Below are 243793 nucleotides of genomic sequence, written 5' to 3' on the forward strand. Positions count from 1 at the left end.
TCATTTAAATGCATTGTGTGATAGACATTTTAACATCTAGTGCATTATTTGTTGAACAGCAAGAGTAAGTTTTTTGAAGGTATTACAGAAATAAAACATACTAAGAACATACTAAAAATAAGCTATATTTTATACTTCTGATTCACTAATATTTTGACATTTAGTGCTGTGCTCCCTAAGTGGATCCTTAACTTTTCCTGAGTAAAACAGTGATGAAATTCTGTGGACAGAACTTGAGATTGCAAGATACTTTTTAAACCAATGAACGGATAAACCTTTCAAATAATTTGAGGAGTATTTTGCATGTGGCATATAGACATATGTCTGAGTTTACTCAGGTCCTGTAGTCCTGAAATATTCATGTCATGCAGAAACTTCTCTGAATATAAATGTCATCAAAATCTGGTGCATTCAAATCACAGCTTCTCAACTGAATGTCATTTCTGTGAAGAACTACATTAAAACTCAGGTCTAAACACAACTAATCTTAGTTTAGACCTGGATCTAAATTGCAGAGCGGCGACCCATCTGTCCTCTTCTTAGTATATCCTATAGTGGATCAATCTCAAATCTGCAAGAAAAATAGATTATATTTTTAAGTAAATGTTAATCATGTCTCTGTAATAGTACCCAGTGCTGTTGATTTTGAGATCCTTTCTTTAAATTTGAATTTTAAAATCCAATTTTAAAGTTCTGTCTGGTGATCACATTGCTTCTCTGAGCTGTGTTTGAACAATCAATATATTGTATTCAGTTCTTGGAGTTGTAATTTATGGCTTTCAAAATTATTTTTTCCTCAAAAATTATGTAAATCTCTGTACAGACCTGCAGTAAATCCACATCAACTGGGATTCTGTTAGATTTATTTTATGTTTTATCTTTGTTCTTCACAGCTGAAATGAGAAATGTTTCTATTTTCTAGTGTGTCAGAATAATCTGGCTTTTGTGTCCTCTAAGAGGGAATCTACTTCAAATATGTGAACTTCTGTCTGATTGTGTAAACAACAAGAGGTACAAGGCTCAGTTCATGTTACCAAAACATGAATGAAAAGACATTTTTACAGTCATTTTTGCTATAATATATAGTTCTTATAGTTGCTAAATGTACACACATGTGGAAATAATAGCCAGTGAAACAACAGAGGTGTGATACATTTGCATATAACAGATCTTTACGGTTGTCTTCCCACAGCTATATTTCTTTGGTTTTAATCTAGTGTCTTAAGCCCCTAAGCAATCTCAAGCAGCCAACAATTAAAGCTCTGTTAAATATATTTCCATTTCCCCTAAGTATGGAATTTCCCCTAATCTTGCATATGTTAGCTTAGTGGGTGGCTTGCTCTTGGTATGTTTTTAGAGCTACTCCTCAAAAATTGGTGATAGATTCCTAAGTAAAAAAGCAATTTGTGGAAGAAGGCAGCAACAGAAATGTCATTTTCTCTCTGTTTCCCCATAATTGAAGTCTAGAGCCCTGTTTTAGTACAAGCCAGTGGGAACTGAAACATTCTAGTAGGTGTAACCTCATCTGCTCCATCCCTATTTCAAGCGTGCCCTCCTCGCCAGCCTGGTGACCCTTCACTCTTCCAGGTCCTTGTCAAATCTCTTGTCTAACGCTTCATCCAAGTTCTTGATCAGCTTCCCTGTGTTCCTGCAGGACCTTGAGATCTGATCGCCTCTGCTCCCCTCTAAATTCTTTTCTGTTCTTTGTCTGTTGTCTTCTGACACGCCTGAATATCGCATATTAACACCAAGGTAAAATCACCATTATTTACTTACAGAATACATGGCAGTGCAGCTTACTACTACTCATCCGCACCAGGGCAACTATGCAAGACTCACTCACAGAAAATAGAGGCAATTGCCATTTTTCCTTTGTTAAAGGTTGAATGAGCAGGTATTCTGGAAAAAGTCTTAAGCCAGTTCTGAATGTCACCGTGACCCAAAAGACTTGGCCTTATAGGAAATGCAGCTCAAGACAGGAATTACTGCTCCTTGACATTCTGTTGATGTAGCACACTGCAGAATTCTGCCAGAGAGCTATGAAAAGAAATAGGTTTCTCTCATAAAGCAGGCTATGAAAAGAAGATAAAGAAGATTATTCCAGCTATACAGCAGAGCCTGGATTTAAAATAAACAGAGACAAGCTGCATATATTTCTTAAACTCAGAACAATTATTTAACAACATCTGTGCTCTGGTTGGATAAATCATGACAAGCAATGCTCTGTCACAAAGGTAGTCCATGATTAACATTGAATCACTACTTTACCAAGCATGTCTTGTTACTCCTAAGATAACAGAAGGAGCTGCTTACTCTCCATTATACAGTTATCAGGTTCTAATCCTTTTCTAGATCATAATCTAGCTTTAGGCCTTCCCCCATCCATAGTTATGCCTCTAATTGAGTTTACTTAGCAACTGAATTATCTAGTTGTCAGTAACAAAACTGACAGACTCATTTTTCTACTTCTCAAACAGCTAGCCATGCAAGCAGCCATAATATCTGGCAGAATCTTGCTATTTGTTTGTTTGAACATTTATTCTTCATTGTCTTTCTAAAATACCTTCTATCTCTAAAATAATTTACAGGTTTCTATGGCTTATTGAAAGGTAGGAGAATCTGTCAGTGTGGTGTTCAACAACACAAACTGATCTAGTTATTGTATTAGTCTGCAATTATTTTAATAAGGAACTTTATTTACCTAAAACAGTCTACCCAGAATCTAACAGGACTTGGCAGTGCTATTCTATCTCAGTTCCATTCAGAGAAACGGTGTAAGCAAATCAGAGGAAGACAAGTACTCCTCCCTTTGAAGCCAGTGTTGAACCTGGAAGTGGAGATAGAAAGTATGATTTTGTCACTGACTCAAGTTGAAGTAATGCAGATCCAAACGGCAGTTCCTGGTCTTGAGGAAGTTTCAAATAAAACAGCAAGAGGAAGCAGACAGGTACAACAGAGGGATACTATCTTAGAGGAACAATAGAGAAAGTATTAACATGGTTTAGACAAGGCTCTGAATCAAGGGAAGTGCTTGGTTAGTTGTGTGATTGATTCATAGGATGGTGATATGTTCACAGCAATGCTAATGAATGGGTAGAGAGTCTTACCTGGCCCTTTTCTTGCCTTGCAAAGAGGAGAATTGTGGAAACTCAACCTACAGTCCAACACAGGCTAGCAGTGATTGCCATATTTAGTCTGACTCTGGATAGACAGAGAGCTGCAGCCCACTGGAAGGGTGTCCAAAAAGTGGCCATTAAAAGAAATCGAGGAGGGGGGAGTGGGTGAGGGAGGTAATTTTTTCGAAAAAAGGTGAAATTCAGACATGACATGTCAACTTTTCAGTTACCCAAATGCAACAGCACTGGCAGAGCCCAGAACTTATTAAGATCCCACAGTAAAGAAAACCTTTAGGTAATGATTCAGAAGGTGACAGACCAAGTAGGGCATGATGTGATATGCAGAATGAGAGAAAGAAGAGGTGATCCTCTTTCTGTCTCTCTGAACAAGGATGCACTCCTACAGATGTATTTAACTGTCACTATGACAAGCATTGTTCTTCTTCAGGGTGGAAAGTTCTTTTAATTTATCAGTATTATCATTTCAGGTTGGTACTGCCAGGGTTAAATCACTTATGTGCCTCTGATGAAAGTTTACAAATAAAGCCTAGTGGATACGGGAGCAGGCATACATTTCCTAGAAAATAGGTGTATAATAAAAAGCAAGCCACTGTCTGATGTTTACAAACTCTTGAGTACTTGCTGTTGCTACCTCATATTCCAGTAAAGCTGAGAGGGGAGGATGAGAAGTGCTGTTAAGTGACTGTTATAACACTGATGCTGAGATGGAAACATCCTGTCTGAATGGGGGAGCAGCTCAGATTTTAGTCCGAGTACATTTGACATAAAGCATTTTATTCATTGAGACTAAATAAAGTGCTTGACCCTCATGCTCACGAAAGAGGAAGTCTTGCTATGGGTGAAAGTTTATCTGTTGTGGTACAGGCCCCGGTTCTGTTTTGTTCACCAAAAATCATTTCAGTTTGCATTAACTTCCAGCAGGTGTTTATATTTTTTTGCTTTTATTGCAAAAGTGTAAAAACAACATGAGTTTCAATACTTACTTCATTGCTTTCCTGAATGGTGCCATAATGCCATTAAATAAAACTGTTTTCACAAGTGCTTCAGCTTCTCTGAGATTAGTTGAACATTATTTCGTAACTGAGTTAAAAGTATTTCCACAAAGTTATGATATAACACAAAATATGTTCATCTAATCTCCTGATCATCTGCAAGTATGACTGGCACTCCTAACATTTGCCAGAATAATAATGACCTTTGCTTCTGAGGACACTTTTAGTGTCTGAAATGAGAAATCTCAGCTTGTGAAGAGTTTTAGAAACTTTTTTTTTTTTAAACGAACTTCTAGAAACAACACAGCAAAAAGGGCTGGTATTTTTATACATGTGTGTGTGTCTTTCTGAGTGCCAATGGCAGTTTATCTGACTAACCATGAATGGTAATTAATCATACCAATATTTTCATCATAATATCATCTGCATTCCCTTTTTAATTCCTAGTGGCTTTCTTGGGCAAGATAAATTTACAAATATAAAAATCCCAAAAATTACAAAACATAATTGCTCCAGACACTGAGTTTTTCCAAATCTGCTTATTCCTATGACTGTAAATAATAATAGTAATAGATATGGTGTCCTTGTCATTGAAGTACATTGTTTCTTAAATAAAGCTTGGTGTACCTAAAATATTTCTTCAGATTCGGTACATGAAGGTACTGCTTCTAATGAGTCATAGAATAACTAACAAACTACTGCAGTTCATTTTACTTGAACAATGCCTCAGTTCAGAATTAGCATACATTTCTTTTAGACAGCTAAATGAGATTACCTCAATATAACTAAAGTCAGAATTTAGTCGCACACAAAACAATGTACAAAATTAAAGGTTATTGCCTAGGGCATTGCTTGTTTTTAGCTCATGCCACTGAACTATGCAGGCATTCAAGTGCACTCAAATGTGATCATTAAGTACATAAGTGGTACTGGATATCAGTGACTTGGAAGAATTAGGGAGAAATATGACCTTCAGAAATACATAAAATTTGCATAAACCAATAGTTTGTACTAGACTTTTTGTTACAGAACCCCAGCAAACTGCAAATCTAGATACGTTTTTATTATGTAATGATCAACATTAAAAATTCCATCATCAGAGCTAATAGTTTCGTGGTACATAAGGCATGATCAGAATATGCTGTCTTTATTGTCTGTATTAATGTCATCTTTCCATTTGCCGATAATACTAAAACCTTTTTTTATTAGATTAGGGGGATTTGACTTGGAAGATATACATACACTCTGATATATATGACATTGTTGAAGGCGCTTTTTCCTCCTTTAAAATGTGTTTTTCTCCAGTAAATTCCCTGTGGCATACACATTTTTGTTTAACATGTGTAGTTCCTTTTTTTCTCTGAGGCGAAATTGCTAGCCAATTGCTTTTTATTTTAATTTCCTTTGGATAAAACCCTAATCTACATCTGCTAGAGGCACAAGAAATTCTAAAGTGGAATCACTGGTGGAAAATTTTTTTTGAAATGTATTTTTCCAGAATAAAATTAGTTTGGGGATTTTGTATCAGAGAAGATGCACCCTACTGCAGCACATCTTTCAGTTGTTGCTTTATACAAGCATATCAAAGTAATATTCCTTTAACTTTGTTTTCTGTGTACATAGACTTTCAAGACACACCAAAAGTCAACATCATTTTAAACTCAATTTTCCAGTGATCACAAGTATTGCATCATTCTTGTTTTGATGAGTCTAGTATTTAACACTATTCACCAGATGAACCACAGACTTTTGTCAGTTAGAGAAAGATACAGATAGCTCAAATCTTTCCTCTTTGAGCAGAAAACACTGGAAAAGCCAGCTATTGCCCTCAGCCCGTCATAAAAATCCAGAGAGGTTCAGTTCTTTCCTTTCTCTTATTCACCTGTATGAAGCTGTTGTTGGAAATGATGCTCTGTAAAGAGCAGCAAGGCAGGAGCAACAACAAAGCATAAACTGAAATTTATTACAACCCCACTGAAGAATATGACCAAATTAACATAAAGGCAGTTAAGTCACAATACGAAAGGTATGTGGCCTCTGTTCACATAAGAGCTGTGCTGGCTGAAGATCTTTTTTGCCTCATCTAAATATCCACAGTAGTGGCTGCTAAAATAACACCTTTCTGCAGAGCACCAGAAGATTGTCCTTTCTTATCAGACTCTAATTTGGCAACAGCAATGCACACACATGACTTCTAGGCTTGATTATTGCAATTCGTTATAGCTAAGAATGAAGCCATTTGCCTTGAGAGAGCTCCAGTTATATCAACCTACTCATTCGGCAGCCAGAGCTGCCAGCTCCCTGCTACCAACTTTCCACCCTATTTTCTGCCCTGGCTCTCTGCAGAATACACAATCCAATTCCAGGGTCTGATCTTTCCTGATGAGAGTGGGCTGCCTAATCAGAAACCATCACTGAAGCTGGCACTGGCTGGTGCCTGTGTTGGCACCAGCTGCTGAACATTGGATGCGCCTGGGGACTGAGCTGACCGCTCCCTTACAGATGGGCTCTCTCCACCTCTTTTCCAAGCCAGGCTTCTGAGTTGTTTGCCTAATCAAACCGCCCACTGCAATGAGGATGTTTTGCATGCACTCAAAATGAGCAGGATTCCAGTATCTTTCTTCTTCTGGAGAATATTTAGTTAATTAAGATGCTGAAATGGAACTGGGACATTTATAGTTATTATCTAAATTTTTATTGTTTGTCAATGTTTTTTGTCTGAAAATAGTATCTTATGTTACTGGGGTTCATAAAAGACTGTGCAAGTGTTGCTTGCCACTTATTATACACACAGATTCTGTGATCAGAGACTCATGAGACTGAACTGACACAGGATAGACCTCTGAGAGCAGCTAGCGGCAGACATCTAAACAAAGAGCATTGAAATTGGGTAAGCATACAGAGACAATTTCCTTGATATTTCTTCCCAATTTCCTACAGTTTTTTCCTTAGGAACTTCCTGAAAGGATTGTCAATGTTTTCATGTTTAATAGACTTTTGGTATAGTATATATAAATTATATATAAGGTAGAAAATGGTTATGAACAAATGGTCATTTCCCTTGCCAAAGACACGACAAGAATAGTCATAAGCATGAGACTACATTAGATCTGGAGAAACAAAAATTGAAGGGTCATCTGGTCCACAGAAAGCCAAACGGAGATCAAAACTTCAGTTTTTCTTCATTCCGCAGTCTATACATATTAGCTGTCTTCAGGAATGGAAGCTCACTGACAGTTTTCAAATCCTCTCCTAGGAAGGAGCAGCAGGGAGTATATTGCTCTCGGTTACACACAGTGCAGCCATGCTGAAGCCAGAGCAAGACCAAGCATTGCTTACAGACACAACAAACCCCATTATATTAGTAATTAAGCAAGAATTTCACTCACAGTTCTATCACTAATCTTTATATTCCCCATATACAAATATCCTCTCTCTATATATACTGCTGAAAATAGGAATGTGGCATGGTTGTGCTAGGTCACACCAGGGGTGAGTTCTCTCCCATCTGTGATGCTGAGGGAAGAATGTAGGAATAGATACAGTGCATGTGTATGTACAACTAGTATTTCCCAGCCTGCAGTCACTTCCAGTCCTGGAGCATTTTGAGATTAGTGTAGTTTTGGCAAATGTTTTCCTCTTCTGGAGTTCTTTTCGAGACACAGGCACTAGAAGACTACTTTCATTCAGTTTGCCTATCTGACTATTATTGAGCACTAAGTTGACTTTTTCATACAACTGTTGTAACACCAAGATTTGTTAGTTGTAATGTTCGGCTTGGAACTCGTCATTTCATGTATGATTGCTGTGCATAATTTATTTAATTTATTTATATTCAATTTCCCCTGCCACATTATTTGCTCAGTCACTTAATCTTGTGAGATTCTTCTGCAATTCTGGCTGTGTTTTTGCAAATTATGAATCTCAGAACAGAAGACATAGAAAGTATTCCATGGGCACCGAAAAATTTAAAAGAAGTCATAGTAGAAATGCCATATTATGAAAAAGAAAGTAAAATTGCAATCTGGGAAATAAATGGAGATCATGTAAGAGCACCAAAAAAAATCAATAGATTTTGACTGACTTATTCTAAAACAAAGAAGACAGTTTATGCAGCATTACAAGAGGAGTGGATGTGATCCACTATGTTTAGATCAGCTTCTTTTTAAGCAGTAGCACAAATAATTAAGTCAGAATCTGGTAAGAATGACCCTATTCCAATCACATTATAGGAAGAAGTATTTGGAAATCTGATGAATGTCCTGTCCCATTTTACCCACTCCACAGCCATTGAGCTTTAGACGGTTTATCTCCAAACCTTTGGAGATTCTTCTATTACTAATTTTCGTACTGGTTATGGAGAAAATAAGTTTTAATATTTTAAACCCAAACTTCTAATATCCTAAAAAATTATAGACAGCAAGTAAAGGACAAACTATGGGATCTTTTTTAAAGATATTACTGAAATTTAGCAGGTAGTAGTACACTGTAAATAGCTCCTTAGAAATGCAGCCATTAAAGGCAACTCCCTATCACAAAGCTTGGACAAACACAGTTCTAAGAATATTGCTTGCTTTTCACTATGTAATTGGCATTTCTCAGAGCAAGGATTTTTAATCAGTGACCAAGTAGAAATGTTACTGTGACATCAACCTCTTCAGCTACCTAAATATAACTACAGATGCTCACGTGAAACATGAGTTATCTTTCTGCTTTGATTAGACAGGTATTACAGTACACAAGTAGGTTAAAGGTCTCTTCTGCTGTTTGGCCCCATTTCAGTTACTGCTGGGCCAGCACTAGTGCAGCCTCCTGGCAAAGTGTTGCACAGCTTACTCCCAAAGTGTCCTGTATCAAGGCTATAATAACCAAAGGCTAGGCTAGGCTATGCTTGAGCTCAAAGGGTAAGACTGCAGCCATGGAAAATCGACTGTTTCAATGACTGTCTTCCTCAGTGGCTGACATGGAAAAGAAAAGGGTACAGGATGTTGACTGCAGCAACCATAGTCACTTAAAAGGAAAGCTGAAAAATGTCAAGTAGCTAGAGAAAATCAAACTGCATTTTAAAAAGTTAAAATATCCATACGTACATGGTTGGCTGCATTTCCTGCTGAATGCTTTGTAGAAATACTGGACCACAAGATTTCCTGGTTCATCACAATACCTGCTGTAATTTACTAGGTTGTCACCTATGTTGTTAGAGCTAGAAGCCGGATTGAATCTGGAAGCAGTGTTCCTTAAATCTGTATTAGAAATCAATATTCAGAAGACTTTTCAAGACTAGAATATGATGTGGTTGTCAGGCAAACAAAGGAGCAGCAGCATGAATGACAGCCTTACTAAAACATTTGGCTTCACCTAAGGCCAAAATCATGTGTAAGTGGAATAAAATTGCCAGTAATGATCTTGGTCATTAATGTTTAATTATGCATTTCATTATGTAAAGTTCTTATTGTAAAGGAGTTCATTAGTAACAATTAGATTGCCTCTCTTCTAATTTATATGCACCTGTTCTTAATTACCATGGTATTGAAATCAATACTGAGGAATGCTTAGGTACTTTACATTCTACATAATGTGCTGCATACAACTAGGATTACACCACCTTCAGTGAGGTCTGCTGACATTGAATATACCTCCTGCTGTACAGCAGCATATGGTTATTAGCTGAAGATCAGGTTAACTTAACATCTGCAAAAATATGTACCTCTCTGTTCTGAAATGAGGTCGAATCATATCTTCCTGTAAAATCCAACTTTCACAGTGAAGACAGAACTTATCTGAATATTAAACTGATGTTTGTAAGCTATTTTAAAATAATCTTTTCTGTTTTCTATCATTTTTAACATCTCCCTTCTAGAGTCTCTGTCACTATTATATACCACTGATATATATAGTATACATAATATAACTGTTAAGTCAACTTTCATGGCATTCATTACCATATGATGCCCCGACAGCAATAGTTGCTAGGGATAGTAACTATGTGCCAACTGCAAGAAAGCTAGCCTCAGACATTTCATGTGAGACAACAGACTAAAAGGCCATTATCAATTCACTGCTCACACACATACTGGTTCAACTCTAAAAAAAATTCTAATTTTTCATACATAGCCAGACATTCTATATAGAAAGTCCCGTTTCTGTAATATTTAACTTCAAAAGGGTAACAGCGCTTTGTCATGTAATTAATGAAAATTTCATTTCATGTTTAATGAGTTATTATTATGTTTAACAAGCAAACCTTCAACAAGTAAGCAAATCTTAAAATAGTAACCCTTGTAACAAAGCATCAGTGAGGTTATAGAGCTGTGTCCTAAAATTGCTCGGACCCAGCAACAAACAGTAGTAGAATGAGAACCTTCCCAAGTTCTCTTTTTCCTCTAACATTTTGGTTTTGAAACCGTATAGCCCACTGAGATTTCAGACATGTTGCTACTTAAAGCCATTAAAACTAAGAAACGGTTTGTGGTGAATTGAACCTCAAGCATGCTGGGCACCTGTAAGAAGACAGGCATGGCTTTCTAGATTGTATCTGACTCCTCAGCTGTCAGGCAGATATTTGACATGCTTCAGGCAAAGTGTGGCTTAAGGTGTCCTTCCAGGTACCAGACCTATTCTGGTTTAGTCTTAGGTGTACTTGAGTCAGACCAATCACACTGCCTTTCTCTCTCTCCCTTCCCTGGCCATCCTCCCACTGATTCAAGCTACAGCAGCCTTAGAGCAATGGCTCTGTGTGCTGGATGGTCTTTAAAGCACTTAAACCTCTGATCTTAACTATGTGGTCACTCATGTTCTAAGCAAAAGGATTTTGACATATGCTCTCTTGAACCTGTCCCAGAATTCACAGAATGCACTTCCCCTGTAAGTGTAAAAACATGTAAAGAGAGGAAATGCCATAGCACCAATAGGGTAGCAGGAAATATTAGCAATAGTCCATGCAGTGTTTTTACCACAAAAAAGAAAACTGACCCATGATACACTAACAGACAGAAATAACAGAATCAACCTATTTTTCGTGGGAATCCAAATGAAAGTTCATTCCCAGTTAAGACTTAAAGGTATGATATGCCCATAATAAACGATAGCATATTATTTGCATGAGAATAGAGTTCTCAGGCACATTCTTTTACACAAATTAGAGTTTTTCAGTGCTCCCTGTACTAGATGTACTAAACATTTGCTGGTATCTCAAAACAGTACCACAAATTTTGCCTGTGAGATTCACAAGGAGGTGAAAGAGGGTGAAACTGTCTTCATAACAGGAGTCTGGTAGGAGGAACCTTCAAAGAAAAACTGACTGATGTAGCAAATACACAAAAAGCATAAGAACAAAACAATACTCTATTGTGGGGAAGCTACGATCTGGATCTGAACACTTCAGACTCAAGTAAATGCTAACAAACCAAATTAGCACTGGCAAACAACAGCTAGGGCTTGCTTCTAGTGTAAATTAAAGGTTATTCTTTAGGGCTTTTTTTCATGAAATATGATTTATAGATGCTACATCTGCAAGCTATATCTTAATTGCATTGCTCTGATGTTCTGGCTTTAATGTACATTTTTAAACATGAAGCTGACAACCTACCTAATAGCATTAATTTAAAATGTTTATTTAAATTATTGGTTTACATCCATTTCTTTACTTTTTTTAAATTTAAAATAGCTATTCAAATGAACAGTCCTGAAAGATCATTTTGTTCAGAAGGACAGTATCAACACTGCAAAAATGTCCACAATATAATTACATTGTCAATGTATTTTAAATTATGTAGATAATTACAGTTTATCTTCACAGAAAAATACTCTAGACAAAAATAATTGTCAGATGTAATCGCAGAATCGACTTGATTCTCTTGCTCAAATGTGGCAAATGTTGTTTTAGGGGTTAGTTTAATGCTCGTGGAAGACTAAGGAAGAGAAGCAAGTAACATAAGTAATATCCTTGCACCAGACAAGCACTCCTGCTTTTATCCTCCAGTTCACTAGAGACTGGTTGCTTCTATTTCTGGGCCTTTCCTGTGTAAACTGCTAGCTATATGGAACTGTGTAACAATTTTGTGACGTGCACAAATTACGTACTGGTCTCCCTCTCTCTTTGCACATAATCCCAGCTTTGTAATGCAGTACAAGGCTTTTGTCTGGTTTGGGAACAATCAGTGAGACTCTGTTGCTATAAAGCAACTAGAATTGTTCATTAATCTTCCAGTCCAATAGTTTTGTCTTTCATGAAGTAAAATTGATTTCCTTATCTGAGCTTGTGAAGAACTGGAATGTGCACCTTTCTTGATTCATAGCTCAGGATAGGCAGTAATGGAGAAGCTATGAAAGCAGCAGCTTTTAGGACAGCAGAAATGGCAGTTTTAGGTGCAGAAATATGATATTTACTCATGGGTGGACTACATATTGCACAGCAACTACATAGCACTTTAAAAATAGGAGAGTAGTTTTACTTCTGTGATGACAGAAAGTCTCTTCACTCACAAATGGATACTTAAATTTTAGGAAATAAAATCCTAGGGGAACATTAGCTTTTTTACAGATTTGGTTTATTTATTCTCTGCTGGAGAGCTTCACGACAGTTTATATAGTACAACAAATCTCTTCAGTTGCAAGAGGGATAAATTTATTCCACTGTGTTTGAATCAGCTGGGAAAATTAGAAGAAACTTTAAGTTGAACTACTGAGCAATTTACAGCTTCTTTTTCAAGACCCAGTAGACCCAGGAGTAGACAGCATTTTCACCAGAATCTTAGCTATTTTCTGACCAGATGGTAGGAAGAACCATTGGAAATCTGATTAATATCCTGTGGTATTTTTTACCTGCCCCATGGTTACTGACCTTTCAAATATTTCTCCAAACTTTTTGAGATTCTTCTGTTAGTAATATTAATACAGGGGATAGGTGTACCTAATATCCTTTTGGGCCACTACAAAAAGGAGTCAAATCTTGGTTCTCCTCTTTGATTTAACTGAAGTTCTGTGACAGTCTCCAACTTAGAAACTAATATTTGAGCAGCTATATTGTTTCCCATTCCTTTCCAATGTAGTCTGGGAGTGGCTGTACAATCCTAGTAGAGCCACCAACACAAATTCTTGAAGCAAAGCCTGAAAAAGAGGGTCTGTATTACTTCGAATTTAGCCTAGACTTTAACCTTTTATTCATCACCTACCTCATCTACTTTGCAGTGAAAATGTAAATTATTTAAGCCAAGAGTATAATTAGTGTTCCAGACCTAGATCCCAGTTCCACATGGCTGCTCTTTGACTAAATTCTTATTTTGTCCACTTTCAACCGAGAAGATACTCAAAGCACTGCATAAATGGTCTGTAGACAGACAAGAAACAGAGATAAATCAGCTAGGTATACCACAATTATTCCCTGCTCTGCAAAATAATTGCCTTTTTTCTTACTGTTCACTCCTACTTTCAGAACTGTCTGCATTAATAATGAGGTTGTGAATCTAGACGTTACTATAGCAGGGCATAAGCTCTGCTAAATTAAAGTTTAACAGTCACTGTCTGTGCAAAGATCATCTCCTCCATGGGTTCTACCCACATGGTTAGGTAGAAGAAGCAATAAAGAGTGTACTTGCATCTGTATTGCACCAATAAACAGAGCGGGGAATTTATACCACTAATGACAAAATAAAAAACCCACAAGAGGGCAAAAACATAACACAGACCTTTGATGGTTCTAGATTTTATTCCTTGCTCATGTTGCATAGTCCTTTATCCCATAAAAATACTTGTGACTACAGGAGGATAAACATTTTACAGAGATGTTACCCACAGGATAGTGGTGTCACTGTTTATGATTGTTTCCAGCAGCTGAAATCAATATCTGAAATGTAAATCAGACACTGGAAAACTAAAAAATGTGAAAGTGTCTTTTATCATGGCACTGGAATCTCTGACCCATGGACACTTGCAGTTTGAGGTCTCCTGATATCATGGTGGTTCTGTAATTTTTTGTAACATCAGCAGGACTTAGCTAAGCATGCAATGAGGAGGCTTGAAATAAATACCCTTCATGTTCAACACAGCCAGATTGTGAAGGTCACCTTAGGAAAAAGGAAATCAATATATACCAAGAACAAAGAGACAACACAAAATATAACCTACTATTATCCCACCATGCTGTACACAATTTACTGTCAACAAATGCTCAGAAATAACAAGAGAGATGGAGCAAAATCCCTCATCATAGTTGTTTGGAAAGCAAAGCAACTGTTAACAAACTCATTCCACCAGGGAGAAGTCTTGATCTCCTCCTATGAAATGGCTGACAACAGAGTTGTCTTAGACCAGGGCACAGGAGGGGAACCTTAAATAGAGTAAACTGGTTTTTACATTCTGTACATACTTATTTCTTTGAAATAAATGTTCTGCTTTACTTATCTCAATCTTCTTATTACCCTGAGATCTACTATGTGTATATGTTATAATCTAGTGGTGTTGTAGATATAGTTTGAAGGATCTGTTATAATGACACTATATGCAGAAAACCTGAACAAGAACGAGGTTATAGTCAGTAGTGCCTTTTCCTGGATTATATCTCATCTTCATTTACCACATTCTTAACTGACTTTGAGATTATGGTAGAACTGATTGCAGGCTGGGGTCTCTGAAGGACAGACAGGGTAAACATTACATAAGACCTGAAGTCATTTAACTCTGCAGATATAGAAAGGCTTAAGCAACTGTGCTATTCAGAAGGCATTACCCAAATTCCTCTCAGAGGAGAACTGCATGGCTAATGAACCACAAAAAATATACATGACATTTCAGAGTGCTAACTGCTTAACCTCAAAAAATCATGTTTTGGTCATCATTTCTGCAGGAATGAGTGAGATGGGTGCTTTTGGAAGTACTTTTGAACAAAGGAACAGATCAGTTAAGAAAATGTAACCTTGATACTTCCCATGTGCTTTGCCAGCTTAATGGCATCAAGACAGAATGAGGTATTAAGTATCATTACCATGGGGCTAAAGTGGAAGGCCTTTATTCTACAAATACCAGCATGGAAACTGAAGAGAAACCCAACTACCAGTGCAAGGTAAATTCCTGCGTTAAGAGAAGAAAATCAATGAGCTATGGCAGTTGTCTGAAAACCTTATTATTTCAATATATCACATTTATATAGACACTAATAATTATAATATAAATAAGTCAGAATAATGTAAACTAGCCCATCATATAACTCAGTATGTCAATGTTATTACCATAGCGTTACAATTACTGAAGTTTAATAGAGAAATATAAGACACACACAGAAAGTAATTGAGATAAAAGAGCACAGTAAATTGGTATAGTACTGCAGAGAGTGATGAGCCACAGTTATTAATTTCAACAATTACAAATTTATAGAGCAAATTCTGCTTCTCTTATCCCAATGAATGATTGTGTTAAAGCAAATAGTCCATATTCCTAATATAATTCCCCTACTTCCTAAATTTGGAAGGTTTGTTGAATATCCCACCCGGATTTTCTGCAGTGCTGAGCTGCTTGTGTTTTAGTGTTTCTTCTGCAGCATTAATTGCAAATGGGGAAATTCCTTGAAGTGCTGCAGAATGTTTCTGCACTTTTGAAGTGTCTGTCCTGAATGTAGCAGACATGCCATCAGTCTGCCTAAAGCTAAGGACATTCATGGATCTCAAATGAAATAAACTCATTCTTTTTTGTGTCTCACACTAAAAATACCTTTCCTTTACACTAAAAATACCTCTCCTTTACTATCCCTGGAGTTATATCATGTGCTCCTGCCCTTCTGACTAGATTCTCTGAAGGGAGGTAAAGAAAATTGTCTGGCTGTCAAGACAGCATTAAGGGGAAAAAAAAAAGAAAAAAAAAAAAAAAGAAGGAGAAAATAACCCAGTAAGAAGATACAGTAGTGGTCATATTTCTACATTTCAGTGAGAAAAAGCAGGACAGAGGTTTTGCATAACCAAAATAATTGTTATAAGGAACAAGTCAAATCCAGAGAAATACTAAAAGTCCAGCAAACAAGTCAGTCTTGTGGCACCTTGGTATGATTTACATCAGACAACATTTTCTGGAGAAGAATTTCCATTGGAGAGGGACAGGGAGAGGCTCTGCTTGTTGTGGTTTAAGGAGCTAAGGATGCTGCCTGGCTCAGTTCCCTTGGAAGTCAGATGAATGAGATTTTATGATTAATCAGAAAATGCATAAAGTGAAGTGGTTATGTGGTGAGATATCCAGCAAAAACCTTGTTGAGCTGCTCCTGCGATGAGCTCCTCCTTGCTGAGCTCACACATCCTGTGAGCTCTCCCACTTGCCCAGATATTTATGACTTTTCTAAAAGCCCCATCAAAACTCTCTGGCCTTATTGCATTATTGGTTTGTGAGTAGTTATCTGGTCTTAAAATAGTCTGAAAAATGAGGATGACCTAATTTTCCACACACCCACAACATTCAGCAATTAATTCTTCTGTTCCCAAAACAACCTTCCCTCCTGCTAGTTGCACATGTGTTCCTTCTGCAGCTTCTTTCACACGCTGCCTGCCTTAATCCCAGAGGGCCGCAGAGGATCCTCAGCCTGACTGCTCCACAGGGCAGGAAAAAGTGAGAGAACAGAGCATAACGTTTAGTGTGTCAGTTAGGGGCTGAGGAAAAAAAAAATAATAAATGCAGATATCCTGAGATGCCTCAATGCTTTTAATGAATGAAATTGTGCTGTGCAATAAATGCTTACAAAGAGAGATGGAAACCATTTTTTAAATATTTGCAAGTTCAATTTAGTAGCTAATACTTTGCATAGATATTAATAAGGGAACAACTAAGGATGGATGAGACTCAAAATACCTGTTTTGAATTTGAATTTTTTCAGGCAATCAGAAAGACAATTAAAAAGGATAATGTGCAAATAAGGAGGAAAGATAACAGCCTGAAAATTCATTAAAGTAGAGCCTCAAAATCTGTTGATTTGCAGAACCCCTTCAGTATAGTATTTAATAACTTTTGCAGCATTCCCAGGATTTACAGTTGGAAATCTTTAGAGTCTGGGAAAGATCAGAGGTTTGTGCCTGTTTACCAGTATCACCTATGAGTCTGAACATAAGGAAAAAAAATGTAAAGCTGGGAGAAGGAATTACTGCTGGGACATATGTATGCATTTTCCTGCCATGGTAGGAATGTACAGATTATTAATCTGGGTCACTTTTTCTCTGGAAGAAATTCAAGAATTCATCCATAGGCCTTATTTTTCCAGTTGCTTTTCTTCAAAGATTTTTAAGTGATCTCTGTCAGCGTAAATCTTTCCATGAAAGAGCAGCACCTACATCCTGTCCCATAATACACAGATCCTTTTTCAGGCTGCTTCACGGGAGATTAGGTGTCATGTCTGATGAGAGGAAGGAGCAATGTAAATTGCCTGCTGTATATACCTCTAAAAAATAATACCTCTAAAAAATGCTATCTAGGGTGAGATATTTCGTCAACACCAAAATAACTTCTTGCTGTTGTGAGGAGTGTCTTTATGTTTCTCTCTGTCAGCTTAACTAGACTGTGATAGCACTAGTTGCTACTGATAAAGCCAGATCTACTGTATGAAATAATATAAAGTGTATATTTACATCTCTTTTGATACAGACCAACTCCTAGGATTTAGTAGAGTAAAAAGGAAGTTGAAATATACTTTATATTAAAACAGAGTCAAGGTAAGCAAAAAGGTATTACATTTTCTTAAATAAGTTATTTCAAGCTTGAGAGCATTTTCAGAATTGCATTTCAGACACAGAAAATCCAAATCTGAACTTTTCACACTAGTTCATATCTAAAAGGGATGGAGAAACCTTGAAGTGTTTCATATGATGGAAATCCTTTTCCCCCACTAGTTATACATAAATCTGTTATCCACTCCCTCATTCCCTCCCCCCCCCCCCCCAATAAAAAGAATTCATTATGTTGGTCATTGAAGTATTCATATAAAAATTAAAAAGGAACCTCAGGTTTTTATAATATGATTATGTAGGTATTCCCTTAAAGTTTGATCCAGTATCCACTGACATCAAAGAATAAGACCTCTTTAGGATGAGGCTAGTCACTGATGAGATTAGTCACTGAAATGAAGATGCTTTGTTACAACATTCTCTGCCCATATTATGAATCTTAGGTGAAGACCCCATTTGTGCTTACATCAGGCTTTATGAATTACCACAATATTATTCAGCTACCATGGTATATTTTGTCTTTAATGTTCGGTTCTCTTCAAAATTCTCTCTTTAAGAGCTAAATAATTGGGCTGCCAAATTTATCTACAAAGAAGTATTAGTCTTTTGAGGAAGCTTACAGTAAGTTGGAAAAAACAACAAAGATCTGTTTATTCATAAAATTAACACATCAATCTTTATGATTCAAAAGAAAATGTCATAAACACAGAAACTTAAGATATTTGCATAACTCAGACAACAAATGTCACGTAACCTAGTGCCAGTTTTATCAGTGCTATGTCAAATGATCCTTTCCTGCATCAGTTTCATTGAGCCCTAATAACATTTGTCTGTCTTTCTGAAATGAGATCATGTTAGCATAACAAACACTAGAAGAGAACTCTGCTGGGTTATTTATGGGAATGATTTATGAGGAACTTGGTACAGCAGCTTTTAACAGTCTGGAACCTTAGTCATAATCTTCATTAGACAGAGGACGATTGCCAATTATTAATAAAGATGAACTTCAAGTGCCAAATTTTACATAAAAGTGATAATAAAAACCCAAAACAAAACCAAAGCAAAATGGGTTTGGAAAAGGAAATGGGAAAATTTGCTTATGTGGAAAAAAAAACCAAATTTCCAAACCAGAGTTGTCTAATTACTGAAGGCCAAATTCTGGCTGCCAAAACCAAGAAAAAACCCCAGATGTGACAGGACAGGCAGTTCTCCGGAGGTCACATCACCAGCCTTGTCTGTTGGATAACCTTCCTCACTGAGCACTGAAGTCAGGAGGCATCAAGTGGCTCAGAAGCACTCTGTCCTGCCGGGTGGCTCCAGCGCCCTGCCGAGCACGGGCTCAGATCTCACAGATAATACAGCCCTGGTGCGGGAGAGCTGAGCACGCACACGACCAGTGTGATCAAGCCATGCCCGTTTATTGCAACTAAGAAAGCCATTTTATAATGTTCTCCCGCACACGTGAGTAACATGCAGTACAAGTCCTCAGGGTTGGACGGTTAACTTAGCCTGCGCTTTAAACCTTCTTATGATTGGATAAAAGTGCCACATCAGCCTTGCCAGGCTTCCTGCCTTGTGTAACTTCCTCGTCTGTCCCAACCCCTTCCGGGGGTTGTTTGTCTCATCAAGTTTCTCCCCCCTCATTCAGGGTCACATACTTATCGCATTCTTGCTCGGCTGAGGCTCTTACCAGTCTTGTTCTCACGAGGGAGTGCTCACATGGCCATTCTCTCGCAGAAAGTCCTCTAGAATCCCAACATCCTGGGTTTTTATACCAGGGCTGTGGAAGAAGGAGGGTTGAGATAGCACCCATACCGGAACTTTTCTGAGAGTCACAATAATAAAGCGGATAATCTGTGGGCAGCTAGAGATGTTCTTTTATGTGGTGGATAGGTATATTGATACAATACGACATTAAGCGCAGCCGTGGTCCAAAAAGTCTGCGGTAAAGGACATTTGTCCTCCTGGAGAAAAGTATTACTTGGACAATAAGTGTGGTGAGAACGCAGGTTATAGGAGTTATAGTCTCCCTCTTACTGCAGGACAAAACCACTCTTTAACATGCCCTGTTCTGACAGCCTGTGCTTCCTTGAGGACTCTGAACAGGAGGTTTGTGCACAGCTGCAAAACCCAGGCAGGCCCTCCCCCTCTCCTTTTGGAGGAGGCACAGAACAAATGAGGCTATGGCTGTTTATTCCTTGGCTGTGACAGATTTGCACGCTATCGTATAATTGACGTGTTTGGATGTTCTTATTCTATCATAAGAAAGATGTTTTAAACCAGCTGAGAGCAGAGCACAAATGAATCCATACCCCATATGTTGCTATTTATATTTATATACTCTTAAGGGCACCCAGTGGACCTGGTTATGGAGCAGGTCCTTGCTGTGTTCAGTTACCATTCTGCTCATAAACACTTAAGTGCAAACAACGAGATATTGCCATGTCTGCACTTAAATTGCTCATTGTAACTTCACATCAGATGCTACTCCATATCAATTTTCTGTGCAACATATTATAGTATCTGCTCATGTATTTTGAACAGACTGTGTAGCAAGAAGCTTAATCTAAAACATCTGCAGCATGACAAGATGATCACATAAACATTATTTCTTGCAGAGGTTCTGTCTATAAACTACACTGAAGTATGTTTCTACCACATCAGCACAATCCTACCTCTGCGTTTACATTTTATCATCAAACTGGAGAACAAAGGAAAATAAAATACAAGGGGAAAAGTCAAATTCCCAGACACATAATGAGTGTGTTCAGAGAGAAACTGACAAAGCTCTGAAAATTATGTCCCTAATCTGTAAACCTGTTCAATAAACTACATTAAATATCGCTGCTGAGTATCTGTTTATGTTCCTAAATTCCCAGTAAGCCATATGGAAAATTACTTTCTAATGTGGAATTGCCAGAGCTTTTTGGTAGCAAAAACTCCACACACACGCTAAACTGTTCCAGAGTAATTCATGTAGTCAGCAATTTGCAATTTTCAGACCTAATAGATACAGGAGACACTTAAGGGATATCTCAACTTCAGCAGTAGCATTGTGCTCCATCACATTACCCTGCAATTGAAGCAGTGGCACACAACACAGTCTCATAAAAGACAGTATAAATTATCTTTGTAGTTGAGATTTAACCTTGAAGGTTGGTAACCGAGCAATGTCTCTTCAATCATGCCCTTCAGGCATTTTCCAAAGGGTAGGAAAGTTGCTAGTATCAGACATGTTTCAGCTCTAAAGGTACTTATATGCAGTCTCATCTGCGTATAAAATATAATAAGTATGCAGCTTGCCATCAACACGCAAATAGCTTTTGTCAGCAAACATGCTAATTACAAAAATATGCGTTCCAAGACTTTCCATGTTAGTTCCTTAATGGACTAAGTATATTAGCTGTTTTCTCATTACATCATTTTGGATATGAGAATGAATGCAAGTCTCAGCACAGGTTTCAGGCTCTAGAGAGTGAAGATTATAAAGATTCACCTAATAACTGAAAAATTTCACAAACAAAAGCGTCATTTTTACACAGGAAAATGCTCTGAATGGAATATCTTAAACACTTAACGCATGCACCTTGGAAGTAGTGGAGCACCTGGATCCCCTCTTACTTTGTAAGATTTTATTAATAAAAATCTAGTCAGTTTGCATGATTTGTAGCCTCCTATTTGATCTTTCTAGTTCAGAGTGTTCTTCAGCATTCTCAGTGGAACATAAGCAGAGGAGATATGTATTTGTACTTCTAGATGCCTATGAGGATTTTTTCCTTTTATTATGATCTACCAAACTGGAGTAGGATTCAATTAAGAAAACATACTCTTCCCTCCAACTGGCCTATAATACAGTAAGTCAGAATATCAGAGCTACCGGTGTAAGGGCAAACATGTCAAAACTTGAATGTCTGGTGACAAGTAACTCTTTGGCTTGTGTTATATTAACAAAAATAAATTGGGGGGGGTAATTTAATAAGATTTTTCCAACCAGACTATAAGAAAAAAACCTACCCTGACTTCTGCTGCTGAAGTAGCAAAGGGAGTAAAACCAACATTTACCAAACAAACTCGAGGGAAGAAGGCTCATTTTCAAACCTTGAAACTTGGCTGTATGTACCAAAGTGAACTGAGGACACAGTACTGCTAACCGCTGTCTCTTCTTTGGACTTGAAGAAGTCTGGAGATTAAAAAAGGATAAAAATCTAAGGATGATGGAACAGCCTTTGTTTCAGATGGCTATGGAGGAGAAGAAACACAACCCCACAGTACTGAGTTCAGTCTCAGCTCGTGCTGTATCAACACTCCTGTACTCAGCGCCCAGGCAGAGCGCTCACTGACAAGGAAAGGTTCCTACACGTACAGGCACAGACATGTCAGCAGATCACAGGTATAATCACTGCGTCTTCAGCAGGGGAAGGAAAGAACTGTGAGAAAAAACCTGAGGCCAAAAACTGCCTAGAGCCTAAACACTGACAGTGACTTCACTTTTCTATTTAGGACAGAAAGGAAGGTAGGAAGTCCTATTATGTGCAGAGAAGGAAAAAAGTCCTTGAGGCTCATTGGTGAAGTCTCTGTATTGAAAAGTACTAATTTAACACATCAGTAGTAAGTGGAATGATGGCATCTCTTCAAATGAATTCATAAATTAAAAGGTATTTCACATTCATAAGGGAACATTTTTGTTGAATATAAAGAAATTAAGAAATCTGAAAACCTCTGAGTAATACACTGCAATTGGATTCACAGGTTATCACTGAACACTTGTGTTAAATGAGGAAAATAACATCTACAAAGGTTTCGAGCTTAAAATTAAAATTGTAGCAAGTCATTCACAAAGACAGTTTAGTTCTTGGCAACTCTTCTAAGAACACATTGACTGATCTTTGCCCACATAAAAGAAGAGCCTATACTTAGTGCCTTCAATAAATTGAAGGTTTGGATATTCCAAGAGGGTGTGGAGAATATGGGGAAAATGTAGGTTTTAAAAATAGATTTTTTAGAAAAGCCAGATACTTCCTTCTGTACGGTCACTGTGCCCAATACAGTGAAAGCTTGGTAAAATTCATTGCCTATGGAATGAAGTCAGGCTAGGTGAGCCCTTCTGACCTTAAAATGGAGAGATAACTGAATTTTATGGGATGCAGTAACATACGCATCTGGTCAAAACAAGTTTTGTGAGAGTATTCCTTTTCATTATAGTGGTGTATTTAATGAGACTTTGTATTTTACTGTAAATCAAATTACATTCTTTACCAGGTTTTTTCTCATCTGCTTCTTTTCCTTTTTGCTTCATATTTCTCTTCCTTCCTAACCTTTTCTCCAATTGCTTGTCCTTTTCCCCTTTACTGTCCCCAGCTACTTACTTTTAGTTTTTGCTCACATATCATAATTCATTTCTCTTCCTGTTTCTTTCCATCATCATCATCAGAAAATTCATACTGATAATGTGTCATTTTGCTGCTTTGCCTGAATTACTAAACATATTTTACAGCTGGGACTTTGACACAGGTAATAAATAATTTGCTGGTTTTCTAATGCACCTTTAAAGTATGTGTCAGTGCTAAAAACAGAACAGAGATCTTCTGTCCCTGGACAAAGCCCTAACTTAAGGAACATTTTTCTTCCTTTTTTACAAAACTGTAAGAACCTTTATTGCAATTGTAAATATAGCATACTCTCTCAGAGATACATGTACCATCTCATCAGTGGGAAATCTGACAGAACAATTTTGGAAGGCTTTTATTTCATCATTCCCCACCTCTGCTTTCGAACGGCAGCCATGTTAGATACTCTGCCAGTGTTCAAGTTAGTCAGTAAGCACATTGGCACCACTGCCATTAAAGGGAAGTTCTTTTACAAAACTACATTTCTAAATCCACTCCCACCTTTTTCATACTTCAGTTGTCTCATTTCTGTGGTTTTGCCCTCTGCATTAACTTGTCATGCCATGCCCCAAATTGTACATCAAACTGGTTGCCAGTGCACTCTCTACATAGGATGCAGAAAACACAGAAATGTCTCACAGAAGTCACTGATCACACTGTGATTTGTTATGTAATAATGAAGAAACTGATTGGCATTAGTTTTAAAGCTTTGAATCAAGTCCTTTGAGAATGTTGGATTATATGATATTATAAACTAGCAGATTGAAAGAAGGATTCTTTAACTTTGGGTTGTATTACAAAAAATCTGAATCTTTAGTTTTTTAAATCTTTAAATCTTTTTATTCTTTTAAATCTTTGAATCTTTAGGAGTTTTTTAAAAATCGAACAGCCATTTCCCTATTTGGGAAGCCAAGAAGAGCAAGGTGACCATTTTACAAAGCTGAACTATTCTTCTCCTTGCCACCTTCCTCATCTATTTTTTAGTGAATTAAATAATTGTTTACACATGTGACATTCTCACTACAGGGTTAAATTCATAGTTATTCATTGTACAGCAATTCAAAGTAGAAACATTCATGGAAAATATGATGGCTCTAATCAGAATAATTTATAAATAATTGGTACTAAAATAACTTTTCTGTATCAAGAATTTACCAGTGAGAAAAATGAAACTCTATAACAACACAATTAACTAGTTAATTAAATAATATTTAATTTGTTTCTTCTGTAACTTTTATTGCTGAGACTTAAAGTGCATAGGTATTAAGCTAGGTCTTGTTTCATGTCAGTCGCAGATTTTATAGTGCATGAGAAACTGTCTTGTCTTTAGTTTAAACTTCCATGACATCTAATTTTTCACTTGAACCTGCACAGGATCAGCACTTTTGTTTTTGCATGCCTCTATGAAATTACAAAAATAAAGCAATTTTAATTTGTAAATGAGCATTTATTCATCTTAAAGCAAATGGTTGAGGGTACACCTTGTTCATGAGCACAATTACTGACCTAGCCAGAATTAAATGAACTCTGCATTTAAACTGATATGCTGTAAACAGCAATGAGAAAGGGCACCTAAACAGCAATTTAAATGCATCCATTTTGGTGGAATGAGTGTCATAAAAGAGAGACTTAGTTCATATTAGAAATAATTTCCTGCCCTACTCAGCATTGTTATATTATCTCCTGTGCTTATTTACTTTTCATATCATTATCACTGTTGCTTTGCCAGATTTTTTTTTTTTTTAGTGATAATATCAGTTGCTCTCAGCCAAGAATCTTATTTTCCATAATTGCTTCTCATATTAGAACTTTTTGGAAATTAATGGCAATTTGGCACTAGTTGTTGAGGTGATGCTGAGGACTTTCTAGACATCCAGAACTAAAAATACACTTCTAGAAGAGATAGTGGGAAGTGGTAGTCCCACTACCAAATATAGGTTCCTAATTCAGCTGGTGACGCTGACCAACACTAAGACAGCAAGACCATTCAGGGCATCGCTGAATTCAGTGGAAATAGAAAGGTTTTATTCACTATTGTCCTTTGTGCGTAATTTAGTCATTCTTTCTCTCTGGTGAGACACTTGTGTGCTGCTCATTAGGGTTGATTCTCAATTATTATTTTTTTTCATATCTATATGATGACTCTAAAATAATCAGATTTCTTATAAAAAGGACAGGTTGTTAGAATTATATTGATGCAGAGACTAAAACAGGATTTCCCAGAATGGCATTCATAACATTTTTGCTCTGAGAACTGACTTTTCAGAAAAGAAACCAGTTTAAGGCCAAATAAGGTAAGAAACAGTGATTTTACATTTTTATAACTACTATACTCAACACTGCTTTTTTCATACTCTGAATAGTCGGAATTCAGTGATGAATGTAATCATTTTTTTAGAAGTTTAGCATAACCTGTCCCTTACTATGCCTAAGATGGAAAAACGATCTCTTCATAGTTGGGATGGGACAGATGAGAGTTATACAACTGCAACAAGAGTAACTGCAGACTCAGAAAGCTGATGATGAAAAGGCAATTTAGATGTGGAATCTGGATCTTCTCAGAGCGGTGCAAAGCTCAGAGTAGCCTTGAAAGTAGACTGGAACACTTTATTCATTGTACCTATCTAGCAGTCTCCTCTCCTGACCCTCTCCACATCTTCTCCACCTAGAAATATCCATGAAGGCTGTAGTGGGTATTTGTACCAGTTTTGTCTGGGATAGAGTTAATTGTCTTTATAGTAACCAGTACAGGACTATGTTTTGGATTTGTGCTGAGAACAGTGTTGATGACACAGGGATGCTTTAGTTACTGCTGAGCAGTGCTTACACAGTCAAGGCCTCTTCTCCCTCTCACCCCACCCCACCAGCGAGCAGGCTAGGGGGCACAAGGAGTTGTGAGGGGACACAGCTGGGACAGCTGACCACAACTGACCCAAGGGCTAGCCCAGACCGTATGGCATCATGCTCAGCCTATACAGCTGTGGGGAAGAAGGAGGAACGTGGGGATGTTCAAAGGGATGGCGTTTGTCTTCCCAAGTAACCGTTACATGTGATGGTGCTGGGCTGTCCTGGAGATGGCTGAACACCTGCCTGCCAATGGGAAGTAGTGCATAAATTCTTTGTTTTGCTTTGCTTGCATACGTGGCTTTAACTATTAATCTGTCTTTAACTCAATCCACTAGTTTTCTCACTTTTACCCTTCCAATTCTCTTCCCCATCCCACTAGGGGGGAGTGAGCAAGCAGCTGTGTGGTGCTTAGTTGTCAGTTGGGGTTAAACCATGACATTATCTTATCTGGTTTCCTCTGAATAAGGTGCCAACAGGCAAGTTGGAGCAACTGAACTGATATGACCAACTATGATTTGATTTTGCATGGCAATGCCTTGAACTCAGTTCTGTCCTCAGTTACACCTCTATAAAGCCAGAAAAGTTCCACTTCCAAGAATCTGTCTAAATGCAGAATTTGAATTTTTTTTTTTTTTTTTTCAAGTTAGGAGGAAATGGCACAAGTTTGAAATCCGTGTCTTCCAACAGTTCTCTTCCCACACTGTTTCCTTGAAAACTTAGAAAATCAATATTTATACCCTATTAGGTAGAAAATGGAGGCTGGGAACACTGAAAGCTTCTGGAATAAAAGATGATAAAGAAGGTTCAGCAACTATTTAGAAGCTCTCAGAAACAACACCTACTGAATCAAAATATTATTGTTATAGTACTGATATATATGGGATACCAACTGGGACATGCACCGGTTCATCCTCAGACCCAAACTTCTCTTGAACCCACATTCTGATTCATATGCTCATAGTCAAACGCATCCTGTAGGCAAGCGTGAGTACCTGCTGCTAAAAATCCACTTATTGCAGCATAGTTTGATGGGCATGCTGCTCATCATGCATTCCATACATTCTGTCTTACAACATCCACTGGCCAGTATCAGGAAGAGAAAATATCCCTTCCTGGAGAAGAACTTGGCATCAGGTACTGCAGGGCAGATGAGAGTTCTGGGCAGCTTCAGTTGAGGCTGCTGTTACAGCAATATGGAGCTGAGGTCCTGAAAAACAGCTGCTGTACATCTAGTATCAAGGATATGCAGACTCGTGTTTGGTCCCTGTAATTGATGAAAATGTAGTCTGAGTAGTTCTGAAAATAGCCAAGTATGTGTGGGAATACTGAGACATTAAAACCACCCTTCTTAAATTAATCTGAAAGTTAACTTATATTAGCATAAGATCAATCAGATCAAAATCTAACACAGAGTTTCTCTCTGGGAAGACTTTCCCTATGATTGCACTTCATGTTTAGGTCTGCTGATGTATGCTACAGAAATTGCATAACTGTATTTTGGGACTTTATCAGGTGATCCAAATTTCCTCACAGCTCAGATGTTGATTCTATAAAGTTTTGCACATAGTTTAGACATCTTGGTGAGAAGCCCAGATGCAGAGGCTAGTGTTCTTAGTCTGTTGATAAACGCTGGCAGAGGGTGGGGGCTATTGTAGGACATGGTTCAGAGTAAGATCTAAACTAGGTTCAAATGAAGCAGCATGAATATTCCCTCTTTGTGCCTCCTAAAATTGTGATTTAGATGGCACAGTCCAATACTTAGGGAGGACAAAGGCAGCCTTATGTTATCCCTCAACTTTCTCAGATGGTCTATGTACTAAAATGGCACCCCAAATAGAGTAGCATAGGCCCAGAGACATTTATACCAACCCTGTGTGGCTTTTGCACCGATGGAATCCTGCCCCGATCCCTTCAGTCCTGAAATCTTTCTGAAGTTTATGTTCTAGAGTGAGTGATCTGAAGTGTCCTGCAATAGCACACCAGCTTCAGAGCCGTTCAAGGCAGGGGCTCCAGGAGCACAGGCTCACTGCAGAGAACCTAGCAGGGGATTTCCACAGGCTGTGAATGATCTCTGCTCCTTTGACAGACAAAAGTGAAGGTCCAACCAGCTCAGCCGCAGAACAGCTCTGCTGTTCGTAATTCGGGGAACAGGAAAATGCTCCACTCACAGCATTTTATAACTTCTGACAAGACAAACCTCTACAGTCTCAGTCCCGCTAGTCGCTTCATGTGGTGGACTCCTTGCTAGGCTGCACAGGAAGTTTGGTGCTTGGAAAGACAGGGCACTTGCCCTGAAGAACCCTTTGGGGTATGTCACTGACAAAGCTTTTGTAAGCAATCTCATGTTATCCAACATTAAGAACATGGCACTGTGTGGCCTAATTGCTTGTGTCTTTTTTTCCTCTTTTCCTTCTTTCAAAATGAAGAATGTTGTTCCCATACACCCTCACAGACTATATGCCTTTAATGATCATCCAGGCCACGGCTGTATATTTATTTCTGTGCATGATTTCACACTGTCTCTCTGAAGTCTTTATTTTTAAAGTCATTCAGCCTTCTCTTGAAAATGTGAATAAAAGGCCAGCTGATTTGTTCCCAAGATAATCAAATTCTGCAAGAAGTGTCTGTGCTGTTTTTCATACACTACTCTTGTCTTTAAGGACAGAAGTACTTTTTAAATCTGTGTTAAAGCAAGTCAAAGGCAGGAAGGTGAATCAACTAGGCACTCACATTAGGATGAGATAACTCATTGCTTTCTTACTGCAGGATAGCTATTTCATGATCTTTTGCTTGCAAAGGGAAACAGCAGTTCTGATTAAACACTATTTTATCTGTGCTCTTTGTAAGCATAACTCAGTGAAGATGACGGTATGATATGGCTGAATTTTTGAACGCTTGTGCTTAAAAGACATATATCTTTAAAGCTAGTACCTTATGTGGATTCTCTCCTAATTAAGAACACCTGTAGAGGCCTGACCAGACCCTGTGGTTCGGCAGCAAAACCGCCGAAGGGCTCTGAAAAGGCAGAAGCTTTGCGTTGTCTTTTAACCTAAATTATAACAGGGTTCAAACCTGTGCCAAGCAGAGTAAAGCTATATAATTTATGAGCTATGAGGGCAGCTCTGGGCCCCTCTGAGGTGATTTTTATCAGTACAGTAGCATAAACATTTCTTCCTTACATGAGCATTGGGAACGGGGAGCACTGGAAGGCCTGCCGTATAAAGGGGATCCAGCCTGTGCTAGTATCTATGTAGCCCACGGATATTCAGGTAAGCGTGTTTGCATGCCTCTTCTTTTGAGCTGAGGAAGAGGTTATGCTGAGTCCTTCTGCAGTGCCCTAGAATCTGAGATTGGGCTATATGCTGTGTGAATGTGTGAGGTGTAGTTTGAAGACCGAGATTTGGGTTTTGCTGTTAAAATTAGAAGCCTGCTAGAGAGGACCTTTTTTACTTTGTTTTATTCATTATCTGCCTTTGTTTCGGAAGGCTCAGTTGTGCCAAACCTCACCAGTGGTGTAATGGGACTACCCACAGTAATATAAACTGTATTCAGCTGTAATGATGGGTTTGGGCCCTTGCTTGTGTTGTGAAGAAGTCTTATACCTATGGACAAGCAGTTGTTATTTAAGGACTGGTCCTTGAGTCATGTGGAAAACTATTACATATAAGCAGAACATATAAAGAATTATTTTGTTTGCTATGTAGTAATGTAGTTATATATAAACTGTGAAAATTGTTTGTAACAACACAAAATGTATAGAACAGAACTCAGTGTATTAAATTTATTTCTGTTAGGGTTTGAGGGGCTTTGGGACACTTAAATAATAAGCTACTACTGCAGCTGCATGTTCTTTTCATCAAATACTAGGCAAGAGGTGAGAATAGCCTAAAAATGTCAGCTAACTGGAAATAGAACTAAGGCAATGTCCAGCTGACCCACCTCCAGAAACAACAGATAGGCTTCAGGAGCATCTGTCTTCTGTTTCTGTCCCAGAAGGCTGGGGTCTTGGGGGTTGCGGGTGTGTGTGGGGAGGGAGGAAGGGGTTAACTCATTTTTATTCTAATCATTATAGGAAAAGGGACACCTTGAAAATCTTAGTGCTTGTTGTTGCATTTATTTCTAGCACCTTTTGCTCCTTCATCTGCATCTCCTGCAAATGAAGTTTACAGGACAGTGAAAATTTTGAAGTCTTGTGTTGTTCAAAGGTGCATATTTAAGTACATATAGTTAAAAGGTATGTACTTTTATCTGAACAGCAGGGTAATTTTGAGAAATCTTTCTTGATGCTGGTTGCTACTGGGATATTGTTTTTCCTTGGACATTCTGTTCTGAAAATTTACTTCTGGCCTAGCTTCTTCATGTAGTCACATAAAATGTGTGGCACATCCACCACTCTGAGTTCAACTTTTTTTCCCTAGTGCTTGCTTTAGGAGAAGGGAAAATTTGTTCTGAAGTAATAGATCCTGAACTTTACTTAGTGCTTTCCTTGTTCGAGGTGTTCCAATTTGTTGTGTATCTGATGCAGCAAAACAACGGAAGCAGTTCTCAGACAGTGTACGTGCAGTGTCACAGTATATCGATGGGCTGTTAAGATGCGTAGAAGTATAGCTGCACTTACAGGCTGCATTTCTTGAAAAGAAGCAAACTTGATGTATTATTCCTCCCTCTGTAATGAGTCTCTGTTTCTCTGTCTGTTTCCCACATCACTTCCATCCTCTCCATCTTGACACTAGAAAGTCAAGAACTCACTTGCTGTCTCTTGCAGGTGGGTAAGAACAGTACTGCTGACAGATAGGTCTAGACCTCTAAGTGGGATTACATGCTTCACTTGAGTCCCCACACCAGATGTGAATTCTAAAATGTATGTTGAACTCAAGACTTTATAAACTTATAGTCTGTAACATCTTTAGTTAGCAAATGTAAGAATGGTCTGTTCTGTGTTGTTTGCAACAGCAATACACAACTGGCTATGCCATCGCAGTTAGGAGTGGAATTCAGGCAAATTACCAGACCTTAAAATAGCCTTGAAAATCTCCTAACAAGTTTTGGGTAACACTCTTTGGGAGGTCTGTTTAATTGGGGTATAGAGCAAATATTCGTAAAGACAACACTTTGGGGCATCAACATTGCTAATGTATACAGATGTGAAAACCTACTGAAAGTTCTGAAAGTTCCACCAAAAATACCCATTATTTCAGTGTAAGGAACCAGTATTCAAGCAATGTAAATAAGCACAATTCCACTAATTGCAGCCTAGTGCTGGGGATCTACATTCTAGGTTCAGTGGTGCACAAGCAAGGTCAGCTAGAGCAGGGCGCCCAGAACCATGTCTTGATGGCCTTTGAGTATCCCCACAGATGAAAACTCCACAACCTCTCTGGACAACCTGTTCACTGTTTGATCACACTCACATTAAAAAACAAACAAACAAACAAATACTACACCCAAAAAATCTAACACACACACACACACACACACACACCCAACAAACTATTCTCTTGTGTTCAGATTCAATTTTGTATTTTTAAATTTTGCCCATTGTCCTGTCAATGGGCACCAATGTAAAGAACCTGGTTCTGTCCTCTTTACAGTTTGTTAGAAGTAACTTCACAAGACAGTTGTAAAAGAGATGATTAAGGCAAGCTAGCCGTGTGCTGTTCTGTTTCATCTGGCAGTTTCACCAACGTCCAAAGCAGTAGGTTCTTCAGTAAAGACAATCCACTGAGTCCCTCTGCTGTAGTCCCTACCAAAGACAGAGGTTAAAAATACCTGCATCTTAAAGATGCTCTTCTGCTGTTCAAGTTGTTCTTCCACTCTTCAAGCTGTAAAACTTGGTTTTCTGAACTGACTTAGAGTCACCTCATTCCAAGCATGAACTGCCTTTCTATTTCACGTTGACTCTCTCTGTGTTTGTCGATTTTAAACCTTAGAAAGTTTGCAGTTCTGTTTGAATTCATTAGATAAGGGAAATAGGTCATCTGAATCTCCCCAGACTTTGGCTGCCAGAGAGATTCTTTGTTGCATATCTCCAGTAAGAATAAAATGTAAAATGGCCTTAAAAGCCTTTGCTGGTTTTGGTTCCTGGTGGTTACTGTTAAAACAACTGCAATAGTCGGTGTCTTGATTTAAATTAAAGAAAAAATGAAGAAAAAAACCCCATCTCTTTGAAGTTGCTGTAATTTTTATTTTCTTTGTAATGTTACATGCTGATTGCTGCAGAGGGAGGTGTGGGGAGATCTATTTCAGGCTCAGCTTGCCAGTTGCAGCAGAAGGCAACTTGTTATTTAAAAACTTTTTCTTGATGAGAAGCTGGAGCCCTGCCCTCATTAAGTACTGTCAGTTGTCATAACTCTCTTTTGCTGCCCAGTTATGCCCCATAAGTCTGGGATAAGAAGAACTTCTTGCTAAATGATTAAGAGGGAGACTCATAGAAATGTTTTACAACATTATGTAAGAACTGAGTCGAGCTGTAGGTTGTCCCTGGACTTGAAACAACCAGAGCCGCAGTTCCAGCCTGAACATGAGCTCCATGCTCTCATCTTGGAGTCCTTCAAAATTTTAAGCCATTATGGTCTATGACTAACTCTGCAGCTTAGATTGGCACAGACTCAAAGGAAGGTATTTCCCTACATCTGGAAAAAAGTGGACACAGTCAATGGCCTTTTAACGCATACTGCAAGAAAACTATACAACAGCTAGAGGCGTCATGTGTAGGTCGTTTAATTTCTTCAGCATCATTATCCTTTTAAATAGGTGTGTGCGAAGTACCATAATTCTCCTTCAGAAATCTAGTAGAAAACTAAATGCTTGACTAGTTCAGGCCAATGACTTTTATGGGATCTGTACTGTTCTTTGTTGTATATTTAATGCAATAGGTTTGTTCTGTAAACACAAGATCAAGGTCAGATTTCTCTTGTTGGATCTGAGCATCAAGGAAAGTTAAGTAGCTTTTGATTAAAAACTTTTAATATGTGAGGTATCCTATCTAATGCTGATAGGCTTGTTCATAGTGTGATTGAATAATAGCATAGCTTTATATAAACAACACCCTCAAAATTTATATTATGAGTGTATAAAAACATATGGAGCTAGTTTCACTGGGTGATTATGCAGGTTGTAACATCCAGTGTGGCTCACACTTCATTTTTGTTGTACCTTTCTGCTCATTCTGAGTCTGTTTAGCTTTGATCCAGAAAGCAAAATGAGCATTTGAAATAACAAACAGAAAAGAAAAAGTATTATCAAAGGCATGGTTTGGAAGCTTCCCTCTCACCTGTTGCCCAAGACTAGATCTGACATGGATATTCTCATTTGTTTGAAAGGAGGAACAGAAAGTTTTGCCTAAGAGCAATTTAACAGTATATCAAACGTGCTTTGTCCCTAAAATAAGGTGTGGAAGTTACAACAGTTGAGGTGGTCACATTGTTTATCACCGTGAACAAGCACAGAACACTGGCCAGATGAACCCAGCAGCATTCTCCTTAAATATTTGAAGGTGTGTTGCTAGCTGTGGTGGATTCTTCTGTAATACATCATGGGATGTCTCCCAGAAATAGAAGAATGAGAGAAAAAAAAAAAAAAAAGAAGAATCTGATTTCAATGTTGACCATGTTTTGCCACCTTACAGATAACAGCAGTTTGTGTATAGGTTTTCTGTTGCTTTGTACAGGTCTCCATTAACCAGGCAAATCCGATGGTCAGATTTTAGGGTATGTATGGATCAGGAATATTTCATGCTCACCAGGCTGTCTAATGTCTGTCAAGATATTGTCTGTTTCAGGTTTTTCTTTTATTCACATTATTGCTCACCTGACAATTGTGGTGGTCCTAGCACCTGACCAAGAAGCACATAGATCTCACTTCTCACCTTATTTTCTGCATTATTTGCATTTAAGACTCAGTGCTGCTAACAGAGAATTCAGTTGGAGTTGATCATAACTAAGATCACTATCTACTGATCTCTACCAAAATGTTCTAAGGGTTTTACACTTCAACAAAGTCTCTTTAAAAGGCTGCTTGTGCCTAAATTCAGATTACTGTGTGAAACAGTTCTTGTCATTGGACTGGACAGTGGAAGTCTGCCAAAATCCTTCACTTCAAAAGTTTCTGTTGGAGGTCCTCCGTCTTGACTTGGTGCTGGGTACACTCTATATATCTTGTTGGTCATTGTATTGGTGTGACTCTTCTCCAGATCAGACAGAATAAGCAGCTCACCAATCTGAGTGAGCAAGCTCAGAAACGCTAGACCTCACACCAGGTTATGTACTATAGGGAATATGCATTCTGTAGTGCGAATGGCCAGCACTTAAATGAGAAGGTAGTATCTGTCTAAGACAAGTGCTATGTGTTAGTGAGTAAAGAGGTAAACCCATCCTGGAACAATGCAGTGTATGGTGGGGTAGCTGCTGAAAGACTGCTGATAGCAGACATCAGGAACTCACCTTCACATGAACAAAATCCCTGCAAATGAAAGTAGTGCCGTGACCTAAAAGGCCAAGAAGTCATGCTGAAAAAATATGAATCTGGAAACCAGCAGCTTGAATCAGTGTACAACTTGAGACAGGAAGGACAGCAGGCTTGGGAAATCTGAGCATTGTGTGCTTTGCTCAGCTTGTGCTGTAAGGCCTTCAGGGGAGGAAATAATTTTCTGTGATGATGGAAGATGATCTGGATGCTTCCTGTAATGAGGTTGTTCTCAGTTAGTTGAGCAGCTGGCTACAAGCACTGCAATACTGCACTAGTAGAAGGCTTGAAGACCAGGAAGTGGCTACAGAATTACTAGACAGGCACAGTGTATCTTCTGAACTTCTTTTTCTTAAGGATTAACCAGGATAATGAGACGCAGTATAGCAGTGCTTTTTAACTAGGAGAATTTTTTAGATGGCTAAAGGAAAAAAACCTGCTATTAAAACATGTCTCACAGTAGTGAGGCATCATAAGGAAGGCGCACAAAATCAGGACAGGCTGCCAGAACAGAGCGAATGCCTGGAGTTGATGCTGCTGCTGATTGGGCAGCTGCCTCTATAAAGCAAAGAGAAATCTGTAAGAAATCAGTGGATGATTGGAATTATACATGTTTCTAGCATCAAAACCTGAGGAAAGAGAGCAGGAAATATTTGGGGATATGGAGGGAAGCAAACCCATTTTGCACAGAAACAGCATGTTTGAAGAACAAGACTAAAATGGGTGTTGTCGGGCATGGACTACACAGCATGAGGGGGCATAGTTTCATATAGCGCTGTATAGTTTGGGGTTTTCTTCAAAAGAAAGCAATAGACTGCTGTCTCCTGGGTAACTAATGGTGCCACAGGGACTAAAAATAAGCAAATCCAGAGTATGGATTCTGGCTGTGCATATTAAAATCACAGTAAGCCAAAAATAAAGTATGGTTCAGGTTGGCAACCTTGTTTAGGAGACAGGGATTACTGTACTGTTATACCTGACTTCAAACGCAGTTTAGTGGATTGTAATGAAAGGACTAGGAAAAACTAATTGCATTTTCTGTAAGACTTCTGTCATACTCAAGACAAATATTTCAATTTTTATTAAAATCTATGGATTCCTTCCTTCCTTTACTTGGGCACTTGTATAAAGCTGCTACAACACTTTCTGTTTATCAGTATAAAAGTCTAACCCTGCAAACCTGCTAGAGAATTGCTTTTCCCACTTTCTCTTTCAGTTAAACCATAAAATTCCATGTGCATGAAGTAGCTTGTGTGTTTTACAGGATCAGAGCCACACCATGCTAGTAACTTTAATCTCACAAACTCTTTGGTACTGCTGTGGTCTGTCTTCCTTGGGTGTTTTCATTGATGAGCATTGCTTTTTCACAGCAAGCTTCAGCACAGTTCAGCTGGAGCTGCTCTAGTTTTGATCCATTATGCAAACAGAAATGTCAGTGTACTTCTCTAAATGTTAGCTTTAATTTATGATTTCTTTTTAATCTGTGCTAATTTGGAGGCTACTTGGCAGAAATACATAGCTTGAAAAAGAGCATTAGTGACTGAAATGTTGTTGCCAGCTTTCTGTGGTTTACTTTTGCCCATACCAAGTATTAAGCAATTAATCTCAAGGTCTTAGGCCTGGCAAGGCAAAACAACTTCTCAGATGTGGCTTACTGTTCAGTTTTCTCAAACTTTCATTGGCAAGGAGGAATTTGAAAGAAAGAAGAACAGAATATTTATAAACAATAACTATATGACAAAATGCTTTTGTAAGCAGAGATTAAACAGCATCTTCAAGATTTTTACCTGTTTTCCAAGTATTCTGAAGCACAAGTAAACCATTTGATAGGTCAAACGAAAGATCTTGTACGTGTTGTTTTCAGTTCTTACATGTATGTTTTTATAACTTCTTCCTGAAAACTACGTGATTTTTTTTTTTTTTTCTTTAAAATATTTTTGTCCATTTGAGAAGGTTTGATAGACATGCCTCGGGTGAAAAGTTGTCTTTGAAATTGGTGTCAGGTGTTGTAAAGATTAATTATTAAGTGAACAGTGGGTATACAGCATATGGCTATCCACACTGAATCAGTGACTTTCCTTTAGATAGCCACACAGTACCTACAATGCTGGGAACATTTGATGAGCCACATCATGATGCATATAAAGCACTATATTGACTGGGGTTTTTTATGCTACAAAATGGGAGAAACTCACTGGAAAACAATAGAGAAAGACCACAAGAATTTTTTTTTGTTTTTTCTTGCTCTACACCATCTTAATATGCTGTATATTTTTAATTACATAAGCCAGTATAAACCAGCTACTGCTCGAAGTGTTAGATGACATAGGACAATCTTGCATATCTGGGTCAGGCACTAACTTTCCAGCATCACTGTATGACCTTACCTAGCTTGTCTAAAACCAAGCTGAATAGTTCCCAGGTCCACTAACAAACTGCACCATGCTGAGCTCTGATACTGAGGATACAAGCGTACATGAATGTGGAAGAATGAGTGAAAAGCCTTTTAAAATACTCCTTCTGACAAGCCTCTGAACTGCTCACTGTTGGCTAGAGTGAGCAGTTGGCCTGGAGCCTGGCTGCCCATGAAGGCCCGGCACATGGGACACAGCACCTCTCGCCTGAGACACATAAACCAAGGGTTGAGGATCACTCATGTGCAGTCGGGTTCCAGCCTCAGCTATGAATCGTCACCATGTGGCTGCGGTGCGTGCCAGCTGCCTGTGCCCTGGCCTGGCAGCACAGCAATCCAACAGCTCAGCTGTGACCACAGGTGAACTGGATTGGAGCACATCAGACCCTCCCTTTGAAATCCCAGAAGTCTGCCTGAGACCATGCTGAAGCATGAAGTGTGAATGCTGTAAATCTTCATGAGCCAAACCGCACAGCCTCAAGTGGGTTCTTCCAATGGGTCAAGATGACTAAGAGCATGTAGAAGCCCACAGATAGCCTGGCCAATGACCAAGACTGGATGGCCAGACAACAGCTCTGGAAAAGCACTTCTCTCTTCTTGATGTCCTTCTTTGCTGAGAGCAGGGTGTGTGTAGGTGACAACATATGAAACAAAGGGATTTTAAACCACCAAATTACTTGAAGCAAACAAAGATTTTGATGATACAGGTTGCTTTAAAAATACAGCTGTGCTTCAACATAAGTACAAACCAGGCCTCACATTTCTCTTTCGCATCTGTCTAGGCATATATTCTGACTTCATGAGGGATTGGAAAGGTTACTTGGTTTTTGGGTTGGGTCTTTCTTCTGAGAAATGACTGGGAGTTAAGGAAAGATGTTTGAACAATACATGTTTTTTACTGGAAAGTTTCTTAATAATGGTAGTTCAGAGAAAGTTTAGCAGAGTGTTCGCACCAGTGTAAAAGGAAGCCAGGTAAAAATGGCTTTTGTAGAGAAGGTAGCAAATGTTTTTGGATTTCCTGTCATAAGACATGCTTTCAAGTTTGTGTATTGGGAAATCAAAGAGACTGAGAGGAAACAACCATTTGCCAAATACTTTCAGTATTTCTAACAGGTGTGCAGAAGGAACATAATCTCTGCTACAGATTTTGCAAGCTTCATTAGAACACAAAGTTAGGGACCTAAAATAACCAAGGTTTCTAAGATTATGTTGTCTTGTTTTCCCCTGACAGCTTTGGAGATGTTTGTCCACTTTCCAACAAACTTGCCAGGAGTGTTTTTAAGGATAGTGAAGATCACCATAGCTTTATGAGAGCCCTTGTATTAGCAGAGAAGAGAGATCCTATAGCTAGTGCTAGAGAAGTTGCCCATGGATATGTTAGGTGTTGCCCATACTGATCCTGGTAAGGCTTGAGGCAAACTGTAGGGTAGGGTCTTCTCCCAATAAGCATGGTGTGGCGTAAGAAACATAGAGGAGTAGGAGGAGCTGAGGGTGTGGGTTTGAGGGTAGGAGTGTGGCTTCTGTTTTTCTAACAGAATTGTTCTGTGGTGCTAATGAATTAATTTCAAACCAGCTTTCCATAACAGCTCATTAATGTACCCTGCCAATGCTGTAAGTGCCCCAATTAACATTTTGGAAGTTGTGAGGATTTGGGACTGTTGTTAAGGGGAATTCCTAGCTGGAGAAAAGCTGTCTCTCCAAAAAGCAGGGAACGTACTTTCTCTGCTGGGGAAAGATCTGTTCTCTCCTCCTAACTTCTGCTACTATTCAACAAAGCAGAAATCCCCCTTTTCTCCTCCTGTGTGAAGCAATGGACCCTGCTTTCTTAGAGTCTGTCTGCACCACCACTTTCCTACTTGATAGACATAACTCAAAACCCTCAGCTATTGTTGTTCCCCAAACCCCCTTCCCCTATCTTCATGTTACCTATCATCACCATTCCATTTATTTTAAATTGTTGGTCTCTATAGTTACCTCTTCTATCTCCTTAGGGATCCTACCTATCCTACACTTGTAGGTTCATTTTCTGTTCTCATGAATCCTTGGAGTCCTTTCTGCCTTTCCATGTACCTGTTTACAAGCTACTTCTGAGGGCCCAGCTGTCACTGTAAGACTAAAGATTGAATCCAAAATTAACTAAATATAGCTGTTCCTCAGGGAAGCACCTTTACTGATAAGGCCATCAAATGACAGGAAAAAATAGAGATGTAGAACATAAGTCCTGTACAGCCAAGAGCAATTAACAGTATTCAAACAATGGCTAAACTGGCTGGGTAACAAAACAAGGTTCAATATAGCCAGGAAAAAAAAAAAAAAAAAGTGGCAAACTACTAAGTAGGCTGTTCAGGCAGCCTTTTCTTGCCTCCTACCTAGGTAACTGACATGTAGTGTGGGCTTTTGCCTGCTGCTTAAGCAAGATGATCAGCACCATGGATGTTGTACTAGCAAACCTACAATGATGGTGGATATCTACTATGGGTAGGACAGAAAGGATAGATGCTTCAGGAGTGGGCAGAAACTCAGACATTTTCCAAAAGACAAGGCTGTTCTTTTCTCTCCAATCTGACTCTGTGTACCTTCATGATAAGACACCACATGGTCAAGGACTGGAAGGAGGGGTTGAAGTAGTCAACAAATGGCAGTTCCCATATGAGGAATCTTGCTGTGTAGGTAACAAGTATATCAACACTTGAGAGCAATGCAGTCACAGTAATATATATTGGCAGGGACCTCTGGAGATCATCTTGTCATCAACACTGGACCAAATCAGCCATGGCTTTGTCCACATAAGTCCTTAAAATCTCCCCAGGTGTGGAGATAATGCAGTCTCTTTGGATAACTTGTTCTAGTGCTGTACAACTACCTTCCTTGTGAAGCTTTTCCTAATATCCAGTTTTAATCTACCATTTGTGACTATTGCCCTTTGTCATATCATCTGCCACTACTTAGAGCAGGTTTTTCAAGTGAGAAAAAAAATCTATTGTTTTCCACATGGAAGACAGAGAATGAACTTGTATGTGTACACTGTGGATCACTAGGAGGTGAATAACATGCCACATCAAATTCACTACTAGTTGTACACATAACGTACATGTACCTAGGAATCCCACCACTCTCCTCCACCTGAATTCTTGATTTAAAACTGGGATCCTGTGATGAGGATCCACAGTTTCACCCCGTTTAATGGGGTTTACCAGAGGGCAGGAGTAGGACAGAGCCAGCTTATATTTCTACAGCTGCTTTTTTAAAGCAATATGGAAATGATAGCTGAAGTGACAGCCCTACAATGACTTTGGTGAGTTGTGGTGAAGCTGTGGAAGGCAAATCATCAGAAAATAGTCTGTAATAGACATGCTAGGTAAAAAAAATAAACTGCAAGATGCTATGAAGTCCACAGTTAAAATACCGGCTTGGGATAGTGTGGATTGAATTAGCTAACGTGTGCCTAACTTCAAGTGTAGGCACTCAATACACAATTGTGTATTGCCGAGGTTAAGGTAAGATTTAGAAAATAAAGATCTGTACAACCCATTGTGCTGTTCTATGTTAGCCTGCAGAGCTAGAAGGAGGGCTGGGCTTGCAAGGAGGTTTTACACACACATGAAAGAAAAGGAGCAGAGGAGCCTGCAGACTTGTTTCCTACACAGTTTTGCATGGGACCAGGCTGGTATAAGAGCTGACTTGTTCACAATCAAACAGTTTATTTATTCTTGCAGACCCTTCCTTGACTTTCATTTCACTCGATTCCTCTTCAAAATACTTTCTGACCTTCTGCCTTAAAACTGAAAATCTTTCTTCTTCCTTTCCTGAATGTCCATAGAAAGACAATCTTGAAGAGTTTAGGAAAAACTGACAGGCTGCTTCTGCTTTCAGTGCCTGCCCTGGTACAGTGTTACCTTCACTAGGAATGTCCATCTTTTCCTCTTGGCTTAGGGACACGCTTTCTAGTATGAATAACTATGAATAGACCCAATCAGTGCTAGGGACTATAAGGAATTGAGGCATAACCAGCAAGTGTAAACCTATACCACTGTCAGATACTAAGATGCTGGGGCAGGGTCATTCAAGTGGCATTTATGAGCTTTTGATAAAAGCTTATAACTTGGCCAAACTTGGATGGAATTTTCTTTTTCCCTTGGAACAGTACAGGATCCCTTCCTAACATGTTTCTGCCATTGTGTTTTCAAACATATAGTCTGCTGCATGAGGCATACCAAAAAATGTTGCCACAAGTCTTGGTAAATTGTTAGAATAGCACTTTCCACACACACAATAAAAGAACAAACAAAACCCCCCCACACACACAAAAACCAACATCAACCCACCCAAACTCAGCCATACACTAGGCATTGAATATTTAAGTCCAAATGGCTGAAATCTTGCAAAATTATAAACAATTGTAAATACATCTTGTGAGAAAGAAGTGATGGGCAAGCATGTTAATATGTATTAATGTTACATGCTTTGACATTAATCAGTTCAAGTTATGCAGATCTTTTGTGTTCAATTACCTGTTATGAGACTGATTAAGTGAAAAAGACAAATGAGATTTTATTATTGGATGGTTTAAATCTTAACATCTGAAGTGCAGGATGCTTTTGAAGAGTGATTAGTACATATTGGAAAACATTATGAAACACTGTATCTGTTTCTAAATTCACATCAAATGTGATTAATCTCATAAAATCAAAATAATAAGGTTTTCTTCTAAGTGTTAAGCTTGAACTCAGTCTCAGTTGAAAGCCAAGATAGGTTACTTCATTCTGGTTCATCATCAATAATAAAATGTATGTAGATCAAACGAGATTTTCATTGACAATTGCATAACCTCATAGAGTTGTTGCTCACCGGCAATAAAGAAATTATGCTTCTAACCTCCATATTTTTGGTGGTTTTTAATGAAGAACAAGGAAGAATCAAGTCTTCAGCACATTCTTTGCTGGACCTGTAGAGGTGACAAGATAAAAATAGCAAAACTCTTGCATTAGTAAAGGAAGCTATTAATCTACCAGGATACAGAATTCAAATGAATGAGCTGAATATAAAAGTGAAAGAAAGTAAGATGGAGTACCACATACTCTGAAATGTGGTATTGCTATTGATTGGTAGTGTTGGAAATCCTTACACCAAATGGTGCAAGGTCGTGGAGATGGTGAACAACTAGGCATTAGTAAGGTATAAAATCTTGGTTTTAGAAGTGATAGCATAGCAGCAAAGACCAGAAACTCAATTGAAAGTAATGTACTGGCTATATTTTTCTCTCTAGGCAAATCAATAACCAACTGGATTTTTCCTAATAAACTCACCAAAAGTAATGCTACTGGTCTGCATAACTACACTGTGCATATAACAGTAAGACGCAAGAGGGTCAATGTGCCTTGTGTAGATTTCAAGCCTCCAGTTATGATACGTGTTCCTCAAAGAACATGGCTTCTTACATAGCCTGTCTAATCAAGAGATTACAAAAACTCTAACCATTATTGTTTGGGAAGTAAACTTTCATCTGCAGAAAAAACAGGATGTAAACTAGCACGCATTTTGCAGCACAAAATGTGCTTACAGTAAAGGTCCCCTTTGGGACTGTACACAGCTTTGGGCTAGAGGGCAGCTTGATAGATGGAGCAGTTAGTTTCCTTTTTTCTTGCCAGTTTCTCTGCAGGGGGGCAAAGCTTTGAGCGATTACATATACTATATCAGATGCACGGGGGAGAAAAGGAGATGTAGAAAAGACATTTATTGTAAGAACTGAGTGTAGCTATGTTTGTTAGTCTCTAACAGTACACTATCTCCATGTCTTGTATTCAAATATTTATTAATATTACAACTGAGCCACAGATGTTCAGTTTAAAATTGATGTAAGGAAATTATGGGCTGGAGTCAAAAACCTTGTAGTTTGCAAGTTTTAGGAAAATAAATAAGGGTTAGTGGAGAATGCAGACAAAATTAGGCCAGTACAAAAGAGGGTACAGAAATCTCATCACACAAGCAACACTCCAGGAATCTCATACAGAGCAGGAAATTACCTTAAAGCTCTTTGGGGTCTCTCTGCTCCAGTGAATGGAAATGGACATGGGAGACATATTTGACCTTCTTGACCTAAAGGTGCTTTGAGCCTTGCTACTACTTCAGCTAGTGATCTAGTGACATGAAGCTTGCAGAAGATGTAGTAACATAGTTATGGTTCAGAGAGAAAACAGACTTCTGTAACAGAAAAATAATTACATTCTTGAGGGGTGGCAGCTGATGGCCAAGTAAAGGAGAGAGAGCACAACACAAGATAGATAAAGGAGAGAGTACACTTAAAAGTGTCCTGATGAAGGGAAAGGCAGTGATCTACCTTGATATTAGAGAATCTAAATGAGTAAACACACCAGTGAAAGAAATCTTATCAGTGCCCCACTGAAGAAGCAAAAGCTTTAATCAGAGCCTGAAACAGCTACAAGAAATGCAGCGGTCAGAAGGGAAGGGCTGGCATAGGTGAAATCTTGAATTGTTCCCTCACTTTCCACCTTCCTCGGTCAGATTGCTTTTATTCTGTTTTTTCTTGCCCTCTCTTCCAATGAAATTCTTCTGTGGTCACAAATGATTAATCGTGTTTCCTTAGTTCTCTCATGATCTGATCTTCTTTTAATCTCACAGCTGAGAAATACTAACGTGGCGGGATCTCAAACATGTTTAAAAAAAAAAAAACCAAGCAACAATGCACATGCCGACTATCCTATCTCACATTAGTTCTGCTTGGTCCAGACGAAAATACTCAGCACTAGATAGTGGCCTGGTCTGAACACTAGTGCTTTCAATTCACTTTTGATTCAGTCTCAGTGTAACTGATAGGAGAATCAGCTCCTCTCCATCTATGCGTTTTTATATCATTAACATCTAAACAAGCTAGCTGAGACCAACATCTAAACAAGCTAGCTGAGACCAGACCCCTGTTTTTCTAAATACTACGCCCTACACAAAGCAAGACTGTAAAACCTTTGCAATACTAAAATTAAGGACAATCAACCCTTCAATAATAGTCTGTTGGTGAGTAGGCTGCTAGCTGAAAATCAGGAATAAGTGAAAGCAAGCCTTTGTTCATAGACTGGCTGAACTGTGGTTTCAGCACACAATAAAATTACAATATTTTACAAATAGCTGCCTGCCAAATGAATCGCAGTTATAGTGTATGTGGATGCTCTTTATCTGTCCCTGTAGTGAGGGAATGCAGCTTAGAGAGATCTTACATTAAAAAATATACTGTGTCTTTGGAGGAAATCTGCTTCGATGTAGAAACATTGATAGTATCAAGGAAGTTAAACAGACAACAAATCATTTTATTGCCTCTTCAATATAAAACTCAAAAGAGAGCAGAGAGTCTTAGAGCATCAAGGAAAAAAAATTCTGGTGATTTTTTTTTTTTTTTTTTTTGAGTAAAAACACAAGACAAACATTGTGGCAACACCCCCAAGAGTAGTATTGAAGCTTCTGGAGATATGGTACGAATTTTAGGATCAGAAGACTTGTACAGTGAAAACTGAAAGTCATCTTTTAAGCTGAAAACTCAACTAGGTGAAGTCCATTTCGCTGGCTGCCCTCTCTAGTCAAGAAGGAACATACCATTTTACACTCCACGTGACAAATTCAGGGCCTTTAAAGGAATGGAGTGTGCAAGGGACTGGGTAGTGAAAATCCAACATGCTTAGTTGGGGAATAGATGGGTAAAAACTTGAGTCCATAGCCTTTGAAGGCTTCCGTGTGTGCTTATTTTATGCACATAAATCATGAGGTTTTTTATTTCACTGGAGTACCTCATATGTAAAGCTGAGTAAGTCTGTGTGTAAGTAAAATGCCTTCTGCTGATCCTGTAGGGACTGCCTGTCTGTGCTGTAGAGCAGAACTTCTTGCAAGCCTGCATTACTGCACTTAATCCTCTGTGTGTATGCGCATTGTTATGTGACAGTATTGCATCCCCGTAAGCATTCCAATGTGACAGTATTGCATCCCCGTAAGCCTTCCAAAGCATTAAACAATTTCTGAGAATACTTTATTACTGACCTAATGGTAAGCATGCAGAAATGTGGAGAAATGAGCAGCTGACCTACAGGTTAAAAGATATAATAAACAGGAATTTCCACAGTTGAGTTGCAATAAATATTGTGGGTCTTCAGTAACAGCAGATTGATCTTATTCTGGTGTGAAAACAAACTGTAGCGTATTTTATCAGTATAGTGAGCTATTATCAGCAGTAATTCTTGATAGTGTTGCACTGAAAAAGGTGAAAAACTTTAGTAATTGGGCCTTTACCTGAAATGTAAACATATCTTTTAACAGATTGCTGGAACATTATATATTGAAATGAAACTGAATTGTGTTACTTCTTTAGAACATTAACTGAGGCTAACAAATGCTGTATGAAGAAAAAGAAATTCCCCAGAATTCCACTGTCAGCAGTTTAAAATGCATTCATCACTAATGGTATGTGACAAGGGTACAAACAACTAACCCCACTTGGAACAGATCTAGAAGACGGGTTCTTGATTGTGTTGGCAGGTATCTAACATTGTTTTGAAACTGAATTCTGAGCACTTCTCCCTGGTGTTGCCATGCCATTAGAAAAGTAAGGGCTATTATTATTTCAAATTTATAGAGCATTTCTCATCCTCTAGATGTTAAAGAACTTTAACAAACAATGTGTTAGTTTATGACTTCAGGATGAACAAGGTATGAACTTGGAAAAAAAATAATTTAAAAGTATCTTCTAACTTTTTGATTCCAAAGGACTTAAAGCAAGGAAAAAAACAAACAAACAAACAAAAAAAAAAAAAACAGGAAAAAAAAAAAAGAAAAGATATTGCATTGTGTTTTGTCATTTAGTCTTGTCTAGTGCCAATAATCATTACCATTCCTTCAGCCTCTCTGTGCATATTCCCAGCTGCGCTAATCATTAATTAAACCAAACGTGCTGACTGTATTTAGAACCTCTGTAGGCATAATTCAGCCCTTAATAGAGATACTTAATCATACCTTCATTCTTGAAACCAGTCTGTCCACTGGAAATTACAGTGGTTACCAGACCTTGCTTTTCCTTTTTTGCTTTTTTCTCTTTCTTTATCTATTATATATAGTTTTGGTTTGGGTTTTGAGTAGTGATACTTTATGGCTATGGGTTGAAAAGTAAAAGTAATTTTAAATGGCAGGCAGAAAAATTTAATTCAAGGAGCCAAATTTAAATAGTGCTGGCTTGGAGGGGTTGTTTGGGTTTTGTGTGCTTTTTTGGTTTTGTTTTAAGTATTAATATGCCTCATAATGTTTGGTTTGTATTTCTATTTCAGAGGTAATGTTTTACTGAGAACTTAAGAGATCCAATAGCTTACAAAAGCATAATGCCCAACTGTATTTAGAATTGCCTGTATCTTTACAACGAAGTGGGAAATGTAAAGGGGCTAGTTTTTAAATTAACTACCTGAGACATGTGATCTAACAAAGCTTGCAAAGAATGAAAAGTATGTTTAATCTGGTAATGACTTGTTTGATCTCTTACTACCAAAGCAACATAATGAGTGTTGATTTATCGAGTTTCTCTCTCAAATCCACTTAACTTTATTCTCAATAACCTGGAAAAAATTTTCCTTACGCTTCTAAAGAAAAAATTTAAGGCTGAGATTTTTCAGAGTCCAGTGAAGCCCAGGTGCCCAATGCCTACTGGATTCTAGTGGAAACAAAACAGACTTTCACAGGAGGTTCAGCCCAATGTGTTTTTTTCTAACTGTTTCATTCAAAGACACATTTGACTTTACTGTGGTTGTAACTGGCCATGACAGAAAGCTCTGATGTTTAAAACAGATCCCAACGATCTAGTTATTCTTAGACTTCCTGCAACCTTGATGTTCCTCTTCTCCCTCACCCCCCCCCCCATCTGCTGCAACCTCTGGAAAAGAGACAGAAGGACATATGCAAAGGACTGTCACCTCCAGCCTATGGCCCATCTCCTGCAAGTGACCATAATTCAGCTCTTCTCAAGCGACAGAGAACTTGGCAGGGAACAATGGTACAGGCACACCCTTCTTCTCATGCTGTACCATGCTTCTGACTGGGCCTGCTGAGTCTTAGGGGGTTTTTGGCTTGGGGTGGGTTGGTTTTTTTGGCTGTATGAGAAATTTGCAGTCAGGATGAGTTATCACTGGTACTGCAGGATGCCCTGTGAATGTATAACTATGGTTAGTCAGTGTTGGAACACCTCATTCATCTCATTAATTCACCAAGGAACTGGGGAGCAGGGAAGGTTTCCTTTGTACTCGTTGTACACCCTCTGTTTCAAAAGTTACTATGTACTGTAACTGGTCATGGCTGTGGTGTTGATGCCTTCTACACCATAACTTATTCTGCCAGTGAGGGGATCTCATTCTTAGTTATTCTGTGGTGGAATTTTTCGGGGTTTGGTTTTGGTTTCTTTTTTTTTTTTTCTTACTTCTGCTGGTTTGGTCTCAGTTTCATATATGGCCTGTAATTGGCTTTATATTTTCAGTAGCTTTATATGGACCTATAGTTAGCTTGGACTCTTTTAGCATCGTAATTCAAAGTATTCCATCGCTTGCTCTCCTACTAGTTCCTCTCAAACGAGTTCATATATATGTCATCTGATAATTGTATATAACATATTGTGTATATATAGCCATTCAGATTCTTAGAGATTCTTCCTTGAAAATAGATCTATTCTGTATAGTTTTGGGGTTGTGTTTTGGAGGTTTGAGTTGGGTTTTTTTGTTTGTTTCTTTTTCTTTTAATGGTCCTACTAAACTGTTGATAAATCCTGATGATGCTAGCACATGTAACAACTTTTGAATGTTAGTGAAGCTATTTCTATGTTCTTATTTTATTTCCTTTCAGTTCAACATCACTAAAAGCTTGTGGTTTTCCCACTTATGATCAAAAGAATGTAAAATCTTTTAAAGTCTTTCCTGCTATAGGTCCTGCTCAGGTCTGAAATATGATATGCTGCCATCATAATAGCAGGTTGGGTGGGGTTTTTGTGTTTGGGGAAATGAAAGGGTGGTATTCTACACCACATCACCCCTCTCCCTCACATACACACTCAGTTTCCATTTCATATGCCAATAAAGGCCATCATGAATCTGAAGCATGATTTATTGTCAAATAATAATAAAAAATACTCTCGATTCATATTCTTTCCTATTCTTTAGTTCCTTGTACATCCTGCTTACATGTAGCTGTTAAAACATTTGTCATGAACACTTTGATGTCTTCATTCTGAAGAAGTAGTGCTTAAACTCCAGTTCTCTGTAGAAATATTGGTAATGCCACAAGATTTTCATGATAAAAATAATATAGCAAGAGATCCTTTAGAACAGCACATTCTTGGTGGAAATAAGGTGATAGAGCAATCTTTTTTTTTTTTTTTTTCATGTAGCTCTTTGTGAATAGTAATAACAATTACAGATAAACTGCAGCAACCATTAGGATTGTGGCCCTAGACAGAGTTGGCTTCTCTTCTACAAAAGATCTTTCAGTGGCTCAGAAAACGTAGCAAGGAGTGCTGGGAGCAATCATTTTCCTACCTTTTTGGCTGCATGAGATAAACTTGCATTTCACTCTTCCTGTACACAGTGACCTTCTCTGCAAAATGATGAGGAGGGGGAGGATGAGAATCATCTTACATTATCTACAGGTCCTTCATGAGTACTGCTGTGCCATGCTGTAACCTCTGTCCATCCTTACATCTGTTCTCTATTGATAAGATCATTACCATTTATAATAAAGTTCAATAATCATTGATGTAGACAGTGAACATAATACTTCAGATCTGAAGATAGTTTGATCCACCTCACAGGTGACTTCCCACATGGTAAAGGGTGCCCAGTTCTATGTAGAGCACTTGTCTTCCACCTACCATTTGGAGCAACTGTTTTAAATGGTAAAGCTTCCTGTATTGAAAAAAATCCAATGAATCTGTGTACATGTTTGTGTATGGCTATCGCTTGTTTGCTGTCTTGCAAACATATACTATATTACATCAGTTTTTATGTTTAAACTTATTACATAAAATTCTCAGTTAACAGTGGTCATGAGCTGCAGAGCCCAAATCCATAACTAAGATTAACACACCTCATAGCTGAACAGTTGCTTAGATTTTGTTTGGGCCCATCTCAAAGGAGTCCATGTTAATAACAATTTTCTGCCTTTTTTCTGCTGCCACTCCCCCACAGCATTTACAATACTTGCATACCTTGGGGCTTGGGAGGGAAGCAGTCTTTCCAGCCAAACTGCTGTGTTAGCCTTTAATCAGTTGTTGGGAGGAGCCAAACTTAAAACTTTTACTTTTTTCCTAGACTGATGACTTCCTGGCTTTCCTTCATTCTTTGTTTCTTGTTTATAATCCCAAACTTGTGTTTTTGGATCCACTGAGTACCAAAGCACATGGGGCTTTGGAGGCCCATGTGGCAAAGACTGTTTATCTTTTCAACTTAGGAGCTAAAGAGAACAGCAAAAGTTAGGAGTCTAGCTGTTGGACTAGACTCCTTTTATCAAAATTTGTAGTGGCAAAAGTCTAAAACGTATGAACTGATCAGTAGACTTGATGGATTCTCTGTCTTTCTTTGAAGCTTTTTCCAAAACTGCCTTTCCCAAAAGCACAGGATAACCTTGGAACCTGCAGGCATGCTCCCTTCAATCTTGCTAGTGCTCCATCCAGTCTGCAACAGACTTAGCACTTGTGCTGTTTCTATCTCCTTTCTATTTTGGACATGCTTGAAGGAGTTTAAGAGCCTAAAGAAGTGACTTCTCAGTAGAATTGTCAGAAAAAAATCCTGCGTTCCAACGGGGCTCTTCCAATACCTCTGAAACTGTCTCTCTGTGAGTATGATGCCATTTCTTAGTAATATGACAGGCATGATCTTCCTATTGACAGGCACTCACGCTTAATATAAGAAAGGACATAAAATAAAGATGATAGCCCTAAACCCATGGAAACAGATGGGGGGGGAGGGGGAAGGTTTCTAAGTGAAGGGAAGAAAATGTCTTCTCCACTGGAAGATGTTTTCAATTTTACCAGGAATCACTCTTCCCAATCACAGAGTATCCACAACTAATATCCATTTCCTGCACCATCCTCTCTATCCCCTACATCCAGTCACAACGAAAGGCAATGAGTTGCAGCTACTAATTCCAGTGCTGCAGAGTCATGTTTGCCCAGCTAACCTGCCTTCAGTTCTGGTACTGGCCTCAGGATCTTTGTACAACGTTCCAGTATATAACAGAGACAAGTCCTCAAATCATCACACTGCCTCATCTTAGACAGGAGGCTTTTCCTGATTTAGGATCATTGACTGCTTTCTCCTCAATCTCTCTTTCATAGACTGGTCCCTTTTCCTAACTCAAAATTTGGAAATGTTGTCAAGAGTATATTCCTGCAGCGAAGGACAAGATAAGGTAATGTACAATGCCACTAAATCTAGCGGCTTCCAAAAAGTTCTTATGCAGTTTGCAGTGACTGCTTTTTAATTCAGATGATTAAAGAGCCTGCAAACAAATATGTAATGCTCAAACTGTATACATATATATGGGTGTCAATTTTAAGGATGGAAGAGGGCCTAGAAGATTCTTAAACTATACAAGCTTTTTAACTAGGCTTCATGAACGACTTTCCCTTTGGCCTCAGGCCCAGTGTAACCATATTATGATCTCTTGGCATGAAACTGTGTCTCTGATGGTTTAATTCTTCTGTGAATGACGAACACTCCACCAGAAACTTTATTTAAGCACAGAAGAATGGATGACCTTCAAACAAATAATTTTTCAATACCTGAGAAACCTGGCTGGGAACTGTACCGGAAGCATGTGGAGCTGAGTATTGTACCATGAGCACTGTCGCTTTTTTTTATCTTGCACCTCATGTTGTCCTTCGACCCTCTCTGATCGGTGCCACTGCAGCAAAGTATCTCTATCTTATTCTTTGTGAGAACAAAGGGCTTCGCAACCTGGTTGCAAACCAGATTACTTCTTGTAGCATTTCACCAGGTTGTAGTTTTCCTGCCAAAAGGGAGGCTAAGCTCAGCTCTTGGGTTCCTGTTGACTTCCAGACTCACCAGTAACTGGATGATGCTGAATGCCCTCCAAGTCCTGAGTAAAGCAGAACGATGCATCCTTAGTTACCAAATGTTTATTATCTACTATTACCCTTTAGCTGATGATTGGTAAAATAGGTAAACAGCTGTAATGCTAGGGGGAATGCCGAACAGGAAAACAAACATTTCCAGGTTCATGAGAGCTGTTTCCTTGCTCACAAAAGCTTAAGTTCCAAATATGCAGTTACCATGATCTTTTAATGCTAATGTTGCTGCTTTCTGCTTAAGAGTGAACTAGGCTTTGCATTACTGTGGGGAAATACATGTCTGGTCTGGCAAAGGAGGCAAAAGATATCAGCAGTAACACCTACACGATTCAGAAACCCCATTTCCTACAAACCATCAATAACCTTGCGTGCTAGCATCTTCCTCTGACAAAAAAAAATATTAACTTTTACAGGGACAGCTACTGTGAGTCAGCTTGAACCAGAGACATTGCATGAGAGAAGGTGGATATGGCATCCTCCTCTCCTTGATAATCTGCTGAAGCCCCAGATTTCAGTGTGGTGCATAACTCTGCTTTGACTCATTATATGCAATGAATTTCTCTGTGTCCCTTTCTTCGATGCTAATTAGCTGAACTCAGATGCAACGCTGCTGAGTGAAGCAGCTGTAGGTATAGGCTCAGCAAAGATGACTTTGTCCTCAGAAAATAGTCCAGATTTTAATCACACTGTGTAGGTGAGTTAAGGCCACTGCATTCCTAATTTAGGTGATTAATATGGGCCACCATTAGTTTACCTTGGTGGGAGACAGTTCTAACAGCCTGGGATCTTACTGACCCTCAGTGCTTCTGCTGGTGGGTGTCCCCATGGAAAAACAGGGAACACACCATTTTGGGATCCTTCAACACTGGGCTTCCTGGTTGTGAAATGCAGAGGTATTGCAAAAGGTGCACTTCATATTAAATATATTAAGTACCAAATGCATACCCTGCAGCATGATGTTCTTTCCAATAAAACAGTGGTAACAAAAACAGATTGTGCTAGATAGAGAGTGCTAAACAGCTCAAACTGGATTTTGGCAGGAAGAATACCACAAACAGTAACACGCCCCCTCTTGCAATAAAAAAAAAAAAAAGTCAGAAAAAGACATTAAACTGCTAATGACCATATATAATCAGAACTTTGATCTTGATTCCAAGAAAAGGCACCTCAAGCAATTAGCTGATATCTCAAGAAACCAGACACAGGCATTGCTTTAATAACGGCACAGACTAAGCTTAACAATATGGTGTGCTGCTGGTTCTCCCATTTTGCTTAGCCTATGACTGCCTACTTAATCTACAAAATCTAAGAGGCTGTTTGGTTTTTATTGATAACCAAAGACCCTTATGGTTTTTAAATGCATTCTACAAAACAGATGATAACCCTCTGTTTTTCAGGAAGGGATGTGTCATGTTAATAAGCGGCAGTATGGTTAAATTAGAGTGGATACTTGTTCTCAATGCAGTTTGATACTGTCTTTCTTAAATAATGCCTGTCAAACTTGGGTCCCAGCATTTCTATTGTGAGAATAAAATCAGCAAATGCTAAATGGGAGGGCCATTGTTTTTAGTGAGCATTTGGTATTCTATAAATAAGCTTGAAAGTACTTGTGCGTGCCTTGCATAGGTCAGATCTAAAAACTGAGACCGTGTGTAAGAAGCTGCAAAATATGAAACCAAATAAATCTAAATAATTACTAATATGAACATACAAGTGCTACTGCATGCCATCAGGGGTGAGGAGGGTGGAGGTGACAACAAGGATCCCTTGAAAGAATGTGCTCAAACTTCAAGGGAAAGCAGAAGATAAGATTTCTTGTGCACAAGCTAGGCTTTCACTGAGGAGAACAACTCTGGTGAAGAACACAGAATGGCAGAGCAGAGGGATGGAGGGAAGAGGCAGAAAGGTTCATGGCCTTCTGAACAACAGAGATCATGATCTAGAAGAGAGTGTGGGCAGACAACCCCTCCCATGTAAGCTACTAGCAATAAAAGAGCTGGCAGGATGGTTTTATGTGTGTGACAGGATGGTTTTGTGTTTGTAATACTCTGGTCCTTTGAACTCTGCTGCCTTTGAGTGCAGACTGCTGGATGCCCTTGTATCCAGAGGAAGAAAAGTTCAGTACTAGAGCAACTTTATATTGACCAGCATAGTAAGACAGATCAGTTGTAGAGCAATGTGCTATAAATGTGCTGTGCAGCATGTGTAGTAAATCCAGTACAGTCTTGCAGACTTGCATGTGCACGGTACACCCTTCAGGCTTTACTGCAACCTGTACCCAAGAGGCTCAGTCATGGAGGACACAGTTCAGCCAGGCTAAATCAAGTACACAACCTAGTTCATGTACCTCTAGCCTGTAACAAGTGTTGGTGAAGGCCAAAAAGGAACTGAGTGTAAAGTGACACCCGCTTCTTTTCAAGGAAAGCTCAGAAGAGGGAAGAATGGTGGAAGTAGAAGGAACACTTTGGGTTTATAAATATGAATAGCTGTCACCAGCTAAGCCATCCCTGTGGCAAGCATAGAGCTCATGGAAATTGGGGGGGGGGGGGGAAAAAAAGGCAGGTATTACCATATTCAAAGACCATGATCCTGTTCAAGTTAATGAAAGCTGAATGACTCAAACTGCATCTGGAGAGTGGAAGTCTAAATGCCATCATAGCTGTATTTAAGATATTGTTCCAGACTGTATCATCACATGATTAGCCAACTACTTCTGGTAATCCAAAACAGTAACTGCATAGAAAAGCATTCTTTTTTTTCTTTTTTTTTTTTATTCCATGCACACCAAATACATTCTGTTTTTTTTCTACAGTCAAATATGCCGTGAGGGTTTGCGTGGGTTTTTTGGATGTGTATTTTGTTGTTTTGGAAGTTCTTATTAAGTCTTTCCTACAAAAATGTAAGATCAAGCTCTAAGCGCTTCAATCTCCTGTAGTTTTCATTCACTGTTTTAAAACTAAGGTAAGTGCTTTTATGAGTTAATTTTCTACATCCTTCATTTTGGTTATAAGGCCTGTCCTATTGAGTTTTACAAGATACATACTGTGTTCCTGCTGATTCATTCCCTCTGGGAAAAATGTGTCTTCCTGCTCCTTACCTATGGGACACATTTTGAGGGATTAATTGCAGGTGTCTTTCAGCCATCGTTCCCCTTGCTTCCTAAGTAAATCTGAAATTCTATGCCAAAATTTGTTTTCAAATAAGGAAGTTAATGGATAGCTCTGAGAGTGTGGAGTTTTTATTCTTTTGGTGACATGTTACATGTCAAATTCTAAATGTGACTGTCATGAAAACAAATTAATTCAGTTGTTATTTCACACTGGGGGGGAGGATGGTGAAACTGCAGATACTCTGTTCATCCTTCAGACAGCTAAAAAATAGCATCCAGGGCTGTACTTTTAGGGTATGTAGTTTTCTGTTAAACAACTTCTACTGAACTCCTGTCAGCTGGCAAATGCAAAGTGAATTATCAGGGCAACTGCATGACAACAAGGAAGGGAAAGATTCAACAGAAGCAAACTGAGGCATAGAAATGACTGGGATTACAGTAAAAGTCAAGTACTATGTGTCTTTAGAATTCAGGCCTTAAGTAACAGCTTTGATTTTGCTGTAAAGGTTTCCTTGCACAGCTGCTGTTTTTCTTCCTAAGCATTTTGAAATATATTTACATCTTAAGTCTGTTTTGTGTTGTATGTCAGAAAAAGGGTTCTATTCAAGGGGGATCTGAAAAGTATAAAATCAGGCCGCTGCTGCTGTTTATTACGTAAAAGGCATTTCTTTGCTATAATCTACCCTCATTACATAGTGATGTTCTCCTTAATCACTTTGGCCATTTTAGGTATATACTGAACAGAAGATGTGTCTGGGTTTATTTCCCCTGTGCTCACATCTATTTGTTTCTTTCTTATCAGAAAATATCTATTCATTGCTCCTATCTCATTCTTTTACATTCATCTGCATTAAAATGTGTGACACTCATTACCTCAGGGTTTGTACATAAATTAGTCTCCTGCATCTAGCAGTTTTACTCTTTCTGGTTATTGCATCACCTAGAAATAAAAATATTTTTATCCTTTAACTATTTCTTAGTTCAATCAGTTAATTTTTGCAATTCAGTTATGTTGAAGTCCTGTGAGTTTGACAGAATAATTGTAACAAGAACGTTCTTCTCCTTCCAAACTCAAGGAACCCAGAAACTGTAAAACCCACTTTGTTTTTTGTGCAAGGAAGAAAGTTTCTGACACTTTTCTAAAAAGAACTTTGAGAGTTATTTAGATAGAAAACTTACAGCTCAGGCTTGTAAACTTGTATCAGCCTTACCCTGTAAGAGAAGTCCAGCACCTAGAAGGTACTTCATATTTAAATGTGAATTTCTAGGGAGCTACTTGCTATTGTTTTCTGTCCTAGGAGTCGACTTGAGAGAAAATCTTTGAGCAGTCCTGCTAACTGCTCTGTAAGCATAATGATTTTTTACTCCTCAGAGTACTAAAATATTCTGTAGGTATGTTCACATTAATTTTTCACATAATTTAAAAAACTTACCGTACATAATAACTTACTGTAATAACATAAGATGTTCACAGCAAATTGTTAAATTATACGGAGAATGCTTTAGTGCAAAAAGGAAAGGTAAATTTGGTTATCTAAATTAGGTCTTGATAATTAATCTTTGCCTAGTAGATACATAATAAGCCTTCCCAAAACCATGCATCAGATTTCTAGCATTTTATCCAACTAGGGTAACCAAGTGCTACTAATATTTGACTCTATAATCATATGATCATAGAACTGCAAAGCCCACTGATGCTCCTGGAATGACTTGGATAGCACATCTCTCTCACATTGTACCGAGACCTTCCTAGATGGAGGATTATCCTTTCCTACATGCCTCTTTTCTGACTACGAAAGCCTGTCCCCTTTGCCAACAACAGCCGTTGTCCCTCCAGACTGACTCACTGCGCAGTGAGTGCATTGCTTTCCACCGGCTGCACGTACTTTGACAGGTGTAAAGGTGGGGGAGATTGTTTATTCCTGGCATGAAGAAAGTGCTGCTTGATGTTTGACTGGCAACAGCTTCTGGAGATAATGCAAATTTAATGGTGAAAAAACCTTAAAACTAGATAAGGAACATTTGAACACAGACTTTATAATGTGGCATAGAATAGTCACACTTTAGTTTCCAACCATGTTGCTTTTCAAGTAAGTGTGTAACTCTATCCCAGTTGAAGAATTAAATATTTAACACTTAAATGTGGTATTGTAATGGGGAGAGTTTGTTTCAGTTACCAGTACAAATAATTCTAATCTACAGATCAGTTGCCCTGGTTTGAATCATGTATGTTTAACACAGCAAAACACACGTATCTAAACTTAGCTTGCAATGTTGAAGCAACTTAAGATATTTGACATATATTTGGTATGTTAGATATGTACACCTGATAACTAAAGTTTATCATACTAACTCTATATAGTTAAATGTGCAGTTTTTCCAGCAGAAACACAAAGAATATTAGTATCATATCTGAACAAACTACCTGTAATTATTTCCTGTGAAAAGTGACGTAAAAGCAACAGGAAGCAAGTTAACTCTATTAATTCTCTGATATTTGATGTTCTATTGTCTGATGCAAGAAAAAAAAAAAAAAAACCCAAAACTTTATTACTAGTATAATCTTATTTCTGTAGTGCAGAAATTACTTCACAATTACATAACCATGTCCTTTGCACGCTTTGATGTCTTTTGTTCGTAACTCATCTCAAGGGAATCCACAAAGCCACTACTGGAAGTCAGAGAGGCAGGAATTTCATGTAGTTTTCATCACAGGTTTTTTCCCAAAAGCGTCCTGTCTCATGGCCAGTTCCTGGTAGCAGTCTCATTTTGATAAACATCCTCAATGTGTTCCTTGTCCATAAAATGTTACCCTGGTAGTCTTCAGTGGCACTCCTGTGGATAAGAGGCTTAGGGAATGCTTTACATCTCTTAGAGTAAAATCTCTAGTCTCTTTTCTCCCCCTGTGAAGACAGAATCCAATCATCTCCAGGATAGCCAGTAAGTACAGCAGGATATTTAATTGCTTTCTGTTAGTCTAGCTGAGTAGACTGTTACCAGGCAATGAAATGGTGAAATATAATAAACTTGTACAGAATTGTTAAGAAAGTTGCAGATGCAGAGCAAGATTTTGAGTCTGTTCTAATCTCCCTAACTCTAAATCTGTAGGTGTAAACCTGAGGGCAGAATTTGGTTACTTTATTAAACCAGGAATTTCAGGAAGTCAATTAGCTTTTCTTGTCCCACAGATTGTTTATGAAACATCACGGGGAGCAAAGAGAGATAAGTGCTCCTTCACCTTGTGAGCAGAAGCAATAAACCTGGAAATTTAGGTTTATATTTTTAGATTAAAATTTGTTGTGGGCATAAAATACTCTTCCAGGAAGTTGGTTCAGAAGCGAGAACCATTATATTAGATGTAATAATGACATATTGGACCATCTCTTGTGTTAATTCAAAAGTGTTACAAGTTTTACAACTTCTTCGCATAGGAGGGTGGGGTGTTAAAGCTCTAAACGTGGTGGAGGCAGTATGAAAGCCTGTTGCACACTAAATGCTCTCAGCAGCTTGATATAAATAGTGTGTAGCTGTACTAGCAGTATGGATTATTTACTTTATAAAATAGGCAGTTTAATCAGTAAAGACCTGCTGGATGATTAGAAGAAGAGTAGACATGTACAGAATAAGTGAAGAATAGAGCTGAATCAGGGGTGTTAAGTAGTAACAAATGAGAAACATGCTCTTAGTGTGTTCATCACCAGTCTCTGATGACACATCATAACTATTTTCCCACCAGTCATGTGTAGAGTGTCAGTGGCATATACTCAGAAGAAGCTCAAAAATAAAAAATTACATCATGTCCTTTTGAACTGATCTTTAGAGTTGTTTTAGACATTAAACAGATGAATAATTATGTGAAAGTAGTAGAACAGAAGATAACTTAGCTGTCCAAACGGATTCACCAGACACCTGCATTTGAAAAGAGTTATGGTAAATTTGTTACACACTTATCAGGTGATGAATGTCATACACTCTGCTTAAAAATGGGGGGGTTTGGTTAAGAAATGTGTTATATAACTGAAAATGTAATTCACCAGTGATGGATCATCGATAGCTAAAGCCAAATAAGAGTTAGGGGTGCCACCTCAAGTTAGATCTCAAATCTACGGGTAGCAAGACCATGGTGTCCTCAAAAAACAATTTTTGGAGGGAAAGCGTTTGGGGAACAGAAGGGGTAGTCTTCCCAAACCCATTTTTACAAAATGTTGAAATGTTTGAATTCAGATAAGGTCTGATCTTGGCTAAACTGTAAGTAAATTGAGTTATGCAATTCTACCAAATCAGGCTGGCAGGTTACATATGCACATAAAATATCAGATTGCATGATAAACTGTGCGAAAAAAGCATCAGCCTGTGTCTTGAATTGCTTGAAAAGAAAGGGTGTTTTACATCACAGCAGGTTAAAACTTTATTAGGGTTCTGGAGCACCATTAGCATAATCTGTTTACTCTCTAGGCAGGTGATGATTGCTCCTGGATAGACCTACGGGAAATGAACATTTTGAAAGCACAAAGGGGTGCTCAGTGCAAGGAGAGATAAATTCCAAAGTTACTGGGGACCAAATGAATATTAAGAAATCCTTCTCAGCAGGTTGGAGTGAGGAGGAAGCCTTGAATCTTAACTCCCCAAGAAGGATGCTGTAATACAAAAGAAAAAAGATTCCCAAAGCTAGGTTCCCTGTATCCCTCAGGATATAAACTATGCAAAAGGACTGAATATCTGAATATCTGTGTTAAGAATCTAACAGCATATTGGCTGATTAGAGAGGAAGTAGAAGAAACTTCTGGTCTTGCGATAAGTAGATTTTGTACGGTTCCCTCTCATTTCTGTCCTCTGTCTGTAAATGCTTTGTACATAATTCAGTTATCTGTTTTGGATTTTGTATAAACAATCTTGCTCTTGTTCTTAAATAACTTGGATTTTAATGACTTCAAGACACCTAACGAACATCAAGGTATCCCACCCTTTACAGGCATGCTTTAAACTGGGATGCTGGACTATTGTCATACTGTGACCTCCCGCTTTCCTCCAGTATCACTCTAAGGTATCCAAAAGATAACCAAGTCGCTCCATTAAGGTGCACGGACTACTGTAGAGATGAAAATTCAGAGTTGTGAGTCAAAGAAACATCTTTGGATTGGAAGCATTAGCCGAGAAGCTCTTTGGTATACATTAGGAGAGCAGGGCCTGTGCAACTAGTCATACTTGATGTTTCCTGTCACTGGATGTTGGCAGCTTTCTGCTCAGTGTGTCAGCTCCTTCTCCACAACATATAGGAACATGGGTTGTATTTTAGGGAGAGGATACATTGACTTAGGCATTGAAACATTCACCACGTATATTCTTTTTGAGGGTCTAGGGGATATAGAGGCTTTCAAAAGTATTATCACCTTGCATAGATTGTGCCCACATAAATCTTTTTACACATTTACTTCTATATGGTGAATATACAAGCTCCTAACCAAAACTGGTAACTAATATTGTAGCAATCCTACCTACAATACCAAAGGTACCCATTAATCAACAATACCCTCTTTGAAAGTTAGGTCCTTTGTCAATTTCAGGGGATTTGGGAGGAAAGTCATAATCAAAGAAGGGTTTAGAGTTTTTTAATCTTCCTGAACTGGAACTCTACAAACTCAAATCATAATCAAAATTGATCTTGATAAATTTTAAAAAGTGTCTTGCCCGTTAAAATGTTTCCTTAGGGTTTCAAGTACTACTTAGTCTTTCAAACTTGTTCTTTTAAGGTCACTGCACTTGTTCAGTCCACAAAACTTCCCCATGGCTTTTCCACTAATCATTTTTGCTGCCTCTTTCTTAGTTCCCTTTTTCTTTTGACCTCATATTTGCATTTTTAAAATCTACTCCTATTATTCCAATTTATGCCCTCATCTTTATTCCAGAATACCCATTGACTTTATGATTTCTTACTTGGTCCCACAAATTTTTTTTTTTTTTTAAGCATTTCTGATTGTTATCTTCCCCCTCATAATCTGGTCTATTCTTGTCATTATTCTCTCTAGCTCATACTATTAAGCTTCCATTTAGACACTAATATGTCGTTGCAGGTGCAACTCTGTTAAAGTAGTACTGGCCATTAAATTATTTTAAAGTTATAGACATGAGTTGTACTCCTTTCTTCTGAAGAAAATCAGGCTTTATTGGCAAGGAGACAGAGTGAAGCTGTCTGTCAGAAATTCTATATTGTGTTTCCAGTTGAGCATCTGTCCTGGTATGTAACTTACTGGGATTTTCTTGTGCTTCTAATTTCAACCTGCAAGCCTGGGTATTACAATGCTTGTCTTAATTCTTTCTAGTGTACTTTAATTATATGCATCCATTTACAAGTCTTGTTCATCAGATCAGTAGAAATGATGATGCAGGATGTCTAACTTTGAAGTACTAAGTGTGATTTTTAGGTCTATGCAGGTATTCTACTGAAAATAAAAGTAAGTTTTTTGAATGGTAGATGTATTAAATGGCTTCCAGGTTTTGCCCCTCCTTTCTCATCACTGGTTTTAAGTCACTTTTACTTCCTATGCATAGGGCTGCAGTAGCACCAGAAATGACAGTGTGCTGTTCTTTTTTATGTCATCATTTATAATACAGTTCATATTAAATTGCAACGTCAAGCTAATGTTCATTGTCAAGAACAAGATCATCTAGACACCATTGGAAGAAAGCTGTAGAAAATATTTTTCCTGTATGTTCCTGTTCGTTAAGGCTCAGTTTTCCATTCCAAATAGGGTGAAAAGACAGCATCTCTGAAGTTTATATTGCATGTTGAAGGGCCTGCCTGCACAAAGCTGACTTTAAGAGGAAGACCAGAATCCCTGGATCTTCCTCTTCTTGTCTGGGGAGAGGTGGCATGTATGGAAACTCTGTCATGCTTTAGGGTTACTGTCTGCCAGTATAGGATGTCTGTGAGGATGGTATTACAAGGGCACCCTTTGCTATCTCACACAATAAATATGACACATGTAGGGGACATCAGACTGCCTGCATGTAAACTGCAATAGGATGCCTAATATCAGTAAATGCCACAGATTTCCAGATAAAAGCCAATCATGAGTGAAAAAGCTAGTGCTATTGCACATAGCTGCAATAACTGCACATGAAAAGGAGCTCTGAATTCTTTCACTGAGAATGGGACCAATATACCAAAGTAAAAGAAGGTTCTGTCTAGGAGCAGAAGGCTTCTGGAAAGCTTAAAAGTATTGCTGGCCTGATCATCTCACGCTGGTAGATCTTCCAGGGGATCTCCATGTACGTGATCCTGGAATATTAAGAGCATTCGAGAGTTTGCCATTGCTGAGTTAAGTCTCTATTTCTAAAGCAACGTCTTAAACTTTTTCCCAGACATATGAGAGTGGGAGAAATCTAGGAGTAGGAATCTTAATCTAGTCAGAGCCTGACTATTGGGAGGAGGGACTTATGAATGACAAATAGCTGTAACTGCTTTCCAGGTGCTTCAGGGATATTATTGTCCAGTATGAAAACTGCCAAGGCTGAAGATAAAAAAGGATCTCTCATAACCTGCGTCACTTCAAAAATTAGTTAAATGTGTCAAATGAGCTACTCTAATGTTCTCAGACACTTCCTTTCAGGCATTCTTCCAGCTCAGTAATACCTTCTGAATTTTCCCTGAAGTACTGCTTTAACATATCTGCCATCCACCTTTTCAAAGGGGGAGGTGAGAGCAGAAAGCTTTTTGACACTGCCAATTCCTTCAGGCACCTGACTCAAGTGACACTTGTCTCTTCCAGATTAGTTTCCATTTTGCCTCTCTTCAGGTCAACCTTTTCCTTTCTTCTATTAAAGCAGTGAACATATAATCGTGTGCATTTTCCACCTTTCTAATTTTGTCTGAAATTGATTCTGACCCTTTGGTTTTAATTACCCTGAGACAATCTTGAACTACATTTAAAAACCCTCTGTGAAACAAGCCCATGTTGTACATCTTAATTGTATATTTCAAACTGAGGATTCCTGCCATCCAGTCTTCAGATATATTTGAACTGCATCCTGAAATAGAGGTTTGTAGTTAACACCCACCCCCTCATCCCCCCACAAAGCCTTTCTGTAGAGCAGTATCTCCAGTTAATAAGAACCCAATTCCAGTTCAGATGTGGAGTAGCTATTAGACAGTTACCCCTTCTATTCTTTCAGGAAAGAGGCGAGGGTGAGGCAGTGCATCTAGTTAAGAGCATTAGTTGTTCACTTTGGGCCTTTCTTCTATTACAATTTTCAAATGCGTACCTGTAACAAAATCAGCTTCACAAGTGCAGTTAGATTAGCAGAATTTCAAAACTCGTGGCTTTTTATTATTTTATCTGTCTTGTCTTGGCCAAGAAGAATCATTATTATCATTCCATCTGGATAAAGGATGCTTACCACCTCCTCAACAATTTGTTCACTGTTATCTCTATCAGTATGCATTCCCATACACTTTTCCACTTTATTATCGCTGGTTGCTAGCTCTGGAGGAAAACAGCAAGAGGCAGGACTAATAGGAGAGTTAAATTAGCCCACTTTCACACACCACCTTCAGTAAATCTGCACCTGAATAGAAGTCTTCAGTATCTAGAAGGAAGAATAGAAGGTAAAAACTGTAGCTCAAGAGAGGCAAATCTGTGACTGACTCCTCAGATGAAGGACATTGCAGGTATTCCCTGCAATGATGCTCTAAATCCATTTCGTCTCTTACCGTAGGGGAATGTCAGACCTAATGCTACTCAATATCTCTTTACTGTAATTATTGGCTTAACCTTAGACCTTCATCTCTCACACAGAAGAAGAAAGCACCTTGACTTTGCTTAGATGGGGTGTCAATTCTCTACAGGGAAGCACTACTCCTGTTACTGCAAGAAGAAACCTCATGCAGATAGTGGAATTAAGCTAAAAATACAACATCCAGCATCTTCTCTTTAACAGAGAAAGACAAATCGCTGCTGGAATTAAAAATCCAGCTTTACTTCCTGAAAGGGTTTTTCTTTTCCCTGCACTTCATTCTGTGACCAAAAATTCTCCTGAAAAAAACTCATACCTTTAACAGCTTGCTGTGATGACCATAACAAAAGCAAATTTTGTGCTTCTTTTTCAGTGCTAAACAAATAAAATCACTATTTCTCCTCTTAATTCTTGAAGTGTTAGGTAAGTTGTTATTAACCCAAATCACTAGGTTTGAAAACAGTGAATCATTGTCCCCCATAAGTAAATGGAAACCATCCCAAAGAATATACAGGACACTGCAAAAAATTTAAAAAAAAAAAAAAAAAAAAAGGCAATAATTACTTTTACAGTGTACATTTGTATATTTTGGGAAACGCTGTAGGCAGTGTTCTTATGTTTCTTAAAGTAATTATAAATACTTAAAGGGTATTTTGGAGTGGTTTTTTCAACATTGCCATTTTAAATTTGCAAAGTCTCTTTGGTGTGTAACTTAGAGTTGAATGTGCAAACAAAAGTTCTAAGTAAGGAAATAGATGAAAATACCCTTATTAATTCTAGTTAATGTGCAACCATTGGGAGGAATTCTAAAACAAACCAGTTACTCCCACAACAGATATCCCACTCTGGGAAGAGCGTGGTAATTTGTGCTTGACAGTATAAAGTTAAATGCATGTATTTTATCTGGTGTAAATCTGAAAATTGAGAAGCTATCATTTATTTTCAGGTTATTGATCATTAATATATCTGATAAAACCTCAACCTTCTAATAAAAAACCTGATCATAAGAGAAGTGTTAATCAGTGGGGAGAGAGTCTATTAACAAGCTGAATGCTGTGTACCTAATTAGGTTTGGCTGATCTAACTGCTCTCTGAACCTGTCTTCCTGTCCTTCCTCTAGAAAACCATCCTCAGGACACAGCTAGTTTTCTATTCCTGCTGTGCTGCCTTAATCTAGTAAACTTCCACCTTTGAACTAATTCAAATATTTTACTTCCTTAATTACAAGATGCTTGCTCCATTCTTCTGCAAGACCATTTACCTTGATTCCATCTCTGCATTAAAAGTTTTTAGATTTGGGCATATCTAAGCATTAGTGAAAGAGAACCAGAATCCATTTTGACTGTAAGTAGAGACATCTGATCCCTGGAAAAGGAGCTGTGCTAGTTTAGGCTAAAGTTAATAAGACATTCTTGTAAGCCTTAAGACATGGCTAGAGTAGTGATGGTTTAGATATTGAAAAAGTGTTTGTCCAGATTGTTTTTTTGTTTTTCCTATCAGAATTATTATAAAATGCATTGAAGACATTAAATGTAGAATTACAATAGTTAGATGCAGTTCTCTTTTTTTTTTTTTTTTTCCCCCCCCCCCCCAAATTCAAGGGAGCATCAGGTTTTGGATTTAGGTAACACCATAACATCATGCTCTGTAGGCAGAGAAGTGGCACTGGGCTTTGATTCTTGCTGTCAGCAGAGTCTTTGGGCATCGTAATCTAGGTTGTTTTGGTCTTCTGTAAATGGCCACGACTTCACTTTTTATGCTGCATAATTTGATTTAAAATACATTTTAAAAATTTGCAAAGGTCAGACTAAAATGGCATAGTCAGGCAAATGTGAGGCAGCTTCAAATATTCTGCAGTTTAACTTTAATTCTACCATCATGGCTCAGGAATTGTATGAAACCAGTATCGGAGTTTCTATTTAGTGTGCTGCACTGCTAGTTCAAGCAAGAAAACTGAGTAGCTGAAAACTAAACAGTTACCTAGTATTTTTAACCTTAAAAATTACCAGGGAAAGATAACAACATGTAGTCTTGCAAAGATGAATGAACAAAGTGCTGCCATTCCCTTCAGCACACTCTCAGAGAACTTGGTTCAGGCTTGGTGTGTCTTGGGGGAAAAAAAAAAAAAAAAAAAAAAAAGTATTACATTTGATTTTTTAAGTAGTGGGGTTTTTTTAAAACAAAGTGTCTTTTCTGGTAATGGGCATTACTCCACTTCCAGGACTTTAACACTGGAGCTGAAATTACATGTGTTATAAATACAATCTGTCATAAATTTACATGGTGCCAGTCAGCAGTTTTAAATGTAGGGTTTGCTTCCTATACATCTAGAACAAAGACTTTGGTGGATTTGAAATTTAGCAAATTGTTAACATAAACACAGAGTAATGGTAAGAAAATTATCTAAACGTCTGCAAAAATACAAGTACCAATGATTCTGGACATATCGCACTTTCTCCCTCTAGTTCATATTTTTTATTCTCTTTTATGTATCCTTTTACTTATAGTGGTATTTTCTTTGTTTATTTTACTTTGATCTTTTAGGGGAAAGGGCCTGTGCTTGATTGATTTGTAGAGAAGAGACTAGTACCTATGGCTCAATGTGTTTGGATCCTCAGCCTCTGCCTTCTTGAGAATATGTATGGTAGCAGCTTCATTCACCTGCTACCCTTGACAATTCCAGATATACTTTTCCTAAAGCTGCTCTGCAGGAGTGGGCCCCAATATAGCAAAGGAAAAATTTCTGCAGACTGGCAAAACAAGAACAATACACTCAAATTTAATGTTTTAACCAAATCCCCTCAGCACAGAAATAGAAAAGGTTTTTTCTTCACACAGGATTGTCATTATGAGTAAGCTGGACTTAATAATTATAGGCTAATAATATGAACATGAGCAAATGAAGGCAAAGCAAAGAGGCAATGTATTAAGGCAGACAGTGCATAATTTCTGGAATATCTGTAGTGCACACTTTTTGCAACAGCTTTGGGCAGTTGAAAGTAATGGAACACCTTGCTACTGACAATGAAATATGCTCTGAAATTTTCTATGATGGCTCAAAGAAACTAAAAGCTAAAACTATTTTCTTGAAGGGGTGAGAGAGAAGGGAGCTTTTCTTCATGTGCAAAGACCTCTATGGGAAAGAAAGCAAGCCATGACATTTAATGATAGCTGTGCAGTACTGCTTAATTGTAGATGTTGGTTTTATCTTTTATATTTTCTCTCCCATTGTCATTAAAAAAATCTCCACTGAAACTAAACTAGCTTTGAAGTCTAATCCAAGGTTTATTGAAGCGAGCATATTAATTTTAGTAGATTTTGCATCAGCTGTTTGGTATACCGCATTTCTCAGAGCCACATAATATTTGGGAGCAGTATATATATACTTCTCTGCATACTAGAGAGGCCTAAATGTTACTATCAAATAGAGAAAGAAACAATGTCATCTTCATACTGAATTCCGTGTGTGTGAAGCATTTTATAAAAATGCAGATTTGTTATGTTGTTATGGTGGTTGTTATGGTGTCACATACCTGGCAGAAATCAAGATTTATTTTTTTTTATTGGTTTCTCTTTTTTTAATGTGAATGCAGTGTACCTAAAAAATAGCGTGGCTTTCACAATGCCTGGCTTCCAGCATCTAGGATTTCTCCAGAAGTGAGAATCTGGAAAAGATGCAAATGCTTGGTAGTCTCACAACAGGAAACATTCCTCCCACCCCCCTGCCATTCACACGCAAACCAGCCACACTTTACCCTCCAGAACAAATGCTTTTGTCCTAATTTGGTGTATGGTCATGACCACATTTTTCAGTAATGATTGTGACATGCAAAGGACATGATTCAGCAAGACCCTAAAGCGTGTGTCTCACTCATAGCACATTTATATTCCCATTGATTTGATTTGAAAGGAGCTACTAAGCAACTGAGTCAAGGTAAGTACTTGCCTGTGTAAAGCCAGCAGTATACTTTAAACTCTTGAATTGAAGCCTGATAAAGGGTAAGTGCCTACGTTCGTTTATAAACTTGTTTTATCATCATTTTCAGGGAAAAAAAATAAACTAAGCAGATTTCCTTTAGGTTCACTAGGTGACTACTGGAAATGATTGCTTCAGGGTAATAGAAACCAAATAATCTTTTTTCCACGTTCTCTTGGAACACCACCAGCCACAAGCACAATGGGGGGTGGAGGGAGGAAAGTCTTGCATCCCATTGTCTCCACAGGACTCACTGTTCCCTACTGAACATTAGTGTCAATTTTTCCAACAGCATACAGATTTGTCAGATGTAAGGTGTCTTTCTGCCAAAGATAATGTGTATGTTTTGAGTGTATGGGTTAAGAAGAAAATTGTATCACTCGCATACGGCTGGCTTGTTTTTTAAGCACTTCAATAATCATTCCTACCTTGTAGTCTGTGGATGTTTGAAGTACTTAAAACTAAATTGTATCAAATACTAGCTTCAAACATCTCAACAAAGTAGTATTGCTATAGGGATCTCAAAATTATGTACAACATTTTAAATATCTTTTTTTTTAAAGATCAGTGTTGAAATAAGTTCTTTGATAAAGCTCTAGTGGTCAGCTTTTTTTGTGGTAAGTTTCTGTTCTCTGGTTTTGCTCCTCCTAGAACGTGACAAAGTGAAACTAAAGGAAAACATTTTTTGCCTTCTCTCTGAACTTCTATTAATAATGTGCTTTTTTCCAAAAACAGAAGAGAGTTTCAAGACCATACAAATATTATTGCCAAACCTTAATCCCCTGAAAATAAAGGCAGGCTAGAGAAGTCTATTGAGGAGAAGCTGTTTTTATCGGGCATTAACTTCAGTGATGCTGTGAAAAGCCATTCTGGCGTACGTTCGCTATGCAAGCATCAAACAGGAACGCATTTTCAGGCTGCCTCTTCCTGTATGATACTAAAGGAAAACTGTTTTTAAACTTAATCTAGGAAGGCTATTCCTCATCAGTAGCTCAGGTACAGAATACATATATATTCTATGTCCTCTGTGTCACCAGGGTATGGCTATCTCGGAGACGTGCTATGTAATAACAGTCAGGGGTTAGAGACTTCAAAGGCTTGCAGTAAGAAGAGTGACCTGACGGTGAAGAGAGATAGATAGCTTAAGTTTTACATTTGAGCCCTTATCAGCCACAGATTTGTGTCTCTTAATGATTCCTCTGTACTTGTCATTATTCAGTTACAATTCCACCTTGGCAAGTGCTGTCACAGAGGAACCATCAGCACTACTTTAGGTATTGTTTCCCAACCTTAAAAAAACCCCTTCTGACGTCCTAATACCAACATGACTTTTCTAGAGCTGCACTGGTAATAGCAGTAGGAGGAGAGAAGAGTCAAAGAGGGAAGACAACTTCGGAGGAGGTCTAGATAGATTCTCTATTCTAGGCCACCTCCCAGACTGAATACGTTTGGATTTGTAGTATTTCAAATGCTCATGGTCTGTTGTGAACATGACTGTCCCTAGCTTGCATGGACCTCACCACCGGTACAGACAACTAATGAGTATTTTTTTTCTGGCATCGTTAAGAAGACAGACTGGTTTGGGGAAAAAACATAACAAAATGCACACACACAACCAGGGGCCTGCTGTCAATCATTTCTCCTACTCTTCTATTACACTAAGCTATTTTGGTGACATAGGCCACACACACACACACACAAAAAAATAAATAATCCATCCATAAGCCCCACCCCAGCACAAGTTACTGAATACAGAAGTAGTATACTGCTCTTCTCTGCCCTACCTAAAGAGTGGATGAATTATTATTTACATTGGCAAATGTTTTCCAGCTGCCTCACCAGCTGGAAATTCAACAATTTGGCTCTGTTGTAATATACACTGTCAGAAAAGGACATGACAATGCTGTCCCCAGAAGGAAAAAACTTGCTGGCCTGATTTCCTACAACTGGAAACTAGAATGTCTGTCCCTGGGGCTTCTACACAGTTGAGAACATAAATTTAAGTCATGCTGGGAAAAAGAACGTGGGCTCCTTTTGCTGACATCCTTGAAAATACAAACCACTGCCTTATGAAGACCGAATAAACTCTGAAAAGGTTTCTGCGGCCAAGTTATTTTCACTATATCTGTCAGACTTTAGGAAAGCACATTTTCTGAGGACAAGAGAGCAGAGTTGTTTGTGGTCCTTATTTAGATGGCATTATAACCCAAAATGGCTGGGTGACCTTGCTGGTGGTTCCAGCCAAAGGACTTAACGTGAGCCATAGCAAGACAGAAAGCTGTGGGATACCTGTGGAAGCCAGAACTGCTCTGAGTGCAATGAGTAGACAGAGAAGTTTGGGGGCAATTCCAAACTGCCAAATTTTCAGTCTTATTAGTTCCTCCTCACTCAACTTTCTGAACGATTGCTGATCATCTTATATTGGCATGAAGACTGACTCTCTTTTGTGCTCAGGATATCATTGACTTTTGAAACGAATGCTGTTTCTGTGCTGTTTTGCAGTGCAACACAATTGGCGTTAAAAGAGAGAATGGAAAAAGTTGCAGTAATTTTGATCCACCCCACCCTCCACTGCAAAAATTACTTTTCTCTGCATTAGATTTTGGATTACAGTTAAAACTATCAGCAGTAACCTCTGAAAAATAGCCTATGGCTGTTTTGCTGTTCACGGGAACTGGTGCTTGTACACTGCACACATCTTGGCGCACAACAGTTAAAAGTTTTGTGCAGCAATTTGAAGTGTCCTGAGAAAACAGCAGCTCTGGTTTTAGAACTAGAGCACTACCATAATATTGGTTTTACTAGCTCAAGGTTCAGTTTCAATATAATAATAAATAAAAAAACCCTGTTCAAACAGCTCCTTAAAAATACAGTATTTTAAAAAAGAAACTGCATAGATAGGAACTATTCCTGTTGAGGGAAGTGACTATAGGCCATGCAGTCTCTCCCTCCTTGAAATGAGGAAGAGGAGAAAGAGAGAAATGACAAGAATCAGACACCGCTGTCCTGAATTATGAAGTTGGCACTCAACATCATGTAAGTGGACTGATCTGTTCTGTAACATGTGCGCGCTGCTCTCAAGAAGGGCGTGCATGCAGTCGTTTCAGGCGTGTCATGGCTGGCAGTTTGTTTTCTGATTCATTGTTGTTTAGAAGCTGCATAACTAAGTCTGTTTTCATCTAACCAGTGATAGCTGTGATACTGTTAGTATCTTCTGAGAAAATGGGGCCAAAATTTCTATACTTCTTTTAGGGTAAGAAGCGAGGATTGTATTAAAACCAAAGCTCCCTTGTAAAAACAATGAATTCTTGTCATTCTTATGCTATGAAATCGACACACCCTGTAATATAAATAATGTTATCCTCGAATTACACTGTCCAAACTAAGTACTTTTCAGCCATTTGAGATAAACTTAAGTAAAACTCCATGCGCTGGTTTTGGGGTGAGGATTTCCTAGAATCTGGACTCTGCTTCACATGGGACTTTGGCAATGAGTCAGCCCAGCCCAGGTACGTGTCAGCTGGAGAGCCCCACGCAGTCTCTTTTCAAGTAACTGCATTTGCCCAAAATATTCTTATTCCAAGCTTCCTTGAAAATGATTAGTAATTACTGACTTTAGTTTTACTTTCTACTTGGTTTTAAGAAACAGTCCTTTAAGACTAAGACCTTTAAGAAGCTCCTGTGTACAATTTCCTTCTTTTCATTATATATATTGATTTGCCAAAGGATATTATGTCGTGCTTCAGAAACTTATTCTCAGAATTTTAGTGAACTGGAAATTTAATAGATTGCAGGCTTTCAAACTTCAGATTTTACTTGGAATTAATCCAGTGGATTTGTGTCTCATATATTTAACATTTAATTAATAGAAAACTAATTCTTAAAATGTGAATGAAATTACAGTGGTTACCCAGCTACAAAGACTTATACTAAACTACCTGCAAAAAATACAGGAAGATGATTCTCTGAAGTAAATGCTGTTCAAAGGAAGGCTATGAATCAGACACTGTATTACGTACAAGGTTTAGGTAACTACGTAAGTGGTCTGATAGCCAAAAGCCACTGTGAGGCTGCTTTCAGTGAGAATCACTAGCCACTCTCTTTAATATATGAACAGTGTGAAGCACCTTCATGGGTAATTTTTTTATTTCTAAGAAATAGCTAGGAATCCTCAGCAGTAACTTATACTGAAAAATATTCAGTAGAGAAAGCCACCTGTTGGAAGCAGTTCCATCAGCAGATATATTTATTGAGATGACACCATGATTAAATTAAAAGAATAAATATCAGTTCACTCCCAAGACCTTGAATTTTGCTCCTACCTGTCCAAAAGGCAGTAGTATTTGTTTTCTTTTTATTTCAGCCTTGAATTATATCACTGCTTGCTTGTGGAGCATTTTGGTATACATTCAGTAATGTAAACCTGCTATAAAGAACAGCTTTTGCTATTCAACATTTAAAATTTTCTTGGAATGCTCTGCTTTACCAACAAAAGGCGTGAACTCAAACTCGTATGTTTTTCTTGGAGAAGTCCATAGTAATTTCATTAGAGCTACCATAGAGGCTCATCTGCGTTTACCCTTTGCATATACGGAAATGAGGTTTTAGTTATAGTTACAAAGTGAGAGGTAAGAGACAAAAGAAGGGAAAGTTATCTGAGAGGAGTGGGAAGACATAAAATAGTGTGAGGGAAATCAAACATTTTTCAGACATAACTTTTTTCTTTTTTTATTTTCTTCCCTATTTCAATGATGACAAAACTGGCATTTTGTCTCTGACTGGTTTGCTTCCCTGAGTCTGACAGTCTGTTAGTTATCTCAGCAATGTTAGTCCGACCCAACCATTGCAGAAATGGCTTCATCTTCTCTCTGCTTTTTTATTGGCATTCCCACCCTGGAGTCTTCTCAAAGCCCTCTTAACGCGTGACAAATATATCACCTGACATGTCAGCAAAGACGCGTGACCACATCCCCTCTTTCACAAGCAGTCTCACTAGTCCCGTGCTTGCTTGAGGAAATGCTTCAAAACTTCTCTTTCTTTTCTAAAGGATAATGGGATTTATTCATCACTGTATTAGTCTATCCTGCTGCTACTATAGCTTGCTCTCAGTGGAGTTACTACTGGTTTACAGCAACAGGCATCAAGTGAGGATGCTAAGTTATGCAGCTGAAAATAGCCATGAAACAGGCCTCCCCTTTTCTCTGACTCTCTTCCCAGCTTCTAGCTGCGCAGCATTCACGTGGCCTGTCTCTCCATGTAATTTCACTGATACTCGTCTCTAACTTTCACATTTCTTGTCATTTAGACCATATTCTACGTGTCCCTATGCTTCAACTTTTTGTACATCAGCTAAAGTTTACTCTCTTCTTCACAACTGTTTATGCTTAAATTCACACTCCTACTTGTGTCATTAAAGCTCTAATTACCACCCAACTGTGCAAAGCATTTTGGAGCAACAACATGGAAAATAAAGCTGTTGCACCTAGTAGTACTGTCCAATGGTTGTAGTTAAAAGTTTGGAAATTGAGGTGTTTCCTAATGTCACTCATACTCCTCCTGGTATTTATTCTTCTTATTTATTTTCTGTAGAAATGGGATAGGGTTAGCATGCTTTTACATCATGGAATACAGGTGGAACAAATATAAAAATGTAAATTATGGGGGAAAAATGCAACAACTTCAGTGCATGCCAGCATTTCAAAGCCAAGGTCATGTACTTTTAACATCTATGGCACCCTGATGGCCAGCATCCTGCTGCTCCCTCCAATTCCCATTTATGTAATTATCAGGCATGGAAGGATAAATGCAGCTAAGCTAAGCTAACTCTTTCTCTAAACTGTGGGCCAGTAATCAATAATTTTGATTTTGAGAGCCCTTCTGTTGATTTTAGATTTTGTTACTGGTACAGTGGATTCAAAGAAAAGCAAACAAACCACTTGTTTCATAATTTGCTTTATTTCTGCAAACAATATTTTTGTTTGTTTTCCTGCCAGTGCATGTTCTTGCCTCCTGTCTTCTCTGTAGGTGTCCCTTTGAGGCTTTGGATCTGTGACAAAGAAGGGATGAGGCTGTACGACATCCTTTCCCATTCATTCAACCTCAAGTTATTGAAGCACGTCCACAGTAGCTCATATTGTCTTCCCTTTCCACTGCTGAAATTTCATAGATGACAAGTCCATCCTGAGGTATCCAAAAGAGGTAGCTAGTAACTTAAGGACGCCTTGGCTTCCTGATTCTTTCTGCTGATCATGGAAGAATTTCAGGAGTTTAAAATTTGTCATTTCCACTTCCATGTACAACAGAGGTGAAAGAAAGGGGGAACTTCACCCCAAATGCCTACTAAAATCCAGCTTTAGAAGAACTTGTATTATTCAGCTAAGTCTAAGTCATAGATAAAGACTGCCAATCACCAACCCAGTGGTTAAAAATTGGCAGGGACTGACATAAAAAACAGGGACCTTCATTTCCTTACATTAATCTCCTCATTGCTTCTTTCAAATAATGTCAGAGACAGTATCATTAAATTTTTCCATTCTGTTTGAGAGGAGAGTGTAAAACAAATTCCTCAGCACGTAAAGAGATTACATTAAAGTCATTATTTCCTCTTCAGTGAGGTGGGTCAGTTTTGGAATCAATCCAGTTTGCTTTCTTAAATGTAAGCCTTTAGAGGAATTTTCAGTTTACCCCACCCAGCCAGCTAGCACAGCTTTGTTTAATGTTTTGAACTCTGCCTGACTCCAGCAGAGAATATCCCATATTCATTGATACAGAACTCTTCTATGGATATGACCATAAGTTCCAGCAATCTCACCCCAGTCATGTGCTGAAGGAAGCAGCTGTCTGGCCTTTCCGTCCCATCATATCCTTTGGTATGAAGATGAGATCTTTCTGCAACCAGTGCATACAGAAAAGATGCCACAAGCAAACAGGTGCTTTCAACAGGCAGGAAGGAAGGGAGAAAAATAAACAAACCCAAGTCTGCAAGAGAGGAAGAAGGCTGTGACACACTGTCCTCGCTTTTGAATATATTCCATTTTGAATCTTACCCCAGCCCTGCTACCGGCAAATGCCGTGTGTCTCAGATCCAGTGAAAGGGCTCTTGACTGCTTTAGACAGGAGGACGGGCAAGTTATGTTTAAAATAAATAATAACAAAAAAAGGAAGAGTCATTCAATAAAATAAAGACTGCCCAGCAAGAGTTTTCCTGTGGATAAGCTATACTAGCATTTGCTAGCTTTGCAAAATTAACCAAAGGTCTATGAGCCATGTTGGCTTTTTTCAATATTGTAGAAAAAAAGGTTTGTGTGGAACAAATACTTCAGTTGTTGCTGCAGCATCACGCCCTTTTGCTTACGTCCTTTGATGTTTATGTAACCTTAACTCTAGAGCCAATGAAAAAGTTTCATTTTTTTTCCACTTAAAATGTCAGCTTGTATTTAAAAACAAAATCAAAAAGCCTAACCCTTTCCCACAAAGAGACCAACTAAAAATTTTCTAAAACAAAGATCTTTAAAACCTGTATTTTGTTTTGGCATTAAAAAAAAAAAAAAATCACAGGTGTCTATTTAAACTAATTTCTCATATTTACACTGGTACTATATTTGAAATGACGTACTATCACTGACATCAACACTTTTGCTTCAAAGCCTACACGTGTGCCCATACATGTTTATATACTGTCCAAACAGGGGAGTATGTACATGTTGTTGTAAGAGAAGGGTAAGAAATGTTTAAAAAAACCCCAAAACAGAACAAAAAAAAAAACAAAAAAGCTCAGATGGACTTCCCTTTTTGTCCCACCTTACGAGTAAAGAAACTTTCAAATTATACTTTCTAGGTGGTGTAAAACTAGCCAGATATACTTTGAGTTATCACTGGAATTTATACAGTTGAAGCTGATTAGAACTAACACATTAGCAGGACTGTGAAAAGAACATATATTGTCTCTACTGAAAGTATCAGTTTTATATAAGGCCTTGGAGTTAAATAAACTTGGGCTTTAAATTAATTGCAAACAAGCCAAGTAGTCCTGAGGCAGTGAAATCCCCCAGAGGACGTCACTGTCTATTTCTAAGTGTGAGCTTTAATCACAGAATCACTACTTGCTATGTTTATTTAACCTCACTCTGATGCTTAAACACCTTTGCTTATGTCCTTGCCATAAACAAAGTTTTTGCTGCTTCAGCACTCAAACTCAGTGCCCTCTTCTATAGCCTGGGAATAGGTACATATCAACCTACTAATAGTGAAAGTACGAGTAAATCTGTGCGATGCAAATAACCACATATGGTTATATAATAATACATCAATAAATTAAAATCAGAAGAGAGAACTGCCAACAGGTCATATTTTGAGATCCAGATTGGAAAATTCTGTAATGTTTAGCCATTCACTATCTCCTCAAGGTTAATTCTCCCTCTTGCTATCTCCATGAATCTCTTTAGCAAGCTGAATAATACTTGTTGGCCATTGTCAAATTAGAAATGGCATTTCTGACTTTGGTTCAGGCTCTCAGAATGAATGAAATGCAAGGACAGAAGCTAGAAAAATGTTTTAAAGAACAGGAAGGAAAATATACATCTAGTATATACACCACAAACTCAGCTATTTTGGCATTCAAACCGCCCTAAATTCTGATTAAATCTTTGAACAAGATGATTTCAAATAAAGGAGGAAGTTGATGTTTCAAGCCATTAACTTGGGGGAGGGGGGGGGGAGTTGTGAGATATCAATATTTCAAGAGTAAGAAAGTTAAGTTGGGTACTTCAACCAAAAAGCCTGAATTTGTCAGAGGGGTGTAAAACTTAATTTTGGCAACAAACAGTGGCATTTTCCTCTGACTTAAATAGCAGAAGATGTGTATACACCTTCAACTACTAGATTTCTAAATGAACAACATTTTTTTTTTTATTATTGTTGCTAATCTCCAAAGAGTATTCATAAGACTCACCTCTGCTTACAGTCAGAGGCAGTATCAGGATGCAAGAACTAAACCCGTGTGCAGAATCACTAATTGGGTATAAGACCACAAGTGGAAGCAAAACCTAAATTCTCTCTTTTTTTTTTTTTTCTTTAAATTAATAGCAAGGGAAGAGTTGCTTCTAAACAGATTACTTTTGTGTATATGTGTCAACCTTCTGTCACATGCAATTGGATTGTTACAAGGGAGGACAGGAAAAGAAATCAGCGTATGAGATCTGTCAATCTCACCCACCATCTTTAGGCCTGCATCTCACAACTGAAGCACACCACTAAATCCTGTCTCTTCCTTTACGGTCTTCCGTGCTGTAATAATTTATTGTAACTAATTTGCTAAATTAAGCAGGGTGGGTGTTGTAATAAAAACTATTGTAACTAATCTGCTGGGCTGGGCAAGGCAGGTATGGTACACTTGAACGACCTGTAAATGTTAGACAATTAAATGTAAAATGGGCCATTCAGATTGGAACAGTGTAACCGTGTCTCCGAAACCCCACCTAACATTAGATGGGAACAATGTAACTATGCCTTAAAAAAACTCCACCAAGAACTGATAAGTAATTTCTGTTTGAGAAAAAAAAAAAAAAAAGCCCGCCAAAAGGATGAGATCATGAGGCTTTTAAAAAAAAAAAAAAAAATCCAATAGGAGAAAAGCACGCCAAGAGACCAAGGTTTCGAAACTTTCAAAAGACCCAACAGGAGGAGGACATGCACCCCAGCAACCCAAATGATCCAATGAAAAAGAGCAGGACAATCATCTGATGAGAAAGACTGGTTAAAGACGATGACACAAGAGTATAAGAACGCGGGGTTTTTTGAAATTCGGGGTGCATGTGGCAGAGTTGCGGCTCTCCATGCACCCAGCGCTGCTTTGCCTATTGCTTCCCACCCTAAATTGATTGAACCCAAATAAAATTATATATTTTTATAAAAATTGGCTTCGTCTGATTATAACACGTGCCAACACATCTAGCTGACCTAAACTAAGGTCTGCTGACCAAATGCATCACATCCATGGGGTACTAGAAAGAGGTCATAGCACTGTGCTGGAGTTGGAGATGCGCCTCTAGACAGGACCCCATCTTGAGACAAGCCCTGCTGAAAGCCATGATCTGCTTTTTGCAGCATTATGCCCCAAGCCCTTCTATGTTACTTGATAGGATATATTCCCTTCCTGCAGCCCAGCGTACAAGTGTGTACCGTGCACTGTACTTGTTACTCAGCAAGTAAATGCCCTGTGAGAGGAGAGGGGGGAAAAAAGACAGTTCTGTTCTAAAAGTTAGTAACGTATCTTTCTGTTTGAAGCTTGAAAAGTCATTCCGGATTTGTTGCATGTGATTGTCTTATCACAAGTGATCAGCGCTCTTGCAGTGCTGGCTACCCTGCTCTGTTGTACCAGCTTCCCTGCAGCACTTGAAAGTTGCTCCACATGCTTTAAAGGGAAGCATACTTTTCTTGCTCATGCTGCATGCTTTTCCTAGCAATGCCTGATTCAGTAGTTTTAGTTCTGGGTTTCTGAAGCTGTGGTATAGAAATTCATAATTTAAGTATTGTTGTACAAAAATAGATGGTTAAAACTACCGAGTAACCTAATTGCAAGATACACTGTACAACTATAGGGTTGTCTAGGTACAAACAAGCTTTTCACTGTCTCAAGAGAAAGCTGTCAACAGACTAACTGGGAAAGTTATATCCTAACTCAAAATACCAATGAGACTCGTTCCTTAACAGGACAGTATACCCTGTTTCCTAGTGCTGGCAGGCCTACTAATGCTCCAATCTGGCTTTAAAATACACAGATACATGTTAAAGCTGTAACAGCTGGAGAGGAGGAACACTCCTGCACAGAGAAGCTGCTAATACAGAGATATTTTTATTGGTATACCTTGTTTGGGTGAATCTCTGGAAAGTAGTTATGTAACATCAGTACCTCCACAATAAGGCAAAGTTGCCTTCAGGAAAGCTTCCTTACTCACCTACCTAAATTATCTAAGTTTTCTAAATACAGTTAAACTAGTAAAAAATCAATCAAGCCTGAATTTTTAAAGGGCCTTTCTGTATTAAACATCTTAACTCCAGTTCATCCATTGTAGTGCTCTTACTAGAGTTCTTGATTTTCTTTTTCTTAATGAGATTTTTACATTATTTGAATTTTACTCAGAAAAGCTAACAAACCCCATATGCTCTATTTTATTACCACATAGAATTCACTCAGAATAAACTCTGAAGGAAGAAACAAAGCTTTACATTTTTTATATTTTTTGCACTCCGTGGGTTTCTTTCTAGACCAAACAGCAATACAAATCAGTCACGCCTAGTGATCAAGAGTGGATATTGTGGTAGGTGTCTAATGACCAATGTCAGAATCAGACCTGTATTTTATCTGCTGTACAAAAAATCTGACAAAGGACCTGCTCTGAGGCAGAAATCATTCAAATCAACATACAAATGATCTGGTGCAAGTTTGGTATAGAATCTCACAATTACTTTAATAGTCCCTGAAACCTGACCTGGGTAGAAGTTGTCAAATTTTTGGACTGGTATGGTTTGTATTCTAGTGGTCAATTCAGTAAGATATCCAAAAAAAAAAAAAAAAAATTAAGAGGGATTAGGCGTTATGTTTTTTCCCCCTCAAAATAAATACTAGAGAGAGAAAAAGGTGCCAGAGGAGATTTGAAATTAGAAAGCCTGTTGCTGGAATGCAAAAAAAAATAAAAGTTTACTCTGTTTTCCTTTTGCACTGTGACTTCAGATTTATAGTTAGATTTTTCTGGAGTCTTACATCAACTTTCTTTTGGTTTCTAAACAACCACGATTAATTCTTTACATTTTTAGTATTTTAAACTGGTTTGGTTTTCTAGGGATATGTCACCAAGCAAAAATGCACATAATGACCTTGGGAGGCTATCTAGGTGGATAACCATGGGGGCAAGGAAGATAGGACTATGGCTAGGATTGGATAGTGGCTCTGCCAGGACAGATTTAGGGTGGTGCTCGTGTGAATCGTTGATTTTAAGCAAGGCACAACTTCAGAAAGGGTTAGGCAAATTAGTTCAATTCAGTAATATAAGAGTCTGAAAGAAAAATTCATCCCTCCTTAACAAATAGGGAAGAGGTGGGTTTGCTTGTAGATTGAAGCCTGCTGTGAAAACATGTCACTGTTGGAGGAAAACGTGCTGAAAATTGTATGCAAACTTCTCAGAAGGAAAACCGAAACGGCTTAAAACTTATCTGAAATGTTCCTACAACTGCATTTCAACCTTTGAACATACTTTCTATAAATAACCATTACAAAATAACCTGGTTTATTTTAAAACAGTATTTGATGTGGAAGACTCCTATGCATTGCAGGTCTCACGTTATAAACCAAGATGTCTACTGATTCTCAACATGGTTCTAGTAAGGTTTTTAATTTACGTAAGTTTGTTGTTGTTGTGGTTTTTTTTTCTCAGTTCTGTAACTGTTGTCTAAGAATCAAATGTATCGTCGCGAGAGGCACCACCTTGAAAAGGGGGGCTGTATGTCATCTAGATAGCTTTTGTTTTTTATTTCCTGAGCAAGCCTGACAGGGTTTTCTAGTTAAATAAATGCGGGGTAATACGCATCTCGTTCTCGGAAAGGTACCTCGGTAGGAAAGCCAAGCTCTACCCGCGAAGCACCGCTTGTTCCCGAGCGACCCCTTCTCCCCAGGCCCGCGGGAGCCCAGGCGGCTCGGCGGCCGCAAAGGCGGCGGCCGCGGCCCGGCCCCGACTCCGGCGCCAGGCCCGGCTCTCCGCCGAGCGGCCCGGGCGCCGGCTCCGCTCCCCGCGCCCGCCCGGGGGCCGCAAGGCTCTTGGCTCCCCGGGGCCTATCCCGGCCCCGCGGGCGCCCAAGGCCCAGGAGCCGCCGCCGTCCTGCCCCGGGGCCGCGTCCCGCCCAGCCGCCGTCCGGCTCCCAGCACTGGCGTGATGAGCGCAAGGCGCCGCAGGGCGGGGAGGGGGGCCGGGGGGCAGAGAGGCGCTTACGCCATTTTCGTAGTCTGTGGTGGAGAGGGGAGGGGGGAGCGAGGCGGCGCGGGGGGAGGGGAGGAAATGGCTCCGCATTGGGCGAAGCGGCGGCGGGGCCGCGTGTGTAGTCCGGTCCGCATGGTGCGTAGGGGTGAGTGTGGGGAGCGCGCCCGGGCTTGGCGTAGCCGCGGTTGGTGAATAGCGTAGCGGCGGCGGCGGCAGGAGCTGCAGGAGGAGGAGGAGGAGGCGCCGCGGCGGTTTGGTACCGAGCGGAGAGGGAGATGCACACGGCACTCGAGTGAGGTAGCTATAAAACCCCATTTGTTTACATTCCCTCCCCCACAAGCGGCCGGCGCTGCGGTGAGGGTGGCGGCCGGCCCCGGGCTGCCGGCGGCGGGGGGGGCGGGAGGGGCCGCGGACGGAGAAGAAGGAGCCGGTGCCGGTCGGCAGTAACGGACAGCACCTTCCCCGGGATGCGGAGCCGCACGCGGGGGGCACGCGGCGGCGCGGCCGCCTCATCACGTGGCGGCGGCGAGACCCGCCGCCGGGCCTGGGGCCGCGCGGGTGGGCGAGGGGGGCCGGCGGTGTGGGGGGGCCCGTGCCCGGCCTCCCCGCCGCCCCAAGCCGGCGGAGCACGAGGCGCCGCCGCGGCCGTGGCGCATCCCCCCCCACCCCCCGTCCTTCCCCCCGCTCTGGGCCGGCCATGCGGCAGGTAAAGCCTCCCCGCCCCCCTCTCCCTGAGCGAGGGGACCGGGACGTGGCGGGGCTGCAGCCGCCCTCGCCGTTTTGGGCGGAGAGAGAAAAGGCGCGGGGGGTGGCGGCAGGATGCGGCGGTTGGGCGGGGGGCGCCGCCGGCTCCCGCCGAGACCCCCGAGGGCGCGTGGCCGGCGCGGCGGGAGGCCCGGCCCGGCGGCGGGAGGCCCGGCCCGGCAGCGGCAGGCGGGGCCCGGCCCGGGGAGGCCGCGGTCGCCCCGGGCCCAGCTGCAGGCAGCGCGCCTTGCCTCTGCGCTCCCGGCTGCCGCTCCCAGGCTCCCTGCGCGGAGCGGCGCCCGGGCCCCGGGTGTAGGCAGAGGGTGCTGCCCCTTCCCCTCGCGCACCGGGTGCGGCAAAGAAACACCCGAGTCCCGGCGGGGGGGCGAGCTTCGGGGTATGTCTGTGAAGCACTCGAGTAGTATTCTGCCACGTTTGTTCGGGGGCGATCCGGAGATCGCAGGTGATGAATAAACCACGCGATTAAATCTTGCTTGGTTTGAAGTTCCTAGTTAGCGTTAACAACTGCAGAAATTGCACTCGGGCTGTAACCTGCACATAACCTTAAGCAAAGGTAAGAGAGGGTCAGGAGATCTTGTCACTGGCTGTACTGCACCGTACGCAGAAATCGTAAGTGGAAGGAGTTGATTTACTGTTCTCAACTGTTTCTGCTGCTTAACGCTGCATCCTTTGGAAACACTGAAATTAACATGGAAACTTCGGAATAAAATTATTCTTCAAAATCTTTAGTTATTTTTGTCTTTTTTGGGGAGCTTCTGTAGAAGTGTTCATAACCTGCTAGCTCTTTAACTCTTGTGTCTGTGCAGGAGTTGCATGAGTGAGAAAATTCTGGTTTCTGGCACTAAACATATGTCTTTAAGTAACAACGATCATTTATTTTATTAAGATGTCATACCATAACACTGAGGGGACCTGTGATACATGAAGCCTGGTACAGCACTGAGAAATGCACAGTGAAGGACCTGCTTAGTTTTCAGAAATGTGGAAGCAATTGCTATCTAGTTAACAAAAATAATTCCTGGGGTGTTCCAGGTGTTACATTCTAGTGTCCCTTTGGGTAGTAGTAACTGATAGGATGACATAAAAATAGAAAGCTATTTCTGTATGAAACAGGTATCCTATTAGGTTTTAAAAATTGTATTAACAGAGCATGCACTCAAATTCTCTTTCACTTGAAGAATGTGCCTTCCATTAGAGATGAAGGGGAATAGGTATTCTTTGTGGATTGGTGAGGCACACTACTCAAGGCCAAAGCAAGAATTGGACTTATTAATGGTTACTTCTTAGGCTAATAATTCGGGTATGATAATGTCAGAAGATGTGCAAAAGTTCTGTGGTTCCCAAGAACATTGAGAGTAACTGTAGACTTTCCTCGCTAGATTTTTTTGTTCTAAAATAACTGAAAATTGGTGGTATTGTCTTGCAGTGCTGCTTTTTTTTTTTTTTTTTTTTTTTTTTTAGACTGGTTTCAACACTTAGGTACTTTTGAAGAAAAAAGTATGCAGTCAAGCAATCTATTTCTAGAAGAGAATAGAGCCTGTATCTAGACTGTGAGCTAATTGTATGTTTAGTGAGATTAATGGTGGCAGTTCTGTGGGGTGTGCCTTAGTGTACACAGAAGGTGAATGTAGAAGGATCATACACAATTGCCTGTCTGGAACAGGCAACATGAAAGGACATTCCGCCCATGTAAAAAAATCTCCAAAACAATGAGGTTTGTTTTAATTAATATTCCTTGCTTTCATTTAGGTCTTTGCGCTTTCCCGGCTGGTTGGCTTAAATAAAAAACAGATACTAAGTTTGGGGTATGCATCCAGTCAGTTAAAATGTGCAATTACAGGAAAGTAGTGATTTAAAATGGCTCGAATATGCTTAAGGGTTTAGCTGTCAATGCTTGTTTGTCCCATTGCAAAAGAAAATAATGTAGAGAAATTGGATCATCAGGGTAATTTCAGCATGTTCCAGAAAGTTTACATGAAAAAGCTAACCTTTGTCTACTACAGTGCTTGCAAATAGTGTTTTTTAATTAGTGATCTCAAACTAATATGGAGTTATATGGTGAAAAGTCAGCAGGAGAGGATTGAGTGCATGGGATACTTAGGCCTTACACATTAATAAACCATTCCTTTTGAATATTCAGTAGGAAACTGTAAGAGAACACAATTTTTGTGTCGTTTGACTTACACAAATAAGAAAAAAATAAAAAACATGGAAAAATTACTGTATTCAACCTGACATAGATTTCCTTTGTGGTCTTCACTAAGTAATTCAAGCAACTGTAATTTAGATACTTCATAACACATTTTCTGCAAAGTAATGACTGATTCAGGTAGGAAGAGTAAGTAGTGCCCAGATCTCATGGACTTCAAGCTTGGGTCTGTATAGTCCCAAAGGAAGTATGTTTGGACTTGTTTGCTGTGGCTGTCCAGTTTTAAAGTCGTTTGATCATGATTGTGCCTATTGTAATGACTGTTATTCCTGTCTCTGCCACAGTTGTTACAGAAGTGGACCTTTATTTTGAACACATGATGGGCACTTGATAAATCAGTCTGGATTTATAGAATAGAAACAGTTCTGTGTTTTCATATGGAATTACTGAATTAAAATTACACAAGCTTCTTGAAAACTGTCATGGAGCTTAGCTTTTCTGTAAGTTAAGATTTGGTCCTTAACCGTGGTGAAACTTACTGGAAAGATTGTGGCATCTTCACAAACTGTGCTACAGTGTCAGGGATGGACAGGCGTAGCAGCATCTGTCAGTAATGAAAATAATATCAACAAGAAAAACCTCATTTTGTTTTCCTCACAGTCAGAACCTTTGCTATTTTATAGCATGTTTTCAGAATTATTATATGAACGTATTCTGACTTTTTTTATTAACATTTTAAAATGTCAGTAGAAGTTTCCAAGAAGGAAAGCTTAAGTTCTTCCCTGTTCCTTGCATACATATGCTTTTCACAGAATTGAGCCTTTGGTGCAGGGAGAGTTGTGAGAATTTATGCCTTTTGGGAAGCAATTTTTGTTCTCCTAATGTGAAGAACATCAGTATAACTTACTGTTTTTCTGTGGGAGTCCAACTTAATTCAGAGAGCAATTATTTAAAACAATTTTATCATATGAAAAGTATTCCTCTTTGGGGATGGGCTACTGAAGTTATCTTAAATGAGAACTAGTAATCTTAGCTTGCTGATAAAGGCCTGAAGTAACACCTGATGCAGAAGGAATTTAGATTGGGTTTAGGTCATTCTTAAATTGCAACAGATACTATTTGAAGTACACCTAGTAAAGTCTGGTAAGGAAAGGTGTACGAATTAGGCAAAACTAATAAAAAGAAATGGGGTTTCTAAGTTTCAAAAACTGATTGAAATGCTGGAAACCATGTCTGGCCTACATTGTAATCTGAAAGAAAGGTATGTGTTGCATCAGTCCACCTATCCACAGTGTTTTATGTGCTGTTGCATCATTTCTCCATTATTTTTTTTTTTAATGTAATAGAAATCTGAGGAGTAAAGAAGTTTAAAAAGTCGCTTCTGTTTTGTTTCCTCTTGTGATAATCCAAAGCCAGTACGGGTTTTAATACCCAAAAAGCTGGAAGCCAGCATCGAAGAGTGGGAAGATGATGGTTTCCTGATGCTGGTCTCAAAAGGCTTATGAGAAGAAGGAACATTGAAATTACATGTAGGGTGTTGTACCCATGCTGGGGGACATGGTTCATTACAGTGGAAATGTTCTCATCTTCTAGGTACTGCATTGTGCTGCCTCATCTTTCCTCTTTCCATTTTCTGACTTTGTTACTCTAGAGGAAGAATGACTCAGCTGTTGTCTTTTCTCTCTCAGCTTTTGATAACCTAGGAGCTTCATTTCTCATCTGGCTATCACCTTTTCTATAGCTTGCTGCTTTCCAAAGCAGTAGGATGAGAATGAAGAAAATCTGCTGGTTTTTAATAATGCAGAATTAGATGGCTACTGAAACAGATGGGCCTATTACAGAATTTATACTGCATTGTCTATTAGAGAGCCTGAATGTAGGTATATTTGTCTGTTACTGCTGCTCTGTGAACAACATCAACAGACTAAGAAATGTTCCTGAACAGATCTTGAACGTCAGCAAAATCAACCTAGCAAGCTGTGGATCAGTTTGCTTGTGTTTATTAGAAAATTTTGGCAGTGAAAATTAATAAAAATAATCTCCAGGTTTGTTTTTGGCAGTATGGTTTGGGGTTTGTGTTTTTGGTTTGTGTGTTTTATTGTTTTTTTTTTTTGTTGGGTGGCTTTGGGTTATTTTGAAGAGCAGTCCTAAGAGAAATCTCATTTTCACTTGTGAGGAATAGATCTGTAGTCTTATGATGAAGTTTGCTATAGAAACCTACCCCTCTTTTTCTTCTGTTTTGACAGTCACATCATCTCAGTATTAAAGTATCCAGAATGTATAAAATGTGGAATATTAACTAGAAAGGAGTTAGAGCTCTATAGCTTCTGAACTGTTAAGTGGTACAGAAAATCATATTCTTTAAGCATTCAATTTGGTACTTAAGGGACAAAGAGACTTACTTTTGAAGTCATTGATACTAGGTAGCTAAACTGATCTAGAATTGAGATAAAGTCCGCATAATACAGGAAGTTAATGAATATGATGATGTCTGAAACTCATTAATCAAATGAAATCCTGTAAAAGTATTCCTGAGGTTTGTCTTGTAAGATGACATGCATGCATGAGTTAAAAAGTTCTTCACATTAAGAACGTGGGAAGTTTTATGCAAGATTGCAGGATTTGCATAAAACTATAAATATACTCAGCAGGGACTTTGTGGAGTGTTTCTGCATGTAGGTTATAAACACTTTAGAAATAGTTTTCAATCACACCTCCTAGTAAAGACCACTATAATAAATGTGAATTCCTGAAAGGTGCTGTCATATGTTTATCTATAAAGATACCTCAAGATTGCCTGACTTGTATCACATTCATAAACTGATCTTTGAGCATTTTTTATTACATACGCATTTTTATATCTGTAGTGTGATAATTAATGGACAAAAATAATACCGTGAATTCTGAAGGATAACTAAATGATAATTGATTTGCAGCTGGTGATTGGATGTCTATAAATAGTTCCTCTTTTAACCAAGCTAATTGCTGATGATAGCATGCAGCCATACTCTAGGTTGGAGAATCAAAGCAAAACAAAGGAAAAATATATGTAATCTCCAAGACAGTCTCCTCAAGTTGGCATTTCTCAATGTGATTCTTGATGTGGATTTTTTGGAGTAATATTTCTATCTTTGTTAATATTGATTTGCATATTAAGTGGTACTGAGTAGCACTGTATCTCAGGATGACTGGTTCGAAGGTTGTTCATGACAGTAACCATGTCATTTGTTCAACTGAAAGCTGAGTTTAACTCACCTTGCAAAATAGCTAATAATGCCACAACTGAGTGTTTCCTGTAAGGACAAGTACTGCGCAGGCATACATCTATGTCTGGCTGAGTCTCATTTTGCCACTGCAGCCACTACTTCATTCATATCATATACAGAGCAGTCTAGAAGAGCTGCTTTACCATTAAGCAAAACATCATACTCTTATGTTTTTACTGCTCAAGACTCTATGTAATTTCTGTAATCCATTCCTGTAAAGAAAGACCTCTTTTTACCAGTGTTCTACCACCTTAATAGGTACTCTTATCCCATGAAATGCAAACCATATCATTTAGGCTCTATTTATCGGTTAGTTCTGTTTGCAGAACATAGAAGCATTTTGTGTATTGCTGACCCCAATGTATGTCTGTAGAAGACAATATCCCAGCCTAAAAGTACGATTCTAAAATGTACTAGCTTACAATTAAAACTAAGAAATATGCTACTTGGATGAAGTCCAAGTAATGTGGTAGCCTTGCACTACTACATTTTTATGCTAAAAATAAAATACTCCTATTTATCTGATGTCTCATGTGATACGTAATCAGGATAGATTTTCCATCATTCCTGTTCTGAACTGCAACTGAGGCAATTGTCTAGCAGTCATTGTTATTATATTAACAGTGTTTGAGCTGTCCAGTCTTGTGCAGTCTTGACTTGTACCGTATATTCAGTATATACACAGTAGGTGCAGCAGTATATATATACAGAATTTAGTTTTTCGTTGTAATATGCTCGTAGTTAATTTCTTAATGCTTTTAATGTATTCTAGACTTTTATTTTGTTTGCATGTTGTTGAAGAAAAACAGCCTAAATTTCCTCCCATGCTAAAACTTACTTTTTTTACACAGTTACTGTCTTTGTACTACAAGTAAAAGGTTGAGTTTTGTGAAGTATGTGGTCTGAATTTATGCATCTGCATCTTGCAGAGTAAGGTAGAGAGTCCCAGCAGAATTTTCAGTTCATTTTTAGTGGCTCTGGGCAAAACTTCTCATGCCAGCTTCTGCTATGTATGTTCAACAGTAGGGAGAGGAATGTGAGGGATTTTATACTGACTCTTAAAAGAATAGATTCAGATGAGATGCTTTAATAAGAATGCAGAAACTATAGCAAATTATTATTACTTCTGTTTTATTTGTATCAGACTTTGTGATTTGAATTAATTGCAGTAAACAGTTATGCTAGGCAATGTAAAAATAATTCCACTGTCTTTGAAGACCATACTTTGTCTTGTATTCCCCATAGAAGCTGCTGTTTTGTCAGTGGGTGCATTTGTCTAATGAAAGAGTGGATTATTATGGTACTTTTTAGCCTTTGATGCATAGGAACACCTCTCATAGTTTAATTGCATATAGTTTAAGCCAAGAACCCCTTAAAAGTGTATGGGTTTAATATTTTAATGTGAGAATTTTTTTTGTTAATTGGACTATGGACAAATCAAGATGGTGTTTTGGAATAAGACAGTGTACTGTTGTTGAGTTCTTAAAATAGTAATAAAATTGAAAAAGGCAAATTTTCACTTTCTGGAAAATTCTGAGAGTTTCTACAAACAATTTACTGGAATTTTCTCTTTTAGCTTAATTGTTAACAATAAATTCAGAATGTGGACGTGAAAGGTGAAGGATATATTACAGTTTATAAACAAAATATTCTCAAAGGGAGACATGAGTGAGTACATTGTTCTTCACATAAAAAGAATGTATTTTAACTATGAAAAAATACATTTTTTGCTGAATTTTTGCCCATATCTTATAAAATATATCATGTATTTGTTCCAAGCAGGGATTGAGTAATAGTGAAATACTGAAATGATACCTCATGAGCTCTGCTATTTTCTGTTCTGTACATACAGTTATGGTTTGCTTTGGTATTAATTTTCCTGACAATAAGCAAAGCAAGCTCTACCTTACAGCTCTATTACCAGTAATACAGTTTTTAAACATTACATTTCCAAATTTGTAAAAAAAGATGTTTCAACCTTTATTATTCAGGCATCAGGTTATGAGATTTCCCCCTATATTGAAAACTTCTTTGATCAGGGACTGTGGTACAGCATTAGCTAGGTATGGATGCCAAATAGCCAACCTATTTATTGAAGTATTTCAGCTTCTTAACCTGGCAATGAGGTGGCCTGCTAGGAGACAGCTTGTTATTCTAGCAACTAGATATCGTAAAAACTTAAATGACTATGCAGAGGATCAGAGGATTCACAAGAAACTGCCGTGCATCTAAAATTAGTGAAGTAAGATTCTTCTAACAGCACACAAATATTTAGGTATCTTCAGCTGTGGTTAACTGGAATCAAAAATTTGTCTGTTCTCAGGATTAAACTCTCATACTGTTTATGTTTAATGATATTTTAAACTGAGCTATTTTATATATTAAAATAAGATTGGAGGTGTAGATGGACTGTAACTGTCTTGATTCTTAACTGGTTCTTCCACTAGATTTTAATTTTGCTGATGTGTATCAGTTTGATAGATTTCTGTCAGTTTACCCTGGTGGTTTAAGTCATCTTCTACCGCAAGTCTTGTTTTGTAGTCTGTTAATTAGTTATACACATAATTGGAAGTACAGTGGTTTAGTTGGCTTGGTTTTGTAGAAAAGATGTGCAACCCTGATCACATAATGCATTTTACTTTGGATACCTTTAATATGGTCACAGTCAGGCATTTTGTAATATGCTCAGTGGACTCTGGGAGGGCATGAGGTCCTGTCAATTAGAGTAGCAAAAGGAGAAGGAAAGAGGGGGCATATTTTAACAGAAAATGGTGACTCCACTATCCATGGAATAATAAAGAGTTTGTTACAGAAACTCATGTTTACATTCAGTGAATCTTAAATATTTTTGAAGTTGTACCTGTGAAATAATGGTCACAACTGACTATTGACCTTTTGATTTTCGAGGTAGAGTCCAGTTTTCATTTGGTTTCAGCTATCAGTGGCAAAGAGCATAAAACATTTTTCTCAGAGAAATTTGATAACCCATGATTTCAGTAGTAGGCTGCCAAAACATTTCAGTTCATCAAAAAGAGAAAAACTACAAAGATTTTTTTATCACCCTTTGCAGAATGTGCCTCTTGATTAGTCAGGATGGTCTTGTTCTTCCAAAATACTGGATTTGTTTCAAGATACACTTACTGATCAGGTGTATTAAAGGTTAGAGATGGCAAGTAGCTCTTTTTTCTTGGAAAAAAAGCACAGAACAAAAAACCCCACAAAACTGTTTCTTGTACCAGAATATGACAGTAGAAAAAATTTTAAAATTTAATACTGGAAAAATCACAAAAAGTTGGTTCACTTGCTTATTAACTAAAATTAACAGGTTTCATGTAATTGGAAAGATATATCGAAGTAGTGGCTTCCTGATAAAAAGTGTTCTTTCTTTACAGAAATGGATTATAGAAATTGCATAGAGCCTTGAGAAGTAATAGAATCGTGTAAAATGAAGAAAGCCCCAATAGCAGGGGAAGACAATAATCATGAAGATTAAAGATGGAAGTGATCCAAGGAGTGACATAGGAAACATGAATGTCCTAATGATCCCACTGAGAAGGATGGTGACCACAACAGTATTGAACGAAATCGGCAGTTAGTCCAGAAAATCCTTACAATTAAAATTATAATGAAAGGAAGAAGACATGGTGATGCTCAAGGAAAATGATAGGGGAGCATTTCAGGAGAGGTACTAGAAGAAGGTACCCAATTATAGTTACTGTAAAAGCCAGGAACTGATATTAGATGAAATTATAATGCTACACAACATAATCTAGGTTAGATATATCTAATTGTAATGTAGTTTTAGAAAAACTCACTTTCCATAGTATCTGTCCTTGCTTGTCTGTGTTGCTATTAGAATGTACCTGCAAGGTGATAGACACAGGGAAGTACATATGCATGATGGTATTTTTAAGACTTTAGCTTTAACCCCTCAGTATTTTTAATTTGATTAGCTAAGAAGACCTCTTTGCTTCCATTTTAGATTAAGGCTCTAAGGATTTTGCGTCCATTCCCCTTTTCTGTCTCTGATTTTGCAGTAAAAGTAATATTGGGTATTAAATGCTTCATTTTCATTCATTTGCCTCACAGTTGCGTCCCTTCAGAGTTGCTTTAATACCTCGTTAAGAAAGGTTAGTGATTCATGGTGAGTGATTTTTGAAGCCAGTCATAGTTGTATCAGTCTGTATGGTTGCCTCGATCATTACACAGACCTGTAATGGGTGGCCATGTAGATCTTTAACAATAATCTTGGCTAAAATAAATGAGAGCTAGGCAATGTCGTGGCTTCTGTTGAGGTATTCCTTGGAATGTGATGGAAATTACACATTTTGATTCAGCTAGACACTTTCTTGGTGGAGCTGTCTGTTGAAATATGTATGACTATTTTATGTCACGTGTCAGATTGGTTAAGTGTTACTTCTGAATCTACCAAGATGTCTTTACAACCACTTTTGTCTCCCATAATTACGAACAAAGACAGCTCTGGGAGCTCACTGACTCAAGATGTGAGTGGTTCCAGTAGCTGTCTGTTGTCTCCCAGATTTCTTTTACACCCATAGGAAAAGAAGGCTGTGTTCCTGCCTAAGAAGAGTAGTAGTTGTCTTGGTTCATACTCTGATGGGATGAATTTGCTAAGAAGAATTTGAATGGCATGTTGACAGAGGGCCTTATAAAAGTCTGTGGCTGTGGTTCATTAATTAAATCTATTGAAAAATACAGATTTGAATCAATGGTATATGCTGTCAAGTAAAAAATTTGCAACCTCTAAATTCTAGAAATGGACTTTAATAGTAATAATCTGCCAGGCACTAACTTGGCATAGCACATACAAAAGAACCATGCCTCAGTCCCATTTTTCAATGGACTTTCATACTTGATAGCTTTTGTAAATATATATTTTTTTAAGTGAGAGAAGTCAGCTTAATAGTAGACATACATAATTCCTTTCTGGATTATAGCTGTGATAGAGGGTTTTTTTATGTAATAGTGTAGAAATTAAACACATATCAAAGACATGCCCTTAATGCCTTTTATCATATTGCAAGTATTTTCACATAGCACAAGAATGCAATAGGTATAGTGGTTAAGTTACAGGAAGAGTAAAAATACTGGAACTGGTTTTAACACTTTACTGCAAACATTTACAATATTCTGTGTTGAAGGGAAAGTTGGAGAAATTATTCTTAAATGGCTTTCAATAGGAAATTTGTCCACTGCTGTTTCTTCAATGGTATTTGAGTTCATTCTGAGGTGGCCAGTTGTTTTATTTGTGCTATAGCCAAAATACTCTGTTAGACTGCAGATCAACCAAATTCCTAAGCTGGTGTTGCCACCAAAAGCAAGGTTGCTCCTTTTTGTGTGGACTGTGGTGTTTGTGCAGCTGTACAGTGATCCAGATAGGAAAAGTAATCTGTCTTGAAAATAATCTTTTTTTTTTCTAGGCTATTTTTCAGCAGAATCTAGTTGTACAGCTGCACAGTGAACAGATCAGCAAACAAATGTGCTGGTATACAAAAATGGCAATGAATGAATGAATGAAGCAGAGGGGGAGGGCAGGACTGCTGTTTTAAATGCAACACCACCTTAAAATATTTGTTGAGCTTCAGCCTTAGTTCTAAGAAAAACGTTTGCTTACTTTCAGTAGAAAAAAAAAAAAAGAAATGCAGGTGTAACTGGTTCATCTTTCCGAGTATTTCATTCTTACAAGCACTGGTATCTTTAATAGGACCTGATTGAACAGTAGAATATTGGCACAAAATCAGACCAGCTCCGTTGTTAATTTTGTGAGTTAACATATGTTTTATGGACTACATACTGTTTATATATGAAAGACAAAATTAATTCTTAGTAAGCAGAACTAATACTTACAGAACTTCCAACTGCTTTGATGTTTTTATATTCTTTTGCGCTCTGAAAAGGATCCTATACTCAGCAATTTCTTACAAATAACTGTTCTTTTGAAGTCTGTACAGTTTTTTTCCACTCAAAAAATAAACGCCCCTTTCTGGATAACTGAGCCAGTGTGGTAGATTGCTACCATATTAGTTTAGAATCATTTTCTAGTATGCTTGGGATTTGGCATTTCAAATACTTCACGTTTCCGTTTTTTAAAAAGTTTTCATGTTGTGTTCAGTTACACTGCATAAATGCTTTCTGCACTATTTAAGTCTTATCTGGTATTAACATAGCAAATATGGCTTGGATCAATTAGTTAATGATCTGTTCTTACAAAGTGCCCCTCCTACTGGGCTGTAGATTTTCAAATGAATGTGTTTTACTTAAATCCACAAACCTGTTCACTGAAATTGAAGAGGGAAGAAAATACAGGAGATGGGTGAGAACTAAAGTTAGAAATTGTTAATTGTAACTTTTTAGATCTGTAGCATGTTTTTTTATTTATATGTCAAGAACTTAATGTCAGTTTAAGACTGATAAAACAAATTATTATTTAACTGAATGCTTTTATGGCTTTCTTAAAGTGTCTTTCAGTAATAGGAATATATTCATTCCACATTAGTATTTTTTTAATAGTTTGTCTTAAAACGGTGTGTTAGATTAATAGGACTTTATATTCTTGCATTTTTTAAAAACTTGAAATTTAGGAAATAAAGCATAGGTTCATTTGGATTTTCAGATTCCAGGCTTTTTTTGAACTGAATATTAGTATGAAATATTGCACAGTTGCTGGAGTGGACGTGGTGGGGGGCTGCAGGCATCTTTCCTGCATGTGTACATTGGAGTAAATGCCTGCAATATAGGAAAGAACTTAAATGTTCAGGAATTATAAGAAAAACTGTCTTTATGTAGTCCATAGATTTATTTCCAAAAAAATACTTCTCTCTAAAAAAATTTGCCATTTCTCATAGAGCTGTTACTCTGTGCAGTTCTTAATAGAAATGAAGGACGTAGGTGCTTAACTTTTCCAGTGCTGAAGAGAGAGAACATCTTAGTTTTGTAAGAATATTGCTTTGTGTTATTTTTAACACCTTTTGTGTTTCTCAATTCTCTTATCTTAGCTGAAGCATGTTTTTGGTATTTTTGTTTGGTGTGAAACTTCTAGTTGCCCATAGAGTCTTGCTAAGGCACTTTACTCATTGTGGAATTCAAGCTGAGTAACTACTTAGAGGAGTCAAAGATATTTTTTCAAAGACCTTTTCTGCACATAGGAAGAAAAAAAAGCAGCAGAACATTCTTCAGAGAAAGCAAGGAAATTGTTGAACAAAAAGAGAAACTAAAATACCTTGGGAAGGAGCATGGGAAGGGGAGGAATGGAGTGCATTTATATTGCAAATATTTCAGGTTATTAAGATTGTTGGGAGCAGACAGGAAAAAGGGTTGGGGGTAAGAAAGTTGGGCACTTAAAATATTCTAGTCAGCATTGTACACCGCAAACACTAAAATGATAGAGGTGACTTTCGGTTGAGTTTGAATTTTGTACGACCACATTATTTGAATCAAAATTTGTTGTTTTAAGTAAAGCCTAACTGTTGAACTAGTTTTCTAGTTTCAGTGAAGCAGTTGGTGATAAATAAACAAAAATGTCCCCCAAAAGCCTGTTCAGATTTCAGGCTTTAAATTAAGTCTTCTCAAAAATAAGGTGCTAGAAAAGAGGAACAGTTGAAGTAGTAGGCACTATGGGGAAGTTTCAGGAATCCAGGGGAAGCTGAATGAAAAAGACTGTAAAAAAAACCCCAGAGCTTTCGTCAGAGGTGCATTTAGTTTAATAGATGAAATGCCATAGGCAGACAGTGGTTTAGCACAGAGATTTGTGAGTTTTCCATACAGAAAAGATAACCCTTTGCTGATGTACTGCTCGAGTACTTTGACCTCAAGCCTCTGGTTTAAAAACCTTGTATATGGATGTGCAGTCGGTACTTCATTTAGTATGAATGATTTGCTTGCATTGATGAATGAGGAGGGAAGGGGATGCATTTGGCAGCACTGTGTGCCATTTCTGAAATGTCAGTCGGTGTGGCAGAACTATTTATCTTCTGCACTGTAAATTTACACAGTTGTTCTAACTTTGCAGCTTGGCTTAGGGTGGGGTTGTCCCACTGCCTGAGTTCATCCTGAAAGACTTGTCTTGTTCTTGTGTGCAGTTCAGCAAAACACAGTAGGTGCTGTAATTTCCAGCTCTGGCCTACGGGTGCTGCAGTTTCTTACCCAGCACATAGGTAGGAGATGTTTTCCCTCATGTCTCCCCTCACTGGGTGCCTGACCGTCACTGAGCTATGAAGGGAAGCAGGGGAGGCAGCAGGGAATCAAATGACTCAATAAAATAAAGCAAAGGCTGAGACAGCAATAATAGGCAGAATCTTTTTCAACTTTGGTGCAGCCTTGTCCTCTGGCTGCCCCTTCATATTCTTTTGAAGGTATTCAAGAGTCTTAACGTTCGTATATTGAGATCAGCTATATACAAGTCTGTGCCACTGAAATGTGTAGAATTTGGACTTCAGCTTTTCGGTGTTTTACACGTACAAACGCTAACAGGTTAGAGATGATAACTGTTTATAATTGCCTAGAGAATAATGAAGTTTCGTTTAAAAACAAAAAGAAACAAATAAATAATCAACTCTTAATGGTTTTCTCTTTGGGACTGTTTATGATGGGTGCGTTTGTTTTGTATGCATCTTTGTTCTCTAATAAGAATTATGATAGAAGATACAGAAGATTATATAATAGAAGATTAAAAATATTGAGCTAGGGTTATTACTATTTTAATTGAAAATAATGAGGCATCTAATTGATTTTGAAATCGGTCTGATAATGCTCAGCTCCTGTATTTCAACAATGAATCATGAGCATAAGTTACAAACGATTTTAACCATTAGGGCATGGAGAAAAGGTACCATTCAAAGCTAAATACAACAATTAGGGATGCATGACTAAAGTTTCAAAGTAATGTATTAGTAGTATTGTATGAGACAGTCACATGAAAAAGATCATGAGGTTGTGAAAAGGATTATGATCATGCTTTAGTCATGAATTTCCTGGTAGAGATATTTTAGTCTGGATCGTGCTTGTTTAAATGAGAATAATTTGACTTTGCTTGTTCTGGTTGTATTACTATTATGTGGCAAAGGGGAAGAAAAGGTATCTTACCTAAAAAAGTAGTATCCTTTGAGTAACTGAATTTTACTTAAACTTGAGATGCTGCATTCAGTACTGAGAAACTGAAGATAAAAAGATAGTGAACAACTTGCTAGAGCATTGGAATATACTGCATGTATTTACCTGCTGCTGCCGTCTTCTGTGCAAGCATATATAAGTTTGTCTTTCTCCTGGGGCTTTAATTTGTCTTGCATCTGCCTTAACTGCTTATTCTAGATCCTGAACCTGCTCTTCACATTAAGTAACAATCAACATTGTAAATCCTCGGTTGATGAAAATCAGCATATTCCTGTAGAAATGTAGAGCTCTGTTGGTCTGTCACCAGTCATACTACTGATCAGTACCTTTACTTACTGCCAGAATGTTTCTGCTTCCTGGGATGATGTAAATCACAGAGCCCAAGTTCTCAGCACGTGTGAGAAAGACATATGTTCTTTACTTAAATGTTATGGAATGAGTTTCTAGACAATCGCTCAATCTGAGGGTTGACTCAGTCCAGTGATACAGATTTGCAACCTGTTTCTTTCTACTCCACCAGTAACAACTTTGAATTTACCTGTTTCCTTAAAGGAGAGTGGAAAAAGCTGCCAGAAGGTGCTTTGAGATGCTTTTAGTGTTTCTTTACTAATCCCAGTGATGTATTTAAGGTTGTTTTAAGAGATTAAGGATGTCTTAAATAGAGTCTGTGAGTGAAGAAGATATGAAAATAATATCTCAGTACAGTCTAGGGGTGAATGCATCCTACTAAATTACTTGAAAAGGTTTGTCACAGCCCTTAAATCAGTAACCAGAATGTAGGTGACTGAACTGGAGACAAACTGGTCATTCCAGGCTGATGATTGAACAGTTGTTTATAAAAATAAAACAGTAGTATACAGTGATTACCCATTGCCCTCTCTGATGCCCATGGAATCAGTTTTCATCAGATGCATCCATTTGACAGATATTCTTCTGATCTGACATTTGTAACTGGGTCAAAGAGAGTTCTGCTTTTTTTTAATCTTCTAAGTGTTTGAAGCTCCAGTGAAAAGCAAATTTTCACCTTTTGTATTTGCAGAGGTTAACAGGAAAAACTTTTTCCCCAGTCTTTTGTGTTAACTCATTTATTTGCTATATAAAGTCGTTAAAAAGTAACCCTTTCATTTTCTTCCTCTGATTCCTTTTCTCTGTCAACCTGTTGCAAGTATAGGACCTTCCAAGATTTTTATACCTTTTATTTGTGTGTGCAGTAATGTGGTTGCAAGTACTTAAGCACAGAACATCAAGCTAATATTTTAGGAAATTAAAATGAACTTTAAATGATTGTGATTTGCTGCAAAGCACTTTCCTGACCAATTTCACAAAGCATGTTTTAGTTAGCAGTTGAGGTGAGCTTGAGAATGATAAATTTAGTTGTCCTTCCTTGTCTGGAATCTGGTGGCATTTTAGGATGCATTGACCAGGTCACTTAGATCTTTGTGAATGTAGAGTCAGTCACAGCTCTAGTCAAGGTGCGGCATAAGGAATTAAAACTACTTTCAGTGTAAAAAGAGGTGGAAGCGTACTTGACCTGTTTTCCTGATACTTTACATCCTTGTGTTTGCTGCAGTGTTTTGGTAACATCTGAGTATGCAGAAAGCAGGGTGGATGGAGCTCTGTTCCTTATCCTTTCTCTTGGCTCTCATTTCCTTCTCAGTCATATTCTCAATTTAACTAGTTATGTGTAAAAAGCCCTACTTCTGTACTTGTTTCCTTTGTCCATTTTAGTCAGCGCTGTTGAACTGTTCAAACTAGTCACTGAGCTGTTCAGATTGATTGGGAAGCTCCGTGCTTCTTTTCTTTTTGTTGTCTGCTCCTTTGCTGATAGGAGGGCTTGATTATCTACTACATGTGTCTAGCAGAACTGTTGTAAATGTTACACGTTTTATTTGGCATGGTACCAAGCTGAACAAATTGAGTGTTGCTAAAAAACCCTGGCAGTGTTTAAATGATTATTTATTAAAAAAAAAAAAAAAAAAATAGAAGAAGTATCTGTGGGTTATTCTCTACCTAAAATAAGTCTCTAGAAAATAGAAGTCATAAAGTACAGTTCTTGGTCTGTCTTCAGCTTTCTAGTTTGATAACGTTTCTACATAAACTTAGATTTTTTTTTTCTTAAAAGTTTATAATAATTATTCCAGTTTGATATATATTTTTGCTAGCAGATGTAAACAAAATAAAGCTGTTGTATTTTGTAAGATAGTGAATTATTTTCAACTTTGAACACAAGATAGACTCCTGCAGTGGTCTCTTCATTACCTGATGTTGCATAGTAAGTTTCTTACATTTAATACTAAATTAAAATATCACATTGTCTAGAGGATATAATTTCTAATAATCACTATTAATTACTTTGAGATAGGTCATTTCAACATTAACAGTATTTTTTGAACTGCATAAACAGACATTTTCCATATAACCTTAATTTTAAATTAACGTCAATGTAGATCTTTGAAATCAGTAAACTCATGTAAGTAAATGAACTAAAAATGCAAACATTTAAGCATTCAATACATTGAAATTGGTTAATGAGAACTTATTTTTAAATCACTAATTCCCAATCAAAATAGGAAATTGTGCAGTGTGTGTGTGTTTAGTGGAAGTACTTTAGCAGCACATAAGAGAACAAATGGTGGGGGGTTTCACCTGTGTTATCTGCCTGTCATCCCCATAAGTAAGAAAACACTCTATTGTTGTTTTAAAATAATTTTTTTCCTTTGTAATTTCTGTTTTAACAAAAATTTCAATATTATAGGTTATCATAAGCATAGATGCCTCTGAAAATATGCACAAAGAATGTTCTGTTATGACTGACTGTAAATGCTGATCTTTTTCATATAACTACTTCCTGTAAGTATGGTGTGTAAGACTGCATCTCTAAAATACACAGAGCCAGTCTTACTGTTGGATAAGAAAAGTACATTAATAACAATTTCTGCAGTAAAAATACTGCAATTGTTATTCTGTTAACACCAATATCTAAAAAGATTTGTGAGTCATTCAGTTGCTACAAATAAATACCAGACTGAAACTCATGTAATACAAATGTTGAGATTGCTTTTACACCTAAGTTCTTCCCCTTGTGTTTCTTGTAGGAAACAGAGATGAAGGTACACATGCACACAAAATTTTGCATCATTTGTTTGCTGACATTTATATTTCATCAGTGCAATCATTGCCATGGACATGACCATGCTCCTAAAGAGGAACGTGTACACTACCATAACGACTATCAGATCTCAAATGCATCCTACTTCCAGAATGGAGGAACAGAATCTATGCCGAGTAAATTTTCAACGTTGGAAGCTGAAAATGAACAAAAATACTACATTGAAAAGATTTTTGATCGTTATGGTGAAAATGGAAGATTATCTTTTTTTGGCCTGGAAAAACTGTTAATAAGCCTTGGTTTAGGAGAGGTAAAAGTAGTGATGATAAATCATGATGATATTGGCCATGATCATGTTTCTCACTTATATGCTTTAGAAGTACAGGAAGGAAAGCATTCTCATTCTCATAACCATCCTCATAGCCATAGCCACTCAGATTCAGAAAACCAAACCATGATTGGTATGGCTGCAAAGAGAAATCATAAATGTGACCCTGAGAGAGACACAGTAGTGCCATCAGTAAAAGATGATGGCAAACACATTCATGACCAGAGTCGCCATCACCATCACCACCACCCTCGTCTACATCATCATGACCATAATGGTACACATCATTCTCGTAATGATTCAGTTAGTCATAGTGAACATGGAGAACAGAACCATGAACCTTCAACAGAGACAAACACAACTCAGGATCAGCCAGAAAGAAAACAACGGAAACAGAAGAAAAAGCAAAAGAAGATCAGTGAGACTTCAGGAGATGCTACACGGGATTATGCCCCAGATCATGATCCAGGGGATCAGTATGAGCACAATCGTGTTCATAAACATGACCATGTACATGATGCATCTCACCTGCATGTACACCATCATGAACACAGTAGCGATCGTTCTACTAGTCATGGACATCAAGATTCCAGTTTAGGTAATGAGAACGGACACCACCATACCAGCAAGCGAGAGGCACCTCATAAGAAGATCAGTGTAAGAAAGCATGCTCTTTTTTCAACACATAGTCATAAGGATCATAATGAAGATGAACGTGATCGTGAAGAGGTGAGTATGAAATGGAGAACCAGTAAGTTGACTTTTGCTGTTACATAATAATTGAAGATGCCTCCCCACAAATAATGCAGAAGCAGGTTTGCAACCATTGCATAATACAGGTACCAGAGTGAAAATGCTAGAGGTTGCTGCCACAATTTTGAGATTATGGGTTTTCATTTCTGTTTGCCCATCACCCATCTTTTCTCAGAGATCTATCTTCTTGCCTGTTTATCTGTATAAAGGACATCCTTAAAGCTTTCTAAGATAGTCTGCTTACAGGTGGGGTTTTTTCCCTTCCCAATACGCATGAATACTTCCCCCACAGACACCTTTTTTGGACTTCTTTCTGAATCTAAGATCATTAACATTTTTGGAAGCCACAGAGACTCTCTCCTAAAATAAACACCTGCATCTTTTCAACATGCTTCTAATTTCTTTGTCCTAAGAGAGTATGAAGCAATGTAGATACAGCTTCTGTAGCACTGTTGCTCACTGTAAGCTCTTCAATCTCTCCCTTCAGCATCAGTTATTTCTACCAGGAGCATACATATATTTTCTGTTCCCCCTTACAGTTACTGCAGAAGCAGGACATTTTGATATCATGGTTTTAAACTAGAAGTCAGGATAGGAAAGGGTGGAGTGAGTGGCGAGTTTGAGGTTTTAATCTGAATTAAAAAGTGAAACTCCAAACACAGAAGCTTGGTAGGTAAAGAGAAGTGTTAAAAAACTATTTTGGATTTATGTTCTTCCACTTTTTAATGCTATTCTTTCTTCATTGCTGTACTGTGTAATAGCAAAGAATATGGAAATTCATCTGCATTGACATTTATCAAAAGTTATATAGGTTTGTGGAGTCCGAGTTTGTAGTGCAGATATTTTTGCTATTTCTTTCTCCTCATACACCACTTAGATCAGTTTAGGCATGTTTTAGCGCTGGTGGAATGTTGTGGGCCAGAGTTTCTACCTTCTGTTTCTGTTCTCAAATCATATGCTAAACTTTCCATTACTGTAGTTTTTAATGAAATAGTTGCTTTCATGTTTACTTTGTACAATTTCCTTGCAGTGCTTAAACGTTACGCAGCTGTTACGGTACTATGGTCTGGAAACCAGCTCTCCAATATCTCCTGAATTGTTTGTATACATGTGTCCTGCTTTGCTATACCAGATTGAGAGAAGGCTTTGTATTGTACATTATGACGAGCTTGAAGATTTTATGAAAAGTAAAAACGCATCAATTGAGAATAAAGATAAAACTGGTGCATCAGGTAGGTGTGTAATGTCTAAAGCCTTCAAAATTATTTTGCATTGTCAATATTAACTTCAAAACTTGAAATGTCATACAACTTAACGTTTACTTTAAAGGAATGGTTGATCTTTAGCATATTTATTAGAAGAAATTTGAGACAGCATGCTCCCTTAATCAGGAGGCATAGCATCCTGTTTGGTGGTATAACAGCTTCTCCTAAGTAACCATGGCTCAGGGAGGCATGCCTTTCTTACTTGTACCTTTTTATCCTTTTTCATTATTTTCACTTTTTATTTTGTGTTTGATTGTTTTTATTTCTTTTTTCATCTTCTATCACCGAGGCCTAACATCCTATCATTGGGCCTATGGCCCAGGCATTTTGGCCTGGATTCTTCCCACATATCTTTAGATGTTGGACTTTCTTGTAGTAGGAACACTGGCCAGGTACAGAATTTTTGGAGATAAAATGACCTCTAGGGATGAGCAAGTCTACGCACAGTTTGGGTTATTTTCATCATTTAAAATGTTTTATGTCTTTTTCTCTTACTGTGACTGAGGTGGCCCATATGTTTATCTCAAAGTTGGAAAGTTTCAGTGTTACTTTTGGCACAAATTTTCTTAATAAATTTGACCTGGATCTATTCATTCAGGAACAGAGAACAGCACCTTCATCACAGTAAATTCGCTGGAAGATATGATTTCAGGTGTTACCATTTTTATATTCTAGCAATGATGCAAATTTGTAGAATTGACATACAGAACTTTTTGTGAACTTAAAGACTCTGGCAAGATACAAAAGCATTTAAATTGTCATTTCTAACAACCCTTCCCTTTTCTGACTGCCAGTTTCAGTTATCCTATACTACTTCTCTCTTAAGCGTATGAGAAGTATTCAATCAAAATCCTCTGTTGGCAGTTTTAATTTTTTGTGTGTGTGCCTTAAGTAAAAATCAGTAGACTTTTTTTATTCTTCTTACCATAGTTCTAAGCTAAAAATATTTTTACTGCTGTTAAAGCGGTTACTTTAAGGGCAGCATTCATTGTTGTGATTTCATAACTGAGTATAGTTTTAAAATATATGTTTGCTACTGCTATCTTTCATAAATTATAATGGATCTGTTGACAGATGTTTAGCTGTGGTGAAATATTAAAAATCTAAAAAATCTTGGGTACAATATCTATGTTTTGAAAATAAAAATATTGGTAATTGTGAATATTGGTTAGTATCTTGCTAGAAATAAAGCTTGAAGTAACCACATTCTCATAGATGTTACTAGCTGTTGGAAAGAATGCATTGCTGGTAAGCTTTCTTAACAATGCTGGAGTCATTAAAATAATTAACTTGTTATATATAAATCTTCTATAGTGACACAGCTGCTATCTTGTTAACTGTTCAAAGATTGCTGTAAAACGAATACACTGTGTGTTTTATATGGCAGCAAATTGTTTTGTGGGGTAGTCTACTGTAGTAAGAGTTGACCCCTGCCTTATTACCAAGAGGATTTCTAGAGTAGCTCTAAGCATTTTCTGCCAATTAAAATGTTGAAACCATGTACAAAAGTGTCATGTTGCACATGCTTTGAACCAGTTTAATTAGAAAGTTTCTACAGATGAATGCTTCTTTTTAAAATAATGCATTTTCTTTCTCTGTAATGAGTAAGGGAGTTGCTATTGAATAACTCAGCTTGAAGACCTTTAACATTTTAAGAGACTTAATTTGCAAAATTAGTGAAGCTTGTTGTGAACATTTAACATGTTTCATGGCATCTGATATCTTGACTATAAATAACACATTTGCCAGTTAATTGTAAAAAATTGGGTTTTAACTTATTGATTTGGCTCTGAAAACAAACAGCAACATCTAAAACAGCTCAACTTGATTAGATAATGATAAATCATTCTTCATAACAATTTTCTGTATAGTGTTGTGTTAACTACAGAGAGGTTTCAGTTGATGGAATAATCATTTTCCCTTCTTAAGTAAGGAAGTGAATTGCAAAATAACAAATTTTAACTGGTATCTGTGGATTGTGGGTGCTGTAGGACAAATAAACCAACCTGGAAGTTGTAGGATTCTAAAATGAAAATGTGTGCTTACCTGACCTAATGTAAATATTTTTAGATAGAAATATTTGTCAAAGTTAGGAGTATACAGACTTTTTTAAACACCAGCTTTCTGTGGTTTTCTTTAGTTTTAATTAAGGCTTTCAAAAAACCAAAATAGGCCCATGCTGCTTCTATTCATTGATACTAACCTGTAAGGTTTTCATTAGTTCTGATAGTGCAGTTTTCTAAAGCAAAGCAATTTAATTAACTGGTGGCCAAAAACTTAGAGCTGTGTTGGGTTTTCTTACTGCGATTTACAGATAGTTCTGTAGCGTCTTCTAATAGGGGTTTTCAAGGGCTTGTACGTACAACTGAGCTTTCACAGGGTACCAATTGGAAGAGGTAGCATTGTTATCATTCAGGGCTCCTAAACAACTTGAAAGGTACACCCTACTAATAAAAGATAATCGGGCTAATAGAAGTGATACAAGTAAACAGCGAGCAATTTTTTTAAAGATGGAGATCAGTTAGAGCTGTTGATTAAAAGAATTTCAGATCAGATATATCTTGTAAATCTGCCTGTGCAGATGCCAGTGTTCCCTGGAGCTTACAGTTCCCTAAACCAAGGAAGGCTTTGCTTCAGTGGAGCCTTTCTGTTTGCTTGCTTTCTTGTTAAAGCTTGCAAACAGCTAACCATTTTCAGCCTTCCAAGGAGTTGACTTTATTACTCTTTTAGTCTGTTTTAATTACAGAGAGCTGTCCAAATCTGATGCGAGCTGCTGTGTTTTGTTTGCTACCCACTGTCTGAACAGAGGTCCCTTACTGGAGAAATTGTTCGGTCACTTCCCTCTTGTTTTTTTCCACAGAAATATTTTATAAGCCAGTGTATGATAACTTCACCTCATTGACCAAACTTTATACAGTATATCTAGAAGTGTTATACACCAGGATCTTTTATAACTTAAGGGCTCTTGCAGTGTTCATAATATTTCATATTAGTTACACTTCCATAATACTTTAGTATTTTGAACACTACAGTTGAATGAAATCCTTCAATAAAACTGTGTATGACAATTTTGTCATAAGTCTTCCTTAGTAGTCCTTTTACATGAGGAGTGTTTGTACATATATGTAACTGTGGGGTCATGCAGAGCTTTTATATATAATATATTTTTTGTCTTTGACTAGACAGCAACCTTTTGCTGACAATTTTGGTTCCGTACTATTTTTTAAGAGTTTAAACAGAGACAGAAGCTGACAACCAAGATCTGAGAGTTGCACAGATTCCACATTCTAATTCTCATGTGCCTCATCTTAATCATGGTGCCCTGTTTAGATACTGTATCATTCATAACAGTATGTAAGCCCTTCAGAGATGCGTTTGCTAAAGCTGTGTGATGATATCTGAAACTTAAGCCAGTTTGCATAATCTCTTTTCCATTTTTCTCCATGTAAGGCTGTTGGTCATCTAACCTGGCATTTAACATCATAATGTTATATCATAACATCAAATGTGTCCAGACTGCAGATCCAATGTCCTGCCAAATGGCTGTGTAATTTTTATTTGGACTACTTGTGTGTGCACACATGACTCAGTATTGAATTACAAGTCCATATATGCTGTTTCTTTCAGCAGAGCCTGTTAATCCAAAGTACGTGATGGGAGTGCTCTGGGGATGAATCAGGGCTGTGCGGTGGCAGTATTTTGGTTGGCAGGTCATGCTCCCACTCTAGACCTACTTTTGTATTCCCATTTTCCAACCTCTGTTTTTTAGTTCCTCATCTGGTGGTAGTCTTTGTCTTTTCACCAACTCTCTCTTTTCCTCTCAGTATCAATATGCATTTCAGTGTATGCTGCATACTTTCTGAAACTTTTTCCAAACAGTTTCTCCTGGTGGATATGCTCTTGTACCCTTTGCATTTGAATAGGTTTATTTCCTTTTCTACACTATGGTGAAATAACAGACTTTGTAAGAAGGAATATCCCTAAATAAAATTTAAAACAGCATTTTGGTGTTGAACCAGACCAGGCCTGCAGCAGCCACAGTTCTAGTGGCAAAGTCTTGTCAAATCTGATCTGTAGCATTTTTTGGTACAGATAGAATTCTTGGGACATTTGACTGCTAAATTATAAAATTCATTGAGCAGCTACAACATACTGATTTCTCCTCTCTTCTCCTCTCCCCCCATTTCCAAGGATGTTTTCTCCCACTTGACCAAAAATGTGTGGACCTTCACAGATGTAAGGAAAGTCAGATCATGTAGCAAAGCATGGAAATGCTAATGGTTTTAAATCAGGAGTTGATAACTTTCGTGAAAGTTGGCAAACTGTGTAGAGATTTTTGGTTAAGAATGAAGCTAGCAAAAAAACCTGGAAAATCCTGAAGCATTTAGGCTAAAACTTAAAATAGATAAAGAAAAAAAAAAGTCCAGATTGAGGAAATCATACTCATGAGAGATCTCAGCAAACAGTTAACGTTTGTAAAACAGGAGCACCAACTATTCCTGTCTTTGGGACTGTGAAACTTTTGAACTGTATTGTTGGAATTAAATAATTTTTACTTAGAGTTCTTTGAAGTTTCTGTAATGGGAAAAAACAAGAGAAGTGATAGAGAAACAAAGAGAGAGAGGGGGAAAAAAATCCAACAGTTTTTAATTCTTAGCCTTACTGATGACTTTAATAAAATATTTTTTCTTCTACTTTTTCGAGTGAGATACTGACTGCAACAGCCATGCTTCTTTGCTTATAGGATCTATTTCTTGTGCAATTCCTCCTTTCATGTGTCATATAGAAATCTGCTCATCTTCCAAAATCAACAGTATTATGTTGAGTGTACCATATCCCATTATTAATTTTTTCTTCTAATGACAACAATAAAGGTTCTCAGAAAAAATATATACTGCTTTTTGTTGGTAACAAGTTGTTTTCAGCTCTTCAAGCTCTTATTGTAGCATTTGATTTCAAAGTTCCGCTGTCAAAAGTTGAGTCTTTCTTACTTCTCATAAATAAAATGTATGTTTCAGAGCACCAGGTGAAATGAATGGTGCCTAACTGAACATATTGCTCCTAACAAAGGAGGAGAAAATATTCATTCCAGTTAAATTTTGCATCTGAATTGTGTTAAAAACAAATGTTAAATACGACTTAGTGCTCGTAGAGCCCTAGTAAGTTAAGTAGCGGAGATGGTTTTGTTCCAGCATCAGATCTTTTGCTTTTTGTGTTTCATTAAGGGCTACAGAGCTAAGCCTAGAATTTACAGTCAAGAAAAATTGCTGGGCTCTTTCTAGCTGATTGTCGTCTTCTGTCTTTCACTATATTATACTGTACTTTGAATAAGCCAATGTATTTTTGACTGTGGACTTCAGTACTGCCTTCGTATTTTTCATCATATTTGCACACAACTTGGGTTAAAGGAAAGTCACCTTCTTAAGAGATAGTTGAAAGTCATTAATAAGTCGGTAAAAGTTTTGTAAGTATTATTCTGATAACCTTTCTGTATTCATTTTCTTCCCACAGCCTGGTTTTGTGGTATCATCTCTATCACCGTCATTAGCCTGCTTTCCTTGCTAGGTGTGATCTTGGTTCCCATCATTAACCAATGGTGCTTCAAATTTCTTCTAACATTCTTGGTAGCTCTGGCTGTAGGAACAATGAGCGGAGATGCACTACTCCATCTGTTGCCACATGTAAGTATTGCTTCCTTTTATTCTTAATTGTAACTGAAGATAGACTTTTCAAATAATTGTTTGACAAGTATCAACAAATAAATGTTTGTTTAGCAGATGTAGTTTGACTTGACTATGAGGAAAATCCTAAAACAGTGTTTGATATTTTCTGTTAACAAAAAGAAAGGAAATGTGTGTTTCTTAAAAAAAAAAAATAAATTAGTTCTGTATTCATAGTTTAACTTCTGTCACAGTATTCTAATAATGAGACCAACAAGACTACTTTAAATTTAGCAGTATTACTGTCTCTTGTCTACTGGTACTTGTGTATCAGTAAGACCTAAAAGTATTTCAGGGGGATTAACCTTCCTGGTTACTAGCTTTTGGGGAGGAAGTAACCTCTAAAGCAAGAAATTGTCCAAGTTCCTGGGAAGGTAAGCAGTTTTTAATTTGTGATAGTATACTGTAATTCTTAGAAGGGGAAATGTCTTCCAAAATTTTGATACCTTCATTTTTTTAGCAAAAGGACTAAAGTTTACATGGGTTTTTTGTGTAAATTTTAATACAAATTTTTGGTCATGTAGTTTTTCTGAAAGTTTGTATTTCAGATCAGAATTAAGGTTGTAATTGACTGTAATAGTTAAAAAAAATCATGAGGTTTGGTTGCTAATGGGAGTGTAGGAATGGTAATTCCTTGTGTCATTTCTGAGTGTTATCTCATTATCTTCAGTATTGTGACAGAAAAAAAGCTGAAGCTAGATTATCTCCCACTCTACCCCTAAAAATTTCCCAGAGGAATTTTTTTTTTTTTTATTATTATTGATTAGGGTAATGAGTAGCTTAATTAAAAATTTCTGTGGTAAAATGTGTTTCTGTAAAAAAAAAAAAAATAAAAAATTCCACAACCCAACTTTTATTCTTTTTATGTTACTTTTCTGGCAAGGTTACATATTTTGTCATCTAAGCTCGGAGCCATTTCAGTCTCCTGATTGCACCAGGTCATGCTGCATTATTATTTTCTCTCCTAATAGTCACATGGAGGCCACAACCACAGTCACCACCATGGCCAAGGTCATGTTCATGAACACAGGCGTTCTCATCGACATGCCCACGGACATGGAGTACAGGCTGAAGGCTTTCTAGAAGAAAATGATCCAGTGCTGAAAGGTCTTGTGGCACTTGGAGGCATTTATGTTTTGTTCATCATTGAACACTGTATAAGAATGTACAAGCATTACAATAAACAGAAGGTATGCACTAAAATTCCATGCTATTTTAAAATATATTACCCGAAGTTATCTTCTAAGCGTTGAGGAATTGTCTCGATGAGCATGATGAGTCATTATTCTGTGAACATGAACAGGTGCAGCTAATCTGCATTCTATTTGATTTTATGTGAGGAAACCCTTTTCTAGAAGAGGTTTCTTTTTTTAACAAGGTAATTTTTGAAGACAGAGTAGAAATATGATGGGGGAGGTTGCAGCTTTTTGGCCAGATATATTTAGAGGTAGATCTAAGAAGAGATTACAGCCCTTTTTCTAAAGGGGTGTGATTTTTTTTCTTTCAAAAAATATGAAAGGCAGTATGTAAGAAAGAACTGGTAATAGAGCCAGACAATTGTCAGACAATTTACAAGAAATTTAACTGTATACTATTAACTGACAATGCCAATGTAACACAGGTATTCGGTTTTTCCACATGAGAAAATGCTAAAATTTGCAGACCTCCCGCTTTCTATAAATTGCTGGTCAAACTTTAGCTTTTTTCCCTGAAAATGATTGGATGTTTAGGGCTGGGAGGATGCTGTATTCATGATGGTGGTATAAAAGGAGAGTGAGTACCTCAGGGGGAGTGTGACACTGGCTAGAAATTCAAGCCACCGAAGAGCCATATTCTTTGAACGGTCATTGTAAATACAACTTTTAACTTTTGCCTCTATCATTCAACCTTAGGGAGAAAATTATTTTGGTGAAATTGCACCTGCTTCTCCCAAAATGAGTGTGGAAAATTTTAAACTTCTCTGTTTCCATATCAGACTTGCTGCCTCAGCTGGACAGGCAGCAAAAGATTTTCTGTGTTGGAAAATGCATATCTTAGATCTTCTGATAAAGAGATAAAAGCTGTCACATTGGGCATATATTATTTGAGATTAATTAAATAATTAAATCCCTTAGGTTGCTTTGGCAAATCTATGATCTCGGTTGTATGGGCTGCAGATAAGGAAAGCAGCAAGCTTTTCTCTAAAGGAAAATACAACAAAGTTGTAGGACTATAAAAAAAGTCAAAGTTGAACCAAATAGAGGAGCTGTTCTTGCTGCATGCTTGCTTTCTTGAACAAAAGACGCAAATATAATAAATCTGCATACTGTGCTGCTGGGCTGTTAGAGCAATCCTTGTCATAATGTACTCTGTTATTGAAGTGAAGTATTGTCTGTGTGTGCATGTGTTTGTGAGTGAGTGACATTCTGTGGTAGGTAGCTAAGAATTTCCACCGGGATAGATATCATTGCTGAGCCTTAAAAAGATTAATATACTGTAGTCACATACTTCTCTTAGACATATTAAGAGAGAATAACTTTTGAAGAGATGTTTGGACAACATTTCAGTTTCTTTATTTCCATCGATGTTTTTACAAACCAGATGTTATCTGTTTCCTGTTAGAGTAAGCAGAAATGGTGCAAGAAAAAACAGACTGAAGAATCACCAATTGGAAGGAAACTTTCCGATCACAAATTAAATAATAGACCAGATGCTGACTGGCTTCAACTCAAACCCCTTGCAGGTAGGTATTTATTTTCAGTTTTCTCAGATTATGAGATTCAAAGTAACGGCATGTAACTTATGGCATGGAGCATGTAACCTCTTGTAGAGTTTTGCTGCTATTATGCAAATCATTGTTAATAAGACTTAATAGGCATTCCCTATTAAGTCTTTTTTTTTTATTTTGTTTTTCCTAGATCTGAGAACACTCTTGAACACTTCCTAATATGCCATACAAATGGTTCTCAGACTTCTGAAGCATTCAGGTTTTGGGTGGCTGTGGTTCTTCGGGGGTTTTTTTATTTGTTTGTTTTGGGGATGTTTTTTGATTAAGCTGTGCCCAACTAGTTCAGCCCTGGCAAAAACTGGATCAAAAATGAACACACACAACCTGAAAGAGGATATCTGTTTCACTTTGAAGATTCCAGCCTCTGATCAATTACAGTTTGGCTGAGAAGGCTAAACAAAATTAGTTTCATAAATACAATTAAGTATCCTGAATATTCCTCAACCCACTGTTCCTTCATGACGGTCTAAATGCTCCTGCAGTATGTACCCAGAAGGAATGCCGTAGAACCCTCCTCGAAGGGCTGAGGGAAGGGGAAGGGCTTTGCTTCAAAACCTTGCCCTTCTGTTGCCTGCACAGCTGCTGAATTAAATTTGTTGAGGAAGAATCTATATGTCTACCAGTGCCATTTTGTCAATTTGAATGGTTCATAGAAGGGAGGGTTAGGACTGTAGCCTTCTCCACTCAAACAACTTAAAATGAGATTTGGGACATTGACATAGAACATAGAGAGACTTTCATCTGTGAGGATGGTGGTACATATATTTGCAATGTCTTCATTTTCTTTTAATGGGCAATCAGAGGAATTTTGCTTCTAATAACATGGAGTACGTACTGGTTTTATAACACTGCTCCTCTGAAAGTGCACTCTGCTGATCAGTAAATCATTCGTACTACAGGCACTGGAAGCCCATGCTGAATTTGAATTTTGAGCTGCAGTGCCACTACCACTGACCTGGATGGCCATTCCATTTCTTTTTAAACAGCTTCCAAATGGTGTTTAAGAGCCTGTTTATCTAGAACTCTTTGTCTGCTGCTTAGGTACTCTGTGCCTGTTTTTTTAATTCCACTTAATGTTTGCTTATTTTTGACTCTGAAATATTTTTGTGGAATTATTGTGAGCTGATAACTTCATTGTCCAGACTACTTTTTTTCTACAATTTGGTTTTGTTTCCTGGAGCATAGATTGCCAGTTTCATTCATTTATTAATACTTCATAAATATTAGTAGACTTAAAATTCATGCATGTATGCCTTCTGCATTGTTTTCATTTTTTATTCCTTTGTAAAAATGGCTTTGATTGCTAGTAGGGTAATGAGCTACACTGTAGGAGCTCACTGGATGGCACAAGTCTCTCACACAAAGATGCATGCAATACAGAATGTATTTAAAGATCTGTTGTGTCAGTGCAGATCCTGGTATGCTTCAGCGATGGCTCCGTTGTGACCTGTATGAGCATGCGTAAAGAGTAGCCAGTATAAGGTTTCCTGAGCCATTCAGATGCCATCTACTGCATGTAAGACATTATTATCATTTTGGCAACTGTCCTTTTCCAATGTTGAACCATAAACTTCGTCAGTAGCAGAATTACAGATACAAGCCTAGGTGCTGTTGCCTTGTAGTGGAGACTCCTATATGCTGTATGTGCAAATTAGTGAAAAAATGGGGCAGTGAGAGATTCAGTTTTTTGGCTGGATGTTGACAACAAAGTTACCGGATTGGGATGTGTCAAAATACCTTTTTTGCTTTTGCAGAGCAAAATTAAATTCTTAGCTCAGTAATGTAGTGGTTGCTGGTGGTATTTTAAATGAGAATTAATGCAGTGTCTCTCCCAACTGGCTTCAATGTAGGAGCAGACGACTCAGTTTTATCTGAAGATCGACTCAATGAAACTGAACTAACTGATTTAGACGGCCAGCTGGAATCCCCTCCCAAAAACTTCTTGTCTGTAGAAGAGGACAACAATATGCACCATTCTCACAATGATGTCTCACGTGCCGCTCAAGAGCATGATCTTCATGATTCAGAGTATGACAGCCACGGCGAAGATAAAATGATAGCTAGAAAACACAGTCACCACTGGCATCACAAACATTCCCATCATTCCCATGGCCACTGTCATTCTGGAAAAGACCTGAAAGATACTGGGATAGCTAATATTGCCTGGATGGTAATTATGGGCGATGGCATTCACAACTTCAGTGATGGCTTAGCAATCGGTAAGCAGAAGCATTGAGTATTTCTCAACAGTTTCTTCTTGCCTTTAGTCACTCTGGTAATATTTTTACTTCTCAGTGATGACAGGTAAGGCTTCCAGTTAGCTCCTGTGGTTACCAGCATTGCTTATTCTGCTTCAGAGCAGAAATTAAAAGGCTATCAATTGTAATAGTCTTCCCATTGTTCTGTGACTATTTCCACCAAGATTTTGTATTGATAGTAGCAATCTACCAAATAAAGATAGGTGCAGACACACCTCCTTATGAATTATGGAGCACATGTAATGCATGTTTGTTGTTTGGGTCTTAGTATTTGCCTTTAAATAATGAATAAGTGCCTTTCAGCCTTATTTATATTTATTTATAATAATAATAATAATAATACTATTTATATTGTTATTAATACATATAATTTTACAGTACTTGTAAATTATAAATGTACTATGTCAGGTTACTAAAGTAGTAAAAAAAAGTACTGCTTAAGTAATTTCCTTTTTGTCTGAGCAAACTATGGTTTTGGCTTCTGGTCAGTATAGATTTATCTCTAGCCAAATGTAGAAGAAATTGAAGCATGAAACAGATTTTATTAGATTTATTTAATCAACTTTGATTCGCATAAACCTCTAAATGTGATTTGAACTGTAAAACACATTAATTTGAATATATGTCATACAAGTCAAAATGATGGTGAGAGTACTGAAGTGCATACTTTTAATTTTTTACTAAGTTAGCTACTAAGACTACACAGGGTTCTAAACTACTATCAGAAGGAACATATACCCATTTTGAAGGCTGGGGGGTCTGGAGTTAACAGTGGCATCTACTACAGTTTCTACACTTCCTCCAAACAATTTCTAAAGCAACTAAACTCCATAGAAGTTAACTTTTTGCTTCATTTTCACATTAAACAGGTAAGACATTTAGACAGTGGCTTCTAAGGCCAAAAAGGATCACTACGCCATCTGTTGACAACTTCACTGTATTGAAACTCCATTTATAAATATTCCTGTGTTGAGCCCAAACGGCTGATTCTTTGGTAAAATGTAGATTTTAGAAAAGCATGTTCATCTTTTTAATGTATCAAGTTATGAGGAATCCAGAGGAAAGTTAAATTTCCCCTCTGTCTTCAGATCGTGCATTCTCCTTCTCCTGTATTTTGCCTGGTTTGACTGCTCACTGCAGGCTCTTCTTGAGCCTTTGCTACAGTACAGAAATTTAATACTAGTTTTCTCATCTCAGAATTATTTAAGGTATGAATGTAGGGTCGATTGATTTAAATTAGCTTACACAAAAATTACCGAAAGAGGTTTATGCCAATGTTTTTCTCATTATTATTTTCCAGGTCTGGCTTCTTAATGTTGCTGATATGTGCTCTACACATAAGCATATAGGAAATAGAGAGGTTATGGGTTAAGTATCAGTTTGGATTTCCAACCTGGAAAGGACAGAGATAGACTGTTGCTCATGTGCATTCTTAATTGTCCTCATATACTTGAGAGTTCCTAAAAATGTAGAAGTGGTGCTACTTATTAGCTTGTTGCCTTTATGTCTCTGTTTTGCTCAGGTGTGTTCTCCTCTCCCAGGATTTGTCTTTCATCTAAACTGAGTAATAAAGTATGCAGTGGTAACGCATACCCAGGATACCGCCAGTATTTTCAGTTTATATACAGACAGGACACAGATATGAAAAAATATTAGCACGTGCATTCTAACAGAAGGGTGTCGTCTCTGGAAAGTTTGTTGATTAAATTTTCTGACTTGAAAATCGTAAAATATCATTCAATTCTTTTTTTTTTTTTTTTTTTTTTCCCTAGGAGCAGCTTTTAGTGCTGGACTGACAGGAGGAATTAGTACGTCAATAGCAGTATTTTGTCATGAGCTTCCCCATGAATTAGGTAACTAGTTCTGTAAACTCACTGTGTTCAGTCTTTTCATCTGTACAAAATATTTATCTAAAAGCTGTTGTGATAGCCATCCTGATAAGCATAATGTAATGCACATGCTGCAAGGGTGACCAGAATTTCAGAGAGTAATGGAACAATATTGCTTCAGAGTACATAATGAGAATACTAATACAGGATTATATTGGCAGGTATCCAGTTACAGCAGTTCTGTGCAGTTTTTCGAACACATTTTTAAAATGTTCTTAGGAGCATACAGTTTACATTTGGTGTTACACCCCTACATTTTATAGAGATAGTTTCACACTACTCTGTGTGGCATTGTCTTACGCAATGTTAAGTTACATAAGTAAACAGAAATTTACATAAGTAAAAATCTTTGTGGAGATCTTTGGAAGATGCTTTGTACCAATTGTTGCTGAGTCCAGTAGATGCAGATGACTACTTAGGGTAAAGCCTGTAGGCATTGTTGCCAGTGCCACTGATTCTTTCCCCCTAATTGAAGGATTTCTTCTCGGGGTTAACTAACCATGATGAAACCTGTTGTGTCTTCCTGTGAGCTGTAAGGCACATTGCATGAAATTTTAGTGCACCCTGAAGTTGTCTTCTTTTGTGCCAGTAATGTGAAATTGTGCTAAATTAAACTGTGTATGTACTCACAGCTTGCTTACTTGATGAGCTGCTAGCTCTGAATGATCAAAAGTAGGGTAAAACAAGTTCTTCAAAAACCCTCAGAGGTGATGAGTGAAAGCATTTTATATAGACAGATACTAAGCATAAGGTAAATAATGGGCACAGATGAGAAATCATAGAGCAGATGCCCATGGTTTGACAGTGATGTTATACAGTTGTTAGTTGTGAACCTGCTGCAGTATATAAAGGATGGCAATATATATTGGTGTGCTTTTAACTTGCTAGGTTAACATGATTTAACCTTGTGTAAGAAGTGAATAGTTCACTGTTCATGTTTTTTGTTTCGATTCTGGATTGAGCAATTAATTAAGCATCTGACATGAGAATATTATATTAATTACCCTCGTGACTGCATATCATACTTCCACTCCTCATATTCACAAGAGTTTAGTTTGAAGGGAGTAAAAATACCAGAGCTGATTACAAGATGAAAATTTAGATCTTTACAGAACATCTACCTCTATCAGCAATTCTAGCAGAGCTGTCCTGAATTCAAAATAAAACAGGTTAACCTGGCATGTCTTAAACGAGAAAACTGATTCAGTATGGATGTGAAGTCATTCTTGCCAAATGTAACTCCTCCTTTGCCTAGTGCTTTATTTCTCAAAGTTATTGTCACCTTCTGTGGGGACCGATGCCTGGTTATCCTTCTCTTGAACTTGGAGAATGAGTGTGTATATGGCTAAGAGGAATTTTCACAGGTATTGATCAAAACCAAACCTTTTATGTTTTTATGTGCCATGAAGAACACTGGTGAGGTAAAGACAAGTCTGTATGCACAGATGTATTCTCTGTGGGAGGACCAATTCTAGACTCCTCCATTTACCTTTAACCATTAATCACTATTACCTTTGTGACAATTGCCATGATGAATAGGCACCTTTAAATCATATTTTAATCAAGGGATTGCTGCACATAAATACAGCTGTTGTGAGACTTGTCACACCCTGTTGCCCAGTCTTCCTTTGAGTGTCTGTAGCAGCATTTTTACTTTGGCAGTGCCTTGGATTGGTGAGGTAGTAAATGTAGGCTAATTTCTCTACTTACTCTCCCAAGAAGCACTGGTACTAAACCCCTGTGTTCTGTCTCCATTTTAGGTGACTTTGCTGTGCTGCTTAAAGCCGGTATGACAGTAAAGCAAGCGATTGTGTACAACCTCCTGTCTGCCATGATGGCTTACGTGGGGATGCTGATAGGCACGGCGGTGGGACAGTACGCTAATAACATCACGTTGTGGATCTTCGCTATCACTGCAGGCATGTTCCTCTATGTGGCACTGGTGGACATGGTAAGATTGTTACGGTTCTCTGACATTTTTGCATTCCGTGCATAAAACCTAGGATTTGAAATGGCTTCTGTGACAGAACGTTTTTTGTGATAACATGTAATTAAAATATCTGTAGGCAGTAGATGGCTGTTTCTGTTGTCCTGATTTTTAAAATGTTACAGATACTTTGAGAGATGTAGTGAAGTTCCAGAGTTGCTTGCCCATTTGGGTTTCTGCTACTGAAGTCTGCCAGTGACTCCTGTTAAAATACAAAAACTGCAGGGGGGCTGGGGAAGGCACTCTCATTTCCCACTAATAAACTACTAAAAATAATAACTTCCCACAGATAAAAATAGGATGATTCTCTGGTTTTGTGGATGGGGCATTACACACTGGAGTTCAATCCAGTATTTAGAATTGTTCTTCCCTAAAATTTAATATTCATATATTTGATTCTGGAAAGCTTAGCCTGAATCCTTAAGATGAGCAACTGGTAACACACAGCTCTTGTGGTGATTAGAATTTTTAAAAGTTACCTGGTGGAAAAATGCTGCTGCTCCAAGAGCACATAGGTGCATTGTATTTAGTTTGTGTACTCCATAGATTCGGATTCTTCAGGCAGGAATGCACACATAGTATCAGTCCATATTCAATCCTTATTTGTCTCCTAATCACCTTCAGAGCTGCATTTAAATAAGCCAATTTTCTCAATTCTTGTCTATGCCAAGCCCAGTGATGGTGAGATCAGTTTTCATTTTGGGGGTATTTTCTAATGCTCTTTCTGCTTTACTATACAGAAAAAAAAATGCATCGCTTCCCTAGATTTTAAGGACAGATATCATGTAAATTATTAACCAATTAGGCTAGAAACTCCAACCTAGTTGTAGCTTTAATTCATAAGGGTGCAGACAACTTTTTGTGGAAAGGCTCCCTGGATTTCCATTGCTTCATTCACAAACTACTCTCTCCTAGTACAGACAGTACAGTACAGCTGTTATTTTTCTCCTTAAACAGACTAAGTAGCCATCTACCTATTATCAGTAGATTGCTGCTTGGATCACCTGATGTGGCTACATACTGCTTATAGAAAAATATTTAAATTTAGCTGGAGCTCTGGCTTTGAGTGATGTTCTGGTAGAGATTTTGTTTAACCTTGTGGGATCTCCATAGAGGCTTGGGTATACTGGAATGGGGATCAGCTTGTTTGAGTTATCAGTTGTGGGTAAAATGGAGTATTTGACTGTTCTGAAGTATTTTAAACCATGCATTTTCCTCAACTTTCCAAATTTCTTCCAAGATTTGTTGCCATATCTGGTAGCTCTGTTAGCCTACACTGCTAGTTCTGGTCTCCTGCATACATTTGTGCTGAGTATCCTGTTTTCAAACCACATTTTTTAGCAGCTTCCTCAAAAGTTAATTGGTGCAGGAGTGAAACGTGTGTTTGACTCTCACTGTCTGACTTGTCAAAGCAAGCAGTTATCTGTCAGTTACTTTAAGCCACAGACACAGACTTCGGGTTTCCACAGTTCTCACTGAAACAGCATCACATCTTTGTCAGATCACTGTCTGTGAGGCTGTCAGATGGCCGCTCTGGTGTGGGCTGACTGTATTATTTCCCTAGTGCTACCTAAAGCAGCTGTGATTATGAAGATCCCTCTCCCCTTTGCTGCTGTGGTCAATAGTTGCCAGTTCCTAGCCATGGCTGCTCAGTCTAGTTTCTCAGCCTCAGTGGTCTCATTGAAGCAGCAGTGAAGACCTCTGAAAGCGAGGGTTCGGTTTCTGCTGGATTTTCTGTTATCAGCAGAAGCTGTCTTGGCTGTTCTGCCCTCTAGCAGATTTACCTCTGCGGTTAGTTCTGCATTCAGCACTACTGCCATGTTGGTGCTTAAAAAGCCTAGTGTCAGTGGGGCTTCCAGTTTGCTTCTAGGTGGCATCCTCCACACCTGAGAACTTTCTCTTAAACTCACCTTTGGTTCTAAAGATCCCATGTTAGTCCCATTAGTAGTCATCGAATGAATGCTTGAGCACAGGTCAAGACAGGACACAGTGGCAGAGGCTGCTCCTGTGACCTTCATCTCACTCAGTCCTGCTTGCCATTAGGTCCTTTAGGACTAGGACTCATGGAAGCCAAGCACTGGCCATCACACCATGAGGTATTTCACTTCTTCATGGAGACTCAAATTTGTAAATACAATATAGTGATGAAGTCGCGCTAATCTATGAGAAGGTAAGGAAGTCCTTTTCAGGGCTTGCCGAATAGAGTGTCTGTGTAGTTGAGCATGATCCTTCAGGCAACGTTAGATGTTCTACAGTAGCCTGTAATTAATGAAATATCACTTGCTTTTAAGTCCTGAGGCTGATACTTACTTCCTGTACTTATTTTGACTGAAGACATCATGCTTAAAGGAAAGCAGTATTTTCAATCTTTTATTCATTTTCCTCAGTCATCATAGTAGCAACCAAATAGTCAAAGCTCAATGGTCTGACTAAGCAAGAGGAGAAAAGGTTCTGGAAGACACACTTGAAGCTGCACCAGATTTTTGTCTTGATGTTTCCATAATCTGCCTCCCTCTCAAAAACCTTGTTATTTGACACCAAGTAAGAACAGATTTTGATCCCTCCCTAGTGTGACAGAGGTTCACATAGGTTCAGTTTTCTATCCATTCCTTATACCAGCCCATTAAGAATGGACCTTTTGGTATTTTTGCATCCAGTTGTCCTGAAGCTTGTCTAACTATGTGTTTTGTAATGATAAGGATACTCCTCTCCAGTGGAACCTAGACTCAGGCCTTTCTAAATCCTTCTGGCTTTCCAGGATCTTTTGTGACATTTCATTTGGTGATAACTATCAATCAGAAGTATAATCATAATATCCTCCTTCCTGACACTGCTGTTTTGGTCTGAGTGGGTACACTGAATGTTCCTGTATTTCTTCCCAGTCCAACTTGAAAATTTCGTCTTACTGGAAAATAAATTGATCTGTTATAATTTTCATTCCTTATATCTCTAGGGCTGAAACTATAAGCTTTCAACATCAAGAGGGTATTATTTTTTTTCTATTGACGGGACCAGACTCTTTATATGGTCGCTGAAATTGGACACATCAATAGCTAATAAAGCAAAAAGTTTACTAATCTTTAGACATGCTATCAAAGCAGATAACTGACAGTGTTAAAGCCCATTATAGTAATGCAAAGGTGAAGCCCTTTTTCTCATCCAGAACATGTTCCGCCAGATCTCAGAAAGCATCTGTGGCTTCTCTGAAAAATGGCATCTTCATGCCTGCCAAGCTGCTACCTGAAGTTGTGTTTATACCTCCTTTAGCTACTGCAGCATTGCAGAGACATCAGAGTTGAAGCAGAATTGTGTAGAGCAGTTGGGCAGTACCTATTCAAATGAGGTACTTCAAAGACCTTTGCCTCCAGGTAAAAGGGAATATGCAAGGGGTTCCTACAGTGCTAATGTTTGTGTGGACTGTATCTCAAAGATGGAAGGAGCGTTTTTTTGCCAGTAACAACTTCTTGCAGTGCAGAGCCTCCTTCCACCTTCCTCCTTCCCTCTCAGAGTCTTTCCAGGACCCTTTCTACACTGGGATTCTGCAGCTGAGGGAAGGCAGAGTGGCCCTGGCCTGCTCAGCCTGCCTACTCAGGCTCTGAATACAAGAAAGAGGAGCATGAGCACACCACTTCAGATATAGTGACAGTAAAAATAAGCAAGTATCTTGAAGATGGTGATGGAGAGTGTGCCCATAGTACAGGTTACTGTTAAATTACCTTTTTTTCTATCTTAAAGGGGTCTTGTACTAGTTGTTAAGTTCCACACTTTGGGGACTATATGGCAGCTGTCACTATCTGTAGCTAAGACTTCCATTTCTACTCATCGTACTCTCCCTTTTCATGTCAATGACCAGAAATTATGGAGACAGAGCACTGTGCTCTTTCTAGGTTTTGAAACAGACACCAGAATATCCTTTGATTATTCTTAAGAGCATCTTTAGATTTGGAACAGCAGTATTATATCTCTGTAGACGTAGATTACAAAACTTGAATTACATGCAGATCTTCCATTCAAAAAACATGAAGGTGAGAATTGGAAGCAGCATTTCTAGCACAATTCTCTGATTAGGTTTTGTATTACTTGGTGAATACAACTCTGACTTATTAAAAAGAAAATAATTTTGCAACAAATCTTACCTGCCAACATGAGACCTATATATCAGTCTTCAGTAGGGTAAAGTCTGTGATTACTTCGTTTATGCTTAATGACTTAATGGTACTTTGTAATTTGGTGTAGTCCTTCCTGTTAAGCTGCCTGGTCTATTGTATAGGTGATAAAAATTTTTCACAACAGTTTATCTTTTTTGTATTTAAATACTCAGTGGGTCACATTAGTTATCAGCTTTATGTATCTTTTTGAAATACTGTAATACAAGACCAGATGGGTAATATATTTGGTTTTTCAGCAGATTTGATACTCTGATAATTTGTCACTGTCTCTTGTGCAATATTCAGGTATTTAGAATAACCAAAACTATTCTGGCCTATCTAATGAAGAGCAGATAAATAGAGACTTGTGCTGTGTACTACCCGAAGTTTCCATTTTGTTCTGCATTATATTTTTCTGTATTAAGTGTCTCTTGAAGGAATTCCTTAGTTTACCTTATGCTTTCTTAACTTAAAATGTTTTACAAAGAAATTAATTCATTTCTCTTGTATATGGTTGACTTTGTAAGACACTTCATAAGATTTATTTTTACATCTTCCAAGTTCCCTATCATTTGTTTATTGCTTTTGTCAGTACTATTTGACTTTTCTTCATAGGTGGGGAATATAAGGAATGTTCTTTCAGAATTCTTTCAGAATTTTTTGTAGTTTCACACAGAATTTCTCTTGAATTACTTGTAGCTATTTTTCCCATATTTAAAAGGGACATGCAGGTGAATATGTGTAAGTATGTAACATGACAAACAAATAAGTTAATCAGCAAAGTCATTGTAAAGGGTGTATTTATAGAAATGTAATTACTGTAGAAATAGTCAAAGGTTTTTATTGTGTTTATTTGAGCATGACTTAATTTTAATTGAGTAAAAACTCGAAAGAGCAGAAGTTGACTAATGCTGGGCTGGTCCTTATCTTGAGGAACTTCAAGTAGATGTGTGATCTAGTAAAAGCTTAAGAAAAAAAAAAAAAAGTCCAAAGGAAAGGCAAGGCATTTTTAGTTTGTTTTGTAAATACATGATGTGATCATATTTTTATCAAATATAGTGGTTAAGTAGAGCTGAAGCTTGTCTTAGTGCGTTGTTTTTATAGCTGAATCCTGGAGCGTTTATTCTTGACAATAGCATTTTGTAAACTTGTCCGTGTGTAAACGGAATAGGGGTGAAGTAACTTGCTAAATTGTTTTTCCTTTTAGCTTCCAGAAATGCTTCATGGAGATGGAGATAATGAAGAGCATGGTTATTGTCCAGTGGGGCAGTTCATTCTTCAGAATCTAGGGCTGCTTCTTGGATTTGCCATCATGCTGGTGATTGCCCTCTATGAAGATAAAATTGTGCTTGACATCCAGTTTTGACCTAATTCTGGTAATCACTGTGGTTACGATAATGTTACTGTATGGCTTTGAGTCTGCACTGTTTCACTGTATGCACATTGCTCAGAGGAAAAGCAGTGGCTTGCACTACTTACACAAGTCCAGTGTATTCATGTAGATTTACTTCTGCTTTTTTTTCTAATTCAAATCAGATGAGATTACCCAATGCATCTTCTAAACTCAAGTGATCGACAATTAGGAGATACGAAAGACAAGAAATAAATGTCAAATTTGGTGTACTATATAGAAAGCACTGCTTGCTTAAGAAAGAAAAAGTACAGTGAATGATCTACTCATTTAGGAAAATACCATTTCCTTGATACATTTGAACAGAACCTAGGAAACATTACAGCTGAAATTCATACCTCTTCAAGGGACCTGAGTAAGCTTTTAGTGCCACCTAAGGCTTAAGTCGCACATATATATCTATCTATATATTTACATATAGATATAAAGATAGATATATACAGATACGCATGCATGTGTGTGTGTGTGTGTATATGTATATTCATTCCGTACTGATTTTTCTGCACAGTGGTGACTTGGAAGTATTAAATTTTACAACAGCACACGACTGGAAACCACTGTGCTGGTTTAAATTTTAAAAAGAAACCCAAAACCTAAACACTGTTTAAATTCTTAGAGTATGCGTTAAGCTGCACTCCATTATAAACCTGATGTGTAAGAAGGCAGGCTGTTGCAATATACACTGCAAAGTGCTGTGTTCTGTCGAGGATCAGTTTGATAATGTTTTTCCTGACTAAGATTTATTTGATGTTTGTTCCTTGATATTAGTAGGAAAATGCAAAATGCAGTAGAATTAGTGTTAGCTTGAGGAAATCCCTGACGTTGGAGTTATTGAGCTATTTCTGGTTCTTTTTTACAGATGCTAAACATGTGTTGTGTGCCACTTGCAGCATAAACTACTGAAGAATTGTGGCTGTGAATTTGTGCAAACTCTTTTAACAGAGAATCCGTATGGGAATTTCTCCATTTTTTAACAATTATTTTGGACTGTTTTCTCCTCTTCATGTTAAAATAATCCAAAGTGCAAGATGCTAGTTACTGAAGCCAGGCACAAAGGTTAAAGTATGCTGTGTGTATGTAGTACTGGTAGGTTATTTACAATACTGTAATATCAGATCAAAACCTGTTTCTGCAATGCCTCAGTATCAGACATTGTAGCACCAGCCATTTCTGGCAGTAGAGAGCATCTAAGAAGATTTCTACTTCCAGCATAAAGGAGTTCATTTCTATGATATTTTTTTACAATTTTGGTATTGAAATTAGATTATTAAAAAGCAGATGTGATAGATCCATGGTTTATGTAATTTGGAAGGATAGACTGAAAATTTGGGCCTTAATGGGATCAGCTGTCCTAGATTGGATTGTGCTGACATGCTTATATTGCCAGACATGAGTCAGTTCTTCTTGTACCCATCTCCTTAAAAACAATTGTGAGTTTGTGAGGAGCGCAAGTTGATTCTTTAGTACCAGTCCTAAGCATGGTAGTAGCTTTTTTTAAAACATACAGTTCGTCTTCTTTTACGTGTATGCCAGGTAAAAGCTGTATTTTGACTATGTGCCGTAAGTTTTGTTTCGGTCTGCTTGGTGCCAGTGTAGCTGCTAAAACACTGATCCTAACGCCTTTAATGAGAGCCAGTTGGTATCTTCATTCCATTTCAAGTTAATGTGTGTTTCCTGTGGCCCTTTACTTTTTGAAGCTTCATTGGTCAATTTAGTTTTTACAGAGAGCAGCTCATGCATTTTAAAGATATCAGTTGGTTCTTGCCAGTATTTCTTCCTAATGCAGTATCAAGAAACAGTATTAAGGGTCCATTTCAAAGAAGGGCACAGTTTCTTCAGTGAAGAAGCCAAAAGCCCAGAGTTCAGGCATGCAGCCATTTGATGCTCTGAACTCAGGTTTTCTTTTTTCTTCTTTAAAGATGTTTACTGTGGGACCCCAATTAGCAAACACAGTGTTGTTAGCTTCGGATTACTGAATTTCTGCAGTGTAAAGATCCTGGGTGACATTTTTTCATAGTGCCCATGTTAGGTCACTGAGTACCATTTTCAAAGAGACTTAACTCACTGGATACCTTCTGAGGATCTAAGTTTAAACAACCTATGTTTCTTATGTATTAAACTGACCCTCAATTTACCTTTTCTGTTAATTCTGTCAAGTATAAGGAGGTCATTATGTGGTTGAAGTGATATTCTGTCAAGTCCTTTCTTAAAGTTTGTTTATTTCTTTTAATTCTTTTCAAATGAAGATATCTATATTTCAGGTAGTATATTTACTTTTGTATTAGTTGGAATATGGTTATAGATTAATACACTGCCTCTATAGGAAAATAGTTATCTACCTTCCAAGACCATCTTCATACAAGGGAAAAACATGGTCCTTGAAGGTAGGTACTGTATTTTTCATTAAATATGGGTTGTTTCCTTTTATTTTCTAGTATTTATTACAAGTTGTGAAGAGCAGTGTAACAGCTGTGGCTTCTATATGTTTCCACCAGTATTGAATTCCAAATGATTCTAATGTACACTTTTGAGTCATGTTACAGACAATCTGAATTCCACTACATTTCTACTTGGCTTCAACATTCCATTCTGCTTGAATCCAGAGTCTCATTTAACTTGTATTTGTTGGAGGGCATAAATGTTACTTGTATATTACAATGCTGTCACTGTGTGACATCCCATATGACTTTTGATGTAGATCACATTGCACTCAATCCTCTGTGATTATGCTTAGAAAATATTGTAGTTGCTAGATGCAGTGTGAATTTTTTTTTTTTTAAATTTTTTTTTCATTCCCTTCCCCATTAACAATTGAGTCTATGGTTTAAAATGTGATTACAGTCCTATAAGATAACTTGCTGAGCTATCAGTCTTTTTGTTATAACTAAATCATTTTTAAAAATTTTATAAAGCTGGAAATGATCAAATGCTGTTTTGTTCATTGTCAACAGTGTTGTGTTCATTTTATGTATGTTCCTTATAAATAAGGAGCCTTCAGAAAATAAAATTATTCAAGGAACAGATGGTTTTGTTGGCTTTTATAAGGTTTTATTGTGCACATTTGTATTTTAGCATTTTATTTCAAATCTCATGAAAGGCACAAATGCAACATTGTAAACAAACTCATTTTGATTTCTCTTTTTATGTGGTATGTCAGGACTGACAAGCATTCCTTATAAGTGATCTGGAAAATGCACCTACCTCCATAAATTGTGATATATCTATGAGTTAAGCTGACATAATAATGCCACACCCCGTCTGATCCAGTGTTCTTGCGGTTTGTCTGAAGGGAGGGTCATTGCGATGACAAAGTTGGTGGAATGGCCTGTAGTTGACAGGATCCCTCTTCTCTCGCTGGTCTTATACACTGGGGCCAGGTAACTTGGTCGCTGTGGAATGTCTGCTCTCTTACACGGCTTTAGCCATATCTGCAGTAAGGAATAAAATAATCCTTTTCATCTCAGTTAAAAAAGGGAAATAGTCTTGGCTTGGCCGAAGTATTTTGACATCGCTGGTTTTTTTGGTTTGTTTGCTTTTTAACATAGCCCTGAAAACCTGTTTCTTGTTTTCTCTTTCCTAGCAGATTGCTTTCTCTCCCAAAATATGCAACACCAAATTTCCTGTCAACGCCATTATTAGCAGAGGATTCTCAACTCCTCTCAAACTCTTGATTTCTATTTCAACACAAAATATTTCAATTACTTTCTTTTTTTAAGAATTATCCTGTTGCTTCTTTCAAGACTTGAGTATTAATTCTACAGTGTTTGTGGGTGTACAGTACTGTAAAATGTCACCAAATGAAAGATACTGACCACAGGTACTGTATCATAGAGGATTTTGGGATGAGATTCTCCTAGCTTCTTAGTTTGCCTGTTCCAGCGTGCTCCATCCAAGAACAATCCCTGGATATAGACCCCTGAATCAGAAGGAAGAGATACCATATTACACAAAAACTGAAAACTTCTTCTGGCTGAGAGCAGCAGCTAGCGCAACACACATTTGCTAACTGTCAGTTAATCGGGTGTGTGGGATCTTTCCTCAATTTTGTGTGTTCCAAGTGTTGATCAAATAACTTCGAGTATTAACACAATTTCACACTTCATTACAATTTATTACAATTACAATTCTATGAAGTTTTGTAAAGTTACAATGTCTAGTGATATCATAGTGTACCCAGCCTTTTCTGAATGTTAAATGACAGAGCTTAAAAATGATTCCACAGTAAAGGACACTATTTTTACAGCTGCTGTTATTATAAAGTTTTCTGTGTGTACCACATGTTGCCACCTTTAATGTTTCCAAACATTTGATCATATAAATCGTCTTTCACTAGTTAGTCTTCACATTGTTTCACTGCTTATGTTTCAACTTGCCACTTGCTTATACCTTTTTAAAGTGGTTCATCAAAGGAGTAAAGAAAAGAAGAAAAAAGAAGTCTTTAAATGTTTAAAAAAAATATAAATATCTTTATTTGGACATGTCATAATGACATGACAGAATGGCAGTCCTCCAGAAGCATAAAATAAGTTACAGCAACATGTTTTTCATCAGACTTGTACCTTCTTGCTCTGTAGTCTGAAAACTGTAACTTACAAAACAAAAAATAAAGATGCCCTAACAGAAAATGACTTGAACCTGACTGGATGTAGGTCTCCCAGGCAACCTGGCAAGCCCTTCTTTTTACACAACTTCCACTCAAACTGATCCTCAGAAGAGTATTAAGAACAGTTCCGTTTAATCTGTACTTTTTTTCTGAGGAAGAGCAAGCCAATGAATGTATCTGCATCTGGAACCTAAGGTAAGTAATATATAATAAAGGGGTTTGATAAAAAAATAGGGCTTTTCCCGCCTCAGAGCAGTCCCCTGTTGCACACTGTCATCATATCCATAAGGTATTTTTGTAGGGAGAGGTAGAGTAGCATTACCCAACTTCTCTACTAAATGCTTGGTTTTTGCTTGGCTAAGAAAATGTGAATCTTCAGACAAACATGCTAATGGAGTGAAATAAAGGGAAAAAACAAAAAAACTAGGCAAGCTACGTATCACTTGAAAGTTTCATCTCTTGTGGGAGGTTGAGTCCTGTAAGGAGTGTCATCTTGGTGGTGGTTTATAGCTGCATGCTAATCCAGAAGGTGAACTAATCTCAGCAGTTCTTAAGGATTTATGTGCATCTCGTGGGGAGCAGCACAGTTGTGTATGTTTTCTAGCTGAATTCATTAACTAAATTGCATAACTCGGAGTCTGCAAATTAATGTTATCTTCTGAGTACATCAGCAAAGATGTGTCATGCATTTACTTACCATCTTCAGGAGCAATTTCATATTCTTTGTCTTCCAGCACTTCATAGTCAAATTCTAGTAGGTCTATTGGAATGCTGTATTTTCTGGCATAGTTCTGCTGGGCACCTGTTAAGAATGCTTGAGTGAAGAAGAATCCTGAAATCCAGAAGACTGGTGGAGTTCCATTTTCATACCACATCTGCAGCAGCAAAAGAGAGAGGAGGAGAAAAGAAAAAAACTGCCTTTCCTTTTTTTTTTTTTTTTTGTAGCATTTAGGAAAGCAAATACCCTCTAGAACAACAGCAGAAGTAATTTCTCCCTTTGTGAATCCAGGATTGTCTTTTTCTTTTCTGAAAGCAGTGAAACTTTGGATGGCTGCCATGTCTTTTTAAAATGTCACTAGCTTCTGTTTTAAAAAAAAAAACAACAACCAAACAAAAAACCTACCATCAAATAAAAAAAAACCAGCACTGTTGCTGGAAGTACTTAGTTTATGTGAATGACTTAGTCTGAGTAAGTCTGTTAAACATGCATCATCCTTGTAAGTTCACCGAATGAGCGTTCAATTCTCCTTCTCTCCTTTGTTATTGAAGGCTGTTTAGCATTCACCTTTGTTTCTCGATGACAGATTTTTTGCAGGCTGCTTTCTCTCTGAAAGGGTCATGTTTCCCTCTCGGGGCCAAAGTCACATCGTCATAAGTATGTACAGCAAGTTGAAGATGAGGAGGGATGATTTCCTCATGAAGAGGATATGTAACCTAATTAAACTTCTGTGCATTTGGGGAGGGGTGTGGGCAGGGTTTTATTTTTGTTTGGTTGATTTTTATTTTTTTTAATAGCTTACACTGTGGAGACATGTCTATAAAAGATCTTTAAAAATGCCAAAATTAATTGAATTTGGTTGTAAAATATGTGAGATCTGTTGCAATGGTGAATATTTACTACATACTAGAAGACCTTTTTCTGATTTTTGAGAATACCAGTTTTGAATAATGCCTGAAAAAATTTTGCTACAGTTATCCACTATAGAGAATTACAGTGAAGATAACTAAACTACTTGTCTCTACTACTAAGTAGTTTTCCTCCCAAGAAAGAAAAAATAATCCTCTTAGCTATTGGCAGTCCTCTGTACAAGTTTAATTTCTGTCTTGGATTCTGTTCAAGAAATGGCACTTTTGTCTTTCCACTGCTGTCAGGCTTGCTACAGATGAAAGCAGGAGGTACTGAGGTGTGTTGACTGGGTGATGTGTGTCCAGAAACATAAAATAGAGGTTCTCTGGAAATGCAGATTTTGTGAATAGCCTCCTGGATCTGATACTGGATGCTTATTTTGATTTTTATTTTTTTTTTAAGTTAGTTATGGTATTTGTTGCTAGATCTTTTGTCTTGAGACCTGTTCTTACAACAGGTATGGAGCAGGCAACCTGATATCAGATTGGTTTTCTTCAGTTGATTGAGATTACTGAGCCACAGAATGGTGCTGAGACTCTAGATAACTTCTCGTTTAAAGTCAGTTTTGGGAATCTGGACTACAGATGAAGGGACCCCACTGATTCTCCCTAACTCATCCAGCTTTCTTCTCCAGCACTCTACTGAAACCTTGGTATTTGACTTTAACATGAGATTTTGTGTTAGAATGTTTTACTAATTTCAGTTTGCTCACTGGAAAAGAAACTCAGCAGTATTTTCCTAAGTCATTAGCACCATCAGATCTGTGTGCAGTTTAAGAGGCCCTTAGTAAATTCACTGCAGAAGGCTGTCATACAGTATTACTGATGTACTGCAGCTCTCTTTGTGAGGTGTAGCATATGTGGCAAATCGTAGTGCTGCATCAGATGCTGTGATGAGCAAGTGGCTATACAAAACATGCGCAAATGAACTGAACTTGACCTGTCAGTTATTCAGTGGAAGTAATTTGCGTGTGTGTTCACTTGTGGACATGTCACCTGACATCAGCAGACAAAAACAGTAAATGCTTTGAACAAACCCATGTAAATGGGGATTGCTCACCTGTAAGAACTTCAGTCTGCTAAGGAAGTCAGTCACATAGCTGCCCAGAGGCTTGAGGCTTGGGTAAGACTTACTCATCCATAGTCCTGGAATTTTGCCTTTCAGAATGCTGTTTACCACTTCTTCCAGTTCAGCAGACATCACTACTAGCCCCTAAAAGAAATTTTGGAAAGGAAGAAATCAACATACTTTGCTTAACAGGCTTGTTTTAATGATTAAGAATCAACATAGTGCTCTGTCCAACAGATGTATGAACTTGCTAAGTCAGACAGGAGCAACACTGAAAGCAAGCATAATGGACATCATGGATTTCACAAAAAGCTACTGCGGTCTTCTGTCTGATCTGGTAGTGAGTTGTACATTGGTCAGGGAAAAGGTCTATACCCTCTTTTGGAGAAAACTGCTCATATCGGAAAATTCTCCCTTGCCATCCTTTCTCAGAAACATGGTCTTCCCAGAGCACTTCTAAGTTTTACTAACTGTAAATGCTCCTTTTTAATACTGTTTAAAATTTCCTCAAAACTCTGCAACATTGCTGCAAGTGCTTTATTGTAAAGCAGCAAACTTCAGCTCGTAGCTTAGCTTTAATGGGGAGAGGAGTCAGGTTTGGGGGTGGAGGTTTTTTAAATGTCTCATCAGCCTTGAGCTATAATAGGATAAATAAAAATTACCCAAACGGACTTTTTCCTGGTTTTTTCTTTTTTAAATTTTTTATAGCTATAGCTTTTGATTCCTACTGAGAACAAACATTGAGTTAGGACTGTGATATCTTAACTGGAATCCTCAGTAGCAGTGTTTTGCTGTTTGAGGTGTTTTGGAGACATGCTTTCATCTGTAGGAAACTGTGTGAGGTGCTTCAGCCTTTCATGCTAGTGAGGCAGAAAACCAGATGTGAACCTAATTACTGCTTGTCTTATTTGTTAGCAGATCTGTAGTTTAAAACATCCTGGTTTGGTTTCTCTACAGTAGGCACGATAGTACTTTTATATTCCAATGTACTAGTATCAGCTTTAAGATACAGATCAATAAATCATTTTGGAGTCCAGATTCTTTAAAGTGTTTGACTGACTGATCTGAATCAGATTTTAGGGTCAGTTCTCTGGGTACTTGCACTGATAGCTCAGAGATTGAGTCTAGGTTCTAGGGTATATTCCCTTAAAGGTTATCTTCAGCTCACCTTTATTGCTTTCTGGATGTTAACACAGGAGTCCCGTATTGTTTGCAATAACTTGTTAAAGCGTCCCATCTCCTGGACAAGCACAGTATTCATGCTTTGAGTGTAAGTGGTTGGATATCTTCTCATTGCTGCTTCAATGTCAAAATTTGGAGGAAGTTTGTTTAGGATGTCACCTGTGACTTCATGAACAACTTCATCAGTGGATTTTGCACCACCACCAGATGTCTGAGACTAGAGAGAGCCAAAAATTTATATTTATTTTGAGAAAAAGAGGATTTAGGAGAGTGAGTAGTTAAAAGGCAGGAAAATAGAGCTGTTTTTAAAGGCACTGTTTAAAAGATCGTTACAGTTTCAACACTCTTCCCCTGCGATTGACATTCATTTGTTTCAGAATTTCCTACATTGTTACAATAAGTTATTAACTTAGAACTAACAAAATCTGGTTACCTACAGGTTTGTAAATCAATCTTTCTCCCCTCATCTCTGATGTACCCATCAGCACCACTGGCTGGCCAGGTGCTGTGAAACAGCGCAGAGCAATGCTGAGCTCTGTCTCGCTGTCCCTTCAGGTCCCTCTTGCTCTCTGTATTTTCCTCATGAAGCTTACAGGAACTATAGCACCCCTAGGTTGTACCTGGCTTACAGACTTAACTGAAACTGTCCAAGAAGTTGAAAATTGTTAAAAGCTGGAGGGAGTAGAAGATAGGCAAACTCAATGTACAAAGTCCTTAGGAAGACAGGAAAAATACAAAACCAAAAAAACCTTAAAAGATTCTTAAGTGGAACAATACAACACAATAAGGTACAGTAAAAACTGGAAAAAAAAAACCATATTAATGGAGACGAGTAGAAAGTTACGGTAAGATGGTGTGTGGTTTCTACTCTTTACATACCTGTGTAAGAAGTATGTTATCAAATAACAGCTGTGTTTCTGACTGATCCTTGGTAATATCAGCATTTGCGTTCATTCCAAATATCTCTGGGGAGGGATTCAGTGGAAGTGTCTTTGTATATTCAATATAGCTTTGGTACTGACAAAAGGAATAAAAAGAAGTACTCTAGACTTAAGATGCAGAAATAGCCAAACAGCCCCTGACATGACAGGCTGCAAGCTGTGTCTCAAAACCACTACACAAACTTTCCTAGTGTAATTAATACAGTGTGTAAACTAAGATATAAAAGGAAATGCAGGGGCTGACTGTGCCTCACAAATTGCTTTGGTCTATCCTCTTACCCTGAAATCAGGATTGGCTTTGCTTAAATAATTCCTGACAAAATTTCTGACAGCTGTGGGAAATTCTGTTACAAAATAAATTACCTAGTGCAAAGGACTGCAGCCCCTTTCTGGGCCCACTGCTTGCCCAGTTTCTGAAGGTATTTTGCTGATGTGTAATGTAACTCTCCTGTGTGATAAATTAAACTGATTACTGTGTCCTTTCTACCTCCAGCAGATAATGATCAACTAATTCTCCTATGCCTACTTTATAATGCTTTTACCTTCAGCAGACTGTTTCTCCCTTATTGTCCCCTAAGTGTGCTGCTGACTCACACACAGCAAAGTCAATTTAGTTGCTAGTGGGTTTTTTACGTCACTTCCATTTCTTAGAAGTCACTGAAACAAGTCCTAATACAATGTGAGATCAAGCCACAAAGCAAGCAGTGACAGCAGTAAGCACTGAGGCATGTATCCGCCAATAAAGATGGATCTATTTTTTTAAAAAATAAGATGTTGGTAATTCTGTTGTTCTGCGATACTTACATCTCCTTCAGCAGGAGCAAAATAGAGGCCACTTGTATCAAATTTGTAATCTACATTTGTAATGATTTCCGAGGAAAAGAACGTGTTTAGAACACTACGGAGCGTACGCCGATCCCAGTCATCAGTGACTCTTCCACCATAATTACATTCTCCAGTCATATAACGAAGAGCATCATATGGCACCTCCTGAAAAAAGGCGAGACAATGATCTGAACTGCAGCCTAGCGCTCCTCTGGACAGCCATATGGGCATCACTGTAATTTGTTTGGAAGTCAGCCAGAATTCTCACTGGAAAGTTTAAAAGCTGTTATTTATTTCTGCTAGTTCATGCTTGTACCATTGCTCTCCTGATCCTCAGATACTCTAATAATCATCCATCAAGTCACCCAGCATTGCTTTGTTTGAAGAATAATAGCACCAAAAATTTCCATAGTAATGCAGCTGGAACTCCCTGAGTGCAAGTTTATGGAAAAACCTCAAAAATTATCTCTTTTGTTTGGCTATACATACTTCTAAAATAAATGTATGCTGTCACAGGGCCATAGCTGTGCTCATAAATTTTTATTTTTATTTTTTTTTAGAAAATAAAATCAGACATGCTTAAAGTTGAGGTTGGTAAAAGCTAGAATCCTCTTAGGTGCATAAAAGGAATAACTTATGAGTGAGAAGAGATAAATTATTTACAGCAAGTCAGGGCAAGAGTGGGTGATATGCTGAGAACTGGGCTAAAGCAAACCAGTTCAAAAAAGTACCAAGAAATCTGTTTACTATGTACAAGTCCTTATCTTGCAGGAAAAAGAATGCTTCCCTCCCTGCTATGCACTACATTTGCTCTTAAGCTTTGGTCATGTAAGGGGAGGGCATCCTCCTCAGGCCCCTCTCTTCAACTCTCCCACAGGAAAAGAAACACACACCTTCATGAAGTTGCTTCCTCATGCTGAATCACAATTTACCTGTTAACCACATCGGTAACCAAAAACACTCTAGGCTGACAGTGGTTTGGAAAATAACACCCCCTGCCTGATCCCAACCATAACTTTTAGCAGATTCTGGCTATAGCGGGTTGCTTAGGAAGCTGGAACATAAAGAAGTATCATGTATTGCTAGCAAATTCCAGAGAGGCTTCTATGAAACAATGCCTAGCTCTGCAAACAGGGAAGAAAACGTCATCAAATTTACACAAAAAGATCATGGTTGTTAATCTGCAACAGTCCAGGGTCTAGTATTATCCCTATCATTGAGTAAATCACAGTTAGCAATTAAGGGTTTTAGTACGATATTTTATAGCTTGCAGTAACATTGCCAAGAGCTGAATCCACAGTCCCTGACTAAAGACAGGATAGGATTCCAGTGACTAAGGCAACTAACTCTATGGAACAAACACTGCTCTCTTTTGCATGGCAGAACTAAACTGTAATTTGAAAGTTCCCCATACTAATTATATACTGATCATGCTACACTAAACCACTTAATGTGGTTGGTTAGCACCAGTGGAATAATCTCCCCAAGTCTGGATTCCCCAGCATTGGACAGTTTCAAATTTCTGCTGGACGTGGTACTGGGCCACCTTTTCTTGGCAAAAGCACGGTCTAGACAAGTTGACCAGATGATCCCTTCCAACCTGGGATTCTATGATTCTATTGCAAGTGGACCTTGGTTTCCAAACTGTTTCTGTGGCAGCACTCAGCCTGCATCAGTAAATGCACAAACAGTCCTAGAAAATGCAAGCAAGGACCAGTGAGCACTGTGAGCAGTTCTGTACCTCGTACTGGTCGAGGAAGATGTGCAGCTGCTGCACGCTGATGCGTAGGTCAGTCTCATTGAATTCGTATGGAATGTTCCAACCCAATGGCCCAAAATTCCGCCTTTCTTGCACCAGCGCGTGGAAGAAGCAGAGCCCATACAGCAATGTCTTGAACTCGGCCTTAAAACCAAATGCAACACCATTAATAATTCATGACTGGTTTAAACTGTTTCATTTTTTCTCACATACTGCACAGCAGTGGTCTGAGTCACTCAAAACCCAGCTCCTGCTCTGGTAACAAACATTTTCTTGATATACAAAGGCCTTCATCGGGAAGTCATCAAACCATCATAAGCATCAGTTATAAATATTCCCTTAAATCAGTGTGAATCCTCAAAGCAATTTCATTTTTAAATCTATATATGTGTATGTAATTAATATACATGACACATACAACTAGGAGTATAGGACCATGTAGATATGCATTTTTTTTTTTACACCACTATTATAAAACATTGTTCGCCCAATATTTTTTTTTTTTTTCCTCACAATCAAGATAGATTTCAGGCCGTTAAAGAAAAACTTCAGGTAGGAACTTTTGTTTTGTTTTTCATTTGAGACCATTTGGCAAAGTATATGACCTAATTTAGAAGAATTACATTAATTATAGAAAAATAATGTAAAATATGCTTGCAAACAGACATCCAGTTTATGAAAAGAGTGGCTAAGATTTTTCCAAGTCTTACATTTTTTGAAACTAAAGAGATGTATTATTAATGCCATACCACAAAATTTCAGTTGAAGAAGTAGGAGAGAAACAATAAAAATTAAATTTACCTTACTACTACCAGTAATCAAAACCAGATTCATTGCAGTGGAAGACAACCATTTAATTTGGGAAAAGGTATTTTTTTTCCCCCCAGAGCACACATACAGAGTCATCAGCGTCTGCTGTAACTGATTTCAAAGTTACAATACAACAGTACTAACAGGTTTTTTGCAGCTGTTGAAAAAGTCAGGATCAGATATTGGATCCATCAGGTACGAACGAATTATATTGGCCCGTAAACCTTTTGGTGCTTCATTAGTCATCTTCACTCCATTCTGAAGTACAGACACCGGGAATGTGGCAGATGGGTAACTGGTGAGCCAAATTCGGAAATCTGGATGTGTTGTATCAGGGTTTAGCTCCTATAATAAACACGTATAAAAACAGGTAATTGGAATACACAGTAGATTAATACATACCTCAAGTGTTTTTATTAAAACAAATTTTTTTTTAACTGGGAAAATACACCAGTTCAAAGCTTAATTTCTCAGATGCTTTTATGTAATTATAGTGAAATTCACAGTTACAAATTACAACTTCCACAGCTGGTGTATTTTTTATTCAAGACTTCAGTATTTTGAACTAAAATTGGTCTTCTCTGTGAATGCTTGTGGAATATATGAACAAAAGCAAGTGCAGGCTCTATACCACAAGAGCAATGGAATATATACTTTGTCCATTTACTGCAATGAACATCATACAGCTGTTCTGGGAAGGGCTATAATAATGATAATATGGATACAACAGAAATGTGTTAAGCTTATTAAGGGGGGAGAAAAAGAAATAAATATACACCAGTACCTCTTTGAAAAAAGCTACAGCTGTTCAAGACCAAAATTCCTTAACATACTGGTTTTCTGCTGTAAGAGATATAGGATGATAGCTTTTGGCCTAAAGAGTGTTGTAGCGGCTGGAATTTACTGTTCACGGAATGGGCCCGACCCGTGTTTGTGAGCACTTTCTATTCCAGCAGGCAGAAGGAAAAAAGACAGAATCAATATATGATGATTACCCTTATATGATGGAAATCATCATAAAGTATGCTAAACTGGCTTTTCAGTTGCCTGTATGGATCAGACATGCCTTCAAAATTATTTATAAGAAGATGATAATACTTAATTTACCTCACAGACTCTTTCCAGTATTGGCATCCATGAACTTGCTAGATGGCAATTTTGCAAAACTATCCATGTTCCTTCCTTTACTGCCTTCTCTATCATTTTCATGGCTATTGGGCCTTGGCCTTGACCAAGTGACAGAGAACTAAGCTTTGTATCACCATATCCCTGCATATAGAAAGCATATTATGTTAAGAATAATATTGCATAAATACACTGAACCTTCTAGTATGAGAGTTCACATCTGTATGTATTCTTGAAATATTCAATGTCCAGTATAAAATATAGTTTAAATCTTTTTTTTTTTATGTCATTCCAGCTGACTAAAACCTCTTATCTATCTTCCAACTACACATCCATTTAATCCAGAACTGTAAAATTCTGACAGTTTCAAAATACTCCCAAAAACAGTACGCTTTTAAGGACGTAGACAACCTACTATAAAATGCAGGATACATTTGCAGCTTGGTGGTTGGAGACTTGAAGTATGTCTGTCAATTTACAACAGCACGGAATTCTAACAGAATAATAGTCAGGAAATGCAAGAAATACATCTTACCAGAAACCAACAACTTTCTAGTATTATAACGATACTCTTCTACATAAGAACTGATAAAGGCTGTTGGGGATTTTTTGTTTTAAATCCTGTAATATTGACAGTCGAAGCCAAAAAAAAAATCCGTATTTGAAGTCTAAGGTTTAAATGCCACCCAAGACCCTAAGGTCCTATATTACTACAGTGTTTTTTAATGAAGTAATATGTAATTTATTAGAAAAAAAAACCCACTTTTTCAGATAACATGCCTCACAATGAACATTTATAATATTATGGTTTTGTTCCTTTTTTCCATTTTCCATTTGAGATTACACACTAATAGATCATGACATCACATTATATTTAAATATGCCAAAATATTTAAGATACAATTTCTTATAAATAATAGGCAAATTATTCATTCCTAAAACCAAGCTGCTTACTTATATTAGTGCTTTGTGGCATTTCAACTTTTACTTAAATGAAGTTCCTTGTTTCATACAACTATAGGTGCATGTGCACACACACAAACATATACTGTATTAAAAACGTCTGTAGATAATACAATACCTGATCATCAGCAAACTTAACAAGGGCTGCCATGGGGTCGGCACCAGGAGAAAGTATGAATATCAGTGGTGTACAAGAATGACTATCAGAAAATGCTTTTGACAAATCAAATGGAGGTGGCTCAATAAATGGACGGCCTAGGTTGTGAATGATAAATTCCTGCACCATTGGTATTATCTAAAAAAAAAAACAAAAAAAAGGAAAACTAGAATTTAAGTGTCCTGGCTTTGTGTAAGCATTAACACGCATTACTCTAAACATTTTAATATAACTTTCAAGGACAGTACTCCTGCATATAAAATTAGATACAAGTACAGTCCCAGAGGAATAAATGATTGTAAATCAAGGCAAAAAAGGTGCTCTAAGAAGGTTGAAAACAGAATTCCTATGCAAATGTTCCTTACTCTTATTTCTGTCACCACATCTGGACAGACTAATGGGCTGGTAGAGGAAGCTGGAAATTTTTCTGCACTTCATCTATACTATGGAGAGGTTTTCAACTCTGCAGTCTCATAATGCAACACCTTTCAAAGGTGTTAAGATCTTGTCTTAGAAAACTGCTGTGTACCACAGTCTTGTACACAATGGTGTTTAAACTTCCTACTGAAGTTAACTGGGCTCTGCACCAAAATGAGAGACAATTTATAAAATGACAGCTTAATGCTTTCATCCTGTAAACCCTTACAGATATGATTCTTTTAAATATCACCATTCGTTCTATCTCTGGAGACATTCTAGAATATTTTACAATAACCACCTCCCCTTTAAAGAAATGCAACAGTGTTTGCAAATGTGATACTAAGATTTAATATTTAACACAAAACTCAAGAAACACTAAAGGTTTCAAGATAGCAGTGTTAATTCAATCACTTTGGTCACAATCGGAGTAATATTTAAAAAAAAAAAAAGTAAAATTGCTGTCTTTGTAGCTAGAGTTTTTAACTTGCATTTTTGACATCTGAATTATAGAACTTGTGATTTTCCTACTGCATTAGCATAGGTACTTTCAGTTAATAAATATATAGTGTGCTGAGTACACAGAATGTGACACGGGAAGAAAAAAGTTCCAGTAGCTTCATTCCTCTTGATTGTCCTGCTCATAAAATCACTTCTGTTTTTACTTACTTCCAAACTTACCCTGCTTTACAGGTGCAATGTGTAACCAATTAGTGCAATGCCTTAAATTTGAGAGCAGGAGGGAGGTTCTAGGCTATCCTAATTGCAAGCTTTAACGATGGAGATGCTCTTGAAAGAGCTTGCTTCAGCTTCTGAGCTCTTGGGTGATTTTAAGAATATGTATGAATATGAGAGCCGTTTAAAAACTTTCACAAACTGGCCTTTTGTGGAGAACTGCAAGTGCACTCCAGAAAATGTAAGTCTGAACGTGGATATTTTGACTATGCCTTTATATATATATATATATATATATATATACACACACACTGTGGCTGAATTGTTAAGTATATTTATGTTCAAGAAGAGTTGTGAGCTTCCACTAAGCCTGAAGAAGATGAAGAGTTGAATACTCCAACTTTCCTCTGTTCCCTGCTCAGAAATACTGTAGTAGGATGGCTGGCTTCTGCATATCCAGTTCACTAGACTAACTACAGAACTGAATATAGTTACTTTTGTTTTAATTTTTTTTTGTTCTTGTCATTTAAGAGTATTTTGTAGTCTTTCTGATTGCAAATTTTCATTCACAAAAAAGAAGCCTACATTAGAAGAAACAAGGACGCATCAAGCAGGAAGGATTAAGTAGCAGAATGATCACTACTTAAAATTCAGAAATTGAAATTATTTAAATTTTAGAAAACTTAATGTTTATGTCCCTGCAGGCTTTGACTTGAGCATTAAAAAAATATATATACCCCCGACTTCTACTTGGGCATACACATGAAACTTCAGGCTGAATCTCAGATGAGTCATACTGCAAGAGCTGAGGAGGTGTGAAGTTTGATGACTGAAACTCACTTAATTTTTAGTGTTCTCTAAAGTGACAGGAAAACATAGAAGTTAAAGATGTGGCATTGCACACTTTTTATATTTAAAGGTTTTTTATGTCCATGGTCTTATGCTATGTTTTTTCTCTGAAAATATTCTTTAAAGCCCTGGCTATGGCAGATTTCACGTGCTGCTACTGAAATGCCAGTGCAGCATGGCACCTACTAGACATTATCTGGGGGAACAAAGCTACTCTGGTAGCCTGCAGACACCAAAGCTATGCAGAAATCTGTTCACTACTTGTAGCCTATTCCTTGTTCCTTTACTAGTTGTTTATTTATCTGCTTGCAATCCTCACACTAAAAATTTATTTTACAGCCTGATCTGTGCTGATAGACACTGTGGGGAAAGGCACTGTTTGCAAGCTCTCAGAAACAGTTTGCTGATGTGAACATGCACAGTGTGTTGGATGAGGCTCTAAATTTCTAAACTGTCACCTGCAGATGGCAAAGGCGGGTTTTGTCCACTGTCCAAGTGCAAATGAACCAGATGTGGCAAAATGTTTCTTTTGCTTGATAGAACTGGAAGGCTGGGAACCAAATGATGACCCATGGTAAGCACAGATGTAACAATGTTCTTGAACTAAACATCTTTGACAACATCCCCTTACTCATTATAAAATTACCAGTTTCTCTGTAACAGCTCACAAAACTGAAGCCTACTGAAACTTTATCTCTGCCAGTAACCCTGAAGTAGTTCAAATAGCTTTTATCTGAGATCCACTAAAATCTGTTTTGTATGTTTTCTGTCTGATACTTTTTCTACTGATAGACAGTAGAAAAACTGAAGAGACCTGTCTGTTAAGATTTCTTCATCTCTTGTAATCTAACTTTCATGGGTTTAATATCTGTTCTTATTTTGGGTTTATGTTGCAGGGAGGAACACACCAAACGTCACAGCTGTGGCTTTTTATCCCTTAGAAAGCCCTTTGATGACCTGACAGTGGAGGAGTACTACATGCTGGAGATGACACGGGTGAGAACCTTCCTTGTAAGTGTTAACCAAATAATCCTAATATAACATTCAAAGCTAGAATCTAAACAGGAGTTTCCATGCATCATCACCATGGAGACTTCCAGGCATCAGCAAGGAGTGATTGTGTAAAGCTAGAACGTGACTTATTCTGAAGTATTCTGAAGTAATGATTTACATGCATTATTGACTAAGAAATCTGCACCTAAACACTTCTCAGTGTAGTCTGTTGTCTAGTATTTGAAGGAAAACCTTCCTTCAGAAAGGTTTTTCCAACAACTCATTACAGAAAAATAAATAATCAATCCAGGAAGCTCTACAATGAGCAGCTCTCTCTTTCTCAGGAGGAATGAACAACACATGTGAGAAAACAAAGTTTGACCAGATCACTGCTTCAGATGTCCAGTTTTACAAGTAAAGCAGTTTAAGCTTTCAAACTTGAAAGCCCATTTCAAATGTTTTACAGCTATCCAGTTATTCTTCCCCACTTCTGGGATTTCATGCATGCCATAGTCTTGATATACACAAAAGCACACAAAACTGAGCTGCTTCAACTAGTTGATCCAGATCAGCTGATCCTCACTATATGACCCCTAATCCTATGGGTAGTAAGAATCAAGTGAACCAAGTTCCTTGATGAGGCACAGTAAAGGTTCTGCATCTTACTTCCTAGTGAGTTTGCACAAATAAGATCTTTGCCTTCTTGATAATTTTCCATATTGAAAATATACCTGGTGAGTATCAAGGTTAAGTTCCCTATACAACTGACTCGGGTACATAAAAATAGGATCACATGCTGCAGTGGGAGCAGTCTGTTATCTTAAAAGGTGGACTAAGAGTGAGAAGATGATGTTATCTAACCTGAACAGTGAATTATTTAGAGTGGTGTTCCAAGGTACAAAAGGGGTCTTTGCCATAATATTACTTTATTTCTAAGCTCAACATATAGAAAACTTGAAGCAGCAGCTTCCAGTGGGGACAGTTTGCCCCCAAGAATACTGTCACCAGTATTGGAGGGTGATGCACTAGGGCAGATTCCAACACATCCTGAGAAGCAAGATCATGCCTCTTCACCCAGAAGAAAATCAGACTCAAGTCTCCCTCCCTGATGTGATTTAAACTGCAGGTTCACAATTTACTTTAAAAGACAATGTATACTACATATAACCAAAAACAGTCAATGAAATAAGCCCTGCTGTCAAGGCTGGTAGAGGAGCTTCTGAATCAAATGGGGGTATGCATATGAAATAGCTGCTAAACAGTTCTGAACGATTCATTGCTGGCCACAGCCAAAAGTAGACTTCTAAGCTAGAATTAGTGGCAGATCAGTGGGGTTTTGAGGATCTAAGTTTTGAATAAAGTTGAAATACAGTTAAACTGTTGAATTTAAAGTGTCAATATTTTGCTTTGCTTTAAGTGCAAAACTGGCAGAAGCATAATAAACTCTTTTGAAGAAGAAGTCACTGCAACTAGACAGCGTCTTGTGGATAACTTTGTCTCCAAGCATCAGTATACACCACTGCCTCCAGTGCCTCTCCATGACGGTCCATCTGCCCAACATTCTAAAAGCTCATCCTGCCAGTCAAAAAAATCCATGAGAAGTGAAGGGTAAAGTCTGACTCTAAAAGTTTCTCTTCTTTATATGGTACAAACATTCATATTCTTATCTGAGTATTAATATAAAGCTAAACAGCTGTGTGAGGAAGTGTAGACAACTCCTTTCTTAGGCTCTCTGGAACAGAGGTCATAACTGTTTATACTAACTCCTATCTTTAACAATGTGCTTTGTCATTATGTCTAGATGTGGACTAACAGTAGTCCCACTAACCTGTGAATGTATGAGAAATGTCTAAGCAAATACTTATATTCTGGTTTTAGTAGGTTGACGTTTTTGGAATAAAGATTCACAACTGTGAACGCCTATTGTGATATGTGCTGCATTCAAGACTTACACCTAAAGAGATTCAAATCAGAACAGTTTCTGCATCAAAACACTTTCCATAGAACAAGATGGATCTGTGTCTCTGCAATTAGCAGAGAGCTTTAAGCTAGCTCTAGCTTTAAGCACCTACGTTATCTACACTCCTGCTTACCACTAAATTATCTTCCTAGATCAGACAAAATCTACTATAGATAATGACATCCATCAAAAAGGTTACAGAAGCAAAAAGAGCAGGTGTACTGAAAAAGGAAAGTCATAAGGTTTGTAAGACAGTCTCAAGGAAGAAGAGCTCTGGGACTTTTGGTGTGTACACCAAAACTTAAAAGCTACAGGCCTACCCTTCTTAAAAAGTTTTTTTCATTACAATTTCAAACTTGCTGGTTTTTTGAAATCATTAGTTCCTATTTTCCTGTATGATAGGCTGTTGTAGAATGGCTGTAGACAATACAGTTGCAATGCACACTTGCAAATACTTTTGGTTTCCAAGATGGACAGACCTTTTTGAATAAGGTGAAAGTTTTGTACGTACTTTGTCAGGTCTCAAGCAGCGAATGATAAGCATCCTTTGGAACTCCCCCAACTTGTCTTGCCACTCTGCAGGAAAGTCCTCAAGCTGGGGTTCCTAAAAAAAAATATGTATTTCAACATTCTTTAAAGCATTTGGGAATTGCCTATAGTGAGAGCAAATTATCTTTTAATGTGACACAACAATCCATGATGTATTTTTTCTTAATCTACAGAAATCGGGTTGGCATGCTTAAAGCTTTTTTAAAATAAAACCAACTTTAAATACATGTTTATCTAAGAAGCTTCTCTTACAGCAGAGAAGCTATAGTATTTTTTGAGTGTTTATAAGAAAAGGTTCTTCTATAGAAAGTGAAGAACAATGATAAACACATTACAGTATTACATGATGGCTGAGTTAGGTTGCATCTGAATGCAGAAAATGAGTGTAGGAAGACAAGAATTGGAAAACTAAATGTCCCAGAGGACTTAGTTTGTAAATGGCCTATGTATAATCCAGCTGTTATGTTGCTTGTTGCAGTTATATTGAGCACAGCGGTTGTTGTGTGGCATGTCAACTTCTTATTAGACTGAAGTAGAGTGTCAGCTAGGTATGCCTTTCTGAAAACTGGTCTTACAGCTGTGCTGCACAGAAGTGTGCAGACAGACCTGTGCTAACTGCATTCTGAGCAACTTTGATTTAGCAAATCAAATCACAATGGAGCTCATGTTCTGCTGGGGATCTGGAGCCTTGCTCCCTCCTTCCCTAACAGAAGTTCCTTAGAAGGCACTTAGTTTCAGATTGGAATCCAGAATGCTGCATTATTCTTATATTAATATGTAGGAAAAATACATACCCCAGAATGACATCTCTAACAGCTGTTAAAGAGTTTAGCTAAGAATTTGCAAGGTTTGTAGAAAACTGAGTGAATTAAGAAACACTGAGGAGTGAAGGTTGCACTGAAGACTGCATTGAGTTGTGCTACTGTGCCAAAAAACTCTTCACTTCTCTATGAGAAAAGATGCAGCAGTAAATTTGAGATTAAGGCAGCCAGCTAGAGGAGAATGTTTCAGTCCCTGCTCCAGAATATGCAATACAACTTCAGATAAAATACACGGAATCCTTGAATTGGGGATTTGAAATCAGGTCTCCTACTTTTGGAAGCAACCTGATCTACAACAGTAGGAGGAGAAAAGTGCATCTCAAACTCCATTGAAAAACGTTCATATTCCGTGTATGGTTGCTGATGACAAAATGGCTCAAGTGTCACTGATTTCGTACCCTCTCTTTAACTCGCATGCATGAAACTGCCCTGTATTTAAATTTATCACTAACAAGATAGGAAAAACTGCTGGTTGAATATTACTTAGGATAAACTACACTGGTGATAAAAGAATACAGCTATCAAAAAGGAATCTTCCCCAAGACCCATTAAGGAGCGCTTTCAAAATTGTAGTGCATTTACATGAAAGTACTGGTATTAATGCTAGATAGGTAACAAAAATGTTTTCACACAAGAAGTAAAAGGCATAGCAACTCTTCTATATCAGAACAGTGATAGATAAAGCCATTCCTTTTGATCTAGCACTCAAAGTTCAGTAACTGAATGTTCCTGGCTCCAGTGTTGCTGTTTATTAGATTCTTATAAATTAACTGATCTGATTCTATAGATCTCATTTTGTTGAATGCCACTTAAATGAAGGCATTTCTCTTTATTTCCGTTTGGCTCTGTGAATGCACAATAGCTATCTCACACACCTTGAATCTTTACTTCTGAAAGTCAGCACCTTTCATTTACATTAAGCAGTGCTTTAAAAAGCTATAATCCCAAAATCCATAACACTAGTCTCCTCCCTCAAACTCTTTCAAACACCATCATTTCTCTGTTCATTTTTCCAAGCAACTATTTCCCAAAGAAGCGCTAAACCCCTGAACTTGCTGTATATTTTTGTAAATGTCCAAGGAAAGCTTTATCTCTGCTCTTTGCATATTTCCTGCAATCTGGACAACTGAAGGAGCTGCAGCTGCTTAGTTTCTTTAATATCTCTCATCATACACTTAGGAGCATTTCCAATCAGAAACCAGTTCATTTCCTCTCTGCATAATTTAAGCCTATTTTTTAAAATAGAAAGGATTTCTAAATCCTTGATGCTTAAAAGGAATAAAACACACAATCTTTTTGAAATGGGTGTAAGAAGTCCTGGGTCATTTGACTGAATATTGGTGATAAATTTTCATCATTTAAGTTAACAGTGAGAAAAGTGCTTCATTGGACTAGCATAAATAGACTATTATCTGAACATGAAAGTGGCTATGGTCAGATATGGTGCAAGTAGGAAAGAAGGACAAATTTTTTAATCATTTATTCAGGAGGTATGTCTATGTTGAGGACTTTGCATATCAAGAAGCAGAAGGAGGGAGAGTATCATAAAATTTAAAAGAAAAAAAAAAAAAGGAGTTCATAGTAAAATTAAAGATGAAGCAAGTGGCCAAATGTGGAATAAAATTCATCTGAAGAGCTTAGATTTTAAAGAAACAGTGATGAAGTTAAAGTAAGTGTCATGGTTTAACCCCAGCCAGCAACTAAGCACCACACAGCCGTTTGCTCACTCCCCCCTCAGCAGGATGGGGGGAAGAGAATTGGAAGGGTGAAAGTGAGAAAACTCGTGAGTTGAGATAAGAACAGTTTCATATAATTGAAATAATGATAATATTGTAATGAAAGGGAAAATAACAAAAAGAGAGAAATAAAACCCAGGACAGACAAGTGATACGAATGAAAACAATTGCTCACCACCAACCAACCAATGCCCAGCCAGTCCCTGAGCAGTGGCCCCTCCCCAGCCAACCTTCCCCCAGCTGTATATGCTGAGCATGACGCCATACGGTCTGGGGTAGCCCTTGGGTCAGCTGTCCCGGCTGTGTCCCCTCACAACTCCTTGTGCACCCCCAGTCTAGTCACTGATGGGGTGCTGTGAGGAGCAGAAAAAACCTTGATTATGTGTAAGCACAGCTCAGCTGTAACAAAACATCTCTGTGTTATCAACAGTGTTTCCAGCACAAATCCAAACATGTGTTGGGTTTGACTGGGATAGAGTTAATTTTTTCCATATTAGCTTGTATGGGACTATATTTTGGATCTGTGCTGGAATGTTTTCATTACTACAGGGATGTTTTTTCCTTTTTGTTAATCCAGGGATAGATTTGTGCTAGATGTTTCACTTCTGAGCAGTGCTGACACAGAATCAAGGCCTCTTCTCCCTCTCACCCCACCCCACCAGCGAGCAGGCTGGGGGGGCACAAGGAGTTGTGAGGGGACACAGCAGGGACAGCTGACCACAACTGACCCAAGGGCTACCCCAGACCATATGGCATCATGCTCCGCATATACAGCTGGGGGAAGAAGGAGGAATGTTCAGAGTGATGGCATTTGTCTTCCCAAGTAACTGTTATGTGTGATGGAGCCACGCTGTTCTGGAGATGGCTGAACACCTGCCTGCCGATGAGAGGTTGTACATTAATTCCTTGTTTTGCTTTGACTGCACACACGGCTTTTGCTTTACCTATTAAATTGTCTTTGTCTCAACCCGTGAGTTTTCTAACTTTTAGCCTCCTGCTTCCCCACCCCACCATGGGGGTGAGCGAGCTGCCATGTGGTGCTTAGTTGCCTGACAGGGTTGAACCACACAGCCCCATAAACACAGCCCCATACCAGCTACTATGAAGAAAATAAACTCTGCTCCAGCCAAAACCAGCACACTAAGTCATTAATGCACATATCAGGTCACTGTGAGAAACACTGTGGGAAACACAGGTCTCCTGAATCCATTCTAGTTTCTCTACATGGCAATAATCGGTTTTTCACACTTATCTAAGAAAGCAGCATGCTACATAATAGCATGAAAAGGTATCCTCAAAGCATTGTAAACAAATGTATAGACTGGCAAGGGACAGTGGTTGCCTTAAGTTTAGCAAATTTCACTGTCACCTTACCAAACTGCAGGTTTTGTTGCCTTTTTTCCATCCAAATTCAATCCAAATCGTTAGATGCTATTCAGAAGCCACCTGACAAATTGGCAATAATCTACTACTACACACCATTTGCTTAAATATTTACACTCATATACGTAAGAACATATCATGTAAAGTGAAAGCACTTTCTTTTCCCCGAATAAATATTTTCAGTGTGTTAATTAGCTATAAATGCAAGTAATCAGGAATATTAACATACCAAGCTGTCATATACCAATTTCCATCCATCCTTCAGTCGTGTAAAATCCTTACGAATGTTTGTGAAGCATGGCAAATCTTCTAGTCGACAAATTTCATCCCATGATTTTTGAGGAAGCCAGGTACATGGATTCAAAAAGGGATTGTCCAAGCCTATGCCTCCAGTCAACAGAAATTTCCACTCATTCTCATCAATCTACAATAAAAAACACCGCTTTCAGGACTAAATAAATAAAATCTAGTATATTATATTAGTATATTACATGGAAAATCAGTACATTTTTCTCAGTTCTTGCATTAGTTGAAGAAGCTTCTACACAACTACTAAAAACTTATTTCCAAAGTATTCATTGTCCCGTTTTCAGTTAAACATGGAAGTAAGGAATAAAAAACTCTAAGATATGAGCCAATTTAAAGATTCATCTGCATTCCTAACTTGAGGAATGAACAATGTTAACTGATCAGATTTTTAGACCCATTCTTCAAATCCCAAAATGTTGAAGGAAAAAAATACTGGACATATTTCAGGGAACCATGCTTTTTACACCCTTTCCCTATAAGGCAAGTCTAAATATGAAAAATAAATATCAGCCTATTGCATCTTATTCCTTTGTCAGTATTCCTTTATCTCAAAATTTCTTTGATGTCTTTAATTTCTAAATTGAAGTCCCTGTGAATGGGAGACTAGTGTTCCATGATTATTACTGTCAGTTCTTCAAAGAATTCACTTCTATGTATTCCCTGAGATAAAAATTTTAAATGTTCCCTCTATTACACTGAAAGACACAACTCCAGGAAACCGTAAGTACTGTTTTGCAGATGATATGGTTAAAAGGTATGTATTTTATTATGAATTGAAAAAATCCTGTAAAGAAATACTTTGTAAAGAGTTACTATAAATTAATAGAATTTAGTTGGTGCAAGCATTTGATTTTGAGAAATTCTGTGCAAAATTAAACATATTTAGCACCTTAAGTGAAATAATTACTTTCTTAAATCAATGGTTACAATTCATTTTGATATGCTCTTAGAACTCTACAGTAAAATTTTGCAGTGTTCACTGTAAGAATAACATAGGCTGGGCTTTGGTTTAAGTAACGTTTAGAAAAACTGTTATCATCTATCTCAGTGTCGCCAAACCTGTTTGTTATATTTTTATTTTATTCTAGAGAATCTTTTTCAATGCTTATAAAAATGCTTTTAAAATGAAAATAAAACATCACAAAATTGAGGCTTAAGTAATATAACTACATATAAACTTATTTTTCTATTCTTATCCTGTATGTTCATATTACTGATAGTTTGTATATGTAGTTTAATATATATCATATCAAACTGCAAATTATTTTTAATTACTGACCAATGTTTCATATTTCAGGAGATTCACAGTTAGACAAAGAGAGAAGAGCAGCTTGTCCTTTTCAAAGAGGGAACGACAGACATTGACATAAAGTGAGTAAGTAAAATGATCCTTGAGAATCTTCAGCCTACAGGTGTTAAAAAAAAGAACAACCTTCCATTAATATCTTTCTAAAGAGTGCACTCTAGAAACCTATTACAAATCATCTAGGTCTCCCCTTTGTTCTAATAAACTCTCTGGTCAATCACCCCAAAGCAATCATTAAATGCATGTACCATTTTGTGAGTGAAATAACATCAAAAACCATTTAAGTCAAATTACATCTTAGTAACACTTGATTTTCAGAGGAAGTGAGAGGTCCCTTTTGAGAGGGGCAGAAGAGAGCAGCAATTTTAAAATTCATTCTGAATGTAAATAGCAGCGCCAAAATCAAAACAGTCCATCTTTACAGGTGATCTGAAATATGTTTTCCATTCTATGGAATATTTCCTTAATACACTATAATACAAATATATTTAAAACCCTGTTATTTATTGTCAATGATTTCCCTTAAACACAAAGCAAGGAGGCCATCTACTGTTTTATAAAGGTTTAAGTTTGAATACCTTGAATATCTAGTCAAAACAAGGAAAAGTCCTTTGGATGGTTAGAAATGCAGTGTCTGAACTTGCACAACTACTTCAAAGACTTCTTTCAAGGTAGTAACAAAGATGTGGAGAGGTGCTATAGCTTTTTTCCAACTACCTAAATCACCCGTCCCTTGGCAGGGAGCTACCCGGAGGGTATTCCTGCAGTTGGTGATCATTCAGAAACCTAGATGTGATCTATAATTGAAAAGTGGAAAATTTTTTGACAGAAGATCAAGATTGACAGCAAGCTATGTTGTTTGACCAGTGTCTCCTTTTCAGTCTTGTGTTTCAATCTATATTTGTTTTCTTCTATTCAGCTAATAAGAAATAGACCATATTTAATAATATTACTGTAATATAGAGATGCTCCTATTTTTTTATTAGCATTTTAAGTCCTTTCAAAATTACTGATTCCTCGTCAGTTAAATGGATGTACATACAACTTATACAAAAAATACAGAAAGATGGCCATGGGACAAACTGTAAACTTTTTTCCAGTTACAGAAGTAACATGGTTTGCATGAGAAAAGAATTACTAAAAAACTATCTCAGCACAGAGCCTGTAGTGAAAAATGCCTGACTAATGAAGATAGCCCAAGACAGTCTTATGTGAATTATTAATTCACAGAGAATTTTCTGTGAGTCTGTCTTCCTCTGCCTTCACTGGGCAATATTATCAAAATGGGCTTCCATTAATAATTCCCTGGGAATGCATACTGTCGGCTGATACAGGTCCTGTATCTTTACATTTCTGCTGACAGAAAGGTTCTGAATCAAAATGAGATTATTTTATTTATTGCTTACTTTAATTTAGGCACACAGGCATACAGGGGATTTTTGACATATAAAAGAGTAAGATTTAAAGTCAAAGAGATAGGTTTATAGAACACAGACTGCCTTGTTGGTAAAAGGTTACCTTGAATGTAGTTTCAAATATGATACCAAAATATTAAGCTATGACTTAAATGATTAGTAGCAGTATCTTTGAGAAAACAGTTATACTAAACTTAGACTGCCCAGACCTTGACTAAATTCTAATGAAAAAATAACCTTCATAGCCAATATGCCACCAAACTGAACACTGCACATTAAACTGCACACTAAGTGCTACCTTACCAGGTACTACAACTTGTATTTAAATAAATACGTATTTAAAACAGTAATGAATAATTCAGAAATTGCCATTTGCAACATTAACTAGAAAAATGTTCTATATGAAAATTGGGCGAGTAGGTTCCCTTTCCCATCCTTTGTTCTTTTGATGAACAGGCAAGTAGCTAAGTAACAGAGCAATGCTCTGTGATTTGAAGATCAACTAAAGCCACTAAAGTAGCATTCAATAACTCATGTGACAGAACACTGGAAAACTTTCTTTAAAGAATCTCTGTGTAGATAATTCACTTTAAGGGTGAATTTTTGAATACTTTTAATATTTTGAATAATCCTAATGTGATCATAATAGTGAGGTCCGCCACATGTAAAATCAATTCAGATCATTAAAGACTGCACAGTTTCTCCTGTTCTCATGAACAAGCTGGAAGAGGGAGGGACACTTTAAGTATAAAACAACAATCAAACTGTATTTAAAAGATGGTTGGGTTAATAATTACTGCTTTGCACACTCTACAGCCATCAGCCCCAGTCACAAGACTTCATCCTTTCTCACCAGTTGTGTGAAAAAGTTTCTTCTCTGTTTCTTGTAGACATACAAAATCACTACATGAAATGAAATATAAAATCAAAGCAAGTGGAGCATTTTTCTTTAGCTGATACTTTGTAATTTCACAGATGACCCGAGGTAACAATTACTAAATGGAAACAATGAAATATGTTGCACTTGTAATATATTGCACCATTTTGTTTCTATGAATAAATTACTTTCAAAATATATATTACATATATATGTACAAAAAATATTTCAAAATGCAATGCCTGAGACAATACACATTGGAGAAATGACAGTAACATACCTGGAGTAACTATGAGTACAACACCAATTATAAATGGTGAATTATCACTCTTACCTTGTTTGTAAAACTTCTGATTTTTCTGAATTATCTATAGACACGATGAAAAGGTTAATAAACCACATGAGTGAATACTGGTACATTGGCTCAATGTTGGCTAGATCGGCAATGGAAAAAAACAAGATTGACGAATGAATAGCAATAGGACGATAGCCCATACGAGTAGCATCAATCTTCTTTTCTGTCTCTTCAGCTACAGCTTGCTTTTCAGAAATCTCATTAGCCAGAACTTTGGAGGAAGACAATATCTTGATAGCAGTTTCATCCTCCAAAATATTTCCTTCTGAGGCTGAGAGAACTTCTAAAATCTTGTCTTCTATTTCCTTTAGCTGCCTAAAATAATATACAAGATTTTTCACATATGAAAATACAGCTGTCTTCTGTTAGTTTCTGTAAAATAAGACAATGTGTAGATTCTATTCACAGTATGCAACTTACATGACAAAACCCTTTTTTTCTTATTAAACATTCTCTTAAATTCTTTTAATATAAATCACAAATTACATTTTGCAATTACACAACCCGCAGTTCAGCTCTCTAACATTTTCTAATAATCTCAGAAATAGGAAACCATATCAGAAGAAGAAAGGCACAACCAGTAGGAATATGAGTAAGAGCACTCATCCAAATCAGCCTAAAAAAAGAAACAGCAGCCTAAGTTTGGGCTCTCAAAAATAGCAGTTTTGAATTTCCTGTTAATTCAAACCAAAAAACGGTCTCTGAAATATATTTCCCATGATTGTATTTCCTTAAACTGCAATCTGCTTCTATCCCTAGCAAGGGAAGTTATCTTGATACCTTTTATTCTCAGCCCCTTGAAGGATGAGGGCTTGTTTTTCTTCTTCAAGATCTGGCCTTTCTTTTGCAACTACAATTCCAAGAAGCTGATCCTGCATGCCTTCTGAAGTTATCATGAAGTTCAATAATGTCACCTGTTAGAAGATATATCTTTTGAAAGATAGCATAGATATGGCCAGATGCAATTAAAATGCTTCTTCATTTACAATACGAGGTTTGTGTACCACCATGTAATACTCTCAACCAAACTTTGTGAGTAAAGGAATTGCAACTGAGGGTTTAAGATTATGTGTTGGAAAGCTAACTCCAGGATTAACCCAGAAAGTTAACCAGAAAAGGGATGTGACAACAACGTATAAAATTTCATTCTGTTCGTCAAAATTACACTGAAACTTTGAATATCAGTGCTCAAGTGATTGGTCCATAGAACATGAATGAACACTTTTACATGCAAGAGCAACCGTTTGGTAACTGTATGCATCAAGCAGCTGTCACAGAGAAAGGAGCAAAACATTTCTATGAATGGAAGATTAAATAAATTTGCTATTGTTTTTTTTTCCAGAATTGTTTCACTTGAACATCTCAGGGAAAATGGAATGTTGGCACAGTATTTTGCAAAATATATAAAAAACAGGTAGATCACATTTTATGGCGTTTAGAAACTTTTCACCCACAAAATTTTTGCTATTTTCACGAAGTAAGTGTAACATACATGTTGAAGTTGTACTTCAAACTATTATTGCCTCTGCCACATACGTTTTCTCTCTTCAATGGCCTTGTACACATGCAATTTGTGGTGCTATTATTATAGGGATTTTTGTATCCTAGAATTAGGATAGAGTCATGTTCTCTTTTTTATGAGAAAATCAGTGACTGTAAAAAAATTATAGGTTAAAAGAATTCCCATACCATGACATATTTATAATGGATCCAGAAAAATCCGCATGCTCTTGCTGAAGAAGTGGCAAAAAAGTACAGTATTTTACATGAGAAAGAGAAGGAATACATTACCAGCAGAAGACTAGAAAATAGTTTGACACATGTAGTTCAAAACCAATAATCATCAAGATTGATGAAAGTATTGGTTTTAATTAACTGACTCCTGTCCCTACCTGTACTACAGATAAAAATCATGAATATGAAAGCCTCATGTAGAGTTTGCATGTGAGGTCACTATTATATTAAGTCTTTGTAAAGATTTTCATAACGAAAGGTAACTAAATAATCAGGAGATACAGACTGGGAAAGGTGATAAAAATAAATAAATTCTTTACAGTATGAAAGAATGACAGTATTGCAAGGTGAAGTATTAGATATGAGAAATGTCAACACTTCTAAGGTGATACCAGTCTTCCAGCAGTGTAAAAAAAATAAAGCAACCAATGCTGGCAGGGGAAGAGAAATAAACAAATCCCAGAAATTCTTCGCTAGTTTTATCCAAGGAATCATTTTTAAATTAAAACAGAGTTGCAATTAATTTTCAAAATTCTCACCTTAACAGATGTTTCAGGAAGATAATGTGGATTTCTCAGCTTAGTTGTAACATAAAAGCGGAATTCAGGAGCATACTCGATGGTGGAGTCTCCAAGGCAAATGCACATACTCCCTGCCTGCTTAAATGTCTGTTTGAGGAGAAGCGGCTCTAGGACAGGATCAAGTTCTTCTCCAATATTTTCCAGTAGCACTTCAGCATAACATAAGAATTAGTAGGACTTTCTTGGCATTTGTATTACTGATTGTTCTTTACAATACATGTGTATAATGTGCATTTACAGTGTGCAAACAATAAAAACATTAATCGACCAATATCTATAGATAAGAGTTTAATGTTTCTTAGAGTATTCGGCTGATTGAAAAATAAATCAAAGAAATGCACCTTTAATTTCTTTTTCTAATATTATATCAATTGGCAAAAAAGCAAATAAAATGCTATCACTACTGCTGGCTTAGCAGTTAAATGGCTACCATTTTTTTAAAAAGGAAATAACAATAAATTAAATGCCTCATGCCGTAGAAATAATTTTGGGTAACTAAGTCTGCTTCAATTATCACTGTAAGTGTATGAGCTTGTTAAAATCAAGAAAGAAATAATGGAGAATAAACAATCCATTTCTTCACTTGTAGTCCAGTTAGCCATTGAAAAATAGCTGGGGTTGTAACTATGTATTTCATTAATTTATTTCTATTTGAAGGTAATAAGACCACTTGCAACAGAAATACTACAGAGAATACAAGAATCATTAATGATCACAGCCTAGCAATCTGGTATTTATATTCTTGAAAAGCCAGATAAAAACAACAGTACTTTTTGGAAATAAAATTATTGTAACAGGAAAACAAAGGAATGGCAAATCTCATCAAACAGTTAAAAGATACAAATTAAATGGAGTATTATAATTCTATTGTGCTAAGAAGTATCTTATAACCTGGGGTGAGGACTTCAATTACTATAGTACTTATTTGATTCAAAATGAAAAAAAAAATAAATTCTGTTTTCCGTAACTATGAGAACATTTGATATTCACTGGAGTTTAAATTTTTAGCTAATTATGTCCCCTCCAGGTTCTTCTGTAATTTACACATTCACTAGTCAACCTACCAGGACTGCCAAACTGAATGCAATTTTCCAGTGTTGTAACAAACTGAGGATCGCTGAGTTTGATTATATGCAAATTATTCACTTTTTCCATGTTCTTTATCCATTTATTTGCTTGACCCTGAGGATCTATCATCAGAGGCCATCTTCTTGCATTACTAAAGGGAAAAATAACAACTTTCAAAACTGAAATATAAACTCCTCAAATGTTTATCTCAAAGTACTTCTTAAGGCAATTTATTCCCTTTTGTCAATAAAACAAAAGTGCATCAGTATGAAATCACACTAGGGACGTACTCAGGTATAATCCTTGATGAATTTAAGAGGAGACAGATGAATCTTGGAGTCTTTTCTTTACAAAAAATAATTTTCCTCTTTCAAAGAAAGTACTTAGAATAAGACTTCTTACTTCCTAGAAAGTTTAATCACATTTAATTTTATGACACTTTCAAAATGAAAAGATCATTCTAAGTTTCGAAATTTTGAAGAGCATTATGTCTTGTACATAAGTGAGCATTTTCAAGTGAAAACAAACTAAATCTTTCACTAAAGAGACATTTTAGAGTTAATATAAAAGGAAATATATAAGCAGATTCAAAGGTCTCGCTACCTCTTAATCCCTAATCCTTAAACAGCAATGAACATGAAGAATTTATGGATTTTATTTTTGGCAGACTTAGTAACTATTTCCTAGATTTTTTACAGTATTCTCTACTACATATAGTTACATTACCAAGATATTTAGGACTAATGACACATTTTAATCATCAATTACAATTACAACAATAATCACTTAAATTAGAAACCGTCTAAGCAGGGAGAAGTAAGAATTCCAAAATAAACATAATCCTAAAAATCTAGATCAAGGGGACCAGTCATATCCCAGTTGGTTAGGAGATATAATATAGTCTACTACTGGAAGGAAAAAACCAGCAATACCTTTTTTTCCAGATTCAGCATAAAAAGAAATCTTTCAGACTACTTCTATGTCATCTATCATTATTACAAGTTAGCTTATGCACAATGAGACTGGCAAATTATTTAACATTCATAATTTTTTAAAAATTGAACCTTTCTCTCGAAAAATTCTGATTCACAAATAAAACTTGCAGTGTAAGCATGTCTCCATCAGTATTCTTATTTTCCTTAAAAATACTAAGATGAAATGTATGCAATTAAGTAAAACACAATCTCATTTTTGTCCAATGCTCAAATACACCTTTTCTTAGAAAGAGTGATGTTTTAAGAAAGTTTTCCATAGATTGTCAACAGAAAGTGATAAACCTTGAATTAGAAAAAGGTACAGAGCAAGTAGTTGTAGATACAGCATCATTTCTAAAAGATAATGCTCAGACAAATTTAGTTCAATGTAATCTAAGTTCTTGAAGGCTTATTGGTTTCAAAATTGCTGGCAGGCAAAACACATAACAAACCTTGATCTTTCGAGAGTAATTTTAAAACAGATAAAGCACAGTTTAAGAGAGAAAAATCCTTTATGTTTTCTGTTACAATCTCTATTCCACAAACCTCTTATTAAGGATTAAGTGTAGTTGTAAGGCTTATTTATACATGTGTAAATACAACAACATACAATAACATGCATGTAACCCTTACTCCAAGGGTTCATCTATCTGTGACTCAGGCGCAGTCCTGTGAAGTGCAGCTGTTTGACTCTGGATTATCATTACTGAAAAAATTTTATTTTAAACTGTGTGAGACTGGATAAGCAAAACTATGTAAGATCTAAAAAGTGAAAACAAAGCTGAAAGGGAAGTTGGTTGCTTGAGAATAGTAACTCACAAGAAGTTATGAACTTTGGAAAGAAGAAAAATGCAGAAACTGTTTTTTAGCTTTTTGGCAACTGACATCAGATCTGGCAGCTCAGCAAGATCAAGAACCAGTCCTCTCCGAGATGTAACAGAGGCCAACTTTTCCCCACCTCAACATCAGCCTTTTGGCTAGCAGAAACTTATAAAGTGTACTTGGTACAGTTATGATCAAATTGATATTTAGCTTAGTAGTGTTAATCCTAACTATCATGTATGTGTTTTAGTGAAAACATTCTGTACTCAGAAACCATGGCTAATCCTGTTTGCAGAAATTCTGCACAGTAAAATTCCTTAGAAGAAGAAATATGTATGGAGCTAAGGAGGACATGCACCTTAGATCATTTGGACTGAAAACGGAGATTGTGGAATCAGGATATCGGAAGTTTAGGAGCAAAAGTTCTAGAAGAGAAATTTACTATGTGTGGCAGTAGCTTGAGATTATACATGGGATGCTGCAGAGGTCCATTCTGTGTTATGGATCACAAATTGAACTGGGGAGTAACAATTCACCAGCTGAAGGAGGCTGGCTTTCTTCCCCCTTGTAGAGTGACTTAGGAAAATGGGTCATCTGGAGGAGACTCTGTCCAGCTCAGCCATGAATAAAGCTTTCACAGGTAAAATGCATTGAGAGAGTCAGGAAATGCATTTGTAATCCACCAGGACAGCATGATATCTAAGCAGACATTAAGGAAGATAAAATGTGGGCTTTGTAAAGTTACAAGCATTTTGAATAATTTGATAGACACAGATAAGGGCAAATTTGGTAACACAGTAGGTCTAGAGAAGCAAACAGAAGATCTGAAATCTGAATGTGTGTCAGATGTGGCAGTAGCATCAGCAGTATTAGAAGACAATCTCACAGTAGGTAAGTGTTCACCAATGGATCCAAACTGTACTGAAAGAATTGCTGAGCTCCCTAATTGCTAAGTGGCTCAGGTGCTTGTGTGAACCCAAAGGGAGATCGAGGGATATACAGCAAGGTGTTTTAAAAGTAAGATTATACAAGGTGATACAGCAATTGCAAACTGTAAACTGAACACAGTAAACTTGCATGTTAAGCACATTCTAAAGCAGACAATATTTATGTAATTGGCTCATAATCATTTTGCTTGTTCTTATTTTAAAACAGGAATTTAAGTTTTGATAGAACTTCAGCCAAAACCTACAGTATGTATTTCTTTCCCTAATTACTTTTTTCATTCCCATATTATTTTCAGCATATCACATTTCAGACTAACTGTGTAACAGACTTGAAATACTTAAGACTGAGTAATTAAAAAGTGGTTCTCTAATAACAGCCAAAGACAGCTTTCATCAACGATACCTCCTTATTCATTGACGGGAATGCATAAGCAGTCACTGTGTATGATTTCAAATTATCTTTGAATAGCTCTCTAATTCTGCTTTTTTAAAAAAATATTGTTACAAAAAGCTTGAGTTTCATTTTAAATGGTTCCTGGGGTCTTACTATAAAATGAATCTAGTCATAAACTCATAACTAAAGGCATTGTATGTATCATCAATTTGACGTAGATTCTATCTCACATTTCAAAATTAAAAGCTATCATTATTTAGTTTTAAAATGCTAACCATCTTTGCATTAGTTCAAAGAGAATTTTGCTTTATAAAAGCAAAATGCTACGATGTAGATGTACTGAACTCATTAACATTTGTCAACTGTTTAGCCTGAGTGATTGAATTATCAATACAGTAGTTACTTTTTTAAAAAGTTACATATACAATCATCATCCCATCTTCTCTAACTTCATCAAGTAGTTTTGCTTCCAGAAGTACAATCCATGCCAGTTTTTAAAGTCAAATGAAAGTATGCTGAGGTTCTTTAGCTACCGCATTATTTTGTCTTATCTCTTTCATTTTGCACTTTGTCACCTATCCAGTTGCAAAACTGAAGCATTATCCACCATCCATGCTTCCAAAGGTTAACCCTATGATATACAATTTTCATTATGTGTGAAAACCTAACATTCACTCTACAGTAAAACAGTATTCATTCACCAGTGCTACACAACATTAAAGTCTTCAAACAATGAGAAGAATTTTCATGTAAACAGTAGGAAAAATTAAAGATTTATATTAGTAAGTTTCTGCAGTAGCCTAATATAAAAAAAGATGCATAAATGTTAGGTCCATGTTATCGTAGGCTTAACAACCATTAACCTGGCTGCAGAAAAGAATTATAAGAATTCTTTATTCGTTACACAGAAAAAAGAACTGACAGAGGTGAAGTAAATAGGTAGTAATCAGATAAAGCAACATTGTTCCACGTTCAATTCAGCTTCAGCTGTGCTAATTAAAAACCTAATAGCTAAGAGTCAGTAGCAATGCTACTGGACAGAACTGAGGGGTTCTTTGCTTGTGATCATAACAAAATACAAGTCCAAATGAAGATCATAGCTACTTACGCACAGTCACAAGGCTTAGCCTACTGCAAGCACCCAGCTCTGTATTTAACAAAGCTGTCAGTGCTGTACGTATCTCAGTCATCAGTAGGCACATTAATCTAAAGCTAATCACGAGTGAGATGTACTTCTAGATTCTAGTTAAAACATTAATATGGTCAGTTCTCGTGTTATATGTGTCATACAGATCACTGATGTTTACGCTGACCATGACATTGATATATATACCAGATGAACTCTGCCCAAAAGTTATTCTAGTGACTGATGTGAGACACAGATGTGCATGTATTAGAACACCAGATAAGAATGTAGAATCATCTTAAAAGTGAAAGGCAATAATATCATATTTAGAGTTCATGGGATCCATATTTTCTTTCTATGAGCAATTTTGAGATTTCAGAATTCGTTTCACTGCCCAAATTAAATTAAGAATATCTCTAAACGTGCAGAATTTAAAAAATGTTTTAGATCAATGTATCTTTAGATAAAGTCAAGGTATTTTATTTGGATGTAGTTTAAGATCATTACAAAAGGGAGATCATTACAAAAGGGAATTTTTTTTTTAAAGAAAGTGGATTTCAAAATGAAAAGTAAATCCTTCTCTCCTTACCAGAAGTTTCTCCAACTTGTGATAAGACTATTGTCATACTAACTACATTTCAATCGGAAGCTACAGTTGCAACTGCCCAGACTTTAACCATAAATAGTAGTCAGTAAATTCCAGCACTGCAAAGATGTAACCAGGTTTCTGCTATGAACTCACATTTTAATAATGTTTTTTAAAGTTCTTTGAGGACTGCACCGTGTGCAAAGAAGACTCTGTGGCGCTCCATACATAATGCCTACTAAAGAGTCTCTACAAAACCAAGGGTCTCTAAGCTTTTGTCTAGGAATATGGCAGGTTGTTCTGCTACAGAAGGGATCCTAGGAATCGCTAGCCTGTATGAAGTATGGATAGGGGAATGAGGCCCTAAAGAAAACAGACTCCAAATTGTCAGTACAGATACACCTTTTCACTTTTCATCAAATATCTAGAATTATCACATGGATGAGGAAGACCCATATCTAACTCCCGACTGCCTGAAGTGATGTGAAAGCACACTTCCAGAGGTTACTGCAGGAAAAGCCTAGCTCACCTTTTCTTGTTGAAGTAGTTTAGAAATACATAGAATAAAAGGCAAGAAACGGGAAGAAACTGGCAAAAGTGTATGGTTGGGATCATCCTCTACAAGAAAGCAGACTAGAAATTGTCTCCATTCTAGTTTTTTTACACCTTCCTTACTGCCTTCAGTGGAAGATATACATGGGTCTTTTTTTTCCTGTTTTGTTACTGTGCCCTAACAAAATAAAGATTCAGCTCATCAGTGTAGAAACCAACATTTCCAAAATGTCAGGGCTTTACACACTAAATGTGTTACAAGCCTGGATGTTAAAATCTCCTACCAGTTGGCAACATAAACCGGGAAACTGTTTATAGAGAAGTAATGAAGACATTATAGTATTTCCAGTACCATCTTAGGGAAAAAGTTTGTGACTATCATAAAAAGATTAGAAAAGTAGTATTCAGTACCTCTGCAGAAACACCTCTTGGTAGCAACTGATGCCAGCATATTTCTTTAAAATTAAAGAGCTTGAGCTTTTTAAAGGAGAATTACTTCCATATCTACTATTATACTACAAGAACAGTATTTAAAATTCTACTCCTGAAGCATTCTAGGATATCTTAAACTGAACCCAGTGTGCAGCACGTTTGTAAAAAAAAAAAAAAGTGGGGGAGAGAGAAGGGGAAGGTATTATTACAGTGATCCACAGGAGTTAAAAAGAAGGGGAGTGAATTCACACATTTAAAAACTTTACATTATAAAGTTAAAAAGTATTATTAATATTTCTTATAAACTTAAACATTATAGTCATAACTTTAGTTGTTAAACTGGATATACAGTAGAAAACTGTCTATAAAAATATAACTGAAAAGCACGTTGTAAGAAGATATTTAATGAAAATTACTCATTCTAACTTTTTTATTTTTTACTTACGAGATAATGATGCCATTATCAATAGAAAAAGTGTCAGAAGGTAGTCCAGCAATATTCCAAGCTCTGATCTGCACTGGTTCTCCCAGGATATTTGTTAAGGAAAAATCATCAGAACAAGGAATGTCTTTTGTTTTACATAGCAATGCCCACTCTTTAGTTTGCATCTAGATAAGAAGAAAACAAGTATGAACTGAAGTTCTGCCTATTGACAAAATTTTAAATCTATTTAAAAATGTATTTTTCAACCCACATCCCACAGCAGTTGCTACATACAAGATCATTATTATCTTCAAATGGAAATAAATTAATTATTCTGTATAAAATGTCTTAAAAATGTCTCTAAAAATGCCAAAACCAGGACAGTCTGTAATTTCTATAAATTAAATGTAAGGTTTTTGGTCAGAGCCTTGGTATGATTCTATTTACCATTTCAGCTGTAGTAGTCTATACTATAAAATGAGTGTAGAACAAATGCATATATTCTAACTAAAAAAAAATTTAAATCTTCATTATTTAACTCTCAGGACATACTAATGAAAATTTGTCAGGACTTAACCAATCATTTAGAGCTGCTTTTTACTATTCCCTGTATCATCTAACTCACTACAGTTGTGTAAACTATACATGTTTGTATGGTGCATAATAACAATGAAGACACACACCTTCAAATATGTAAACCAAAAAGCGTATTCCACTAGGAATAATCCTTCTAAAGAATGAAAATGTATAGAAATACCATGTTCATATGAAAGGCACAATCTTGTATAAAAGCTGTGTATAAAGTCAAAGAAATATGTTGTAATATTCTAAACTAAAAATTAGCTGGCAAAGCCTCAAGGAACAATACTCAGAAATGCAGTGTTAAAGGAAATGGTCTAAGGGCTAGACACATTCGCTGAGGTGGTGAATGAAGGATTCATCAATTTGCATAAAACAAAGTTGATATTCCAAAAGATATTGTAACATTTTCTCTTATGAAAACTGCAGGGGGAGAAAAATAGCTGCAAATGAAATGAAGACCTGCACAAGAGTGTTTATGCTATCCAACAATTTATGAAAAAGATACCTGTGTCTGTATGACCATAAGAGTGAGAATAAGCAACCAGGAATCCATACCTCCTGTTGCACTAAGGAAGAAACTATGCAGTCAGAGAGAAAGAAATTACACTAAACTTTTCAGATTAAACCGCTAGGTATTCATTTTTATTGAATAGTCATGCAGATGTCTCCGCCTTTTATGAATATCATCTGCACCTGTATCTACACTTGCCTGGAATACAGTTCAGCACCCATCATGATGTTTCACCAAAAGTACTCCTACGTGCCCAGATACAATGTTATACACAATGCACATTATAAGCATATAAGAGAACAGTCTCTCAAATTTATGTAATTCAGAATTGTAAAAACTGCTGATTATTTATTTACACTAGAAATACAACAAACTCTCACTTTATAAAGTTTCAAAATAGTAACGTCACAACATGGACATTATGAAGAAAATAATTTTTGGAAAGAACAGTATAAAATTTTCTAAAGAAAAATGGACAAAGGAAATACATTGAAGGAAAAGTGGAAATGAGGATTATATCAAAATATATCAAATAAGGATCACTGGTGGTTTTTTCCTCTCATTTTTTTGCAATTTTTGATACCTTGGACATGATTTTCAAAAGAAGTGGACATTAATTTCTTCTACTGAATTCAGTAACAGCTTTTGGTGTTCAAAAACTTTCAAAGTCAGGGTAATTTTGACATCCAAAATTTGTTATAACTAAAATCAGCTGCCATGTCTTTTTTTTTTAATTCAGAATTTCTGTTTATTTCACTAACAGTTACAGGCACAAATCTGCTATGTGATTGAGATACTGTGTCTTTTCCTATCTTTTTGTACAGAACTTGCTTAAGTGTGCTGCTGCTGAAATCAAAGCTAATTCTGTTTTCTTTGAAGTTAAGGGGAATTTAGCCTTTGAATGAAATAGGAGTAATCAGAGCCATGAGGTTAAAGTTACTAGCAACTACTTTACCGAAGAAAAGCAATCAAGTGCCTCCATGCTTTACACAGCAATACGTGCTTTACAGTAGAACGAACAAAGAATTTCCCCCAAGAGTCATAAACAAAACTCAAAATCCTACAATACAATTTCAGTTCCACTTAAGAATTCTATTAAAATATAATTTTAAAATATAAAATTTATATTAGAAGAAAAAATTAATAAAATTTAGATTATTACAAAACAGAGGGACAAAAATCACTGTATGTATTACTTGTCTGTAGCTGGATGTAAAGGCTCCTAGGTAAGCTACAATTCCTGATGAAATAAGTATATCTCCAGTCAAATTGATGTACTGCCTTCCCAGCTCCAAAGCAGTGTCATGCCAGCGAGTTTTCTCACCCCCAAGGCCACCAATCAATTGTTCTGCTCGCTGTAGTTTTTTGCTGCATAAGTCAACCTCAGCATAAAAAAAAATGCCAATTATATTACATGATCACTTTAAAGACATGCTACAAATATTAAAAACATTCAAGAATTATTTTCCTGTGCAGATGTTTTCTTAAGTAATTTCATCAAACAGAAATAAAACACCTCCTTATTATAATGGAAATGTTTAAAGAACAAAAACAATCTCAGTACCAGCACAGTAAAGTCTATTCAGTTACATTTTCATTGAAATAAAGGAAGATAACCACTATAAAAAGTGCAATTCAAAATAGCTCTGTATGCAATGTGGAAAATATTAATAGCCAAGGAAATTATCTACATGTCATAAGAGAAACAAAACACCTTAAAGAGATCTCATTCTTTTCTGCAAAACAACATTCTTATGAATACATAATCTGCATTTCTGTTGTCAGTTTTTAACTAAGCCATCTTTCCAGGCATGTTTAGAATCTAACAAAAAAATATATTCTCACAGGAATTTATTCCAGCTCAGTTAGAATTATTTACTATCTAGTAGAGACACATTTCAGCCATGGGATAGGAGGAAAATTATGCCAACTCTTGCTGCTGTTACAATCCTCTCTCTTCTCATAATCATAGCAGCCAATTTACACCACAGTAACAAACTGCTTGTGCAGTTTATCCCTCCCTTCTACTTCCAAACCATGTCACGATGCAGAAGAAACACACAAAGACCTGACTTTAACTACAGACAAGAATTAAGACTCCATTTCTAATTCTGATACTATTTCTGAAAATAAAGCTGAAGATGATGTACTGCAAATCTTTTTTTTAAAAAAAAAAAAAAACCAAAACAAAAAACAAACAAACACCCGTCTTCTGAACGATACCTGTTTCTGTACACATAACAGTTATTTAGCAGTCAGGAACAGAGTTTTACAAAAACATTCTCAAAATTTCATTAGCACAGAATGCATAAACAAACTTTCAGAACTTTAAATGTACAGACTTGCAAGTTAATAGATAAATCATACTCTTAGTACAATCACTGAAAATTTATCTCCTCACAAGGAAGCAGATATAAGTGAGGATGTAGGAGAGGGCTATCAGTTGGTAAATTGATAATACCTACATTTGCTATTACTTTAAAGCATTTATTCCCCATGCTTTGCTCATTTATAACTTCAAGACCATTATGCCAAAATAAAAAGATGGTTATCTAAAAGTATGATTTGTTCAACATATTGGCAGTTAAAATGAAAAATACCATTTGACAAAAAGCAAATCTTAAATAACTTTTCTGGGTATCGGTAGAGCATTAATTTATCTTTTGCATCATATACCTGATTTTCCAAGTCAGCCTTCTCCTGTTTCTTGGATTTCAGTGTCTGCTGGAGCAGAGCCAGTTTATCTTGAACTTCCTTCAGGTTTGCTTGTTTCTTTCTTAGACTATCCATAGCAATCTTTAATTGTCCTTCAGCTTCATTCAGCTTTAGCTTTTTAGGTGCTACATTTTTTGACACTCTAAATAAAGTAAAAGGATAAATGAAACATCTGAAAGATACACCCTCACTCCAGGGTTACCATTAAAAAAATGAACATAGGTGTGGAAGATGAAGGGAAGCCTCAAAAATTCAGTAGCTCATGTAATATTCCATTTCATATTTGATGGTATCTGAAGACAATTGTTTTTTACTTAATCATTTGGGTTTTTTCCAATACTAACTGATTTATGAAGTTTCTGCAAATTTTTCTGTAATAACACGTAAAAGCAAAAACTACTAAAAGCAATAACAACTAAAAGCAAAAAGGGTTATGCTTCCAAACTGTGACCCATGTGATAACAGTTTTGAGTCCATTATGGATTTGTGCCATTAGAAACACACAAATAATCATAGATATTAAGTAACACTCACGGACATTATACACAGACATACAGCCAACTATGTACACAAAATAAAAACAATAAATTAACAGCTTTCAACATCCATTTTCCAGGGTGAGGGATTTCAATCTTTTACACCGATATTTTTGTGACAAGATTACTGAAAATAACATATAACTAAAAATGTACTGTTTATCTTTCCAGAAACAACAAGCAAGAAAATATGCTACACCCATACTAGTCTAAGTTGCAGATCTCCCTTAATTCCACCTTTTTAGCAATAATAGTTGTTCGCAAATTAAGAACTCTACCAAGTATGCATTTACTAATCTTTTAGTCAAGTAACAAAATATCCTCCCAAATGAAGGCATGTACTACCTACCATGACACAACTTCCAAACTGCCAATTGACCTTAGTTGCCCAATGCTGATTTACTGTTAAATGTGACTTCCAAATGTTTCAAATTAGGAAATAGCATAAAAAACAAGCATACTTTTTCAGTGCATCAAATACAACATCTAACAAAAAATATCCTTTGGGCTTGACATGACTACCAGAAACTTTCAAATACATTTCAATAATGCCTGTATTTTGTGCAACACTCTAGAGTTTATGACTGCTTGTTTGCACAAGTTTCTAACTAGTAAGAAGTAATTTCACATCGCTTCTGGTGTTATAATAAATTGTTCTCTTTAATCAATTTTATTTTAACCTTTTTTATTTGTATACATACTTACGTATCATAAAACTCCATGGCTATGACCCATTTGCACAGACCCTCTGCTGCCGGTGAAGCATTTCGAATCTTGTCTGGTACAAACTCAGGATTTGTAAGATACTGTTTTCTTATGATAGCCATGTAAGCCGAGGGAATGTTATCCTTGTCATATTCATGAAGAGACTGAAGAAATCTTATGTCACCCAGAAGTCTCCTAGCAGGACCCCAGAAATCCTCAATTTTTTTTCCAGAACCTGTTGGATCTGGAATCCTATCTGCTTTGATGCCTTTAAGGATGCATATAGCTTCCATTACAAGCTTGACACCAGCAGGAGGACTCTTCATGGACTTAACCACTGTAATATCCTTAAAATAATAATTAAGAAAACACCTTTAGAGCTCTAAACATAGGTGGGTTAATTCTTCTATTACAATAGAAATAATAACCCTTTTTATGGTGAGATAATATTTTTCCATATACATTTGCTATTCTCATACTTGATAAGGCACAAGCTGGCCTAGTCCATACATATGTGTGTCATTTTCTTTTTGCAAAATTTTTATTTAAAATTTTTCCATTCTTTCTAGTCCTTTCTTTAAGGTACTATGCAGGCTAAAGTAACCTTCACATCTAAACAAATATATCTGAAATCTAGTCAATAATCAATTTAGAGGAGGCAAAAATTCTTATCTGCAATTCATTTTTAGTTGCACTTTTTCCTGCTCTGAATTCAGTAGCAGGCATTGCACCTCAGTTATGGAGTTCAGATGTTCCAGCGTTATCCTCTGCCCTTCAGTTCAGGCTCTAACAAGATACTTCCAAGTTTACAGGACCACATCAGCAGTGGATTAGTAGATTTAAGTTAACAAGGTAAAAGATGCCTACAGCTCAGAACTAAAGATCCATGTTCTCCAAGTACATAAGAGAAGTCAGTTAGTATTCTGGTCAGTTACTAAACACTGAGATGAAATAGGGAACAGGTAACTAAAAGGAAGAAAATTATTGGGTAAGAAGTACTGACATTATAAGAAATAGCAAGAGATAAATAAGCAAAAGTTTTAACTGCAAACACAGAACAATAATATAAAAGAATGAAACACTTCTATATATATATATGTACAACTAATTAAGCAAGAGGTCTATAAATTAAAGAGTTATGGAGAATAATATCTCTTAGTCTTCCTAAAGAATAACTCTGCATGGAAATTCAAATACTCTTTCTAAATTATTTTCTCAGAGAATACATACTCCAATAAATTAAAGTATTTCCAGATTCTTATGTTTATTTTGCCAACTATTGTTAGATTTTGAGAGCTTGCCTATGGCTTCTTCAAGGTCTAAATCTTTGGCAATTTAGATAGAAAGAGTTCTGTGCCCCCCAAAAAAACAGAGAAATGTTAAGACTGGATTAAAAAGGAGAAAATACAATTTTTTCTTGAAACTGTGAAATATGGCTCCTGGATTTACAAGCTTTTTAATTTTTTTTTTTTTTAAACAGAAAACACACACACAAAGAGAAAAAAAAAAAAAAAAAAAACCTACACAACAACCCCCCCAAAAAAAGAAAAAAACCACCACCAAAATTCAAACAATCAAAACCATCAACCACATAAGTGTTCAGGAGAGGGAAACAAGAGTAGGTAAATAAACCCAGGGAATTTCAATGAGGCAGTGAGAAAACTAGCTGATGGGAACTCCAGGGAAAGAAGTCCTTGGAGAGGAAGAACGACCAAATTTAGCCAGCCATTCCAGGAAACAAAATTGAAGACAAATACAGATTAACTTAATAAAACTAAGGGTTATAAACAGAGTAGGAGACTATTTTAAAGGCTGAACTCAAACTCAGCTGCAATTAAAAGCAATATGAGGTGTAACAAGAAAAATTCTATAGCGACAGTTAATAGTAAGAAAAGCAAGAAAAGTTTTGTCCAGGTACTTAGTAAAAAGGTGAGATACAAGTAAATGACATATAGAGTTAAAAAGTTAATGCTCTTTGCATCTGACATCTCTAAAAGTTAACTGTGTGTAGCACAATTGATAACACTGTCAAAATACAGCAAAGATTTGACCAATGTCACACAGGTCTGGACCTACGCAATCTTTTCACTACTGAAATGAATTATGGAAAAGAGAATGTATTTATTAAATTTTCAATCGATAGAAGGTTGAGAGTAAGCACAAATACACTGGAGTAGAGAACAGGAACAAAGATATCTTGACAAATTGCAGAAATGGAATAGTAAAACTAGTACAAAAAGGAAAGAGAAAGGGAAAGCAATGACTATGTAACAGTCATTTCCAGGAAATGGAATGTTGATAGCATGAATGACAAACCACATGCATCAGTAATCCTCCTCTACACAGCATTCAGCAGAACTACAGCTGAAATACCGTATTCAGCTTTGGGCATGGCACCTGAAGGGAATGTGTGGAGATGGTCCAGAAAGAATAACCAGGAAAGGTAATTTGATTTATGAGAAAAGACTAAAAGAATAACTATTACTCAGCTTACAGAAAAGAAAACCGGAAGTGGTGAGATCAGTTACAGTCTTTAACTGCATAAAAGATAAAGAGCCATGTCCAGAGGGTGCAGGATGGAAAAGAAGGTTAAGTTGTAATGAGTAAGATTAACAGTAAACACCAGAAAAATCTTAAATAGACGTGTAAAGTGGAACAGATTACAAGTGGAAGAAGATGACATCCAGAAGTCCGTTCCTAGTTCTAAATTTCAGTGTCTTCATATGTATGTTGTTACAAAACTTAGATGTCAACAACAAAATAGCACTTAAAATTGTTACTTTTTCTAATCCTTGCTGAACAAGCCACATGAGGTATACAGTTGCTTTTGACTTTGGATACTCACTTCAGCAGTACTGAATTACGTATAGATCTGTTTCTCCAAACAAAGCACTTAATCTGTACATTTGTGTACATGGATTTATGGGCACAATTTGCAACATGTGCCCTGCTCTGCTTTCCATCACCGGTGGTCAGCATGAAGGGTGAATCAAAAGCAAGAGCTCTGTACAGGTACTCTAAGATCTCCTACACACAGATATTTTTTTGTGTGTTCACTATGCTATTTAACAATATTTTGAGGAGAAAACCTCTGGGTTTGGGGTTTTTGTTTTTGTTTTTTTTTTTTTCATTTGGAAGTTCCTACTACATTTTTTTTTTTCCTCTTGTATTATAACACTCCCTTCTTGGAGACACTAAGCATAGACAGCTTTCATTAGCCTTCAAAGCCTGGTTCTTGTCCTGTTATTCACAAGTATAATGCAATTTCCTTGAAGTGACTAAGTAGCTATCTACTATATTTGAAAAGCAAGCCAATGATTCGACAATGCCAGAATTTAAAACTTTTGATACCAAGCAATAGTTATAGATAAACTACCTGTTTTCAGACTAAGGTTTCCTTGAAAGTTTTTGAAAATTTTGTTTTCAGCAACAACAGTTGGAGTTTATAATCCTCCCTCTTACAATCTGGAAGACTTCCTTTCATCCCACCCTGAGCAAAACATTATCCAGACAAAGAAAACCTGAATATCCATAAAACCAAAGGTGGCTGCATACTCTTATGATGCATGGTCCCTTAACACAGGGAGACACCAAATTTCAACATCAGTTTCTAGACTTTGAAAGACCAGATATAAAAATATGAGTCGACAGGCTGGCAGGTTCTGAATAAGAAAGTAAAAACCATTCATTTTTTAACTTCTCATTTTTTGAGTCAAAATATTTTTGTACCAATGAATTTTGAAAAGTCTAGAATATTTGATCTTGTAGTCCATAAAATCTCAGTTACAGCTTTTTCACTAGAAAATAAAGACAGAGTAACATTTTGCTTTTTAAAATGGAAAGATTTCAAGAAGTTTCTAAATTATAAAACTGTAAGTATAATGTAAAACCTGAAAAGGCAGATATTCCATGCTTATGTATATCTGAATACCTCTCCAGTGCATGAATATGCAGTGTTAGCCATACCTGTGCTGTGAGAGTGTCAAGGGCAGCCAGAGCACTTTCTAAACAAGGCATGGCTTGTGCTAAGTCAGCATCACATTCATCTTTGATGGCTTTTGCAGCCATAGCCTGATCATTTGCCACTGCTTCGTCAGCTTTCACAACTTTCTCAGTTTTGGATACTTCCAAAGATTCTTTTTGAATAATGACCATCATCTCATCAACCTGCTTACTAGCTTCCCGTAACTGAGGTTGTAGAGCCTCCAGCTCAGGCTGCATAGAGGCTACTTGAGATGCAGCAGAGTTCAGTTTCTCCAAGCCAACTTCGTATCTTCTCTTCCTTTTCATCGTCTTACTGAAAATAAATAATATTTTATTATAAACATATTTTATCAGTACTTGATCGCTTAATTTACTGGGATCCATTCCCCAAATTTCTCACTACTCTGAATAACCAAATGGTCTGCCAATCTTGTGTGATTTGCTCAACAAATAGCAGGCAATACTTGACCCATAGTCTTGAACTATTCTTTCATGTAAACCCAGAGATTGGGATACAGATAAATAAGTGATCACTTATAGGTAAATAAGTGATTTTTAAGCTTTTGCCTCTGTTGGCAGGAGCTATAAAATCAAGGTGGCACATTACTAACAGACAAAATGAGAGGGAGGAGATGGGGATACAACTCATGAAGATTATTATTTGACATGAGATTGAAATAGGATTAATATAATTGGGAAAAACATTTTAGCAGCAGAATGTGAATGGCTCTGGGGAAGAACCAACAGAATCAAGAAATATCAAAGGCATTGGATCACTATATTCAGAACTCTATTTTTTTATTCCTGGAATTTTTTGCCACTGCAGTATTTCACACAGCCTGTTGATCAAATCAAGCACCTGTCTTGTTATGGTAGTGTCTTACCAATGAGGAGGAGAGGAAAGAAAAAGGAACTTTCCCTCACCAGTCATAATGGAACAGATGTGTACCTGCATACAGAGGTCCTTTCTGCTGCGGTCAGAGCACAGCTGAACCCTGCTAGCAAGCCCATGACACCCAGCAACTTGGAAACTGGTTTCCCAGATGTCATCTTCACTACATCCTCCAGGGAACAACACAGTAACCAAGCTGCATTAAGTACTCTGGTTGCATAATATGCATAATCAACATCTAGCAACATCACCAGGGATGTCAGAAGTGGTCTAATTCAGGTATGTTTGGAGAGCATCAAGTCAGACTTTTTGTCCAATAAGGAAGCATGTGTCCTAAGAGTACATTTTATCCACCTGTGCTGGGTTTGTGTGTGTGGCAGGGGTTTTCGGTAGCAGGGGAGGGGACTACAGAAGTGGCCCCTGTGAGAAGCTTCTTGAAGCTCCCCCAGCTCCAAGTTGGACCCGCCTCTGGCCAAGGCCGAGCCAATTAGCAATGGTGGCTGCACCTCTGTGATAACGTATTTAAGAAGGAGAAGTTGGAGTTGTGAGGAGGACACTCATGCAAACACCAAAGTCGGTAGAAGAAAGAAGGAGGAAGGGGGAGAGTTGTTTCGGTGCAGAGCCCCCCTGTATCCCATGGTAAGAGGGCAGGAGAGCCCCCTGTCACCCATGGAGGTCCATGGTGGAGCAGATACCAACCTGCAGCACATGAAGGACCCCAAACCAGAGCAGGTGACTGGATCGGAGAGTGTTTTTAAGACGTGGTAATGCTTCTCACTGTCCTATTCTGTCTGTTAAGTGTTGTTGTTAGTGTCTGAATTAAATTGTTCTATTTCTTCCCCTAACGAGTCTGTCTTTTGCCCATGACTGTCTTTTGAGCGTAATGGGTGAGTCTTCCCTCTCTGTTCTTACCTTGATTCGGGAGCCTTTTGCTTTATTTTCACCTTCCCATTCCTGAGGGGGAAGGGGGGAGTTAGTGGCTGCGTGGTGCTCAGTTGCCCTCTGGGCTCAAACCACGACAGTCCTTTGTGTACCCCAATGTGGGACAGAGGAACGTAAGATAAGGACAGTAATTGGGAGAGGCAATAATTGGCCATTCTGTCAATTTCAATTAGCTAAAACCACCAATTCACTTGTTTCATTCAGATTAGCTCTAAGAGAGAGAAAATAGTATTTTTCTGTGAACTTGAGTTCTTCTAGAAGTCACATTATAAATCCTTACGTGCGTTTGTTTTCAAGTAGACTTTTAAAAGTGGAGATCAATTCCAAATATGAAGTAGGTGTAACATAGTTGCGTCTTTGAAGCTTGGCATAGTATAAGTCAGATAAAATAATGGTAGATGTGTGAAAGCTTTTACACATATCAATACACCCACTTCGAGTTTCTTCTGACATTTCAACATCTTCCAAGAAGCGAGAGGCCACAGCTTCTAATGCATCCTCAGGCCATGTCTAAAACAAGCAAATAAATACCTTCCACTTATTCAGTACTTCACACAGATCTTAAAACATTTTTTTTAAATGTAGAAACAGTAGAAATCCTGTTACTAAAAGGAAAATTTTGAATTAAATTTTGAATTTCAATATATTTGTGTGTGTGTAACTGTCTCTGCTCTTTCTCCTCAAAATAATCTTTAACAATGCAGTACTACATTCTAAAACTGGATGAAATTAAGTTCCTCAGATACTTTATATGATTAAATTCCACATTTTATATATTCTAAAGTCTTTTGCACATAACAGATAGAATATCATTTTATTGCAAAGTATTGGGTAAAAATATGGTGTTCTGCTTCAAAAGATGTCTGTATTTTTGACAGATATTTCAGTTTCAAACTTTTTTGGCACCCTCTATTCTGATAAGTCCTGGTAATAGAAAAAACCCTACATATTTAAAACTGTAATAACTACAGTGGTATGTTCATCAGTTATACTCTTATACCACAATCAGACAAATATTGTCTTGATGATTCTGCATTCAGCCTATATGGCCTTCATTACAGTCAGAACAGTTCTAATGGTGTAAGCATTTTAAAACATGACAGTAAGAAAATTCAAGATATTTTTCACTACTAACTTGTTCAAAGAGAATTACTATAAAAAGTGTTGAAGTCATGTTTCTATTGTATTTCCCTTAGAATAACAAGCACAAAAAAAGTTTTGGTTTTACCTGAAACCAGTCTAGTGTGCAGCAGTTGACAAGTGCTGGGAATTTACGAAGACGATTACGGAAAGCATCTCCAATGGGACTCATTGCCAGTACTATATGAAGCTGATCTCGACAGCGATCAACAAACATATTAAAAAGAGCTACAGGACTGCCATCAGTCTGTTTTGTCCTGTCCCGTTGGCGATCTAATTGATGCATTTGTTCACAAATCTCTTGTTTCTCATCTACTGCAAAGAGGTTTGGCACTTCACCTGCATTTAGTAAGTTGTTGATGTCTTCTAAGAATGATTCCTTTTTAATCTGTGTATCTGTGAACAAGAAAACTCCCTGCTTTTCCCCTTCAGTAGATTTTCTTAGTATGGCTTTCAAGTCTTTGTGCCACTCATTGATACCATAACTTTTAGTTATTTCAACCTGATAAAGGTTGTATTCAGCCATATGGGCTGCTAATCGAGTAAGAGACTGTCGACCACTACCTCCAACACCAACAAGGAGGGCATGGCTGCGAGGCTGTTTTAGAATTCGGGAAATTCTACAAATATGTTCTATAGCAAACCGGAACAAGACAAGCTGCATTGGCTTCTTGCTTATGTTATTAAACTCTTCAAGGTGACTCTCTACAACTAATCTCAATTGATCCACATCACTAATCTCCCTGTATCTAGTGTCTTCTCTCTTAGGGTCATGAAAATCACAAAACATTAAGCTACGTAAGTCATCTTCTTCCACTCTGCCATCATTATTGAAGTCCAGATTCTGAAGAAGTTCATGAAAGTCTTCATGTAAGTCATTTTTCACTACTTCTTGGATAAATCCAACAAGCCAAGCCCTGTCAGGATTATCCACCAAGCGATCATAATACACTCTAAGAACCTGTATTAAAAAAAAAATATATATATATTTTATTAGTTACTTCTGCTCTTGAATTTATACTTCTTTTAAAGAAGATAAAACAAGTACAATTCTGAAAAACACTTCAAAATATAAATGTCACTACATAGAAAAAAACAAAATAGATATTTAGAATTAATTTAAACAGTTGAGTCCAGTAATATTACTTCTGAAGTGAAAATTCATACAGAAATACATACACACACACACATATACATTTATATATTTATAAACAGTATCACACAAATGCATAAAAGGCTGCTGCACAGAGGAAGGAAACATGTTGGTCTTTCCACTACAGCTAGATAGGACAAGTTAAGAGTTTGTATTTCAAGAAAGAAGACTGCAGCTGGATATTAGAAAATGTTTTTTAATGAAAAAGATAGTGAAGAACATTAATATCTTTCCCAGAAGAATTATAAGAAATTTTTAGAAAAAACACTTCAGAAGTTACTATTGTTCCTTTCTTCATGTGATCCTGCTTTGGGGAAGGATAATGGACTAGATGATCACCAAAGATCTCTTTCCATGGTCTCTTCATGCTGATTTCATTCTATGAACTATAGTTAAATATTTAAAAAGCAACAATTATCAATGACCTTGCTTTCTTTTAATCCAGAAAAAAAAAAAAAAAAAAAAAAAAAAAAAAAAAAACCACCACCACAAGAGAGCAGATATCACCTATATGGGGCATTTTCCTCTTGTTTTTAAAAGGGCTGTTTCACTTGAGCTCTTTAAGTGTGTCTATCCTATTATGACTGAAAAATAGGAAGCATTTGTTGAAGACAGTAAACTCAAGAATTTCTTCTAAAGGCAGGCCAAAAGTAAAAAAAAGAAAAAATAATAAAAATTAGGAACCAAACTTCAAATCACTCAAAATTTCCAGTGACCTGGGTCTACTTGCTGTTCTTCTCATTGTTGATATGGGGTTTTTTTGGAAGAAGGAGAGAAGAAATGGAAAGGACTGTGCAGGCATTCAAAACATCATACAGAGACTACATAATCACATGAAAGTGAAGGTATCAACAATCAACTTGTTTACTAAGATAGGATTCATACTTTGCAAAAGTCTGATTTCCTCTGCCCATAGGGTACATAATATCCTTTCTCATGAGTGTGATACCAACTCACAGCTATTAGCCAATAGGAATGACATTACAAAAATATTAATCCACAAATCCACATCTTTTTCTTATTTAAAATAAATATAATTTCTTAGTATTAGGTGATATACCTCATGAACCCAGAGACGTTTTATCATTCCTACAGATTCTGTAGTTTCAGGCCTTGAGAGGCAAACACCTTGAATAACACGTGAAAAGTCACGGAGATTGAACAAATAGTGAGATTTGGCTGGAGTAGGAAGCAGATTCTTCATAGCTTCTTTATATATACGCATGGTTCCATTAATAATTTGCGGAGTCAGTTCTACATACTGTGATGAAAAGCTATAACTGACAAATCATAAGAGGTGGTAAGAAGAGAATGATCCTCATAATTTCACCATACTATGAAATAATAAATGTGTATTAATAAATAATATTGTATACGTACACTAATTTACTTATAAATTCATGCCAGTTCTATGATTATACTTCCTCACAGGCAGCTTTACAAATCTTAGTTCTCCCACTGGATTAACTCTGAAAATCAAATCTCGTAACCATGGAACATGATGACAAATTTGACTATGTTAGACAGCTAATTATACCCTTTCCCCTCCTCATTTTTACGACTTACAGTAGCAACAGGGAAGTCAGGTCAAGTAGCCCTTGCTTTTTTCTGGGACAACTCTCCCTCAAAGGGTCAGAAGCTGTCAAATCACAAACTTGGTGTGGGAACAGGATATGAGCAACTTTTGAGGCTTAGCTGTCAGAATGGACAGACAGTGAAAGTTGAAGTCCCTCCTAATAATGGAATTAACAATTATGCAGTGGGTGAAAGGCCAGGAAAGAGTAAGCCTTCTCAAACCACAGGAAATTTAAGAGCAGTTTCCAGTTCCATTATTTGAATGACTAACCAAATTCTATTCTTATTTATTATACATCAGAGGATATTCTATTACAGAAATATCTCAACTAACTGACTTAGCCTCAGCTAATCTAAACCACTCTTAGAAACTTTAGAACAAGAACTTCACCTTTGGAATATTTTAAGATGAGCTCTATTTCTGCAGAGTAATGAATAACTCAAAAGGTACAGGATATAAAAGACTGATTTCTTTTCAAGAGCAGTGTCCCACAAACATATCTTGGAGACTTCCTAGTAGCATAATTTAAACACTGACTTTGTTTTTTCCCAATACATAGAGTTCACTTACCATACTGTTAGATGCCAGTCTAAGATTCTAGAAAAAATTGTGGACATGGATTTATCGTCAAACTCATTCATAGTAACTGTATTGAAGTGTCGCAAGAATCGTGGTGTTACTGGGTTTCGACCACCACCTAAATATTAGGAAACATTAATACTATAACAGAAAAATTTAAAATAAAACAGTAAAAACCTAGCCATTTTTTCCTAATATTCATCTTTGATTCAACTAGTAGGCTCATATTGAGAAGTACCACACTTTAACATAAACCTAATAAAAGCAACAGGCCATTCAGTGTCAGTCTTTTCTCCTGAAACCAATAGTCTGTAAAATACAGAATGAAATCATCAAGTTACAGATAAATAGATTTGAGACTATTTTAACTATGCTTCTGTTATAGAAGAAAACTTTTATTATGAAACTCCAAACCCATGTTCTTGATTTTCAAAGCATCCCAATGAAAGAAGCCTCTACAAGTAATACTGTATACTCTATTCAATTTAAATTTTATCCCCAGTTGTAGAGTTTGTATTTTTTATTACTAGATTGTGATTTGGACAATGAAGCTATGTATGGAAGTACAGGGACACAAAACAGAAATTTATTGGATACTTGCTTGTTCTGCTTGGAAATCAGGGTTAAGCTGCTTCACAGTGTGTTCAACCTTCTTATAGCAGCAAATTAGAAAAAAAGTAGCTGAAAAATGAGCAATCTACCATCCCTAACATCAGGAACATAGCTAAGGGCAACCAAATTAGCACAGTAAATTCTTTTAAAACACATGACTTTGTAGCTCAGGCATGACCCTACACTAATGAAATTAAAAGACACTGGCCTGGAGCTGTCTCACATTCAGCCACCTGAGACTTCAAGCAGAACTAGTGATTGTCTATATTTAACTGTATATGCATTACTAATATTGGCTGAGGACTCTCAGTATTTTATGCTAAATAGACCAGATATTCATCCTACTCCTATCCCAACTAAGGTAATCTCTCAGACACAGCAGTTTACAATGCTTCTTGAAGTTTACATGTGCACTGATGGTAAAATTACACAAGCTATTGGGATATAAATATGAATTTTACCCAAAAGATAATACTTTCCTACTATAAATTTTAAACCTTACTTTAACAAAAGAGCTTTAAATGTTCTTTAAATACCTTTATATTTGTTTCAGTAGCACTATATACATGTACAGATTTCAAATTTTAATTTCTTATTAGAAGAAGAATAAATAAACATGGGCTGGAAAGGAGAATATAATTTTGTGAGTTCTGGAAGTAGCTCCCTGTACATAGCTACTAAAATAAATTCTTCAGCCTGAAGCTGAATTGTGATAATTGAAACAAATAGTTAGAACCATAACTTGTGCATTTGATCAGTCCATTTTTCACCATTCTACCAGAAGAGTACTGGAACAAAACTAACTATAACTTCTCCTGTGAAAGGAAAGCTTGAACCAATATCAGAGTGGTTGAAAGTCACTTCTACACTATCGCTCTGAAACAGGAACATAGCATGAAGAGATGCTTTACAGAAAAAGCAGCTCCAAGATTTGGCTATTTCTGATGTAAAAAAAAAAAAAAAAAAAAAGGAAGAAGAAGAAAAGAGACCTGTGCAATTAAGTTATGCCAGAACATATTACAGATCATGATTTCACCTAAGATTTAGGAAAAATGAAGATGTAAAATTTTAAAATTTTTTCACAGTTTCCTTCTGCTCAGTTGCTTCACCAACTGATACTTAGATCAAGTGCTTTGAACTGTGAGTGAACACTGCCTCTAATTTAAAATGATTGAAAGAAGGAGTTTTGCTTCTTTAGGAAACCAGATACATGAAACAGGAGTGGACCCCTATCACATGGGCACGCATACCGTCCCAATATAAAAGCAGTATCAGAGAAGAACTGACATGTTTGTGTGTGTGTTTGTGTGTGCAAATAACTCTACAAAAGAAAGGAGAAAAGTCCAGGGAAGCTGAAGCAGAAAAGAGAAGGAAAGCACCAATCAGAGCCTGATTAAACACTCTAAATGTGCTCAGATAATGACAGACTTTTTAGGTGGTATGTTAGAGACAGGGTTGTGAACAATTCTGTTAAATTCTGTTACATGATTCCTGCTGTAGTGAAGGAAGTAGATTGTATAGATTCTTTAAAAGCAAACACAACAGCATCAAAGAAACAGTAATTCCACATTTAACTGATAAAATATGCCAGACACGTTTTTTAACTAAATAGTTCATATAGTCAACATGTATGCAGGCTATCAAAAACATATCATCATCTTCTTTTTGATCAAATAAAGTAAGGTTTATTCGCTTAAGAGCATCACTTAGAACTATTTAGAAAACTTCTAAAGAAATATAAAATTGACCGAAGGACAATGGAAGGTCTCATTAGACCAAAGGGATTTCATAAATAATTTGTAGGTACATTCTTGTCTTCCTGAAAAGCAGTATTTCTTACTGGCAGGCTTCTGTAGTCTCTCTGCCGCTTTTCAACCACTGTACTATAACTGATGTTCATGTTTCCTGCAAGGAAAGGGTTTCTTGAGTCCTATCCCTAGCCATAAAGACCCAAATTGTAAAACTATGAATCAATAAGCATTCAGCCTTTGGAAACGAAAGAAACAGGAAAAAGCATATAAGACACGTCTCGTACCTGGTGGTCCCATTGCACACACAATCTGAACATCTACAAGTTTAATCACTGAGCAGTCTTTAAGGTCATACCAATTCCAGTGATCTAACCACTGCCGTAGTAACTCAACAGGTGGTTGAGCACCATAGACCTCTCGTGCTGGCATATTAACATCATCTACAAAGACAACCTGAAAAGAAAAACATAAAGGATTATGCATTTATTTATTTTACTGAATATATGGCATCATTTTTCTTGATTCTGGAAACACTGCACATCAATTCACTCCCATTAAAATTAAAATTCAAAAACTTGTATTGATGTGTATCACTCCAATACAAGTTTTTGAAAAGCAGCCCTAAGCTCTTAATGGACATGCTGCTGAGTTAAATAAAAATCAAACTTAAGAAGTAACTGTGTCAGTTTAAGGCCATTATAAAATAAAAAATGGTAAACTAACACTTGCTATTTAAACTTCACTGTGCTACTTACGTGGCTCTTCTTGGAAAAAAGATGGAATCAAGAAGACCCACAGAAATCTCAAACTTCAGTGAGACTATGGTTGTGTTTTAAAATCTATTAAACATTACATTTTTCTTGGCACTGCTGTTCCTAAAGTATAGGCCACTGCTGATGAGGAAATATCTTCACACAACTAACCTAATGCAACTGCTATGCAAGATCTAGAGAGACCTTTATGCATTCTATCCCCCTTTCTTCTCATTCTCTAACTGATACAGAGTAGAGATTTGGTAAAAAGAAAAACAGGTTAAATTGTGGGCCTTGTATCCTATTTAGCACTGCAATTTGGGCAACATTCTGAAATGGTTTTAAGTGTTCTTGACTAATACAGATCAAGACAAAATTCATCCCTTCAAAGTATCTTTACATTTTTAAGACTGGGCTAAAATACATCCTAAAAGAATAGCTTGGAGGGGGAGGCAGGGGAAGACTTTAAAACACTTTAAATGGTGCTTCCTTAAGGAACTTCTAACATTAACACACTTTGCTCTTGATAACATTTATTAAATAATAGCTAGGAAATACTAAAAATGAGAAAAAAAATGAGGATGTAAATACAAAAAGTCTATAGGCATCATAAAAGTATCAGTATTAAATCATACACAGCTATCATTGCATTTTAAACACAATAATTTTAAATTTTTCCATAAAAGCTAAATTTTTCCTTAATCTGGGTTGAAAAAAAAAAAATAGAAACTCCTTAGATTTCAATTTTCACTCTCATTGAAACTTCTAGACAGAGGACAAAAGGATTTGTTTACTTCGGGAAAAAAAAAAAAAAAAAAAAAAAGAGATAGATCTACTCTAATATCCTTCTTGAGCTTCTGAGTACTCAGAGTTCCACTGATCCTGAAAGGTTTGGCAGGCATCCATGATAAAAACATAAAAGATTCCAATCTTCTTTAAGTCTTCCAAAATCATTGAACTATCCAGGCTGTAAGGAAACCTGGAGTTCACCTAGTCCAACTTCATGCTCAACGCTGATTTCTCGGTTATTTCATACCAGCAAGAAGCTTACCCATACAGAACTCTTATCTCAAGGATAATATCACAAAATATGGAGCAGGAAGTATAACTGTTATTCATCTCATATCATATATCATATTTTACTCTGTTGATTAAGACAGGATGCATGTTACTGGGAGAAGGAAGAACAGAAACACGAGGAACTAAATTAAAAGAATTAGAACTCTGACAGTTTATTTCAAGTTGAGCATCCTTTCCTGATATCACCTGTGATCGGTTGAGAAAATAGTGCATTTACATATTTGTTTGCATTTAAACACTTATTTACAATATATCAGTTACCATTCTTTTCCCAAGAGGAGGTCCAAAAATTCCTCTTCTCCTTTTGTCCAGCTTGGACATTATAATATTCTGAGTCTGAGCTGCTGTAGTTTGTGCTGAAAAGTTAATGAGCAGTGTCTTGTAGACTTCTTTATTCAAATTATTTAAAAGAAAATTCTGGAAGGATTGTAAAGAGGGAGAAGTTAAACTACACACATAGATAAATTCTATAGCACTTTAGCAAATAGCAATCAAACAGGCATTTTTGTACCATTTTTATTTGATTTAAAATGATAAAGTAGTAATTTATCTCTAAGAGAGCTCTAATAATATTTCATTGGATGAACCAATATTGTCGAATAATTCGAAATGTAATAAACTTGATATGTCAGAAAAAATTTCTACTTCCAATATAGTCGTTTTCACATTTTCTCAGAAAAAAAAAAAATCTTCCTAGTGTATTATATCATTTCAGTATGTTAATATTTTGCACACACTTCATAGTACTAATTAGAGTTGATACATATTGTCTTTCCTAATCCACACCCAAATTTGCAAAAGTATCCACAGGTCCAAATATTTATGCCTAGTTTTGAAGAGTTTCCAGGACTATTTCCTTTGAAGGGCATAGCAAGAATATCTAAAGATAAACTTTACCATCAAGATTGGTAGTATTTTTTAATGCTAACTACCTTCCAAAGTCCCTTATGTCAGCTGCAGTTTAACCTCTGGGGGAAATCTGGATCAAAGTCAGCATTTCAAGTAAGACTGAATGGGACTCATTTCTTAGCTGCACGTGAGTAAAACCACAGGGAAAGACACACTTCCATCCTTCCAGCAGCTGCTACAGAGCATTATTGCATATAAAATAATGTCTCTAATGACTAGTCTAATCCTTGTCAACAGCCTCCTGAACTGACACCTTCCAAGACTGTATAGGTTTTTCAGCAGAAAGAATGTTTAATCTCTATCCTAGAAGGAAAAATCTGAGCTATTGCACAAAAATATAACAATGACACCTTAAGGAAACTATAGAGCAATGTAACTCAATGGTCACATTTCTTTTATTCTTTTGATCAGTTCTGTACTCCCAAGAAATATCACATTCTTAACTCTCACCTCAGAAATTAACTATGCAGTAGAAACTAGTCATATTCCTCACTATAAACAAATGTTTTACTTATGCTTCATTATATTTCTGACATCAATATTCCAGGAAGTCTTTTATGAACAGATCTCCTTCCAGCCTTAATATTTATTTTCTTCAAAATTATTTCAGAAATGTAAATTAAAATCAAAACTAAGTTAAATAATCCTTAGACAGTAATTTCACAGTCAATTTTTATCACACAAAAGGAAGGAAAGATAACAGATTCAAGACCATGGAACCAAATTTATTTTATCTGTTTACATAATTTTAAAGTTTTGCGCTCTCTGTAAAACAATTGAGTGTACACAGGCTTCATGCTGATTGCACTGGAGCAATCAACAGAAGCAAAATTCTCTACAAAAAGACATATTGGAGGAAAAAAGAATAAAAACAATTTTGTGCTGCTCAGAGGAATGTCTTCTTCCTTCTCTTTATGATTTAAGAATCTCATTAGCTACAAATGCAATAATGGCTTTGCCATATCTCCAATCATATATCCCCTTTTTGCCTCAAAAGTATACTGCTTCACAGATCTAGATGAAACACAGTGAAAAATGCCAAATTTGGAAATTTCTGCAAGTGAATCTCGTAACACGAACACTCGATTGGCACAGTTCCATGGCCTGTCAGGCTTTAATAGTCGCCCAGAAAGATTTATGGTATCCAGATTTAACCCATAGTATCTGTCAGAGGTCTGAAGAATTAAAATGTATGTCTGAAGAATTAAAATGTAAAATTTTAAATCTAGACCATTAGAATCATTTTCTCTATTACCCATATTGTTATTTTAATAGTCACATGATAAAATTCAATTTAACAAAGTATCACTTGGCAACTCAAGATGAAAAAAGGAAATACTCTATCCAAAAATAACAATGACTCAATTCTTTCAAAAAGATAGTAAAATCTGCTTTCAATTATACAGTCTGACTTATCCCTTTAGACAGAAAAAGTAATATTTCTAGACATGGAAAAAATAAAAAAGCATTTATCTTGATTTCTTATTCTAATACCTGAAGTTACAATGCCTTTTACAAGACTGTTATTCCCTTTGATTGGAACTTCACAAGCTCTGAGAAATGTATTGCACTTGGCTGTACTAAGTCATTACTTACATTAAATGTTTTGATTACTTACTATCACGTGTTTTGATTATTATTAGGCAGACTCAAAGCTAAGTATATCTTGCTTCTTTCAATATAAAAATGCACACTGGTAACTTAAAAACCAACTGTCAATAATTTGTTTTCTCTTCAGTTCTCAGTGCTCAATATTATTTATTAAACAGAATTCAAATTACATTAAAGACAAAATTAATAATTTTCTTACAATCTTTTCTATGGTACACACCAGTACAGAGATATGGAAAGGTAATGGGCAAAATACTATCCACAAACACAATGTAAAGTAAATCAATACAGGAACCAAACGGAACAGTCCTGTTTGGGTTCTATTAGCAGCTTATTCCAGTGGGTACCTGAGTGCTTCTTAGGAATTTAGTCTGGAAGTGCAGAGAAGAAAAAAAAAAAAAAAACCACAAAACCCCAAACCCACCACCTTTTGCTATGCAACTGTATTTTTAGTTGCCCATAATTTTATTTCATAATATACAATTCATGTCTCATTTTCCTTCTAAAAAAAGCTATCAAATTATTAATCATCTTAACCCTTTTAGAACTAAGTCTAATGTCAGTATTAAAAGTACTTACAGTAATATAGGTACTTTTTCCCGTTCCTGTTGGCCCCACAAATAGAGAAGGTTTTTGATGCACTGTCAACAATTCCATCAATGCCATGTATCGAACAGTATCCAGAGTTGGCACAATTATTTCATTAAACATCATATGTTGAGGTATAGGAGGAGTTGATTTGAGTGTTTCCACCCAGGGTTCCCAAATTCCTGCTCCCTATTTTAATTTATATGAAAGTTATATACATACATACACACACATATATATATATATATATATATATATATAAAATAAACAGGAGAAAAGCATAGAACCAATGGAAATAGCAAAATCAAAGTTCTGTAAATTAATAGATGGGATTATCTATCAATTTTCTAAAAGATTACAAAATAATTTTGTTGGTTTGCTTCATAATGCAGTGCTTTCAGTTTGAGAGTACTTAAAAAGAAACATAATGCCTGTGCCTGAATCATGCAAGCATGCAACTGCTTAAAGACAAGGACTTTATCTTACCTTTTATATCTGTACAAATATTTATATAGATATATAAAATGGAAAAATATATATATTTTTATATGTGCATCACATATAGTGTGTGTATATATATATATATGTAATAAAATAGAAAATTACTAATACATTTAATTACTAAAACTAAAAAGGCATCATCAGCCTTTCCATGGACTCTCATTCATAATAAATACCTCTAAACTATGGAATTTGAGGGCAGATTAATTTTAGTGCTGAAGCTCCACAGCAAATCTTTCTCTTCCTATGAGAGGAGTCTTAAAAGATGTCAAAACTCTCCAGCAGTAAATTAATATAAGAAGATATTTTTTTTCATTGTAAATAACCCTGAAACAACTGTATGTTCTATGTTATCCCAAAAAAATTCTATCTTGAGATAAAAGTCATATTAAATTCCTTGAGATTGCTCTTTCCTTAAGTCTTAGAGGGGGCATATTCCCACCTTTGCAAAGAAAAAACCCTTTATTGGAAGAGAATGTTTTTATAGATTATGATCAGAAGACATAAAGCCTTTACTGCTGATTGAAATCTCAGCCACCTTCCTTGGCAAGTGAAGCGCTAAGGCTTGGACAATAGGCCCAAGCCAGAGTTGACCTATAGATGAATCCTGTATATTTTATAACTAAGAACCATTATGCTAATAGGAATTATACTAAGTTATAACCAATCACCTATTCTGATGTAAAAGGTGGTGAAGCCTGAGCAACAGGCCCCAAGCTGAAGCTGCTAACTTAGTATGTAGTCACTGACAAAATATGTATGCTCATTTATGAAAGATGTAGCTTAGATATCATATACTTATTACTGGTGATGGATGTAATGAAAACATGTCTATCCTGAATGTATCTCTCTTCTTTTCTGTGTAGGGGTAAGTTAACAAAGCCGTGAAGCCAGCTGTCCGGCCTTGGGACAGACGTATGGCCTTGTTTTAAAAAGAACATAAATAAATTAGATAAGGAGAGAAACTGCCTTAGCGTCTCCCTTGAGCCCTGGCCAGGCTCTGGGGGGAATCTAATGAGAGAGTGAAACCAGATATTTCCGCTTAAAACAAAGGTGCCAGCTATTCTGGCTTGCTGATTTTTAGGTATATAAGGCTGGACCCACTTGCAGCGACTTTGGGTGCCTCACCTACAGGTGAATGCTCTGCATAGGATTTCCCACTTGCAGGGAAAGGTTCTCCAAACCTTCGCTGTAACCGGGGCTGCCCAGCCACTGCGGGTCTGGATGATGGTAACATGTGCAAGTGGTGATGGATCTTTCTTAATCACTATTCTCTCTCTCAGGTAGTAATGATTTGATGCATTACACGGTATTTTCCTATTTGTTTAAGCGCGCTGTTCTGTCTTTTCTTACTGTATGTTTTCCGTATTATTCTGTTACATTATTTAGTTATTTTAAGTAAAACACGCCTGCTCTTTTCACTCTGGTGTCTGAGTTTAATTGCTATCCCTAATCAGCAAAACAGCAAGACACAGGAATCATGCATGATTTGAAATCTAGACAAAAGCAATAATCATTGTACTGCAACAGGACTTCACAGGAATGACAAACTCAAAAAAAAGGTACATTTATTTTATCTTGGAGACTCTGAAGCATAATAGATACAGTGCATGAAGTTTTCTTCTCCCCTGAGAGATGCATCATGGATTCACATCTAATTCCCAGGAAAAAGGGGCAGAGAAGAGGCAGAGAAGTAGCCTACTACAGTAATTAAACAGTTATGGTTGAAAGTATATCAAGTGCTTCCTCCACCTAAGAAAAGGGCTCAAACCCAAAATAAAATAATCTTGCAAGAAATCAAGAATTAAAAGATAACAGAAATAACTGGTTGAGATTTGCTGCATACTTGTTCTGCCACAACAGGCAATTACTCTGGTAGCCAAAATGACAGGCTTTGGTACTGCAAGTCCCAGCCAGAACACTAGACCATCACTAGCTTGCAAGGGTGGATGTCTGGCCTATTCAGTGATAAAAGTAGTAGGCAACAGAAACAAATTAACAATAACAATATACACCTTGTGGCATTCATAAAAGATTACTTCAGAATGGAAGTCCACATCTTATTTTACAATCCTCACCTTTTTGACAAATCTATAATCATAAATTGTTCCTTCTGTTGGAAATGGGACTGTAAAAGCTTTTGAAGGCTGTTGGTCGATACTGCTCAACAATTTGTATTGTTCTCTTGTCCCTTCAGTAATTGGTCCATTAAGCATTTCTCGCACAACTTTGTCAAATTTCAGTCGATCATCTTCCTTACAGCTAGCTCCTACAGACCATATCAGTGAAAACAAAAAAATACCCTAAAGTTGGAAAAAAAAAAAAAAAAGTAGTAACTTCAGTATCTGCATATTACAAAATTCTTATTCATTTAAATCAAAGAAAGCTTTGCCACAAATCACAGTAGAATTATACTGGACCAACTTGCTTTTATGTATACAGTAAGGAACCATGCTGCTGGTAAAACAAAACACCATTATGTTAACTATCAGCATCTGATCACCTTTGTTGTGCAGCAAAAGCCTGACCTGTTCAGCACAAAGCCGTTATTTTGAGAAAGTTCAAGCATAGACAATTTAGATTATCTTTCTGTTAGTCAGAGGCCTATCTCATGCAGTGATGGCTATCTCTGTTAACAGGGCTTTCCTTGAATTGTAATCCTGAGAAAGCATTGGTCTAACTAATAATAAACTGAGATACCAGAAACTGGAGAATCATATACAATTTTGGCTGGTTTGTATAAAATTCATTAAATTTATAATTAAGATATCAAACACCTCAAGCTCAACTATGTCTCAATTATAAAGAAGGTAGTAGTATTTTCCTCAATGGACATTTCAAGTTATGTATTGTAATTATGAAATATAGGTTTTATTGCTTGTGAAGTCCATTTCACTAAAGCCTGGTTTGGAATTCTCTGCTCTGTATGTTAAACAAACTGCTTACCTCAAGCCAAGAGAAAATGTCATGGTCATTCATAGCTTTAACTTTGGCTTCATCAGCAAATTCATCCATCATGCAGTCCATCAGATTCATTAGTGATCGAATTAAGTTTGTATCTGAAGTAGGATACAGTTCCTGAAAAGAAAGAAATACTCCCAGTTGCGGGTGTGTTTTACTCACTGAAAAGAGACTGCTAGATGGTAGCAGTGTTTTCTTCACTGTGAAGATAAAAATATGTAGGATAAATGTGTCTAAAATACATTCAGAAGCAAACTAATACACAGAAACCTTGTGCACAGCCTTCATCTTAGCTGTTTTTAAAAATTTATAAATACAAATTAATATGGTCCAAATAAAATTATTTGTTCCTTTGGCATTTGGAAGTGGAAATAATTCATACTCTTAGTTGCTCAGAAAAAGTTCTTTATCCTACCTTTGTGTGTTTTCTAATAAACTCAAGACAGAGAGAAACCATTCTGTCAAACAGGCCTATTATAAATTCTTTATGCACAGAACTGATTCCTGAATGCACTGTATTTAGCCAAGACATCATTAATGGTCTCCAGCCTAACATATGGGGCTCCATGTAGACCATACCACACCTTGAAACCTAAAATAAAGAAACAAACAGGTGCATGTTATCTTATGTGATCTCCAAAGATTTTTTCCTATCTACAAGAACTTAAAATAACACTCGGTGTTATAATATACAGCTTCTGGGATTATTAGAAGCTGATATAAAATGTACAGTGGGCCCTGAGACAGGTTCAAGCCTAGCTTTATTTCTTCTGGCAACAGGAAACCTAATGACAAAGACAAATTTTGCTCTTAAATAGAATTAGTTCCCAACATTAAGGTCACAGAAGAGCATAAACTGACTACTAGAGTGCTTAACACTTGATTTTAAATTAAGTTTTATATAATTTTTAAGTAAAAATTCCTTACCAGTATGACTATGCATATATTTTGTTCTATTTAAATTATTATCTGAACCTCTATTCATATTTAAGAGAAAATCTTTGCATTCCAAAAAGTGCCATCAGAAAAAATAGGTGTGATATAGACATACAGCAGAAATCCAGTGATTGTTGGTTTTATCAAAATTTGTCTAGGAGATTAAAGATTTGCACATGAATGGTTTTATTTTTCTTGTCAGGCACCTGCAAGGGTCAGACTGAACAGTCACAGTGTATTCTGTATATGTAATGTACATTACATATGTAAATACATAATTTTTCACATCATACTGCAAGATTATGAAAAACTTAAACAAGAAAACTAAGCAAAAATGTTCTTTATTTTATACATATATCAAAGAAATACAAACTTAAAATTACTATTCTTGGTTGAGTATATTTCTAAAAAATAGAATACATTTCACAGACATTTGTGATCAGTCTTTCAAACATCGGTACTTACAGTAGCAGGAGAAGCAACTTCTAAATCCATTGGTTCAAAAATAAGGCTCATTTGCTGTGACATTTTGATGATCTCTCCACTCATAAGGCACAACTTCTTATTATCGTCAAGCACAGTGTTCATATTCTCAATCCATACTGCATCCACTGGTCCATCAAAAACCAGCCATTTTCTATCTGGAGTCTGTTTTGCAGAAAATATTTTTAATCAAATATTCACAATTTATTTTATTACATTTACTGTAAAATAAATATTTTAGGTCTAAAGTTGTTTTCCAAAAAAAAATACTTGAAAATACTTGGAGTACAGAGTTGTATTCACAGGCAATTTCTGAAATCACAATCTATATTCACAATTTAGTTTTATGACTTTAATGCTTATACTGTAGTTAACTAGGCAAGGTTATAAATATAAAATATTTATAACTTATAATTATAAAAATTATTATTATTAATTATTAAACTTTATAATTATAAAATCTTTCGTTTCTTTCAGTTATACTTGCAGTGCAGTACACTGCTTCTGTCAAACTGCAACATATTCAAATACTTTGACTTATGACACAGTGAGACTGTTAATACAAGTTATACTCATTGGTAATACTTACTGCATTCTTGCCACAGAAGTCAATTGGACTAATTTAAGGAATATGCTAATATCTAAATGTAATATGTCTGAGTTTTTATAACGTAAGTAAATAATCATAGGTATTCACATTTTTCACAGGAAAATACAAAGCAGTTGTGCAGTTCTGCAAATGTTATTAGAGGTGGTGAACACACACTGATCAACTTCAAAATACTACTAGTTTGTTTAAGTTTATGGGGGCAAAGAGTCTGATACTGCAATCACTAGCAAAAAGTAAAGTATCTGACAGGGGGATGCATCTTTTATTATACTCAGTGAACATATTTCAATGGACTTTAATAGAAAGTCAGCCATAAGCCGCACTCAGACAGCAGTTTCTTCCAAAATAAATGTCAAAATACCCATATATATAAAAAACAGCACAGATATGGGCCATAATCAGACAAAATAAAGAATGACAATATGGCATAAAGATTATTAATTTATTGATAACATATGCAAACAAACAAACAAAAAACCACTTTATCTTCACGTAAGGACTTCTGAAACACAGATCTTAATTCACCATCATCCAAAAAGTACCTTGTATGGAGCATACTACAACCAAGCCAAACTGCAGTCTCTGCATTCAGATAATAAAGCATGCGAATCCTAGAATGGTTAGGCAAACAACATTTGTAGGAGTCTGGGCTGCATTAGACAGAAAAGAATGTAGATAGAAAAATACAAGCCCAAAGGAGAAGTCAGCAAAAAAGAATACAGATGGGAAAATACAAGGCCAAAGACAAAGTTAACAACAGATAGCAAAAGAATGAACACCTGCGGTCAGCAAAAGAAGGAGTAGCTGTGGTCAGCAAAAGCACACCAGTTTGAACAAAGCAAGATACAGATGAAGTTCTGGCAGGTTTGGGGCTTTATTTATGCAAATACAATTAACCAATGTAAATGCTTGTAGAAGCGCATGGACAGCACGTGTAGATAGCATGCAGCCTATTAGAGGACAGATAAGTGCGTGTACGAAACTTAGTGTACTATAAATATAACCAGAATCAGAGAATAATCAAATGATTTGATCATCATTTGGTGTTGTGTCATTCCTGATCCCACATGAGAAGACAGATAACCCGGCAAACATTGAATTAAAATCTAAAATGTATAAATTGAAAAGTCATTTCCCAAAATGCTCTAAGCCTGTGAAGCACTTACTGGGGAAGAAGCAAATGCTCTGAAGCTCACTGCTAGGATGCCATCTGACCATTCATGTGACACTGGATCAAACTGTCCATATAGCTGACCCATTGTTAAGGATTTGGGATTTAAAACAGTGATCTGAACTTTGTTTTCTTCCATCAGCCCCTGAAGACACAAAAGTAATAAAATGTTAAAACCAAACATGCAATTTATTATGCCCTTTGTTTTATTTTGAATTTTAGTAATATATGAGTAAATCATTAAAATTTCATCAGTTTACAGCAGAAAAGATATCACATATCACATTTGAAAGGTGATTTACAAGTGTCTAAAGACAATTATCTCAACTTTATCACATGTAGTTGTAAGTCTAATTTTAATACTGAACAGTGGCTTGATAAATGAAAATGGAATTCCTTGGGTTTTTTTCATGTTAGTGAACTGGACATTAGGCAGTCAATCAAGAGACCCAAGTTCTATTCTTACGCTTAGAGGGATTACGACAGGTCAAGCCCTTTTGTCTCTCTATCCCATTTTTCCCACATTTAAGCAATAAATATGACTGCCTTGGTAAATTTCTGAGACCACAGAATCATCAAGGTTAGAAAAGACCTTGTAGATCATCCAGTCCAACCATTAACCTAACACTGACAGTTCCCAACTACACCACATCCCTAAGCACTTTGTCAACGTGTCTCTTAAACCCCTCCAGGCATGGGGACTCCACCACCTCCCTGGGCAGCCCATTCTAACACCCAACAACCCGTTCTGGAAAGAAATGCTTCCTAATAGCCAGTCTAAACCTTCCCTGGTGCAACTTGAGGCCATTCCCTCTTGTCTTGTTGCTTGCTACTTGGTTAAAGAGGCTCATCCCCAGCTCTCTGCACCCTCCTTTCAGGAGCTGTAGAGGGCGATGAGGTCTCCCCTCAGCCTCCTCTTCTCCAGACTAAACCCCCCCAGTTCCCTCAGCCGCTCCCCGTACGACCTGTGCTCCAGACCCTGCACCAGCTCCGTTGCCCTTCTCTGGACACGCTCGAGTCATTCAATGTCCTTTTTGTAGGGAGGGGCCCAAAACTGAACCCAGTCATCGAGGGGCGGCCTCACCAGTGCCGAGTACAGGGGTGAGATCCCTTCCCTGTCCCTGCTGGCCACGCTATTGGCTATTGCTGACACAAGCCAGGATGCCATTGGCCTTCTTGGCCACCTGGGCACACTGCTGGCTCCTGTTCAGCCGGCTGTCAATCAACACCCCAGGTCCCTCTCTGAGTGGCAGCTCTCCAGCCACTCCTCCCCAAGCCTGTAGCCCTGCTGGGGGTTGTTGTGGCCCAAGGGCAGCCCCCGGCATTTGGCCTTATGGAAACTCCTCCAGTTGGGCTCAGCCCATGGCTCCAGCCTGTCCAGGTCTCTCTGCAGAGCCTCCCTACCCTCGAGCAGATCAACACTCCCACCCAACTGGGTGTCATCTGCAAACTGACTGAGGGTGCACTCGATCCCTCAGATGTTCAAGAGGAGTGGCCACAACACCGAGCCCTAGGGGACATCACTCGTGACTGGCTGTTTTACAGGAATGAATTACAAGCAACAGTGACAAACTGCAAATATTCATTTGATCACCTATGTACTACAGCCTTAAAATATAAGAAACACCTATCCCTGATTTAAGAAAAAACCCTCTTTCCTTCCAAAAGTAGCTCCACTGTATGAACTTGAACTGGGAAAGTGGGAGTTCAGCATCATATCATGCCTGTTCTGACTGTCCTTCTTCCAGATACACATAATTTTTCTTTGTTTCCCTTCATGAAAAATAAAATGCAGGAATTTTTATTATACTGTTTCAAAGGAGAAACAAGTATGTTTATAAAAAAGTATGATTATGACTTCTTTATCTGACAGTTTGTATTGAATTATAATTCATTTTAACATAATTTTTTTATTTCACCAAAGTGAATATTCATAGGAAAATGTAATATTTAAAGAATGGGAAAAATGAATAACAGCATTTTGGAAAGAGTTATAAACTGTAAACAGCAAACACATAAGCATGACAAAAATACTTTTTTTTAAAAAAAATACCTGAGTACAGCAACTTTGTGACAGTTGCAATGACAAAAATTTAGATATATAATCTTCAAGATTGGCAAGTACATTACAATTTTCTTTTGTATTATTTCTGTTAACAGCTTCTTACCTCATTCATCACAAATTTCTCCTTTTCATCTTCCTCATTCCACTGCCCCCTAATCACAAATTTCAGATATAGTCCCAATACAGCTGCTAGATTTCCCAGAACACTAATCAGTTCAGATCACTGAGAACATTTTTTCAAGATGGTAAAAATCCTCAAGAAAAGCAATTGTTATCACAATCAATATGAAATTTTGTTGATTAGTTGGATACCAGTTCTTGGGGGGGGGGGGGGGGAGAAGAAAAAAGCTCCATTAGGTGTGATGGCCATTAAATTAATTATTAGAGTTGATTGAGAATCTGAACTAACAGGAAGAAAATAATCAGATAAAAATTTCTTACTCTACTACATAACTTTTTTACTTAACAAACAGAAATGGGAAGGAGTGGAAAATGATTCACTGAATTAAAAGAAAAAGCAGAAAGTTAAATATTGTTTTATTTTAGTGACAGGGAGGAACAAAATTTCTCCCACATACCTAAAGCAGAAGCTTCACAGTTTAATGTATAATATCGGAAGCAACTAAATAACAGCTTTTAATAAATGGTCACAAGAATGAAGTTCTGTTTGATGGCAATACCAGTGTGAAAGGCTAGCTAGTCTAGTCTTGCTGATATCTGCAGAAAAATACAAGGTGTATGCCTGAAGATCACCATTAAGAAAATGAAACAATTTTGCTAAGGTTGTTTGCATGCTTCCAGTCAGCCAACCTGAAGAAATTCAGTGTCCTGGAGATCCCTTATGCTTCATGGTTATTACTATTTCTCTCGGGGGGTGCCTGGAGTTCACTGAGTGGGCCAGTCATCTCTGAAATCTAAAACCCTAAGTGCTTCATTTCAGAAACAGCTACAGAAGTGCCTTGCACTGGGTTTACATTCCATCCTAGCAGCTCAGACTTGACTAAATCTAGAGTTGCTTAGAGCACAGAATACTAAAGACTGTAACTATGATTAGACTATTCTGCAAAAGCTTCCACATCTGAAGTGGCAGGATTCCAGGGATCCTATATGGAACATAAATATTTTGATGGCTCGAATCTGAGCAAGATTTGGTACAGCTATACTCCTGGACCACTTAAATGTTTCACAGATAACAATTATTACCCACTTCTATGTGAGGTGAGAAGATATTTAGCAGAACAGATCTTGGATTTAAGATCCAAAATTTGTCTGAAAAATTAATATACTCTGGTTTCATAAATAATCAAAATTTGAGACTATTTAGTTTCTGGGTTTACATGGGTTTATTATATTCTTATCAGAAAATATTAAAAACTTTGTATAAGTTTACTAAGTGGATCCATTGTTTGGACTAGTTCTAAACTGAATAATCTCTGTTAATGGAGAGTTCAGTAGCTCTCATATGAATAAGGTGGAAATCTAGTGTAAAGCTTTCACAAGGAACGGTTCATCGTAAAATTTCAAGTAGCTAATGCTTGCCAAATTCAATGAAAGAATTTAGAGAAAACACCATGTGCAGGAACACATAAAATTTATATATTTAAAATTGGGTCATCCTATCTTATGTAAGTTTGGAAGCACAGCTTCTCAATAAAATACTTTAGCTTTTCCTTATACTTTTAAGTTCTTTTTAAAAAGTCTGCATTCATTATAAATACTAAAATATGTTTATAGAATTTGTTTGAAAATAGTTTTCACCGAAAATATTTATAAAAATGTTTAGATACCTTCTCACATATGTCTCCCAGTGCTCCTGCTAAAACTCGGTATGCGCATGTTTTTCCCCCAAAAGGCTCTCCAACTATCATAAATCCATGACGCACAACCATCATCTCATAAATCTGCAAGATCTTCATAGTAAATACGTCAGTCATTTGCAAATTCATAGCATCACAGGTTGTTTTGATGGCTTCCAATAGGTGACTGTAGTCCGGTTTCGGTAGCTTCACACCAGGAAACAAATCAGAAGTAATACCCTGTCCAAACAATTAAAAGAATGTACACTTATTTTCACAGTAATTTCATTTGAAACTCATGCAATCAATCCCTTCTTGATGCTTGGCAGAGTAATACCTATTTTTGACTAAAATAAAATAGTTATGAATGTCACGTCACCCTTTTCTGAGCCAAAATTCTTTGTTATTTATTATTGACATTTATTTCATGAATCTTTTTCATTTTTACCTGGGAACATAGGGAAGTGATTAAGTATCTAAGCATATTCTTTCCTGATAAACATTAGGTTTTATTAAACTAGTTTATAAAATCTGCAGTTAGAAAGGGGAGAGTTTCCCTTTTTTCCCCTCTATAACTGAAAAACAATTAACTGAAATCTAAATTTAAAAGCAAAGATCCTGCAGTTTTGCTTAAAACAAAAAAAGATAGATACAGAATAAACTGAAGACATAACAAATTGAGAAAAAGAATCTCTGGGCTACCATTTCAATCAGACAGACCTGCAGTATTAACTTGGAAAGCAAAGATTACTGAAAAAACATTCAAAATAAAACATATTCTTTAGAAATTACACTGACAGCAATCATTGCTGAACTTAGAATTGGATTATTTTGACATTTTTCCTGTTACTGTGTAGGCTGGTTTTGTTCTACTGTGTGCCTTGTTTTTTTTAGCACTGTTTGTAATGTTAACATGTTAATGAGCATACCACATCCTGACCTTAAGGTGTTTGTTTTATTAAAGTGTATTCAAATATATGTTTAACATGCTGTGCTACCAGGGGCATGTTTTACAATAGACTATGACAGAAGTGGGTCTTTTCTGTTGAAAATAATCATACTTCCCAAGTGAAATATCGAGCTGCATTCAAGGTGAGCAGCTCTTCTTTTCTGAAAAACATGATGTAAAATTTCCATTTGTCATTCATCTGTGCATTTTCTCCACAGTTAATGATTTAAAGATTTATACACTTGTCTTTCTCTGCCTACTAGATTTTATAACTTAGATAATAAGAGGAAAAAAAAATCTATTAATCATTTCCTTCTTACAAAATGGATGACAAATATGGGGAAATGGAGGAATACCACATTAAAAGAAACCATTTAGTATCACAACAGAAGTTGTACTGCCGGGCAAAAACATCTTCTCAATATTACTGAGGCTCAATATTATAAATGAACCCATTAATAGGACCCAAAGACTTTATGATAGGCCTAATGCAATATACTACAGGATAATATTAAAAGAAAGATTCAAAAATGTGGATGGACCATAAATAATTCTAAATTAAGTGAAGCAGAGTTTTGAGCAAAACAAGACATAGAGCACATATCATTTGGATGCTCCTACATAAACACAGAAGAGTTACTCTGTACCTCAAACCAGATGTACCTGACTACACTAGAGACCTGCACAACAAACCCAAAACCACCAAAATGAAAATGAATGAGGGTGGACATGGGTGTTTCCCATTTCTCTCAAAAGAGATATATAAATTGAGGGAAGAAATTAATATTTCTCATAATAAGAATGGAAATCATTATTAAAAGCATATTTAATTTTTTTAATTCCATTACTACTGCTGAACTTAAATCTTATCATAATTCTTTCTGTATCTGAAAATAATTTTTAACAAATCTCCTTTATTCCAGAACTAACAGAATTAGGCTATTAAAATTCCCACATATTCTAGGCCTAACTTATTTTTGACCCTTAAATTTGCCCCCCAGTGAATAATCTAGTATAGTGACATTGTGGCATCAGGCTCATTTGTCAGTGTTTTTCTCTGTAACATGCCTCTGTTTTGTACTGACATAATTACTTTAATAGTGTTTATTAGCCTTACATTCCTTAGCCTTCTTTTGCTGTTTACAAGGGGATAATGTGGTACTTCCTAGTTTCAACATATAAAATTTTTCCTATTTTGGGAATATGCGAACAAACAAAATATTAGCCTGTGCAAGGCTATTTCATCTCTAAATCAACATACATTTGTTATTCTATTAAAGCAAAAAACATACAGTATTACTTTACAGAGTTAAATCCTGTTTGCTAAATTCTCAGCATTGTTAAAGTCTGAAACTTAGAGAAACAACTAGTGAAGAAGCTTCAGTTTTCCCAGACTTCTCTAAATTTATCTTCACTATTTCCAGACTTATAAAAAATGTGAAATCTCCCTTCATACTCATGACTTGTTTTCACGAACAAGTGTGTCATTTAGGCAGAATTTTAATTAGATCAGAGTAACAGTGTCCAGAGACGTACGTTCAGATTCTAATTCATCACATTTTCATGTAACTTTAGGCAAGGTAATTACCTTTTCTGTGCTTCAGATTTCTAAGCTTTTTCTTATAATTCCTGAAGGAAAGATCTTCCATATTTCATGCCCTCATGGATGTTTTCTTATAGAAATTACCTCATTTTCTTCCATTATAAAATTACACAAAAATAAGTATTATGCACTACAAATATAATTGCAACTAATATGACTGCTAAAATATTACTATCCAAAACAACTCATGAGAGCTTTTGAAGTTGTGAGTGGATAATTGCACAAAAATTCCCATGGCTGTGTATGAAGAAACCGTTTTTTTTTTTTTCCAAATAAGACCTTTCCACTAATGTTTGAAAAGGTACACATGAAGGACAATGTTTTCTTTTTCTAACAGGACACAGAAAGCTCACGGCTACCAAGGAAGATTGCAAACTTTTCCTAATGAAATTCACAGCTCGCATTTGCGTTGGGCATGTCTGGTTCAATCAGAGGTATATTAAAAATGCCTATCCCGCAGTAACAGATTAGAAATCCCATCCAAATGGCACATATTAGGACACAGACTGACTGTGTTAGTGCATCCTGTAAATCAGCGGAGCAAGTTACAGATCATTTTCTCCAGCTCAGTTCCACATTGACATCAACTCAGGACAAGAATGAATGTGGGCCACTTAGTCTGTTTACTGTTTTGCACATTTTAAATGAAAATCTAAACTTTCTCTTATAAAGAGGAGACTATTATTACCTATTTCATAAGAATACTTATAAGGTACACTGAAATCTTGGATATCCGATATATAAAAACAGTATGTTACCAGTTACATAATATTTTTATCAACCAGTATTTTTAGCAAGCTCTCTACAGCACTAAAAATCTGTATGTTTTGTACCTCAAAAAGTGGTAAATCATGAGACAAGAATTTAGGCAGGTTGACATCTGTAATGGATCTAAGGAGCAAAACTTCTTCATCTTCCAATGGATATTTCAGCTAAAAAATATAAAAAAAGGTGTTAGTTAGTTTTTATAGTTTTAAAAAACAGATGTTAATCTTGCCTGTTTTACTAAATATTTTCTGTTATGCATCTATGCATATATTTTGGCAGGTTCAGGTCCATTGATAATAACATATGTTCTGGATGTAGGTTTATACATTCATATTAAGGTGCTTGCAGTAGGTTTGTATAGTGAGGTCATTTTCACTTTAGTTTATGCCCATTGACAGATGTTAGTATAAATCTGATACGGCATTTTTTCCTAAATCATTTAATTTTGGCTTTCTAAGATGTATTCCTTTTCTTCCTTAGAAGGATACTTTTCCCTACTTTGACATAAAACTTCCTTCAAAGTGGAAATTCTAAAAGCTTGCATATAGATCTCTTTCCCAGGTTATTAAAAAAAAAAAAAAAAAAGTGCCTCTTTTGCCACAATACATAGCTTAGTTAATGATCTTGAATTTCATAGGGGTTTTTGTACTAGTAGGATTATAGGTTGAAAAAAAAAATTGGAATGGAAAAGAATTACAAATTATACTGGTCTGTCTAAATAAAAATAATTGAATTAAAAAAACCCAGCAGCTTAGTTTCTTAGTAAAATGTATGCATTCGTACACAATGCAAGCCAAAACAGATTACTACATCCTACACCATTTTTCTTAAGGATAAAAGAGTGATTGAAGTCACATGTGGCAGATACTAGCCAGTGTTACCGGAAAGTGTCCGCATACTATGGCAAAGGCATCAGAACCTGATAAGAAATGCAGAGTAAAGCAGTGGTCAACATGCCAAACAACTCTAAATTTGCATTTAAGTAGAATTCTTGAAAGATAATCAGAATACATAATAGGCACATCATTCAGCGACAAGTGGTGTGGTGAATGGACCAGTAGTTTTATCTCAACTTTCCTCAGCTTACGCATAATACATAGTTTTCATTTTTCTAGCTATCACAGGCTGAAATTTCAAACAGCTACTTGCCATTATGTAGGATAGTGTATATTCTGTTATGAAAGAGACATGTTACTAAGTCAGTGGATGACAAAGAAAACTGAAAAAATAATTTACCTTAAGATTGCCAGCAGCAGTGAGTACTGACTTCACAGCTCTCATTCCATAATCATAATGGTGCTGAGAAGACAACTGCTCTGAACACAGACGATATGTGGCTACAATTTTTACAGACAGAGGTCGAGCAGTAACAAAACCATAAGAATACAGAACAATCTCTGCAATCATGGCATAATCAGGAACCATCATCGCTACTGATCTAAAGAGAGCCTATTAGACATATATATGAAAAATCACATCAGAAAGAAATACCACATTATTATATACAACATTTTTTCACTATTACATAAAATACTGTTTTTTCATTATTTTATTAATACAGTGGCAGCCAATTATTTTTAAGTATCATGATTACAACTACAATATATTTAATAGCTTTCCATAAGTGCTCAGAAATACTTCCTTTTCCATTGTGACAATTCATGGTTGTAGGTTTTAATTCAAAATTAACAGCAAAAACACATAAAACACCATAAGCACTCTAGAAGGAATAGGGGAGAGCAATACAACTACCAGAAATAAACTGATGCTGTCAAGACTTCTACTAGCATTGTCTACTTTCAGCCTATGCTTCAACTTTACCATTCTACCAAACAAGCACTAGAATACTTCCAAACAGACAAAACTTTCACTACTTTTCATATTCTACATGAAAGTTTTTTAAACTATCCTTTTTCATCTATACAAGTAGTATTTTTGAATTTTGTATTCAATACCATGTGTTAGTGAGTAAACTTCCCAGATAGTTCTGAGAAATATTTACAAAGACTGTACTAGTTCTGAGAAATATTTACAAAGACTGTACTTCTTTATGTTTTTATTGATTTATTAAGATACTTACTCAGGTTTCCTTTTCTTTCTATGGGTACAGGACAAATATATTTAAAGGGTAAGAATGGATGGAAGACTCTTGCAACAATCACTCAAAAACTTAAACAGAATACAAATCTCTTACATGAAAAACATCACAAGTCCCTTCAGATCAAACCGAAAGAGCAAGACAGCAAGTGATAAAAACTCCACATTTTTATTCAATATTAAGATGCTAATCACTGCTTACACTATAAAGCATTCCTTTTAATTTTCAAACTTTCAAGTGCTTAGCCAAGAAACACAGGAAGTTGTGGGGTTTTTAACATTTTTTTTAAATCTAAGCAGTCAGACCTTGAATCAAGCAACCACTTCCTGACATTTTAAAATTTAGTTTATTCTTATTTTCCAATCTAATTATCCTTTTTAATGTCTTTCTCTTCTGAGAGATGACTTTTACACTAGTGTAATCAAAAACTGAAGGTAACTGATATTAAAAATTTCCATATATGACAAAAACTAGTTTCTTTTTTTACTTTCTGTATTAGCTATTAAAAGTAATAAAATGACAAGTGTTATAATACCTTAAGATTATCAGGAAGTTCTGAACGACCAGCATAACCAGGATTCATGGTAATGAAGACCGCACATGTAGGGTTCAGTCTCAGTTCAGTTCCTTCAAATATTATTAAATCAGATCCTGAATTAATGCCTGTGGAGATATAAAAACTAATGTCATTGCTGAGAAGGTTTTGTTGCATCTTTATTCTTTGTCATATGTAAGTGAAAGATATGATTAAAAGAACAGGTTACCTCTTTGGATAGTAAAAATCTGCTGAGCAACCACAGAGAGAACTTCCAAATCAATCCTGTTGAATTCATCAAAGCAAGCCCATGCCCCACAAGACAATAAACCCTAGAAGAGAGAGATGCATGACTAAATACTTATTTTGGACATGCTGATCAAAACAGTTCTGCAATAAGAAGTTTTAATGTGCAAAAAAAGGACTTTCCATGGTCCACTAACTTTGAAACAAAATCACTCCAGGCAGACTTTGTCTCAGAAAGAATTGCAAAAATTTAAAAACTGCTTGCTTGTAAAAAAACCCGAAACAAAACAAAAAACCAGCATTCACCGCGACAAAAAACAACATAAGGACTGCTGCATGGCTAAAATTAACCATTTGGTTATGGCATAACATGTTACCTAAAGTGCCCTACAGCATCTAATATAATATTAACAGTAATTCTATTTAAGACACAGAATTTTGCTTTCATCATTCTAAATAAAAATTCTTAATTTATCTTATTTTGGTGAACTTCCATCATGTTGAATTTTGAAGACAAATCACATCATTCTAATGCCACCTCTGACTTAGAAGGTAAGAATAATTCCAGGGAGGAAAGCACACTTGCTCTATTTTTGTATCATCCCAGTTCAAACCAGGATACTGGGTTATAAAACACAGATGACCGTTCAGGATAGATTTTCATAATACAGAGCTGTTTTACTCAGGCTAATATCGAAATGAATATATGCTTTATTTGTATAATATAATAACTTTTACCAGCTTATTTAGAGTTTAGATTAAACTTCAAGTCCCCCAAAATTTGCAATCATGTTAAAAATGCACTCACTGAAATGGCATCTATGTTGCCTATTCAAAGCAAATAAAATCATTACGGTATACTTCATTTTCAGAGCACATTAAAAAAAAATTAATAATCTCGGTTAGATTCTTACTGTAAAACCTATCTGCACAATACTCGCATTACATAGCAGCCTGGAACTAGAGAAAGATTCATTTACAATATCTTAAGACCACTTCAAGTGCCAAAATAATTAAAGGGCTTTAAATATGAGAATAAGACCCTCAAGATTTATCCAAACCTTAAAAAATTTTCCTAATGCAAGGTAATCCAATCCATCAGAACAATTGAAAACCACACACTGCTTAGCTACAGCCTTTGCTAAATCTTTTGTAGTTTCTGTTTTTCCAGTTCCAGCAGGACCTTCAGGGGCACCTCCAAGATGTAGGTGTAGTGCACCAAACAGGGTTCTGGAAATAAAATAATATTTAAAAAAAAAAAAACCAAACAAACCAACAAACAGTAGTATGGATTTTTATGTTATTTTTTCAGCTGCTCTAACTTTTTGCCAGAAACTTTTAAAAATTTGTTTCATGTCCGCATTTTCCTGTGATGGTACAGTTTACTTGCTCCTGGCCAGCTGTAGTTTAACAAACACATAGTAATGTATGACCTTTACTAGAACTTCACGATAGAGAATAGCTTATTCTCTACTTTCTCAATCTAAATCCTTGTGTAATTTATCTCTAATTATAGTGTCACAAAAGATTATTTTTTATCACAAATTTAAATTAAAATATTCATACAGGACCAATTCTATTCCACCAAAAGAATGTATCCTATTCTAATTATGCCCCTTAGAACACAGAAAATACAACTCTGGAGTAACCTATTCTCAGGACTAATTAAAATATCTGAACTAAATAAATTCTTGCTAATACGGTATATTTTGTAACTTGCAGTTTTACCTGTAGCATCTGTCTGTAAGTGGAGTAATAACCAGCCTAGGGGTATTGCCAAGATATTCATATCCATACCTCAGTCCAGCATTAATCATCTTTGTTTGTAGATGCCCTTCCTAAGAAATAAGGCATTAATATAGATAAAATAATTTTTAAAAACCCCACACCAACTCAACACGATTTCTTAATTTTCTTAACATGCCCAATGCTGCTAGAAACAATTACATGGCAGACTACTGATTGTTCCAAGACATTAGTTTAAATGTGAATCAAATAAAAAGCCAATTGATACTAAAGTATCAAACAAAAGACCATTTTTTACATTGAATTATCTAAATAAAAGATCCTAATAAACATTTTACAGAGCAAAAACAGTTTCGTGTAATTACTTAAAAAATAAATGGACTTTCTAAAAGGTAAACAGAAGTAATCATGACCAATAACTGTAGTTATGGTCAAACTGATGACTCTGATATGGCAACATATGATTCCTATATATACAATTTTTTTAATTTCACATGCAGTGTCTTCTGTATTATGGGAAATCTTGCCTTGATGAATGTAAAATATTGTATCCTATGTATAAACACTGTTAATATTCCAGTAAATGTGATGCACAAATAAAATAATATTGACAATAAGTTAGATTAAAACCTCTTAACTGAAAATTGTCATCCCCATACCATTCTCTATCCTGCAGAATCAGAAAACCAAAATACAGTCTTTGAGTGAACAAATTTTGTCTATACCCCCCCCCCCCACACACACACACACACAAATTCAGCAAATGTACTGAGACTCAGCAGTGATGAAAAAAGTAATATAATTAAAAACTGTTTATGGCTGGCTACTGGCTGTTCCAGTTAGCAATCCATAAAATGGTTTATAGGTATTCTCTTATCAGCAGAAATTCTCCCAGTAGTGTAACCATTCTCTGTGTGAGCAAGCAAGGAGAAATTGAAAAACTGTGAACAGAAATTACCTTCTAATAGGATTGAGAGGTATCACTTACCTCCCAGTAGTACCTAAGCTGACTTAACCATTCAAAGTCACTCTCATCTTTGACTTTTTTGCTTACTAGAGATGCAAGAACATCCCTAGCATGAACATCAAGCACAACAAGTGCTCCTAAAGTCACTCGATTCTGCTGAGACAGCTTTCCTCGCACCAAGGTGACAATGTCCTCAATCTGTCTATTATTCTGTTCCAGAAAATCCTCTAGTGCCTGCAAAAATTTTTTAAAGTTAAGAAGTTGCATGTCTAGTCTAAGGCATGGTTATTTTTCTTTATTTCTCTGTATTAAAAAAAAATCCTTTTTGCTATAATACTAGCACAAGATTCTTCGTGCACTGGTAGTTTAATAGGGTTTTGGCTGGGGTTCTTTTTCTACTTTTACAGAACCATATGTAAAAGACCAATGTTACATATCTGGAAACAAAACAGCAGACACTATTTGCTTCCTGAAACAAAGGAAGTGGTCCTTATCTTCTTATACATTTCACATTAAGCAAAGAAAAATGCCACACATGTTTTAAAGCTCTACTTGTATGCATACAAAATACTTTCCATGGTTAAGAGACACTGTCACACTAGAAAAACACGTTTATGTCCCACAACAATTAGAAACAATAATATATCCATAACTCAAAAAAGTTAACAAGAAAATGCATTTTTCTACAATTTTTCAGTTTATTGACTTCTGCTTATAATCTGTGTTCAATTAGCTTAATAATTCCTTCTACACAGTAATTGATAGTTTCTTTTGTGCTAATGAGTTGCTGGTAAACAGGAAAGGCCCAGTTAAGGCAAGCACTTGTGTTGCAACAGTACTTAGAGATGTGATCAAGTGCCTTGCTGAATTAAAATTAAAAAGTGGGAATTAACCTTAGTAATACATTTACACTAAAGCACGTTTCTACAGAGGAATGGCTTCTATTTGTCTGGAAAAAAACTCATCTAGAGCTGTTTGAGATTTTTCTCCCTGCTAGCCTGCTGTTTGTCTCCAAACACACTGGCATTGGCAACCCTCAACAGATTATGATGATTTTGAGATCTTTCATCTCAGCTAGTTATTTTCCAAACATTGTTTGGATAATCATCTGCTTAGCATGATGTCTTTTTAGTTATCAGAATAAAGCAGTAAATGCAGGGTTCCAAAGCAGTTCACTTTCTAGTGTTGTATTACAAGTTCTGACCAGAACAAAATCTGAAATATCTCACTCAAGTCAGGGACAATAACCCACTTGCTCACCACCGAGCTTTCTTCAGCAAACATGAGATATCTGTTGAGGCACAGAAAAGGTCCTCAACTCCCGTATCAGTTACATTCCTTAGTGCTATCCTTCTGACCATATGGTCAGAATGCACACAGTCCACAAGACAGTGCTCTCAAAATTTACGGAACACCTCTGTTTTTATACAGCATCTTAGTTCATTATTTTTAAATAAGATTTTATTAATAAAGAAATTTTTAAAATCAGTTTTAATAAGAAATTTGCACCTTTGATTTATGTACAACAGTTATTTGTTGGAAACAACTCAAAAATGTTTGACAGGGAGCACATGTGTGTATGCATGTGCATGTACATGTGAACACATATTTAATATTAATGAGTGTCTTAAATGATATTGGCATCCTGTCCTAGAAAACATTGAAATGCTTCAGGCAGAACACAGTACTTTTGGCCTCTCATGTGGTCACTGATTGTCTGCCATATTTCTTATGCTTTAGTAAGCAACATAAGAATAGAAAAGTGAAAGAATATTGAAGGCTATAAGACAGAGTTCTCCCTGCCACAGATCTGTGACGGATTGTTAGGAGATGCAAATGCCTCTCCACTACTTCACTACATGCAAGCTCCTTTTCACAGCAGAACAAAGATTCCTGGGCTGAAGGCAGACGAGCAGAGTTCCCACTACAACAGAATTTGAGCGAGAGCTACAGGAAGGATAGGTTTCCCTGCACATGCATGTACAAAAAATAGACCAGCACAAGAGATTTTTGTCTACACTCAGAGTTCTGTAACAAATATCCCCAAAAGCAAATTAGTTTAACCCTTCCTTAACTTCCATTTTTATTCACTAACAACATTAACTACAGACTCATTAAGGTGATGCTGCACACTAAAATCTCTTAAGATTAGAATTCCTGTCCCTCCTTCCTGAAAGTCTCTCACCAATTGAGGATAAATGGTGCAGTATGTAGAAGCCTTATTTCTTTCCCCAGGAAACTAATGATCTCCTTTATTACTGGGAAAAGAAAATATTTTCAATCTTTTTCAAATCTTTGGGTAGGTTGCAAGATTTACATTATCTTAATACAATACTTCTTGTATTAGAAGATAATGTCCTCTTCTTTTAATGCCCTCTTACAAGATGCTCAGAAGTTTCTTTTCCTTGCATGTCAGAATGCAGCTTCTCAAAAAAGTCACTATTACCAGGAGCCACTGCTTCAACTTGTGAATACACACAGTGTTATACAGCCTTAAAACACTGCTCCATATATGAATTAAAGATTAATTTTCTGTTTGTGGTATAGCTCAGCTATATATGAACAGGGAGAATCCAAAAATACAACACTGCAGAAGTTTTTTCAATTGATACCATGTCATTGCAAAAAATAGGAATGAAGAGACAATATTATGAAGTATCACAAAGTTTACATGTAACTGAAAAACTTGATCTTCCTTTTGTACATTTCTTGATGTACAAATGCCAGAGAATGAAAATCTAGTTGTCTCATCTGATGGTGGCAATTATGAAACACTTCCAAATACAACATTAAGCCTTAGTGATAAACAGAAGAAAGGTTCTACAAAACGCATGTCCTGAATTTTAATTCAGTGCCTTAAGTACCTTTATTCCCATTAGCATTAGCCAACAGATTATAAATTCTGTACCAGTAAGGCATATATATTCATCATAAGACAGGGGTGAGGATGGTATAGATCTTCTAATGCTAGTCCTAGCCCATCTTCATAAAAAGCACTAAACATTAAAAAAGGTAAGTTAGATTTCTGAAGCAGAGATGAACAGACAAGCTATGCTAGTCCATACTACCTGACTACACCACTGAGCTGCTCTCACAGAAACATGTAATCTACATGTTGAGCTAAACAGAATGCAGTCTGACATAGTGCAGAAGCAATGATGACTACATTCAAAAGGAAATACTAACTTTTCAGGTAGGTCTTTAGATACTCAAAAGATCAACTATTACATTGAACACCTATACATCCAAAAAGATCACCAAATTACTGATTTACTGCTGCATTATATCAATCCAGCATAAATTTAAATTTAAAACATTCTCACCGTTTGGCCATTTCTAATAGAATTCTGTACTTGCATTGTCCAGAAAGTTTGGGATACACAAAGAACTGTTTGTCCAGGCCACTCTCTTACCCACTTAACGCGTGGACTTTCTGGATAAGCTTCAAGTGCATCCCCAATGACCTAGAGAGGAAAAAGCACTACAGTGAAAACAGGTAATGTTCAGCTTTAGAATTAATTTATATTAGATTGTATTACTAAAGATAAAAAATAAATCAAGGTCTAGATTCAGCCTCAAATTCAACCCAATAATAATGACATTTTGCAAGCAAATCTCTCGGCAAAGCTCAAAAAAAACCCAGAATGTCATAATACGAACAAAGTGATCACACACAATTTCTGAGAACTGATTTCACAATAGTTTCTAAAATGATTCTTGCCATCAGACACTTGAAATTTTCTAGCTCCATGTATGATGAAACTAGAATACAAGTACAAATACAACTTAGCTACAGGTAATACCCCAAACTGAAAGTTTTGTCATCTATTCATTCTAGTAAAAATACAGATCTTTCAATTTTGCAGATCATATTATTTAAATGTATATCTAACTTCAAGTATATTTTCTAATAATAGAATCATTAACCTGGTTCTGGGGACACTCAAGACTAATCCAAATGAAATAAAAACTTGCACTGGAAAAAATCTTCCGGGCTATACCAACAGGGTTTTTTCCTATCAATAACAGAACTTAAGCAAGAATAAAGTGTTATTATCAACAAACTCCTAATAAATTTAGATGGCTCCTCAGACAAGCAGTGTAAACTACCTGAGTGAAAATCTGCCATTTGTCTTGCAGTTCCAAGTCTTTCTGCTTTTAATAATCTATATGCACAATAGCATCAATGAGGGAAAAATGTGTCTGTATTGTCATTAAAACTATGTAAACGTTATCTGGTTCAGATCATTATAGAAGTTCTGTAGTCAAAACTAAATGCAGATGAATGGTGCTTAACCGTTTTTTATTCATGCAGATCAGTTTGTCCATGTCTGATACGCACTGTTTTCTTCTATACGACTACGCCACTACAATAATTAAACTGTTGTACTGTAAAACAGTATCAGCAACAGTGTGTGCATATGTAATTACCTCAATTGACATTGAAAAGGATGGTTAAATATATGACACAATGAGACTGCAAAAACTAGAATGCTACAATCTGAAAAAAGGTAAGAGTCTTGATTAAGGCAGTCATAATTAAAAGGAACATTAGAAAAAAACACACAGGCAGTCACCTTGTCCCTTAATACCATATCAAGTGTAGAACAATCTCTGGCAAAAGAATCCTTGGCACAAATGTTTTTGACTTTACTATTTAATTTTAAATAATTTTAGGGAATTTTACACCCAGAAAATTACTCCAGAACTAAAAAAAAAAAAACAAAACCAAACGAAAACAAAAACCTTTAAACATTGAATTAGTTGTTTTAATGTTCATGCTAGGTGCAAAGAATAAAAAGTGATTCCAGTATATGTTTAAACTGAATAAATTAATGCTGAATGACATTAGCCTAGAAAATAAGATGTTAGGACTCATTACCTTGTGGACAGACTTTATCATAGCTGCCTCCAGTTCAACCAGCCATTTTTCAACTTGACCTCTAGCTTCTGATGTCGAGATTGTATTTATGAGTTCCAATATCTCTCCTTCGCTACTTTTAATGTGTGTAATATCTAATACATCAGTAAATTCCACTCTTGCAATTCCTTCAAAACACTTTTTCAAGTGAGGCTGCACTCTAACAAAGAAAACTAGTATTAAACAGCTTTTGACAATTTTTTTCTTGACAATACTACCAAAGATCTAATTTTTTAAAAAAACACAAAATATTTCTGAACAATTTAAGAGATCATTTTAAGTTTGTTTAAAAAAAGTTTGTATTCAACAATTCTTGTGTACTGCACTCTGCAAGATGCTTAACAGAGTAATTTTTGAAGATCAGTTTAAAGAATACTACTTATAGTTTCTGTAACATATACCAGTAAGGATAAACAAGTATTCTTTCTTTAACTGCTAATCCACCTACAGTACACAAAACTTCACTATTTACACCCTTCCAGCAAACTATAGTAAACATTAAGGAATCTGAGTAAAGTAACCAAGTGCAACCTTAACACACTAGTTCGGAATAAACAAAAAAAGAAACCTTTAAGATTTTTTTCCTCCAAAGATCTCTTGCCCTGTTCATTGCACTGTATGAATATTTCTCTGTGACTGACCTGGCATTTTATTTTTCACTTTCAATCATATTTCATTCTTAGGAGGGCACAACTTAAATGCCTCTATGCAAATGCGCACATTGCATGGGGAATAAACAAGAGAAGCTAGACATATGCACACACCTGCAGGGCTGTGATCTAACTGGCTTCACAGAGACATGGTGGGATGGCTCCTACTACTGGAGTGTTGGAATGGAAGGAGACAAGATTCCTTAGGAAGGACAGGCAGGGGAGATGGGGGGGTGTGTGTGTGTGTGTGTGTGTGTGTGTGTGTGTGTGTGTGTGTGTGTGTGTCATTTGCTATGTCAGCGACCAGCTGGAGAGCACAGAGATGTGCCTGGGGATGGATGAAGAGCCGACCGAGAGCTTATGGGTCAGGATTAAAGAGAAGGCAGGGACAGGAGATGCTATAGTAGGGGTCTGCTACAGGCCACCCAACTGAGGAGGTGAGGCCCTCTATAGACATAGGAGCAGCCTCACATTCACAAACCCTGGTCCTCATGAGGAACTTCAACCACCCTGCTATCTGGTTGAGGGACAACACTGCAGCACATAAGCAATCCAGGAGGTTCCTGGAATGCGTTGATGGTAACTTCCTTCTCCAAGTGATAGGGGAGCCACCGAGGAAAGGTGCTGTGCTGGACCTTGTTCTCACCAACAAGAAGGGGCTGGTGGGAAGTGTGAATCTCAAAGGCAGCCTGGGCTGCAGTGACCATGAAATGGTGGAGTTCAAGACCCTTAAGGTCACAAGGAGAGCGCACAGCAAGCTTGCTGCTCTGGACTTCAGGAGAGCAGACCTTGGCCTCTTCGGGGATCTGCTAGGCAGAGTAACATGGGATAAAGGCTGGAGGCAAGAGGGGACTCAGAAAGATGGTTGATATTCAAGGATCACCTCCTCCAAGCTCAGGAGCGATGCATCCCAACAAAGAGGAAGTCAGGAGGCCTGCAGGGATGAACAAGGAGCTTCTGGACAAGCTCACACATAAAAAAGAAGCCTACAGAGGGTGGAAGCAAGGACTGATAGCCTGGGAGGATGAAGTACATGGATGGACATGAAGTACAACAAAAAAAGCTTTTACAGATACATCAGTGATAAAAGGAAAATGAGAGAAAACGTGAGTCCTCTGCAGAAGGAAACAGGAGACTGGGTAACCCAGGATATGGAGAAGGCTGGGATACTCAATGACTGTTTTGTCTCAGTCTTCACTGCAAGAGCTTTAACCACACCATCCAAGATACAGAAGGTAAAGGCTGATATAAGGAAGAACGGCCTACTGCAGGAGAAGATCAGGTTCAAGACCATCTAAGAAACCTGAACGTGCACAAGTCCATGGGATTTGATGAGATGCACCCATGGGTCCTGGGAACTGGTGGATGAAGTGGCTAAGCCAATATCCATCATATTTGAGAAGTCATGGCAGTCCAGTGAAGTTCCCACTGACTGGAAAAGGGGAAACATAACCCCATTTCTAAAAAGGGAAATAAAGAGGACCCAGGGAACTACAGGCCAGTTAGTCTCACCCCTATGACCAGCAAGAACCTGGATAATGTGCTTAGGCACATGGAAAATAAAAAGGCAATTGGTGACTGCCAACATGGTTTCACTACAGGAAAATTATACCTGACAACATTGGTGGGCTTCTAACACAGGGTTACAGCAATGGTGGATAAGGGAAGAGCAACTGACATCATCTACCCGGACTTGTGCAAAGCTTCTGACACTGTCCCATACAACATCATTGTCTCTACATTGGAGAGACATGGCTTTGACAGATGAACCACTCAGTGGATAAGGAATTGCCTGGATGGTCACACTCAAAAGAGTTGAGGTCAATAGTTCAATGATGAAGTGAAGAGTGGTGACAAGTGCCATTCCTCAGGGGTTGGTGCTAGGACCAGTGCTGTTTAACACCTTTGTTGGTGACACGGACAGTGGGATCAAGTGCACTCTCAGCAAGTCTTGCTGACAACCCCAAGCCGTGTGGTGCGGTCGACACACTGGAGGGAAGGGATGTGCCATTCAGAGGGACCGGGACAGGCTGGAGAGGTGGGACCAGGCAAACCTCATGGAGTTCAACAAGGCCAAGGGCAAGGTCCTGCACATGGGTCGGGGCAATCCCAAGCACAGATACAGGCTGGACCACGAGTGGGCTGAGAGCTGCCCTGCGGAGAAGGACCTGGGGGTACTGGTGGATGGAAAACTGACTGTGAGCCAGCAATGTGTGCTCACAGCCCAGAAAGCCAACCGTGTGCTGGGCTGCACCAAGAGAAGTGTGGCCAGCAGGGCGAGGGAGGGGATTCTCCCCCTCTACTCTGCTCTTGTGAAACTCCCCCTGCAGTGCTGTGTCCAGCTCTGGGGGCGCCAACACAGGAAGGACATGGACCTGCTCGAGTGGGTCCAGAGGAGGCCACAAAGATGCTCAGGGGGCTGGAGCACCTCCCCTGTGAGGACAGGCTGAGAGAGCTGGAGGTGTTCAACCTAGAGAAAGGAAGGCTCTGGGGAGACTTTATAGTGGCCTTCCAGTGCTGAAAGGGGCTACAGGAACGGTGGGGAGGGACTCTGCATCAGGGGGTGTAGGGATAGGACAAGGGATAATGGTTTTAAATTGAAAGAGGGCAGATTTAGATCAGATATAAAGGAAGAAATTCTTCACTGTGAGGGTGGTGAGACTGGCACAGGTTGCCCAGAGCAGCTGTGGCTGCCCCCTCCCTGGCAGTGTTCAAGGCCAGGCATGACAGAGCGCTGAGCAAACCGGTCTAGTGGAAGCTGTCCCTGCCCATGGCAGGGGGGTGGGAACGGGATGGTCTTTAAGGTCCCAGTGATTTTTGCATGATCTTGCACTATATTCACTGCATGGTATCGTCAGTATATTGGGAAGCAAACCTTAGTTTCTCTGCTTATAGCAAAGGCTATATTGCTTAACAAGATCAGTTCTGCAGAAATCTTCATAGATTTAATTCCATTCAGTATGAGAAGGACTTATACTGAGCTGTACTTTTTGCAGTTTAATCCTGAATGAGGTTGGGGAATAGAAATACTAAAGAGAGTTAAAACATGGCAAAAAACTTATTAAATACTTTAATGAAGACTGCCCCTAAAAAGATAAAACTCAAGTCAGCAGTATATGGGCTCCATCTAACATTCATTTTCCTCCTGGGAAAAATCAGGTATGTTAATTTCACCATGAATTACTATATGGAGTTCTGATTCTTCTGAAAAGCAATGTATGGAAGGATTACAAGTTTAGAAAACAGAACTGAATTTAATTTCTCCCAATGAAAATTACTCTGCATTCACCTACGATAAAATCTAACCAGGAAGATACTTAATACCACCATAACTGTCAATGAGAAAAAAGAGAGTTCTGGGCTCAGAGAAACAATATAACAAGACTATCTGCATGCACTGTGAAGTCACAAATACATCTATTAAAATTTACCATACCGAGTAGGATCTTTGGTCTCCGAAAGAATCTCAAGGAGTTCATCATTAGATAAAAAAAAGAATCTGGGGAAAAACAGGCGCTTCTTCTCTAGGTATTCATTAAGTCCCTTTAGAATTAGCCCCAGAAATTCATTGCACTTCCTCAGTTTTTCTAACATCTTGTCTATTAATACTACTGTCAGCACATGTTTGTCCTGGAAAAGAAATTATTCCAGATAAAAATGTTAATGCCTTCTCAAGTAAATCACCACACAGCCTTGCAGGAAATCTTAAGCAAAGTGAATCTTTATTTCAAATTCTGCTTTACTCAAACCATGGTCAGGTTTACAATTTACTAACATTCTTCATTGCCAGGGTTCACTGGAAAAGTAGGTAGGCAGTTGGTATTAAAATAAATTTTTCAGAACATGAACTATTATATTTTTGAAAATAATTTTCAAAACAAGTTCAATTCAAACAGCAGAACTCTCATCATTCTGTTGGAGCAACATCAAGTTACACTGGCTATTCAGTTGGTTTGTAATTAAGCAACATGTATGATTAAAATATTTTGATGGATTTTTAAAAGCATACCTTTAAGACAACAATGCAGTCACACATTTTAAGTCATAATCACGTGAGTTCAGTGCAAAAAAAAAATCCTTCCATGTAAAATATATAAATATATAGACAAGATGATAAGTATTAAAATGGCAAAGCTGTACATGGGCAACACTGACACTTCAGTACTAACACTAACTAGTAATGTGATCTAAAAAAAGATATTCTCTCATCCTAATACATTTACTAGCTAAATATGTGTTTAAAGACTTTTGCTAGCAAAACCTGATAAGTTGCAGTTGCTTTAAGAATATAAAAAAAAAATCTTTTTATTTCTTTTTAGAATAGCACCCGAATAACATCAGTCAAGATACGCTATTGGATAAACACTGAGTTTCTTATATTTATACACTGTGTAGATGACAATATATATACTAAGACCTGTAGTGCTTTCCAAACTCTTTCTGGTGCTTTGTGAATTAAACTCTCAAATTAAATGCATCTAAATGCTTAGAAAAAGCTAATGCATAAAATGAAAGTTATCTCGATTAATAGAAATAGAAAAAAGATTTTGCAAAAGACCTAAAGTTAGCCAAGTTAAGAAGCTTTCAAGAAATACAGTTGTCCAAACATCAGGTTCTAGCATTTAATACGCCTTATATATTTATAACCTAGTCATCATTACTTTTTTTCATCTTTCTCACCAAATACAGGGTTTTGGGAGTAAAACACAACACACATCGAAAAGTAGGAAATTATGCAGATTTATGACTGAAGAAGTCAGATGAAGCAAATGCTTCTACTCGGTTCCAGTATGGCCTTGGGTTCATCTGTGACTGAATTTGTTCTAGTTCAGTTCTAGTTCAGGTCCATGCCAGTACATTAACTGACTTGTTAACTGTGAGCTGATTCAAACCCACTCATGTTGCAATACATAATGTTCTATAACGATAAACTGCTGTCAAGAAAATAGAAAGCGATTAATCCCAATCTCCTGATCCACTTTCCAACATCTGGGAACACTGCTTCTGCCAGAGCTTCTCCTTCACCACTTAAATCAGACTGCATTTCCCTGGAATTTGAATTTGGCCAGAAATGACCCCAGGTGAGATGGAAACAGAACTAAGTAGAAATGTTAGTTAACACTTAGGTCCCCTCTGCCCTTGCCCAGGGAGTCTGCACCTGTAAACACGCAGCATAGAATGAATATCCAAGATTAAAATTTAAAAAATAGTTATATCCAACAATAAGAAACACCAACAGATTGGTAGGAAGAATTTCAGGCTAGTCAGCCTCCTGGAGGCTTGTAAGAACTGCTGACCATAACAACAAGGAATACTCCAACAATGGACAACAGAAATCAAAGATGTACCCAGACTTTTTCCACTAGGAACAGTTTTGTCAGAGCCCATTACAAATATGGAAAGTTCCACTCAGAAAAGTCCCTGATAGAGTTTGCAGAACACCAGTCTCACAGAGCAGAAGCACGGGTGACAAGGGATAGATGAGGAGAGACAGACTAGACTGCTGTGCAAAGCCCAGAAGGTACAAAAGGTATTTGTAAGAAACAAACTCCTCACAAGGTGACAATGCAGATTTGAGCCAATAACCTGAATGCTGTTCAGCATCAGTTTGGAGAATTTAATAATAAATTATAAGTTCAGTTTCAGTTCAAAAACTCATAAAATTTTGAAATTATTTGCAATTTAGCATTCAGCTTTGGTGCAATTCCCTGCTCATGTTACATCTATACTTCTACTGAAAAAAAAACCCTATAATTTTATGTTTATCTAACTGAGCTTCACAGGGGTACACCTCCCTAATAGAATAATCATAGTGTTCCTTTGTGAAATACATTTACTTTGTCATTTGCCTCTTGCATCATACCAAACCAGAATTCAATAACTACATATACTTTTCATCTATACATAGACAATTAAGCTGTCAGCATACAAACATAGCTCATAATTGGTTTGATAAAACAGTTTTTAATGCACAAAAAACCACATCACATATATTGTCAACAGAAAGAGGGTTTGTTCCCTTTCTTAGCACATTTATGATCAGAAAAGAGAATAAGTACAACTGGGAAAGCAAAACAAAGCTGTGCTGCCAGTTTTATAAATGGGGTTCTTCCTGCTTGTTTTTACTTTCATATGAGAAAAAGTCAGGAAGAAAAGTAATTTATGCTTCAACATAGATTTCCTATTTACAGTTCTGCTAAGGCATGAAGAAAAAAGGGAATGCCATCATTCTCAGTCATTTAAAACGTGAGCATAACTTATTTTGTCAGTGATGCTGTCAGTGTCAGTTAGGGGAAAAAACTGTATCAAGAAACAGTATAAAACAAGCATATAAAAATAGTTTGAGTACCCTGTTAAAAGACCATCACCAACTCTAGTTTCTAAATATAATTTTTAACATATCACAAGTTACAGCCAGGGATTTTTTTTCCTTGGATCTTTTTTGTCTCTTTCTTTCTTTCTTCCACACAGACAGAAAAGCTTCCATATCCTAGATTTTTTTTTTTAGAATTTATGGGAAGTGGAAATGAAACCACTAAGTAATTTAACTCTCATTAATGTGTATTGCTTAAATTATATATTTAAAATAAAGGGAAAATATATGATTATTCCAATTTGTGATTAAAAGCCAAACAAATAAAGGAATTTTATAATACACAGCAATTTTATAATACAATGGCATATAAATGCAAAAAAGCACAAACAGACTCAAGTTAACTTTACACTTTAAGACAGGCCATTCATATAGACTGAGGAAGAATATTAATTTAAGCCATGAAACTGAAACATTGCATTTGTGGAAACAGAGTGCCATCTTCTGGAAAATAATGCCTACTTGTTTATCCAAAATCAATTTGAGATTGGTAAACTTCTATTCTGGCATTGAGCTTGGATCAACCTTTGGTCTAGTGGAAGGTGTCCCTGCCCATGGCAGGGGGGTTGGGACTAGATGATCTTTAAGGTCCCTTCCAACACAAACCATTCTATGATTCTATGATTAAGACCATACCTGCAACCTGAAAAGAGCTCAGATATAAAGCTTTTAGTCTAAGTGAAGATTTTAGGATCTGTCCTAATTACATAATGGAACTCAAAGTTCTGCAAGGGCGTGAGACAGATGAAAGCAAACTTCTAATTTTTTCCTTCAAATGGCAACCTTATGTCCCTACCATGGAAAACAGTGAATCTCATAAATCTTCTCAAGCCTGCTGAATAGCTTGCCAAGCCCACTTAAAAATGCAACATACTACTTGAAATGTCCTTGATATTAGGGAACTTTTTCAGAATGAATGCAGTTTTCTCTAATCATTATTAGAGTCACTAGGATTATATAATAGGATTACCAGAATTACTGGGTAAATGGTTATTCCCTGAGGAACAGAATTGTAGAGAATGCATTCAGACCACTGACCATGTAACTGCTGAAGAATCAGCTGTGACATTTTCAAACGTTACCTCTTCCATTACTAGTACCACCTCTTTGCTAGAACCTACTGCCCTCTCAGCAGAGTCAGCAGAAGAGATTGTAGGAGTGTTCCTCATACAGTTGGCTGGCAAATATAGCCAATCTAACCTGATCCAAGGCTGAGAACATCTAACAGCTGAAGCAAAGAGCATTCATATAATCTCATTAATTGATCCTGGTAACAGTGCTAACTTCCAGAAAGCATCAATAAGAAAGAGATTGGCAAGACTAACATTCTGAACTGCCAGACATGCAGTAATGGCACCTGGCAACTGCCTTATTACTGATTTATAGTAGATTATAATAGCACTTTTGAAACAAGTTAAATATCTAAACAGTTTAAAATTAAGGAGGCATCTCTACCATTCAATATTAAAAAAACAGAGTCAACTTCTCAGCAGTGACAGTTGGGCAACAAGGGGCAACAGGTACAAATCTTTGCTTGAGAGGTTCAGTTTGGATAGTAAAAAAAAAAAATTATTCACTAGGAAGGTATCACACCACTGAAGTCTCTGGAGGTAATCTGCAAGAAATCCCTGTCCTTGGAGATTTTTGAAATTTGGCTACACAATGCTGTGTCTGACCTGATGTAGTGTTGGGAAAAGTTCTGCTTTTAGCAAGAAGATTGACTAACTGAGCTCCAGTGGCCTCTCTCAGTCAATGCCTCTATGATTCTATCTGAAACAGTTCTGCAAAATAAATTTTAAAAGAATCTAAGAAAGGGGGCTAAGACGAAACAGAAAACAGATGACTGTGTTAGCAGAAACAAATTTTTTTTATACATACTACAAATTCACTCTGTATTCTTAGGACAGCAGTACTTACCTGAAAAAGTGATTTCATTAAGCCTTTCCATGTCTTAACCACAGTACTGAATCGTCTACTTTCCTCAGGCATCTGAGCCATGATGTCAGGAGAACTGAAAATTGGCTCCAAATAAAGCCAAGTAGCCTGAACCTTCAGCCATTCATCCAAGATCTCCTGCACCAACAACAGCTTTTCTTCCCATTCCCTAAAAAAAGCAGCATTAGTTCAAACACATTAATGGATGCTTCCAGTAAAATATTTCCAGCAGATTGTTAAAATCTTTTTGGCAATTTGCATATTCAGCAGCAAGGCCACAGGTATGTTGTAAGATTTCAGCAGATTATCATATTCATCTAGCCTGATTTCCTGCACACAAAGTCCACATTGATTTCTGCAGCTGGATCACCTGTAAGGTTGACTGTAGGATTTCATGAACTAGGTTAATCCAGTAAATAGACTAGTAGTATCAGTGAATAAATGTAGCACACACTTTAGCATGTAACAGTATCCATGGACAAATTCACTTCAATTGAGTATGTAATCAGGTTTCTGGCATATGCCAAAGCCCGGGCTACTATTTCTAATTGTTTGCTAAAATAGATAGGCTAAGATGGCAAAAGTAACCTAAACTACTAAACCAAAAATATGTAGACATTGTCCTAAAACAGACATTTGGTCTTAATTAAAAGATTTCAAGTAGTAAATAGTCCAATGGTTAAGTCACATTTTATTTCTGACTCCAAATTCCAGATGTGGATGTTGAACACATTTGTTTGATAGATTAAAGAGTTCTTCATTATTACTGCACACCAATATGGGTGCACAATATTATAATTCAATAGCTATTTAGTCTTTCTTTTGATAGGCAAAAATTCAAGATCCTTTAGTCTATCATTTTTTCTAAGTGTCCTCAATTTTTCTGCATTGTTGTAAAATTATTACCACCAACATTTGACACTTCTTACTGTCTCCCCAATACTGGACATCGTGATATTGCCATGGACATGTGGTATTATCAGTTCTCTAATGTCATCGGTATTCCTAATTCACTGAAATAATTTAGAAAAACATAATAAAATGTTACTTATCATCCTATAAAAAGTATATAAATTCTTCTTTCCTGTACAAAACTGGTATTTTTTACAACTCTCATACTACTGGACAGTACAGATAGAACTATCATTACAAGTGCATGCTGTTAAAATACATATTGTATATATGAACCACGGCAATAATTTTCTCAACAGAGCACTCATACATGGGCATCACTGAGCTCTGTAAAATGATACATGTGAAAACATACTTAACTTCCCCCTTCATTCATTCACCTGCCACAGATTCTAAACAGACAGCTTTGCTTGCATGTATCTTTTCCTCTACCTGAAGCCCCTCTTTCATCTCTTAGGTATTGGTACCTCATATCTGGTGATTTTGCTTCTACTAAGAGGTAGAGAAAAATGCAGCTTTCCAAGAGGAAAGTTAGGCAAGTCAGTTAATTCGCTTACACTAAAAATATACCAAAATTAAGACGAGAAAGTTGGAATAATCTGTGGCAGCAATCCAGAATTCTATGTGCTTTGTGGGGTTATTGAGAAAGCAACCATTGTGTTGAGAACCTAGTTCTCAAAGGCTAAAGTAATACTAACACCTTATATTACTACAAATGCTGTCAGTCACAAAAAAAACCCTGATGAAATTACCATGGTGTACTTACTCTTTTTAAATAGGCAAAACCTACCATTTTACATTCATAAGGAAGGAACTCTTATACTATAGTACAGAGGTAATTAGAGAATTAACACTTATTGGAATAAACATGTATGTATATGAACGTTTTCATATTTATCGAGGATGTGTTGAAAATATCATTTTTGCAGGTTAATGGGAGTGTGGAGGTACCTACATAGATAATTATAGTCACACTTTAAATGAAAGATTTTTGGTTTTCCACAATATGACTATGTTTGGGGGATTTAAGAAGCAAGTATTTCTTGAGGAAAGAGACAGAAAAGGATTAAAATCTATGCTCAAAGATGAAGTACAGAATTTTTAACATGCAATGCTATGTTTTAGAATTTAGTTTTCTGCATTAAGAAAAAAAAAACTTCTTTCATCACTTCCCTGAAATTTGTCTTGTTTTCATTTTCTTTATCTTCCTTATATAAGCCCTAACATTTTTAATTGTTGAAGAGCTTAAAAGATTCAGTAGCTTTATAATTTAGGTAGAAAGTTTAGACTATATTCTCTTAGACTACAAGCTTTCCATCTACACCTCAGATAAAATGTATCTGGTAAAACAAAGGTAATGTTAATATGATGCATCTGGTACCTTAAGTACAAGAGTGCGTTAGAAATGTTTAGCAACCTCTACAGTGCATTAGCACTTCCCATATCATTAATTAAAAGTAAAAAATAAGCTTAATGGGATTAAATAGCTGACATGGGACAAAAGCTTTAGCCCTTTAAAATGAGATTAATTCACTGCTTAGGGAGGATAAACAAAAGCATTTGAAGACCCTATGCTTTCGACTAAGCAGAAAAGGTTTCTTATTTGGTAACATTACTTGGTGACTTTCTATTGGAAAAAAAAAAATTACCTTATTCTCTTCTCATAATGTTTAATGAACGGAGATCCTCTCATAGTCTGAGTTTTGACAATGTGGTCATCCAATAACATCTGAATATCATCTACAGATGACAAAATATGGGTTCCTGTTTCTCTGTAGGCAAGAAGAGTGAACTCCATTTGATCCCATTCAGAAATCATTTTCATTAAAGCTTTCTCAAGTGAATGTTCTTTGCTAGCTGTTTCACTGATGGTCTCAAACTTTTCTAGGAATGGTTCAAGATGCAAGTTAATATATGACAAGACATCTGAGTCTTCAGAAGGACACAATGGTAAACCAGCAATTGTTGACATCTCTTCCCAGTGCCTTTCTTGCAAACCAGGATTGCAAATCACCTGGATTAGAGGAATGTGGCATCTGAATTCCTCTACTTTTGATTTAACCTGTCTTGTCATTGCTAATGCATTTGGTGAATTGTGGAGGGCTTTTTCTAGTTTATACAATTCGTGCCAGTAGTTTCCCACATCCATCTCTACTTTGTCTGGATTCACTTCTGTAAATGTTCCCTCTGTCCAGTCTCTGTGTTTCCTGTTGAATTCAACAGTCGTATCATAGAGACAAAGATATGGAGCAAGAGCATTCCGGATGTTTTTATACTGAGGGTACTGAGATACTGGCCATCCAAAGGACTCTTCTTCTGAATTTAACTGACCAATCTGTTGAGACATAAGTGAGGTCTGAAATACAAATCTGTCCATGATACCAGGTCCTTACCACAGGAATTGGGGAGATTTCCAGTGTGTTCAGCAAGCTTCAAATTAACTTTTGAGTTACTAAACCAGTCTATTATGTAAATGCTGCCATTGACTGTAGTTAAAGCAACCTTTAACAGTAACAGCTCAGCATTCATGCTAGTCAATAAAGGAATATAGTCAGAGGTTTAAAATGGTACCTGGGCATTCCTCTATAATTTCCATTACCATGGAGGCTTTAACAGATGGGAGGTAATAATGAGCATCAGGAATTGCACTTCGAAGAACATAAAAGCATAATTTCTATGCAAACCTACGTAAACTTAATCCAGTCTTTCACTATGCAAAGTGCTGCCATAATAACTCAAGACCACAGAGTAACAAATTACTGTGCTCAGTAAATTTGCAGTTTAAATTGCAAATCATGTAAAAATATCTCATAGCTGAATTAAGAATTACTTTGCCACATCTTAGTAACTGCATAACTAAGCAAACTGTTGATTCCAGCAACACAAATATTAAGATTTACAATTTATACTATTGGACTATAGACTATAATCTGTACCTTATCAGCAGCGAGATCGAGTTTTGTATTTAAGGCTTGAGCTTTCTTCAAATACCTGTTGACTTCCTGAATATCTCCAAATGAACTAAATTCTTCAACCTGCTTAGAGTAGCTTTTCAGTTCCTCTACAAATTGTTCACAGCGTATCTAATTAAACATCAAATAAGCATATACTCATTTAAAAAAAAAAACACAATAACTTTCTTTAAAAAGGAATAACTATTCTGATTTGCTATAATAGGACACTTTACACTTGCAGAAAATCTAAGACACCCAACATATTTGCACATTAGTATCTATTCCACCCAAATTACAGAATTTGTCCTGAATACTACTGTTACTTACAGTGACTTATTAGGCTGACAGATGTGACTTTGGGTTCTATGTCATAGGAAATCGTTGGACATAAAAATTTCTGCTTTCTGTGATGGACATACTTAGCAGGCTAATAATAGAAAGCTAAATTCAAATGCCTAGTATAGCTCAAATTAAAACAGAATAATAGCATTAATCAAATGGCAGACAAATCTAAACAGTTTCACAAGACAGGTGTGTCTTGTCTTAAAGCCTTACAGTTCAAGGATAGCTTTTCCCTCGTATATGTGACTCCATAACACATTTCACATTGAGTATCAGTAGTGGTCAATGTCTGAAACCAAGCAGCAAACCATACAAAGCAATAACATGTTTTAAGTCTATGTTGTATATTTATTTATAACACACTTACCAGCTACTTCTTTAAACATACTGCATAAACATAGAGACTCACTATCTCAAAATATGTATGGTCTAAGACAAAATGTGATCTAAGACAAAATGATGGAGACTAAGGAGCACAAGAAAACCAAAGCAGACAGCTATACAGGTAGCAACTGTAATGAATCAGCAGCCCAGTAATTAGCAATCCTTGCGGAGAGACCCTATCACTTAGATAACATAACAAACTGTACTGTAAAAGCCTAATATATATAATGAAAAATTCTAACAGATACAATACATGTAAAGTATGAGAGGTTAAAAAATAAAAACAAATAAGCCAAACCTGAATTAAGATGCAATTGTTACAAAACTACCTTATTTGACATTATCCTAGCAGCAAAATCACACTTACAAACTAATGCAGATTTTTTTTTTTTTTAATCCATCATAGAAATTTCATATATTGCCATTGACTCCAGAGGAACTGCTCATGTGCATAAAACAAGCCATATACATGTCTTTAAACCTTTCTACCTGAATTTTACTATTTCACATACAGACAACTTGCATCAATGTCTCTGGAAGTTCTGTAACCAAAGAGCTTTCCAAGTGCAAAATGTGAGATGTGACTTGTCTTGTACTACTTGTGGATACTTGAAAAATAAATGAGTGGAAATCAGGCAAAAATTATTTAATACCAAGAATAATATAAAACATCTACTTCAAACTCATTTTTTAAATATATGAGAAAATAAAAGAGGTTATTCAATCCATTATTTTATATCCTATATGCCATTCAAAATCAGTACCTCAAAGACTTGTAAAATATTGTCATTACAAACCTTAAGACCATCTTGAAATTGATCTGTTTTTTCTTTAATTATCTTCCTGTGCTCTTCAAAGATACTTGGCATTCGTGCATACCATTGAAAAACATTACTATTCAGTCGAATGTCTGCTGGTGAAAAGTTGACACATTCTATCAGGAAAGCAACACAATTTACAGCATCCACTAATTTCTGCTCCAATTCAAGCATGTCACATGTTTCCATTTTCTGAATACAGGCCTGGGGAATAGAAATTAAAAGGGAAGGTATTTTATTTCTAACTTAATGTTAAAATAATGCCTGAATTAGTTAACACCTAACTTTAAAAGCTTATTTTTTACAAGGAAAATTAAATAAAATTAGAAATGCATGATTTGAAAAGGTGTTTATATGGAGTGGCATGGTACTAGCCATTTTTACAGTATAGAACTTGTTTATACAACTACCTTACTCGCTATTTTATTGTATAAAACTCAAAAGAATGGGTGAAGCTGTATGCACAAATGTTTGGACTAATGAAAGCCAATCCAGACAGCCTGTTGTAAATGCTGCAGGTTTAGGAAAGAAATCGTGGTGCTACTGAAGAAAACTTAGTAAAATAACTATAAGAGAAAAGATATACTTCAGAAAGGGAAGGACTGGATGGCCCAATGTGAGATTAGGTCTTCCCCAGCAGTAAGAATATAAGGAATATAGACAGACACTGCGCTGCTCATTATGATTAAAATAAAAATTAAGCTGTTCTTTCAGATCTCAAGAGTTGGCAGTAAACTGTGTTGATACACGTAGCATTCCGTGTGGTACTCCCGACAAAACAGCAACACACCATAGTTTAAACAATAATCCATAACTAAGCACTCTGAAAGCAAAATGCTGTGTTAGTAAAAATGTTGGCCAATTGAGCAGATCAATATTATACCAGTATATGTAAATATTACTTGATATCCATCAATTGAAAAATTGGAAAAATTTAATATGATGACACAACGTGATATCACTGGAAACATTTTTAGGTAGAGATAAATTGTCCAGTAAAACTACACTTCTACTCTTTTAACAGCAGTTTCTATGCTTCAGAACATACTCATTGCTATGGATCCAAAGAATATGTGGCTATTAAAAGAATACCCCAAACAAAGACTAGTACATTTTTTCAGCAATGAGATGGAAAAACTATTAGAAGGGGTTTGATGCTGGTATAATAATACATGCTATCCATGACTACATGCAATTTGTTTATTCTCCAACAAAAAAATTACAGTGTAACATGTATGCATTTTAAAGGCACCATATTCTCTGCTGGCACACAGTTCAACTTCTAAACATTTTAGGTTTTACTTGAAAAAATTACTCCAGTTGTATCTTATGTTAAACTTCACTGTAACAAAAGTTCAACTCAGACCAAATTCAGCCAACCACTCAGGCACCCAATTTATTTTAAGCACACACCTATATTCCACACATTTAACACTGGGCACATACATCAGAACTTTGAGGAACAACAAGAGACAAAGACATGTTACATTTCAAGTGTAACTATAAATGCTTTGCTGAACTGGAGCCTAAACACATCAAAGAAACAGCAGGGTTTTGATTACAGAAGTGGTATTTGTGAGGAGATGGGATTTTACAGTTACCAAACTGCAAACCCTACATCTGCTAAATTTTAAATGATCATTCAGCAAACAACGTAAAGGCAAAATTACTTCATACAATTTTGCCAGTGAGTGCTTTTTAAAATTTTCTTGTGAAAAATTAAATACATATTTAAGTTGCTTACATCTCAAGTTTCAACTCTTTGATTAGTCTAGGATATTAGAAATGGATATGGAGTCTTCCACATCTAATTCAATTGCTTGAATTTAATTCAGGAGAACCAAGAAATATTCACTGTTTGACTACACTATCTGTTCAGAACCCTGAAGAACACACAGTCTAAATTTAATTCTACTGGCATGTTGCCCACAGTATAGAAATTACTTGTTATCTGCTTAGACTAGCTAGATGGGGATAGAAATAAAATCATGCACTTATTCCAAGCTATTACATACAAACACATGGCTTCTTGAAAATCAGTGAAAAAACTTTGACACAATGCCTATATTACTAACTAAATACCTATAATACTAATAGGCTCAATCAGTGTTCAAGCCAGCCACACTGCTTGCTAGCATGCTCCCCTACAGCAGTGGTCTCCCAACTTTCTTGATCACACATCCTCATCAACCAGAAATTTTTTAGCATTCACCCCCTGCATATTTATTTATAGATTATACACACATACTACTATACTGACATATTATGCACACAACAAAACATGCACAAAAAATAGAAAAAATTATTAAATGAAGATGAAATAAATATTTAAAATAATCTTTAATAATTTTACAGAAGCTCTCACTAATATTATTAATACATTTACTGAGAGCAATGTGATTGAATATGCTTCATTAATCTTGGTTTAATACTTTGAGATTCAGAGATTCAAAGGTCTTGTTCTAACTTCAGTCTATTTCAGTACTCTCTTTTAATGGCAGTTACAGCTGAAAAAAACCTCAAAGACACACTCCTAAATGGAAAAACTGCATCATCGGCTGTGCTTGATAAATCATGATCCCATCCACCAATTATGCAAATGTTTTTGTTGAAGTTCATCTAGTAAATTCCCATTCCCTCTAATGTTACTCAGTCATTTTTGCAAACTAAATGGAAGGTCTTGCAATTTTAAGGAAGGCATTCAAAACCCATTGAAACATTCTGTAAGATTTTTAAATGGGTTAGAAAATTTTGTTTCTAAGTTTTTAAAGTCTACAGAAATTAGAGCTTTTATAGGGAGGGATACGTGGTTTTCAGCAACAAAATCAGGTAACAATGGAAATGTTTCCAAATATCCATTTTCAAAACAATCTCTCTATAGCATGCTTTTCTTTTGAAAAAGCAGTTAATTTCTTATTCATAAAGATGTCACCTTTACCTTGAAGGACAGATTAAGTGTCTTTGCTTTACCAAAAACATCTGCTAGGTAGCATACTACTGACAGTCACTTGTCATCACAGAAAAGGTCAAATAAATTAGGAACACTTGTCATTTCCAAAAAGAAAAACGCATAACTCATCCTTAAGTTTGACAGCTCTTGAAAGGAATTTACCCCAAGATAACCAGCAAACCTCTGCACAGCACAGAACATTTTCATGGTTACACCCCATCTCAATACAAACTATTATATAGATTCTACTGTTCAGAGATCTTGGTTTATAAAATTAACCACACTGATGACATCCTGTAGAACTTTGTACACTTCTGGCTCTAACATCTTTGCTGCCATAGCATGCTTAGGAATGATGCAGTGAATGAATTTCACATGTGGTGTTATCTCTGTAACCTTACCCCAGATTCAGTTTTTTATTCTGGTCAAAGAAGCCACTCCATCAGTGGTTACACTTCAAGAGTTTTTCCATAAAGCACTGTATTTATTAAAGAAGTCACTTACTGTTGAGAATATATTTTCTCCAATACCTTTTTCCCTTAGTGGCTTAGAAAAGGGTAGTTTTTCATGTATGTCATTACTGAAACAGATTCTAGTAAATACCATAAACTATGTTAAACATCTGTACTTTCATACAGCTGTATAGCAAATCTCCCACACTGCATAATTTGTTCTAATACCTGTTTCTACAGATCTTCAGCAATGTTTTCTATGTACCTTCTAACAGTATTTTCTGGCAAAGAAATGCATTTTAGTCTGTCACCATACTGTTTTTCATGTATTATTTCAGCCATTTTTACCATAGCAGGAAGCAAATGTGTTTCCCCAATGGTATGAGGTTTTTTTCTCTTTCACTCTTAAATAAGAGGAGGCTTCTAAGTCTTCTAAGCCTGGATCATTACATTTTGTAGAGTACTGGATCAAGTATCGCGTGACTTGAAACTTCATTGAAAAAAACATAGAGGCTTCTCTTAATGATCTGGATGCTTAGTTTTTACATGTCTTGATAAGTGTCATGGTTTCATATATCATTAACGAATACCTCAAGGCACAACAGACATTTCAGACAAGGTTCATTATTAATGACAGTGGATCTAAATTCATATTTCAAATACTCTTCATAATCTTAAATTTTTTTGGTCAACTTGTCAAATCTGATTAGGCCATCATTATTTTTACTTCATAATGTGGATGATGGAGAGCTTATACTAGAAGAGTCAGCTCTGACATTTTCTTGATCACTTGCGCTTGCATTATGAGTATTATCTTCAATCTGCAGTTTCTTTGAGGGAACCTTTTTAAGTCACTTGGCCATTTTGTGAGGGTTAAGTTAGTTAAAACCAGGTAACATAATCAAAAAAATATACTTAACTAGGCACACAGACTACAATACATAGTAATATGCTGAAAGCATGTGAACAAGTGAGGGTGCTACTGTGAATCCCTGTGCCTTGTGGAACACCCACTCTTACCTCAGGACACCTCATGTATATATGTGACATGGGAGCTCCTGACATACAGACTAAAGGCACCAGTGTCAATCTGTATATTAAATATTGGTAAAGCTTAATTTCTTTTTTTTTTTTAGACAAAAAATAAATACTATTTCCTTTATATACTCCAATGGATCATCTTGTGCATGCCCTGGGCTGCAGGCCCCCACTTTGGAGACAACTGCCCTACAAAGTTTTGGTCCATGTCAACTGGCATTCTTACCAATAAATGCCACTGTAGAGGGCAAGTGACAGCAGAAAGCTACTGATTAAGGCCATAGCAATAGTACTGGTAGCTACTTCTTATTTGGACTCTTAAAAAAAAAAACCCAAACCAAAAAACAAACCACAACCAAAAAAGATAGTACCTTAAGTTCCATTAGTTCCTGTGTATTAAATGGAGTAGTAAGTGCTTTTTCTGATATTCTGTCAAACTCATCACATAGTCTGAAAAATATATAAAATAACCAGTTTAGCATGTGGGTTTTTTTTTAATAATCCTTGGACAATACATTTATAATAGCAAAAATAAGATCAATCTATCCTTTAAGGATTAAAATAATTCAATGCTGGAAACAAAATTATGTACATTTCAATACATATTTTTAGTTCAAGAGTTACCTCACACTTATGTCTTGATGATCTTTGAACATTTTGGAAATAACTTTCGCACAAATATTGTCTGCTTGCTTTACCAAAGCACTTATTAATTCATCACAATGCAATTCAAACATTCCTAGATGGAAACACTGCAATACAAACATAACACTTGTCAGAACATTGAATAGCTTTTACCTATTTTCTCTCACTGTCTTACACAAAATATCAAGGATCTCATCCCAGAATTTAGTTAAACCATAATACTCTTAAAACTTTCAAGTGAAGAAAGGAAAGAAAAATCTACAGTTGCAAAAATCTGTTCTTCTGTATCTGCACATCAAAATAAATGTTGATAAATTCACATAGATTTTACGTCTATTGCTTTTTATCTTGACAAATAATCTACTTCCTCAAAAAAGAAGGGCATCTACCATCTGTAGCAGCAAATGCTATCTGGTGAAATTACAGAGTTTGAGATACATCTAAAACGTGGTAATCTTGCTTTACTGATCAAGACATGATATTCCTTAGGATTAAAAAGGGACTCTGCCTCCCTGTGTGTCTCCAAATCCAACACTCTGACTAATGGGCAAGTGAGCTTGAATTCCACACACAGAACCCCTCATAACAGGCCTGTAAGTACTAGTTTCTCTGGAACTCAGGTTTGCACTTAATGCTAGGAGAGAAACAATTTAAGGAAAACCACTTCAGCCTTCTGAGTTCTTTTTCAGGATGGATGGATGAAGGATTCTTATAATGGAATATCCTTACAAGGACAAAAAAAGTGGCTCATGTTAAGGATCCTCTCTCTGTCCTAGATGCTTGGAAGGAATTTGGAGGTGTCTGGACCCGCACTTTCTCTTACTCCTTCACATCTAAGAGGACCATACTCTAAATGCCTTCAGAAATCACAAAATTTCTAACAAAAATATCTAAGTCTCACTTAAGTATGGCAAATACACAACAGAAATGCTAACTCTTGAAAAACTCCTCTGAAAAAATTTTCACTTTAACTATCTCAAAGCTCATTATCATCACCTTCGACAACATTCTTTGTACAAAATCAACATTCAAATGATATCCATATGTCTTCATGACTATTATTACAATTTACCTTCCTAGAAGTATACTTTATTTCCTTAGCAAGTTTCTGGTACTTTATAATTTCCCTTTTCTTTTCTTCAAAAGTATGTTCCTCTGTCAGGAACTGATCAATATCTTGTTCAGCTTGTTTGTTTATCAGGAAGCTGTATTTATCATACAGCTTGAGATGTTCCACAGGTACAGCACTTTCTTTGGCTATTTCTTCTCTAATCCTTTTCTTATGTTCATCCAGGACTTCATCTAAGATAACAGGCTTCAAGACAGTTGATGAGGACTCATCTTTTGGCTTTAAAAAAAAAAACCAACAAAACACCACACAAAAAAGCGCATTTTCAAACTACAGTTATGTCTGTAGCTCAGTTATGGCACAGAAGATAAAAGGATAGAAAAATCAACTAAATGTTGCTTTAAAATCTCATTAAAGTCTGATTACAAACCTGATTTTGTAGATACAGCTATTTACATTCTACTCCCAAATTTTTTTTAATCCTAGTTTATGGATGTTTGCCTCCAACAAGTAAGAAATCAGAGCAACTTCATTCAGAACCTTGGAAGTCCACATACTTATCCATCTAAAACAATTCTATCAAAACTTTTAGATTTAATCTACATGGATTTTATTTTTCCTGAACCACAGGCACAACACTTCGAGTTTGCTATCAATTCATGAATCTGTAACATTAGAAATATGGAAAACACTTCCCTGCAACCCTCGAGATAAGTTAAAGCCTTTCTCTTGCGCATTTAGACATGCTTGACATACTTGTGAAAAAACAAAAGAAGCAATTGATTAGTGCTTTTATAAAGCATAACATATTACTCAGGTTTCTGCTTGGTCACGTGTTCAACCATATTAACAAAACCATTGAGGGTCATTATCTTTATTTAAAATTGAAGTTGGTGCTAAACAGAAAGGGCAACAATGTCCAAATTATATTCCTTCAGGAAAAGAGAAATATTCGCCTCCCACAGCTCACTGGGAAATGATCAAGAGGCACTACAGGACATTACCTTCCCTCTCTCCATATTAAAAACTAAGACTGCTATACTGAAAGTAATACGCAATTCTAAACCAAGTAGGTACATTTTTATTTCACAAAATATTGCTTACTTAACCTAGATTGTTTCCTGTTTGACCTAACATTTTAATCTGGTTGAATGCACAAACCAAATATAAACTGCTTAAAAATTATGGTTTAGTTTTTTTAAAGGATAGGCTACTCAGAAGATTCTATATTTAAAAAGACAGTACCCTTTCCCATATCAAAACAGAAGGTGTTTTCCAGAATACTGCAGAAATGTGTTTAAAATTTAAATGCATTAATTTTGTTTGTAGTACATTTGCAGTAGCTCCTGCAAAAAATAACTCACAAACTAGTTGATTCTTGGATTTTTATTTGCTTAGAAAACAGTGACTGGGCCTTTTATTAACAAAATTAAGATGATTTCAAGTTGTTCTAAATATCCCAAAAGAGCATTATAGTATTACTACACAAGTTCTGACAATAGGGCTATTCATTAAAATACCTAGGACCTAAGTGTAAAACAATATAATGATAAAAAAAAAAATCAGTGAGTATTGTAATTACTTACCCACTTAGAAAATAATTTGGTCTCAACTCTTGGTATATCACTGACAGCTTGAATCATAAGAGTATAAACACTCAGTAATATATTTTCGTAGTCATTAAAGTCAGGTTCAAATTTAATATGGTCGTTCTCAAGGATTAGCCTCAGGATTAAACCTGGGTGTTTGTATGCTTGGACAGATCGCTAACACACACAAGAAAAAAAAAGTAAATTATTAAACCTAACTCATGCAGGAAAAGTCAAAGGATGATTAAAATTTACTCCAGTATATGCATTTTAAATACTCATTACTTTAATTGCAAATGACGTGCCATAATCATACCAAAATACTTGTGCAAGTAGGATGCCTCACAAAATTCACATAAACTAATACACATTAAGATGAGATACAACATTATTTTTAGTAGGCGCAAGAGGCATCCTCTATACACCAGCCAACAACTTTTATAAAGTTGTCTGCACAGACTGAAGTAGAATAGCTTCACAGTAGTAGCCCTCACAAATGTAGAAATCTATGAATTATGTGTACAGCAGTAAATGTATTCATCACCTGGAGCAGTCACCATGACTCTACTAACCTTAGAGGGAAAAAAAAAAGTGAAGTGTTACATCTACTAATAAGGACCCAATCCACAAAAATTAAACTTAATATTATGAGTATATATTTGCAGTATGGACTCCTATGTATCCCAGTATGAAAATTTGTATATGCTTTTGTCCTTGGTGGCATAATCGGATTTTTCATCATATCTTTAATCTGGATCAGGCATCTCTTAACTTCCCCACATCTGCTAACATATCCTAACACCACAGAAATTTAATTAGGAAACAAGAAAGCATTTTATCACTACTAGGTAGTGTAGGATCACCATTAGGAGGGATAAGATTAGAAAATATGTACCTATTATTAATAATAACAGAAAACAGTACCGTGGACATGAAAGTTCACTTAACTCAGAAGCATACAAAGCAATTAGAGGGGAGCAGGAATAAAAAATTTATACTTTGCTTCCACAACATGATTCCTTACTTCCTTACATTCTCTCTGGCTTTTTCATCAATATTATCTGGAGCCAGAGTTCTGTGGATATGTGATGGCAGGGCTGTATTAACAAAATCTGAACAAAGATCCAGTTGCACTCCAAGACATCAAGTATCAACAAGAAATATTTACCTCTACAACAGACATCATGTGAGTGCAAAAGAGAAATTCCTTCTTACTTTTTTTTCTTCCCCACCCAAGAACTATTCTGTCAAAGCATGTAGTAGACACCTACTAATAGCAGAGAGAAGATAGGACTTCTTCACACATGAGAGAAAGTGCACTAGTGCAAGATGCAAACGGCCTTTATATTAATGAATTTCTACTGTATGTCTGACTGCAGTGTGTTCTTGAGGACACCAGATTTAAAATATGTTGATATTTCTCTTCTTACATGACAAAACCCCTCTATTTTCTACTTAATACATAATGCATTCCTAACATTTTTTTCCAGAAAGCACCTGCAACCAAAGTTCATACTTTTTTATTTTCAAAAGAAGCAAAATATTACAAAACATATGTACATGGATGAACAATGATGCTGTTATTCATACAAAAGACTACTTACTGAAGGTTGCACAAATAAATCTGTAAAGTCTTGAATTGATTGTAAAAGTAAATATTGCAGTTGATGAGTCATTAAAGTGGCAGCACAACCAAAGAAAGACTCTAATTTAGTGATGCTGGCATTGCTGGGAATTTGTTTTCTTTTATGAGCTTGGTAAAATATTTTCTGCACTTCTGGAAACCACCTTAAAAGAATAGAATATTTTAAAGTTTTTCAAGTTATTAGCACTAATAAACCTGTAGTTTTAAGTTAATTGCTATAAATGCTTATATTACATACAGTCCAAAGATCCTGCAGTATACTCAGGAAACTATAGTTTAACTTAAGCATGTCATATAGTAGTATCTTTAAATTCTAAGGAATTGTGTCTCTGAAAACGCTGTCTATGATTATGGAACCATATTTAAAATATAAGACATTATGACAGACAAATTCACTATCTTGCTTTGAACTCCTCTTTTCTCAGGCCAGAAAGGCTTCCCAGGCAGTGCACTTAAGTCCCAGGGGCTGTGCCAGTTTGTTATACAACTTTGTAACCTCAACAGAGGTTAAGATGTGAATGCAACGCCCAGATTTCCTTAACCAACATGAAATTGACTCTGGCATTGCTGGGAAACAGGAAGGAAGCAAGCACAGAAGTGTGCAGCCTTCAGCTACGAGCAGAAAGGTATCTTCAGGGTCAGGAAGAAATACTGAAAACAGTAAAGTCAATACATAACTGAATCATAGACAAGTATAGAAATTAAAACCTTCAAGGTTAATAGCATGAAAAAACAAGTATTTGTGACTATAGTGGTCTCAACAGTTTTAAACTAAATTAATTTTAAAAATTTATTTAATCAAAACCTGAAATAGTAAAAATGCAGTAATACGTAACTGCAGGAATCAAGCACTATTGGTTAAAGGAAGATCAGATGCATACAAACAATAGTTTAGCCACAAACTTCTAAAAAAGATCTAGCAATTTTGATGCTTTATTTGAGAACTTAACTGCAGCCTACCGCATGCATCACCAAAAAAACTGCCTTTCTTCTTTTAAAATATCCTAGACTGAATACACAAACATTATGATATCCAAACACTTTACCTCTGAACATTTTAGTCATAAAGTTAATGGATTTCACAATACATTTTTTTTTAGCAGCGACTGCTCTCAGAAGCAGCTACAAAACTGAGAATACACAAAATGAAATTCAAAAATCATCAGTAGATGTTCTACAGTGATACTGGTTTAATCTTTCTACCAATGAGACACCTCCTTTGTTTGAAGTAGGGAGGGGGCAAGTCTTATTATCTAATAAATTATATCACAGTTTATATTCTAAAATGTCATAAGTTATCAATACTAGCAACATTGTATCTTCTCATTTACTCAGCACAAATGAGTCCACAAAGTAAAAGCTTTTGTCATAACAGACTAAAACATATTTGTTATTCCCTTTAAGTGAGCAAAATACGTCACATCAAAATTCAGAACAAGATAACTGCACAAATCACGATAACATGCTCAATATTTACACAGTAGTTTTTGTTCATAAGCCTCAAAGAATTTCACAACACTGAATCTCTTTCTTTAATATGTATTATTCAAATGGATCATTCCTTCTCTCACATGAAAGTTCAAAGTTTCAAAAACAGATGAAGAAAAAGATTTCCCTGTAATTAAAAAAAAAAAAAATAAAGAATGCACTGGATCATACTTTTTATATAGAATCACTTTGGATTTTCCAATTTCCTTCACAACTTTATTCTGGAAAAATAAGAGGTCCTCAGCTTCTTGTTTATTGTGATATATTTCTGTATCAAGAAGGCGTAAGTTTCTGAAACAGAATAACACACGAATACTTTAGGAGCATATTCACTGTATCTTGTTTTTTAGTCTTTTATTTCCATGAATTTTTTCATATTTCACATTTCAAACAGTTTTTAAACATTTTAAACACTTTAAAATAATGTTATTTACAGAAATTAGCTTCTATTGTTTCAAACAACCAAATATAAGCACTTCAATACTGTCTGCATACATGATCTTAAGTTGAAGTAGTAATTACTATATTTGAGCATATTAATAACTATTTTCAGAATTAGAGTTTGTGCATATGTTACTCATTAATAGGATCAAACATTAAAAATTCTGCATGTGTTATATCACATGCCTTTCTATGACTGGTAGGATATTTACAAATATAATAAAACAATGTAAAATAAATAAATAATCATCTAAATCTAGCTTCAAAATAATTTTCAGTTTTTATATTTTTAAAAGGCATTGGCTGAATTTTGTCTCCTACTTGGCAGATACCAAAAAAATGTAAAAAAAAAACCTAAAAACAACACTCCCTGCAACTTGTTACAGCACCTGGCCTAGACAGGTCAGTTCATTTTCTTTTGTATCACCAGTCACGAAATAAGCAAGCAGTTTGGTCTACAGAAAATAATAGCTCATCTAATGCCTTTTCCCTCATTAATGAGATAAGAGAAAAAAACGTAAGTGCCCAGCTAGCCAAGAGAGCAACCCTTCTCTTCTTGGGAGACAGACTGTTTTGAATATTCCCGACCTGGGAAAGACTGAAAAAAAAAAAAAAAGTGTCAAATTTAAATAGAGATTAAGAGACTATACTAAAAGCAAGAAAGACTATTTAAAAAAATGGAAGACATATCAAAAAATAAGTAATTTTTCAAACACGTCAGAAGTTTGCTGGAGTCCGTAAGATAACAAAGAGAAACTTAAGTTTTTAAAAAGAGGGCTTAAAAAAGATAATAGCAGGTCCATTCTGGAGCCTTTCTGTACAAGGAACGTAGTGTCTCAAGTTGAACTGTCAGTGAAACTGGCTGTAGAGAAAAACAAACCAAAAAACCAAATCCACAAATTGCCAGGTCTAGATGGCATTTCACCCAAGCTCTAATGAAATTCATGTACAAATCAGCTAAACTACTCAAATTTCATGTGTAACTTCTTCCTTAAAACTGCCCAGATGCCAAAGGAAATGAAGATGGCAAAGCATTCCATACGATATCTGGGGAAGCACAGACAAGAAAAAGCTTGACCTCTATAGAGGAACAGTTGGCAGAAACTCTTCAAAGCATAGCAAGTTAGAGAGAACAGAGACAAAGAAATCTCTGAGATAATGGCTTTTGAACAAAGTCATCATATCCATGATCAGTGTTCAATTGTATATATTGTAGCAGACTCAAATTCAACAGGGCAACCTAGAAATCTTAAGATGTCACCAATCATTATTTCCCTACATAGATTCTGAAATTACTTAGCAGCTGAAACCTAAGAGATATAGATAACACTTACTTAAATGAGGTCTCCCACAAGTTCAGAACAGCAAGCATTGAAGGATTTATTGCATGCAAATTTTCTTTCATGTAACTGCACGCTGACAAGAAAGACTTGTTCCAAGGTTTTGGCACTACTTCTAGTCTAAAAAAAACAACCACCACAAAACCAACAATAAACAGCAGGATGAATGCAGCTGTGCTAAGAAGCAAAATATTTATACGTTTGCTTTAAGGTAATTGGTTTGCATCCCAGAAAGCACAGAATTCAGGAGATAAATTTAGCTTTCAGCTCATTATTTAGATATCAAAAAAATGTCTTCAAACATTGAGCACGGTATTAAAAGAAAATGAAAGAATGAGAGAAATATTGGCCAAATCCTAAGAGATCTGCAACCTATTCATGCTCCCTTATATTTAGCATGTAATAAAATCATTACACATATATAATGTATTTCGTCAATTATTGTGTGATTTTTCCTACAGTAAGTATGTACTATCTATGTTTATGCTCATTACATCAAGTCTGTAAACACTCATGAATTTATAGCCTTTTCATGAAATCAGTTGTCTGTTTTCAAATTTTTAAAAACATTAAGCTATTTTGGTGGAGGGTTTTATACACTCATAGCTTTTTCTGCTTTAAAAATTGTTTTCATTTTCTACAGGCAGTCTGATTTTACTATTAAAATATTAAGCATTGCAACTTCAGAAGTATACATTTGCAACCTTCAGGCTGCAAGGGAAAAGCAAAACCAACCCTGACAATTTTGTCGTATTTGTAAGAATTTTGTTCCCATTTTCACAATTAACACCTTTTAAAAGAATAATTCTGATATAAAACTTTTATGCATTTCTCATTGAAACTGCATTCTATAGGAGACAGAAGAATTAGCTACAGGAAGTTAAAAAACTTTAAGTTTTTCCACATCTTTCTTACATATTTCTTTAGAAGAAAGTTTCATATTTTAAGTACCCTTAATGGAATAAAACTGTTTTACCAATAATTGTTCTACTAGGAGAATTTTGTATTTTTGTATCTGCACGTAAGTGTGTGGCATAAGCTTATATACAAACTACCACGACGTCCTACAGAGTTCCTAGGAGATATGGAAGATCTACAGAGAATCAGATGTAGGATGCCCTCTTACCCAGGGGATACAATAACAACAATAAATCAATCATATATTTAATACTACTCCTTTTAAGATGCAAATTGCTGAAGTAACATCTCTTACAGCCACCCCTTCTATTATATTCTACTTATATATGTATATTATATCTAAAAGCATTTACAACCACAAGCCAGAAACGTATCTGTAACAAAACCTTTTTTGTTTTTAGAATCACTCAGTAATGCTACCCCCAGCAAAGAGCCGGCTGGTATCAGTGGAAATGTTCTGTTTCTGCAGCATTTGTAAGATTACATTTCTCTACAAGGCAAATTTATTCTACCAGGTTTTGACTATACCTATGAACAAGGTACCTCTTCACATGCACATCAAGGGAAGAATTAAAGCATGTTCTAGGGAAGTTGACACTAGGCAGGCTGATCCACCTGGACAGATGTATGATCCTGGGAGCAGCATTATGCTTGCTTTCAGTAGACTGCAGACTTTTTAAGGCAAGTGTGAATGGAACAGAGATAGCCTGTTACTCTGAACAAAGGCCACATCTATCAACTCCAGTACGGAGCTTGGTACACACTGGAATACTCAGAAAAGCTAGGCAACCATCACTGCTTATACTACATATTGCCAAATTGTTCTGAGGAACAGAAGAGTCTATACTACATTCTTAAACATGTATGTATTAAGGTAAACTGTCACAATCTGTAAATAGAACTGAGCTTCAGTGAAATCTGCGCAGAACATGACACGGCTCCATTGATTATAATGCAGTCTAGACATAAGCACTTATCCTGCTCTATCAAATGCTGTGGGATTGTGAGACTTCTTACTAGATAAGCACTCCCAAACAAAATTAATTCCAGACCACCTTTCAAAGTAGACATATATTTTCCAGGGTTTTTCCACAGATGCTGTATAATCATTACTTGAATTTACATAAATAATAACTATTATTTATGGCTACCACTGACTACCACATTAAGACTGTTCCTTATACATGCTATTCTACCCCACTGTTCTCTAGTCAGTGTTTTTGAATAAATGTATTTTCTTACACTGCATGATGAGGTAGAAGAAAATCTTTCTTCTTGTCTTTATCTTTTTCCCTGGTGTCTCTTAAAACAAAGTCAACTGAAAAAAAGTACAAAAGAAGAAAAAACAAACAAACAAAATAAGGTTAGCAAAGGAACAGAATCACAGAATCATTTAGGTTGTAAAAGATCTTTAAGACCAAGTCCAATTGTAAAACCTAACATTGCAAAGTCTACCACTAAGCCATGTCCCTAAGTGCCACAGCTGCGCATCTTTAAAATACCTCCAGGGATGGTGACTCCACCACTTTCCTGGGCAGCCTGTTCCAATGCTTGACAACTCTTTCAGTGAAGAGATTTTTCCTAATAATGTAATCCTACCCTGGCACAACTTGAGGCCATTTTCTCTCATCCTATCACTTGCTACTTGGGAGAAGAGACCATCACCCAACCTCACTACAACTTCCTTTCAGGTAGTTGTAGAAAGAAGTAAGGTTTCTCCTCAGCCTCCTTTTCTCCAGACTAAACAACCCCAGTTCCCTCAGCCAGTTCTCATAGGACTTGTTCTCTAGACCCTTCATCAGCTTTGTTGCTCTTTGTTGGACACACCTCAGCATCTCAATGTCTCCAACAAAATGTCCAAATGCACAACTCAATTGAAGAGTTTTATCTAGACATACATGAAAAGGGATTTAGGAGAAAACTATACTATTAGGTAGGGATTTATAAAATAATGTTTTTTAAAAGTGTTGAAAGATCAGAAATAATGAATATCATCTTCTTTGGTCATTACAAGGGTAAGAAAACATGAGTAGTATTCTTCTTAAAATGTGACCCTAATATCCAGGAGAGCTAACTTCCACAATGGTCGCTCTCAGCAGTGAACCACACTCAACAATGAACCACACTCAACAATGAATGCTTCTGAATATTAGTAGCTTAGGAGAAAATGCAACTCCTAGAAATCTACCTATAGCCTTTTTTACACTCAGAAGATAGTCTTCTTTTACTTCATCAGTCAGTGAATGTATACTTTCATCAAGTACTTTCAGATGTTGTGGAATTAAAGCTAAGATGTTGTCTAGCCATGATTCATCCATTGGGGCCACATTTGCTGTATCAATTCCATGGTGAATGTAATAGTAGTATTTCTGCAGGATAAAAGAGTAAGATGCATCAGTTAAGTCCAGTACTAGATAGTCATTGCTACTACAGTTTAGTTAGAAATATGGGCTTATTTAGTAAAAATGAATGTAATTATTACTAAGTACTGATTTATGCTGTAAATTACATATACATCATTAAATCTAACATAAATACCTTCATCAGCCTGCCAAACACTAGTGGGTAGAATAACAATAAAAAGCGGTTGAGATAGCAAAACAGGGTGTAGTGGCATGTGAACTTCATTTAATTTCTCTGATAAAAGCTAAATAACAAAAATTCCATTGAAGAATGGACATAACTCACAGGAATCTGGCTTTTGTTTTGGTTTTGCTTTTACAATTCTGGTGAGACACCCCTCCTTTGCACTGTCCCAGTACCAACCTTTTCCTTAAATAAATTTTCAGTATGTATTCACGCATCTCATTCTAGTGCTGCCAATATTATCCATTAGCTCCTGGGCTGGACCATATATGCAAAAAGGAAGCCATGCATTCTGCAGAGATTTGCGTGGATATGCAATGTACAGCTAATTCATTGCTCAGAATAGGAATGTATAACCACAAATAAGTACATCTGCTTGTGTGCCTGCATTTAAACAGGCATGTGAAACCTGATTAACATTAAAGGAAACACAGATGAAGAAACATATCAGTCCAAATTTAAAAAAATGCAGAATGGAATATCAACTAGAAGATTACCAATGTCAGAACTTAATCTATTTTAAATATACATAAATCACAAATCTGTGTATACAACTGTGTCATACAAAGCAGCTTAAAACCAGAAAGAGAACAAAGAACATCCTAGCCCTTAAATGAGGGTAACCCAAGTAGAATTGTCTTATGGATTCTATCTGCTCAGACACAGCACCGCACCCTCCCTTGCCAGTTATACTCACCTTCAGCAAGTGTACAAAAGATTCATTTATTACCTGACATTAGTTATCCTCCAGTTACTATTCCATCCTGCAATTCTTTGAATCATCCATCCATACCTCCATTCTCAACCATAATGCTGTAAATAATACACTGTGTGAAACTAATAGTGGGAGAATATGTCACTGTCAGTCATCTCTTGTTTCAATAATCTTGACAATATTTACAATAAATAACTGGCACTGTATTTAATTTAATACTCTAGAAAACAATCTTAGCTACCAAAATATCTTTCTCTTTTGGTATAGAAGAATCTGCTTTTGGAGGCTGAGTTTCATCAAGGGATGGAAGCTGTTCTTCAGTAAGGTCTTGCTGCCTAAGACAAAAAAACAAAGAAAATAAAGAGTATGCAACACATTCTTCAGATACATTTTACTGGCCTAGGCTGTTCAGAAATTAATTTCCGTTTTGTAATGTGATTTTCATTGTATATGTTTCAGGAATAGTACCTTCTCAACTGGCATACTGCTATATATTTTTGAAAAGCTCATGTTATGAGCTATGTTCACACTGTATAATTAAATTATAATATAAAATACGTTTTTGACAAATTTTGGAGGTTTGAAGTTCAGATGTCAAAACAGCAATTTCGACAAATCTACTTCTACGAGTTCAAACTTGGACATAATGTAGTGCAAGCTGCTCGAAACATCAATGAGGTATATGCCCAGGGAAGTGTGAACAAATGGACAGTGTGACTTTGGTTCCAAAAATTTTGACATGGCAATTTCAACCCTGAAGATTAAGCAGGTTGCGGACATCCTTCTGCTATTGATGACAATGAATTGAAGGCTCTGGTGGCAGCAGATACAAGCACAACCATTTAAGAACTTGCAAAAGAACTCGGGGGAAGCATATCAACTGTTTCTGAGCATCTGAAGAAGATTGGAAAGTCAAAGAAGCTCGACAAATGGGTGCTGCACAAATTGAATGAGAATCACAGAAATCGCCATTTTGAAGTGTCGTTGGCGCTTCTTTTTCGCAACCAGAACGACCCATTTCTCAACCGTATTGTGACGAGTGACGAGAAATGGATGCTCTACGATAACCGGCAACGATCGGCTCAGTGGTTGGACCACGATGAAGCTCCGCAGCACTTCCCAAAGCTGAATCTTCACCAAAAGAAGGTCATGCTGACTGTCTGGTGGTCTGCTGCTGGTTTAATCCATCACAGCTTCCTGAATCTGGGTGAAACAACCACAGCAGAGAAGTACGTCCAGCAAATCAATGAAATGCACCAGAAACTTGAATGGCTGCACCCAGCACTGGTCAATAGAAAAGGTTGAATGAGCTGGGCTATGAAACTCTGCCTCATCCACCGTACTCATCAGACCTCTCACCCACCGACTGTCACTTCTTCAGGCATCTCGACAGCTTCCTGTGCGGGAGATGCTTCAGAAACCAAGGGAAGGCCGAAACTGCCTTCGATGACTTCATCGCCTCCAGAAGTCCAGAATTTTATGCAACTGGAATAAATATGCTTGTTTCTCGTTGGCAACAATGTATTGATTCTAATGGTTTTTATTTTGATTAATAAATTTTATTCTGAACTGAGATATGCCACTTCAAACATACAGGTTGAAATGGGCAATTAATTTCCAAACAGCCCGTAATATATAGACATCTTATATGTGAGTTGTGAACAAACATAACATAAAAAAAAGGGAACTGGGAAAACTTTACAATGAGCTCAAGACATTCTGATTCAAAACAACACTGAAGTATGCGACCAAGTTTGTATTTACCTACTAAATCTCAGCTTTTAAAATCAGTGATATAGTTCACATTCATATACATACTTTCAATTTGCAGTCGTCAACATTTTAAAATAATTTAATTTAAAACTTTGGTTCATCTATCAAAAAGCAAAACCACATTATTCAAAGACAAGGAAACTCACAAGATGTCAACAAGAGCACTTCTGAAACTTTCATGGGTTTTTTTCAGATGACTGCTGCTCTTAAATGTAGAAGTTGATGGTCCAGCACCTCTAAAATCCTGCATCTTATTTCTCTTGCATGTCATCTTCATATACTCTCCTTGCAAAAAATATGTTTTGAAATTAAGTTTAAAAAAAGAAGTTTAAATATATCACACATATGTTTATGCTTCTGAGAGGTTTTCTTTAGTAGTGCTAAAAATATTAACCTTACCAGATGAATACTCATTTTTTACAGTAAACTCATCTGACTCATCATTTTTCTGTTCTTTGCTCAGATGGAATGAAGTACAAGTCTGCTGCCACAATGGTTTAGACCTTGCCTGGAATACATATTTTATGTTTTAGTTTTACACTTGTTGTAGGTGCTATTAACATACACTTCAAGACTTCTAAATATAGTAAATCAAAGACAACGTAGCTTAATACACAGCAGGAATAAGGCAGCATAAAAATCATAAAATACACTACTACTTATACGCTGCCCTCAAATTCTAAATATCCAGACTATTAGAGATAAGCATGTTAAACTTACGGGTAATATTTGTAAATTCTCTAGTTTTATACATTAATTAAATATTTTCAAACTTGTTCAAATATTCCATTTTCATTGTTTTCCAAATACTGAAATATAAAAAACATTCCACATAAAGATATAATATACATAGTTCAGAGAGAGAATACACACCTCAGCATAGATCTGTATGAGAACTATGGTCTTTACATAACTATGCTGTGACACATATTTGAAAATGAAACCATGAAAAAAAAGCCAACAAAACTACCTGAGGCAGCTGTGGTAGTAAATTCACTGTTCTCTTTGCCAACTTGCCTTTGCCACTTGGACTGGGCTTTAAAAAAAAAAAAAAAAAAAAAAAAAAAAGAGCATCACAACTAGACATTTAAATTACTACAAATACTAGACTTCCAGGAATAGTTAAACTCATAATCTAGCTATAATTCCGTTTTTATCTATTATACAGTAATTTTTACACCTACACTTTCTTATCACTTGCCCTATTCTTACTAGAGTGTTTCCATGCAGAATTCAACTTTCCCAAATGCCTTTGAAAAATCACAGCTCTAAAAAATTAATTTTAGGCTGGGAAGCCTTTTTATTACCTTTTTGCCAAGACATACATTAAAGCATTACAAGATACCATGAAATAATACAACTAAGCATTATTTAAAATTGGCTCTAACGCAACTGCCTTTGGTTATTCTTCTATTTCTCCTCCGTTCCATACCACCACGAATACTGCAGTGCCCACACCACCTCACCCCATGCAGCTGCACTTGCAGTAATACTGTATGTCTGTGCTACATAGAAACAAAGCTCTTTCTGCTTTGTCTCTTATGCAAAGGCTGTAGCAGAAGACAGACACAAAGCACAGAAAGTTTGTGTAGTCATACCCAAGCTAGCCTTAAAGAAGTTGGGTTGGCTATCATTTGCAGTACAGTTGCTGTGGCATAGAACTCACACCAGTTTTAGGCACTTAACTATCTACATGAAATTTGCAGTCCAGAATAAACTCTGGAAACTCCCAAGCAAGCTGATGTGATGGGGAGAAACTCCATGACTACCACTAGCTGCAAGAGGGAGTCATACAATAAAATGTTTTAAGTATCTTGTTTCAAAATCAACAGTACTACCATCTACTGAACAAAAGATCCATCCTCCCACTTTCTCTCCTTAAATGAAATGAAACACAAGATGGCTTCCCCTTGAATAAAGATAAAAATGCCTGCTGAATTAAAGTACTTTAAACACTACACAGGCCAGTTTTGATAGGTTTAATCTAGGTTTTTGGCAATCACAGAAAAGGTGACCAAAGACCTTGCCACAATAACCATGTTATCTCTTTCATCCCTCATTTAATGCTCTTGCCAGTCTATCTTCCAGTTAGGCACGGTCCACCTGCAAGGTTTTTCACACCTTGAAATTCTAATGCACATACGAATCTCACAGTCTGCAGTGACACAGATGACTTATTAGCAGGAGAACAACATGATTTAAGAGGAGACTCATAATTACATTCACCAACTACAATCCAATCAGGCCACTAGAGAAATAATACAAATTAGTATTGGTTAACGATTTAAAACCACATTCATAGCTAAAAGCTTCTACTGGCATTTATCTTCAGCATTTAATTAAACTTATTTCAGCACAGATGAGTGAAAAGCAGTATTATAACCAATACAGAAAGATTTACATGACAGGCCTGCTTTTTGTCTAGTAATTGGAGCAGCTGTAATGCTCCTGGGAAAATATGAAGCCATTTATTTCTCTGGAATCTACCATACTCAACCACAAAAAGATTCTTACCACAGACTGTGTAACAGCTACCAGTCTTTTCTAATACTAGCATAAATACATCTCCTAATACTGTATGCCCACTGCATCATAAAACTACTGCTTACCAAGCCAATAAGCCTATAAGACACAGTGTAGCCTATGGACAGATTTTAGACTGGTTTGGACACAGCTCGATACAAACATGCTATGATAGAATCATAGAAAAAAAAAAATATTGGCTGAAAAGTGCCTCTGATTATCCGGTCTCCTTCTCAAAGCAGTACTACTTTTGTAGCACTACTACAAGAAGTTAGGTAAGATTGCACAGGGGCCTTGTCCAGTTGAGATTTGAAGTTTTCTAAAGCCACTGCCTCTCTGGGAAACCTTCTCCAGTGCTTAAAAATCTCACTGTGAAAGATGTCATCCTTAAGCTTAGTCAGAATTTCCCTCCCTGCAACTTGAGAGCGTTGCCTCTCCTCCTGTTGTTGCATGGCACCAAAAGGAATTGGGCACGTCTCTCTAGTTCAAGCACTGGAAGACATAAATACATTCCTCTGCCGCCTTCTCTCCTCCAAGCTGAACACACAGAGCTCCTTCAGACTGTCTTCACACACAAGTGCTCCAGTCCCCTAACCATCTCAGGGGTGATCTGACTCTGGTTTGTCAACAGCTTTACAGCTGCTGGACCAGAGCTGGCCGACGCAGTCACCATAGCTAGTTTTCAACTTGTCTGTTCTCTGTTGCTTGCATAAGAAACTATAATATAAAGCTCACTGTTTCTCTAGTCCAGATTCTAAAGCAACTGGTGAATGCTATTTCCTAGCCTGTGAAGGGAATGGATGGGGGGGGGGGGGGGGGGGAAATGTTTTCTATAGGAGAAAACAGTTTTGAATTCCTATCTCTCTCAGTGACAAGGTCAACAGTCTTAATTCTCAGATTCCTGGTTAGGAACAAATAACAGAAACCTGGGTATTCTTACAAATAATAGGGCTACAAAAATCACTAAGACTGTACTTTGTCCTCATATACAACATTACTCCATTTTGTTTAATTTTCTTTTGCTGAATTCAGCACCACAGCTTACACCTCTGAGTTCTGGCACTCATAAACTCAGTCAAGACAGTGCCAATATTTTAAAATATACTGAAAACTTACTACTGGCAATAACATGTACTAAAGAGTGTCCTGGACAGCAAGGACTATCTGAGATAATTATGAGCAGCCAAGTTACACCCTCTAGTATGTACCTTGAGAAAAAATACTGAAAGAAAAACTGGAGAACGATCAAGTCACTGAAGGAAGTTGCTGAATTATTTCACTTAAAATATCTCACATATTTCATTAGAGGAAAACAAATTTGAATGAGACCATCAAAATCGGATAAATGAACAGGATTGACTTACTAATAGGAGAACGACATGACTTAAGAAGGCATTAACTAACTACAACCCAAGCAGGCCACTAGAGAAATAATAGAAATTAGGATCAGTTAATGATTTAAAACCATATTCATAGCTAGAAAATTCTATTGGCATTTGTCTTGAGCATTTAAGCTTCCTTCAGTTCTGGAAATAAACTGAATTAACTAAAATCTATTCATGTGTCGTGGTTAAAAAGGAAAAAAAAATAACAGCAAACTAAAAAGCCGAGGAGCTTATGATAGAACATTTTGTATCAAGCTGAAGACAAATTCATTTCTGTGGTTTATAATGGGATACCTTTAGGAGAGAGTCACTCTAACGGCAGCCCAAACCGAAAAGGTCTCTTTAAATTTGCACTGCTAAACTAATTAAAGGAAATCTGAGCAGCAGCAAGGAGGCCTACATTGCTTCCAAAAACTTGATTTAAGGAGTTCACAGCACAGACACTACGGTTTAACTTTTCTGGAGGGCGTCAGTCAGAACCAGCCAGCAGCTAACGGGTCAGCGTGCCGAGCCTCCCTCCGCAAACCCGGCCGCCGCACCAGGCCTCCGCTTACAGAGGCTGCGGCGGGGTCAAACCCCGCGATTTCAGAAACTCCATCCAAGCGTGTTCCTTCAGGTGTGAAAGAAGCGCACACTCCTGCGCTCGGAGCGACCCCCCCTTCCCCCGCCCGGCTGTGAGGGGCCGCGCCCGCCGCGCCGGCCCAGCGCAGCCCCCGGTACCTGCTCGGCTGCCATGGCCGCGCGCGCCCCGCCCGCCGCCGCCCCGCCCGGCC

The 243793-nt window shown here is 36.8% G+C and overlaps 3 protein-coding genes and 1 long non-coding RNA gene across 5 annotated transcripts; 2 read left to right on the top strand and 2 right to left on the bottom strand.

Annotated features, from left to right (window-relative positions):
• Positions 1-56992: 56992 nt before the first annotated feature.
• Positions 56993-123797, top strand: SLC39A10 (solute carrier family 39 member 10). 2 transcript variants are annotated; one of them, XM_074910827.1, is made up of 11 exons: positions 56993-57092; positions 98237-99307; positions 100362-100563; positions 106108-106277; positions 107288-107506; positions 108918-109038; positions 110934-111302; positions 113114-113194; positions 114991-115181; positions 120573-120741; positions 121636-123797. In XM_074910827.1, exons 2-10 carry the CDS (start codon positions 98246-98248, stop codon positions 120729-120731), a joined length of 2574 nt encoding a protein of 857 aa, XP_074766928.1. In that variant the 5' UTR covers positions 56993-57092; positions 98237-98245; the 3' UTR covers positions 120732-120741; positions 121636-123797. The 2 variants fall into 2 exon arrangements, with proteins under 2 accessions (XP_074766928.1, XP_074766927.1); XM_074910826.1 differs by lacking the exon at positions 56993-57092 and adding an exon at positions 79990-80129.
• On the bottom strand, positions 72826-79648 carry LOC141962565 (uncharacterized). The gene is made up of 3 exons (XR_012633962.1): positions 79465-79648; positions 73673-73839; positions 72826-73103 (listed from the first exon to the last, which is right to left on the bottom strand). It is a non-coding gene; the product is annotated as an uncharacterized LOC141962565 (long non-coding RNA).
• A 56-nt stretch (positions 123798-123853) lies between the features above and the next one.
• Positions 123854-240307, bottom strand: DNAH7 (dynein axonemal heavy chain 7). The gene is made up of 63 exons (XM_074910712.1): positions 240083-240307; positions 239512-239620; positions 239259-239397; positions 237581-237674; positions 236227-236407; positions 235281-235356; positions 233115-233240; positions 231511-231630; positions 229811-229994; positions 228200-228383; positions 226621-226889; positions 225528-225655; positions 225275-225353; positions 220443-220667; positions 218902-219048; positions 217615-218300; positions 215036-215222; positions 210182-210375; positions 206057-206255; positions 204498-204638; positions 201196-201408; positions 200190-200299; positions 199523-199691; positions 198445-198547; positions 198216-198343; positions 196819-197031; positions 195648-195746; positions 192254-192502; positions 188397-188546; positions 186603-186785; positions 185617-185793; positions 185187-185318; positions 184319-184543; positions 181731-181928; positions 178893-179048; positions 177084-177252; positions 174428-174554; positions 173342-173561; positions 171217-172089; positions 170269-170498; positions 168137-168467; positions 164171-164517; positions 162891-163071; positions 161411-161596; positions 159143-159306; positions 152861-153015; positions 151755-151945; positions 150262-150395; positions 149461-149796; positions 146808-146934; positions 145449-145643; positions 141242-141334; positions 135798-135974; positions 134699-134860; positions 133736-133936; positions 132764-132925; positions 131002-131187; positions 130136-130273; positions 129243-129473; positions 128066-128218; positions 126077-126254; positions 124589-124692; positions 123854-124204 (listed from the first exon to the last, which is right to left on the bottom strand). Exons 1-63 carry the CDS (start codon positions 240197-240199, stop codon positions 123998-124000), a joined length of 12048 nt encoding a protein of 4015 aa, XP_074766813.1. The 5' UTR covers positions 240200-240307; the 3' UTR covers positions 123854-123997.
• Positions 137032-140382, top strand: LOC141962604 (baculoviral IAP repeat-containing protein 5.1-like). The gene is made up of 4 exons (XM_074910940.1): positions 137032-137169; positions 138242-138351; positions 138674-138788; positions 140188-140382. Exons 1-4 carry the CDS (start codon positions 137032-137034, stop codon positions 140380-140382), a joined length of 558 nt encoding a protein of 185 aa, XP_074767041.1.
• Positions 240308-243793: the final 3486 nt, after the last annotated feature.

This window comes from Athene noctua, chromosome 7, assembly GCF_965140245.1.
Source record: "Athene noctua chromosome 7, bAthNoc1.hap1.1, whole genome shotgun sequence".
Taxonomy (NCBI): Eukaryota; Metazoa; Chordata; class Aves; order Strigiformes; family Strigidae; genus Athene; species Athene noctua.

Coding starts and splice junctions, on each gene's coding strand:
- SLC39A10 (XM_074910827.1), top strand. CDS start 98,246: ATGAAGGTACACATGCACACAAAATTTTGCATCATTTGTTTGCTGACA. Junction 106,278..107,287: donor TACTCCATCTGTTGCCACAT/GTAAGTATTGCT, acceptor CTCTCCTAATAG/TCACATGGAGGCCACAACCA. Junction 109,039..110,933: donor TCAACTCAAACCCCTTGCAG/GTAGGTATTTAT, acceptor GCTTCAATGTAG/GAGCAGACGACTCAGTTTTA.
- LOC141962604 (XM_074910940.1), top strand. CDS start 137,032: ATGGAGATGCTCTTGAAAGAGCTTGCTTCAGCTTCTGAGCTCTTGGGT. Junction 137,170..138,241: donor GCAAGTGCACTCCAGAAAAT/GTAAGTCTGAAC, acceptor TGTCACCTGCAG/ATGGCAAAGGCGGGTTTTGT. Junction 138,789..140,187: donor CACGGGTGAGAACCTTCCTT/GTAAGTGTTAAC, acceptor CTTTGCTTTAAG/TGCAAAACTGGCAGAAGCAT.
- DNAH7 (XM_074910712.1), bottom strand. CDS start 240,199: ATGTCTAGTTGTGATGCTCTTTTTTTTTTTTTTTTTTTTTTTTTTTTA. Junction 229,995..231,510: donor AAAGTGATTCTATATAAAAA/GTATGATCCAGT, acceptor TATTCTTTTAAG/GTGGTTTCCAGAAGTGCAGA. Junction 192,503..195,647: donor ATGATTTACCACTTTTTGAG/GTACAAAACATA, acceptor TTGTTTGGACAG/GGTATTACTTCTGATTTGTT.